This window comes from Siniperca chuatsi, linkage group LG15 (genome assembly GCF_020085105.1).
Source record: "Siniperca chuatsi isolate FFG_IHB_CAS linkage group LG15, ASM2008510v1, whole genome shotgun sequence".
NCBI lineage: Eukaryota > Metazoa > Chordata > Actinopteri > Centrarchiformes > Sinipercidae > Siniperca > Siniperca chuatsi.
The window spans coordinates 3619397-3907754 of NC_058056.1; the positions used below are offsets into that span (position 1 = coordinate 3619397).

Consider the following 288358-nt stretch of genomic DNA (forward strand, 5'->3'; position numbering starts at 1 on the left):
TTTCTCCCCCTGGTGACACTCTCATTGTGGATTGCCGTGCTCTGTGTGGTAAGTAATAGTGAGCATAGTGGGTGTGGAAATGAATGATGGTGGGCAGAATGTTCACAGATGTTATCAAATTAGCAAGGTAACAGGTGCCACACCACCCCAGTCTGAGAGACTGATAAACATGTTGTCCACATACCCACAGGTGCTCTCTTAGGGATCCAAATTCATCCTCATTAGGCATCAGGATGATGGGATTGTCACTTCGTGGGTGGTGTAAGCCGGTGGTGTCGGTCAGATTCAGCTGAGTGATTTATGGCTGAGGTCCCCTGCATTTGTTTCGGGCTCCCTTGTTCCACTCAGTGCTGCATGTTGCAGTGATAGTCTCTTTGCATGCTGACATCCTCAGGAAGTGGTATCAAGGTGTATAGCACCATCTGGTGCACCCAGCAATGCCAGCCTGGGATATTGGATTGGTAGTCATGATGGGCCGGTGAATCCCTTGCTGGGATATTTGGCTCATGTTCCAAAACCTTGCTGTGGAGCCATCGTAGTTGGTGATGCTGATGTTACATAGCTCGAGTGCAGCTCTGGTTAGTCACTTTTCTGGCAGTAGTATAGTTGCATACCAATGAACCATAAAAGCACGCTGCACTATCACAGACAAAGCAGGCTGCACTATCACAGCGTCAGTCCGTCACTATCACAACATCAGTCCGTCACCCTTTCATCGCCATCTTTCCCTGGTCTCAAGTGCCATCTTATCAGTTGTGTCACCTCTGCCTACCCCCTAATCAGTGTGCCCGTGATGTTGGTTTGGTGGGGTAGCGGTTCTAGGTGGTTGATTGGCTGCTGGCTCTGGCTCAGGCACTCGTTTGCAGTGGGTGGCACGTAGCTCTCTCTGCCACCTTTACAGCTGTTTCAGTGGTGAGCAAAATCTAGTACCATTCCACATGCAAGTCCGCCAGTTCTTTCGTCTGAAATCCTTCACCACAATCCAATCACCAGGCTCCAAGTCATGCAGTTTCCTCTCTGCAGCCTTTGGAATGGCTTCCTTCACCTGTTTGTGAATATCAGAAAGCGCAGAGGATAAGTTTGCGCAATAGCGTAGCATCTCATCCTCACATTGGCTGGTGTCAGGAAGCTGTCTTTTTACTGGTCCAATAACCAGTGTTTAATGGTCTGCCAAATAGGATTTCAAAAGGGTCTCTCAGGAGGCACATGGGCCACCTGTGGGATTTGAATACTTCTCCCCACATTATTGCTCAAACAATGCATTTTTGGCAACATTTTTGAGAATTTATTAAATCCCTTAGTATCTGTTCAGCTCCAGCATCAAGCTCCCTTCTGTCGCTTTGGTCTCGCCCATGGGTCAACACAGCATAATAATGGAACACATACTCCAGTAAGCATGGTTGTCCATTTGGTCCATACCACACTTTGTCTGTGATAGTGCAGCCTGCTTTTCACCACACTGCTTTTTCCTCTGCCGTTGCTCTTGTATGCAGTTCCTGCAAATCAGCTGTAGTTGTCAGAGGTTCATTAGTTAATGCAACACACTGAGTGGTCGGTGTTTGTTTGTTTGGCAGCAGCTTTTGCTGCCTTATCCGCTCTGGCATTCCCCTGTGAGATAGCATCAAGGTTGTTAGTGTGTGCTTCACATTTACAAATGGCAATCTGTTTAGGTAACAGCACAGCATCCAAGAGTTCAGCAACCAGTGTATGATGTGCAATGGGGTTACCTGTAGATGTAAGGAAGTTTCTGTTTGCCCAGAGTCTTCCAAAGTCATGTACCACTCCACATGCATATCTGCTGTCTGTGAAAATGTTCACAGTTTGGTCATTAGCACATTTACATGCTTCTGTCAAATCAACTAACTCTGCTGCCTGTGCTGAGTAATTTGATGGGAGTGGTTTAGCCAAAATTGTTTCATGCAATGTTGTTGATCAATGGTGTTTCCTGCAGATCTGGTCTGGCAAAGCAAGCCTCTGTTATCACTGCCACACAATCGTGAGGTTCACCGTCTGCCGCTGTAGGGAGGACAGTTGTTGGGTTAAGCACTGTACATCTCTTAACAGTAATATTAGGCATTTCAAGCAAAATGATGTTGTATCTTAACCACCCGGCTATTGAGAGTGTGATGTGTTCTGTTCAACCAATATCATTGAAACCGCATGTGGAACCAACAGTGTTAGATCAGCATAACCCACAATGTCACATGAGGCTATAACAGCTTTCTCCACAGCAGCCACAGCCCTCAGACAATATGCAGCACAGCTGCTACAGAGTCAAGCTAGCTGGAAAAATAGCCCACTGGTCTCAGTCTCCTAGGAGTCTCCTCCTAGGTCATCTACATATTGTAGGAGCGCACTTCCTTCTGTCAATTTTAACATTTCCAAATAGTTCTTTAACGCATCGTTAAAGATTCCAGGACTCTCTGAATACCCTTGGATGAGCCTGGTGAATGTAAAACTCTTACCTTCAAAAGAGAACGCAAACCATTACTGGTTGTCAGGATCCACTGGGATGCTGAAAAAAGCGTTAGCCAGGTCAACAACTGAAAACCACTTACTCCCAGGTGGCACCTGTGAGAGTATTGTATGGGGGTTGGAAACATTGGGTGCTCGTGCATGTACTGCTGCATTTACCGCCTGCAAGTCTTGTACGAACCTCCACTGTTGTGGCTCTCCGGCATCCCAGAGTTTTCGTATGGGGAAAATAGGTGTATGGATTGGAGATTTTGCACGTGGAATTATCACTCCTGCTTTCAAAAAAGAATCAAACACCGGTTTAATACCTTCAACAGCTTCCTTCTTCAAAGGATATTGGTTCTGACACAGTCTGTATGAAGATTTTGGTATGATTACTGCAGGCTCAGCATCTCTGATTAATCCTACATCATACTTGTGTTGTGCCCACAAGCAGGATGGTATCTGATTTAACTCAGGAATTTCTGAGACGTCTTTCACAAAAATGTTTTTGTCATGACTTATTTCATCCTCTGATGTTACCAAACTGGCCATTAAAATCTCTGAATCTGGAATAAGCTCAATGCTTCTTACCCCTGTTGCTGTAGCTGAAAATCTTTTCCGGAATAACTGAAGTTGGTTGTGAAAATCCACACCTGACTCTGATGTCCTTACCCAACCAGCAGCTTCTTCTAAATGTCTGGTCCAAGGGCCCAAGCATTCCCATGTATCCTGCTTTGCTTTGACCAGGGGGACATGAGGATATGAGTTAGTGACTTGAAACAAAGCTTTACAAAGTGGATCATTGAAACCTACTGAGACAGTGCATCTTTTATCATTCCAGTACAACCAGGTCAGCTTTAATGTGTTTCTCTCTTTGTCTTGCCTGGACCATGTGTTCTCGAAATGTTTATCAAACCCAAGATGTACATGTGATGTGAAGTGTAACTTTTGTGGTGACTTGATGTCTATTCATGCATAGTTATCTGGAAAGAGAGCTCTGACCTTGGTAATTAGAGTGTTGTTTCCGGAGCCAGCAGCTGTGTGAGGCAGTCTCCATTGATAGGCGTACATTAGCACCCTGCTACTGTGTTTCACATACTGTGATGCAGTGTCAGAAATTCTGGCTACAACGATGCCTTCAGGAGTGGAAATCAGGATAATTTCTAATCTTACCATGATATCTCTTCAGATAATATTGATCGGGCATCGTTTAGATAATGTTTTGAGTGTGGCTCAATTTCTTGACTGCATAACAATGGTGTGGTGTATATTTCAACCAGGGGTGTTCCTGAAACTCCTACCCTACTGTCCTCATATATCTGCCACTCATTTTTGGAAGGACTAAACTCTGCCTCTCTGATAACAGAATCAATTGCACCAGAATCCACAAGAAAAACAATATCTTTTCCAGCAACATTGATTGCCTGTTCAGGCATGCATTTGTATGCATCATGTGTATATTTGGTGTATATCTCTGCTGGGGCTTTGTCATCAGTAGCTTGTTTGTGCTGTGTGTGCTCAAGGTAAGAGATAGCCTCACTTATCAATGTCTGTGTGCGTGGCTGTGTCTCACATGCTTGTGCAGGAGTGTGTGTATCAGTGTGTGTCTCATGCAGGCAGTTGTCTGTGTGTGTGTTCAAATACTCTTTTGTGTCAGTGTGGGTGCTCTTACGTAACTGACGTGAAGAATGCTCTGTCATCTCCAGTTCAGTGTTCAAGCCAGCCCCTTCCCAACCTGGCGTCGACGCCCCGTCTAGTCAGTCAGCCTGACCATGATTCTTGGGGCAATCCTTTGCCCAATGTCCCATTTTGCCACATTTGAAACAAGCGTCACTTCTTCTTCATCCTCTCCCCTTTCCTCCACGTCCTCATTGGCCTTGGACTCTGTTCTGATTCTCAAATACTCCCAGGTCAGTTGCTTTTCACAATGTCCACAATCTCAAGGTGAATGCCATTGATGAAACGGTCACGTAGATGTACTTCCCAGGGGGTGATTGTATTATTACCCCCCCCCATAGCTACAGGCTTTTTTAGTCCACTGTGTGTATTATGGATCTCTGTGAGCCTGGACAAATACTCTACTACAGTTTCACCATCTTGTTGTTTGTAGGTTGTTATCTTTCCCAAATCCATTCTCAGGGAAAAGAGAGTCTTTATTTTGTCACAAAGGTCAGCGATGGTGGTGGGTCTGAACTGTTGGCAGAAGGCCAGTAGCTGTGTGGCGAATGCCTCCCCCCATCACGAACAGAGGGGAGAAATTGTACGGCTTCTTTCAGGTCAGCATATGTCCTTGGTCTGAAAATCAGTTGTGAAGTCCCATCTCTGCTGCCACCTCCACCATCAGTGGAATCACTTTTAAGGAGGTGCAGGAATTTGATCTGCCTTTTTTATTTTTCTATCCCTGATATGTGCTTCTTGTTGCCAACAAGCATAAGCTTTCCAGTCTACTTTAAATTGCTTATTTCTTTTTTAATATCTCTATCTGTCTGAGAGAGAAGCTGCCGGTTGATGGAAACCCAAATTCTTTTACCCAGATGTCCAGCTGGTCAATGCTGTGCTTACCATAATTGGTAATCATGCAGTTTACATTAGTGGATTTCAACGAGGGTGCTGTTTTATTGCCTTCTCAGATTATCTATTTGGCATTCACACCTTTTACTTACTCTGTTTATTTTTCACACATTTACTCTTTCATGCATCCGTTAATACATTCACACGCACATTAACATTTTCACACATATTTTCACACTAAGCACTTTACACCACTCACTCCCCCCTTTTTAAAGATGAGTTCAAAACTACGAATCTTTAAACAACCCACGAGGGAACCTAATGAGTAAGGCAAGAGTGTGTAGAAAAGAACTGCAGCCAAATTGTAAAAAAGAACTGTAAGAAACACCCCTGTCTGACAATGAGAAATCTGGCCAAAATACTGCAATGATACACACAGCGGTCCCTGACCTGCCCTGCTGACATGTCTGTCACACACACCCCTTGCAGTAGCGAGAATTGGTATACCCTGGGCCCCGTTGAATAAACTCACCAGAAAGAGAGTGTTGCCACAGCCACTCAGTTCACTGGATCACAGCGGTGAGCGAGTCTCAGACACTCAGGGCGGCAGGCCCCCACGTCTCCACCCTTCCTTGCAATTCCCTGTTCTGGTCAGAGTCACTTGATATCTCCCGCATTCTACTAATCTAGATAGACCTAGATCTAGGGTCTGCCATAGCAAACATTCTCATGAGTTTTCAGTTTGGGTTCGGGAGGCAGACACCATCTCCGCATTTAAGAGTAGGCTTAAGACTTTCCTCTTTGATAAAGCTTATAGTTAGGGCTGGCTCAGGTGAGCCCTGAACCATCCGGAGCTGCAAAGACTGGATCTGTGGTTGTGGGCCACTTGCTGCCCCCGTGTTCCTGCTCGACAACTGCTACTACAGTTGTTGTTATTGGCTCTGTTACTAATACTGACATTATTTTTCCTATAGCTGTCATTCCTATTATTAATAATTTATTAATATTAACACTACAATTACATTTCTACTATTTTAAAATTTCTAGGCGGTATTTGCATTGTGACCCCCTTTTCCAAAACCTCTCTGTCTCTAAACCTCTCTCTCTCTCTCTCTCTCTATCAAAACCTAACACAGCAGCCATTGAGTCTGGTTCTCTCCAAGGTTTCTGCCTCTTAAAGGAAGTTTTTTCTTGCCACTGTCGGCAAATGCTTGCTCATGGTGGGATTTGTTGGGTCTCTGTAAATAATAATATAAAGAGTACAGTCTAGACTTGCTTTATAGAAAGAGAGCAATGAGATAACATCTGTTATGAATTGGCGCTATATCAATAAATAAATAAATAGAATTTGAGTTCTAGTCCTTTCATTGTTTAACTTTGAACCTGCTGCCTTTATGAAGCCAATAAACTATACAGTCTCAGTGATGCACAATTTTGTTGGCTTTTTCTGTCATCTACTTGCTTGCAAAGCAAACAGGAAATTAGAGTCGCTGGCTTTGGTAGAGACATATGCAAATCGTAAAGGATGGATCACTTCTTTGCTTGTGGCATGGTTTGTACGCAGCGGGATGTGAATGTTCACAGTGGATCAACAGCTGAGTTCTCTTAAAGGATAATTCCAGTTTATTACAACTTGGGCCTAATTTTCATAGCTTTGGCAATAATTTCTATCAGCTATACTAACATTGTGCTCACGAAGTTAATTGCTGAGATCTGTGAACACAGCAACAAACTCAGAGGGGGGAAGAAACACAAGCAGTCATACAATCAGACATGTTGTAAACTAACTGTTATGCAGATGAACCTAAACCACATATTTGGAGGTAAACATAAAAGGGAGTGCAACTGAAATGTCTGTAATAAGAGATGGGGACAAAATCAAGTGAGTATTTCCCAAAGTTATCCCTTGGAATCCTTCCTTTAAAACCTGTCTATAAAAATAACAAGAAATAATCAGATATAAAATGTAACTGGTTAAAGTAATACATTTTTTTCTTCCTCAAAGATTCCCCAATTGTGGACTAACTATTGCAGTATAGTAATGGCAACTTGATAGTTTGGACAACTGCTTGTCTTATCAGGGCTTTAAACAAAAAACACAGCAAAACCAGATAGGCTTCATCAGGACACAATAGTAGTAGTGCACTCTTTCCTCATGGCTGAATATTATGCCTTTAGCTAGAACCCCAATATTTTCACAGGGTTTAACTTCTGTCTAGTGAGTACAATTTAAAACAAATCATCTTGTACTTTTTTAGATTAAGAAGAAAAACAAGAACCAGAAACAGAAGTGGACTCTTTAACATCTTTTCCGAGGCTCTAAAGTACAGTAACGTTATCTAAGCATAGATTGTAGTAAGACATTCCAGCATTACGATGACAATATTTTGAATTCAATGCTAAAAAAAATCTCATGCAAAACTGGTCTCCATGCTGTCAGTGTTGCTGTTTCTGGACAGAGCAGAGCGGACAGACAGAAGGTGAAAAAAAGGAACATTAACAAAAAACAACTTGGCTTTCTTCACAACAAAGGACCCAGAGCAGATGGACACATGTTTTCTGTGGAAAAACAAGCTAATGGAAGCCCTGAACAAATGGTTTGCCCACAGGCTGTGGCAGGGGAGGATATGTGCTGGACTCTTATTGCGTAAAATTACTGTATAGTTTTTCTCTCATGCTCTATATGTGCTCTCAAGTGGAATGCGGTATGGGTGTGTTTGCGTGTATGTGTCTTAACTAAGAAACTGTGCAGGAATTGTTGTGTGGATGTCTGTGTGTGTGTGTACATGGGAGCATATGGATGTGTGTGAAGCAAGGGATTCATCGGCCCATCATGACTACCAATTCAACATCCCAGGCCGGTAAATAACCAAGGTCAAAGCTCTCTTTCCAGACAACTATACATGAATAGACATCAAGTCGCCACAAGAGTTACACTTCACATCACATGTACATCTTGGGGTTGATAAACATTTTGAGGACATATGGTTCAGGCAAGACAAAGAGAGAAACACACTAAAGCTGACCTGGTTGTACTGGAATGATAAAAAATGCACTGTCTCAGTAGGTTTGTAAAGCTTTGTTTCAAGTCCCTAACTAATATCCTCATGTCCCCGTGGTCAAAGCAAAGCAGGATACATGGGAATGCTTGGGCCCTTGGACCAGACGTTGTGAGGAAGCTGCTGGTTGGGTAAAGACATCAGACTCAGGTGTGGATTTTCACATCCAACTTGAGGTATTGCGGAAAACATTTTCAGCTATAGCAACAGGAGTAAGAAGCATTGAGCTCATTCCAGATTCAGAGTTTTTAATGGCCAGTTTGGTAACATCAGAGGATGAAATAAGTCATGACAAAAACATTTTTGTGAAAGACGTCTCAGAAATTCCTGAGTTAAATCAGGTACCATCCTGCTTGTGGGCACAACACAAGTATGATGTAGGATTAATCAAAGATGCTGAGCCTGCAGTAATCATACCAAAATCTTCATACAGGCCGTGTCAGAACCCACAACTTTTGAATTAGAAGTCCAATGCGCTATCCATTGCGCCAATATCCTTTGAAGAAGGAAGCTGTTTACGGTATTAAACTGGTGTTTGATTCTCTTTTAAAAGCAGGAGTGATCATTCCATGCACAAAATCTCCAGTCCGGACACCTATTTTCCCCGTACGGAAACCCCGGGACGCCAGGGAGCCACAACATTGGAGATTCGTGCAGGACTTGCAGGCGGTAAATGCAGCAGTACATGCGCAAGCACCCAATGTTCCCAACCCACACACAATACTCTCACAGGTGCCACCTGGAAGTAAGTGGTTTTCAGTTGTTGACCTGGCTAACGCTTTTTTCAGCATCCCAGTGGATCCTGACAGCCAGTATTGTTTGCGTTCTTTTTTTAAGGTAAGAGTTTTACATTCACCAGGCTCATCCAAGGGTATTCGGAGAGTCCTGGAATGTTTAACGATGCGTTAAAGAACAATTTGGAAATGTCCAAATTGACAGAAGGAAGTGCGCTCCTACAATATGTAGATGATCTTAAGATCTGCTCAAAAACAAGAGAAGCTTGTGTAAAAGACACACTAGCTCTGCTCAATCATCTTGCAGATATTGTACATGGGAAAGGTCTTGCAGCAAAGACAAAGTCCACTGGACACCAGAAGCAGAGAAGGCTTTTGTGGACTTAAAGCTGGCCCTCCAGACACCCCCAACGCTTAGTCTCCCTGACAGTAACAGACCTTTCACACAGACTGGGGTGGGTTCATGACTTCTGTACTACTACAAGAACATGGGGGGAGGCTGAGACCAGTGGGCTATTTTTCCAGCAAGCTTGACTTTGTAGCAGCTGGGCTGCCAAATTGTCTGAAGGCTGTGGCGGCTGCAGAGAAAGCTGTTATCGCCTCACGTGACATTGTGGGTTATGCTGATCTGACACTGTTGGTTCCACATGCTGTCTCAATGATATTGCTTGAACAGAAAACCTCACATCTCTCAACAGCCAGGTGGTTAAGATACAACATCATATTGCTTTAAATGCCTAATATCACTTAACCCAGCAACTCTCCTCCCTACAGCGGCAGATGGTGAACTTCACGATTGTGTGGCAGTGATAACGGAGATGTGCTCCCCCATACCAGATCTGCAGGAAACACCATTGATCAATCCAGAGCTGGAGCTGTTTGTTGATGGCACAGCATCATGAGATCCAGCAACTGGTAAAAATCTTGCAGGGTTTGCAGTAACAACATTGTATGAAACAATTCTGGCTAAACCACTCCCATCAAATTACTCAGCACAGGCAGCAGAGTTAGTTGCATTAACGGAAGCATGTAAATGTGCTAATGACCAAACTGTGAACATTTTCACAGACAGCAGATATGCATGGGGAGTGGCGCATGACTTTGGAAAACTCTGGGCAAACAGAAACTTCCTTACATCCACAGGCAAACCCATTGCACATCACACACTGGTTGCTGAACTCTTGGATGTTGTGCTGTTGCCTAAGCAGATTGCCATTTGTAAATGTGAAGCACACACTAACAACCTTGATCCTATCTCACAGGGGAATGCCAGAGAGGATAAGGCAGCAAAAGCTGCTGCCAAACAAACACCGACCACTCATTGTGTTGCATTAACTAATGAACCTCTGACACCTACAGCTGATCTGCAGGGACTGCAGACACGAGCAACAGCAGAGGAAAAAGCAGTGTGGCGAAAGGCAGGCTGCACTATCACAGACAAAGGTATGGACCAAGTGACAGACCATGCTTACCGAAGTATCTGTTCCATTATTATGTTGTGTTGACAGAGAGAGATAAACAATACTTTCTGCCACTTTTTAATTGAAGGATGGTGACCTTTGACCTTTGATTAACCCCGGATGTCTCTCCCACCCCCCGGAAGTGCGTCACACAGGAAGTGCGTCACGTCGGAAGTGCGTCATGCCGGAAGTGCGTGGACTTATGCGTGGACCAATGAGCGTGAGGCAGGCGTGGTTAGCAGGAGCCAATGAGTGTGAAGCATGCGTGGTGAGCAGGAGCGAATTGGAGTAAAGTAGGCGTGGGAATGAAAAACCCTGTAAATTAAATAATATGATTAAATAATTCAATCATTTAAGTGAAATCAATAGTATTAAAAGTATAAAAATAATTGACAAATTTACCATCTGTAAAATCTAATCTTTCAGGAGCAAAAGACACGTCCTTCTCTGTTGTGAGGTGTGAATGAATTGGAAAGATGTGGGAGGGTAGGCGGAGTTTGCGTGAACCAAAGGGAGGGTTAGCCAATGGGAAAATAGGTTAGGAGGAGCTTGCAGCGAAAAAATAAAATAAAAGCAGAATATTTCCGGTCTGAACCATCAAACAAGATGAAACAGTTGAAGATGATCAGCCAGACACCTGTGACGCATTATCAAAATGCGACACTAGGGGGCGCACCCAAGAAACAGGTGTTGTATTTGGCTCGGATCCAGACACCTCCCCCCAGCACGCTTCAGGAGGAATGGTATTTAGAAAATGGAGGCGTGTGGGGATATGCGTTCAATTATGAAGTCAACGAACTTTGTTTTTACCAGCTGGAGAAAGGAGAAACGTTTGGACCCCTCACTCCAAAAGCAACGCTTACGTCAGTGGACTGGTCTGTGCTGAATCTGGTGGTGTCAAACAACCACAGAGCAAATGAAGGAAAGGAACCTGCGACAAAAGACAAATAGACGCAAACGTTTGTGCGGGTTAAACAGGAATTTCCACCGGCACTCGCCCAGAAAAAAATTGTAACCTGCAGCATTTGGGAGACGAAAAGCTCGGGTTCCGGCAGATGGTTCTACCGCACAAGCCGTCAGGTGGTCGATGGAGATGAACACTCGGACGAATTTGTCTTGGAATATTTCAATACCGAATGCGGTGTGTTCCAGACGTCATTACGTCTGCCCCTCAAGGTGTGGATGAAAATGATGATTGAAAAAGCAGAAAAACTGAAGGATCTCTTCCTAAGAAGTCAGACATCGAGAGACATTCTGACGATAAGAAAGAATGACACCGCCCCCGACTCCTCCTCTGACTCCGCCCCCTAATTCATTCCGCTTGAAACGGGTACCCCTGCAACTTCAAATCATGTCTGTTCCTTTTCTACCACAACCAGAAAGCACAGATTCATCTCCGATTCTGAGAAAAGCCATGTCTCTCCCTTGTATCCTGCGACCCGGGAGCCCTACCCTTGATACGACACCCCCACCTTCACCGCCGGGGACCTCTGACTGGATTCTGCCTCCTCCATCACCATCTCCCTCCCCTGACTGGCCCTCTTCTTCTTCTTCGGTATCCTCAACTCCAAGCGCCTCACCACCCCCCTCCCAAGGAAGAGGACAAACCTGACGGGGTGCTCTCTGACCTATTTCTGAACACGGTGAGAGCCGTGGTGGTTCGCCTGTTGAGCAAGGTTCTGACCGTGTACAGATCTGAAATCTGTAACGACTGTCAAATTGATCACCCGAGCCAGCTACAGCACGAATGTATTAGTATTGTTATAGTGATGTGGTACGACATCAGCTGGTTGGTGACGCTTACGCTCCGCTCTTGAGAACGATCGCTATAGAAGGAACGTACGGGGACGTCATCACGCAGTATTTTAATCCACCCTGCTACCTACCGGTGGTCAAGCAGCACATCGAAAACATCCACATTGAGATAAAGACGGATCAAAATAAACCTATGAATTTTACCTTTGGGAAGACTATCGTGAAACTCCATTTTAGACCTTCCAAAAAAAATCCTCTGTGACATGAGAATCAAGTAGGAGGCGCTCTCCCCAGTTTTTACGGGGCGCCTGTTATGTACGGGAGAGGAATCGGTTCGATTTTTTCTAAAATATTTCGTTTTGTATCGCCGTTGATGAAAAAAGGATTTGCCATTGCTAAGCCTCATCTTAAATCAGCCGCAAAAAACATTGCCTCGGAGGTGATAAGCCACGCTGTTAGTAGAATAGGGGGTCGATCGGACAACGGGGCTCAAGAAGGATCCGGCGGTATGATGGTTTTAGCCAGACGACTGAGGAAGAGACCTCCGGGGCAGCGAGTAAAAGTACGTAGGTCAAAAAAGAGAAAATCAGTAGGGAGAAGTAAGTCCAAAGGAAAGCACGCTGTTGCGAGCTCCGGAGATATATTTTAGAAAACAAATATGGCGCTTTTACATCACAAATCAGCCGAATGCACTATGGGTGAGCTGGATTTATTTTCAGCACCTATGACGCAACTGTCTATCAATGAAAAGCTCTACACAGAAGTCCTGCCTTTGGCATCCATTACCGACGGAGGTCCTATTGAATTTTTTATCCCTGGAGATGGGGAAAAATACATGGATCTGAATGATACTTTGATTCATCTTCGTGTGAAAATTACCAACGCTGACGGCTCAAACCTACCCGCCAACGCCGCGGTAGGCCTCATCAATTATCCTCTGAACACAATTTTTAACCAATGTGACGTTATTCTGGGGGATAGGTTAATTTCACAATCCAGCGCAACTCACCCATACAGAGCGATGATAGAGACCCTCCTCAACTATTCAGACGATACGCTGAAAAGTCAGTTCACTGCCGGGCTATTTTACAAAGACACGGCCAGTGCTATGGACTCTATAGTACCAAATAACGGGCCAAATAGGGGATTAAATCAGAGAGCCCGGTTTACCTCAGAATCTAAAGAACTTCACCTACTAGGTCCTCTTCACGCAGACATATTTTTCTGCGAGAGGCTTCTCTTGAACTCTGTGGATTTGAGAATTAAGCTGACCAGAGCTAATGACGCCTTCTGTCTCATGGGCAACGCCGCCAGCACTTTCCGTTTAAAAATACTGGGGGTCTCGTTGTTTATCAAGAAAGTCACCGTTTCCCCCGCCGTGCGTTTAGGCCACGCGTCCGCTTTAATGAGGGGCAATGCTCTCTACCCATTATCACGCGTGAATGTAAAAACCTACTCCATCCCAGAGAATTCCAGAATATGTAACCAGGAAAACCTCTTCCTGGGGACGATGCCTAAATATCTAGTGATAGCCATGGTGAACCATGAAGCCTTCACAGGAAAAAGAGATCTGTCACCCTTCAATTTTATTCACAACAACGTTGAATACATGGCTCTGTGTCAGGATGGGAGACAGGTGCCCGCCAAAGCTTTCCAACCTCAATTTAATCAGGGGTTATCTGTCAGAGAGTTTTATAATATGTTTACCGCTACGGGGAGACACTTGAAAGATTTACCTTTAAGCAGACGCCTTGTCGTGCGTTTCCAACGGAAGTTTAAGACTGGAAATGAGATTCAGAGAGCTGCTGCCCCATACTACCACTCTCATCGTTTATGCTTGTTACGAGTCTATTTTGGAGATTAATTCCAAACGACAGGTGCTTGTGGACTATTACTGAGACAATATGAACAATCACCAATTGGACGGATTACTACGTCATTTACTAGGAGATGCTTTTTGCGGAGTGTGGGCCGCTGATCAGTTACCTTTACTGCGTCAGTCCTTTAGACTTCCAGCCTTTTTTATAGTCAACACGCACCCTGCACACGAACCAGGAGAGCACTGGTTGGCCCTCACTCTTGAGGAAGGCAAAAAAGGCAGTTTTTTTGATTCTTTCGGATTCTCCCCGGATTTTTCACATTATCCTAAAAGCATCTTGCAATTTTTAGAAAACCGTTGCGAATCTATTTTATACCACAACAGTCAGCTTCAACACGTTCTGTCTACGGTGTGCGGTCAGCATTGTGTTTATTATTTATGCCACAGAGCCTGCGGTTTATCTTTTGAAAATGTGCTGTCTTTGTATCAAGATGATGTGACGAAGAATGATGTTATGGTATCAAAGTTTGTGAAAAAATATCAAAGTTGTATGAGGTTGCAAAGAGCCGGATCTTTTCACCACACCGTCTGTTCTTTACAAATGTTTAAAGATTGTTACAACTTTATATAAATAAAGATGGATCTGGAGACTGTTAAATTTGTTTGAATCATTTTTTATTCAAATAAAGCCAGCTAGGTGATAAAGGTATATGTTTCTTTCGTTTTCCTGATCTTAACTGCGGAGGTGATGTTTCCATCTCATAGTCCCAGCGTGGTGCTAAGGGCGACTGTTTTTTTTTCTTTCCCTTCTTCAACACTAGGGGTGACCCCTCATCATCGTCGTCCCAAAGCGGTCCTCCCTTCTGAAGTTTATGATATTGCTCGCGAGCACGGGGGTTACTCATCAAGGATGAAGGGATGTTGAGCTCCCGTAAAGTATTTAGAAACCCCATCCATCCCTTGGGTTCTCTGGATTTTTTATACATGACAGAGAGATTTTTAATCAGGTCTAGCAGGTGTGAGCCTTTCACAATCTCTCCTTTATGGACAAACTCTCCTGAAGGAGCCCATCCGCTCTTGGTTAATTTCTTCATAATGTACTCTGCATTGTTATGGTAGCGAACAGGTAGGTTTTGCAGCACCTCGCTAGCAGTTTCATCCAGCGTTACTTGCTTGTCTTCTCGCTGATTTTCTTGTTCCCCCGATTCTTGGGTTAGAGTCAAAGTGATACAACGGTCATCTTTCTCATCTTGTTTGAGTAATGTCAGGTATCTTTGCAGCAGAGCGTTGTATTTTTTAATTTTATCATGAGCGTTCAAACCCTCATTTAACACATCCCTCATTTTTACATCCAAATCATTTTCTGCCGTACGTCTCATCGTTTCCCCGGCGCCAGGAGTAGAAGCTACCGACTGACTCAGACGGTTTAACTGTTGCGGCAAAATCAAAAACATCTTTTGAGTCATGATTTATCTTCTAATAAGCCCTCCCAGCAACTCTCCAAATATCGGCACCACCGCTGACAGTAAAGTTAAGAGAAAACCTCCAGACTGTTTTCTCAGAGCCTGGTGTTTGGTTTTTAGACTGTTTTTTTTATTGGCCAGCAACTTGATAATTTTCTTTTGTTTTCTGAGTTTTTTATATTGAGCCGATGTCAGGGGAATGTTTCCTTTTAAGAGGTTTAAGGAGAGCTCGCACAGAGACTGCAGAAAGTCAGATGAACAATGGTTGAGAATATCTTTACGTTTCCGAGGCGTGGCGTGACATAAAGCGCGTAGTAAAGGCGCATTTCTTTTTAAGCGCGCTGACATACTGGATCAGGACTTGGATTTAGGTAGATAGACGACGGGCCACTGAAGGGGGAGTATTCCCGTCCTTAGTCTGTATTGTTCTGGGCAGCCAGGTGTGAGATCGATGATTAAATACCCGTGAGGATCTTTGGTAGCATCTTCAAAACTTTCTAATAAAAAGGCTTTTCGTCCGGGAAACATTTGTTGAGCCAATATATTCAGCTGTAATCTGTCTCGAGGGTTTTTAAACAGTACCAGATAATTACTGTTTAAACTGATGGTGCGGCTGTGCTTACCTTGATGGAAAAGATTTTGAGTCAGCATCATGACGGACATGTTCTTGTGATGTCGGTATTGTGTAAAAATTTTGACTACATCGGGATGGTCAGAGGCCTGAAAAATGACGTCGTCCAAAATAATCAAATGATTTTGGTCAGAGGGAAACAGTTTTTCATCATCAAAAGAATGAGGCAGGCCTTCAACAAATTTAATCTTTTTATTCTTCTTTTGCAGTTCTGCATACAACGGTTGAAACGATGTAAAAATCCATACAATGTTATCAGGCAGTATATCCATCACATGATTACAGTTTTCCAAAACAGACTTTACAAAATAAGTCTTGCCACAGCCACTCGGTCCTGTGACCAGACAAGAAAAAGGCACTTTCAATCTGGGGTCAAAATCAATTTCTTCAGATGAAAACATTTTCTCCTCAATAACCAAAAGGCAGTGTATGTCCTAGACTCAGCAGCCGTCTTTTATCATACACAACTCTGAACTTTTTTTGGAATGACGTGTTTTTTAGAAGGAAGCCTTTCTTATCTCGCACAATATTGTGTTGAGGGATTTCAAGGACTCCCCTCTCATCAGAGTTTTGCACATAATCCTGAACCAGGTCTTTGACGCTATCAAAGTTGACAATTTCACAGCACTGGTGCGTCTGCGTAATGCCTTTTATGCGTAAAACAACCTTGTTGTTTTGAGTTTGGTAAGCATAACTTTTTGGACCCGCTGCCACAAATTCTTTGATGCTATCTCCCCCTAACTCATCCGTCAAATCTCCCAGGTAATTACCCAGCTTGAGCAGCGTCTCTCCCTCTTTTGTGACATAGATGAGGCTGTCTGTGTCGCAGTAAAGGACTCTATCTTGCAACTGTTCCAAATATCTGTACAAAGTCAGACGTCCGTAGGCTGTGGTGAAAGCGGCTATAAAAACATTATCTACCTTGTTTGGTAGCGGGATACAGCGGTCTCCGTAAGACCACTGAACCAAAGCCACTTTGTCACTGACGAAGGAGAAGTAGTTGACTTTATATTTTTCAGAAAACATGAGGTTAAAGAATTCTTCCGGGTCTGTGACTAGTTTGGTTTGTGTTTGGTTGCTTCTCTGTGCAAACTTACCTCAAAAGGAGTTCAGACATAATTTAGACACTTGTCTTTTAGCAGGGTTTGGTCTGATTTTATCCGCCTCCAGCAAAATCCCCTGGTTTGCATGATAGTCGCTGATGTACTTTTCTCTGCTTTCCTGATCTACAGCGTCGGAAGGGTAACCCGAAGCTTCCTGTTTACCTTTCAGAAAAGTGTGCATATAGTCAACAAAAATAGAATCACTGTGTCTATCAAAGTGCCATACCTCAGTTATTTCAGCTATCCGATAGCCCATCTCCAAAGCCTTGTTAAATTCAGGAGTGACCCAGACACCTGTCAACACCCTGTCATCATCGCTATGCCGACACGGACCCTCCTGCAAATTGAGCTTGGCGCATGCTCGGCAAAGGGTAAACACAAGCTTACCCCCCGTCGTTCTATAGGGCAGGACTGGAAAGTACAACTCTCTCGGCGGGTAGACCCTTGCACTGATTAGCCCAAAGTAGCTTTGAGGTTCTTGGAAATCTTTATAGATTATTTCAGGGTGCCCGAGAGGATAGGGGAAGTTGGTGTTACAGTACGGATAGAGAGATGTCACATCTACATAAGAGATTGTCTCGTTCGACGCAGCGGTGTGTCTCAACTTTATAGCAGAGGTACGCCCTCCGTACAAAGCTTTGCGGGGTGACAACGGCTGTGGAGCCTTATATTGTTTGAGAAACTCCTTCAGCCCGTGATGAGATTTTTTCAGCATCGTCCACGTGTGCTCACGCATGATGATGAGTTTTACCTTGTGCGTGGCTTCTAACTCACGTAATTTGTCCTTGCAGCGTGTGTGCAACTCTCCGAAGGGGCGACCCGTCAGAGGACAGGTGTCGTGCGCTTGATAGCAAATTGAACTGCCGTGATAGAAACATCCTAGAAACTCATAGGCATATTTCACCCCACCGATCTCAGCATACCCGTCTACAAAGAAGCGCCCCAGCTGTTTTTCCCCCTTATTTAAAGCATGTTGGATAGGGATGCCGCGGGTGTGTGACAACCACTCTAACCACTGGATACCGGCGTTTGAAAATGTCTTGAACTGACGCCTGTAGTCGTCCAGAGAGGGGGTCGCTAATGTTTTAGGTGGTAGAAAGTTTGTCAGAAACACCTTCATGCATGCCGACGCAATGGTTGCACGGCTGAAGGGGTCAACGGCGGTTTCAGAGATGTACTGTTTTCTGAAAAGCATGCAACCCTCAGCGAGAATGTCTACATCATTTCGACAATAGAGGCGAGCCTCTTTCATGAAGTTGAATGTGCCGTGCCGCACCGTCGCATACCAGCTGTAAAAGTCTGTTAGTTGCTCCGTTGTCATGGTTTCAATATAAGCCTGTAAGCCTGAGGGGGAGGGTACTCGCCTGTATAACTCAAATGGGCCTCTGAGCTGAAACCATGAGGAAAGTACCCCTTTACTTTATCATTGAAACCGAGCGCTTTCGGGAAATTAGCTAAACGCATGGTTAAAAAGGATAGAGAGTCGATGTATCTTTGTTTGTAATCGTTATCGGTGATGCAAATTACTTTTGATCCTTGCATAATCAAAGAGGGCTTTAATCCCTGTTCGACCATGGCTTTGATAAGGAGGTAGCTGTCAAACCCTTTGGCATTGTGTGCTATAAACACTGCGTTTTTGTACAAAGGCCGTCTGAAATGCAGTAGAAACTCTTTGGCACAATCTGCACCCTGAGAGCTCCATGTTTTACCATCTAAGGTTCGTGTACACACTAAAAACGTAACGTGAACGCCTTTCTTGTCAACGTATGTTTCAAAATCATAAAACACCACTTTTTCATTGTGTTTTGTTTCAGGGGGTATCGGTTGGATGTAGCACTGATGAACCTCAGTCTCAGAGTCAGAGTTCAATTTCTCGTCGCAAATTTTACATTTCGCAGTCTGACATTTGTGTTGTTTACCGTTACCGTTTATAGCACAGTAGTACAGCCTTGCGCATTTGGTACATTTTTTGTACAAAGCACAAGCGCTGGCATATGTTTGACTTCTCGATCTCTCTGTAGGTTCTTTGTGTTTGGCCAAACAGAAAGGCGAGCGACACGTTCTGTTGCATTGGTCACACACAACAGGTTGACACGGCCTCTGTGTACAACCGGGGTCAAAGCATACGGTGCAACGAAGCCATAAGTATGGCCTAACACGGTGTTAAAACCTGTAAAGCAGTGCTCACAACCATAAGGCGAACCTAGAAAGGCTTTGAGATTTTTAACCGCATAGTTGTGATTTTGGAAGAGAAACAAAATCAGGGTTTTACTCCGTCTTGGGCTATTTGTCAAGAATTTGCGGAGAGCTCTGTCTTCCTCGGTTCTGTAAAACACTACAATTGTACAGTCCAACGCGGTTTCAAATTTAGGGATGTCGCTAAAGGATACAGCTGTCTGCTCGTCTAACCCTACATCAATTTGAAGCTGTCTACCGCGTTCGAGGGCTTCTCTATCACTGATATCAGGATCTAACAGATGAGCCAGACAGATGGCAAAACATAGTTGATTCTCTCTGTTGTGGACAATGTACAGAAAACGTCTTTTTTTTTTAATGATTTCACTGTCTAGCATTTTCCCAAGAACTCGTTTCCCCCCACCCCTAGGGTTCTGGATCACTTCTACAACAAGTTCTAGCTGACCATCGGCCATAACGGCCCAGTTAGACTGCACAACACGGAGTAAGAGCCTTTCAAAGTCGGCTAGGCTGGGGAGCTCGTCATTAGATAAGACGACCGAGACGTTACTAGGGAGATTTTCCCCGCGCAGCTCTAACTGTACCGCATCCCAAGGAGTCACGTATGCTAATGCATTTTGTAGTAACGCATCGGCATCCCGTAGAGCTGTATTGTAAAAAATGCTGTAATCCACTATTCCATCTGCGTTAAGAGGGGGTGGAAAGTTTAACAACTGTCTGATTTGATCATTTGCAAATCGGCTTTGCCGCACAACGCGTGGTTGTGGGGAAATATGAGCACCTCCCTGCTGCACGGGAGGACTGGGTATGCTGAGATCGATGTAGTTTGGAGGCGTCTGAGGGTCTGATAAAGTGGGACTTTGTTCGAGTTGGACATTATTTATTCTGATTGTTTCATTTGGTGATGATTCATTCTCTAACTATTCAAGGTTAGCAAGAGCTTGATTTAAAGCAAGGAGAGGATCTACCGGCTGTTCGGAGCTGTTAGATGTAGCGGCTGCGTCGTTTTCATTCAAATCATTTTCAGTTAAATCGTTTTGAAAACCCGACGCATTCTGGAGATTTTGTGCTACTGAGTCTGCTAAACTCTCTAAAAAATCAATAGCTAATAAGGTGTGTTGATCCATGACCTCATACAAATGAAACGATTTTAAAAACCTTAAATCAGCATCATTGCAATTATACAGATGATAAAAATCACAGACTGAAACAGTTTACAAATTGTCACTTTGTACACCTAACTTCTGACAGAGGAGCCAAAAGGCTCTAGACATCAGATCCAATTGCTGGTGTGTAGCTCCGCAGCACCGATGACACCTGGATGTTCTGGACCTGGGTCTGTTTGCTGGAGACAAAAAAGAAAACATTAACTTCATAAACGGGCAGATTTCATAAACACAGCAACCCCTAAACAGCTGTTTAAGAGAGACTGATGAGAATAACAAAAGCAAAAACCCCAGAATTTATAGCATCTTATTCGTAAATTAAAAAACACCAAGATAACGCTATAACTCAACCGTCACAATTAATAGCTTATAACAACACACAGTCAAATACAGCTTATGAGACTCCGCTTTTGTAGAAAATTACGTTTCAAAGCAAGGCCTATTTAATATCACACATACAACTTATCTCTTTATATTTAAAAAAAAAAACACCAGGATAACGCTATAACTCAACCGTCACAGTTAATAGCTTATAACGACACACAGTCAAATATACCTTATGAAACTCCGCTTTTGTAGAAAGTTAATTTTTAAGCATAGCCTATTTAATTTCACACATACAAAACCTTCCGTGTATGCTTATGATGTAAAATGAGAGAAAAGGAACGTACATTGCTCCCTTCTGGGTAATTATTACATTTATACGGCATGATTGAATCGTCTCACAATGTAACAATTTAAAAAGCAAATAGACTTACAGCGTGCTGATGGAAATCCTTCGCTGGAAGCCCCGCGGGATCTCGGGTATGTAATCTCAAAACTGGTTCTCCTGAGGTTGCGACCCGATGAGGATCCTGGATCCCTGTCCGCTGGTTGAGGCCTCTCCGCGGTCATCAGCGGTTGATTAGCGGGTAAGATTGACTCCCGGTGAAATGGCGGTTGATCTTCAAAATTCTGATGCGGTATCACATCAGCTGGATCTCTTCCGGTTAACCGGGCAGCCTCTAAAGAATGTATAATGTTTTGACCGTCTGAGGTATGCCCCGTTGCGTCATCCTGTGGCTGTGATGATGGCGATAACCCTTCTTGGAAATATTGGTCCAATTCGCCCCACAGATCTAGCATGAGAAAAAGTTTTTGATAAATATTCTGCGTAAGTTTTAGGTTTTAAAAAAACAACTGGTAAAAAATGTAGCAACTCACCGGGTACTGCCTCTGAAAGCACAGATGAGGAGTCAGTATCAGACGAGGTCTCGGATGTTGAGGTATCAGTTGATGAATCTGAAAGATATAATTTATAATCACGGTAGGAAATAAAAGTGTTTTAGATATTTCAGTATTAAAAATACATAATGTAGACCTGTACTTACCAGACTCCTCTGCTTGAAGGTTCACCCCTCCATTTAGAGTCACTGCAAAAAATGAAAAATTCCCTATGTTTCTGCCTAAAGGTTTAAACGCATAAAATTTAGCTTTAAAGATATAGGTAATTTACCGGATGCTTGAGCCATTCTCTGCTGTCAGGTTCAGAAGTCCTATTCTCTCAGATAGATATGGAGACACAACACAGAGACCTCTCCACACACACTATCCCTGCTAGATCAGAAATAGCTGGTTATATACCTTGTGCTCCTCCAGGTACACAATACTATGTAAATGCATAAATTTCACACTTCCTCCAATCTTCTTGATCTTTACAGGACGCTGCATTCCATTCTCCAAGTTTTTAATATCCACAGTCACTAGGTACCCCATATCTTTATAAGTTCCTGTGTGTGTGTGAAAACAATGCAATGACCAAACAGTCTATATCGGCAGGATGCCGGTTCCGGTCTGCCAACACTCATATGCATACATTCCCATTTCTAGCTAAATTACCCCTAATTAACTGCAGATGCGGGGTGACAGCTACAGGGTGCCGACTCCGGCCTGTCAACACATAACCTCTTGATCTTCTCTGATTCCCGTGTGTGTGTGTGTGTGTGTGTGTGTGTGTGTGTGTTGTGTGTGTGTGTTTGATGCAGAGATTAGCCTCTGAGATTTAACATTTAATTTACTTTCTTGTCATTTGAGATGTTTATTATCCAGAGCGCCAACACGGGGCTTCACACAGAAACATACAAATGTACTTTGACATTTGACATCAGGCTCAGTGTTAAAGACACTTATTGTAATTTCCTATTATGATATTGTGAAACTTTAAAGTATAATCTTTTTTAAATATACCTTAAGACCATAAAAGAGACATTTCTTGATCTGTCTTCATACAAAGGGCCTTCAGAAAGAGCAGGAAACATTGATCCTTTTAGGGACACAGGATGTATAGATGATTGAGAATTGCCTTAGGCAGCTGTGTCGTCAGAAAGAGCAGGGAAGATTGATCCTTTTAGGGATACAGGGTGTATAGATGATTGATAATTGCCTTAGGCAGCTGTGTGGTTTTCTTTACTCTGTGTGTGTGTGTGAGGAGATTCACAAGCCGATTTCAAACTGTCTTTAGGGAGATAGTATTACAAAGGAAGATCTGACACCCTCATTCCTTGATCTTCACACAATCTGTGCAGGAGTTGCAAGAGATGCTGCCTGTAGACAATCATTAACGGATATCTGGACATTTATTCAGCTTCAAAACTTTAATCATTTATTTTTTATTTCACATTTTCATTGGTGAATCATCGGTGTGGTTTTCTTTACTCTGTGTGTGTGTGTGTGTGTGTGTGTGTGAGGAGATTCACATGCCGATTTCAAACTGTCTTTAGGGTGATGGTATTACAAAGGAAGATCTGACACCCTCATTCCTTGATCTTCACACAATCTGCACAGGAGTTGCAAGAGATGCTGCCTGTAGACATTCATCAACGGATATCTTTACATTTATTCAGCTTCAAAACTTTAATCATTTCTTTTTTATTTCACATTTTCACAGAATCATCGCCTCACGCAAGCTCCTCCTAACCTATTTTCCCATTGGCTAACCCTCCCTTTGGTTCACGCAAACTCCGCCTACCCTCCCACATCTTTCCAATTCATTCACACCTCACTCTGCACCGGACAGACAACAGAGAAGGACGTGTCTTTTGCTCCTGAAAGATTAGATTTTACAGATGGTAAATTTGTCAATTATTTTTATACTTTTGATACTATTGATTTCACTTAAATGATTGAATTATTTAATCATATTATTTAATTTACAGGGTTTTTCATTCCCATGCCTACTTTACTCCAATTCGCTCCTGCTCACCACGCATGCTTCACGCTCATTGGCTCCTGCTAACCACGCCTGCCTCACGCTCATTGGTCCACGCATAAGGCCACGCACTTCCGGCATGACGCACTTCCGACGTGACGCACTTCCCGTGTGACGCACTTCCGAGGGGTGGGAGAGACTTCCGGGGGGGGTTTATCAAAGGTCAAAGGTCACCATCCATCATCCTTCAATTAAAAAGTGGCAGAAAGTATTGTTTATCTCTCTCTGTTGACCCATGGGCGAAACCAAAGAGGAACATGGTGCTGGAGCGGAACAGATGCTGGTTCGCAAAGGGATTTAATAACTTCTCTCAAAAATTTAATTTTGCCAAAATTGCAGATGGATTTCATTGAGCTGAGGGAAAGAAATATTGTTTGGTCATTGTTGACATTTTCTCTAAATAGGTAGAGGCCAAACAGGATTCAGCAGCAGTAGTAAAGAGTCTTATACGAGATATCGTCCCATGCTGGGATATTCCAGATAAGGTCTCCAGTGATAACGGTACGCCTTTCATAAGCGCAGCATTGAAGAGTGTAGGAGAGTATCCTGGTATTGATTTAAAACATCATTGTGGTTATTACCCAGCCAGCGCAGGAGCCGTGGAAAGGAGAACAGTTCTCTGAAAAACAAGCTGGCTAAGTGTTGTGATGAGACAGACCATTAAACACTGGTATTGGGCCAGTGAAAAGACAACTTCCCAACACCAGCCAATGTGAGGATGAGATGCTACGCTATTGCACAAACTAATCCTCTCTGCTTTCTGATATTTACAAACAGGTGAAGGAAGCCATTCCAAGGGCTGCAGAGAGGAAACTTCATGACTTGGAGCCTGGTGATTGGATTGTGGTGAAGGATTTCAGATGAAAGAACTGGCGGTGGAATGGTCCCTACCAAATATTGCTCACCACTAAAACAGCTGTAAAGGTGGCAGAGAGAGCTACGTGGATCCACGCCACCCACTGCAAACGAGTACCCAAGCCGGGGCCAGAAGCCAATCACCAGACAAGTGAGATCGAGATCAGTGAGTGAACCGAACCTTCCTCCCCTTGTGCATTCAGGGGGTATTGGAGGGGAGTGGCGGTCCCGTGGGGGAGTTTCTCTACACACTTAGAACCACTACCCTCCCGAACCAACGTCACAGGCACACTGATTAGGGGGTAGGCAGAGGTGACACAACTGATAAGATGACACTTGAGACCAGAGAAAGATGGCGATGGAGGAGTGACGGACTGAGAGGCCACGGACGCAGGGTGCTGCTTGCTGTCATCATTTTCCTGTCATTAGTCTCACTAATGGAAACATTCGAATCACAACTAACCCTAGAAGAAGGAGGGGTCAAAAGGGAGGTGGCATCCATCTTCCCCAACATCCCAGCTCAGCTGGAAGACAACACATGGTATGCAACTATACTGACTACTGCCAGAAAAGTGACTAACCAGAGCTATGTAACATCAGCATTACCAACTCCGACGGCTCCACAGCAAGGTTTTGGAACATGAGCCAAATAACCCAGCAAGGGATTCATCGGCCCATCATGACTACCAATCCAACATCCCAGGCCGGTATGGTTGGATTCACCAGACAGTGCTACACTTCTAGAGATCACTTCCTGGGGACTTCGGCATGCAAACAGATTTTCACTACAACATGCGCCATCGAGTGGAACAAGGGAGCCCAAAGCGAATGCAGGGGACCTCAGCCATAAATCGCCCAGCTGAATCTGACTGACACCACCAGCTTACACCACCCAGGAAGCAACAATCCCATCATCCTGATGCCTATGGAGGATGAATTTGGATCCCTAAGAGAACACCTGTGGGTATGTGGACAACATGTTTATCAATCCCTCAGACTGGGGTGGTGTGGCACCTGCTACCTTGCTAAGCTGATAATATCTGTGAACCTTCTACCCACCATCACTCATTTTCACACCCACTATGCTCACTATTACTTACCACACAGAGCACGGCGATCCACTACGAGAGTGTCACCAAGGGAGAAAGGAATCAGTGGCATCCTCCCCTGGTGGGGGACTGTGAATAATGCACACAAAATAGACCACCTGGCCATAGATCTTGAGAACCTGACGACACCGGTAGAGGTAGGGTTTTCCACTCTCACTCCTACCATGCAGGGGATCAAAAACGTGGCCCTCCAGAATAGGATGGCTTTGGACTTGATGTTGGCTAGTCAAGGAGTTTGTCATATTATTGGGACTGATTGCTGCACCTATGTTCCAGACATCACAGACAATATGACTCATGTTGTTTCCCACCTGAACGACCTACTGCATGAGGAGAAAAGCCTAGACTCCCAGAGTGTGGGAGGACGGGACATGTGGTCATGGCTGACTATGGGAGGATGGAAGAATGTGTTATTGTGCTCTTCCTCCTTTTGACCTGCTGTGTAATTCCCTGCTTCAGATCAATGATTGCTACAGCACTCTCCTCACTCAGTGTCCGACCTCATTTATGTATAGGACTCCATATACCCGGTAACTACAGTGCTCTTTCTAATCGTTCCCCGTGTGTTCTCCAGTCCTCCGTGGCGTCTCCATTCCTCCCTGGTCTCTCCAGTCTCCTGTGGCTTCCCTCTGGTGACTTCCCCAGATCCACTCTACCTATCTCCACACTCTCCACTTATGGCTGTCATCTAAATAAAAATATTCCCTTCCATCTCGGTGTCCCCTGCCTGTTATTCTGTGACATTATCCTTAGCCAGTAGTTTTACATAGGATTCAACGTCGCCCACTCTGGCCCCAGGAATACATTTGACTATGGTCGCTGGTGTCGCTAGCTTCACATTTCTCAAAATGAAGCTGCTCGGGAGCTGCTGGGAGATGGCTAACAGGAGCAATCTCTGGTGGGTCCGCACTGGCTACTGCGGGCTGGCTAACTACAACAGCTAATGATTGAGTTCCCATGGTGTGGAACCGCGTTTCCGATTCACTAAGCCTCGCCTCCAATGCTACAAATAAACTACATTTGCCAAACTACATGTACCATTATCACTAAAGAAGGCAGGAGAAGGAGGAATAGCTAAACATTTAACACACCGAGCAGGAGAGTGAGAGGGAGAGAGAGAAGCCATTGCTAGCTGCTAAGCTAAAGAACAGTAGCTGGCAAAAATTGATAGGTGTAAACTGTGGGATTAGCGAGAAAGTTGTTAAAAGAAGGAGAGCTATGTGTGCTTGAGCAGAACTAGTGTACGTTTAAATGTATAGCAGATAGTCACTATAATAAAGAATTGAACAAAATTAACTGTGATGAGCTAGAGCAGCAAATATACGCTACTGGTAACACACAAACGCTGGTGACCGGAAATTAGACAATAGGCTTACTGCAGCACATCAGGCCATGTTTTGTCGGTACGCAACGGTTATAAATGACACCCCAGGTGTTTATATGTTTTAATGATTTGTTTTAAAATGTCTTTTCCTGGCTGGCCTTCTGACTGACAAACTGCATCCTCAAATGGAACTCCATCATCACACTCTGCACATTAGACCAGTTTTCACTTAATTATCTGCACGTGGTGCTTCTCTGCAGTCATAAATGTCTGAGAGCGTGTGGTACAACTTTATGTTAACTTTTCCAGGTCCAGATAGTACTTTACAAATGTTAATGATCTCCTGTTTGAAACAGGTAACAAATGATTTAACACTGCCCTTTTCTGTTGCATAACTCATTTAAACCGTCATGCTCTACTGAACTGGTAGCCAGGTGTGCTGAACCTGGGAAAAACTGGCTTCATACCTGCTCTCTATGATACTCCAATGTATGATGATACCACTCATCGTGAAGACATAAAACAAAGTTAGCATCACTACTACCTACCTGTCAAATTTGACTGACAAGTATCAGTATCAGTCATTGCATGTCAAGCACAGCCTGCTAAACTTTGTGCCCTGTTAATCTCAATCGAACCAATTAGAGGAGAGGAGGAGTTGATTTATTGGAATATAGTATAACTTTTCATGGGTGGAAACTGACCAAATTGTACAAAATGTAGCCCAAATCATTTATCCACCCAATCTGACAACACTAAACAGTTTTTCTACTTGTAAAAATGGACACTAGTTGAACTAAATTCAACAGAATCCAAGAGCAAAAAAACCTTTACTTCAACATGTTCATGATACAAAAAGATAACAAAGTGAGAGTGTTCAACTGCTCATATACACTACTGAATTACAAAAAGAACAGAACTCATCAAATCATCATTACATCTGAAAAACTGTCATTGTGTCTCAACACAAAATCATGGCAGAAAATCTTGTTTACACTTTCTGACAACATGATATCCATCCACTGAAATTCCTGTAGTCGTGGGCTTAAATGGCATCACTGGTCATCATTTCAACTGCAGCACCACCTGCAAGACACAAATACATATAAATCATTAGCATTTCATTTGACTGATTAAGTGTAAATATTTACTACTCACATATAATCAATGGAAAAAAAATGGATGTCATAGCAAAATTATTTGCAGATGGTTTAGAGTCTGGTAAAATGCTGCAAAAGTTGTGTTTTGAAGGCCTGTACTTTTTGGACTGAATGATTCAGAGCCAACATTTTAAATAAGTTATAATATTCATGGTTCATTTATTTATCATTATATAACACAGGGTTGTACAACTAAATACAAGCTTAAGTCCCTTCATGATACACAAAAAAACCTAACAAACTGAAAACTATTATTTATGGTGGAGTGCAGAGGATGAATTGAGGAGTCTCACAACCAAGGAAGAAACTGCTCTGTAGTCTGGTGGTACAGCAGCGGACACTTCTGTATCGCATTCCAGAGGGCAGCAGGGTGAACAGACTGTGACTCGGGTGGGTATTGCCTTTTGGTATCATATGGGCTCTGTGCAGACACCTCACCTCACCGATATCACTAATGCTTGGTAGATGGGTAATCTATCCACCAATGATGTTCTGAGTGGTTTTAATCACCCGCTGTAGAGCCATCCAGACCTGGGCCATGCACATCCCATGCCAATTTTTTCATTAATGTATCCAGTCAGGATGCTTTCTATTGCTCCTCTGTAAAAGTTAACAAGAACTTTGATCCTGGCATTGGTCCTCTGGAGGCAGAGTAGACTTAATAGCTTTGTTGAGTAAGATCAAAGCAAGCATCAAATGTGTTAAGCTCATCTGGCAAAGTGGCCTCACACAATGATGGGGGCGCTCCTGCTTTTGTAGCCTGTGATGGTCTGGATCTTTCGCCACATATCTTTGGTGTTGTTGATGCCAGCTTTCAGTCTCGCTCTGGTGGTGCTGTAAGCTTCCTTGCCACCTGACCAAAAGGCAGCTTTTTTGTCTCTGGATAGGGCCCTCACTTCTCCATTCATCCAGGAATGATTTTATTGTCTTTGTGATCACCACATCATCAACACATTTTCTGATATACATTTTTTCTGAAGAAAACTGTACTGTAGAGCTGCTGTAGCTTCATCTGTCCACATTCAGTATTTTTTCTGATGGTTTGACCCTTTTACTTTTAGTGAATAATATTGTCTGATTGACCAAATAGGGACAGGGGAGGGCTTTCTAGCTGCCAGAAATATTTGTATAAACATGGTCCAGGGTATTACTTCCCCTGGTAGGGGTGTGGACATGGTGATGGAATTTAGGTAAAACAGTTCTGTGGTCAGTTTGATTAAAATCACCAGCTACAATAAAAATAACATCTGGATGTTTTGTCATGTGACTGGTGATGACCTCAGTGAGTCCACCTCCCCTCGTCTTACCGTTGCTGAGTACATTTACAAGATTTATTACTTAATTTCATTTAAACATTTAAAAGATGTGTTACTTAATGACTTGTCATATATCATTTTGTCTTTTACTATAACAATCAACATTTACACTTTTAAAACTTTGAATCTGTGTGCTTTGAATCATTCAGTTGTTTTACTATTTGACTTCACATTTACTTTTACTTATCAACATTTATCCTTGCTGTCCTTCATTGAAGTTTTACTTCTGAGCTGGAACTTTAGGGGATTTACACAGACTGATTAGTTGGAAAGTCCCTTGCTATCTGTTTTTTCCGATTTCCTGTTGTGGTCAGTAACTACCTTCAGCCTGTTCCCTTATCTGCGCCTGCAGATGCACATGTGGTTACATGTGTGGTACGCAGAGGTGGCTATAACAAGCGAGGCTTCCTGAGCTCATGGCTCTCTCTTGCTAAGGCAAATCACAAGACCACTTCCTATTACTGGAACACAAACACAGCCACAGAGACTTCAACTTCAAAACTTAAGGTAATTATAGCAGCATATTTATGCTTCTTTCTGAATCCGTCGAAAACTGTTTGTTAGCAACACCTCGGCGAGTTTACCCGCCAACGGTTAATTCCCTTCTAGGGCTCTGTCCGTGGGAGCAGTGCAAAACCAAGGTTGCGCTAACACTGTCAGCCAGATACTAAATTTTATATTAACTGGAATTTTATTTAAATAACTATATGTGACTCCTTTTAAACCAATAAGCCTTCTGCCTATTTCGGCAACTTTCTGAAACTGGTGAGAACTACTTGCTGGCATTACCGGCCTTCTGTTAATTCCCTTCTAGGGCTCTGTCGGTTTCGGAGCAGTACAAAGCCAAAGGGTTTGCCAGTACATGGTGTCAACCAGTTGCAAAATTATAAATAGAATAGAAATTTATTTAAAGCTACTATGTGTGATTAAAAGGATAAGTCACCTAAAGCCCATACTCCCTTTAAATAAATAAGCCTTAATTAATGGCATGTGAAAAACAGAGCAAGACCAGTTCTCCACTGTGATACTGAGTGAATAAAATCCCATAAAACGCAATAAGCCTTTGTGTGACTAGTTTATTCTGAGATAGTTCACAAAAGCATATAGAGACAGAGTTCTCCAAGAGGACACCGCGGTGCCCCCGGGAGGTAAGGCATTCTACACTATGGCAACACAACTGATTTGACTTATATGACATATACACACACCACACCACATCTTAGGGTAGAGAGCCTGTGACCCCTCCCCAGGAAAGACCAGGTGTTCAGATCTGGTTAACTGTTAGGAGTCAATTGGTTAGGGGTTTAAATTCTGATAGGGTTCTTGAGATGGAGTGACCGGGGCAGGTTTGTGGGCCTTTGAGAGTCTCTCTCTGCAACGTTCACGTCAGGTCATTGGGACATAAGAGGGCCCTCCTCCGCCCCTCTCCCCTTCCCGTGTTCACAAGCCTCAACGTTCATACATTGCCTCAAGTCAGGGATGAGGCCATTGAGCGAGGTTGGCTGCGTAGGGGCCCGCGGTAGCAACTGGACACTGGACAGAGAAACTAGCCGCATCTTTCCCTGAGGGCTAAGAGCCCACTAGCATAGTCCATTGATCCATGAGTGCTACAGGCGGCTGATTAATGAACGAACAGATTGCTGCTGGGAAAGTCTCAGTTTTTCTTATGATGCTTCTGAGAGCAGCGCCGTTTAAAAAGAAGGTATATTCTTCTTCCTGCCACGTAACTCAAATGATCTAATACAAAACATTCAGGTTTTGTAACAGTGCGACTGGACAATAGCCAGAAGTTGACTGGGAAGTGGTATAGCCTTAGGTCCAAACTGGGATGGCTTAGCTCTTATTCTGGCTCTCTGCCCCCTCCTCCTGGGGTGATCGCACCGCTTGTGGTGATGTTTGTTCCAGCTGGACTGGTTTGAGTGGTCGGAAGATGTTACGGGCAGTGATCGTCTCAAGATCTGCTTCACTTAATCCAATCCCTGCACTTCGTTTTCCAGCGTATTTCAAGGTTCAAGGTACATTTATTTGTCATTCTACAACACAGGGCTGCACAACGAAATTAAAGTTGTAACCCCCTTCACGCTACACACACAGAACATATATACAAATATTTAAAATTAGAATAGAATAAAAATAAAAACAATATAAGCAGTATATGCGTGCGCTTCCATAGATAATACATGCTTCAGTAATAAAGGCGAAAAAATAGCAAATATTGCCTCAAGCGGCAATGATCAGGGTCCAAGCAGGGTCAGTTTCTTATTTAACTGACAAGAAGCAAAACTAAAAAAAAAACCCACTTAAAATAATTCATCGTGGTCATCACTATATGCTGATGCTCTGTTGAGGTACATAAATCTACTTTCAGAAACATTTATTCAGATGTATGTTTGAATGTGAACATTTATGAACACTGAACACATACACTTATTACAAAAATTACAGAACTGTTGAGAAACAGTGTTTCTCAATAGTTCTGACACGCAATAGTATAGATCCCAAAAACTGTTGAGAAAATCGCACAAACACCATATACATTCTTTCATGAAATCCTTATCCATTGGTTTAAATACAATGGTAATCTATGGAGGAAAAGTGAGTTTAATTATGAAATGACCTTCAGAAGAATTTGAAAACATGCCACATGCATAAATTGCCACATGTTTGGCAAGTTTGAATTGGAGACCCTGGGACTCGAACCAGAAAGCTTTGTAACTTAAGAGAAGGTGACTTACAGACTGCACCACTGGGGAGACATAAATTTCCACACACATCTTCTTACATTGTGAGGAAATGACATCACATTTTTGTCTGTTTAAACTTAAAACATTTAAACAGTCAAAATGTTGGTGAGAAAATATAATATATAAGTATTTAGTGTGTCTACCTTAATAGCAGCCTCTAGTGAACTGATGAGCGTGTTTAACTCCTCTCTGTTCATCTCCATGGTGACAGACCGGAGGGCTCTGTTCTCTTTCACATCCAGACTGAGACTGAGCAGAGGAGTGTGGAGAGATGACATCTTATCACTGGACAGAGCTAACTGTAGGGAGAGGATGGGAGAAAGGATCAGGAAATAGAAGAGGTGAAATTTAGACATAGCAGCATTGCAGGAACAACCTGTGGAGACAGATGGCTCTCCTCATTTCTCTATTTTGTGCCACTTCATCTCCTCTCTCCTCCGTCCTCCTGCCTGTGACCTGGAAATTGATCTCAGCGCGTCATCTTGAAGAATGTCTCAATTCCTAAAATGCATCTCGAGGAGAGAGGAGGCTTGCCAGAGGAGCTATGAGCGAGGATGCAGGGGGGAATCCTTTGCGGAAGTCTTTTCAGCACCCATGACGTATAAAATAGGCGTGACAATGGACAAATGATGCAGCTGTGCCACATGTCATTATTTATATTTATTCATTGACGTCGCTTTAAAATGACGGCTCTGAAACAACGATGTCTCATTCTGTTAAATGCCTGTTGCCTCGACTCCTCTCTCCTTGTGTCTCTTCCTTGCCTCCTCCACTTGCAAGTCAGGTGGGAAGGACTAAAATGCGAGAAGAGGAGGCGAGGAAAGGAATCGAGGATGTAAAACTGAGAAATAAGAAGAGGGGAGTATTTCACAATGCCTGTGTTTACTGAGACAATGAACTTTGAACTAATATTAGTCCCTTGGCAGCTGTCATAATATGTTGTAGGTAGCCAAAGATTATTTAACAATTAAGCCAACTGAGTGATGCAGGCAGGTATTTGATATTAGTTGTTATTGTTAAATTAAATACCTAACTTATTCACTTTTGAAAATGGCCAGTGTCTCAAAATGAATTTGGCATTAATTAATTGACATTGATGTGAATCATTATGGTTCAAAATGCCAACTTTTTTGGTGACCCACCGACCTTTCATCAAGTGCTATCCTCAGGTCAAATGCAAACATTGCAAAAATTATATCTTGTAGTCCATCAGGCAGATTGCTCCTTGAAGCATGAATGTATTGAAACTCCTTTGAGCAGGCAATATTGATTAAAAAAAAAAACTGCATTTTTCTGGATTCATACGTTGGACTCTTTACAATCACGGGGCCTTATTGATGACTTTTATATGAGTTAGGCTATGAACTATGGATGGTGGATGATCCCGTTATTGATGACAGTTTGGCACCCAATATTTTTTCATGTCTTTCTGCTGTGCATCATTCCATTTATATATCATTATTTGTGTTTGCTTTGTATTTGTGATTGTACTGTATTAAGGCATTAGATTCAAGTTTACCCTTCTATGTTAAGCATCTCTAGGTGAAGTCTTACATTTTGGTAGTCCTGCCAAATATGAACAAACATGTAAAAAGATAAAACATTTAAATAGTAAGAATATTTTCATATAATGCTTCATAATATTCCTAAGTGTTTCAGTGCTAAAGGCTAACTGATGCCCCCCATCCGTAGGAGACCATTTGTTCTGTGCGTTTGCTATGTATCATGCTCTGAACCACCAAAAGCTTAAAACTAGGTGTTTGCAGTGGAGATAAGTGTGCAAATGCTTATGTAGTTATGACATTTACATTAGAAACACATTACAAATCAGGAGTAAAGCTAATTAATACTGAAAAATAAAGCATTAAGTCACCTTAAGCTGCCAGTCAAAGTCTTGCAGAGTAGCAGAGGAGATGGAGTTGGTTCTGTCCAACAGAGCGCGGCAGATCTCCTCCTGTCTGCCTCTCAGCACACTCAACACAGCCTCTGCATGGCTGCTACCCACATCTGACAGCTCGGCCAGCACCTGTACACAGCCAGCAGGAGACCTGAGAATCTAACCTGAGAGTAGCCACTCACTACTACTGACCACCACAGCAACAATACATCCAGCTGCTCTATAACTGCTGCTGAAAGTAAACACACCTGCTTCCTTGACATAGACTGTGCTTTATGAATAGATATTATACAGACGAATGTGACAAAACACTGCATTTAAAATTTCAATTCAATAATGTAGTAAAAGTCTGGACACATATTGTAATAATCTTGTTAGTAATCCCCATTAATATCACATAATATAATAAACAAAGGCAGCCCTCTTTTCATCTCTATTCCAAATAACAACTACAACTTTAGCTAAAACAGTCCATCCTGTCCTGTTGTTGCTCTCTCACCTCTTCATCAGAGCTATTGTTCCCCACTGCCAGGTGGAAGAGGGCTGTCAGGGAGTTGAGTAGCTCCAGCCACTCCTCCAGGCTCCAGGTGGCGTTGTAATCCCCCCTGCGAGGAGACTCCCGCCCACACAGTCCATCCACCAACCTGTGACAAAGCTACACACCAGACAATACTGTGAGGATTGGAGTTGGGCATTTGTTAGTGTGAAAATAACAAGATCTGAATTTATCCTCCTTTTTAAACTAGACCCTTGGAATTGATATTTGGGCTGTTTGTTGATTTGTTTTAAATTATTATATAAAATTTGCTCAAAGAAGCTACTTTTGACTGCTGGGCTATGAAATAGGCTCCACTCCCCAGGTCCAGGTCCCCCATATGGGGTCATAGCTTTAGCTGATATGACAATGACTTGGTATATCCCAGCATGCATTGAGCAAGAGTCAGGGTACACCACTGGACAAGCCATTAGTTTGTCCCATAGACTGTATATAAAGATGGACGACGCATCTCCAATTCCTTCCACTGTACAAAAATAAAGCCAAAATATCCCGGATACGGGAGCTGCCATCTTGCGCTGGTGTTGTCACTGTGAGCCAGAGTCTGCGCAGTAGTGATTGGGGTTGGAGCCACGGTATCGAGGTCTTGCCCATACACCCGGGTGACTCAATCGCGAGCAGGGCTCAGCTGTCAATCATGCTTTTATAGCATCAAATAACTAATTAAAACCAACTTACATCAGTGTGATAAGAACTACCTATAATGACAGAAACCATCTTTGGGAAAAATTTATTTGACGTGTACTTTGATTTTTTTAGTTCGGCCCATGTCCCATCTGCTAACACGGAGGGGGTAAGGTTTAGGACCTATACTGCTGCCAGTCACCAGGGGACGATTGAGATGTTTTCGCTTCACTTTTGGGGAGCTGTCATGTCATCCATCTTTATATACAGTCAATGGTTTGGCCAAGGGCAACACAAAACACAAACAAAAACTTACTACATTGACATTTACACATATACAGGAGTGTGGGAGGAACTGGAAGACTGGACACAGAAATAATACGCTTGTTCGAGATAAACTGCGCCTCGCCTGGAAAGTGGACGAGATCAGGCGGCAGCAGCAGGGGGCGGTGACAAAAAGCTGCAGTCAAGTCGGACAGTTTCCAGCAGCCTTCAAAGAATATACAGGACGTCACAGAAATATTTCCATGCTGTTGAATCAATCTGTCGGCTGCCTGTAGTTTGCAGACCATATTCGGATAGCTACGGCTGAAGAAATCGCGTATGCGTTCTTTATCGCGGATGAGTTGAAGCAGGAGATCATTTCTTTGTAATGATATACAATGAAATGTGTGTGTATCTGGCATTGTATTCTTTTTATGTCTGCCTTGTAAAGCACTTTGTAATTGCTTGTTTTGATAAGTGCTATACAAATAACCTTTATTATTATTATTATTTTTATTAAGCACACAATATGTTAACAGATTAAACCTTCATTGCACAACATGAGACTAACAGCCTACCAAATGAGACACAAGATGGCGCCACGGATGGCTGCCTCCGTGTTTTGGTGCGCGTTGCTTTGTCTTGTTTTTGGTTTGTAAATTCAGTTTTCTGCTTTGATACCCGGACTTCTTTCACCAGAACAGAGCTCATGGATATCAGGGGAACAACTCCAGCGGACTTATTTCCGTCTTTTCTGCTGTCCGCAGTGGAATTATTGGACATTCTGGTCAAAGGTGCTCTCACCTTTGATAATGCAGTAAACGCCGGAGGAGAGTGCACGGACTTCGCACACCGTTACTGGGAATATTTCTCCCCAACGTGCACTCGCTGTGCAATAAACTGGATGAGCCTCAGCTACTGGTCAGGAAAAACAGAGGGTTTTATTTATCTTCCATTTTATGCTTCACGGAGATGTGGGGGCAGGCTTCCAACTCTTCAGAGCGGATCACGACACAGTACTTTCCTGAAAAACAAAAGGTGGAGGTATTTGTTTTTACATCAACAGTGGCTGGTGTAATGATGTGACCGTGATTCAACAGCACTGTTCTCCTGATCTGGAATATTTATTCATAAAATGCAAACCCTTCTACTCCCCCTGTGAGTTTGTTTCATACATTCTGGTCGGTGTTTACATTCCACCGCAGGCCAACGTGCAGGAGGCACAGCGCATGCTTGCTGACCAGATACTGTGTGTGTAGCAGACAAACCCAGACTCCCTAGTTATTGTCCTTGGTGACTTTAACAAGGGAAGTCTCAGCCATGAACTCCCCAAATACAGAGAGTTTATTAAATGCCCAACCAGAGAAGAACCTACACTGGGACACTCTGACCATATCATGATCCACCTGAATCCTGCATACAGGCAGAAAGTAAAGCTCTGTAAACCTGTTGAAAACATCAAAGCAGTGAAACAGTGAATCTATGGAGGACCTTCATGCGTGCTTCGACTGTACTGACTGCAATGTTTTCAGGACTGCTACCAACAGTCTGGATGAGTTCACAGAGGCTGTGACATCATAAATCAGCTTATGTGGGGACGGCTGTGTACGGTCACGCAACAGGGTGAGTTATAACAATAGCTGCCTTTCCAGGGTCTAAATTAAGTTCCATTATTTTAACCCCCATAAAGATCCCTATTCGGGGGGTAGTACTTTCCAAAAGTACAGGAACTTTCAGGGTGGGGCTTGCTGCGATTGAATATTTCTGATTCGTCAAGCTCTGACTGGCGAAGCAGCAAGTGGTTTGACCGTCTGGATCGATGTGTTGCTGGGTCACAGGCCAGCCTTCTCTGGCACATCGGCTCAACTACCGTGCTGTTGGATGCTGTGGTGGAAAACACGGAAACGGATGACCAGTCGGTTGAAGGTACATTACGTAAACCCATTTGGTACAGATGATACTGTTTTTATAGTGTATTGTATTATATTTTTTGCTAGTACTTTCTCCTGTGTGCACTGATGTAAAGGCGAGCTGCTGTAACAAAGAGTTTCCCTTCGGGGATCAATAAAGTATTTCTGATTCTGATTCTGACATACGACCCACAGGCTGATTGTTAAATGCTATAACGCTAACTAGCCAAAAGCTAACGTTAGCTACACGCTAACGGCAACCGCTTATGGTGCAGAATCGTGTTGTTCATTAATACAAGGGTTGGCTAAATCGATCGTACAAAATGATATATTGTTAATGTTGTCGCAGTAAGACACAACGTTTATTTTTTCGCCTTTTTTTCTCAGATGAAATGGGCAGGCACACTGAACTGCAGGCTGCAGAGAGTAGTGTGTTTACTCTTGCGACCAACAGCAGCCCTCGTCCCATGCCTCCTGCTGAAGCACGCAAACGTTGTATTTTGCACATTTATATTTCTGCAGATAAATAAATAGTTGTGGAACCAACTGTGTGTATAGTGATTGTTCTTGAATCTGAAAACAAGTATATATTACTATATATGTAAAAAGATACATAATGCATATTCTTGTGTTACCATATTTTAATATTTAAAATAGTTTGAGGAAGTAGTGTCTCTTAATTTCACCACTGTACACAGGTAAGCTCAGTATTTAAAACAGGTGAGAGTGCATAGGTTAAAATAAGCAAAGGTCCTTATGCTGAATTGCAGATGATGTGTTTAATAAGTCAAAGCAATACAGTTATGCAGCTGTGTGGTGGGTGTAATCTAATGGGTGTAAAAGTTCCAGGTATTTTGGGTGGAAACGTGGCTAAAGACAAACCCCACCTCCCCGACCTCAGCAGGGGCCTGGCCCTCTCCACAACTGCCCACCGCAACAACAACTCTCTCCATCCTAGAGAAGGACGTCAACAGACTGTTCAGGAGGCAGAACCCCCACAAAGCAGCTGGGCCAGACAGGTCTGTAGACGATACAGTAAACATGGTCCATCACGTCATCCTTCAACACCTGGACTCCTCAGGAACCTATGCCAGAATCCTGTTTGTGGACTTCAGCTCTGCTTTTCATATCACCTCTGCTGCAGGTGTGCCTGACTCCACCTGCAGGTGGATCACAGACTTCCTCTCTGACAAGAGGCAGCACGTGAGGTTGGGGAAACATGTCTCTGACCCCTGGACTATCAGCACCAGTTCTCCTCAAGGCTGCGTTCTTTCCCCTCTGCTCTTCTCCCTGTATGCAAACAGCTGCACCTCCAGTCACCAGTCTGTCAAGCTCCTTAAGTTTGCAGATGGCACCACGCTCATTGGGCTCATCACTGATGGGGATGAGTCTGCCTACAGGTTGGAGATTGACCACCTGATGACCTGGTGCAGTCAGAACAACCTGGAGCTCTCAAGACAGTGGAGATGGTTGTGGATTACAGGAAGAACCCAGCCCTACCCGCTAAAGCTGATTCTGATCTAGTGTTAAATATTACAATTACACAGAAAATTAAGATTTTCTACAAAACGTGGTGTTTGTGGTCAAAACTAAGAGTCAATCAGCTCTTTGATCAGGCGACAGCCAGTCGTTTCCCATCATGTCCTGGGTCTTGCAGTCGGTGGAGAGCTGCTGCAGCGCCTGGCTTTAAAAACTGCAACTGCCTCGATCTCGTGAGGTTATCCTTGCCCACGTGTGCATGACATCAGAGCAAGTCGGGATCAAGTCGGACACAAATCTAACCGGCATTCGATGTACGCCGATCGATTCTGCACAGGCCTGGCTCATCTCGAATGAGCCTAATGTGTTTTGCATTTTTGTGTGTGGAGTCAGCTGACAAATCAGAGCTCCTGCTGCTGCTCTGTGGGTTGGACTTTTATTTTTAGGTGGCTGACTGCTTACAAATCTTTAGCATGTCCAATGCTACTTTTATTTTCAGTTTTTGATGCATAATGTCAATGACATTTAAATTAATCAATTTATAATTGTTTTTTAATTGATTATAATGAGACACTAATAATATTTACTTTATAGGCCTAGTTGTGTTTTAAGACCAGTTGCCGATTAAGGGCTAGTCTTTAATAGAGCAAACATATGACCCATCATTTTCATTACCGTTATGGTGAGTAATAGAAAACCAATTCCGAAAGATGGTATTTTCTGTTACTAAGTGCTGCTGAATGATTGACTGTATGCGCTATGGTAGGTCGGAAATATTCAGAAAAGCTCTCACTAAAAACTGTAAAACATTAAGTTAATTATCTTCATGTTTTTCGAGCTGCCACCGCCAGTTCCATTAGACATTTATAAAACTAAATTAGTATAATTATTCATGAATACAACGTTCGGTACTTACTTTAAGACAATCTGTGACAGGTAACCTGCTCAGTAAAACCACCATGTTTTCATTTGGTTCCGCCAACTGATCAGCTGATGTCAGTCACATGGTAGAATGAGCTGCGTTCACATGGCTTGGAAAAATGAACTTCATCAAATCCAATGACTTCATCGTATGCGCACATAACATTAGTAGATATAAATACTGTGCTATAAATATTATTAGGTATATATATATATCTGTGTTTTGCTTTGAAACGATTGTTACAACTGTCGCCGCGGTTATTGAGAGTTGTATTGATGTTGCACGTCGAACTCCATTTCAAGATCTACCAATTTAATGTGCCTTGATCGTTGGAAAGGGGGCAAAAGGCAGAGTGAGCCAATTGTAAATGTCTAAAATGTTATTTTAGAAAATGTATACGATGAATCACTTGAATGCCGAATGTAATTGAAAGGCCCAATGATTCCTACATTATATTATGCCCTATTAAACTACGCATGTGTTATTGCTGATACTTTAGAAAATTAGAAATTTAACAATTTGTCACTGGAATTCTGTCGTACATCGTTCCACAGGAAAGCGGAAAGCCTCGCAGCGGGGCGATTGCGACTAGAATTTCACATCCTGCTTTCAAATGCAGGGTGGTTGTTTCTGAGGTCCTCTGACCGTCTCAGTGATGTGTAGAAACAGTGATGTGACCGAAGCGACACAATTGCTATCATTAACGTTACTAAACTTCAAAACAGGCAGCGATTGGAAATACACTGCAGGGTAAGTGTTGTCTATTACTATCTCTGTTGTGCATTAAGCCAGGTCTCTTCCAGGAAGAGAAGTGAATGCAGGTCGGAGATTTGTTCGTACACAGAGTAATGGTAAACAACAGCAGAAGCGAACAGCAATGTAGGCCTATTGTATCAACTGACACTCCTGTAAGCTGCTTTAGACAGAGTACTAACAGAAATATAGACACTTTCTGTTTTCAGCTGGTCGAGTGATACTTAAGGGCTTAAAGGGACAGTTTACCCCAAAATCAACATTACATGTTTTTCCTCTTACCTGTAGTGCTGTCCATCTAAATTCACACTAACACCACCTAGATAGATACATAGCACTACAGGTAAGAGGAAAAATATGTATTTTTTTATTTCGGGGTGACTGTCCCTATAAGGTCAATTTTACATAAATGCTCATAAATCACTTTGCTAAGCAGTCCTGGGAAAGCCACAAAGTGTCTAAAAGTTTAGATCTCGTAATCGGCTGCAATTTGGTTTGCACATGTAGGGTCATGACTCAGTCCATGCATAAAATTTGGTAATGATTGATTAAAATGGGCATGGCTTATTACAACAAATGTAAATTTCTAGACATTTTACATTTAAAACTTCAAAAATCACACGTTGGTCCTAGAGAGCTGAATTTTTGTCAGCTCATCCACTGAATTGTGACAATACTTTGTCTCACTGCAATCTATGGTCAATTCAGAAGTTCATCACTCAATATTTTTCAAAATATGCAAAATCAATTAACATCTATATTTCCACAAGTCTTCATGAAAATGCTACCAAAATTTACGCAGACATTCTCTAGATGGTTGACATCAAGTATTTAATATTGTGTTTAGATGTGTATAGTGTTTTCAAGAGTCATTATTAAATGCAAGTCATGCATGCTTTAATATTAGTTTATTATTTAGATTGATTTTCAAATTAATAAAAAAAAAAAGTATTTTTTTTCTCTCCTCTAACAGTATATCTGCATAGCAAAGTGGATTAAGATCTTGCCAGTTCAGTGCGCCTTTTAGGTCCAGAGGTTGGCGGTTCAAACCCATGGGCTGGCAATATGTTGATAATTAAACTTACAGATTCTCTCTTACTTTAAACACTTTGTACACACACTGTACATGCTCACATTCTAGAAAACCTCCTGCCACTAATAATGCCCAAATTTCTGACCTAACAGCTTAAGTTTCCTTTAAATCGACTGCTAGGGAACGCTACAAATGCAAAAAATGTGCGTGGCATAACACAACTATGAATCAGAAATAGCTTTTTTCTTCATTCTATTTGTGAAAATGCAAAAAGGGGAGATTTCACTGCTTTTTTCACGTCTAGGCCACATTTGACCAGGTCCAGATAAAAAGCTTTAAACTCTGCAACGCTTTGTGTTGACTTGAACCCCGGAACTGTCACTTGCAGCTATAGTTGTTTTTATTATTATTGTTGTTGATGTTTGTGCTGTCTTTATCATTAATATTAATCTCATTTACCTTTTTACCTTTCTATTGTTGCTGTGTATTATTACCCTTTTTTCTCCATCTCTCTCTCCTAACCTGCTTTAGTGTGCCTGCTGTGCAAAGCACATTCGCACACTAATTAATATCCACCATACTTATTTCTTATTAATAATAAGTGGGAATGCTGATTAAGCATTTCTAATAAGCTGATTATTCAAATCTTTATTATTATTCCATCTTCCGTACGTTTTTCAGTCGACTACTACTCCTGCATACTTTCAGCTACAGAAACCATTCCAACTATCAAAATGTTCAGCTCTTTAAGGACATGTGTGCTTGTATTTTTCTTCTGTAGTGGCAATTCCTTCGGAATAAAGAAACACTCAAGGCAATCACTTGTCTTTCTGTAGGTTTACTTCAAGCGTCTGCAGACGGACTCACAGCAGCAAAACATACATCAGTATAATCTGCTCTGAATGAGTACAGAGGAAAAAGAGCATCAGTTATTTATCCAGTCTTCAGGGTCAGACTCCTCAGCCCGGGGAGAAGAGTGTCCCTGAAGTCTGGACATAACAGTCAGTAGGATAATTTGTAGTTCCATGTCATCATTATCAGTGTACTGTTCTCATCTCACAGTCCAAACAATCATACACAAATGAAGTATTGACGCCAAACAATTATAATAATATCTGTATATTATTATATCAGAGAGTCCGTTTGTTCTTGCCATTACACTTCTTTCTACCTTTTTTCTACTTTTTAAAATATTAAGCTTTTTCCAACAAATTTTTACAATTTAAATCAATCACAATTTTCACTCCTCATATATAATTTTACACCAAAACGTAGGAAGATTTGTGCTGGTTCTACACATATAACTATAGAATCAAACAGACATACATTTGGCTTGGTGAGCTCCCAAGTGTCAAGAGTGCCAAGCAACTGCCATTTAAGCTCCCATGTTAACAGTCAAACAGTCGAAATTTCTGGAGGAAAGCAGAAAGTGCCAGTTTTTAAAATCGCTGTAATGCTCACATTTTTTTACTTTATCCACACAAATTACATATGTACACGTTCGGCAAAGCCTTAGGATGCTTTCAGTGTGGTCATTTCAATGATACTTGTCTTGTTGGGTGTCTTGTTCGAGTGGCACTTTCACAGGGTTTTCCCTGTCTGTCTCAATCACAGAGCACTTTCAGGCCTCAATCACCATAGCAACCAGTGAGTCAGAAGTCAGACAGCCTACTGTGACTGGCTTAATTCAATGTATTCACATGGTGGCCATTTTCCTCTGACTTCACATTCAGGGTGGGTTATCAAAAGTATAATGTTGCTACTACTTCTTCTTCTAATACTACTACTACTACAGCCTATACTACCACTTCTACTACTACTACTTTACTACTACTAGGCCATACTACTACTACTACTAATAATAATAATACTACAGTCTTTACTGCTACTACTACTACTACTACTACTATGTTGTAAGTAAGATATTTAAGTGATGTCAGTACCGTAAATGATAGGTTCAGGTCCGGGGCCTTTTTGCCTGCAGTACGGTCTAGTCTTGCCCATGTAAAGTCGAGTCCAGTCAATCTGCAGTGTTATGTCATCAGTCAGATAATAAAGTTGACTAGAGACAGGAGGAAGCAGGAACACGAGGACAGCAGGTGGCCCACAACCACAGATCCAATCTCTGCAGCTCCGGAGGCAGAAATACCTGCTGAAATACTACTACTGCTACTACTAGAATCTTTACTACTTATACTACTACTACAGTCTTTACTACTACTACTACTTTACATGTTTTTCTGCAACTACTACAAGTACTTCTACCTTTACTACTACTACAAGTCTTTAATACTACTACTACTCCTACTACAGTCTTTACTACTACTACTACTACTACAATCTTTACTACTGCTACTACTACTACTACTGCTACAGTCTTTATCACTTCTACTACTACTGTCTGTAGCGTATCTTCTTTCCTGGCACCATAGGGTGTTGTAGGAACCTCCTACAAATCTCTCTGTCTCTCTCTGTGTTTCTCTTTCTGCCTCTGTAACACTGATCTGACCATGGAATGATACCTTTGAACTGGGGGTGGGCATTTACCAAATTTTATGGTCATCCACTCTTTAAAAAGTCACATTACATCTAGTTTTTCAATCTTAGTGACTTGGATGCAGACTTTCCGAGTTCGACTTCCAGTTTTGACAGTACAGTTTATCTTCCAGTTTTTTTAGCAATGTCAGCTTTCACGTTGTTAAGCATTGCAGTACAGTGCATTTGAGCTTTAAGATTTTTCAAATAATGTATTTCAGATTTCCGCATTTCTTTGACAGTATTACAGCTCAGCATCCAGCTTTTATAGCAGTGTATTTCAGCTTTAAGCATTATGGCAATGCAGGTCAGCTTCTAACTCTGCCAGTTTTACATTTCAACTTCCAGGTTTTTCAGGTAACTCATTTAAACTTCCAGCATTGACACTATTACACGTTAGCTTCCAGCTTTAGCAATGTGTTTCAGCTCTTAGTCTCTTTAGTTAATGCACTTCAGCTTACAGGTTGTTAAGCAGTTCAGTGAAATGTATTTGAGCTTCAAGATTTTTCAGGTTTGTCAGCTTTCAGCATTCCCATGCATCTTCTGCAGGAAACGCAATTTTTCTAGTTTAGTGTGCCTCTTGTGCAAAGCACATAGCACACTAACTAATATTCACCATACTTATTGGGTGTGAAGCATTCGCAACATATGTTCTTCTACAAAAGAATTCTTTGTTATTAGGGCCCGAGCACCAGGAATTGGTGACGAGAACCTATTGAAATTCAAAGGATGATTATTATTATTATTATCATAATTATTACTATTTGCTGTCTTTCATCACAACAATGAGGTGCTAGGGCCCGAAAATTGTCACACGCATCATACTATAAGATGGGACATGATCAAATATGTCCCAAACTTCACGTGTTTGATGATAGTCCCACCCTGATGACATCTACATGCCAATATTCAACAGGCAACAGGAAATGACACGTTTTATACTTTGACGTACTCCTACGCAGGTTGACCACATCCACCTCAAATTTGGGCAGAAAGGCCTTAAGACATTGACAATGCTATATTGTGAAGCTAGTGAGTTTTCGTTGAACGGCATGTCCATGGAGTGGCGTCGAATGTCGATGTTTCGCCATGACACAGGAAGCTGTTGTAACTGTTGTTGAGTGTACATGTTCAAATCTTCCCTGAACTATACGTTTGATAAGAGTACTGGCCTGAAGAAATCTACAGGTTAATATTGAATATTATTCATAGCACCACCCACTGTCAACAGGAAGTTAGCCTTCAACGAAGTAGCTCCCACGGTACATTTGACCTAGATGCATAACATTTTTGCGGCCGATGAATCACCCCAAGACATACAAAAAAACCTCATGGAGCCATACCCTATACCCAACAGGAAGTTAGCCATTTTGAATTGAATGTGCATGTTTTATACTTTGATGTACTCCTCCTAGCAGATCAAGCATATCCACCTTGCTTGGATATGGCAAAATGGCTCAATAGCGCCCCCTAAAAAATCTCAACAGAGTAGCCCGTGCGCTACGTTTCACCTAGATGTACGAAATTTGGGAGGCGGATGTATCATCTCTTGACTTAAAGAAAAGCCTCCTGGAGCCATACTCTAAACCCAACAAGAAGTCAGCCATTTTGAATTTACGTGCAATTGTAGGGTATTTTTCACTATTTAAAGGCACCGTACTTTAATGATTTAATTACTTCTAGAGAATTAATCCGATCAACTTCAAATAAATTGAACGGTGTGGCCATTGCGTGGCGTTGAATTTCCATGTTTCGACTCCGCATGGATCTGCCCCAAATTTCACATGTTTGTTGAGGACACAGGCCAATTAGAAGTAATAGTCATTGCGCCACCTACTGGCAACAGGAAGAAATCCTTGTGTGAAAATAATAATTGAATTTACTTGACATTTTATTGGTGTGGTGTACACTTGATATACTGGATTGTAACGTATAATTAGTGGGTGTTCTCTAGCGCCACATAGTGGACACAGAAAGGGAAATTTAAGTCCTTTGTGCAGCATCCAAAACGTGTGACAATTCAGAGTTGTTTCTATCGGCCTCCGGCAACAGCACCGCAGCTGTCCCCCCCCCCCCGACATGCAGGAGGTGCAAGGGTCTGTTCATCGCTGCTCATCTTTAATTAATCTTATTATTCTGCGCCGTTTTTGGCACTTAACTCATTCTACATTTTTCAATGTAGAAACTTCATTCAAACATCAAAATATTCAGCTCAATTAAGGCATTCCCGCTATTACTTTTTTCATTCATACCTTTCATATTTTCCAAAATATTCAAGGTTTTCCAGGAAATTTTCCCTATTCAAATGAATGGAAGGCATGTTCAAAATGTACACATTTACCCACGTTTTCAACTCTTAACTACTCAGTCATACTTTCAACTAGAAACTCCATTCAAACATCAACATGTTCCTCATCTTCTGCCTTAGTTATGCCACTGCCATGTTAAATGAGAGTCAACATCTCTATAGGAAAACAGCTTTAATGGTCACATTTTTTAACTTTCTCCACAGAAATTACATATGTAAACATTCAGAAAAGCTGAGGATGCTGTTGGAATGGTCATTTCAACTGTACAACCTACAGTTTTTTAAATAGGGTGTTTTGTCTGAGTGGTACTTTGACAGGCTTTCTCTGTCTCAATAGCCATGTTTCCACCCAAAGTGGAACTACTTTTTAAGGAACTAAAAAAAGTTCCTTCAGCCCATTGTTGTGTGCGTTTCCACCGCAGTCTAAAGACTACACCCATTATGTTACACCCATCACACAGCTGCATAACTCTTTTGTTTTAACGTTTTTAACACATCACCTGCAATTTAGCATAAGGACCTTTGCTTATTTTAACCTATGCACTCACCTGTTTTAAATACTGAGCTTACTGGTGTATAATGATGAAATTGAGAGCCACTACTTCCTCAGAGTGTTGTAAATATTAGAATATGGTAACACAAGTATAAGCATTACATGTCTTTTTACATATGTTATAGTATATGCTTGTTTTCAGATACAAGAACAGCCACTATACAAACAGTTAGTTCCACAACTATTTATTTATCTGCAGAAATATAAATGTGCAAAATACAGCATTTGTGTGCCTCAGCATGAGACATGATCAATTTCGCCAACCCTTGTCTTAAGGAACCCCACGATTCTACACATTAGCGGTTGGCGTTAGCATGTAGCTAATGTTAGCTTTTGGCTAGGGTAGCAATAGCATGACAATAGTTAGCTTTATAGCAATTAACAAGCAGCCTGTTGGCCGTATGTGATACCTTACCTTACCTTCAACCAACTGGTTATCAATTTCCGTGTCTTCCACCACGCTTCCAACAGCGCAGTAGCTGAGCTGCTGTGCAAGAGCAGGTTGGCCTGTGACCCAGCAACGCATTAATCCAGACCAATTAGAAATGTTCAGCGCAGCAAGCCCCACCCTGAAAGTTCCGGTACTTCTGAAAAGTACTACGCCCCGAGCAGGGACCTTTTTGGGGGGGTGAAATTCTGTTATCTAACTTAATTTAGACCCTGGTCCCTGCGGTGGAAATGCACTGAGTTCCTCCAAAGGTTCCTAGTCCCTGGATAAAGTTCCTGCAGTGGAAATACAGCTAATGACAGAGAGGACTGTCAGGCCTCAATCATCATAGCAAGCAGTGATTCAGCAGTCGCTGGGTGTAAATGGACAAAGCTAACTGTGATTGGCTTAACTGAATCCCTAACTCATAGTTTAATATGCATTGCTGGCTGCTTTCTTCCCTCAACTTTATTGATGAGTCAAATTCAGACACACATATTGACACACAAACACACACACAAACACACACATTGTATTTTCTGAAGAAATTCAGAAATTACAATCTGGTTCTTACTTAATACTGGTAATATTAGTATCATGATATGCACCAAGCATCAGGCACAATCAAAATTTCTATAGAAATGTTCTAGTTTGTAATTATTATTTGTTTGACTTTTTTATTTTTAAAACCTAACTTCCCATCACTTTATTTTTTAGTGCTGACAGAAACACACAGAAACGCACATTATATAGTCAACTACTTTTTCCCTGTCTTCTCTCTGTCTGTTCCCTCTTTTTCTTCCCCTACCCTCTACCCAGTACCCATTATACCCACTGTATCGGGGTGGGTGGCCCATGATGGCACAGATAGGCCTCCTCCAGGTGGACGGATGCTGGGTCCCAGGGTACAGGGGTGAACGTAAATGGCACTGAGATGAATGGACAAATAAGCAGATAACCAAATTAAAATGTAATACATCCAAACAGCCACAGCAACCTACAGCAAATAGGCCCTCTCCTGAGAATGTGGGGGACATTCAAGGTAGTGCACAAGACAGCCGCCTCCACAGGCCAGCACCCTCTAAAGAGTCTGGGTGTGGTACGAAAACCTTCACCTAAATCCTCTACAAAGAGCAATCAATAAACAGCCCTGATCCAGCCTCTGCTCACCTTCTCTGGGATTACCTTTGCACTTGTCCCCTCTGTGGCTGTAGATGTAGACTGGGCCTTGGCACCCATCTCTCTCCCAATACTAATGAGAACTCTACCTCCAACCATACTTGTCATAGTTAGCCACTATGCCCTCTGATCCTTTTGTACTCTTTTGTATCTGCCCTCCCTTGTGTTTCTTGGCTGTCCACTGTCTGTTGTTGTCTATGTTAGTGTGTGTCTGTGTTCTGGCTGGCTCCACGATCTCCCGGCTGCGGTTGATTACCGGCACACCTGTTCTCCATCATCATCCATTACAACAGTTTATCTACTGGGCTTATCCACACTTCCAGCGCCAGATCGTCTTCATACACATGTATGCACCACGCGAAACGGCCTCCACAAGTAAGGAACTGTTTATATGATTAATACTTACCTTGATAGTAACGTAGTCTCTGTCACAGATCTTCGCCTCGACGGTAATCTCCGCTCCAGTCTGTTCCCGGATCCCCGCAACCTTTACTCCACGCCAGCGGTCACGCTGCTCCTGTTCCGCGACTCCCGGACCCATCGCCAGCTCAGCCCAACCTGCCGCCTCACCAGCCAGCCCAGAACCAGTCCCGTCGCCTCCACTCAAAGTGCTGCCACTCGGTCGCCATCCCGGTCTCGCCAAGTCCCCAGAACCAGCACGAACAACAATAAAACTGTTCGAGTCCTTATCTGCTCTGTCTGTGTGTTCTGCTTTTGGGTCCCCAGTTCGGCCCTCCGACAGAACGATCTGGCCAACATGGACCCAGCGAACGCAAACCCGGAAGGAGACCCATTCCACCAGGCAATAACAAGCCAAGGGATTCTTCTGGGACAGCACGAACAGATAATCCAGGCTCTAGCCAACAGCAATCAGGCCATGGTGACTCAACTTACGCAGCTGACGCAGCAGGTATCCCAACTCGCCACCCAACTTTCCTCAACGGCTCCGTTGGCGTCACCTCCCACTCCCGCGGATCCTCCGAGGGCCCCTCCCCGGGAATCCCACGCCTCGGATCCTGTCCCGTTCTCCGGTGACGTCACGAATTGTAGGGGATTCCTGCTGCAATGTTCACTGGTGTTCAGTCAACGTCCAGTTACTTTCGCCTCCGACCAATCCAAGGTGAACTATATAGTGGGTTTACTCCGGGACAGAGCGTTAGCATGGGCGGAGGCAACTCATGCCCGGCAACCCCTCTCATCTTTGTCGTACGTTGACTTCCTGGAGAGGATGAGAAGGGTCTTTGACCATCCTGTGGACGGTGGAAATGCGGGTAATCGATTGCTGCGGATCCGGCAGAGGGACCGCAGTGTAGCAGACTACGCCGTGGAGTTCCACACCCTCACTGCTGACTCTGGTTGGAATGAGGAGGCGCTTATCAGCGCATTCATCGCTGGCCTTAACGACAACCTTAAGGACGAGCTAGCCGCCCGTGAAGAACCCTCTGAACTGGATGCATTGGTGACCTTGTGCATTCGAATGGATAATCGCATGCGCGAGCGGTTCCAGGAGCGCGCCAACCATTCTCGCCCCCTTCCTGCTCGCCATGTGGCTACAACCGTTCGCCCCCGCACCAGAGTGTCCAATCCGTCTTCGGCTATTGCAAACTCACCAACCACAACCGAACCAGAGGGGGAACCTATGCAAGTAGGCCGGACCCACTTGACGCCTGAGGAGCGCCGTCGCAGACTCGCTGCAGGAGAATGCCTATACTGCGGCGTGAGAGGCCACTCCGGGATAGATGCCCCCGGAGGCCAAAAGAGTAGGCTCAACGGTCGCAGTAGGGGTTCAGGTGAGCCACAACGACCCCCTTAATCCAGTTTCACCCAGATTACAGGTCCCGGCTACCCTTTACTTCCAGGGTGGGTCTATTCCTCTGCTGGCCCTGATAGATTCTGGTGCCGAGGGCAACTTCTTGGACACGGGGTTGGCTCAACAGACGCGTCTCCTCACGGAACCACTGGAGAATCCACGCAACGCTGAGGCACTAGATGGCAAGGTTCTGGCTCGCGTCACTCATCGTACCACCCAGGTGTCCCCGGTACTCTCTGGGAACCACCGCGAGCGGATCAAGTTTCAACTCATCTCCTCTCCCATCACACCACTGGTCCTGGGCTTCCCCTGGCTGCAGCATCATAATCCCCACATTGACTGGGCCAAGGGAAGAATAGCGGGTTGGAGCTCCTTTTGTCTCGCCACATGCTTACAATCTGCTCGATCACCACCAGAGAACAGCTCCACCTTGCCTAAGATGGACCCTCCGGACCTGTCTATAATTCCCCCCGAGTATCACGACCTTAGCGAGGTCTTCAGCAAAGATCTGGCGACGTCCCTTCCACCACATCGACCATATGATTGCGCTATTGATCTCCATCCCGGAGCCCCACTGCCCCACAGCCGTCTGTACAACCTGTCGCGACCAGAGAGGGAGGCTATGGAGAAGTACATCGGGGAGTCGCTTCATGCCGGTCTGATCCGGGCATCCTCCTCACCGGCTGGGGCGGGTTTCTTCTTTGTGAAGAAAAAAGATGGGTCACTTCGCCCCTGCATTGATTACAGAGGATTAAACCAAATAACCATCAAGAATAAATACCCGCTGCCACTAATCAACTCCGCGTTTGAACCACTCCAGGGAGCTAAAGTATTCACCAAGCTAGACCTCCGGAATGCCTACCATCTGGTGCGTATCAGAGAAGGGGACGAGTGGAAGACGGCATTCAACACCCCTCTGGGCCACTTCGAGTACTTAGTAATGCCATTTGGACTCACGAACGCCCCAGCCGTCTTTCAGGCCCTGGTGAATGATGTGCTACGGGATTTCCTCAATCACTTTGTCTTCGTCTACCTGGACGATATACTTATCTTCTCCCCGGACCAATCCAGCCACGTCCTCCATGTCCGGCAAGTATTACAGAGGCTCCTGGAGAACCGACTATTCGTCAAGGGGGAGAAATGCGAGTTCCACGTCCGATCAGTAAGTTTCCTGGGGTATATCCTGGAGAGCGGCCAGATGAGGACTGATCCCGCTAAGACGCAAGCGGTGGCAGAATGGCCTAGACCCACCACCCGCAAACAGCTACAGTGTTTTTTGGGATTCGCAAACTTTTATCGGCGGTTCATTCGAAATTATAGCCGAGTGGCAGCGCCATTGACTAGTCTCACCTCCCCCAAGAGCCCTTTCTCCTGGACCCCGGAAGCTGAGGCGGCCTGGACCCAGTTAAAGGACCTTTTCACATCGACTCCCATCCTCATCCAACCCGACCCCTCACGACAATTCACTGTCGAGGTGGACGCCTCCGACATCGGCGTCGGAGCAGTCCTTTCGCAACGCTCCCCCACGGAGCCTTCTTTTCGCAACGACTCTCTCCGGCCGAACGAAATTACGACATCGGAAATAGAGAGCTCCTCGCGGTCAAGCTAGCCCTAGAGGAGTGGCGGCACTGGTTGGAGGGAGCGGAGCAACCGTTTATTGTATGGACTGATCATAAAAACCTGGAGTATATTCAGACAGCTAAAAGGTTAAACTCCCGTCAAGCGCGCTGGGCCCTGTTCTTTGGTCGCTTCAAGTTTACCTTAACTTATCGTCCTGGGTCCAAGAACACCAAGCCAGACACTCTCTCCCGGCAACATTACACCTTGGACAGCGTTCCCAGGTGCTACAGTGGGGACACAACTCGCGCTTCGCCTGCCATCCCGGAGCGACCCGTACTCTTTTACTTTTAAAGAGGTATTTTTGGTGGACTAATATGGAGGCCGACACCCGGGCCTTTGTCGCTGCGTGTTGCACCTGCGCCCGAGGCAAGACTTCACATAAACCACCAGCAGGCCTACTTCAACCTCTCCCCATCCCCGGTCGGCCGTGGTCACACATTGCCCTAGATTTCGTCACTGGTCTTCCCCGTTCACACGGCTATACCGCCATCCTCACCATTGTGGATCGTTTTTCGAAGGCAGTCCACTTCATAGCCTTAACCAAACTTCCCTCAGCCCGAGAGACGGCTGACCTCGTAGTCCAACATGTCTTCCGCCTTCATGGCATACCTTTAGATATAGTTTCTGACCGGGGACCCCAGTTCATTTCCCAGGTGTGGAAGGCCTTCTGCCAGGCGCTGGGGGCAACAGCCAGTCTTTCCTCAGGGTTCCATCCCCAGTCTAATGGTCAAACTGAGAGGGCTAACCAGGACCTCGAGGCTGCCTTGCGCTGCGTGGTAGCCGCAAACCCGTCTACCTGGAGCTCCCACCTCGCCTGGATTGAATATGCCCATAATTCTTTAACCTGCTCTGCTTCTGGTCTCTCTCCTTTCGAGGCATCTTTAGGTTACCTGCCCCCCCTCTTCCCATCCCAGGAGAGGGAGCTAGCGGTTCCATCTGTTCACCACCATCTTCGCCGCTGCCACAAGGTATGGCGAGAGACCCGAGCAGCACTGTCTCGGTCATCAGAACGGAATCGGCTGATCGCAGATCGACGTAGGGCTCCTGCACCCGCTTATGAACCAGGTCAGAAAGTGTGGTTATCCTCCAGAAACATTCCATTACATACCGAATCCCAAAAATTATCCCCCCGCTACATTGGACCATTCATGATTGAACGTATCATTAACCCCACTGCCGTAAGACTCCGTTTACCTCAATCTATGAGGGTTCACCCGACCTTTCATGTCTCACAAATCAAGCCTGTAGCTGTCAGTAACCTGTGCCCTCCAGCCGTTCCCCCTCCACCCGCCCGGGTGATTGAGGACCATCCAGCATACACTGTGCAGCGGCTGTTGGACGTTCGTCGGCGAGGTAGGGGGCTCCAGTATCTGGTGGACTGGGAGGGATATGGTCCCGAGGAACGGTCCTGGGTTCCCCGATCCCGCATCCTGGACCCGCAGTTGATTCGGGAGTTCCACCGGGCTCACGCTGAAAGGTCCGGGAGGGTCGCCAGGAGGCGCCCGTTAGAGGGGGGGGTCCTGTCAGTTAGCCACTATGCCCTCTGATCCTTTTGTACTCTTTTGTATCTGCCCTCCCTTGTGTTTCTTGGCTGTCCCCTGTCTGTTGTTGTCTATGTTAGTGTGTGTCTGTGTTCGGCCCTCCGACAATACTACAACTTACCCTCACCCCCAAACATCTTTCTCTCTCATATATCCTATCTATTTCTTCACTCTCCTCCTCCTCTTTTTCTTCTCTCCTCTCCTTTCTTCTCTTCACAGTTCCCAGACATGCACACATGCACACACACAAAAACACTTAAACACACACTTACTCACTTCCAAATTTACCGACTGTATGTAATACCCCTACTGTTTGTTGTCATTAGTCTCAGCATTATGTTATAGTGTTATTTGGGATGTGATGCAGAGTGTCTTAGTGACTTATCTGTTGTGTCAGTGTATATGTGTTCTGTTGTGTTCTCTATCAGTGTTCACCTGTTGTAGCAGCAATTTAAAAAAAAAAGCCTAAAGACGTATATGGCAGAACAGCCCTTATAGGTATTCTGAGGACTTTTGAATTGAGGTTGTCTTAGAAGAAATCAGAATCACAACTGATAAAGGATGATTATGCAATGGCTCTAATACAGGAAATAATGGGGCTTGGCAACTTAATGATTAGCCTATACTTTCCCAAATACATTTTTCTATGCATCTGTTTATACTCAGCCTAGTCATGTACACTCACAGGAGAGAGACATATTGTATACATTATTGTATACTGTTGATTATGCCCCTCTCAGTGGCATGAGGGGGGCATGAGCAGTGCATGGGTGTCTGATGTTGAAAGACCCAAAATAGCTGATGAACCCAGGTAACATTGTTGATGATGTGTCCAAGTTGCATCAAAAGGTGGTGTTAAAACCATACTAGTGGCAGACAATGAAGCAGAGTTTGAAAATGAACATTTTATTCTCTCGGTTTGATAAAGGGAGTATTTTCAGATCATGATGTTAACATTTTAATTCAGTTGTAGTTTTGCAGTCAGATATAACAGATGTTTCTGTTGAGCAGGTGAGGAACACCTTTAAACATTTAAATCAGGAAGGCCACAGGACCAGATAACCTCAGTGCATATATATTGAAAACATTTGCAGCTGAGCTTGCATCTGTGTGGCAACCTATTTTTCAGTGTTCTATAGCCACTCACACTCTTCCACAGAAAGCATGTCATAAGGAACCCAGGGATTATTATCAGGTAGCCTTAACCCCTATTGTTATGAAAACCTTAGAAATAATTGGTTCAGCAGCTCTCAAAGTCCGTAGCTGGCAAACTGGACACTTAACAGTTTGAATATAAGCGGAACTGTAGCACAGTTCTGTTTAAGTTGTATCATTGATAAAACTAATATTTAAGCATTTAGACAAGCCTAAAACTACAGTTAAGGCCCTCATCTTAAATTTTACATCTGCATTCAACAGCCAGAGCTCTTATTGGTAAAGATAAGAGGTTAATCTAGAGGTTAATCCTCATCTGATTCAGTGGTACCATTACAAATAGAGTACAGATAGTTAAAGTTAACTAGACATATTCAACTTCCCTTGTTACTAACTCAGGAGCTCCATTGTTGTCAAAAAAACTATTCAAAACACATCAATGAGCCACACTGTTGCACCGGGGGTCAAGTTCCTTCATTACAATGACCACACATACTGCCGTTTATTTTGACTCAATCCCACACACACTGTCCTGACTAGAGCAAGAATTGTGGAATAATCCGCCGCTGAAAATAGTCCACAACACATGCCCTATTTATATTTTGGCCTTTTAAGAATATTTAACGACTCACAGACATGGTATCAGAAAATGTTGAAAGACAGACTAACACATTGTTGGTTTGGGTCTTTTCATGGGATTTGTTGACAATTAGAAACATAGAATAACACCAGACTGATCCTTAAAACTTGCAGACAGCCTTGTTGTTTTCTCTCTGCAGGACGAGGACATTGTGAAAGTCCAGTTTCGAGCACAGAGGAGTAGGAGGCCATAGAGGAGGGAGCCTGGCCACTCACACAGCTCAGCTAGAGCCTTTGCTGCGAAGATGGAGCGGCTTCACTGGGTGCAGCATCGCTGTCAGCAGCTGCTGGCGGGAGACTCAGGGAGAGGCTGGTACTCTGCCCCCAATGGTCTGCCCAACAAAAGCTCCCTGGACGACCACAGCACCCCACAGACAGTCAGTGAAAAGCGGAGAACGGTGTTTGCCCGCCATGGGCCCCACCAACAGGAGTACGAAGCTGTCTTCAAAAGCTACATGGGCAATGTTATCCATACTACCAAGTACAGCTTGTTGACTTTCATCCCCATGAACCTGTTCCAGCAGTTCCATAGGTCAGATTTCTACTTGTGCAAGTAGCGCAAAATAATTTAATAAAATAATCATTGTCTTGATATGAGAATATGTACCATGGAATGTAATAATAATGTAACACATATACTTTACGTACCTGCTAACTATTTTTTTTTAAAAGAATGCAGTGCTAGTTCAGCTCAGTTCAGTACATGTTGTTATCACATGTTTTTTTTCATTATGAAACCTTACAAGGCTGTGTACCGTCCTCCAGACAGTGCCCATTTTCTCTCTTTCAGATGGAATGCACCCGAATCCAGCAAAACAACCCTAAACAAATTGAAGTTGTTTCATCAGAAACTGATGATGACGCTACAGATAATCTTGTATAGACTGTGTCATTTGGGTAGAAAGTGCTAGTTCAGCTCAGTTCAGTTTTCTGAAGGCCACACCTTTCATGGCCATCCATTTAACAGTTGTTGAGATATTTCAGTCTAAACCAAAGTGGTGGACCAACTGACTGACAGACAGAAGATGCATGCTGGTAGTACATCATTAGAAATGGTCTGGTAGCACTTGGTTGTACCTCCACAGCTTCTGTCACTTGTTGTTTCTATACTCTAATTTATTCTGGGGCTTCCTTTGTAGGGCTGCCAATCTCTACTTCCTGTTCCTGGCATTACTGAACTGGGTGCCAGTTGTTGAAGCCTTTCAAAAGGAGATTACCATGATTCCTCTGCTGGTGGTTCTCACTGTTATCGCCATCAAAGATGCCCTGGAAGACTACAGACGCCACTTGTTCGACAAGAAGGTCAACAACAGTGTAGTGCGTGTGTTCTGTGGGTAAGTGAACCTCTATCAGTTTAATGGCCAATTCTAATGACGAATGCCATTTTCTAAGTTTCTGCATGGCTATGAGGCACTCACACTGACAATCTCAGGTCTTCAGGTACTGGACTTGTGCTGCTACAATAGCTCAAGTTTGTCTTAAACTGACCTCTTCAGTTTGTCAGATAATCAGTAACCTTTCTGGAGTAAATTATGAATGTTATGTTGAATCTGTTTGTATGTATAATAGTGTTGCCTTCTTAAGATCATAGATGATAAAGTTTTTGAACTTTCAGAAATCAAGAAAACAATTTGAGTTGAAATCTCAGTCAGAGTGAAATCTGCCCAAATACTGAAGTATATAACTTCAACTTCAACTTTATTTATATTATTTTATATATTATACCATTCAAAAAGAAAGTTACTAAGTGCTTTACAATAAAAACATATAATAAAAGCAACTAAGATCCAGAACTTTAAATAAATAATTGCAACAAATACCATCAGATTAAGAAAGTCATATGATAAAAGTGAGTCTTAAGAAGAGATTTAAAGGAGGATACTTTGTTTGCCTGCCTGAGATCTCCAGGCAGGGAGTTCCACAGCTGAGGGGCTCGGACAGCAAAAGCCTGATCACCTTTAGTGACAAGTCAAGATTTTGGAACCATAAGTAGGGCCCTGCCGGAGGATCTCAAGCAGCGATCGGGCTCATAGGGAGATATAAGCAGGAGCCTGACCAGTATTGCACTATTACTTATTACTTACATTATTACATTGTATTCTACCATACATACTTATCAACCTCTAAATCCACTTTGGTACTTACACTTATTTTAGCTTATATACTTATACCCACTTTGTACTTAATTTATCTTACCTGTATTATAGTGTATTATATTTTGATTTGCTTAGTACTTCTATTTCTTCTATTCTCAAGTGTGCATTGACGTGATAGTGAGCAGCTGTAACGAAAGAGTTTCCCCTCGGGGATCAATAAAGTATTTCTGATTCTGATTCAAGGCTTCTTGCCACTGTCACCAAATGCTTGCTCATGGTTTGATTTGTTGGGTCTCTGTAAATAATATTATAAAGAGTACAGTCTAGACCTGTTTTATAAGAAAAGTGCAATGAGATAACTTCTGTTATGAATTGGCGCTATATAAATAAAATTTAATTGAAAAACAAGCAGTAAAGCATAAATAGTGGAGTCCTACAAGTATTTGGCAACTAAACTCGACAATATACTGACACTTGAAAGTGATACTTTTCTTGTACTCGCCACTGGAACCATTATCTGATTTTAAAAGCATATATAGCTATATAGCTTACATTATCTTTTGTAACTGCCTTCCAAATAATCCATATGAGTATTTTCTGATCTTGCTCCCTCATAAGCAGGACATTGTTTCAGTGCCTTTCAAAACTGTTACAAATGACCGTTACAAAAAAAGATTCATATGAGGATTTTCTAATATGTCACCACTATGGTGTAGTGGTTATGATTGTGGTCACATTTAAAAGAAACTGTTGGGTGTTGGGTTACGGTCAGGAAACCGTGATTTCCCCTGTCAAAGTCGCACAATTTGTTAACCTCAAAACTGCAACAACCCCCGACCTCCTCCCTACGTCCCAAGACTGTTCTCACCAGAAAAAAGTGCATTAGTCATTATTAGTTGTGTGTTTATGTCAGTAATTTTGTTAGTTGTAAGAACCATCATTTCAGTATGCTAGAATGTATACTAATATCATATTATCCGGAAGACTTTTTTAATAAAGAGGTTTATCAAACAATGCCGTTCAATTTCACTAAATGATAAATCATTCAAGATCAGAGCAGTGGACAGATTCATATATCAGGATATCAATGACATAATCCCTGCTCTGTGACCCTCCTTTCTCCTATATCTGATAACACAATCACAAGTCTTTAGAGGCAGTTGTAAAACTTGAACCGTGAGTTTATTTACAGCGTGAGTGCTTTAGAGGAGTGGAGATGAATTCCATCACCAAGGTAGTTAACTATCCACTCATCCCTCCCACTCCCACTTAACCGTCTATGTCCATGCCTTTACTTAGGAGGGACAGGGGAAAAGATTCCATATCAGAATGGTCTGTTAGAAGAAGGGACAGCATGAACACGGAAGAAAAATTACAACTAGAGAAGAGGTGGGTTAGGCTTCTAAGTGGAGACATAAACCCGCAGGCGGATCTGAATCCACTGGAACAGTGGACTCATGTATAGCTTGGAACTTCTGTCCCGTCTTCACTCTACCGAGGAGCACCTGCAGAAGAAGAGGACAGTGGTACCTCCCTTCACAAAGGACAAGGAACTGAGTCAACTTTTGAAGTTGTATAAAAACAACAAGATCCACAAAGTATTCTTTCCTTCCTGCCGAAGAATCTATTTGTGCAGCTCCATCGCTTTGCCAATGTCTACGTCATCCTTCTTGCTGCTCTCATCATTGTTCCTGTGGTGGAGGCCTTCCATGCAGAGATCGCTCTGGCTCCTGACCAAGTCCCGATGACCTGACCATTGCCATTTTCCGAGACCTTACAGCCAAGTGCAGCCTTCTATGATGTGTGGCAATTGCTTCGCAAAATACCTGGTTTGAAGTTTGGCTTCCTACATCCAGCCCGGCTGCGCATTACATACAATGGTGTGGACCCTCGGTTCAACTTGCCAGGGGAGGCTGAAGCATACGCAAGAATCTTGCCAATGCCAACACTGGAAGATGGTTCACGTGCTAGCTAGCAGTGTGTTTGATCCCTCCATAGTTCAAGTCAGCATTTAAAACAGGGTGAGTCAACCCATATAGGCTAATAATGAAACAGCAATGGGCTACCAGTTATATAATTACTTGTTTGATTAACCTACAATCAGCCATGTCACCATTCAGTGAAACATTTTTTTTTGATAGGCTGGTCTAGTAACTATAGGCCAAGTGTTTTTTTTTTTTGGTGTACAACACATTATCCTCTGGTAAGTTGACGTAGCCAGTGTGCTATTGCATATTCTGTTGTAACTGTATTATACTACATTTCTTTTTCATAGTGAGTCAGCTTTACTATAAGAATATCTAGTTTGTCAACAAAGTTAATTTAACCAAGGGTGGACTATTGTATATTTTCTGAACTGGACAAGACTAAGATTCTATATTGTACCATTAGTGCAAATGCTAGAGGCAACCTAATTGCTGACCTAATTGTTTCCATGATGGCCCAGTAATCAGGCCTATTGTTAGGCCTGACAATAGGCCTGATTACTGATTACTGGGCCATCATGGAAACAATTAGGTCAGTTTCAGGTGAAACTAGGCAGGGTAATCAGCAGTTACTCAGGAAGACTCCTTCCTGAGGGCTTAAGTAACACAGAAGCTTAAATTTCTGAGTTCCCGGACCATTTTCTATGACTTTAATATTGTACCTCACGGGTGGACATTTCCAACACTGCGGAGCCCGACCTGCTGTCAGAGCTTTCGAGTCATGAGTATTATTAGGATTTGGCTCCCGTTGGAGTCAGCACAGTTGTTCACATCATTTGGGGATGTGAGCAACGAATGTGTGGGGGACCGGGGGGTTAAAATCTTATTATGAACATGGACATTGAACATTATATGAACATTTAAAGAGTTTCCCTTCAGGGATCAGTAAAGTATTGCTGATTCTGAGACAAAGCTTGTCGATTACTTGCACACCAGATAAGGCGCTAGACAGCTTCACGTCTGATTTCACAGATTAAAGATTCATCTGGCACTTTACCATCTGATCCTGATGAAATTAATGTCACCTTCAGATCCTTCATAGTTTAATTTTCCGGTTGTAAAATAAATCTTTTCAAGAGTGAATGCTATCCCATCAACACACCAGCTCTACAACTACAGCAGTTCAAAATTCCATTCAAATTAAGTAGGTCTCAAATTGAGTGTGTTGGGATCAATGACACCAGAACCTTACGTTCCCTATTCTCTGCCCTCATTCCTACCCATCAACTTTTCTGGTGTCGAACATAATCCCGTTGTATCATCCACCCTTAGGATTTGGTGTCAATTCAGGTGTCATTTTAAGTTCAGTGGCATGAAAAAGGTATGCACTGTTTCCGAGATGTGATTAGGGATGGAAATTTTGGTAATTTTGAAGTGTTATCCATTGAATATGAACTACCACCATCCCACCTATTCTGATACTTTCAGGGCAGACATTGCACTACTTCCATTTTCCATGATTATCCTTCCTTTTTTGATTTGCTACAACTAAACCCCCAACAGAAGTCAGCAGTCTCAATAATCTATGGCCAATTTATGGCTTTGGATGATTATTCCCTTACTAAAATTAAAAATGCTTCGGAACAAGAACTAGGTGTCAATTTTATAGAAGACGGGTGGGTGGGTGCTCTCATGCTTGATGCTGCAGAGTTACTGGAAGCGGCCATCATTTTTATCTGGCTGTGATGGAGAGAAGCTGTCGTATCACAGAAGTCCAGGCCTGGGCTAAAGAATGAGTCTGACTTCCTTTTCCAACACTTTCCCAATCACTCAGATGAACAAAACTGGAGACACTCAAAATAAGTCACTGGAGAAGATCAGAATTCAATGTAGTAAGAGTTTATTCTCACCACCCACCTGTTCACATTTCTAACAAGTTCTCCCCACTCAGCGACACACCCGCTGAGAAACCAACTCTGATTATTGGCATCTCCATTTTGAGAAACGTGAAGTTAGTGACACCAGCGACCACAGTCAAATGTATTACTGGGGCCAGAGCGGGCGACGTTGAATCCTATTTAAAACTGCTATAAATGTAAATACAGTAAGATTGTTATTCACGTCGGCAGTAACGACTCCCGATTACTCCTATTGGAGGTCACTAAAGGTAATGTTGAGTTGGTGTGTACATATGCAAAGACAATGTTGGACTCCGTAGTTTTCTCTGGGCCCCTGCCAAACCTGACCAGTGATGACATGTTTAGCTGCATGTCTTCATTCCGCTGCTGGCTGTCAAGGTGGTGTCCAGCAAACGATGTGGGCTTTATAGAGAATTGGCGGACTTTTTGGGGAAGACCTGGTCTTAACAGGAGAGATGGCATTCATCCCACTTTGGATGGAGCAGCTCTCGTAGCCAGAAATCTGACCAAGTTTATTAACGGACCAAAACCATGACAACTCAGAGCTGAGACCAGGAGGCAGAGTTGCAGTCCGACACACTTCTCTACGCTTCCAGAGCAGTTACCCACCCAAAACTCCTTAGTGACGGTGTCTGCCCCCCAACCACTTAAATGAATAAAACTAAAAGTTAACAGAAAAGGAGCTGTATATAAAAAACTTAAACAAAAACACTGAAATAGCACAACAAAATAGGAGAATTAAATGTGGTCTCTTAAACATCAGATCTCAGTCATCTAAAGCTGTACTAGTGAACGATTTAATATCAGAGTATCATATTTAATTATTTTGTTTTACTGAAACCTGGCTGGGTCATGAAGAATATGTTAGCCTAAATGAATCCACTTCACCCATTCATATTAATACTCACATTCCTCCAGGCTCCGCCCTAAGGGGTGGAGTTGCAGCCATCTTCAACTCAAGCCTATTAATCAACCCTAAACCTAAACTAAATTATAACTCATTCGAAAGCCTTGTTCTTTCACACCCAACCTGGAAAACACGACAGCCAATTCTATTTGTTATAGTGTACTGCGCTCCTAGTCCTTATTCTGAATTTTTATCTGAGTTTTTATCAAGTTTAGTTCTTAAAACAGATAAAGTATTTATTGTAGGTGATTTCAATATTCATGTGGACGTTGAAAATGATAGCCTTAGTACTGCATTTATCTCATTATTTGATTCAGTTGGCTTTTGTCAGAGTGTACATGAAGCAACTCACTGTTTTAACCACACCCTTGACTTTGTTCTGGTATATGGCATTGAAATTGAACATTTAATAGTCTTTCCACGGAATCCTTCTTTATCAGACCATTATTTAAAAACTTTTGAACTGCTATTGCTGGACTACACGCCATTAGGCAAAAATTCTTACTCTAGATGTCTATCTAGAGTAAGAATTGCTGTGCTGTGGCTATGTTTTCCAATAGCCCTCCGTAGTAACGACTTCATGAGCTTCTTTAATGATAACATTTAAATTATTTTAATTATTAGAGAAAAAAATTCATCAAGTCCTGCCTTCAACCGGTACTGATTTATTTTCAAACACAGGAACCTTAGAAGCAGCTGTAAAACCCGATATATATTTAGACTGCTTTGCTCCTATCAACCTTCTTCAGCTGACTTTGACGATTAATTCATCTAAGCCATCAACCTGTCTCTTAGACCCCATTCCAACTCGGCTGCTTAAAGACATTTTACCCTTAGCACTTCTTTACTGGCTATGTACCACAGTCCTTTAAAGTAGCTGTAATTAACCCGCTTCTTAAAAAGCCCACTCTTGATCCAGGGGTTTTAGCCAACTATAGACCTGTATCTAAACTTCCCTTTCTTTCTCAGATCCTTGAGAAAGCAGTCGTCAATCAGTTGTGTGACTTTCTAAATAACAATAGTTTATTTGAGGATTTTCAGTCAGGATATCGAGTGCATCATAGCACAGAGACAGCACTGGTGAAAATTACATATTACCTTTTAATTGCATCAGACAATGGACTTGTCTCTGTACGTGTCTTGTTAGATTTTAGTACTGCATTTGACACCACTGACTATCACATCCTACAGAGAGTGGAACATTTAATTGGCATTAAAGGAGCCGCACTAAACTGGTTTAAATCCTATCTATCAGATCAATCTCAGTTTGTACATGTTAACCGTGAGTCCTCCGTGCACGCCAAAGTTAGTCACGGAGTTCCACAAGGTTCTGTGCTTGGACTAATTCTATTCACCTTATATATGCTTCCTCTAGGCAATATTATTAGGAAACACTCCATAAACTTTCATTGCTATGCAGATGATACCCAATTATATCTATCGATCAAGCCAGAAGAAACTAACCAGTTAACTAAACTTCAAGCATGCCTTAAGGACATAAAGACCTGGATGACCTGCAATTTTCTGATGTTAAACTCAGAAAAAACTGAAGTTATTGTACTTGGCCCCAAATACCTCCGAGACGCATTATCTAAAGATATAGTTACTCTAGATGGCATTGCCCTGGCCTCAAGCAGCACCGTAAGGAACCTCAGAGTTATCTTTGATCAGGATTTATCCTTTAACTCCCACATGAAACAAACTTCAAGGACTGCCTTTTTTCACCCACCTAATATTGCAAAAATCTGCCCACCCCAACCCCCCTCCCCCAAAACCTTTCTCTCTTTCAACCTCTATATTCTCTTTGGCAACATGGATCCTGTATTTAAAGCCATAAGCATAAAACCAAATCAAACATTTATAATAACAAGGCATATATTGTTTTTGCTAATCTTAGTTCAGCAAGCTAGGGTATTGAACATGTCACTACTAATGGGGCTAGTCCCAAATCACAACACACCATAAATGCTTTTAAATGTAAGGTGAAATCACAACAACATTCTGTGTACTCTCCAGTGTGTTTGATTGCATTGTATTTAGTGTCCAGTGTTGGTCTTAACAGTGTGTCCATAGTGCTCCTTGGAACAAGCATAATGTCCAGTGTGTCCAGTATATCCAGTGTGAGATATCTTATGCACCTGCGATTGTGAATGTTTATTGTATAATCCTGTTCACTACTCACTGTGGCTGCAGAATGGTCCTGTGCAGCTGTCGATAGGTGTAAGGGATGCCAAGACAGGAGTGCATGCGTTGGTCAAGCAGCGCATTGTCTTGCTTCAGTTCGTCTACCTTAACTTGGAGCTGATGGTAGTGTCTCGTCTCCTAATCTTCCATCACTTATTGCGTCGCTTCATCTCCCTAATGCTGGCTTGGTGCAACTCTCTGACTTTTTATTCGGGCACACTAAACATCCTGAGTTGAAACTCCTGAAATATTAGATCGGCCCGAATATGTGGGTCTTCTAGGTCAAGGTGCTGTGTTGTAGGTGTGATCTGTGTCAGCTGTGCTGGTGGAGGGCTGTGGCTGTGGATCTTCAATTGGTTGTGGTTGTTGGTTGGGTTGTCCTGTAGTGGCCTTCCTGGTGTTGTACTTGTTGGGGTACATAAAAGGGTTGATTGTTTGTCCAATCGTATTCCCGGCCTTCTGCCATGATTATCTATCAAGATAACACAAAATGTTAGTGGTGTATCTTACGTGGGCAGCTTTTAACATAATCAATACAATATGAATGTGGACATCTACCTGTGTGAATCAAAAGCCTGTCTGTATACAGGCTATGTAACTATACTTACATCTTTTAGAAACCAGTTCTATATCTTCCCTCTCACGCTTTCCTATTGTGTTATGTGTACTGAACAGTAGGTTCTGTCCTACTCTTAGTCTAATGACTTCTATCTTAGCTTTGGTATATAGCGGCACTTTTGTTCGTCACTTGCTAGAATGAATCTCCTGCATACGAATGTTGGTGGGTGGTGGTAACAATGGATATCCTTCTGATTGTATTGAATGACCCTATAAATGCCAAATATTTTTAGATTTAAAAACAAAACAGGTTATGAGGTAATGTTTTCAGCACCTGAACTTACTATTCAACGTTGCATCACAGTAAAACATGCTCAGCTGTGTTCTGCACAGCTTGCAAAAATCAAAGCTTTAACAGCCGCAGCCCTCTGTTGGTAGCAGAGGACTGTGACCCTCTAAAATCACTGTCTTCATTCATATGTGCACAGGACAGAGCTGAATAGGACCGTATGGTAAAAAATCCAGAATGGGTTGGAGCTCTTGGTTGTATTGTTTTGTTGTTTTCTTTTTACCTCCTTTTCGTGGTTTCCTCGTGAGTTTCTGTTGTGTTAGTTCTGCCATTTCAGTGGTTTATACAGTGGTGTGAAAAAGTGTTTGCCCCCTTCCTGATTTCTTATTTTTTTTGCATGTTTGTCACACTTAAATGTTTCAGATCATCAAACAAATTTAAATGTTAAAATGTCAAAAATAACACAAGTAAACACAAAATGCAGTTTTTAAGTGAAGGTTGTTATTATTAAGGGAAAACAAAATCCAAACCTACATGGCCCTGTGTGAAAAAGTTATTGCCCCCTAAACCTAATAACTGGTTGGGCCACCCTTAGCAGCAACAACTGCAATCAAGCGTTTGCGATAACTTGCAATGAGTCTTTTACAGCGCTGTGGAGGAATTTTGGCCCACTCATCTTTGCAGAATTGTTGTAATTCAGCCACATTGGAGAGTTTTCGAGCATGAACTGCCTTTTTAAGGTCATGCCACAGCATCTCAATAGGATTCAGGTCAGGACTTTGACTAAGCCACTCCAAATCTTCATTTTGTTCTTCATTTTGACATTGACAACACGATTGTACATTTTGCTTTTCATGTGTGCAGTGTGTCTTTGGCCTGCATTCAGTCAATTAAAAGTCATTTAACAAAGAAGCAGAAATATCAATACTGATTATTAATAATTTAGGTGTGGCTCATGTTTTGGGAAACACCTCAATAAACTGTCTAAAACTGGTGGCGTATTGTAATATTACTGTGTTGTTAATAAAGTTTTAAAAAACAAAGGGTGGCGCATACTTAAGTCTAAAACTATGGGTCTGGGGCATGCGCATGTGTACACCTAAAACTGTAGGTGTGGAACTGCAGCAACTAGAGCTGCGGGGGCTCTGCAGGTCGATGATATTGAGAAAGCTGCAAGCAGCAAATCCAGAGGCCAAGCAATTGGCCTGTTCCAAACAGGCACGTTTTGAAAGACACTGCACTAGTTGCTAGAAAAGCCTTACAGTTACTGACCACTCTGGATCCTTTTGTCATGTGATTGTGTTAATTTACACTGTAACCTGTTTTTCTCAGTACTGGATCATTTGCCTAGATATTTTTAATTTTCTGTCTCTTCTGTTTCTACTCATGTTGTTCCATAGCAAGCAGAAAGCCTACATTGACCAGTGCTGGAAGGATGTGCGAGTCGGAGACTTTGTCCGTCTGTCCTGTAATGAAATCATCCCTGCTGACATGCTGCTGCTGTATTCCTCTGACCCTCGTGGGATTTGTTACATTGAGACCGCAAACCTGGACGGAGAGACCAACCTGAAACAGAGACAGGTGGTTTCAGACCTCCCATTGCAGGTAATATATGAAGTGGATTAGAAGGTGTAAGCTGTGTCTTCGCCTCAATTTGTGGCCCCTAGAGTAAATCTGCATGTGATCACCCCATTTTTGGTTATTAACTTTGAATACATGTATGCCTCTATAGAGTAAGAGGTTTCTGCTTCCCAAGGACTTGAAACTGTTTCGAATGCCTTTAAAGGGGACCTGTTATACTAATTTCCAGCTCTATATTTTTATTCTGGGACTCCACTAGAGTAGTGTTGCATGATTTACAGTTAAAACAAATCCTTATTTATTTTATACTGGCCCTTTATGCAGCCCCTCAGTTCATCCTCTGTCTGAAACAAGCTGTTTTAGCAACTGTCTCTTTAATAATAATAATATAATAATAAAACTTTATTTATAGAACACTTATCAAAACAAAGTACAAAGTGCTTCACAACAAGAGAAATACAATACCACAGTGAATGACGAAATATGAAGAAATAAAATACATAAAATACACAAAAGCAATAAAATAAACAGTAAAATAAACAACCAGTTCAGGTAAAATCAGGATATGCTTTCAGATAAAAATGTGTTTTGAGACAAGACTTAAACGAAGACACTGACTCAGACAACCTATTTTCTTCGGGCAAGTTGTTCCAGAGCCTCGGGGCCCTGATAGCAAAAGCTCTGTCCCCCTTAGGTTTCATCCCGGACTCAGGAACAGACAGGAGACCCCTGCCCGAAGATCTCAAACTACGTGAAGGTTCATAAGGGATTACAAAGTCTAAAATATAATCTGGGGGCAGGCCATGAAGAGCCTTAAAAGTAATCAACAAGATCTTAAAATCAATCCTAAAACCAACAGGGAGCCAATGTAAAGAGGCTAAAACAGGTGTTATGTGGTCGTACTTCTTGGTCCTGGTTAACAGCCTAGCAGCTGAGTTCTGTACAGTCTGCAGTCGTGTCAAAGTTTTTTGATTAAGACAAGTGAACAGGCTGTTACAATAATCAAGGCGTGAGGAGGTAAAAGCATGTACAACAGTTTCTGCATCACTAAGATTTAAAATAGATCATATTTTTGCAATATTTCTGAGGTGATAGAAACACGATTGGACAAGCTTAGTGATATGTTGCTCAAAACATAAATTGCTATCAAACAGGACACCAAGATTTCTTGCAACAGGCTTGATATGTTGTGACAGGTTACCAGTAGATGGTAGTATTTGTTTAGTGATGTGATGTGTTGGGGCCCAATAACAAGGATTTCAGTTTTATTTGAGTTGAGCTGAAGAAAATTTATCGGCATCCAATTTCTTATGTCAGACAGGCAGTCCTGCAGAGAACTCAGCATACTAAGGTCAGTGGGCTTGACAGGGAGGTACAACTGTGGATGACATCACCCAAGGGAAACATGTATAAGGAGAACAATATTGGTCCCGGAATTGAACCTTGAGGCACACCGTACTTGATATGGGAAAAGGATGACATGAAGTTATTAATGCTGACACAGAATTTCCTATTGGACAAATAAGTTGAGAACCAGTCTAGTGCAGTGCCGGATATGCCCACCCAGTGTCTCAGTCTATCTAAAAGAATGCCATGATCAATTGTATCAAAGGCAGCACTTAAGTCCAACAGCACAAGAATTGAATACATGCCTGCGTCTGCATTCATTAAAAGGTCATTGGTGACTTTGAGAAGGGCTGTCTCAGTGCTGTGGTGTTGACAAAAGCCAGATTGGAACTTTTCAAAGGTATTATTGTTTTTCACAGCAGCAAGAAGCTGCTTAGATGTAGAAGTTTTTCGAGAATCTTCTAAATAAACGGTAATTTGGAGATGGGCGATAGTTATCCAGGAGGATGGGATCAAGCCCAGGTTTTTTTAGGACTGGCAGGACACAAGCTGTTTTAAAGAAATCAGGGACACAGCCAGTAGACAGCGAGCTGTTAAAAATAATTTGTAAAAGGGGCGTAATACAATCTATAACTTCCAATAGAAACCTAGTTTGTCCAGAGGGCTGGAGGACACTCTCATAAGAGACATGATGTCTGCGAGTTCAGGCAGAGTAACAGCAGAAAAATTACTCAAAGAATCCCTGAGCGGGTGATCCACATCTAAAAAGGCAGGATTGGGGGTGATATCAGATCTTATTAACTCCACCTTTCCAGCAAAGTGCAAAAGAAACTTTTCACAATCAGCATCACACTCAGCAGGGGCACAAGGAGAGGCTGGATTAACTAACTGATCCACAGTCTTAAATAGGAATCTGGGGTTGTGCTGATGGGCAGAAATAAGTGCAGAGAAATGACATGTTCTTGCATCCTTCACCATCCTATTATAAAGGCATAATAACTCTTTCATGGCCACAAAGTGGACCTGGAGACCTGATTTCTTCCATTTGCGTTCTGCTCTTCTGCATTTCTTTTTACAGCTTCAAATACTGTCATTTAACCATGGCTGTTTTCTAGTCTTTGATTTTGGTCTATTTTTCAGAGGAGCTATGAGATCTAAGGTTGAAGAACACAGATAGTTAAAATAATCAACCAAATCGTTGGTGTTGGAGGGATTGGGAAACACACTGCCAGGAGAATTGAACAGGGTACAGAATTTTAAGGCACTATGCTCATTAAGGACGCGTGTGTACTTAGACTATGTCTAAGGTGTGGCCGCGGGAATGAGTTTGGCCAGACACATGTTGTTAAAAGTTAAAAGAGTTAGTGATATTTAAAAGATCAGCAGCAAGGGCATTAGAGGTGTCATCAACACGAATATTAAAATCACCACAAAAAAGAATTCTATCTAATTTAACACAAGACTGGATAGGGGGCCGATAAATAATAGCAAATATGACCGGGAGGGGGCTGCCAAGTTTAAACATGAGCACTTCAAAGGAGGAAAAATCATTGCAAGCTAAGAGGTCACACTTAAAATGCTTCCTATAGACAGTAACAAGGCCCCCACCTCGACCACAGACCCTAGGGCGACTAAAGCAGTCATAATCAGGAGGGCACAATTCAGCCAGCTGACTGTGATCACCAGGACGTAACCAGGATTCAGTTAAAAACATAAAACCTAAATCAGTAGAAGAGATAAAATCATTTAAAATAAACGTTTTGTTAGAGAGGGATCTTACATTGAGAAGAGCCATCTTAAAAAGTCTGTGCTGCTTCAGATTTGAGGTTGAGACTGGAGGTAGGGTTCTGGCCCGGATCTTTATTAATCAAGAAGGACTACTCTCGACTACTCTCTTGTTCTTCATCAAAACAACCCAACACCAGTTTGATATTCCCTGTAGTCCACAATAAAAAAAAAAAACATGAATTAGGAAAATTAAACAAAATGGAGATACGTTTTTTGCAAATGAAGCCTTCACTTGTTACTCCCTCATTCAAGCCAGAAAAAAGTCAAAGTTATGAAAAAACATGGTCATGTTTTGTTCTACCCTGCGTAAGGGTATCTCAAAATTGTGTGGGTTTGGTTACAGCTCTATTAAGCTATGAGGTAGGTCAAAACTGTGGAAAAAAATGCACTCCAAAGTTCAATTTAATTTGAGGCTTCAACAGTCTGAGTTGTACAAATCAAGTGGTTATCTTTCAGTTACTCTTTTTAATACACGATTCTGCAGGGTTGTTTTTTTTTTTTTGGAAGGGATTTTTGAATCTAAGGGAGCTAAACAGTTATCCATAGTTAAGTCATGTACTGCTGTCAGTTTCAGTTCAGATTTTCTTTCACTCACCAATTAAGCACATCTTATGGATCCTCTTCTCTTTGTCTAGGAGAGGAAACAAGATGTTAGTCTCTCGTCTTTTCTCTCTCTCTGTCTGTCTGTCTGTCTGTCTGTCTGTGTGTGTGTGAGACAGCTGGCAACATTTTGCTCAATCTAAGCTGTACCAGGTATCACTGTTTTTACCCAAGTGTCAAAGGAAACTGTGACACTTGTACATAGAATGTAGAATGCCTGGCTTAATGCTGGCTAACAGCTAAAACTGCTAGTGAAAAACTAAGCCAGACACAAGCATTGGAGCAATGGAGTTAAGATTAGGACCTTTAAAACATATTCTTATTATGAGGATATGAGGATTAGCTGGCATCTAGCTGGTTGCTGTTAATTTTTTTTTTTTGCTTTTTCATTTTTCAGATTTACAATGATGTTATTGTAACTGAGTGAGAGAGTGAACAGGACAACATTTCTTATGTAGTGGCAGTGAAACATGAAACTTTCTTTGTCAGTTAACATAGCTAAGGTTAGCATTAGCGACTATACAGCCATTAACATAATTGCTAACGTTAACTAACACTATAGGAATAGTAATGCTACATACAGGCTGTATTTCCTGTAATGTGTAAACTCTATATCAGTAATTACACAAATTTTATGTCAATTTAAACCACTTAGCCGGTGTATTTTACTGTTAGAGTTAGCAGTTAGGAGATACATCTAGCTAACGTTACCTCAAAGGATAACAGCAGAAGTGCAGTTGGTCCAAGTTTGCGCAGTTGAACTTGATTGAGGCTGTTCAGGGACACATTCCAGTGTTCAATATGGAGAACTTTTTAAAAAAAATGAGACTAAATGTGATTTTTTTTATATATTATATTTCCTCATGATTAGCATAATTTGTATAACCTCCAGTGTAGTTTATGGCAAACAGTTTGATGCTATGGTTGCAGTTTAGAATGCTGTGTGTGTGGGGTGGGGGGGTTTGTCATGAATATGAATTTTAAGTGTTAAGCACTGCTAAGGCTACTATTAACTAAATTATTAACATTGATGGCTTGTTGTTGCTGTTGTTACAGTTTTATTGTTATTGTTATATATTGTGATAAGTGTAGTTATTGTTTAACTGACATTATTATCAGGCCTTAGAAAGCAAACAAGGACAGAGATAAAATTAAATAGTAACTTGACTTTTGATTATGAAGTTGTATTTCTATATTTAGCAATATATGGTGGTTACAATTCACCCCCTGCCATCCTGACGTGCATATTAGATATAAATAAGGTCTCTGTGTTAAGTAAATGGTATCATTTAAATTACTGATCTGATCTCTGGAAAATATATAGAAATCAGCCTGAGTAAAGGGAAAGAACACTGGTTCAAAATTGGTTAGAAAATATAAAAAAAAAAACACATAGGCCTAATGTAGGCCTCATTACAAAGTATAACTCCTCTATATTTTGCATGTGAGCCTAATTATACCGTTAACTTGGTATAATTAACTTGGTAGAATGGTGTTAATTTGGGGGTAATTTCAAAGAAATTTCAAATATGTTACCCTATTTACCATTAAATTTGCCGACCCATAAAAGGAAGTGTTACAGAAATGGGCACTGCTGTCTGCAAGAGACACAAGGCACGGAGTCACAATAAGAAGACAGTTGGCTCTCTTTGCCAGATGAAAGAGCATCCACAAAATAATAAACTCCAGTATCAACTTTCTAAGTGTGTGACAATTACGTCAGTCTCATTTTAAGTGGATGATAATTGGTAGCCTGATAAGCATGTTTCATTTCAACATCTCTGTCCTGGCGTAAAAGTCACTGTAAAAAATAACAGCCAGTAAAAAGTGGAGTAGAAAATGATGGCATCCCGTGTTGTGTGCCTCCAGTTGTGGGATGTATTATTGCATATCTGTTTATCCGTATGTGTACATATCTGCAGATTTGATTGAATATATTGTGTGTGTGTGTGTGTGTGTGTGTGTGTGTGTGTGTGTGTGTGTGTGTGTGTGTGTGTGTATTTTCCAGGGAGTAGAGTTGACCCTTGAGAGCTTCCACAGTCGTATTGAATGTGAAAACCCCAACGATGACTTCAGCAGGTTCAGAGGTTATATGTGAGTTCCTTTTCATGTTAGTGATCGAACATATCTGTCTATATCCACTTAAGTGAAATAAATATATGGGATCCGTATAATAATAAGTATCTCCTTATATTGAGAAATCAAAATATGCAGGGCTCATATTTATTTATTAATGTATTCATGGTAAAGTAAAAAAAAATGATGACATAACACTGACCATCTAACACAATGTATACAACCAAGCCCATACCAACATTTTACATCACACATTTCTTGCTTTTTCATTATAAAATTGTAAAACAGTGTTAAAACATTGATGTAGTTTAGACTTTCATTACCCTACTTACCTTTATACATAATGATAGGATTTATCAAAACAATCTATAGCCTATAAAGAAACATTGCATTGGCATATTAGAAAAGTGACTGAAATGCATCAAATAAAAAACATTTATTGGCAAGAAGCATGACTGCTTGACAAAGCACTGTTACAAATTCAGAAGTGATATAAGAATATATAGAATATAAGAATTTTTGCAAATGCACCTGCTTCCACAAACCAGTGCAATAGAGCCTGCTTCAAACCATTACCTCAAACCCACTTTTAGTTGTCTTCTAAATATACCTGTCAGTGGCTAAAACTGGATCATGTTGTGCAGCTGAGTGTGAGCTAGGCCTTTTGTGTTTGTGCATGTTGTTCCACAGGGAGCACCCCAGTGGTGTTCGTGTCGGGCTACATAACAACAACCTCCTGCTGAGGAGCTGCACAATCCGCAACACTGAGACTGTAGTGGGCATTGTGGTCTACGCTGGTAAGAGTACAGCATCACTTACAAAACATCTGACTAATAACAATTACATAGGCCTGCTCGCACCTTTATGGTGCTTTGGCCATTATGGTAGGCTTGTTTCAATTTATGGAATCCCTATAACAATCATTTGATCATGTTGTACAATGTGACAAAATAAATATAGAGAAATGCCACACGCACAATACTTTGACAGATTTTGTTGGAGTGCCAGAGCCCACCTGTTTTCACAGTAATTTTCAAATGTACTGTAGCCTGATAAAAGTATAAGTTAAACCTAGCCCCTTTGTGTCTGTTCTGAGAAGAGATAAGACAAGTGGAACCAGTCAGGTGAGTGGAAACAGGCGTCCACCCCTACTACCACCACTGAACTGTATGCAGGTATTGTTACAATACTCATTCTGTCCACAGACTGTTGGAAGGAAGAAAGATGGAGGCCACCATGAGTATAGTATACAGTCTAAAAAAACGTTAGACATTAAAGAGGCTGAAACAGGCTGCTGGGGAAGACCACTGACTGTAGGTTGAACTGTGCTGTAGCAAATCTGTTGCCTGCATGTCCTGTCTGCCTTCCTGAGATTAAAGGAAAAATCTTATTTTCATAGTTTTGTCCATCACTGTACTCACCAGAATAATTGCTCAGATGTCGGAAGCTGTTTGCCACTACTTCTTCTAGGATAACTACACCCAAGTCCAGCTCTGTACTTACAGTAACACATACATGCGATTGATATCCATTCTCATCTAACTCAGAAAGAACTAGAATAAGTGTACTACCAAAAATGTTGAACTGTTCCTATTAATGTGTGGTTTAATGTTATTGATGTGTTGGACAAAGCTGTTGGTGCTGGATTAGATTACATTAGACCAAACTTTATTGTCATTGCACAAAGTACCTACCAGTACAACAAAATGCATGAATTCAATTCAGTTCAATTTTATTTATATAGTGCCAGTTCATAACAGAAGTTATCTCATTGCACTTTTCCTATAAGGCAGGTCTAAACCATACTCTTTATATTATTATTTACAGAGACCCAACAAATCCCACCATGAGCAACCATTTGGCGACAGTGGCAAGAAAAAACTTCCTTTAAGAGGCAGAAACCTTGGACAGAACCAGACTCAATGGTGGGTGGCCATCAGTCACTGCCGTGTTAGGTTTTGAGAGAGAGAGAGAGAGAGAGAGAGAGAGAGAGAGGGGTTTTGGGGGAGAGAGAAGATGTCGAGTTAGTAACATGCAATAATGGGATATAAATGCATACAGATGGAGAGGGAGAGGAGGAGAGAGGAAAGAGCCACATTGGGATGCGATTCCACAGGATAGGATCTTGATAACTGATGGCTCTGGCTCCCATTCTACTTTTGGAGACTCTAGGAGCCACAAGCAACCCTGCATTCTGGGAGCGCAGTGTTCTAGTCGGATAATAAGGTATTATGAGATCTTTAAGATATAATGGTGCCTGACCATTAAGAGCTTTATAGGTGAGGAGAAGGATTTTAAATTCTATTCTGGATTTTACCAAGAGCCAGTGCAGAGAAGCTAATATTTCCTAGTTCTTCTTTCTAGTCAGTACACCTGCCGCAGCATTCTGGATCAGCTGGAGAGTCTTAAGGGACTTATTCGGGCAACCGGATAATAAGGAACTGCAACAGTCCAACCTAGAAGTAATGCACACAATAAACAATAAACCAGTGGGCTATTGATTGTAAGAAACAATCAAACTGTGATATGTACAACATGAACAAAAAAAACCCCTACATAATGTACATTACAAGTGATTGCAGCTGTGATATGTCAGTAGCATAACATGACATGGAGCAGTGCAGTTTGGTGAAAATATCGTCCAGGTACCAGATGTCAGGTGGAGTGTACTTTTCACATGACCAAAGTTTCACACTTATTGTTACTGTGTATCACATAATGACACCTGAGCCAGCTCCGTTCACTGACACTAGAGTGGACAGTGGGAGGAAAGCAGGATGCAGGTGAGGAGCGGATAGGTGATGGAGGGAGGAAGAAGCAGCTAGTTTAGCTACAGACTCGTCATCCCTCTTCTTTAAAAACCTCCAAAATCCTTTCTTCTTTTTGGAGAGGAGCTCCTGGTTGGTCTTTTCAGTCAGAACTTTCATTTCCTCCTCCCAGGTCTTTTCTCTGTCCTCCTTCCTGAGGCGGTTTTCTAGAGCGTCACATTTTGTTTTCCACTTCATGTTGCTATGCTTTAATTCATCTTCCCACTGGCTGAGCTGGTCCTTGGTGTGCAAGTTTTCTTCTGTCAGAGCTAGTATTTCAGTCCTGAAATTTGTGTTTTTTTTTTAATGGAATTCATTTGTTTAGACTTAGAAACATATACGTAAACAGTTAAATCTGTATTTTGTGTTTCTCAATTGATCATAATTCAATGTATATAGCACCAATTCATAACAGAAGTTCTCACTGCACTTTTCCTATAGAGCAGGTCTAAACCATACTCTTTATAATATTTACAGAAACCCAACAATTCCCAGCAAGAGCAAGCACTTTGGCAACAGTGGCAAGGAAAAAAACAAAAAACAAAAACTATGCTAAAAAAGTACTTATGTAAACAATCTTTTAACAGCAAAAGAGAATGTAAATAAAAGTTGTTAAGTAGTGTTAGTCTCTGTATTAAAAAAAATAAAAAATTAGTAGGTTCCAATATTGTATGGGGCTGTCCTTTTGTTTACATTTGGATTACAGATTCTATCTTTAAATTATTTTTTTTTAATTTAATACATTGTTTCTGCAGCAGCAGTATTTTGTACAGATAACTTGGAAAAGTACTTGCCCATACAATATTACAGTATTGTAAATATGGATAAATTAAATAAATAAAATTATAACAATGTTAAAACATGTATTGTGTACAAAACCCCCTATTTTTCCTCAGAATCCCTAGAAATCTAGTTACTTTGACTTAAGAGATTTAGGGACCAACCTGTTCTTGTCATATGTACGATCTTCGAACCCAAAAATACAGAACACACCAATAATTTTTATAAGACACTTCACACTTTATTATACATGTTAGCAGAAATAGTGGGAAGGGGTGTAGGAGTTCAGAATGAAGTCTTCGGCGTCGAACTTGGTAATCCCGGGAGAGTAGCAGTGGTTCCGACTCAGAGCCTGGATGCAGCGGTCACCTCGCTGACTGGGTCTAGCCGCCGCGTGGGTCTGAACAGGCAGGCTGGTCCGTGAAGCAGGGTGAGGTAGTACCGCGTGGATCTAGCTGGCCGTGGTGTAGCGTTGATAGTGGTGTGTGGAGACTAACCGTCAGCGGAATCAAGATCACGGAGCAGGTAAGATGTCGAGGGTCTGGCTCCGAGGTGGAACTGTTGCAGACAGGCGAGGTGAAGGTGGCTGGAAAGGCAAGCAGAAAGACTGACAGGAGCTGTGATCACCAGCACAGGATAATCCTTCAGGTAGAACAGAACACAGGATCAAAAACACGAGGCAAAAAGGTACTTAGCTGCGTAAGTTTGCGGAGCCTTGACGTAGTGATCGTACAATGTACGGGGACGCTCTGACGTCGATGTAGTGGAAGAGCCCGGCATATAAACTGTGGAGACTGATGAGTTGATAGGAGACGTGTGCCGGTGATCAGCAGTTGGTGGGGATTCATGGAGCCAGACCAGTAACATACACACACACACATACACATAGGCAATGACGAACCGGGGACACACAAGAAACAGGGAAAGAGGAGCACCCACAAAGACACAAGGGGATGGGGAGGATAGGTGGCTGACTACAACATTTCTCTCCAAGAGTCTTTTATCAATCAGAATAGGCCTACCTAAAAAAACATGTTGATGAAACTTTGATTATTTCTTCATTATGAATATGAAGTGTAATTTGCTCACTGTCATATTTCTTATTTCCTGCGAATAACATGAAATTAGACTTTTTGACATTTAATGACAATTTATTTGTTTAAAACCATATTAAGTAATTGAGAAGATCATGACTTAGTTCTCTAATGTGAGTTATTAAAACTCTATTTGAGACAAAAATGTTGGTGTCTTCTGCAAAGAGCAATGGGAATGTGGTGAGATTCTGCATCAAGATAATTTATATAAATAAGAAATAATAAAGGTCCTAATATGGATCCCTGATGTACGCCATATTGCATATTTCTTTTTGACTCATGACCATTAATAAAAACATATTGTTTTCTATTAAGAACATAGTTACTAAGTCACTTATAAACATTACCATACAAGCCAAATCTATACATTTTTGAAAGCAAAATAGCATGGTTAACAGTGTAAAATACATATCTAAAGCTGTATATATCAGTAAGTTCTAAAAGTGCCATATAAGTTGAATGATTTTTAAAGAATCCATACTGATGATTATAGAGAATATTGTATGTGTTCAAGTGTTTTATACACTAGTCTTTCTAAAATCTTTAACTTTGGCAATATTGAAACTGGACTATAGTTTGTAAAGGATCCTGGATCGCCTGTTTTAAAAAATGGAATAACATTTTTAGGCCAGAAGGTATGCTGCCAGTTTCGAAGGTTAATGCAAAAATGAATGTTAAAGGCTCAATAATAGGAGTGATGACTTCTTTGATTAGGGGGGTACAAATTCCATCATGACCCAGAGCTGATTTTTTAAATTATAATATAATATCATTCACCTCTTTAAAGTCAGGCAGATCAAAATGAAAAAGGTGAAACATATTTTCAGTTTATTTTTGATTATGGAGGACTTTTTCAATCCAGCAGAAAACCAATGATTATTATATTTTTTCCCAGTATCAACAGAACAAGTAACCAGTGGAAAACATTTCATGAAAGTTGAATTAAATAGTTCCATAAATGCTTGATAAGCTGAGTTTGCATTGCTCTCCCTATATACCTTTTCAAAGGAAACTTTCTCCAACATTTCTTTAAATTTAGATTTATTGCTTGGATTAAAATTTCTATAAGTGACTACAGAGTTGTTGTTTTTTACCTTAAGTCCATCTAATGTGACAATTTGAAAGATTGGAAAAATTATCTGATATATCTGTGAATACAATTCCTGACTTTGTTTCATGGTTAAGAGTATTAAATAATATATTGTCAATTAGTGTAGCAGATTTGTCTGTTGTCCTGGTAGGTTTACTAATAGTGGGATACAAATAACTTACATATAAATGGTTTAGAAAATCTTCTGTTGGAGAATGAGTTTCACGTTTAAAAAGGTTAATATTGAAGTCCCGGAGAATACGGCATGTTTTGTTTTCCTTATTCATAAGCTCCAGAGTGTTTAATGAGACTATCATTAAAACAAGTAATTTCAGTGTCTGGTGGTTGATAAATGCTATCTATGACCAAATTATTGTTATTTTTGTAAAACAAAATTTCAGTTTAAACCAATTGAGCCTCCACTTCATCAAAATTTAGAATAAGGTCATGTCGATTAACAACTTCAAAGTTTTGATGAACAAAAACTAAAACTCCTCTTTCAGACCTGGACTGTCTGATGAAGTGAGTAGAGTTATATGATGGTAGTTCATAAAGGCCTAGTCCTTTAGATTCTTCGGTAAGCCATGTTTCAGTAAGAGCGATTACAGAAAACTCATGATTTAAGGAGGATGAATAATGTACCAGCAGATCATAATTTTTAGGAAGACTGCAAATATTTAAGTGCAAAACCAAAAATAGTTTACATTCAACTGGAAATCATTCCATGAAGCAGTTGAATTGGAATTCATTGTAGTATTGTATTGTATTGTATTGTCGACTTGATTTGAGGTGCCATAGCTCCTTTAAGGACCCCATCTAGTCTTTTGTTGAAGGAGTCCATGAGCATTTTGACAAAGCCTTTGTAGGTACTTTTCTTTTGTTGGAGTAAGTCCTTGTAAAAGAACTTCTGTTGTTCTCACGTACTGAGGTCACGTACTGTACCTGTGCAGTGGTGATTAAGTCCTCATCACTTTTCACAACCTTTAGTGCCATCATTTCACTCTTGCTATATAGGAAGTAGTTCTTAGAAATCAAAGGCCGGGATTGACCGTTGGTATTTAGACTGATCCAATAGTTAAAAATACAACTTGGTTTAGTATACCCACACAATAGGATAAAATGTATTGTTACAATGTTGTTGTTGTTGTTGTGACCAGATTAGCAGTCTAGGGAAAATATTTCCGAGGATTGCGTTGATTTCAGGTGGAATGTCTCAAGCCCAAGCTTTCAGGAAAGCATGGTGGTGGCCATCTTTAAAAGCTCCTCCTTGTTGCCTCTTCTTGAATCAGTTGCATCTTCTTTACTTTGTCCACAATTCTCTTTGTACTCTACACTGTTGGATCCTGTGTTTCTCCTTCACTTCTATCGTCATTAACAACATACTGTTGGAATGCATAATCTATAGAATTTAAAAGGAACTATCAAGCTACATTACTGTAATGTAAAGCAGCAACAAGTTAGATAAAGTAGATGGTTAATGAATGTAAAAAAAAATAAAATAAACAAAAAAAACCCCCACAGCTATCCACTTACTTTGTGGTTTTAACAAAGTATTTGATGCAGCACGGATATAATGTCATATGTCCATCTGAGCTCTGGTTCATTCATCCTCATTCATTCTCCCCACGGAGGCAGGGGGTTTCTTTGTCGTAACTCATGTGTAGCATGAGTGGGTGGTGGTTTGATGGTTGCTCCATGTTAACAGTCTACATTTGTCACAGATCAGCTTTGCCGTTGAACCCACTGATATAATTTACAGCCACCGTCAGTATCCAAGCCTGAGAAGACTCCACCGGATAACCCAAACGGACTGACACATTAAATCACTATCAAGAGCGATCTCAAGTAAGATGCTTGTGTCTAGGCAGAGATAGGTTTATAAGGTGTTGTTGTGATTTTTGCTTTGCTGTGGGAAATAATGGACCGCTGTGTCCTGTTTACTGCTGTGTGTTTCCGTGCTTAGCACGTTCCATTATTTGTATCGGTCCTACGCTACAGGCCTTTATCTGTGTTGATATAAGTTATTGTGTCTTGCCCCAGCAATTAGGATCCTCTCTCTCTCTGGGGAGCTGGGGAGCATAGCAATCACTAAGTTATCAGGTAACACTAGCACTAGCTAGGTTAGCAAGGTGCATCTCTAATTCATGTTAACTGTGATATTAATTGGGATGCTAATTTTTGCTAGCGAAAAACAGGCTTAAAACACTGGAAAAAATTAACAGCTGATTCCTAGAGTGTCTTACAACCGAATGCTGAACAAGATATTTTTAGGTGACCAAAATGTTACAATTAACTTTAATGAACTGAAAGAACACTGTGATAGGATCAAAGTTCCTCGATGAAAACACCAACAGCACCCAAAAACAAGTGCAGTGGATACACATCGCCTCTATCGTGATTGACAGGTCGCTGTGGTAGCAACTTGTCAATCTGAAGGTAGCCCTGCCCTAAAGCATACCCTGCTTTATCGTTTATTTTACTCTAAATGTGACCATAATTTACAAAATGAACATCATGATGTATTGAACAAGACTTGAGATTGAGACTGTAAACTCATTAGGAAACCGTTTACTGAGGTAATAAATCAAGTGAGAAGTAGAGTCATTTTCTCCTAGACTTTTCAATCAGACTTCTTTTTGCAACAAGTGGAGTCATTAGAAAGAATGCAGGTTTAAGGCACTTCCACATTGGCTTTACTTTTCAGCCCCGGAGGTTGCCGCTTGATCCACACACATACAAACCCACAGATAGCATGGTGTCCTAACTCAGTTGTGCTCCATGCCATCTTGTAGCGCATCCACCATTTTGGTTCTTACGCCTTTGTTTAAGTTTCACGGGCCTGTACGCCATTTTGGATCATCGTTTGACAAGTCACCTGCCCGCCATTTTGAATCATAGTGTGACGAACCACCCATGTGGTCAAGTCCGCTGGTTATTGGTCCCTGAACCCAGGGCGGTGCCCCGTAATTATTGATCCTTTATAATTTAAGAGATATTAATAATTGTATTAATATAATAAATATATTTGATATTTGCTAAAAACCAAATCTGCCCTATCAAATTCCCAACAAGGCTGACTCTCTGGTTGAACATCTGATCTAACAGTAAAGTTGTTTTGTGTTAGGTAATCACAAATTAGTGGTAGGTAAATACAAAGGTAATTACAAATTAGTACATTTCATATAGGTATATTAAGGTCAATACTTTTGTATTGATGCGTGAGAAAGGTGAATAATGCAGATATTTTCTTAGTGTGGCATTTCTATTGCATATTTTCCACCATGGAACAGTTATATTTATTAATGCAGTTTTTATTTCTTGAGTGGTTCTAATCATGTGAAAAGTACATCCATTTAGCAAAACATAAATAATTTACACTATACCGACTTATCATATAGGCTGTGCAACTTAACCTTAATATGTCAAGAGTGGCTATAATTTAATCTAACATTAATCCGGTATCATACTCTCATGCTTCTAGATGGGTCTGTTTTTGCACCAGAGACAGAGGCTGAATTACAGGCAGAAAGCAGTACAGAGGATAATGGAGGTGAAGAGAGCATTGATGGTAGTGCAGATGAAGCAGTGGAGGAAAAAGTGAGGCTAGACTGCAAATTAACCTTAATATGACATATGCCAAATGTGGCTATACTTTTATCAAACATTAATCCTGTATCATATTTCATGCCTGGAGAATGACGAATACCATAACATAAAGCAAGACGGTGTAGTCCCTCATTCGTCCAGGAGTGTTCCATTGTAGAAAAGGTTTCAGTCGTAGTCATCTGGACAATGTTTTCAAATTCAAGACGTTTCGGCTCCCATCCGGAAGTCATTCTCAATTGTGAAAATGGTTCGAGAACTCAGCAGGGCTTAAGCAACACAGAGTAGCTTAAATTTCTGAGTTCTCAAACCATTTTCACAATTGAGAATGACTTCCGGATGGGAGCCGAAACGTCTTGAATTTGACATAAAGCAGGCATCCTAATTTTCTATGTGACATTTCAAATAGCTTACTGTGGACAAGCACATCATATAGTTTTGAGTAAGCTATTATTGGTTTGATTATCGCAAACAGTTCACTCGTGATTATCTTGATAGTATGATCAAAGTATAGCAGGTTTTCAGGTTTTTCTATTTGTAAAAATTTGTCAGGGAGGGGAGGGCTCAATTCCTGCCCCCACTTACTGAACACAGTCAGTCCAGAGAGCCACACCACTACCTACAGTACAGTGACTATAAGTAGTGGCGACTCCCTTCAAGGGAGAGGAGGAGAGGAGGTAAGGTCTGCCCAAAAAGTTGCTTTTTCATTAGGCGCTTTTTTGAGAATAAGTCACTAAACGGGTCTTAAAAGTCACCAAATCTAGCAAGAAAGTTGCTAAATTGGCAACACTGGTTTTCTTTGCTAGCATCAGTTTATAAACTTCTTGGTTGTGGGTGGTGCTATATGTGCTATATAACCCCACCCAGACTTCCAGCTTGCAGTGGGGGGCTTCTCAAATGTACTGTATTAAAATATTTATTTATTTATATATTTTTTTACTAGCAGAATTCAGCTTAGTCTGGCTTCTTTTGGACTCCCTGGTTTCACGGAGCCAAAGCATGTCATTTCCACTGGGGGGGCATGGTCCCCCTCACTCTATGAACATTGTCCTGTAACTGTCCAGACACCACAAAAAGATCTAAGTTGATAAAAATGTTGATACACTCATCTGAGTCTCCTTCAGTTATACAAGCAGCAGTGAATGGTGTGTCGATTGCATGGCAGACAGTTTTGCCCTGGCTTTTGATAACCACTATCACCACACTGGTTATCAGCCCAGTTTGAACGGGATTAACATTACAGGAAGAGGTGGGAAATATTCACTGTGCTCCTCTGTAATTTAATTTGTTCAGGACGACATTTTAACCATTGTGATATTACAGGATGTGGTCTATTATAGACATGGACATTCCACAGAACAAAGCCAAAAGAGAAAGCCAAAAATTAGGCTTAGGCTTATCATGTCTGAAAAAGATGCAGAAATACAAAAACAATAAGTCCCTTAAGACTCTCCAGTTGATCCAGAATGCTGCAGCACATGTTCTCTGCACTGGCTTCCTGTAAAATCCAGAATAGAATTAAAAATCCTTCTCCTCACCTACACAGCTCTTAACGGTCAGGCACCATTAAATCTTACAGAGCTTATAGTACCCTATTACCCCACTAGAACACTGCACTCACAGAATGCAGGGTTACTTGTGGTTCCTAGAGTTTCCATAAGTAGAATGGGAGCCAGAGCCTTCAGCTATCAAGCTCCTCTCCTATGGAACCAGCTCCTAGTTTGGGTTCGGGAGGTTTATTGAACATAGCACCACATCTAGCTCGGTGACCATCCCCACCCACAGAATACCTAGTGCCTCACTGTCTGCCAGTGTTATTTCCTCACTATGGCTGACTCCGGTAACACTACAACGTTGAAGGTACAAACAAAGCACGCAAATTGTTCTGTTGTTGGCTGCATGCACCAACAGAAAAGTCTTCATGTACTTCCATCATCCGAGGATGCCAAGACCCAGTGGATTACCTTTATTTTTGATGGAAAAGTGCCCATCAACTGGAAAACTCTCAACGATAGCCAGAACAAATCAGGATTTGCTTCAAAACTAAGGCTCAAGGATGGATCGATAATGTTACTGGCTGTCCGTGACTGGCTGTCCGTGACCCAACTTCAAACTTGGAACCTGTAAGTTTTGCCATGTTTTATGTTGTTTTACTGTTTATTTTGCAGGTAAGCCTGTTGAATTTAGTGTTAGGCTGTTGCGCGGCTAATGTGCCTAACTTCGATTGTAGGCCCACACACTGGAACAATGTTGGAGTATGTAATATTCAGGGACAGTCAGAAAGAGTGTGTGTGAACGTTAAGCCCCATTTGAAGCTAATTAAATAACGAGAGTAGTAGGTTGGATATGGGTAACTGTTTCATGTTGCTTTTTGTGGAACTTTATAGTGCAATGTAAGCTCACCTGGCTATGTTGTTAGCATCCATGAAAGCCCCTTCTCCTCCTTGATCCCCGCTGGTGTGTGTGTGCGTTGCTGCTGTATGTAAATGTAGGGATTTACAAGCTTTTGCCATAACTACACATTTGAGATGATGTTGGAGTAAACAATAACTGTATTCCTGCATACAGGCCAGCACATCACTACAGTTACCTGCAGCAAGGGATGTTGCCTGCCAGACTAACCCACCACCACAGAGACATACTGCTGGCATGCAATTGTCTTTGAGGACTCTTCATCAAAAGGACAGCAGAGAACTCTTCATCAGAAGTACAGATTTGTAGCTTGATATATTCTGACTACTTTTGATTAAGTTTAACAATAAGCTGTTGCAACCTATTAGTAGTTGTACTTATAATGTAATATTGCTATGTATGTGTTCTTATGTCATATTGCTTGGGTTTCATGAAAAAATGTAAATCTGTTACAACTCTCCAGGCTACTGTATCCTGCAAAGACTTTGGTGTTGGCACATCCCCAGTTCCCTATGCAGCTCCTCAGCCTTTTCAGTGATGTGGAGAAGCTGAATCTGCAATGTTTTACAGATCATCTGAGTGACCTGATGAAGCTTGTGTTTGATGAGGTGTTCCTGGACCCACCAGACTCTCCTCACAGTATGAGAAACCATCAGAGGAGGATGTTATTGCTGGGCAGGTGTCGTGCTTCAGTCAAGCAAAGGGCTGAAGACAACACAGCGGCCAGCAGCATCAGGAAAGTCTCGGAAACACTTTACCTCAATGGAGGACATGATCTGCACAGTTGACACAAACGTTATGGCTTTGTGCATTATATACACCCAATTTATATTTCCCTTTCACTGGCTATGAATAAAGTGCTTTATTTTTAAGGAGGGTTTGGTAATTTTTAAATTTAGTAGTTAAGGGTCCGGTGGTATTATAATATATAATGTTCTTTCACAAAGGTTTTATGTCATTACGCTGTTTAAACAGGTGATATGAAAATCATCTGTTAAATCTTCATTTAATATCCTGACTATGAAAATGTGCAAGAGTTTTGATAGTAAGTAAGTAAGTTTTGATAGTAAACATTTCTGTTTCACTGTCAACAGATCACAATATAAACTATAAGAGTGCACTCAGTAGAGTGCAGATCTCTGCCAGATGTGTCTGGGGGCATATGGGTGCGGAACAGGGAGTGCAGGGCAGCGTCCAGCGTGTATGCACGAGAGTAGTGGAATGAAGGGGAGAAATTTTATTTTATTGTATAGTGTAAGTTTTCGTATATAGATGTATGCAAAGTTTTTAATAGTGTGTTTTTGTATAGTATAGTCTCAGTTTTCTTTAAGATGCATACTTTAGTCTAATGGTATTGTAACTGAGCGTCCTGGGTTGGCCTAACTGTCTAAACTTAATAAGGAAACAATAAACGGGACGATAAGTCCAAACCTCTGAATTTATACATTATTTATTTAGAACATTTTATTTATTTAGAACAAACAAAGAAGAGTTGAATCTCACTCCAGAGGGGTGCCCCAGGAGCTCACCTGGTAGAGCATGCACCCCATGTACCAAGCTTAAGTCCTTACTCAGGGGCACAGGTTCAAATCCAGCCTGCAGCCCTTTGCTGCATGTCATCCCCTCACTCTGAAGATTAGACTTTTCTATGGATGTCAGTTTTTGAGCCACGACAAAGGCCAAAATGTGGCCTGCAACAGACTAGGTAAGTGTTTTTAGCCTAGCCAATTGCCGGAAATGCCTTTCTTTAGCCTAGCCGATTAGCTATGTCGTAACGCATATCGTAAAATGGCGAATACTGCTGAAAAGACGAAAGTCTAAGCTTTACAGTAGGCTAATAAAATAGGTTTTTCAAAAATTGTGAATCACTGCAACCACGAGAGCTCTTTGAGAATATGGTCATAAATGTGCACAAAAAATATTAGGCTGATGGGTCCAGTAGTAAGCGAAATTAGCTGCGGACAGATAATCTGCACCTTTGATAAACATTTTAAAGCATAAATAATAATTGGCAATAATTGTCTGACAAGTAAAAACGTTTCAAGTGAATAGATCCAAGTTACTCTGTGAAACATGGACACAGTACAGTCCTCACAGTAGCTGCAGATACTTTGGTTACTGAGCAGTTTTTCAAGTGCATAAGCAAGTTTCTTTGTAAGATCAGTTATTTCACCCTCAGTTATATTGACATGGTACAGGATAAAGTCTATTCCATGCAAGTTAATGCATCATTATGGTTAGTGTCATGTGTAATCTGGATAACACATAGGGACAGTTGCTACAGCAATCACTATACTATTACTATAATTAATTTAAATCAATTACTTGACTGTTTCACATCTTCTATTCTTTCATATCGTATTTTCCACCTCCACCTGATCAGTGTTTACATTACGTACTGTGCTACATGTACATGCTAACACGTTACCTCTGTCTCTCTTCACAACAAATGCTTTCTACTTCACTGTGCTTTCTAGGTCATTGCTCACAAATGTACCTGTAAAAACGAACGTAAAACAGAGTGTATGTTTATGGTTTAGAGAGTTTATGCATAAATACTAAGCTTAACATTATGTGACAGAGAGATATAAATAGCAGTATTTACCTGAGGCAAACATAAGGGAAACCTGTAATGTTGGTTGCCGATGTTGTTAATTTCTCCTAGATTTGACTATATAAAGGTCAAGGACTATATAAAGGTCAAGATAAGAAAATATAAGAAAAAAGGAACTAAGTCTAAGGATGTTAGGTAGACAGGAACCCAAGGCGAGTCTCAGTCTGAGTTGTTAAAAGCAGGTCAAAAGAAGTGCACAGCTAGACAGAAAATATACACTATATACACTATATTGAATGCGAATTAACAGAAAAACATCTTAAAATATCTTTAAATTTTCCATTACAGTAGTTTTTAGGAAGTAGTAGTGTTTTTCAAAGGATTGGAAGTTGTAAATACTGAATTGAGAGTACACTGAGGAGTTTAAGGGGATGGTAAACACATCTGTGTAATCAGATTTTAATTGTTAAATGGCTGAAAAATAATTTTAACCATATACTATATATATATATATATATATATATATATATATATATATATATATATATATATATATATATATATATATATATATATATATATATATATATATATATATATATGGCAGGTGTATATAGTGTTTATAGGTCTTATTTTCTATTTTTTGTATTGTTTATCTATCGACCTTTTTCCTCTATGTGTTGAATCTTGAGCTGCTGTAACAAGCGAATTTCCCCAGTGTGGGATCAATGAAATGTCTTATCATCATCATATCTTATTTGACGTTACCCCCAGTTGTTGACTATGTGCTCACATGATATCTGAAGTCAAGTACTCTCTATAACAGTTGGTCCAATGTCTGTAGCCTCTTTTATTACTGGATTATAAGCCTTAAAAGATGGTCATCAAGGTCAAGGTTCAAAGGTCAGTACCTCAAAGCAGGAGTCACACTGACATATCTTACTCTTCAGGTCGCGACCTTTTCAACAATGTATCTGGTTTAGCTCCAATATATAAAATGAAGCCTTTTTATGTTTGTTTGTTTTTTCTTTTCTAGTGGAACTTGTGACCAAAATTAGTCACCGTCAGAGATTATTGTACAATATTGCTGACAATCTAGGGCATTACTACAGGGTTGGAGGAATGCCTGAAGTGCTTGGGTTATGGCTGAAAAGACCAACTCATTCTCATTCACAGGTCATCAAATACTGAGGCATACATATGCTACTATTTACACAACCCTGGCGATTTTTTGTATCCTTATGATTCTTGGTTTTGGGATTTTATGTCAGCATGACAATCAGAACCTGTTTTACTAGCCATGCTTGCATTGGCACCCAAAACACGCAACATGTCCATAGCAACCACCATAGCAACGATCTGAGACCTGAGAGAATCTTCATAATAATTAACAAAACTAAGGATCATATACATTCACTGAACAAAGATTATGAGAAAACTCTATTTCTCGCTAGAAATGTTATCAAAACCCATTTTAACGCAGAAATTATCTAAAATACTGCCTTTTCCACTGAGAATAAAAGAAATGTCCACCATTTTGGTTTTCACAAAAGAAACTTCAAGTCACATGACGTGGACGCAGGGCAATAGAAAAGAATAGGCTAGAATAGGCTAGGAAAACATATTAGCACAATGGCACTGGCATTCTGTTTATGTTTGATGTTGTCTCCGTTTCGAACCCGCCTCCTGTCAGGAGTTGAATCAACCAATCAACTTGCTTGAAGTGCATGTCCACACTACTTGTTGAGATATGTGAGGTGTGTTTCTGTCGGCTCCTCTGCAAACCTTTGCGACCTACGGTTATCCATAACACCCTTCTCTGTGTAGGTTGGCAAAGACATTTATGTGTACTTTCAGAGAATGGTATATTAAAGATACAGTACGTCTAGTGATATTCTATCTTTTTCTTCTCGTCAACAAGTCCTATGTGCAGACCCAAACCTACAATGAATGTAGCCTACTAACAAGTGTGTATCCAAAGCCTGATACAGTATATCTCATTCCTCTGTGCCATAGAGCTCCATTTTTGCCCTAAAAACACATTAATGCGCCACACCATTGGGTTACATGTTCCTTCTTTACCTTGAACACACACACACTGTAGTTTATTTTGACTCAATCCCACATACACTGCCCTGCTCTGATTAAATTCACAATTAGGTTGCTTATACAATTCAAATCTTCATGGCCATTATTTGCGTTCATATCCTGATGATGGAATTGCTTGGTCTGGTTGTTTGGTTTGCACCAGAATTTGATTGCCAGCTTTCACACCTAAACAAACTGAACCAAATGGGCAAACGCACCAGAGTTTGTTTGAAACCAGAACCAGACTATAACCAAACAGGTGTAAAAGGTGTGAAAGTATCCTTAAAATATTTTGAGAAACAAAAACAGAATTTGAAATGACTGTAAGGTGGAGATGTAAACGAAGAAGTAATGTGTCAACTCAAGGATAAAACTATGAAAGTGATGAAACTGAAGCTTTATGATGCCCACATTATGTAAACTGCTAAATTTTCAGTTTTGCTGATGTTCTCCCTACAGTATAATGGTCTGTATAACTTTGAATGGCTGTGGTCTACTCTTCCCTTGTTGTGTGACTCAGGTCATGAGACTAAAGCCATGATGAACAACAGTGGGCCGAGGTATAAGCGCAGCCAGCTGGAGAAGCGTCTGAACACAGATGTCCTGTGGTGTGTGCTCCTGCTCATCATCATGTGTCTGACTGCTGCTATAGGTGTGTACCAAGGCTGACTGACACCACACAGTTGTCACTTCACAACACAGCTATGAACAGTAGCAGTATTATTGCAATGTATAGCTGGCAGTATAAATCATGTAGACCACTGGAGAGCCAGTATTTCCATGGTGACCAGTGTGTCCAGTTTCCAAATGGACAGTGACAAAACGCCAGTGAATGCTCCCGAGGCTATGGGATTCAACCATATCCAACCTTAATCTTTAGTTATCCAGAGTCATGAGCTGCTTGGGTGTCTTGGTGTTTTTCAGGTCACAGCCTCTGGCTGAAGAACCTCAAAGACCCTGTCTTTCAGGTTGATGGGAAGATGTCTCCCACCCTGGCTGGATTCTATGTCTTCTGGACAATGATCATTGTGCTGCAGGTATAGTGTTAACCATTTCAGTTCAAGGCCAAAAATTGCATTTTTGCACTCTTATTAAAGTCTCTTATTAGCTGCAGTTATAGATCTATCACACCTTTTATATTATTTATTTTTCAGGATAACCAAAGATATTTGAAAATGAATTATCATTTAATGTTAATAATTTTTTATGGATTACGTAGATGTACAGTTTAGGTTTATGCATTTATTAGAATTCTGAAAGTTTCAAATATATCAGCTCATTATATAACAGTAATCCAATTTATCAGTGAAATTTATGAAATCCAAAACTGATGCTGAAACAAAAATATTTACTCAAAGTAACTTTTACTTAGCTTTTACTGCAGTCAACTGTAATAAATTTCTGTCCAACAGGTGCTGATCCCCATTTCTCTATATGTGTCCATTGAGATTGTGAAACTGGGCCAGATCTACTTCATCCACAATGACTTAGTCCTGTACAACGAGCAGCTGGATTCCAGAATCCAGTGCCGGGCCCTCAACATCACTGAGGACTTGGGTCAGATCCAGTACCTGTTTTCTGATAAGACAGGAACTCTGACAGAGAACAAGATGGTGTTCCGCCGCTGCAGTATCTATGGGGTTGAATATCCTCATGAGGAAAATGGTAAGAACTGATAATATGTCCGCTAGAATGCTTTGACTTTCACTGACCTCTGTTGGAGACATATTTTCACAGTAGTGAGGAATTGCCTAATTAGAGCAGAGATCCAGTAGAACAATGAGTTTTTTTAACACAAACAAATTCTAAATTTGGGTGTTCTCACAGGCAATATAGTGGGAGGCCTGAAAGAAAGGCTGCATTGGGCTTTGCTCATTGCAATGTGTGCAGGATAGATATGTCGGCCGGTCCGGCCATATTTTAATGGATCCATATTGGCTAAAATGAACCCAATCAAATGCTGATCCTTTGTGTACTGTACTTTACTGTGTTTTGTCCACCCCAGCCTGCTAGTGTTGCAAAGCTCTCCTTTACAGCAGCTGGGCTCTACAGTGCAGCATTTCACTGCATATGAGAGTAAAAATGAGAAAATGGGAAAAAAAAATTGGACACAGCAATGCAAGAGTTCTAACACAGAGGCTAGCAAAATGCAAAAACTCACTTAGCAAAGCTCAGTGTTCAAAACAGGCAGGCAGAAGCTTCTCATTTTTAGCCGGCACTGGCCATTACTTTCGCTGGTTTAAATAACAAACATCACTGGCAGCAGGTCATATCAGCTGTTGCTAATTAATGTTAATTCCGTGAGTTAAATGGCCAAAATTAACTGGTAAATGGTAAATGGACTGTACTTATATAGCCCCTTTCTAGTCTTTCTGACTACTCAAAGCGCTGCAGTTATTAAAGTTATCTGTTTATCGGTTTGTTCAAACAACACCAAAAGTAAAATAATCAGTTGATCACCTCATATCACTTTCAGGAGTCACATTCTCCAGTTAAACTTTCATTTAGATCAGGAAAGTCTGACAATGTGGGCCCCCCATCAGACAAAACTGAGACAACAGCATCCCCCAACACCCCCAGGCACAATAATTCCAATAATTCAGGGGCTTTGGAAGATGTAAACTGGAAGTATAATGTTGTCATGGAATCACTAGGTTACCTGTGGGCTACAACTTGAGCCCCATTTATTTTAGTCTATATTTGTGTATATTTTAGTAAATTGGCACCAGAACAATAGTGTGAGAGCTGGCAAAATTCTTTACTGGGTGTGAATATGTTCTTTTACAAAAAAAGATCTCCTCCTGCAGCATTGGCATCACATACACCAAAAAAAAACATCAAAACGTGCGTATTGATCGGGAATGGGGTGCTATGACTTTTCTTAGAGATTCGCCTAACTGTTTGTGCGAAAATTGCAAAAAATTGCGATCAATTTCCACTTACACAACATTGTGAACAGAGCTCAAACTCTCCCCTATTTGGGGCCATGTTGCTTCGCCATACTTTAATGTAAAAAAGTGATTATCAGTTTAAACAGTTCATGAGACTTGGGACTTTATTGGACTAAATGGGCATTTTGACAGCTAGCACAGTTTTCATGAAATCACAGTTTACATTTCGGGCAATCTTTGGTCCATTTCTGAGTTTATAATAGGTGTGTATTGGACAGAGCTAGAGTGGGTGACATCATTGCTAGAGTGCAGATGAGAAAAAAAATATTCTTAAAAATGTATCTTTAACTTACTCCCCCTCCCACAAAGTTCACTCTTCATACCGGTCGCAGACATGTAACTACTGAGGCAAACAGACTTACACTTTTGTCTCAGTGAGCCTCCAAGCGACAGGAGCGCCAACCAACTGCCACATTGACTCCCATATTAACTGAGAGCACAAATTTCTGGAGGAAAGCAGACAGTGTCAGATTTTTAACTCACTGTAATTCTCACATTTTAGTTTTTAGTAATAGCAGTTACAGTCTTTGACTTACAAGCAGGAATTTGGGAGGTATTTTTGTATTTAATGAACTGTCTGCGCTGTCTACAGAGTGATGTGTATGTATCTGTCCTTAATGCTCCTCCCCTCTCCAATCCCTCAGGGTGCCTCACTCACCATAGCAACCAGTGACTCAGCAGTCGCTGGGCAGAAATGGACAAAGCTGACTGTGATTGGTTTAAATTAATGCTTAAGTCTCTGTCTAATATCCATGGCTGGCCACTCTAATTAATCTCATTTTTAATGTCTGCCATTTTGTCTTTCTTCTCTCTCTCACTGACACACACACAGTGTGTGGCCTATGAACCTCAATGATACAGCTACTGCTATTATTTCACTATATTCACACTGTGGTCATTTTCCTCTGACGTCATGCTCAGGGTGGGAAGCTTGATCACTGTCAAGTAAAGCCTGTGCGAGAATGGTGAGATTGAGAGCAGTACTAAAATAACAAGCATCAGGCACACTCAAAATTTCTTGAGAAATTTAGTTAGTCCCACTATTGTTATTCAGATCTTTCTTGGGTGTGAACGTTGAAGGCATCCACAACCTATGTACTTCTACGAAAAAATTCATTATTATTCGGTGTGAATGTTGAAAGCAGTTCTTCTGCTGAGTAAGCATTCACACTTTTGTTATTCAAATTATTAGTGGGAATACTGATTAAGCGTTACTACTAGCTTTCAATTCAATTTTATTTATATAGCGCCAGTTCATAACAGAAGTTATCTCATTGCGCTTTTCCTATAGAGCAGGTCTAGACTGTACTCTATAAATATTAATTACAGAGACCCAACAAATCCCACAATGCATGCATTTGGTGACAGTGGCAAGAAAAAACTTCTTTTTAACAGGCAGAAACCTTGGACAGAACCAGACTCAATGGTGGGCGGCCATCCGCCGCTACTGTATTAGGTTTTGAGAGAGAGAGAGAGAGAGAGAGATTTGTTTTAAGAGAGAGAGAGGGGAGGGGTTTGGGGGAAGGGGATAGGGTTAGGGAGGCACAATGCAAAGACCACGTAGAATTATTATTATTATTTTTTTTTTTACTACCACTACTAGCTACTACTAACACTACTACTACTGTCATTACTTCTGCTTCTACTACCATTTGTTGGGACTCCACAGATGAATTCATTCATTTGGGTGATTGTTAACTGAACTTTTATTAGGAGACTGCAATCCTGAGAGCCATTGAGCGCAGCATTGGCCAGTCTGACCTGTGACCCAGATGTCACCAGGTCAATAAAAAGGTCAGATCATTTGTTCTGTTGCTCTTTCTCCTGGAATCCATCACTGTGGTGGACAGCCGTGGCTGTCCCCCTCTGTGTAGCTTGCTCACCAGCAGACACACACCTGAACTCTCTCTGCCTGGCTTTGCCTAATTTCACATGCTAACGGGAGCACGAAGCAAGTTAATGGCGAGCTATTAACGCTGTAGGGACAACCACAGGCGGAGCGACCGGCTTCCTCCGACCTCTACAAGTGGACACTGCACAGCGGGCTTAAGTTGCAGCCCTGACCAACACCTCTTCTCTGGGTGAAGGATTCAGTTTGTTTGTCTCCAGTTTTTACAGCACATATAGTTTCCAAATACATTGATTTAACCAGATCATACATTTTGCCCCCTATACCACAATGTAGAAGTCTGTAATAGAGCCCTTCATGCCAAATAGAATCGAAAGCTTTCTTGAAGTCAATAAAACAAGCAAATATCTTACCTTTTTGTTTTTTGGTGTACATGTTTGCTAATTATAGTGTGAAGGATGTATACATGGTCGGTGGTGTGGTGTTTTGGGAGCTGACACAGATGCCACGGTAGTTATCAGGGTCTGATTTGTCCCCACTCTTATGAATGGGGGAAATGAGCCCTTTTCACCAGATGTTGGGAAAACATCCTGATTATAGTACAATATTGAACAACTTCAACACTGCACCCTGCATCTCTGGGGTGCTGCATTTGAGCATTTCGTTTTTTAATGCTGCCCAGACCACAAGCTTTTCTTGGCTGGAGAGACTTCTGTGTGGTCAATTCTTCCCAGGTAATTGGGATATCAAGGGGGCTTTGGTTGTCTTTGTTTCTTCTAATGGAGTTTTTCTTTTATAATTGAGCTGAATTAATTTGATTTATTGGTATTGTCTTTGTACAGATTTTCAAAATGTGCTCTCTAGATGTCAGGATTTTGGATGCGTAGTGCTTGCTTTGTGTTGAAGTTATTCCACACATCCCAGAATTGATTATGATTAATGGCTTTGATTAAAGTTTCTTGTGGGTATAATTTTGTATTTTGTTCCTAATTGCACATTTATATTTGTTTAAAATGTCATTGTACCTAATGCGTAAGGCTGGGTTGTTTGATTGGCAATGTTTTTCATTTGCTATTTTTCTCAACTCTTTTCTTATGGTCTTGCTTTCTTGATCAAACCATTTGTCAGTGTTTTTTTCTGTTTTTGTTTTATAAGGTTAGCTTTAATAGCTGCCTCATGAAAAATCATATTGATATCATCAGTAGCCTTTTTTACACCATCTCTGGTAGGGACATATTGACTTTGGTTGTATACTGATATGTCATTCATCAGATCGGGTGAGTTCAAGGCCATGATGAATTTGTCTCCACTGTCTTGGGCCCATCTGTAAGTAGGGTTTAATTTATACAGCTTACTGGGTTCCTTTTTTGTGTCACTCATTTGACCTGAGAATTTAAAAAACACATTTATTTGGTTGTGGTCTGAAAGGGGGGATTGCTGTCTGACAGTGAATGCACTGATAGTCCATGATTGCATAGTCTACTACACCAGACCCAAGAGCTGAGGAGTATGTGAATCTCCCTAAAGAATCCCCTCTGAACCTACGGTTAACTGTGTACAGGCCTAAGGCCTGACAGAGTTGCACTACCTCCCTGCCACTTTGGTTTATTTCAGAGTCAAGGTTGTTCCGAGGGGTGATGATTGGTGTGGTAAACAGGGGAGACTGACCAAACACATGGTTGTTGCCCTGTGGGTCGATGACATCAGGTTCAATTCCTGTTCGTCCATTCAGATCTCCAGTTAGATGCATGTTTTCCTGGGCCTGGAAATAGGCAATTTCTGAGTGGAAAGTTTCAAAAATGTATTCTTCGAAATAAGGAGAATCTACTGGGGGTGTGTAAATAGCACAGAAAATATAGGTCTCTATCAGTTCAGCCCAGGCTTTGATCTAATCTTAACCAAATGTGTGATTTTCCCTGTTTAACTGGTGAGATCTGACTGCAAAGGTATCCTTTATACCACACCAAGATCCCCTTGATGTTCTGCCCTTGCGTATGTTTTTTAATTTTATAGAGGGCATCATGACTTAATTATATCCTGGAGGACAGTGAGTGAGCAGAATGACATCATGTTTCTGTTAATACAATTACATCAACATCTTTGATAGATTTCATGAATTCAGGGTTTCCACTCTTCAGCTCAAAGGTTAAGAAGTGGAGATCCTGAATATTCCAGCAGCTTATATGAAATGAATGTATTAAAACAATCAAAATGAATGGGAATGGTACCCTTTGCTGGTTGTGCTTCAAAGTGGTAAGGTTGTGGGCGGGTGGTGAATGGGAGGTCCAGGCTGAGCTGTTGTGTCTCCTTATAGTGGGGGTGATGATCCTGGGATGGTGATGGGGAAGAGGAGGTCTGGGATGGTCTCTAAAGCTGCTGGTAGAGGAGGGGGTGGGGGGGATTTCGTCCCAGGGCCGTGTCTTTGAGGGTCTTTGCAAATATCTTCACCCGCTCTCTGTGTAGATGGAATCCATCATAGAGGTCCCAGCCCAGGTGCCAATGGTTGGGTAAGGTGGCACATCCTCTTCTTATCTCCATATTAATGTCATGGATGACATGAGGTGGGGTGTCTGTCCTAGGGAGTAGGGTGGAAACTACAATGTGGGTGTCAGGGAACTCCCTACTGGCCTACTCCGCCATCTTCGCAGTGTCTTTAGGCTGTGTTGGTAATTTGTTCCTGTGTCGATCACCAGGCATTGAGGACTCTAGAGAGTCTCCTTTTTCAAAAGCTTCATTGCCTGGCCTGTGGTGGTGCAGTGTTTAGATAACACTTTCTTACCAGGAAAAAGCTTGTTTGTGTCCAGGAATTTCCCATTAGAGTCAGCCAGTAGGACCACGTTTGGGGCTTCCTCTTCAGGCTGAGTGGAAGGAAGCTGGGATGGGCAGAGCTGGGTGTTGGCAGCTGGCTGTGTGGATGTATCAGCAGGTGCCAGAGTTTTGTTGGGCTGAGTGCAGAGCAGAGAGGGTGGGACAGAGGCAAGGCAGGGGTTTGAGACATTGGCCAGGAGTCTGTGTCTCAGTACTTGTCATTTTGGTAACTGATGAGAGTTGGTCTGTCAGGTGTTGGACTTGCCTGGTGAAGCTCCTTTCTCTATTTTCAGCATCCTCTTTCACTTTGGCTAACTGAGCACAGAGCACACTGTTCTCTTGTTTGAGTGCCTCTAGACTTTCTCTGAGGTCAGATGCCAAGGCCTGGTTGTCTCTCTTTAGCTGCTGGAGCTCCTCTTTAAGCTACTGTAGAGTGTTGTCTGGGTGGTCAGACAGCCCGGCTTGGGTCAGCTCTTTGAATTCAGCAAAGTCCAGCTCCAGCGGGGCCATACTCTCCTTCAAGGTGTTGGTGGTGCTGGCAGGTGTGAGAGGAGAAGTGTCCACTTCAGCTTTCAACAGGGGAAATACCTCTTGAAAGGACCCCAGGTGTGCTTCATTCCCTTGGACCATGACCTTTCCTTTGGTGTAGTATGTGATGGTATGCAGAGGGTCATCCTTGTCAAGGTGTTCATCTTTACAGATCTTTAATCTGCCTCCTGAGCCGATACATATGCTTAATTGCTGCAAAGAATATCTTTCCAGATGTAGATTGAATCAGTGAAGCATATGAGGTCGTTCCTTCTTTTTGTTGGGTGTAGTGAAGAGGACCTCTGGGTTTTCATGGAGTGTCTTGTGTTTCTCCCTAGCTGTTCTCTTTGTCTCTCTTTCTGCCTCTCTATCCTGATCTGACCATGGAATGATACCTTTGAACTGGGGTGGGCATTTACCAAATTTTATGGCCATCCACTCTTCAAAAACTGTTTAGTGATTTCCTTTCAGACTTCTGCATTTTCAGCAATGCTTTGCAATTATGTCTTCTTCTGTACACTTAGCGTTGGACTACTACTTCTGCATACTTTCAGCTACAGAAGCCATCCAAATGTCAAAATGTTCAGCTTTTTAAGGACATGTATGCTTCTATTCCATACCATTCCATTTTTCTACTTTTTCGGCTGTGGCTTAGTGGTAGAGTGGGTCATCCACCAATCGGATGGTCGGCGGTTTCTGTCCCGGCTTCCCCCAGCCCATACGTCGAAGTGTCCTTGGGCAAGACACTGAACCCCAAATTGCTCCTGATGGTTGTGTGAATACAGATTTGACAGTAGTACAGCTAAGTGTCCAGCTTTAGCAATGTATTTCAGCTTTAAGCATTATTTGGTAACCAAATTTTACATTTCAACTTCCAGATTTTTCAGCAGTGCAGTGCAATGTATTTAAACACTTTAACTTTGAGCTTTAAGATTTATCAGGCATTTCATTTTAGACTTTTCAATTTTCAACAGTGGTTTGCAAAATCATTTCAGCTTCTAGCATTCCCATGCATTTTCTGCAGGAAATGCAATTTGTCATACTTTTTTTCTCTTTGCTCTTTATTATTAGTGTAAGAGCTGGCACAGCTTTGTTATCTTCGCTCTTTATTATTATTAGTGTCAGAGCTGGCACAGCATTTGTCAGCTGCATTTGTCTTCTTATTTTCATCTTCCTCCTTCTTCCTCCTCAAAATAGAGGTCCTTTGCTTAGCTATATACACTGTTACTCTATTCTATGCCCAGTTGTTACGTTACCCGTCAGTGGGAGGGAAAGAAAGGTGGCTTTGGTGGTGCTGTTAGCTGGCGGTCAGTTGTAGATGAGCCAAGCTGGGAAGAATTGTGGTTCCGCTGTGGAAGCGTCTTTTGCTGTGCAGTGTCTGCTTGTAGAGATCGGAGGAAGCTGGTCGCTCCATCTGTGGTTGTCCTTACAGAGTTAACCGCTAGGCGTTAACTTGCTTCGTGCTCCTGTTAGTATGTGAAGTTAGCTGGCAGGCTTTGTGTGTGGCAGCCATTTGCGCTAAACTTTGTTGCAGAGATATAAGAGGCATTCGCACTGCTTTGGTAGATCAGGGGACTACGGTTCTGCAGATTACATGGCGAAACCAGGAGGAGAGAGTTTAGGTGGGTGTCTGCTGGTGAACAGACCACACTGAGAGGGCGACAGCCACGGCCGTCCACCGCAGTGAAGGATTCCAAAGAGACAGAACAAATGACCTTTATTGACCTGTTGACATCCGGGTCACAGGTCAGACTGGCCAATGCTGCGTTCAGTGGCTCTCAGGATTGTGGGACAAAAGAGAATGGATGGATGCCTCTGTGAAAGATGGAGACAAGACTAATTGTACAATTTCTTTCTAAGGTCCATCAATATGGCCCATGCTTCATCTCCTTAAGGGACTTTACTTCCTACCATGATTGGTAATAACCTACGCAAAGTGGAATTTACATGCCCATTCCCATCAATGCTTAGTTTGGCTGCAAAGTTCTTTGGGATTAGTTGTGGCTTATCGAGCCTATCAGAGTGCTAATATGGAAATATGCGAATTTGTGTGTTTAGATGAATGACACACATCCCACCTGATTATCACTGGTCACAACTGTCTTAGTATGCATCCGTGTTACATGAAATTTCAATGCATTTACTGACTGAAATGTGCAGATACCGTCATCATAGAGACAAGGCAGTGGACTTACTGAGGAATACTTGCTATGATGCAAACTATAGTGTTCAAGCAAATGTGCCCTTTTATCAAAGACAGCAGCACAAAATTCACATCCACAAGTTTTTTTGTAATCTGCTACAAGATTTGTTTTCAGCAAGAAAACACTTCAACTATTGTTTGGTCAACACTACACGCTAGCTAATGTCAACTTTTACTGTAGCTGCTGTCTGTCTAATGTCGTGTGCTGTGGGTTTTAATAGCATCCCTACAATGTACTATACTGTACTGTTAGCTTTCAACAGGGGAAATACCTCTTGAAAGGACCCCAGGTGTGCTTCATTCCCTTGGACCATGACCTTTCCTTTGGTGTAGTATGTGATGGTATGCAGAGGGTCATCCTTGTCAAGGTGTTCATCTTTACAGATCTTTAATCTGCCTCCTGAGCCGATACATATGCTTAATTGCTGCAAAGAATATCTTTCCAGATGTAGATTGAATCAGTGAAGCATATGAGGTCGTTCCTTCTTTTTGTTGGGTGTAGTGAAGAGGACCTCTGGGTTTTCATGGAGTGTCTTGTGTTTCTCCCTAGCTGTTCTCTTTGTCTCTCTTTCTGCCTCTCTATCCTGATCTGACCATGGAATGATACCTTTGAACTGGGGGTGGGCATTTACCAAATTTTATGGCCATCCACTCTTCAAAAAACTGTTTAGTGATTTCCTTTCAGACTTCTGCATTTTCAGCAATGCTTTGCAATTATGTCTTCTTCTGTACACTTAGCGTTGGACTACTACTTCTGCATACTTTCAGCTACAGAAGCCATCCAAATGTCAAAATGTTCAGCTTTTAAGGACATGTATGCTTCTATTCCATACCATTCCATTTTTCTACTTTTTCGGCTGTGGCTTAGTGGTAGAGTGGGTCATCCACCAATCGGATGGTCGGCGGTTTCTGTCCCGGCTTCCCCCAGCCCATACGTCGAAGTGTCCTTGGGCAAGACACTGAACCCCAAATTGCTCCTGATGGTTGTGTGAATACAGATTTGACAGTAGTACAGCTAAGTGTCCAGCTTTAGCAATGTATTTCAGCTTTAAGCATTATTTGGTAACCAAATTTTACATTTCAACTTCCAGATTTTTCAGCAGTGCAGTGCAATGTATTTAAACACTTTAACTTTGAGCTTTAAGATTTATCAGGCATTTCATTTTAGACTTTTCAATTTTCAACAGTGGTTTGCAAAATCATTTCAGCTTCTAGCATTCCCATGCATTTTCTGCAGGAAATGCAATTTGTCATACTTTTTTTCTCTTTGCTCTTTATTATTAGTGTAAGAGCTGGCACAGCTTTTGTTATCTTCGCTCTTTATTATTATTAGTGTCAGAGCTGGCACAGCATTTGTCAGCTGCATTTGTCTTCTTATTTTCATCTTCCTCCTTCTTCCTCCTCAAAATAGAGGTCCTTTGCTTAGCTATATACACTGTTACTCTATTCTATGCCCAGTTGTTACGTTACCCGTCAGTGGGAGGGAAAGAAAGGTGGCTTTGGTGGTGCTGTTAGCTGGCGGTCAGTTGTAGATGAGCCAAGCTGGGAAGAATTGTGGTTCCGCTGTGGAAGCGTCTTTTGCTGTGCAGTGTCTGCTTGTAGAGATCGGAGGAAGCTGGTCGCTCCATCTGTGGTTGTCCTTACAGAGTTAACCGCTAGGCGTTAACTTGCTTCGTGCTCCTGTTAGTATGTGAAGTTAGCTGGCAGGCTTTGTGTGTGGCAGCCATTTGCGCTAAACTTTGTTGCAGAGATATAAGAGGCATTCGCACTGCTTTGGTAGATCAGGGGACTACGGTTCTGCAGATTACATGGCGAAACCAGGAGGAGAGAGTTTAGGTGGGTGTCTGCTGGTGAACAGACCACACTGAGAGGGCGACAGCCACGGCCGTCCACCGCAGTGAAGGATTCCAAAGAGACAGAACAAATGACCTTTATTGACCTGTTGACATCCGGGTCACAGGTCAGACTGGCCAATGCTGCGTTCAGTGGCTCTCAGGATTGTGGGACAAAAGAGAATGGATGGATGCCTCTGTGAAAGATGGAGACAAGACTAATTGTACAATTTCTTTCTAAGGTCCATCAATATGGCCCATGCTTCATCTCCTTAAGGGACTTTACTTCCTACCATGATTGGTAATAACCACGCAAAGTGGAATTTACATGCCCATTCCCATCAATGCTTAGTTTGGCTGCAAAGTTCTTTGGGATTAGTTGTGGCTTATCGAGCCTATCAGAGTGCTAATATGGAAATATGCGAATTTGTGTGTTTAGATGAATGACACACATCCCACCTGATTATCACTGGTCACAACTGTCTTAGTATGCATCCGTGTTACATGAAATTTCAATGCATTTACTGACTGAAATGTGCAGATACCGTCATCATAGAGACAAGGCAGTGGACTTACTGAGGAATACTTGCTATGATGCAAACTATAGTGTTCAAGCAAATGTGCCCTTTTATCAAAGACAGCAGCACAAAATTCACATCCACAAGTTTTTTGTAATCTGCTACAAGATTTGTTTTCAGCAAGAAAACACTTCAACTATTGTTTGGTCAACACTACACGCTAGCTAATGTCAACTTTTACTGTAGCTGTCTGTCTAATGTCGTGTGCTGTGGGTTTTAATAGCATCCCTACAATGTACTATACTGTACTGTTTGATTGGATTAAAATGTAAATATTTATCTAATGTCTTATAGTGTAAGGATTATTAAATTGTCATTATAAATGTAAGTGTTGCAACATAGGGCCCATATAATTATTAAATGATGGTGGGGAAAGGGTTACCTAAAGCTAGCTAGCCATTTCCAGGATTACCATAGATAACGTTACATGAAACACCACCGCAAAAAGTAACCTAAATCTATAGCCAATGTATAGCTGTATGTTGCAAAATGAATTAATAAGTCTATCACAAAACATTCTTCACTTGATACAACTGTTTCTGAGTCTCACCCCACTCAACCATAAAATGTGCAGATTGTGCAACGATCTGGCAGACACTGGAATGGAATGGAAGGGGGGAGGGTGAGTGCGTCATCTAGTGGCTGGATGTTATCAATGTTATCAATAGCACCTTTAATTTCAGTGTTGTGCACTAAATATTCATTCACATTTTAGTAGCTATGCACAATACATGTCTATTTAAGCGTATTGTTCAACATCAACATACCAGATTCAAGCTTCCATATATCAGCCAGTTGTTTCAGTTTCAACCTTAAGAGAAATTAAGGGGCCCAGTAACAAGAATTTCTGTTTTATTTGAGTTGAGCTGGAGAAAATTTATCGACATCCAGTTTTTTATGTCAGACAGGCAGTCCTACAGAGAACTCAGCATATTATTGGACAAATAAAATGAACACCAGTTTAGTGCAGTGCCAGATATGCCCACCTTGTGCCTCAGTCTATCTAGAAGAATGCCATGATCAATAGTGTCAAAGTCCAGCAGCAAAAGAATTAAGCACATGCCTTCGTCTGCATTCATTAAAAGGTCATTAATGACTTAGTGAATAATAAAGTTTTTAATTATTTACTTTGAGGAGGGCTTTCTCTGAGTGCTGTGGTGCTGGTGAAAACCAGATTGGAATTTTCAAAGGTACTATTATTTTCCACAGCATCAAGATTTTTTTCGAGAACCTTGGAAATAAAAGGCAGTTTGGAGATTGAATGATAGTTATTCATGATAGGATCAAGCCCAGGTTTATTTGTGGGACTCCGGCCATATTATCTGCCACGTGAATTTTCACATGCCATTGTTGTGGCTGTTTACATCCCCCCCTCTGCTAACCCGGCATCGGCGTGCAGCGCCATTCACACCGCCATAGCACATCTACAGACTCAACACCCGAGTGCACTCATATTAATCTCGGGTGACTTCAACCATGTCAGTGTTTCAACAACACTGACTAATTTCACCCAGTATGTGAGCTGTCCTACTAGGGAGGAGAGGACACTGGACCTGCTGTATGCCAACGTTAAGGACGCATACAGCTCTTCCCCCCTCCCCCCTCTGGGTAGGTCAGACCACAACCTGGTTCATCTTAAACCCTGCTATGTGCCTCTAGTTAAAAGGCAGCCTGTGACCACAAGGACAGTGAGGAGATGGTCAGGGGAGGCCTATGAGACACTGCAGGAATGTTTCGAAGTGACAGACTGGGATGCACTCTGTGAGCCTCATAGAGAGGACATTGACGGGCTCACTGAGTGCATCACTGGCTACATTAACTCTGTGTGGACTGCAATGTCCCAACTAAGACGGTCCATTGTTACCCAAATAACAAACCGTGGGTAACAAAAGACATCAAGGACATTCTAAATGCCAAGAGGAGGGCCTTTACTGATGGTAATAGGGAGGAGGTGAGGGCAATCCAGGCCGACCTGAAGGTGAAAATCAGGGAGGCCAAAGAGAAGTACAGGAGGAAGCTGGAGCGGAAACTCCAGCAGAACAATATGAGGGAGGTCTGGAGCGGCATGAAGACCATCACTGGCTTCAGACCGACTGGCAGCAGAGGAGTTGAAGGCAGCTTGGACAGGGCCAACGAACTGAATCTGTTCTTTAACAGATTCGACACACCGGCTCCTGGTCATCCCCCCTCTAACTCAGCTGCTGTCGGCCCTCAAGCTCCTCTGAGTACTCTGCTCCCCCCTCCCCATCAGGCTAACGGCCCTCTCCAGACCGACGACTCCCCCCCTCCCCCACCTGTAACTTCTGCTGTGTGCCTGACTGCTGATCAGGTGAGAGGACAGCTGATGAGGCTCCACTCGAACAAGGCTGCAGGCCCCGATGGCGTTAGCCCCGGGGTGCTAAAAGCCTGTGCCCCCCAGCTTTGTGGAGTCCTTCAACACGTCTTTAACCTGAGCCTGAGTCTTCAAAGGGTCCCCATTCTGTGGAAGACATCTTGCCTCGTTCCTGTGCCGAAGACGCCACGTCCCAGTGGCTCCAAGGACTACAGACCGGTGGCACTGACCTCCCACATAATGAAGACCCTGGAGAGACTAGTGCTGGTACAGCTGCGGCCCATGGTCAGACCCCTCCTGGATCCCCTTCAGTTCGCCTACCAGCCCCGACTGGGAGTTGAGGACGCCATCATCTACCTGCTTAACCGCATCCACACCCACCTGGACAGGCCGGCAAGCACGGTGAGGATCATGTTTTTTGACTTCTCCAGTGCTTTTAACACCATCCGGCCTGCCCTGCTGGGAGAGAAGCTGGCAGCGATGCAGGTGGACGCCCCTTGTGTCCTGGATTGTGGACTACCTGACTGGCAGACCACAGCATGTGCGGCTGCAGCACTGTGTGTCAGACAGCGTGGTCAGCAACACTGGGGCCCCTCAGGGGACTGTCCTCTCTCCCTTCCTCTTCACCATCTACACCACAGACTTCAGCTACCACACAGAGTCCTGCCACCTTCAGAAGTTTTCTGATGACTCTGCTGTGGTGGGATGTGTCAGCGGTGGTGATGAGACGGAGTACAGGGCTGTGGTGGGTAACTTTGTTTCATGGTGCGAGCAGAACCATCTGCAGCTCAATGCGACAAAGTCAAAGGAGCTGATTGTGGATCTACGGAGGCCAAGGCACCAGTGACCCCGGTTTCCATCCAGGGGTCAGTGTGGACATTGTGGAGGACTACAAGTACCTGGGAGTACACTTGGATAATAAACTGGACTGGACCAAGAACACTCAGGCTGTTTACAGGAAGGGCCAGAGCCGCGCTCTATTTTCTGAGGAGGCTGAGGTCCTTCAACATCTGCCGGACAATGCTGAAGATGTTCTATGAGTCTGTGGTGGCCAGTGCTATCCTGTATGCTGTTGCATGCTGGGGCAGCAGGTTAAAGGTAGCGGACGCAAACAGACTGAACAAACTGATCCGTAAGGCCAGTAACATTGTGGGGTGGAGCTGGACTCTCTGGCGGTGGTGTCAGAGAGGAGGATGCTGGCCAAACTACACGCCATCTTGGACAGTGTCTCCCACCCGCTCCATGACGTGCTGGCTAAACAAAGGAGCACCTTCAGCGGAAGACTCATCCCACCAAAGAGCACCACAGAGCGCCACAGGAAGTCATTCCTGCCTGTGGCCATCAAACTATTTAACTCCTCCCTCTAAGGATTAGTCTGTTTGACCCTAGGTCACTAAACTGGACATTGAGCATTACATCTTAATAATAATTGTGCAATATTCTGTTTACTACTCAAGTGCAATATTAGTTTTCCCTTGTTAGTTTTTCTTATTACTGTTACGGATATACCTCAATTACTCTCGACAGTACATGCACCTCCGCTTTTACTATTATTTATTACACAATTAGTGACATTGTATTTATACTGTACTTCACCATCTACCAGTAAACCCACTTGGTACTCGACACTTAGTTTATCTTATACTTATACCAACATGTTACTTAATTTATTTCTGACCTGTTTATAGTGTATAATATCGTTTTCTCCTGTGTGCACTGACGTAAAGAAGAGCTACTGGAACAAAGAGTTTCCCTACGGGGATCAATAAAGTATTTCTGATTCTGATTCTGATTCTGATTTAGGACTGGTTGGACACAAGCAGTTTTAATCTGGGACACAGCCAGTAGACAGCGAGCTGTTCAAAATAGATAGCAAATGAGGCGCAATACAAAGCATAACATCCAATAAAAACCTAGTAGGGATTATATCCAGAGGACTCGTAAGAGACATGATATCTGTGAGTCCAGGCAGAGTAACAGCAGACCAGGAAGAGCGAGGGGAGACAGGTTATGTAAATAGTCAATTACGTGAAGAGAACCGTACAGCATGCTGCAGGTTAGCCAACAGCATGCTGTACGGTTCTCAGTGTGTGACCGCATTAACAATGCAGATATTCAATACTATGGAATCTTCAACTAACAGCATAGTTAGGGGGATGAGAGGAGGCAGAGTCGATCGTGGAGACCACCGAGTTCCATCAGCCGTCCGTGGGACAGTCGGGGCTGGGGACTGATGCGGCAATGAAGCGGCATCCTTCTTAGCAGAGGGGTTCTCAGCTGTCTCTGGACGAATGAGACCTCCAGAGCTTCTCCTGATCACGGCCTCTTTCAGTAACTTGCAGCTAGAGGAGGACTAGATCACTGGAAAATGGGAGCGTCTCTCCAGTGGAGAAGTGTAAAGTCCTGCGTATCCAGGATGTCAAACCTGTTGGCCAGCGGGAAGTCCCAATTTGAAGGAGGGGGAGGCGGGCACTTTGCACCATGTCTATCCTTGCAGGCAGTAGTCCAGTGCTCCAGTTGACGTGGAGTTGAATTTACCAGAGCCTTCTCACCACCCCGTCGATGAGTGACCGTGCATCCACTGGGGCTCAGCAAGGACTAGAAATGGCCATTGCTTTGGGCTTTGCACCCATGAGGAGCCACGGATCTTCAGGCTTAGCTGAAATGGCTTCATGCTCCGGGGTGCCAGTGATGATGGAACCGAGCCACGGAAGATCATTGTCTAGTACTGGAGTGGAGCAGTCAGGGGAGTGAAAAGGGATGGTTGCATTCCGGTTGCCGCAGCCAGAGGAGCTGAGGACTGTAAGGTGTTTTGCCTGGGCCAAGGAGACAGTAGAGAACTCCAGGATGAGCTTGTCTTTTTGTCTGACCTCGGCTCCCAGACAAGCGATACTTTTCTTCAGCTTTGAGATGGTAAGGTGGCAAGAGCTACACTCAGCCATCACACTTGCAGTTAGTCTGTAAAAGTTCTGAAAGCTTAAAATCCACAATAAAGTCTATATAAGTGCTAAAAGCTTAAAGCTTAAAATCCTTAATTAAAGTGACCGGCTAGCCTAGCCGCCAGGCTAAAAACAAACCTAGCTGAGCTAGCAGCAGTGGAGGCAGTCCGGTAAACCACATCGAGTTGACAGCCATCTTAAAATCGCTTAAGATCCATACGTCCGATGACGTAACTTTGTTAAAATGTGGGTAAAAATAGCCAGGATAAAAGTGTAGTGTAGAAACGTGGCTTAAAAACTAGATAAAATGTCAATTTATGATGGTTTAAACAAAGCCTCTGGCAGGCACACAGAGAAAGTTAGCTGAGCCTGTTGAGAAAATTGCTGCATGCCACAGGACATTTCACTTTTAATATAATAGTCCTGCGGTGAAATTCCCCGAAGAAAAATATCTCCTTTTCTGCTTTCACTTTCAAATATAGTGAAGTTGTTTACAAGCTGTAAACTTTTCTCTGCATTTGTCATCCAAAGCGAGCAGCCAACATGGCGGACTTTTCCACAAACTTGGCGGGAAGCACGTACGCACGAGATTAAGAGATTACTGTAAAAGTGATGTCGTTGAGTGCTGTAAACTTTAAATTAAAAATATATACCAATAACTCAGAACATTAGAGGTGAATTAACTTTTTGATTACATTTTTGAGATAACACTCATAACAACTCATTTTCTTTAACAAACTTTTACTGGTCGGTCTTACAGTGTAAACGAGGAGGAAGAAGGCCAACAAACATGGATATTAAAATCACCAAGAATAAGAACTCTTGGTGAAACAGTCATATTGTAGAATAATGACTGATAAAAGGTCTGAAGATTCCTAAATAAAACCAGAGGTAAATTTAGGGGGTCGGTAGATTAAAACACATAAAATGGGCAGTTTGTTCTTTAAAATAAAAGTAAGACTCTCAAAAGGCGGAGAAACAGCCAAGTGAGACTGGGGAACAGCTAAAATAATTTCTGTGTATTACTGCAAGGTCGCCCCCTCGGCCTGTCAATCTTGACTGGTGAAAAAATAAATAATCTGGGGGGAAGACTCAATGAGAGGGGCACATTAATCAGGATTAATCCAGGACTCTGTGATGATGGAAAAGTCAATATTATTGGTCATGATAAAATCCTGGCACATGAAAGACTTATTGGCAAGGGACCGTAGATTGAGTAAACAGAATTGAGCTAATTCAGCAGCGGGGATGGAAGAAGTGGTTTTAACCATGATGAGATTGTTTGTGTAGACTGCGAGTAGATTATTATTATTATCGCACACTGTATTTCAGTAATCCTAACAGGAATAAATGAATTAGTGAGGGAAACAGAAACAAAACCAGAACCATCACCAGCACCAGCAGGACCCGCAATGTCTGGTACAGGGCTGTGAAGTACAGAGCAAGGATGCTGGGCAGGGTCTTGCTGGGGAAACCATCAATTAAGGCTAAAAGCAATAAAGTTAATAAAATTACAAATTAGTTTTTTTCTATTCCTTTCCTGTTGTCCACTCTATCCAGAAGGAATCAAAATGACTAATAAAATCAAGTCCAGTGGCAATAGTAAAATTTTGCATCCACAGGCGCAGGCTAAAAAGACAGCTAAAACGCTCAGAGCTCTTGGTCAAAGTAGCAGTGGGACTGGACAGTAGACACCTTCTACCCAGGCTTTCAACTGTAGAGGCTAAAGACTCAAGTTCATAATGCAGTTGAATGGAAATCAGCTGTCTTGCCTCCTGAGAGAAAGTATGTAATAGCACCAGGAGAGTAGAGAGTCTCCAACAATTAAAATCTCAGGTCGCTCAGTTTCAGGGTTTCCTTTGTAAACTGAAAGCTTTGTTCTGAGTTTATTGCCGATCACTAATGAGTGATGGGTTTATGTTAAATGAAAATACATGTATTTGGAAAAATGTCTGATTTGGAAATAAAACTATTTATTGATTTCTAATGCCACCTTTAGATATTTCTATTCAATGCTGCTACTCATGTGCCAGCAGTATGACAGAGAGTCATCAGTCATAAGTGTTGAGGAGCAGCAGGAAACTATAGAAAGGGTCAGTGTGAGTACCCAGACAGATCAGAACTAGAAAAAAAGCATTCATACAGGCATTCATACAGGGCCACTTTAGACTTCACTCTCTGTACACTAAATATGCAACAAAAAGGAAGAAGTTCCTGAGGGAGCACTTTGAGGCTCGCCTATATGTACCTGCACTGGACTGTAACTATTATGTCAACAGAGAGACAGCAAAAATAAAGGAGGGCCAGAAACAACACAAACACAAGTATAGTTTGGGGTCACACCAAGAAAGGAGGACAATGACTATACCTTCAGAAAGGACAGTGTGTCTGGTGTGATCTGCAGGTGCAAGTCTGTGTCAATCCGTGTGTGACTGCAACAGCTAAGAACGGAGACAACAGCCGCCCTGGCCCAGCACAAAGGTGTTCAAAAACCTGACAAAGCTCACTCAGTGGCAAGACATCTGAGCAGATTTGCACCTTCAATCCTGAGATGAGACAGAGGGACAAGAGGTGTAAATTAAGAAAGCATAACATGCATATCATTCTAATGTCTCTGCCTTGGTTTTCTGGTTTCTGCATGTAAAGACATTTGACAAAAACAGTGACTTGCGATACACCCTCTCCGTACTCCTGTTCTCCTCACTGGCTCGAATGCCTAAGCCATTGGGTTTCTGAGAATCTCCTCGAAATGCCTTTCAGCTTCATCTTCGGCCATATTTAGTTTGAAGTAATAAGCACAAAACAGATGCTTGAACCCACCAAATCAGGGGGTCATACTACAATAACTAACTTCCTGTTGTTTGTAGAACATCTGTACGTACCTGACCCTTTCACCTCACACAGTATCTTTGCCTAACTTCGCTCCCTCCAAGCCCCCCTTCAACTCTTCCGCAGCTCACAGTTTGAAAAGATCTGCTTTATATAATAGCAATAATTTAAAGTTATCAACGTAATAGTTTTGAATCAGGATCGTCATTATTTAGATCAAGGAAATTGTGAAAAAAAGTTTAGTAGGCTTCAGCTATTCAATGTGCCAGATAGCCTTCATACTTAATCAGCATTTATGTAAATATAGTATGGGATCGAATATGTAAATATAGTGTTGGATCAGACTCTGTATTGACACCCAATATTAAAAGACTCGGATGGGGATCGGGGCCAACAAATCTTCAGGACATCCTTAGTGCAGGCCTTAAGTCAGAAGTTTGGTCTTGTTCACTGCCCTCCAGTGCACCTTTCCAATACCTTGGAAATCATATGATGTTAAATTATAGTTCTGGTTCATAACAATTTGGGTTTTATTTTTGTAGTTTGTCTTTTTGTGATCAACTTTTTATTGAACATTTGAACATTATAAAACATGCAATACATAAACAAAACAAAACAAGCAAATAACTATTTAATAATAATCAGACATAATCAGAAAGAAATCACATCATACAGTGGAGGTTGGACACAGAATCAGCAGCTGTACACAAAGCATTAATGGTACATTTAGAAGTGCTAATAACTCAGGCAGTAAAACGCAACTTCAGGTATATGACATCCAGAGAAAAAAGAATCCACTTTCTGATGATGAGTGAATGAGGGAACTTCCAACAGGTGGAATTCATTTTCTTTGCAGCAGTTAGATCAACAAACATCTGTCTTTGTTGTGCCAAAAATTCTAATACTGACAAATAATTTAAGAAAAACCGTCACAGATAATGTAATGTTGGACCAAACATTAAAGCTGGAAATGTATGCCGAGTTGTTTGGCATACATTTCTAATGAGCATTAAGGAGACTAAGGGGATGATAGCTCACTAAGTTAATAGCTGAGATCTGGGAACATGGAAACATTGCTAAAAATAGGTCAGACAGATCAAGATACACGAGCAGTCAAACAATGAAACAGGTCGGAGACCAAGGAATAGTAGATCCTTGACATCTGCAGTACAACAGTACTACATTACTAGTTTTACAAATATCATTGGTCATGATGAATAATAAGTTCATCATTATTACCTTTTTGCATTTATCAGGGATGCACAGCACAGAACATGTGTAGAGCTTTGATTTATGACATTTACAAAGGACTCCACTAGTCATAGATCTTCACAGCAGAAAAAAAGCACATGATTCATAATCCACATTTCTTCTCCATTAAACTCTGTCAGTTTAATTGAATTACTTAATTATTATTATTTTTCTATTGAGCCAATATCAGGTAAACTAACATCAAATTGTGTTGTACTGGTACTTACTGTGTGCAATGACAATAAGGTTGAATATAATCTGAATCTAATGTAATTGTTTCATTATAATTAATCACTGAAACAAAACAAAAAGCGGCATATTCCATCCTCTATAATTTTGTACTGTAAGTGATGTAAATGCTCTGTGTTTGTGTTGCTGTGTGTCAGCTCAGAGGCTGGAGGTGTATGAGGCAGAGAAGAACAAGGCGGCTGGTCGCTCTGCGACTCTGAAGTCGGGCTGCAGTGGTAAATCTCTGAGCTGTCGCTCCCTCAGCTGCAACCACAGCTCTGTGTCTCTGCACACGCTCACTGCTGAGTCAGATGAGGAGGAGGACCATCTGTCCAATCACATCCAGCCCAGAACCAGTGCCTTCTGTAGTCGCGAGGTCAGACTCACACACTCACAAACACCATAGACACATTATTTGTGTACTAGCCTATTTGGTTCACATGCAGAATTGAGAATTTGTTGCAATTTTGCTGAAGAAATCAGATTACGCAGTTGAACAATGTATTTACATGCACTGTAGTAACCTGTTACTGTAAAATACATGCAGCAAGTCACAAATCAGATTTCTACCCTAACCCCAACTTAAGGGCATGTAAACATATTTAGTGAGCTCTGCTGTCCTTCTGAATTATTTTTTATTTTTTTCCCCTGGATGGGCACTTGAAATTTTCCTGAAATTCACAATTTGTTCATGCTTTAGCCATAATGGATACGCTCCTGTCTCTCCTGTGTCTACCTGTTCAGGCAAAGGAGGTGGTACCAGACCCTGAGCTGGTGAGGAAGTTGAATTGGCTTTGCTCTTCTGTGCTGCCTCTGAGTGATGGCTCGTCTGGGACTCCATCCAGCCTGGAGCTCATCTACATCACTGACTTCTTCCTGGCTCTGGCCATCTGTAACAGTGTGGTGGTTTCCTCACCCAGCCAGCCTCGACATGTGGTGAGTAGATGAAATCTGCCTCTGTCCTCTCTCCTTTTGTCGCTTTCAGCAGGTACTTCTGCCTCCGGAGCTGTAGAGTCTGGATCTATGATTGCATGGCCACCTACTACCCCATGTTCCCGCTCAACACCCGCTGCTACAATTATTATTATTAATCCTTTTTTTAATTATTATTATTATTATTATTATTATTATTATTATTATTATTACCTTTTCTATGATATATTAACGATATTATTATTATTATTTTATTAATGTTAATATTACCACTACCATTACATAATTAATATTGATGATAAAAATCTGATTCTGCTCGAGGTTTCTGCTCTTAAAAGGAAGTTTTTCCTTGCCACTGTCGCCAAGTGCTTGCTCATGGTGGGAATTGTTGGGTCTCTGTAAATAATATTATAAAGAGTATGGTCTAGACTTGCTCTATAAGAAAAGTGCAATGAGATAACTTCTGTTATGAATTGGCACTATATAAATAAAATTTAACTGAATCTGCAAAGCATGTTACTTCAAAGACTTGTAACTCCAAAACGATATTTTCACATCTAAAATCAAGACTATATTTGTCCTTGTACATTGTTTGAATTGATTTACTGGGTTGGAGATATTTGTTTCCATCCATGATTTACTGACTTTAAGGACTGGTGGTATGTGTCTGTTAAAATTAAGCTTCACATGTGGTTTATGCAACGCAATGAGACTGTAAGAAGTTGGCTTAACTGTATTGAGTCTGTAAATGCTCAAGTTCAATGTGACGTGGTGTCACAGTTAGCTGATTATCAGGAGTCACCTAATTATTAGTTACAATATATACCTAGTTATTTTAAACTGTATTTGGCTGATTAATTTTCACATTGTAAAGTTGCAACCAATGATGGGTTGAAAATGTGAAATGAAGAAATGCTGGAAGCCCCTTGTTTGGAGAGAATGAAGATTTTATTGATGCTTTAGATGTACATAAGACAAACTGCAGATGAACAAATGCACACACACACACAAACTGCAGATACTGTATGCAGTGAGTTTCAAGCTCAGTGCTCCACCTCTGATTTCTTTTTTCCATTTTGGAATCCTTATCATGGTCCTTTAATATTGAGTATCTAGTTATGTTTTCTGGGGCTGCCACTAATGACTATTTGTCTATAAATTAATCTGGCAACTATTTTACTCATCAATTGATTAATCTAAACTATTAATTTTCTTCCAAAAAGTCAAATTGACCATTTAATTCAAAACTGTAGGTTTAAACTGGCAACTCCAACATGATAAAAATAAACACACACACTGGCACCGTCAATCAATGTAAAATAAGCCCAGATTCTAAGCTAAACATTTTCTCAAACACTTGTTCTGGTGTCTGGTGGAGGTAACAGTTAGTGGTAACATGTCAGTAGGAGGTACTGCAACGGTATTGTCAAAAATCTGTATCCATCTTTTCTTTTGATAGGCTGACTTCTCCACCTAAGCCCATGAACATTTTACCATATCACAAATGCCATTTAATTTTCAGAAATGTTCTCTTCTTCTCCATTTCTCTTCCCTGCAGGTGCGTGAAACACAAACACCTCTCAAGTCCCTGGAGGAAATCAAGTTGATATTCCAGCGCTTGAGCGTCTCTCCTTTCTCAGCCCTCTCCTCTCCGCCAATCAAAGGCAGCCCTCACAACTTCACCAGCAGGCTGTTTGCCCGGGGGAAGACCAGCTCCTTCACCTTCTCTACATCCCCCAACAGCACCACGGATGGGTCAGAACCAGGCCAAGAAAGCAACCTGGAAACCTCCAACCAGAGGCGTAAACTGGACTTATCTTCTAGAGTGGAAGGAGGAGATGCAAGACAGTTGGACTCAGAGACAGAGGATGATATCAAGGATACAAAGACAAACCCTCACGGGGCTAGGCAGGATGTTGAGGACCAGACCAGAGAAGTGGACTCTGAGAGTGACACTGATGATGAACGGCTGTATGAGGCAGAGAGTCCAGACGAGGCAGCTCTGGTCCACGCAGCCCAGGCGTACCGCTGCACCCTGCGGGGACGTTCTGCAGAGAGCCTGCTGGTGGATCTGCCAGGAATCGGCTCTCTGGCTGTCCAGCTGCTCCACATCCTACCCTTTGACTCTAACAGGAAGAGGATGTCAGTGGTGGTCCGCCACCCACTCTCAGGACAGGTGGTGGTTTACACCAAGGGAGCTGACTCTGTCATCATGGACCTGACTAAGACACCTAAAGGTAATTAAAAGATCACGAAGACAATACATAATGATAATATTAAGAGCAATATTTATCTGTATCACTGTCGTGTCCTGTTACATTCAGGTGCAGAGCAGGCTCAGGAGCTCTACAGTCACATCAGAGAACAAACTCAAAAACATTTAGACAGCTATGCTAGAGATGGCCTCCGCACACTCTGCATCGCTAAAAAGGTAATGCTTCAAGAAGGTAAAACAAAATAGCTTTGTACATTATTATCAAAAATATCAATTTTCTTCCACATTTTCATCACACATTATTGAATAAAATCATGAAGTCCTGTGGCTCTAAACAAAAGTAAAGCTCATTAAAGCAACTCCACCCAGCCCTCACCACCTCCAAATCTGTCTTTTGAGTTTGAAACACTAGCCAAAAAGTTGAATTATAAATCTAACCTGAAAGTAACAAGTTCAAGTTCGGGGGAGATATGAAAAACATTTAGCATTTCTAATCCTACAGTACAATGAATGAGAAATAGAAATCATATAAAATTAAGTGTGCAAGCAGCATGAATGGGCCTTCCTGTTTCATGGCAAAACGTGCATATAATCCACCTTGCCAAACTCAAACAGTTATGCAATTGAGCATTGTGAAGGTCCTAAAATTTCACTGACCAAATATGATTTGGGTAATCTGCTAGGAGGAGCGCCAGTAAATGGCCAAAAATTACCACTGATTTCAAAATGGCCGACTTACTGCTGGGTGTAGGGCATGGCACCAAGATGTTTTTTGTAAGGCAGGAGATGAGCTTGTGTAACTTAGTGAACTCACTGCTCGCACACATCTCCCAGCTGAAACTACGAGGGGGAGGCTTGAGCTATACTCTTGAGGTACAAAATGGTATTACGAGACAGGACAGGCCAGGGCTAGCTGGTTAGCATGCTAACGTCAGTAGATATCTCTGCAACACAATACATAGATGTCTTTGACATAACGTCAAAACTGTTATTTCTTCACATTTTGTTGATAGTTTAAAACAATCAAAAATTAACTAAAATTAACATTCTTACACATTGCACCTTTAATGAAAGCCAATGGGAAATATGTCCCGTATGATGAGCACTGAAGAACATTCACTTTTGTGAATATCGGAGCAACTTTATCCCAAGGCCTGCCACACATTAGGGGGCGCTACAGAAGCCATTAAACACGCATGAACCCAATCATGTATATTCTTGCAATGTTTACGGGTTCTGATAATGTGTGCCAAGTTTCGTGAGTTTTCGCCGTATACCAAGGGCGTCAAAAATACATTTGAAGGTTAAAAGTAATGAGTGGGCGCTTTACAGCCGACATGCCACGCCCAAGCCCAATTACGATATCAAATCAAAATTTTTTACTTGTTTGAAAATGGGTGCAAAGTTTTGTGAGTTTTTGAGCATCCTAAAGGCCTCAAATGTATATAGAAAGTTAAAATGGATGACTTTCTGTTGGGCAAACTCTCATACATGTTTTTAAAATATGTTCAGAATGATGAGAGCAATGATCCCACCAAATTCCATGAACATCAAATCAACTTTATCTCAGCCCATGCGTGCATTTGGGGGTGCTATAGAGCCCGCTGGCCACGCCCAAGCCCAATCACTGCAGAACTGCAATTTTCGCCAGTTCTGACATGTGTGCCAGTTTTCGTGAGCTTTCAAGCATCCCAAGCCACTCAAAATCAATCTCTACAAAACAATAGGTTCCTTGCACCTATGGAGCTGTGTGTGTTACTCAGTGACTGTGTGTTCTGTGTCTGGAGCAGGTTCTGGAAGAGGAGGAGTATGAGGTGTGGCTGAAGAGACAGCTGCTGGCAGAGCGCAGCATAGAGAACAGAGAAGAGCTGTTGCTGGAGTCAGCTCAGAGACTGGAGACCAACCTCACCCTGCTGGGTAGGAGAGCCGCTCACTGTAGCTAACACATGGACCAGTCATATACCAGAGCTGGAAGCAGTAGTACTTTAAGTGCTTTGTCTCTGTATCTGTGTGTCTAGGTACCACAGGGATTGTAGACAGACTTCAGGAGGAAGTCCCAGAGACCATTGAAGCTCTTCAGAGAGCTGGGATCAAAGTCTGGGTCCTCACTGGAGATAAAAAGGAGACAGCCATCAACATCGCCCACTCCTGCAAACTCCTCCGTCCCAATGACCAGCTGCTGACAGCCAATTGTGGAAGCAAGGTTGGGCTTTTTTGGAAAAGTTGACAGGTTTATCTAAAGCTGTTGTTTTGGTTTTGCAATGCCTTTCTACCTCTCTTCCTCTCAGCTTGTTTATCCAGAACCATGGCTATTGTTTATTTGGTCAATTGTCATCTACTGCCCTCATTCTGCAAGTGCTAAACACTGAATTATAAGTCGTGGACATGGTTGGCTCACAGTATTTTAGCAATGTAGGTTGCTTGTCGTAGTTGCTGTTCTGATACATATAGTAGCTGTCAAAATGTGTTTAGCCTACTTGTAACTATTTTTGCCACAAAAATCATGTTGCATAGTTGCAAGTTTACAGCATGTGCAAACTAAATTTTCTCCTGCTGGTGGTAGGGCAGAATAATAACGACTGCTGTGTGTCAGTCTGTCAGCCCATTCAACACTCTGGTCCAAAACTATTCTTAAAGGAGTAGTAGGCTTAAAAATTTAATGCAAATAAAACTACAAATGTAATAAAATATTTAAATATGAAATATCTTGTATGTGCAACATATGCCTGATATTTATGCCTGATGGTGCTGTTAGAGGGACGGTCAAGGTCACAAAACAATTATGGCTCATTCTCTGGGAAGAATTAATGTCCACATCTAATTTCATGGAAATTGGGCCGTTATTTTATGAGATACCTTGTCATAGACCAAATTGTTAGTCAAGGAGAAATCACACAAAAAATAATAATTGTGTGCATTGCATAATTATTGTGATAAATGCAGCAAAATAAATGTACTGTAACTCTACGTGACAGTACTTCTTCTCCATTAGGATACATGTGCAGCTTTACTTGAGGAGCTCAAACTGGAAGTGCTACGTGGTGAAGACAGTTTGACTGAACTGAGTGCAGCAGGGAATCATGGGGAATCCTCCTCAGGCAGTGTAGCCGGCTTCATTCTGGTCATAGATGGTGGCACGCTGGACTGGGCCCTGCAGGAGGAGCTGAAGAGTGACTTCCTTGAACTGAGCCGTAGATGCAAGGCAGTCATCTGCTGCCGGTCCACTCCTCTGCAGAAGAGCCAGGTGGTCCGGCTGATCCGGGACCAGCTTGGCGTCATGACCCTGGCTGTGGGTAAGGACTCAGCCTGTAGGAAAACTGCTTGGAAGTTTCTTTGTTAATGAATAATTAGAAAGAATTTGAAGTGTATATTTTTATCCTGTGTGTATCTTTATATCTTGACATTTAATTTCCTAAAACTAAATTTCAGGTCTAAGAATGAGCTGCATGGCATAAAAGCAGCAGTTATTGTTAGACTTCTTAATAACTGTTCAACAAAACAAAAAAATTAGATAAAATACTGACTGTAGGGGTGGGCGATATGGATAAAATCTTCTATGATACATGTGATATGCTTTGTACATATCTAAACATGGAGGGCAATGAAAAGTTGTTTTTGTTCATTAAGGTGATGGAGCCAATGATGTGAGCATGATTCAGATGGCTGATGTGGGCATCGGTATATCTGGTCAGGAGGGCATGCAGGTAATGACAACTAGACTCATCCTGACAGAACACCTACCAAAATGATATAGCTCTTTATAAATCATATGAAGGTAGCTTTTGTCAGTACATGTCTTATTCAGCTACCATGGTTGAGACAGTCACAGAGCACGGATTCATGTTTTTTTTTTTGTAGGCTGCAAATTGTGGACTAATATATACCTTGTTTATGTAAACTCTCTACACTTCTCTAAAACTGCCAGAGCGAGTATGCTACTTAAAGTTGGGAGGAAGTTTGTGGTCATATTAGCATCTATGTGTACATTAGCATTTGTGTGATACTATAGTAGCCAGAATCATTATGGTTTCACTTGCCAAAAGGAACTAACAGAGGTAGACACCGTTTTTATTTATTGTTTTTGTTGTTTGTTTGTTTCCTTTTTTTCCTTTTTAATTATTAGCACCTTTTGTGCGTGAAGCAGTCTGAATATAGCCATGCCTTCTATTTCTAAATATTTCCCCTTGTGGTAATATTTTTGCCACTGTGTATCGTTCCCCAGGCTGTGATGTCCAGTGACTTTGCCATCTCCAGGTTTAAACACCTCAGTAAGCTGCTGCTGGTCCATGGTCACTGGTGTTACTCTCGTCTTGCAAACATGATCCTCTACTTCATCTATAAGAATGTGGTGAGAGTTCTTTACCAACTCTACTTAGTCTCTGTATGTATGTATAAAATGTTATTTAAGTACCTAGTTAAGACAGTGGTTTTGACACTCACATTAGGTCTCCAATATTGAAAAGTTGCACAAACACCCCCAAAGATACCCTAAAACTAATTGATCTAATTCTCAAAAATGCTTACTTTGGACAAGACTAGGCCAAGTATTTTGCTCACATGATTTTTCCTGCCACCCGACTTCTTACTCCTATGATCTCTATCTCATGATTGTACCTGTTTTGCTGGATATTTGTTCTGTAAGTAGTTGTTATGACTAAACACTTGCTCTTATAGTCTAATGAATGTGATTTTTAGTTTTATTATTCACTTAATCTGACATACCTTAAAACTGATATTGTACAGTTGGACACAGATTGCGACCAAGATTTTATTAGACCCATCTCATACAGTGTGAGATGAATCTGCAAGATTGCTGTTATTGCTCAGTGTCTAGGGGCCTTAAGGCCCTTCCCCTAGTAGTTGGAAAACCAAAAAATAAGCTACATATACTAAGAAAACAAACTATATTAACAATATATTCATACACATATGTGCATCCTCAACTGTGTACATACTATGTTTACTGCAGTTAGAGTATCAGCAACTGCTAATTTACATAATTATTTTATTACATTTTAGATCATGTACAAACATTAATCTCAAGCAAAATTTTGTACTTGATTTAGCTACTTGCTACTCTGCAATCCCTGGTTGACACTACAAAATACAATTAAGATAAAAAACAAAAAATAATCAAGATGTTCCTCACTGAATGATGAATCCTCACTGCTGCAGTGTCTGGTTGTCTGTCTGTGTCTGCAGATGTATGTGAATCTGCTGTTCTGGTATCAGTTCTTCTGTGGTTTCTCTGGGAGCGTCATGACCAACTCCTGGGTGCTCATCTTCTTCAACTTGCTCTTCACCTCCATTCCTCCTCTCATCTATGGTGTCCTGGACCAAGACATGCCTGCAGACACTCTAATGGAGCTGCCTGAGCTCTACCAGGCTGGACAGACCTCCAAGGTGACTCCACACATACAAGACACCACACACAAACCTGCCTTTTCAAAACCTGCAATTGCAGCTGCTGTTGTTCAGTATTTTGATTTATTTATACATTTTCTATGTCAAACATTTCCTACAATAATTCGGTGTTCCTAAGAAATTGTATTTTTGTGGAATGGGAAAGCTTTTGAAATGGGACCACAAGGCATCAAAACTTATCTCTGAGACCCAGAATGATATTAATGACATCATCATGGCTCACCAGCTTCAGTTTACACTTAAACTAAACACTTAAATACTGAATATGTATTCAAAATAATCAGTCAGTTCATAATCTCTGAGGCAGATATTTTCTTTTTTTAATATTTTAAGATAATGAATTTATGCCACTCATATGTTATGCCTTGACAGATACTACTGTATGGTAAAATAGAAATTTGTGACAAATAATGTATTATTTAGCCTTATTAATGACTATTTATTTAATTGGAACTCACAATGAGTTCCCAAGTCAGGATTTAGGATTCATTACAGAACTGTTATATTGGCTTGCGATAGATTGTACTATACCAGACTAAAACAGGCAATGTTCTGACCCCACCAGGTCTTCATCAGGCAAATGGCTAGCATGACTAAAGGGCCAAGTATAAGATATTGGCACAAAATTGATTTCAACATGCAGATGTCATGGTAAACTGATCAAACAAAAAGATTTCTATAAGATCCTTAAGATACATTGTCAAAAATGTGAATGGTTGCAAAAGATTCAAGGAAATCAATCATTACACAATGATTATATTGGGATATTAGACAGCTCCAGTTTTGTCTTCATATGTGGACAACAAATGAAACATGGACCTCATCCATTTGAGCAAGCCCGGAAAGCATGCATGAAGTCAGTGGTACTAAAGTCTGACTGATGTCAAGCCTGTTGACACAGTGTTTAGAAGGACTAACAGATTAATTCTGTTTCTCTGCAGGTCTATGCTCCCTACATGTTCTGGATCACAGTCCTGGATGCTTTCTACCAAAGTTTTGTCTGCTTCTTTGTGCCTTACTTTGTGAGTACACTGTGTCAAATCATTCTATTCTGTCTAATAGTTCCTTCATCACTGTTTTATTCCATTGCTTCACTTCACATGTGTGGCTAATTTAGCTGCCTGTCAAAATCTATGTGTGCTCTACTACTGTTGTGTACTGTTTCTCAACCAACACTGGTATAAATGTTTTTTCTATAACCTCCAGCTGACAGTCTTATAGCTGATCAGAAGGCATCACATTTAATATCACATAGTAATAAACACTGCTCATACAGTTCTGGTCCCATTCCACTGTATGACTGTTGTGATGTTTGTCTCAGGCATTTGCAGGATCAGACGTTGGGGAGCTGTCCTTTGGCTCTCCGATCAACGTCTCAGCTCTCCTCATCATACTGCTGCACCAAGTTATCGAGAGTCACACTCTGGTCAGACACACTGTTGCACTAAAAGCAGTTAGAAATCACTTCTTTTCAAACTGGATTTTGTCTCAATTGTTGACATTGGAATTGAAGTGTGTAGTGTGAAGACATTTTTCGAGTCCAGACAAGAGCTGACATTAAGATTGTGTCTCCAGTTTTCTGGGGTCTCTAATCCTCTGTGTTGTTTTGCAGACGTGGATTCATGTGCTGGTGTTGGTTCTCAGTGGTGGTTTCTACTTTGGCTTTGTGCTGCTCTTCGGTTTGTTCTGTGTGACCTGCAGCCCCCCCACCAACCCTCTGGGGGTGGAAACATTCCAGATGTCCCAGCCTCTCTTCTATGTCATATGTGCTCTCACCACTGTGATGGCTCTGTTACCCAGGTACAGACACCCACCCTCAAATATCCTACAGTTAATGCACACACAACACATATAGAACCATATACATAAATATAAATACATATAAGTTGTGTCCCATTTCATTGCAGCCGACTTTGAAGTATTTCAAGACTGAATATTTCACATGAAGTCGCCAAGGCAGTTTCATTCCAAAAAATCTACTTAATGCAGCTGAGCTCAGCTGCTTTCTTTTTCTAAAATTGGGAGGACACAACCGGTGTATCCTTTGTAGCCTATGCAAGTCCAATGCATGCTTGTCACTTGTGGCAGATGCTAGGAGCACCAGGGTACTGTAGGGGTATAAAACAGCCTTGGGAAATAAATACACAAAAAACAAATAACTGAACAAACAAATGGAAAAAAAATTTTTAAAAAAACCCAATGCAGTGTTACATTGAGATTGTATATGCAAAAGCTCCCCCCATGTTGTCAGTGGATGAAGTCACTTGCATCTCTGGATGCTAAGATCAACTCGTGTCTCTAATGCAAGCACAAAGAGCAATTTTCTTGGTGTTAGTTTGGCAAGATGCACTCTTAGACCTCACCAAAATCACAGAAAAAGTGTGTAGAATTTGCCAGTGTGTAGAATTTAGTGGCATCTAGCAGTGAAACTGCAGTTTGCACCCATTTGAATACCACTTGCATCACCCTCCCCTTCCAAGCATGTAGGAGAAACTACAGTGGCTGCGAAACTTGTGAAAAATGTCCTATCTAGAGCCAGCATTTGGTTGTTTGTTCTGGACTACTGTAGAAACATGGTGGTGCAACATGGCAACCTCCGTGGAAGGGAACCCGCTCCCTATGTAGATAAACATGGCTTATTCTAAAAGTAATGAAAACACAACAATACTTATTTTCAGGTGAGTATACACTAATTAAAACATACATACATTCTATTTCAATTTCTATCCATTTCTGGCAATATCCTAATCCTATTCCTCCTAAATGTTACACACTGAACCATTGTATGTAGAGTTTTGCCTCTTTCACATTCATTTTTAATTTAGTGCAGATTTAAATGCACAGCAATATACAAGTTCTAATGTTTTAAAAGCGTAGTGTGTACTGTGTTGGACTAATGGCTCACTCATACATACATGAGGGATATCTAAGGTTATGTAGTTACTGGACTGTGTACTGTAGTTACAAGATTTAAGAGATGTGAGGTAGTATGGAAGCTTTAAGAGTAGAGCTTTATAGATGAATAAGATGAAATTATTATTTCTTCTTGACTGTAAGCAAGTCCCTTCAACCATATGATACAGAACAATAATTCATACGAAATTTGTCTGTGATACATAGGATTTAACTGCTGAAGTGTTGATGAGGCAGCATGATATTAAAGAATATCTCCATAGTCAAGGACAGACATAAAGGTTGACTGCACAATAGTTTTACGGTTGGAGGAAGACAGATCCTTTAATTCTATACAAGAAACCTTTTTAAATTTTGAGACAAATGTTGAATGTGAATCTGTTAGGTTCAGTTCAGGAGGTGTACCCAAGTGCAGACAATACACACGGAGATGGTGGAATGAAAAAAAAGAGAGACAAAAAAAATAGATTACTTTACTTACCTACTATGGACAGAAGACAAAACAGTTGAGGGTGGCTGAGAAATTCAGGCAAATGTCCAACAAAGAGCAATCCATTGAGAAGTCCAACAAAGGTAATCCACAGGGAGCACACAGAGGCACAGGAAAAATGCAGGACCGAGGATCAAACGCAGAACTGGTGGGGACAAAAAGGGCCAAGCAGAAGATCTCAGGCGGACGGCCTGAGGGCTGGGAACCTGGAAATGGATGAGGTCTATGTTTCATTTGTTGTCCACATATGAAGACAAAACAAAATACACTGGAGCTGTCTAATATCCCAATATAATCATTGTGTAATGATTGATTTCCTTGAACCTTTTGCAACCATTCACATTTTTGACAATGTATCTTGAGGATCTTATAGAAATCTTTTTGTTTGATCAGTTGACCATGACATCTGCATGTTGAAATCAATTTTGTGCCAATATCTTATACTTGGCCCTTTAGTCATGCTAGCCATTTGCCTGATGAAGACCTGGTGGGGTCAGAACATTGCCTGTCTTAGTCTGGTATAGTACAATCTATCGCAAGCCAATATAACAGTTCTGCAATGAATCCTAAATCCTGACTTGGGAACTCAGTGTGAGTTCCAATTAAATAAATAGTCATTAATAAGACTAAATAATACATTAGTTAGCACTTACTTCTGTTTTACCATACAGTAGTATCTGTCAAGGCATAACATATGAGTGGCATAAATTCATTATCTTAAAAAAATAAAAAAAAAAAAAAAAAATCTGCCTCAGAGATTATGATCTGACTGATTATTTTAAATACATATTCAGTATTTAAGTGTTAGGGTCTCAGAGTTAGAGAGAGTAGAGCAAGTCAGGCGGACGGGCTGAGGGCTCGGAACCTCAGGCAGACAGCCCGAGGGCTGGACAGGTGAGGGGCAGGGAACCCAGGCAGGCCAAACCCTTCTGGAGGCCGGCGCAGTGGGCTGCAGTTCAGGGGATTGCTGCAGCTCAGCAGGGACAGGAGGTTGTGGCCCAGCAGGACCTCCGTGGCGTAGGAACTGGTGTCAGCCAAGCTGCCGACTGGAGACCAGGCAGAACCGATGGCGGCTATGAGGCGCTGGTTAGCCGAGTATCTGGAGTGCTGGGGACGAGCAGCTGGGCAGCGGTGAGGAAAGATATCAGCGGGAGCCATGCTTCCTTCTGGGGGGGTTTTCCAGAAGGTGCCAAGATAGGAATGGGCCAGGGTGCAGGCTGAAGACTAGCAGGCCAGGAATCCAATACAACTTAATACACTTAGGTAGGGGAGACAACGAGACACAGGTGCAACTAATTAGGGCAGGACAAACAATCAAAACTGGAGGGAAAGGCAAACAAAGACAGGAAGTAAAACAACAAGACACACTAGAAAGGAGAACACTTCAAAATTAAACAAGAAATAACAGGACAAAAACCCCAATCTGTGACAGAATCTTGAATGATTGAATGAAATTCCTAAGTATTTGTAGGACACGACAAGAGTAATATGGGTGCCATTTAATGTTTTAATGGCAGGATAGTTAGAGTCACTGGTGAAGGTGGAGAATACCATGTACTTGGTCTTTTCTGCATTTAAAACTAGTCTGTGATTAAAGAGTGTTACTTGGAAAGCATAAAAGGCAGACTGAAGACGAGTCAGGGCCTAGGCTGGGGTGGAGCCTGGAGCATATAAAATAATATCTGCAACACTGAAGTATTGATTTGGAAGTATTATGGTATTTATGAATAACAAACAGCAGTGGACCAAGGATAGACACCTGTGGCAACCCATTTCTGATGGTAAGATGGCTTGTCTGAGTGCCATCAGCAACAACATTCTGAGTTTCTCAGTAAGGTAGGAGTGGAGCCAATTAAGCTGGCTACAGATTGTAGTTTGTGGAGTAGGATTTTGTGCTCAGCGGTATCAAATGCTTTAGAAAGGTCAATGAAGAGGGCAGCACAAAAATGTTTTTTTTTTTTTTATGAAGGAGACATCAGTGACTGAAACTGCAACTGTTATTTTGCTGTGGGTGAAAACCAGACTGCTGAGGCTGTAGTAAGTTAAGTGAGTCAATAAAAGAACGTAGCTGTAAATTGATCAATGATTCTAGGATTTTTGCTAAGAAGGGAAATTTGTATATAGGGGGCGGTAGTTGTTGAGATATAATGCCCTTACACTTTTGTGTGTGGTATTACTGAGGCACTTTTCCACGAAGCTGGAATCATGCCTGTTTAATTCAGTTCACTTCAATTTAATTTATATAGTGCCAATTCATAACAGAAGTTATCTCATTGCACTTTTCCTATAGAGCATGTCTAGACTGTACTCTTTATAATATTAATTACAGAGAACCAACAAATCCCACCATGAGGGAATGCAAGGAAAAACTTCCTTTAAGAGGCAGAACCCTTGGACAGAACCAGACTCAATGGTGGGCCATGTTAGGTTTTGAGAGAGAGAAAGAGAGAGCGAGAGAGAGAGAGACAGAAAGGAGGGGGCACAATGCAAATACAAATATAATTTTTTAATTTTTTTTTAATAGTAGAATAGTAATTGTAGTGTAATATTAATAACTTAGTAATAATAGGAATGACAGCTATAGGAAAAATAATGTCAGTATTAGTAACAAAGCCAATAACAACTGTAGTAGCAGTTGTCGAGCAGAAACACAGTCCACCAGGCAGGCCACCTGCCGGGTGGAGCCACAGATCCAGTCTCTGTAGCTCCGGAGGTAGAAATACCTGCTGAAAGTGACAGAAGGAGAGAGGAGAGAAACAACAAAGCACAAAACTACGAGAGAGAGAGAAGATGTTGAGTTAGTAACATGCAGTAATGGGATAAAAATGCATACAGATGGAGAGAGAGAGAAGAAGGGAGGAAAGAGGTGCATCATGGGAAGTCTCCTGGCAGTCTAGGCCTATAGCAGCATAACTAAGGGATGGTTCAGGAATCACCCAAGCCAGCCCTAACTATAAGCTTTATCAAAGAGGAAAGTCTTAAGCCTACTCTCAAATGTGGAGATGATGTCTGCCTCCCGAACCCAAACTGGGATCTGATTCCACAGGAGAGGACCTTGATAGCTGAAGGCTCTGGCTCCCATTCTACTTTTGGAGACTCTAGGTACCACAAGTAACCCTGCATTCTGTGAGCGCAGTGTTCTATTGGGGTAATAATAATAATATGAGATATTTAAGATACAATGGTACCAGACCATTACGAGCTTTGTAGGTGAGGAGAAGGATTTTAAATTATATTCTGGATTAGAAGGGAGCCAGTGCAGAGAAGCTAATATTGGAAAAATATGATCTCTTTTCCTAGTTCTTGTCAGTACACGTGCTGCAGCATTCTGGATCAACTGGAGAGTCTTAAGGGAGGGACTTATTCGGGCAGCCTGATAATAAGGAATTGCAGTAGTCCAGCCTCGAGTAACAAATGCATGCACTAGGTTTTCGGCATCCTTTTGTGCCTTTTTTTTTTGCAATGTTATGTAGGTGAAAAAAGGCAGTCCCGTTTCTTTCATGTGGGAGTTAAAGGATGAATCCTGATCAAAGATAACTCTGAGGTTCTTTACGGTGCTGCCAATGGCCAGAAAAATGCCATCTAGAGTAACTATATCTTTAGATAATGTGTCTCAGAGGTGTTTGGGACCAAGTACGATAACTTCAGTTTTGTCAGAGTTTAACATCAGAAAGTTGCAGGTCATCCAGGTCTTTATGTCCTTAAGGCATGCTTGAAGTTTAGTTAACTGGTTAGTTTCATCTGGCTTGATCGATAGATATAATTGGGTATCATCTGCATAGCAATGAAAGTTTATGGAGTGTTTCCTAATAATATTGCCTAAAGGAAGCATATATAAGGTGAATAGAATCGGTCCAAGCACAGAACTTTGTGGAACTCCATGGCTAACTTTGGTGTGCACGGAGGACTCACCGTTAACATGTACAAACTGAGATCGATCTGATAGATAGGATTTAAACCAGCTTAGTGTGGCTCCTTTAATGCCAATTACATGTTCCAGTCTCTGTAATAGGATGTGACGGTCAATGGTGTCGAATAAAGCTCTAAGATCTAACAAGACAAGTACAGAGACAAGTCCATTGTCGGATGCAATTAAAAGGTCATTTGTAATTTTCACCAGTGCTGTCTCTGTGCTATGATGCACTCTAAATCCTGACTGAAAATGAATAGTGACTGCTTTCTCAAGCATCTTAGAGAGAAAGGGAAGGTTAGATATAGGTCTATAGTTGGCTAAAACCCCTGGATCAAGGGTGGGCATTTTAAGAAGCGGTTTAATTATAGCTACTTTAAAGGATTGTGGTACATAGCCTGTTAATAAAGACAGATTGATCATATCCAGTAAAGAGGTGCAACTAAGGGTAAAACTTTAAGCAGCCTAGTTGGAATGGGGTCTAAGAGACAGGTTGATGGCTTAGATGAATTAATCGTCGAAGTCAGCTGAAGAAGATCGACAGGAGCAAAGCGGCCAAAACACACATCAGGCTCTACAGCTGTTTCCAAGGTTCCTGTGTTTGAAGACAAGTCGGCACTGGTTGAAGGCACGACTTGATGAATTTTTTCTCTAATAGTTAAAATTTTATCATTAAAGAAGCTCATGAAGTCGTTACTACTGAGGGCTATAGGAATACATGGCTCAATAGAGTGTGATTCTCTCTCAGCGTGGCTACAGTGCTGAAACAAAACCTGGGGTTGTTTTTATTTTCCTCTATTAATGATGAGTAGTAAGCTGCTCTGGCATTACGTAGGGACTTTCTATATGTTTTAAGACTATCGTGCCAGACTAAATGAGATTCTTCCAGGTTGTTGGAACGCCATTTCCTTTCAAGTTTTCATGATGTTTGCTTTAATTTGTGGGTTTGGGGGTTATACCATTAAGCTAACCTTCTTTTTTTAATTATCTTCTTTTTTAGAGGAGCGATAGAATCGAGTGTCGTTCCCAGTGAACCTGTAGCAATATCAACTAGATGGTCAATTTGGGAGGGACTGCGATTTGCATAGGAGTCCTCTGTTATATTGTGACATAACACTGAATTAAATGCAGATGGAAGTGCTTCCTTAAATTTAGCTACAGCAATATAGATAGACATCTAGAGTAAGAATTTTTGCCTAATGGCGTGTAGTCCCGCAATAGCAGTTCAAAAGTTATTAAATAATGGTCCGATAAATTAGGATTCTGTGGAAAGACTATTAAATGTTCAATTTCAATGCCATATACCAGAACGAGGTCGAGGGTGTGGTTAAAACAGTGAGTGGCTTCAGTAGGTCACACTTTATTTTACAGTACACTAATAAGACGTAATAAGCCATACTTTCTATACTTAGACATTATTATACCAAATTATACTGTTAATTAGAAACCAGAGATAGGAGATCATAATACACAATAAGACACCATTTTACAAGATCATAGTTTAATTAAATCAAATAGCACTTTGAGTGGTCAGAAGACTAGAAAGGCGCTATACAAATACAGTCTATTTACCAAATAAACAATACCATATCAGATCCAAAATATGCTACAGTTAGACGCTATTCTACCCTTACTTCCAAATTATGCTATTAATACTATATTATACCGGCCTTTATAACATAGTGAGACAAAACGCAGAGAGCTCAGAGGACAATACATTTCTTTGGCCTTTATTTAACACAGTTTCACTTTCTTACAGGGTCATTTGTTGCTCATTAGAAGAAAACTGTATCATCAACTAAAGTTGAACCACATCAGGTCACATCTAGTTGCTAGCCTAGCCTGGATGTTCTCCGGAGTCCCGTGGAGTTTGTAGGTAGTAATGCATAGTAATACATGCTTCTTCGATGGACGCTCTACTCCCATGCCAGTTAAGACATCAGACGATTTAATGCTGTGTCACTATCTAACCCCAGTAACATTATGGAAGCTGCCAGGACATTACATCTTTCCCACTGTTAGATCTTATTAGACTTCCTTAGAGGCTAATACGTGACACATTACAACAGAACTGTACCGTTAACTAAAGTGAAATCCGTCTTTATTTCTCACTGTTAGATCTTATTAGACTTTCTTAGAGGCTAATATGTGACGCATTACAACAGACCTGTACCGTGAATTAAAGTGAAATCCATCTTTATTTCTCACTGTTAGATCTTATTAGACTTTCTTAGAGGCTAATATGCGACACATTACAACAGAACTGTACCGTGAACTAAAGTGAAATCATATATCTAACCCTAACCACACATTAAAGCTGTATTGGTGTAACAACAGGTCGCCGTTAATAGTTCTCTAGTTAATAGTAGCCTAAATAGTATTACTAGATGAACATGGATAACTTATGCACAGATTTGCATATTAGTACACAGGTTAAATAAACACATGTGTATTTTAACAAATGTACTCATTGATTGATTGTTTGTGTATTGCAGTTCGCTTGAGTCTGGTGCTTCACAGCGGGGACGCTGGGCTGTTCCACCTCGTCGTTCGCCTGTGAACGAGCAAATAATGTGCACTGATTTTCGACTCTATCAAAATATTTGGTAATTGAGGAGTATAATGTAAGACTCATGCTAAGCTAATTGTAATAGTAAATTGAAATCTGTCTGAGTCATGGACAAACTTACCTCTGCCTGTCCTCCTTCTCCCAGGGTGTTCGGCAAAATAATTCCCTGGGGGCTCGTACAACGACTATTAGTTCAGGGAGGGTAACAATAAGCGGGAAGTGGGTAGAGGGCAGTTTGCACACCCAAATATAAACCTAATAAATATCAATAAATATCATATATAATAACTAAATATATTCATACATACAGCACAACTTAACTACCCACTTCCCGCTTCTTGGAACTATTAATAGGTGTGCGACTATTATAAAGGCTATGTCCAATATAATATGGCATTAAATTTGTCTATACAGCCTGTGTTGTCTAATTAAGCTATCATAGGCCCATGTTGGAAGCATTAAATGTGGTTGAATGTGGTAAAGGTGTTTTTGCAACCTTTTAACCTAACCAGAGTTTTGTAAACATTCACTGTGGACCAGATTAAAAGAAAATGTACACCTAGAAGAAGCTGAGACATTGGGGACTCCCTCTGCTGGAAATATATGGTAATTGTCTACAGATGAATCAGCAGACATATAAAATAAAAGACTAGAGGAGAGGAAATGGTGATTAAAAGCTTCAACCATAGAAGATCTATCAGTAATATGACCAGATAGTTGTTTAACTTGAGATGGGAGCTGTGACCGTGATGAGTTTTTAAGAGATGCTATGGTGTTACAAAATCCAATCTCTGATGCAGGTGTCGGGACAGTGATCACTAACATCAAGGGGCAGGGTATTTGTGTGGTCTGTTAGTAAGTATGATATCAATTTATGTGGAGTTAAGAGAATTTTTTAAATTTGGTCTGGTGGGTTTGTCTATGAGCTGAAAAAGATTAAGTTCCAGGCACTGATCTTTTAATTTGTGAAAGACATCAGAGAGCCAATCTAGGTTAAGATCCCCCATTATTAACAACTCAGAGGAAGCATATAGTGACCATAGCTTTGCAATGTCCTCCAAAGCATCAAAATGTGCTGGGATGTTTCAAGTATAAGGTAGAACAGGGCAGATGAGTGGCCATAATAGACAGAGGAGGATAAATTAGATTTTTGAAGGAGACACACTTAGGTTGACTTCTATGCCTAGACGGCCAGATTTATAAATAACGGGAATGGTGTGTACAATTGACCGATTGTAGATGGTAGATGGTCTGTAGTGAGCAAATTTGCAGGGTTGTTAGAGAGTCCTGGCTCCTGAACAATGGAACAGATGCACAGGGAACCAATGTGACTGGTGCAAGGACCCTGGGAATGTCTATAGTATTGGTACTGCTCAGAGCGAGTGGACATCGTGGGATTGTTTTGGCTACTTGTTTTGGTTATTATCTACTGTACCTGTTACAATGATCAATACATCTTGGTTGCTTTCAGTTGTTACACTCCGCAACCAAGCCTGAGAGAAAGATCTGCAGAGAATACTCAGGGCTGAAAAAAATTACTCTATCATCTCAACATGTTTGGAAATCATGGAAATTAATCATTGAATCTATATTTTGACAGTTGAAAATGTGTACTTACTTGTATTACTTTTACAATATTCTGATAAAAAGACGTTAGAACCAAACATCAACCCAAAGATAAGGCACTAAAGGCAGGTAAAAACACAAATATAACATTATCTGTTATCAAGTATCAGGTGTCTATTAAAGAAACTAAATAGAATTTTAAGTAGAGTTATTGTGTTAACAATACAGCAGTTTATATAGCATTTCTAGTTCTTTTGTGAGACTTCTCTTATTAAGGAAATCCTGATGTCATGTGCAATTACCTCGATTGATATACATATATACAGTAAATAGCATTTGTATGTATATGAATAGCAATATACTGTATATTATGTATAATGTGTATATACATAGCATAATAGCATTCACATAGTTTTGCTTATTTTGTGTGGGGTTTTTTTTAACCCTGAATTAATTGTGTCCCCCCACTTAAATTACTTGAACATATCTTTCTTTGGCATGTGTGATTACTTGTCATATGTCTGTCCAAGGAGGCCAAACCTGAAAAAGGACACAGCTCTAGTAAAGTTGTTAGTCGAGTAAAAAAGTAAAAGGAATGAAGTTGTTCTTCTGTTGGGTGTTAAATGTGCCACTCTCCCCAAGTTAATCATTTACTGATCCACATGAACCCACAGTCCTGAAAGACAGACTGATACTCACACTGTCCTGTGTGTTCTCCTCTGCAGGCTGCTGTTTCGGGCTCTGCACAACACCTTACACCCTTCTGCTGTTCTGAAATCAGCTCAGATGGACAAAGTGGATTCAGAGAAGTACCGCAGGAGGATGCAGCGCTGGAACCTGAGCCAATCCTGAGTCAGCGGGCTGCCAGCATGTGCCGACAACCCCGGCCTGGAGCCCAGCACAGCTTCAGTGGTGTCCTGATCTCCCTATACACACACACAGACAGACTCAAAACAGTGTATGACCTGAAAGTTCAGAAAAAACTGTTGATGTTGACATGCTGGATTTAAGTGCATGTCACTGGCAGAATGGATTCTTTGGTGCAATAAAAAGCTATGTATGGATGTTCCCTTTCTGTTGCACTACTCCACTCCCCAGTTATTTATAGGTTTTGCTGACAGACTGCTCATTTGGCTACATGTTAACAGCCAAATAACTCTTGGTGAGACTAATTTGCTATAAAGAAAACCTTGTTTTAATTGAACATGTTCTACTTTCTGAATGAATCAGAATTGTGAGTATCTGTTGAAATATCTAAATAAGCATTTATGGGAACAGAAGCTGCGAAACATCATGTAAAATATTTAGACAATGATATTTTAAAGGAAATGTATGTATCATTTGAACATCAGGAAATCATCAGCTTTATTAATCTTCTGATTTTTGTCATAAAGGAATGAGACCAGCCTCTACTGGCCTTCAGTTTGTGCTACAGTTAAGATTGTGAGCCACCAGGCTAGATGTAGCAGGAAATCTGCACACCATCAAGACTACATTCACACTGCAGGTGAAAGTGACCAAATCAGATTATATTTCTTATATATGACTTTGTTTCTTTTTTTTCTCTTTACATTATTATTATTTTGATATTCATCATCACCCCATGCTGTGTAATGACACAGAGGTGTTCAATGGAAGGATAGTCAAAATTTTGGCACTCTTTCATAGTCACAAATTCATAGTCTCCTGCATGTGCGATGCAATTAGTCAAAGCAGTTTCATTGGTTTACTGTCAGATTAGTGTTACAGTTGTAATATTACATGTTATTATATATGGGTCATGAACAACTTAGTTCATTGCCATAATGGTTCATTTTGAAATAAATACCATAATAACAAAAATCATCATCTTAGATCTAGTAACCAGATTAAAACTAAATCAAGAAAAAATGTTGTTGGATCAACAAATCCCAGATGATTCCTAAACTAGTCCTTGTAGGAGCAGCCCACCTCATCTGAGATCTCTTAGAGAAGTCATCTTGTTAGATTTGTAATATGATAGTCAACCTCAAGAAGCACATTTACAGAAAACCCATATGCTTCTCCATAAAATAAAAAGTTCAAGTACATCAGAATTACAGGAAAACATCTAGCCTGAGAGTTTCTAGCCAGGGTTAGAGTCCCAGCTGACCCTGGCCAACCTGGATGCTACTTCATATTATTGTTTTGTTTGTTTTTCTTTTGATAGAAGATATTGTCTATATTCATGGTTTGTTAAAATTAGATTTGTTCCTATTACAGATATCTTCTGCTCTGAGTTTGATTCAGATACTCCAAGTACCCCTGACTGACTGTTCATTCATTTGCCATTTTATATCTCACGTTATCGCTCTATAAATCTATACTCTATATCTCTAAGTCTATACTTAACACACTGTACTGATTGGCTGAAGCCTCAGGAACCCTGTATCTCAAGTGATATCTAACTGGTTGGACCAAGAAGGTTGGAAGCAAGTTTCTGTCCCATGTAAAAGAGTCCAAATATTTGAACTCTTTTACATGGGCAGACTCATATTTACATATCCCACTGGCCTGAAAATGCCCCACACTACCCCAGAAGGAGCTGGAGGCCATGGCTGGTGACAAGGAAATCTGAAACTGCTTCGACAAGCCCTGTGTCCCACAAGATGTCCCACAGCAGCTGAACGAAGCAGGAAACACATGGTCAGAGTATGTATTATGTCTAATAAGAATTTTGAGTATTTTTGAAGACACTATTATACTGTATAACTGTACTGTATAAGTAAGCAGTAGCTACATCTGAGGAAACTGAGATCATGTCGTAGCCTACTTTTTTGGGGAATTTAGGGGTTTTAGCAGTGTGAGGGGAAGTCAGTTAAATAGGCTTTATAGGCTGATCCCAGTATTTTTCCTTATATATATAATGTAATATAATATATTTATATTTAACCTTACAAAACAAGCATGTAAATGTATTATATGAAACACATTTCAGATGTTAATCGCATGTGGAGCACCTCTTCATACATAATACATTCAAATGAAAGGCAATCGTGAATTTCAAATGTGGAATCTAAGACACCACATGTGAAAATATAAATTTGCATCTATTATCACATGTGCATGTGGATGAATTCACATATACACACATACTGGATATTTCACATTTTAAATGTAATATTTCACATGTGATGTGAAAATGTGAATTTCTACTATTTTTGTAAGGGTAAATTTGAGTAGGCCAACAAAAATAAAAAAAAAAAATTAGCCTTTAGGATTCTGAATATTATTTATGGCAGAGGGGAGAAGGCTTTGAAACAGCATTTGACCTTCATGTTGGGAAACAAAATATACAAAAATTTACAAAAGTCTACTGGAGTATTTACCAAAGTGTCCAAAACCACACTTCACCCAATCAGATTAATAAAAGAACTCCCTTCATTTATTAATGAAAATCTGTAGAGTATTATAAAATGTATTCCATACTTACTATTAACATTTGGTTTTTAAATACAAAACATTAAAAATCACACTTTTCCTCAGCCTTATGCAGCTTTATGCAGTGGAATCAGTCTTCTAGCCAGGTGACTCTATTTCTACCTGTGACATGGAAATTCAGACCTGTCATAAGCATGAGGGAAAGCACACCAATAGTGTACATACACTAATATAGTCTCAGTAAAGCTTATTTCCTCTTAGGCGTGTCTGACACAAGCTGACAGCTTTCACTTCTGTCTGGCTGCTGCACTTTTAGATTATCACTAAACCTTGAGGCAGTGACTGAATCCTGAGAGATGAGTTTCTACAGTGATGCGTCTACCGAAGACATGACTGACGAGTTAGAGACTTTGTGGTAAGACCATCTGGGACTATTAGCCTAATACTTTGATGTAAGGCTCTCTTCTGTTTTTCACTTGTCATAGAAGACGATACGCTGCTAGAAGCGAACGAGTCACGAGCCCCAAATGACATACTGTACTAGACTCCGTACCAAAATGATTTAATTCCTATTATTACTTAGGCTATTCACAAACACACTTTTTAGAACATATGTTAAAGGTACAAAACAGTAGCCTGTCTCGGCACAACCACCATTATATAATTCCCTGGCATTACAGTGCCATAAATTCTTAGCACTTCTCAATCGTTTCCAATTGTTTCGCGACTGCTTTGCAGAATATTTATAGGCTATCATTCAGCCAGAGCACTGAATGCCTCTTAAAATAGTTTTACTGTTTGCAGTTTCTATTGACTACATATACAAATATAATGTGCTAGAGTGAATTATCGGGAAATCGTTTTAACTTATGTTAAATCTGTCACAGTAACATTTCCCATAACACAGGCAGCGTTAAACTGATAAGTTCCTTGTCAGAAATGTTAAGAAGGTTCAGTGTGTAGCTGTTACACTACTAAAATCTTATTTGCAAATAGGTAATCCTGAAAGTAAAGTAAAAAAAAAAAAAAAATTCAAAAACGAATTTTATAAATAGACTACAATCACTGACCACTTTATCAGATAGGCCTATACCTTTAGCCTGTAGCCTAGACGCAACTCTTCATGGTCAGGCTCCAGACAGTTTGCAGTGTGGAATGTTGACTGATAAGTCTGTAGTTGCTTTTAAAATATGTACGGAAAGTATTTACAGTAGATAGTAATTTTTACTCCCATTGTATATTGTGTTACTTTTTCTATCTATGGCCATCAATGTTTTTTTTTACACATTCTCAGCAACTCTTAATGCAAATAATTAACTTTCACATCCCTTTACTAGTTTCCTTTGCATCTGTCTTACAGTCTGAGGTTTGTTTGATGGCCAAAATCATCCTAATTTCCTCTGAAAACCTCTCCAACGCCTGTTCTTCCACATTGTTTTAGGCAGCATCCAGGTGCATGTCAGACAAAAATACAGACACTTTCCTGCTAGGATTGGGCAATAAATCAATATTATAGTTAATCAATTCTAAGAGTTAGCCTATTGTATCACGACATTGAGCATATACCCCAGTATCATTTTGCAGAATTATTTTGTCCAAATTAATATTTCTGAGCAAACAGTAATTAAAAGCTTTTTCTAGAGCTTCATCAACGGAATTTGCTCAGTTGTCATGGAGAGTAGAGATTGGTACCAGTGTTATTTTTTCCAAAGTTTAAAATCTTTCAATCTCAGTGTGAAACTGATTAAGATCATTCCTCCACGTGTAATGTAATGCAGGTCTGTAACCACACATCACCTTTTAACTGTAAGTGGAGTCATTCATCAACATCCTTTTTTGGCCTAGTTAGCCTAAAGGCCCAGTCACACCAGAAAGTGGTGCACGTCTTCTATGTGGTTCTAGAGGCTTGGTGACATGATTACTCGCAGGGGTAATTGGTGAACTACTACCCTGGACTTACAGTAACCTGTTCCAACTTCACTGCTACAGAGCACTGTACGCCAAAATGACCAGACACAAGAACAGTTTCTACCCACAGGCCAGACTCTGATGAACAGTTAACACCAGTCACATAGTGTCAGGAACAATCCCTGTGCAATAACCCTGACACACAAACATCTATCCACTCTACCTGTAAATTATATATTGTCATTGTTTAAATACATTATATTGTTTTTTAACAATTAAATATCATCACTCAAACACAAATTTATGCATGCTGTGCATACTGTTTATACTGTCTTATCCACTTAACCTCATCAGGGCCAGCTCTAGCCATTTTGGTGCCCTAGGCGAGATTAGGATTTGGTGCCCCCTCCTACACACACACACACACACACACACACACACACGCTCACTAATGATAAAACAGCACACAGCATAATTTTATCATTATTATTATATTATATATAATCCAGTAGAGACCATATTTATTGATATGATATTTCAATGTCAATATAGTTTACTACGATGTGCTATAATGCCAAGTGGCTCAAGCCAGCCAGAAAGCTAATGCGTATGGTAACCATGATGATGGAACTCTATCTTTGATTGGCCACTTGCCTTAGTTATGACTTCCATCCAAACTAGTGAGGTTATGCTCCAAGAAATCGTGGTGCAACCAATTTTAGCAGTGGATTTAGTTACAAACTAACTAGTAGTTACTTAACCTCTAGTGTTGTTTTTACACCCTAACTTGGAAGAGAACTTACACATAGCTGGTACAACTCAGTGCAGAAATCTATGTTTTTATGGATATAGCGTTAGTCATTATCACTGATATTGGTGAGTATAATTTCAGCACAATGCCTTATGTTCTAGAAGGGAGCATTTATCCACAAAGCTACAGTAGCTACTGGCTTGCAATTCAGATTAAATATCCTTCAATCTGTATCTGAGTCTAGCAGCTATTGTAGCCAGAGATGGAAAGAGTACTAGAATATATACTCAAGTAAAAGTACTGTTACTTTAAAGACATTTTACTCAACTAAAAGTAAAAGTACTTGTATAAAAATGTACTTAGATAAAAGTAAAAAGTAAGTCAGTTAAAATGTACTCTGAGTAAACGTTATTGTGTTACATTTTGGAAATTATTAGTGATATGATGCTGCTGTTAAATTGAAGAACACCTTTAGCATACATTGCATTAAATGCCAATCCAACAAGACAACACTAGTGGAACAACATCATGGCCACCGAGCCCCTATGTACAAACCAACAATAAATTCCATTTGTAGAGACAGATTTTGCAGCCTGTGCATATCACTGATTATCAATTATAAATATCCTCTGTATAGCCTCACTACAATTAACCAGTAAAGAGAACAAAACTCAGACAATTAAACACAAATGACCAACAATAAATAAAAAGTGCTATGGACACTGCGGCGGGTACAACAAGCAATAGCGTAGGCTACAGACATTAAAGGGACAGTTCACCCCAAAATCAAAAATACATATTTTTACATATTCAGTTTTGACCTTTCAGAAAAAAAGGGGGCGTGGTCTATGTTGTGCAAATGAACGTTTTAACCTTTGCATGCCTTCTATTTTTATGCTAACTGTTGCATCACCACATCATGTTCTGTTTGGTCTTTCTCCTTTTTGCTGCCATTGTGTATTTATATGGCTGGCAAAGCAAATCTTACAGCTCAATTTTAATACCCACCATATTAGTTGTAAAATAAGTTTAATGAACTTCCCGACTAGCTTCATAAATGGTCATATTAAGCCTAGTTTGTGAAGTACACCTAATACTACTAAAAAGAAAATTGCAATAGCAAGGCCAACAATCCCCATTTAAATTTTTTTAAATATTTGTCTGACACTGTCCCAGACAGAGGTAAAAGTATCATTAACTTTAGTTGCAATTATCTTGGTGCCTTTCACTACATTTGACCCAAATGTTTCAAATTGCTCCTTTATTGGTATGTAAGTAAGATCATAGTAACTGGCCTCCCAGTTTTGATTAGGGATGCCACATGAAATGGTGAAATCAGAGGAGTTTGGGTGTGGCTAATTTTTCAGAATTGTTTATCTTCATCTCCTAAGTGGCACCAAGTGTCCTTTTGCCATTGGGCTTTTCCAAGGGTGTATGCATTGGGGACAAGGTATAAGAGGCCTTGTCATTGTAGAGCCATTTATTTAATGATTCAATGTAACACCATCACTCTTACTAATCCAGGGTTGGATCTTATGGATACCTTCCCACAAATAACTATTCCATTTTCTACTCTGTGGAGGGGAAATACTTATGGAGTAATACTTCTCCAGCACATGAAAATCTTTTCCTAAACATCTTCAGGTCGCTCATCAGGGACTCCTGAAAACAAATGTGAATATTTTCCCACTTTTTTTTTACAATTCAAGTTAAAATTATATCTTTCACTAAACTGGGTAAAATCTTTTCCTCATGAGTATAAGCCCAATTATAATTATATCCCCACTGTCCCTTTTTCCAGCTATATATTGAGAGCACTGCCTTCATGTAATAAGTGTGTATATTACTTATATCTATCCCTAGATTAAAGGTGTGTTCATCAGTAATACAAATGAATAATTTCATTTCATTTGATAGCATGGTGGGGTAATTTCTTACTACCTGTACTGCATCATCTTCATAAAGGTTGTTATAATTTGTCTATTAGTTGTGTTTCCGTGAATGCAATTAGAATAGTTTGTCCAATGACTCCCTGTTTCTTAGCAGTAATTGTCCAGCGTGATATTTGTTTGGCTAAATATTCAAAATCATTTACAGGGAAATACATGTATTCTATTTCTCATGTTATGGTTTTGTTATTTATTTTCTATTGAAGGGTGAACCATTCTCCTATTTTACTATTGTGAAACCATTGTGCATCCGAGTGATGATTTGGCTAATGCTGCAAGGCCTTTGGCTGTCCAATTTTGACAAATAGGGAAATAGCTACTTGTGACATAGACACACAAATTTCAGTTTTAGGACAAGTATAAAAAGTAGACATGGAGTTACTGTGCTTTTCTGATTTAACAACTAACCCCACAGAATTAACCAGCAAAAATTTAGCTAATTATACATGTCCCAAGTAGCCATTTCCCAAGTCTGTGTGTTGTTTGCGTCCCATGTAGCTATTATACGGAGACTTAAAACATCTAGGGTGACACCGAAATTCTCAAAACCTGAATAAAACCAGCCCTAATGTTAGTAGGTTAAGTTTAAAATCAGAGGATGTTATTCTAAGAGAGGCTTAACAAAAAGTATTGCTAAAGTTAACTGTTATGGATTATAACAGCCTTAGTATCACACATGAAATGCCTATAGGCGTTAGCCTAGCGTTAGCTTTAGCTTAATTAGCTTAACACTAGAACCGCCAGAAGTCGCAGTATGCCTAAAACCAGCAGCTGTTAGAATGCATTGATTTTGTGATTATTTCTGCTACGCGTTGCTCAAACACACTTTGCGCAGACATTCAGCACCTTGGGTGTGCCCTTCCCACAAATAGCATCCCAGCACATCAGGCATTTGCAGAATGTTTTCTTGTGTTTGCATTCCGCCTTCACAGGTGCAGAACAGCGCAGTGAGAAAATTACCGCAAGTCCATACGCGGTGGCTCTTTTGATGCCATCCACTCCGTGCTGTTGTAGTTATATTCTAAAAAGTCTGAATTTAAATGCAGCATACAATTTAGAAAAAAACGATTGATTATTGCAGTGTTTTTATAGGACTGCATGATAATAATAATAACAATGAAGAATCATAATCTAAGGTGTTATTCTTGCTTGTTTGTTTCAGACTGGCATCCATCCAAACAATTACGCATACAAAAATATTTAATGAAAAGAAGCAATTTGTATCAATTCCAAATTTCAAAGTAGATTTTTACCCAACAAAAAAATCTATAATGACCACTTTTGGTAAACAATAGGCCTACACTGCGGTCGAAAACTCATACTCTCCGCAGGTCAAAAAACACATAATGAGGGAGCCGCACACCACCTGAAGGGACTGCAAAACACACCTGTGTCAGAGGGACAGACTACTTTAGACTAAGTTCATTTCATAAATGTTTATAGGCTACATTTGATAACATTAGAATAATAGTTTTGCCTCACTTTTCACAAAAGCTCTGGATCGCTGTCAAATGATGACCCGTCAATCAACCCAGGACACCTCTCCTTCACTCAATGCATAGAGCAAGTCTAATGCCTGTTTTGCGTTCATAACTGTCTTTCTCTTATCCAAATTGAAGGTTAGCCTATGACTTGACACAGCTCTATCACTCACGGTAGTAGACAAAAGGCGGCAATAGAATGTTTCTTTAAATGCACAAAATGAATGGGGGGAAAATGACTGCATTCTCTATCTGGGTAAATTTTACCCGCCAGTGCTTATAGGTATGAATGCCCATTTTTTAAAATCTGGCTTTATCTTGACAATTTTTAACAATGTGCTATATAACACACAATGACAATAACCTCATAATAACGCTCACACTGGCTCAATTGATAAAACCTTTATAGGATTTAAGAAACAGAGAAAGGAGAGGGTGTTGAGATTCTATAGCAGTCCTTTTTTTGTGGATTTTGCACTGAGATGTTTATTTGCACTATTTTTGTAGAGTTACAAAGTAGGGTGGTTAATATGGCCCAAATTGGGTTTATTGGGGAATGACCTTCAGGATAAACCCCCAGCAGTGGGGCGGTGATCACAGGTCTTGCTCTTTTTAAGTGGATTTCCCATGGAGCCACTTTCAATGCCGACCAGTAATCCTGTGCTTGGGCAGTTCTCATGTATTATTAGTTGACAGTCATAGGAATAATAATGACAATAATAGTAACATATCCAATAACAACAACAAGCAGTTGTCGAGCAGGAACATGGGGGCAGCAGGTGGTCCACAACCACAGATCCAGTCTCTGCAGCTAGAGGTAGAAATACCTGCTGAAAGCTACAGAAGGAGAGAGGAAAGAAACAAGAACGCACAAAACTACGGTAAAGAGAATATGTCGAGTTAGTAACAGTAATTCTAAATCCTATAAAGTAGCAGTAATGGATAAAAATGCATACAGATAGAGAGGGAGAGGAGGAGAGAGGAAAGAGGTGCATCATGGGAAATATCCCGGCAGTCTAGGCCTATAGCAGCATAACTAAGGGATGGTTCAGGACTCACCCAAGCCAGCCCTAACTATAAGCTTTATCAAAGAGGAAAGTCTTAAGCCTACTCTCAAATGTGGAGATGATGTCTGCCTCCCAAACCCAAACTGGGATCTGATTCCACAGGAGAGGAGCTTGATAACTGAAGGCTCTGGCTCCCATTCTACTTTTTACTCTAGGAGCCACAAGTAACCCTGCATCCTGGGAGCGCAGTGTTCTAGTCGGATAATATGGTATTTTGATATCTTTAAGATACAATGGTGCGTGTAAGAGCTGTGTAGGTGAGGAGAAGTTTTTAAATTCTATTCTGGATTTTACAGGGAGCCAGTGCAGAGAAGATAATATTGGATATATCTCTTTTCCTAGTTTTTGTCAGTACATGTGCCGGAGCATTCTGGATCAACTGGAGAGTCTTAAGGGACTTATTCGGGCAGCCGGATAATAAGGAATTGCAGTAGTCTAACCTAAAGGATAAATACTGATCAAAGATAACTCTGAGGTTCCTTACAGTGGTGCTAGAGGCCAGGTCAAAGCCAACTAGAGCAACTATGTCTTTAGATAATGTGTCTTGGAGGTGTTTGGGGCCAAGTACAATAACTTCAGTTTTGTCAGAGTTTAACATCAGAAAATTGCAGGTCATCCAGGTTTTTATGTCCTTAAGGCATGCTTGAAGTTTAGCTAACTGGCTTGATCGATAGATATAATTGGGTATCATCCGCATAACAATGAAAGTTTATCAGAATCAGAAATCAGCATCAGAAATACTTTATTGATACCCGAGGGGAAACTCTTTAAGTTTTATAAGAAAAAAGTAAGCTAAAGGTTGGAAAAAGTAAGACGACGAGACGGAGCAATGGCAACAGGCAGCATGCACGTTGGTGCATGCGCACATCCTCATCCTTATGGAGTGTTTCCTAATAATATTGCCTAAAGGAAGCATATATAAGGTGAATAGAATTGGTCCAAGCACAGATCCTTGTGGAACTCCGTGACTAACTTTGGCGTGCACGGAGGACTCACCGTTAACATGTACAAACTGAGATCTATCTGATAGATAGGTAGTTACTGGATCATGTACTGTTCTCACTAGATTTAAATGAGAGAAGAGATGTGAGGTAGTTTGGAAGCTTCAACAGTAGAGCTTTATTAATGATTAATTCTGTACAAGAACCTAGTTTGATTTTTAAGTTTTGAGTCAAATGTTGAATGTGAAACTTGAATGATTGTCTGCTGTCCAGCCAACTTCCTAAATATTTGTAGGACTCAGCAAGAGTAATATGGGTGCCATTTAAAGTTGTAATTGCAGGATAGTCAGAGTCACTGGTTGAGGTGGAGAATACCATTAACTTGGTCTTTTCTGCATTTAAAACTAGTCTTTGATGCTTTCCAAGTATCACTCTTTAATCAAAGGCAGACTGAAGACGAGTCAGGGCCTGGGCTGGGGTGGAGCCTGGCTCATATATAATAGTATCATCAGCAAAAAAAAATAATTTTTTAGTATTATTTTTTAGTATTATGTTATTTATGTGTAACATAAACAGCAGTGAACCAAGGGTAGACCCCTGTGGCAGCCCATTTCTGATTGTAAGTGTCCACAACTAGTTTGGATGTATGCCATCACCTCTAAATAACTGTGTTCCCAGAAGAGGTTGAAATTGAGACACTATGGGTAGCGCAGGCTGATGAGAGGCAGGTGTGCAGAGACTGTAGCCTGCTGAAATGCCCAACACCGCGGCCACAGGAGGGGATAGGACCAAATATGTAGATGCATCTCACCGTTCTTTTCAGAGAGCAGAACAAGTGCACAAAGTCACTTTTCAGCAGTTCAGACTGCTCCATACGGATGTCATTCATACCTAAATGTACAATGACCGTGCTAATGCCCGGTTCGTTTGCTAAGATCTCAATAGCTTTTTCCTCTGTATCACTGACAGTGGCCCAGGACACAACAATTTATTGAAGAGTTTGTTCTGACATTTCTGATGATGGAGTCACCTATGACCAGGGTTGTGACCTGACATGGGTGTTGTGTTGTGGACATGGAACTGGTCACCCTGGAGGCAGAGTGCCTGTGTAGTCCACAGGGGGCCCGAAGCTGCTGGTCTAGGGGCTCCACTCCCTAGACTACGGAGACCTGAAGCTGCCAGTCTATGTGCTCCACTCCCTTGACTGGGAAAGGGACCAACCACTCGATTTTAACGTGTACAAATTGCATTGTTATGATGCACTATAAATCCTGACTGAAAATCCTCAAATAAACTATTTAGAAAGTCACACAACTGATTGGTTACTGCATTCTCAAGGAGAGAAAGGGAAGATTACATATATGTCTATAGTTGGCAAAAACCCCTTGATCAAGAGTGGGCTTTTTAAGAAGAGGTTTAATTACAGCTACTTTAAAAGACTGTGGTACATAGCCTGTTAATAAAGACAGACTGGTCATTATCCAGTAAAGAAGTGCTAACTAAGGGTAAAACATCTTTAAGCAGCCTAGTTGGGATGGGGTCTAAGAGACAGGTTGATGCATTGCTTAGGAGCCTAGAGCATGGTCCAATGAAGTCCCGTTCCTATTGGTTTGGTGCTATTTAACTCTACACAAGTACTGCCGTGAGGCTCAAGTTACTAAGACTACTACGCTACCTCCTTGCCAATCAGCTAGGTTGTCAGTTTGTTTGAGGAATTACACATATTGTAGTAGCGTACCGAAAAGCTGGCGAAAACTGGGGTCTCACCAGAAAAATACCGGGAATGCCTACTCTAGTGTCTCTAATCACTGGAGAAATTTTATATCAGTATGTGATACAAGGTCTCATCTCTCCTAAAGAATATTAGTATCTGACAGAGAACCAGAGGACAGGAGAGGGCATGTCCCCTACATTAGATGTCTCCCCCCTCCTCGAGTTCCTGTCCTAATACCTTTACTGCTAGTCCCTCTCACGAGAAACAAAGTGTAGCAGGTCTGTCACTACCGTGAGTTCCCCTGACACAAACACAGCAGGGCATTCTACAGGTCTCGTCTTTTATTTATTCAGCCAACTCACAGACACATACTTTCAGCAATCAACCAAAAACACTCGCCCACAACGCCTCTTGCTTGCCCGGCTTGGTCACACTGGTCGAGATCCTCTTCTTCTTATCAACATCTAAACAAAAACTCGGCTGGCTGGCTGGCTGGCTGGCTGGCTGGCTGGCTTGTCTATGTATGTCCATCATGCTACTGCATATAAAGGAGAGAGCATAATTAGTCAACAAGACAGGGCTGTGCTCAAAATCATACAAAACCTATGTCCAGAAACTAATACTTTGAGATAGAGGAAAAGAAAACAGAAAGAGTAAAGAAACCAAACAAAATTCCTAATCAAAAGCTACAAAGTGCAAAGTCAGACTAAATGTCTGAGAGCTGCCAAAAGGCAGACATGTCAAAAAGAAGAACATAAAACCAAGAAGGAGCACAAAACCAAGAGAAAGGCCAAAGGTTAATTATTACTTTTATACACTAGAGCTGAGGGGTTTTACCAAAATCTAACAAAGGTATATATAGTCATAAATCAAGCATCATGGTGATCACTGGTACAGAGTAAACACACCTAATCTACGCAAGCAAAACACAAGTTCCTTTTTCTGAACATCATCACGGTTAAAATACATTTTTTCAAATTAACAATTTCTCAGTCACACAAGCATTATGCTAAGCAGTTATAACTGTTTTCAGACTGAATATCCTGTTCGTTCAAGAAAGAGGAAGGGGCCCATATCTACACATGTAGCCATCTTCCCCTTTTTTGCGGATGTTCAGGTATTGAGCAAGCTGAACTCTTCTGTCTCAGTCCTTTTTTCTCTTTTAATGGCTGGCTGGATAGGGAACACCAGCAGAATCCATCACTGACCTTTGCCCTCTCCCAACAACTTAAATATTGCTTGCATAAATAGAAAATCAGGTTACATTGTTTATATTGCATTTTCATTTTCAAATTTGAATTAACTTTTGAAAACTGTCCACTGTATAGCGGGTTACAACTTTGAAAATTAAATATCAAACTGCTTTTCCATTTTCATTTTAATATGGTCATAGAATGCCCATATAAGTATGTGAAAATGAAAATTGGATTATTTCATTTTAATTTTTACTCAAATAACACATACATTTGTGGAAAATTATAATGCTATTGTGGAATTCAGTTTAATTTTAAAGTTTGCATTATCATTTGAATACAGTCCTGTATACTTCCATACAGTTCAGTCTATAATGATATGTCTATGAATAGCGTGAAGCTAAGGTTTCAATGATAATCTGTACTACCTGCAATATTTGATCATGAATCTATAATATTTTTTATCTAAACTACTCAAGACATGAAATGATGCTCGCAGCTAACCTTAATGCAAGTAAAAGTGGGCATTCCTTTCTCATCTAAGTAATTAATGTTGGCCAGTCTGCATTCCATACAGAGCAGCCATTATACTGTACATCTCTCACAGAAACTGAAGAGGAGAAAATCGTTGTATCATGCTGGTGTGAAGTCTTTTTATGATAATGTTTTCCCCAAAAAACATGACAATTTAGATGAATGTCTTTTTTTCTGCAAGAAATTTAATAGATCAAGATTGCTTCTTAGTTCACCAAAGAGTTATGGGTTATGTCTCATTTATTTTGTTGAAGGTGGTACCACTATGACCTGTCCCGCCATGCTGCAGAGGCCCTTCTCTTGTCCAATGGGACTGATGGAAGTTATCTCCTGAGAAACAGTAATGAGGGACCAGCTTGCTTCGCCCTGTCTGTCAGGTCAGTCTGCATATAACACCATCATTCTAAATGAAAGAAATACACTATGGTTTTGGTCAGTTGAGTGGCTTATCAGTGTCTGATAAGTGGTGACACCACAAACATCTCTTGTTACAGTAGATCACTGATGTTAGAACTTAGTGTTGAACCTACTTTAAAATAGTTCAACAGATAGTTCAGATTTTAATCACCATTTTGCCAGTTCGACTGAATTGTATTTAGGAAAAGTCTATGTATGGCTGCTTGTGAAAACATTTAACACAAACTTTGGCTTCTTTTGTTAAATGAAAAAGAGAGATTTTGAAGAAAAAACATGTTTATTATTTCTTACAGTAAGATATTGAACAAGGTATTCTTTTGGTGTTGGTACCAAAACTAAGGTATTGTATCGGCACTAATTAAAAAAAAACCCTAAAACCAGTTATTAACTGAGAACAAATAGTGTTTTTCATGTTTGGCTAGTTGGTCAACTAAGAGTGCTGATACACTTGCATTTAACTACACATTTGCATCATGACCCAGCGTATCCTGCATTCCATTTGATGTGTGCATCCTCAGAAATGAACACTACTCATTTGCAAGATGCAATTAAGCACATAAACAGTGGGGGCAATACATTTAAAATAGTAGACTCTGAACAAACCACAACAACAATGGGGAAAACTAAAAGAGTTTGTTGCTGCAGCTGCTTTTTCTGCAATGATCTTCACATTAACAATATAGTAATCAATCTCTTTGAGTGTCATCATGTTAAGTTCTATTTACAACGTGCAAAATATGGCGTTCTCAAGGTAGATATTCTGATGTCAGGCAGGGATGGACTGGGCCTGATTTACCCCCCAGTGGATATACTTTTAAATCCTGACAAATATTTCGGATCTTCTTTTAAGCTGCATCTCTATTATGTCATTCAGCTCACTTTGTACACTGTAATTTTGCATGTGAATGACTTTGAAAGTGCAACATTAAATGTTGTTTGTTTGTCATTTGACACACAGGGCGAAGGATTCTGTCAAGCATTTTCATGTGACACGCAAAGACAATGGCTATGTGTTTGGATTTAACGAGTTTGCAACCCTTCAAGACTTTGTCAACCACTTTGCTAACCAGCCTCTGCTGGGCAGTGACACAGGTATGCAGAACTTCAAATCTTCACTAACAAGCTTTCTGCATGTTATCAGCTTATACAACATATGCAACATATTGCTCTATTGGCTCTCTTTCTAGTTCAGTGCTTTCATAGCAAAGGTGAGCCTCTTTGTGGTTATGATAGAAATCACTTGTTCCAGCATAAATTTGTGTTACAAATGTGGGAAAGGCTCAAATAGAAATAGTAATTTGAAATTGTCACAACTAAGGGTATGTGTCAGGATGGCTGATCAGTAATAATGTTAATAATAACAATAATAGATAAAACAGTAGAAAAACTAAAATAATTACATTACAAGAAGAACGGTAGATAAAAAGTATAATAGTATAATAAAACAGTAGAACAATATAGAATACAAAAATAAAACCCAAACAGGATACAAACATTGGGATTTTTAAAGTGAGTTTCAAGAAGTGATGTAAAAGATGCTACAGAGTTGGCTAGCCTGAGATACAGAGACCGGGACTTCAAAGCTGAGGGGCACAGACTGAAAAGACTTGTTGGTTGGAATAACTAGAAGATCCCTGCCCAAGGATCTCAGGCTGCACTGTGGTGCTGTGGCTCATTAAAATCAATTCTGAAACTCACAGGGAGCCAGTGCAAAGATGTAAAAATGGGAGTGATGTGAGTTACAGTATTCCAAGTGAGAGAAAATAAAGGCATAGGCTACTGGTACAGTAGAAATAGTAGATATGTACATTTACTTTGAGCTGTGATGACCTGGGTTCAGTTTCCAGCTCACTCACAGCCTTTCTGCTGTTTTCTCGCAGAGCCCAGACCAAAACATTAACCAAGCATTAACAAGTGTTTTAGTTGCCAAACCCTCAACCATAACCCAAAGGTTTTTACTTGCCTTCCCTAACTGTTGACCAACTTTTATGTAATGAACAGGTGTGTCCAGTTTCTGTATGTCACATTCAAGGGTGAAGCAAAGTCACTGGGCTGAAGTCAGGGGAATTTTAGCCCTGACATGACATGACCACACACCTACGGCGATGGCTTTTACTAGTTCACCTGGAACTCCCAAACTGCAATTAAGTCTGTTTCTCTCTGCTGTTGTTTGTTCACATAGAGCCTAACGTTAGCTAGCTGTCATGTATTAGCTAACGTTAGCACTACTTCCAGCGCACCTCTGCCAGAGCAGCATAACGTCAATTTAATCCAGTCCGGTTCTATGTGAGAAAACAACGGCAGAGAGAAATAGACGTACTTGCTGTTTTCCAGGTGAACTCGTGGAAGCCATTGCTGTAGGTTTGCGGTGATGCCAGAGACTTCAGTGTGATGTTCGGAGTGATGAGTGATGTTAGTATGCAGATTATACCCCCGCCCCAAACCCCTCTTCTCCATGTCAAAACGATGACAAATCTGAAAAATCTGAACATTTTCAAAATAAAATGAAATAATTTTGAATGCCTGTGTTTTATTTTTCAGTGAAACTTTTTTCAGTCCCACTGCAACTTTTTCCAGTGCAAATGTTTCATTGCCAATGTTTCCTATTTAAGTTCCGCTGTTTTCAGTGCCAAATTTTATTTTTGATGCCAAATATTAAAGTCACTGTCCGGGCTCCATATACCTGCCATTGGGTTAAACCTCTTGTGATTGTGGCCTTTTTAATGATGTAACACGTTGGGGTTTGGACAATAACAACTATTTTAGTTTTTCTGTGGTCCTCTAAATTGGCTTCCAGTAAAATTTTATGGAATAAAGAGAGGACATCTTGGCCTTTTTAGTAATGTAACACGTTGGGATTCGGATATTAACAAAGTTTTTTTTTTTGTGGTCCAAATTGGCTTCCAGTAGAATTTTATTGAATAAAAAGTATTAAAGGTTCAAGTTTCAAGGCTCAGCTTTATTTTCATTATACAGGATTGCACAATGAAGAGCCCCCTCCACGCGACACACGCAGAAAATGCATAAACATATATTAAAATAAAGAAAAATAATTAAATATTTTAAATTAGAATAGAATTAAACAATAAAACAGGAAATAAAATAAAGCAAAGTCTATAAAAGTAGCAGGAAATGAAGAAATAAAAAGGAAAACTAAATTATATATATTTTGTACGATATACAGTTACATACATGATGGTGGTGTCTCTGCAAACTTTACAACAGAGTTCTCTCCATGTCAGGGGTGTAATTCAATTCAATTTTATTTATATAGTGCCAATTCACAACAGAAGTTACCTCATTGCACTTTTCCTATAGAGCAGGTCTAGACTTTATAAAATTATTTACAGAGACCCAACAAATCCCACCATGAGCAAGCACTTAGTGACAGTGGCAAGAAAAAACTTCCTTTAAGAGGCAGAAACCTCGGGCAGAACCAGACTCAATGGTGGCTGCTGCCGTGTTAGGTTTTGAGAAAGAGAGAGAGAGAAGGGGGATGGGGGAGAGGGAAGCATAATGCAAATTCCACCTAGAATTTTAAAATAGTAATAATGTAATGGTAGTGGTAATATTAATATTCATAAAGTAATAATAATAGGAATGATAGTCATAGGAATAATAATGACAATAATAGTAACAAAGCTAATAACAACAACTGTAGTAGCAGTTGTCGAGCAGGAACATGGGGGCAGCAGGTGGCCCACAACCACAGATCCAGTCGCTGCAGCTCCGGAGGTAGAAATACCTGCTGAAAACGACAGAAGGAGAGAGGAGAGAAACAAGAAAGCACAAAACTACGGGAGAGAGAAGATGTCGAGTTAGTAACATGCAGTAATGGGATAAAAATGCATACAGACAGAGAGGGAGAGGAGGAAAGAGGTGCATCATGGGAAGTCTCCTAGCAGTGTAGGCCTATAGCAGCATAACTAAGGGATGGTTCAGGACTCACCCAAGCCAGCCCTAACTATAAGCTTTATCAAAGAGGAAAGTCTTAAGCCTACTCTTAAATGTGGAGATGGTGTCTGCCTCCCGAACCCAAACTGGGATCTGATTCCACAGGAGAGGAGCTTGATAACTAAAGACTCTGGCTCCCATTCTACTTTTGGAGACTCTAGGAGCCACAAGTAACCCTGCATTCTGGGAGCACAGTCTTCTATTGGGGTAATAATGTATTATGAGCTCTTTAAGATATGATGGTGCCTGACCATTAAGGGCTTTGTAGGTGAGGAGAAGGATTTTAAATTCTATTCTGGATTTTACAGGGAGCCAGTGCAGAGAAGCTAATATTGGAGAAATATGATCTCTTTTCCTAGTTCTTGTCAATACACGTGCATTCTGGATTCTGGTGTACAGGGTGAACTAGAGGTGGCTGAGCACACAGCAGAATGGGGGTGAATGCCACAGGGCAGTAGTCATTTAGACTAGACACTGCAGACATTTTGGGACGATGGTGGCTGTCTTGAAGCACGTGGGAACACTCTCCTGTGATAGTGTTATGTTAGAAATGTCAGTAATGCTATTGGGTAGCTGGTAGGCACATGTTCTTAGTACACGGCCAGGGATGTTATCAAGCCCAACGGTTTCACTCACATTCACTCTCAGCAGGGTTCTTCTCACATCTGCTGTGGATACTGAGAGTGGCCGGTCCTCTGGAGGCAGGGCAGACTTGGCAGCCATCTCTTTTAATAAAATTTTGTGACTTCAATTTTCTGATTTATTTCAATATCTGGAGAGGAATTACTAGTAATAAGATTTCAGAGCAGTGTATTATCCACCATAAAGATATTTTATTTGTCCTCTGTAGATGACATCAGAATTTGCAGATTACTATTTACTGCACCTGTTTGACAAAAAAGTCAGCACACAAACTGAGGCAGATGCCCGATGTCCTACTCAATGGATATTCAATTCAATTCAATTCAATTTTATTTATATAACGCTAATTCATAACAGAAGTTATCTCATTGCACTTTTCCTATAGAACAGGTCTAGACCGTACTCTTTATATTATTATTTACAGAGACCCAACAAATCCCATGAGCAAGCACTTGGCGACAGTGGCAAGGAAAAACTTCCTTTAAAAGGGCAGAAATCTTGGACAGAACCAGACTCAATGGTGGGCGGCCATCCGCCGCTGCCGTGATATATAATCAAACAAATTAAAATGTTCATTATTTTATAGACGGTAAATGGACTGTACTTATATCGCGCCTTTCTGACTACTCAAAACGCTTCAGCTACATGTCTCATTCACCCCATTCACACACATTCATACAGCGATGGAGGAACTGCTCATCAAAGTAACTAAGTATTCACACACATTCACACAACGAAGGCACAGCCCTTGGGAGCAGTTTGGGGTTCAGTGTCTTGCCCAAGGACACTTTGACATTTGGGCTGGGGGAAGCCAGGATCGAACCGCCGACCTTCCCGATTGGTGGACGACCCTCTAAGCCACAGTCGCCCACAAATATAGAGAGGAAGTTATTATATAACTCAGAGACAAGTCTTAGGTAAATAGAAACGTTTCAAATAAAAAGAATTCAGGGTTAATCAGGAACAAACAATAGTACAGTCTGGTGCTAGCTGTCAGACTGAGGTATTATAGGATTGCTTAAAACCTACTACGCACTTCTTTATTTGCAGCTGATGATTTTCCAGTGTTGCATAAGGCACACATGACATACATGAAACATTACAACATAAAAAATAAAATCTACACTCCACATTTTCCAATTCAACAACAAGATAAAAGCCCCACACAGGATGTTGTATTTTCTTCTGTGTTTTCATGTCAGGTAGTCAGACCTGTAACCTCCCCTCTGCCTCTGAACCAGGAACCCTCATAGTGCTGAAGCGTCCATACCCGTGGCGTGTGGAGGAGCCGTCCATCTACGAGTCTGTGCGAGTTCACACAGCCATACAGACGGGCCGCACAGAAAATGATCTGGTGCCAAATGCACCATCGGTATGACACCCACTGCATGCACCTAATAACAATTGATACAAAAAAATATCAAAATACCTCTGTGATGTAATGTGATCAAAGTAACTTACAGGAGGGTTCAAATTAAACTTTCTTTGCATGTCAGCCTTAAAAGATAATTCTTTATAGTTATGGCTATCATTTCTAACAGTTATGAAAACATTCTACTCACCAAAGTAATTGATTGTTCGCTAAACCCCGCCACTAAACAACGATTGTCCAATCATAGTTTAGCAAACGTAACTAGACACTGCAGGCATGTCGAGCTTTGGATTTCTCTACATGTTGAAGCGGTGTGCATGGGGATAATAAGAGCAATTCTCGGTATCTGAAGAATTTTGTGGCTGGTGTCATTTTTATGCCTAAAACCATCAGGAATGGATTAAACAGTGTGTTTGTCTGCTCTAGCATAACAATAGCATGGGATTACAGATTACTAGTTTACTACCAAGTAAGACTTCCTAGAATGGGCATGTTATTAGTTAACTGTATTGTTTTGAGAGGTTACGGGTTACTTTAGAAAAATACCTGTTCAGGACTGACCCAACCACTGTGTGAGAGCCAAGATACTACTATACTGGAGTTTAGAGTAACATTAGGGTTGTGTTAGAATTAATTACATTTCAATTACATTTTAATTTTTAATACAGTACTATAACCCTGGCTATATAGCTCTACCCTAAAATACACAATCAGTGCTGCTCCTTTATTTCCATGTCTTCTACATGGATCATCAACTGGTGAGAAGATGACTTTTTACCTGTGATAGGTAGCTTCAGACAGGGTTCGTGGTTAGGGTTACAGTTGGAAACATTAAAAAGTCAACTGGAGCTGATGCCACTAAATCCTACATAGTGGACCTTTAATGCAGAGAGAGACAGGAAATATGGGGAGAGAGAGGGGTATGGCATGCAACAAGGGTCCGGCAGCCAGGAGTGGAACCATGGGTGTTGTGGTTATGTGGTATGCACCTTAACCTTTTGGCTATTGGGGCACCCCAAGCTGAAGCTGAGCTTTCAACCACATCTGTCAGACTTCACCAGTGAATGGAGTTTTTGACTCAGTTGTCATCACATGACCTAAGTTTGGAACTTTGTGTCTTGACACAACTCATTTCTTGTACAAAAACTATTTTCTACAAGCAAACTAAAGGAACAGCTATGGGGTCACCCATCTCCCCCATTGTAGTAACTTGTACATTTTGAACAGATTGCTGGCACTGGTATGTGGACGACACATTCTTCAAACTGCACCAGTACTGACAGCTTCACCCAACACATGATTAACCTCAAGCCACACATCAAGGTAACTAGTGGACAGGAAGAGGATGGTAAGCTGCCGTTTTTAGGCTGGAGTGATGTATGACATCATCTGTGGAAAACACTACATCAGTGAAACAGCAAGGACCCTGGACAAGAGACTGAATGAACACCAGAAACAGACAATAGCAGCTGTTTGTGAACACCAAACCAAAACCACTCACAGCAGCCACTGGTAAGAGGTCAAAGGACATCAACCAGAAGTAAGTGAATGACTGGAGAACAATCAAGGAGGACATTCACATCTGACACCAGATACCATCTTTCAACAGCGACAGAGGTTACCATCTGTCCTCATATACAACCACCTGTTATCATGTAATGGGAGTTCCATACTTACGTCACGCAATGACTGAACTAACCAAGCCCCTTAACAAATGGGCCAAAAACTTCATTCACTGATGAAGAACCATGAGATGTGGTTGAAAACTCCAAAAAAGCTAGTAAATGGACCTTGAGGTAAGATGATTTTGGCCTAGATCCAAGTTGTAATAAACCAGAATTATCCTTGAAAGTCAATACTTCACACACTCTAGAATAATTATTCTACGAACACAAATCATGTCTTTTTCAGCTGGGTACAAAGGAAGGCTATCTGGTGAAACAAGGAGCAATTGTAAAGGTAAGAGCAGTGGAACTGTAGAGGAGTTACACCTCACTGTGTTTGAACACAAATCAGCTTTTATCAGGAAGTCTGTTTTCACTTGCACTCCTGTGATTGCAGTTGAAAATGTTATCTAACTGTAGTGGAGCAGGACTCGTTTAGAAACACGTAGTTCAGTGTTTGAACACAGACCACTGATTGAGGTGATATTTAAAATACATCCACATTTTTTGCAGAACTGGAAACAGAGGTGGTTCACACTCAACAGATATGAACTCAAATACTTCAAAGACAAAATGGTGAGTCTCTCTTCAGCTTTGAGACAATGTGTGCTAAATGTGCTATTTCACAACTTCACTTGATTTTTGATTACAATATGTGGCTAGAGCAATTGTAGCTACTGTTTTAGCTAGTTTGTCACACCAGACAAACAAGAGGGTTTGAGCTTGTAGTGTGTATGTGTAAGCTGTAGAGTGTCTCTGTTGCAGTGTGAGGAGCCCATTCGAACCCTGGATTTGAGAGCCTGCTCTGCAGTCCAGTTTGACTACTCTCAGGACAGAGTCAACTGTTTCTGGTAAGTGATGGTCAGTCAGTGATCAGCACTGAGAGGGTGTACCATTAGGGAGTTTGCAAAACGGAATGTGGAAATTAAAACCCAACCGCACGTGTCTGTTTCATCCTTTAATAGGAGTAAGTAACATGTGCCTTTAATTATTTTCTCTGGCTAAACTGAGCTATTGTAGAGGCAGAGTAGTGGCTTAGGTCCACACACTATGGTATCTGATTAATTAGTATAACAGAAAAGTGAGCTTTTAATGGATAGTTCTGATTGCTTTTCATGTTGTAGCCCATTAAGTACATTAAACTACTTCAGTGATTCAGTATTGCACTACGACTTACAAGAGACTAACTATTAGTGTGGGAAGAACAAAAAAGTATTGCTGTTTGGCACAAAGCCATGTAAATTGTTGGAGAAAGTGGTATGCTGCTTATTTACACAATGTTTGCTAACAAGTAACCTACTGGCTAGCTTGTGGGCATTGACACACCCACAGCGAAGTTTGGCTAACATGCCAGTCTGATTTGGTACACCTTTTAAGTCATGAACCTGACATTTTGCCTGTCAAAACAGAATAATTATGATTTTGTTTGGAATATACTACCAGCAGGCATGGCCATATTAACCTGTTTTAGGAATTTAGGAATATGCACCACGTGAACACAATATTAACAAAAATAATATAGGTGTTAAAACTAGATTTTAACACAGGGCTCCTCTATAAAACAGCACCACAGGATTATGTAATAATCCAGGAGCCAGTTTGATGTGTATTTTAGTTGTACAAATACTCAAACAAATTTGCAAGTAATCTAATTACCAACAACCAACTCACACAAAGTGAACCTGGCTTTTGGGGCCCCTGGAGGTCTGGGGTCACATGATGAGAATGGAGCCTTTTCTATTAACTGATGAAGACTGTGAGATGCATTTTAAAGCTCTGAAACAGCTAGCAAGTGGACTTTGAGTTGAGAATTTTCTGCCACACATACTGATCTCACGGTCAAGGATAAAATTCCATGCTACACTCGCTATGTTGAGTTACATAATCAATATGATGAGAGGAAATTTGGGGATTTCAGAACACAAATTAGGCAGTGTATCTTTAAAAAAACTAATTTGCAACAATTTGAATAATCAATTAATCCGTTAAGTCATTTTTTAAGCAAAAATGCCAAAAAGCCATTAGTTCCAGTTGAAATTATTTTGGTTTTAGACTGTTGTTCGGACAAAACAAGTCATCTGAATAACTAAAGGAAATTGTGATGGGCATTTTTTTTACTATTATAGATACATATTATAGACTTATTGACCAATCCTTAATAATCCAATAATCAACAGACTAATCAGTAATGAAAATAATTGTTAGCCGAAGCCCTCTATCTTTAAAAATAAATAATTATAACAATAGAATATGAACAACCACACACAAAATGAATGAAACATGTATAGCCTATGTGATATAATAAAGAGATATAAATATGGATACAAATACTAAAAGCAAAATGTGTGCAATATGTACATTATCAGATGACACCAACAATATGAAGAAAAAGCTAACTAAATCTATTTCATATCTGTCAGGACTGGGTTTTTTTGTTGTACCATGGAAGCAAAATCTGAGTGTTGTTTGAAAAAGGGGAAGTCTGAGCAGTTAAACAGAAGGAAACAGGGGGAGAAGGAGAAGTGCACATAAGCTGAAAGGAAGCAGTGGCTTTACAGAGGTTACAACTACTGACCCATCTTTACCTTTTACACAATGTTTAATGCTGCACAGTTAGTTATCAATCCAAACAAGAAGTGCTGATTTTGATTTTAATTATCTTCCTCCTCATCTTGTTCTTATTTAATTTCAGAGTTTTTCCTTGCCACTGTCACCAAGAACTTGCTCTTATATCTCTAAATATTATAAAGAATACAGTCTGGACCTGCTCTATATTAAAAGTGCAATGAGATAACTTCTGTTATGAAATGGCGCTATATAAATAAAATTTAATTTAATTTAATCCTACAGGAATCAGGCAAACAGGGTGTCTGCAGTCTCAGCCCATCAGATCATTTCTTCTGTAGTCAGTGTCAGGAATGAATGCCATGAATAAAGGATGGAGTTAAAGGTTAAGCTTTGTGAATTCACCAATAATTGCAGCAGCAAAGTGTTCTGAATATGCTATGCTAGAACCCAGCTTTTGGCTCTGGCTGACTCATGAGTAATACAACTGAAAGGGGGGAAAAAAGGCTTTCAGGAGTGAAAGCATGTTTTGTTGGATCCTCATTAATCACTATAGGGATATAATACATTCCGCTTAATTTTTAATGGTTGAAATGAAAAACGAATATACATACCCAATACCTACCCATCATTTAACTTACTAGGGAATATACCTACATTGAGCCATCTAAACAACACACGCAATATCAATTGCAACGCAGGGCATGACAAACTGAACCCATAGATGGGTATGTTAACTCTTTATTTTACATTCCGTCATTACCAAATAATTTCCAAGAAGTTTCATGGAAAAAACTCTAATAATTTCGTACTAATTACTAAGGCACAATGCAAATACCACCTAGAATTTTTTTAAAAAAATAGTGTAATTGTAGTGTTAATATTAATAAATTAATAATAACAGGAATGACAGCTATAGGAAAAATAATGTCAGTATTAGTAACAGAGCCAATAACAACAACTGTAGTAGCAGTTGTCGAGCAGGAACACGGGGGCAGCAAGTGGCCCACAACCACATATCCAGTCTCTTGCAGCTCCAGAGGCAGAAATATCTGCTGAAAGCGACAGAGGGAGAGAGTAGAGAAATGAGAAAGCACAGAAACAAAACTCTCAAGGTTTCTTAACAGCTTAAGGACATTCTAAAACAAGAGATGAAATTATATGACCACCTTTTGACTCAACGACTCTTCTTTAAGGTCAGATCTGGCAACAAGGCCACCACTGCAACACATTTTGTTCCAAAATGAGTTGTGCAATGCAAAGTAGACGCAAGTAGAACCAGCAGACAACTAGGAGCGACTAAGAGCGTCCTCTTCCTAGTTGTCAAAAGGCAAATGACAAAGCAAATATTTGGTCCTCTGTCCACTTTTTAGTGCACACACAATTTTTCTGTGTAAAAATGATATGATGTGATAATATACTGTAATGCACAACACTTCATTCCTTTCCCTTGAGTGACTCTCCATATCTCTTTGTGTCCACAGCCTGGTGTTTCCTGAGAGAACATTTTATCTTTGTGCAAAGACTGGTGTGGAGGCAGACGAGTGGATCAAGATCCTGAGGTGGAAACTGGTGAGTTTGTTCAGGATGCATGTTTTACACTGTGCTGGCATGAAGTGGGATATTTTTAGATTTAGATAGGATTTGGGGTTAGCGAGGTAAGTTCAGGTTTAACTCTGGGTTTTCACTCTTACAACGGTGGTTCACTTCTTACCGGGGTACATTGCCATGGTAACTTATGCTGCACACCTAACCTGCTCCAGAGTAGGTTATGTTTGAGATAAGAGATCAACGCTATAAAAGCACCACCTACTTACCAATTAATTGTAATAATAGTAACTGTGTTTATTCGGTTACAAGAAATAATAATAAGTTTCACAGACATACCTTTGCTATAACCACGGACATAAAGTTATGTCTATTTGCATGTTATGAATGTTTGATTCAGATAAAAGCAGTTGCAGATGTATATACAGTGGTGTGAAAAAGTGTTTGCACCCTTCGTGATTTCTGTAGATTTCATGTAGGTTTGGATTTTGTTTTCCCTTAATAATAAAAACCTTCATTTAAAAACAGCATTTTGTGTTTACTTGTGTTATCTTTGACTAATTAAATTAGTCAATTAGAAAGTGTGAAAAACATGCAAAAAAAATAAGAAATCAGGAAGGGGGCACTTTTTCACACCACTGTAAACTGGGCGAAACAATCAGTTTTTGGCAGACAATCACTTTTTGCTTTCCCTGACGATTTTTTATATGAGAAATATAGATTCTAGTGTCAGCTTCAATGGAGACTGAATGGAGCACTGAAACCTTGTACTTGTTGTACTTAAAAGATATGAAAGTGAGCCCACTTCCACTTTGAATTATATTTTTATATTTATTTTTTTATTTGCTCCCAAGTCCCTTTCACACTGCTCGGTTGCAGCTGGAAGAACAACACTAAAATTGTCATACACGCCATAAGAATACATCTAAGCAACAAATTAATTTAATGGATTTGCAAAATATGCCGCTCTGCTGCCAGTAGACTTGTCCTTGTTTGCGATTGGTCATATGCTGCAAATACTGCCCCTTTTATGTGAACACACTCATGGTTGGATTGGGAAACCATGGGTTGAATTACAGAGTTTATGATCACCGTTGTGTGACCACTTGCTTCGTAGTACAGGCCTGGTATGTACTGAAGCAACTTAAGATTCCAACTACCCAGGTTTGACTATTTTTACTGACTCAAGTTTGTATGAGTCACTCACTAAAGAGAGTCTGGTTTTCAAGTCACTCGGGTCACCAAGTGAATTATCCACTGTTTTACAGCCGCTCCTTTTCCCATGATGGTGTTGAGTCAGACCTTCAGCTCAGGGCAGGGAGTGGGCTCTGGGCTGTGACAGTGAGTACTGAATTGAAACAAGCGCCAAAGTGGTTGTTTTTTCACAGGGATAGGTTAATACAGCAATTAACTTGATACATTTGTACAAATACAGTTAATATAAGAGTTGCGTAATAGTGTGAGTGACAAGTGGTCTCGTCTGGTCTTTGCGGTTCATACTCCCGAGTAAGTAAAAAGAGTCGTTCATTTCGAACGATTCACTCATGACTCACACATCACTACTACCTAGCACAAAACAGACTGATTAAGTGATGAACGCTTCCTATTTCCATCCCAGTTTAGAAGTTTCAATCAGCTATTATTCTGCTACATACTGTAATCAGTGTAGAATATAAGTGGTCACTAATCATCATTTGGGTTATACTTCTCATTTTTTCAGAGAAAGGACCTGTGACTCATCTTATATACAATAAATAATATTAATAATAATATCAATAAATAATGTAACATGAGAGTAGAAGAAATAACTGGAGGGTTAGCCCAAATGTGCGTGCTGGGAAGTTTATTAATAAACTAAAATGATGTAATAATGTAAAAAACTAATTTGATGGGTTTAGGGAAAGCTCAGTGGGACATTTATTCAACTCAAAGTTGCAGATGACTTGAACTCAAGTGTTCTGATGACAGCAGCCTATGTTGACTTGGCTTAAAACTAACAAACTTACAGTATTTAAAGGATCAGTTGATTTCACTAAGTTTCATTTTGAGTTTTTGCAGCCAGCAGTGACACTGTCTTTGTTTCCAGTCACAGATAAGAAAAGGTCGATGAACGTTGTTAATGGAGACACTGGAGATGGAAGAAGCCTCACCTTCATAGAGGACTTCTCATTAGCTGGATGAACAATGAAGAACACCACCATTCAAAACTTAAGAGTAAACTCAAGTGTGAATAACACTGTGACACATTTCCACGAGTGTAAAGACTGGAGGCTAACAACTTGGATGTGACTCCACTTTGCTTTATGAGATATTTAGTACAAAGATGCTTAATTTCTCATGAGTTTTCTGTTGGCAGTCTTACTTTGCTGCTTTTCTTTTCCCAGAGGATGTTTAGTAGTATGTTTAACATGATCATTTACTTTAACAATTATTTAAAGGATAATGTTAGCATTATTCTATAACACCAAAACCAACAATGTGTTAGTCCATCTCTCAATACTTTCTGACTTCCCTACCCTATTTGTGGCTCTTAGCTCCGAGCCCATTGGTTCTCACTGGTGAGGAAAATCTTTAAAAGTGGCTCACTGCAAAGCATTTGGTTCTCTCCTGTGTCAGAAAAGCCAATTTTGTTTTAATACTGTAAATCTGGTTTATTAATTATATATATATATATATATATATATATATATATATATGAATGAATATGTATATGAATGAATCATTTATTTGAAAATTCAGTGTGAGTTGATAAGATTCAGTGAATTTACCTTACATATTACAATAAAACAGGTAATTACAATATAGCATTACCAGGAGCATCAATAACTATGATCTAGTCAGCCAGTTGTGCAGTTACCTGTGTTCATGCATATGATGTTGTCATACTGTATGCCATATGTCCTACAGGAGAACCAGTCACCTCAGCTGTGGGTACTGAGTACTGCATGAGAACTTACTGAAGACTGATGTATGTAGTCAAGTATAGAAAATTATTAATTAAACCAACCAACTTAAGGATTCTAATCACTCCTCTAAAACTGCCAATTATACATGCTACACTGACATTTCAAACCCTCCAACAAAGATTGGATTGTAATTGTCAATTAAATAAACTATGGAGAAATTTACATTTATTCAGACTTCTTGACATTTGATTTGACATATAAACTCTGTCTTAGCTGTGAAAATGCTGATGAGGAGCACCTAACTTCTACAAAAAATGTCAGAAAGCAAAGTTGACAGAAAAAAAAGTGTACAGGAAAATTCTAATCACAAAGTAAACAGGTCTGAAGATGTTAACACTTCCATGACTTGGAGCTGTAAAAACCTCCAGACAGGTTTTCCCACAGGGCTGAATGCACCAGTAGAGACAGAGAGATTCAGTGAGCAGAATGTGATCCAGACTGATGATTCTGCTGTGGATCCTGCTCAGGGTTGTCCTGTCCTTCAGTGCTTATGTAACCTCCACCACCTGCCTCAGCTCCTCTATTAGTGAAGTCAACTCCTTCTCCAGACTCATGATGAGACCTGAGGACACACAAAGTGTACCGTCGTTACTTCACCAGTCAACTAGATGCTCAACAAACTAAAGTGCGGAAAAAATGTGGAAAATAAATCTGCATGTTGAACACAGGATGAACTGTAATATCTGTGGTGACCCCCTGACCTCTCTTCTGATGACACCACTAACACATCAACTCCGCACACACGATACCTCACAATCTGACTATAGCAGGCAGATAAAACTTAATGAGCACATTCCTATTCTTCAGAAAATTAACCCTTCTGACTCCATGACCTTTCCTCTAGAGCCACCCTAAGGACAAACTTTATTTACAGTATTTAGTCCTACTGGTGAGGCTCTAAGAGCAGCTAAATCATCATTATGGTGTTTGTTCTGTTATACACTTTAGTATTGTGTATACAGTGTAATAAACACTGCTGGCTGTAGCGGGGCTTTAGACCTCTACTTTAACGACTGTAAATTCTCAGTAATGTCTGATAACACCACAGCAGTAATGGACTCTCCAGTTAGCGCTGACACACACTGCCATGCTGGGTATTAACATAAACTGGTTAAACTGTGATGAGGTTCATGATATCAGTAGCTGAGATGACTGATAGAGGGACAACTCATACAGATCATTATTTTAAACTACCTCCACCTTTTCAGTGTTACTGTTGTTTTTGTACATACTGGCACTTTCTGACAACACATGGCGTTGTGAAACCAGAGATCCCGTCTAATTTTTAGTGATTTTAGTAACATCTGAAGTTGATTCATTCCTAGGGATGGGGTACAATAGCATTTTAGCTAATCCGATCCAGTTTAGAATCCGCGTATAGAACCCAAATCCGCTTACCAAATCTGAATACCCTTTTGAATGTGAATCCCCTCATCAAATCTGAATCTTTTCAAACCTCTAATCGAATCTTTTTAAGTTGTTTGTTTTGTGGAGAATTTAAAAAAATGATATGTACTGTTTTTATTTCACTCAATATCATACCGACACCACAGAGATTCAACTGTGCTTTAAGGGTGTAGGGCTGTCACCATATATTTTGTCACTGCTACATTGTTACATTCATTAACCCTGTCCTGACTAATTTTTCCTTTTGCTGCGAGGGAAATCCGTGTTTGCACAGTAGAGATTGCAAATGAAATATTTAATAAGGGATTTGTTGGCCGCAGAGCATAACAAATACAGGTATTTTACCAACTTGGAACCAGATCCAAAATGGAACCAGCTATCGGAACCCATCCCTTCATAATGGTATCTGTGCTTTATTATCTTTAGTATATGTGTGGCTTTGAGAGAAGTGCAAAAACTACTGTTGTTGCAGTGGACTGAGGTGAACAGAGTACATTAAAAGATTTTACCTGTGTTGGCATTGCTGCTGGCAATGAAACTGATGACCAGTGGTAACCGATTGAACTGTACAATCTATTCAGCACAAAGACACAACAGAGGTGAGGCCAAAAACATGGTAGACTTAAGGAAAAGCAGATCACTATAAGTTTATCTAACATAGACACAGACAATGGTCGGCCACTGACCACCTGACAGCATCCAACAGTTGACTGATGGCTTGGTGTGACAGTGCTCATAGAACAGATGTTTTAAGTTTGACTGAAGGCGTTCAACAGCTCATGTGTTGCACTGGTATGAAGGGTTGTCTATGAAATAGCTTTTAGATGTTCACAGGACATCAAAACTATTTCTGAGCAGAGATTCCTCACAAACAAGCTGTTCAGTAGATTCAGTTCTAAATAAATGTATAATCAATCATAATACATTGTGTGCATTTTGGAGGTGGTTGAAACAGACCTGAAAGGGCCAAAACTTAAAATAATTAATCAGACAAACCTATGATAGCTAATTAAACATGGAATCATTATTGGAAAGCTGACGTCTGACCTGGTAGGTGTTGTAGTAGCAGATGATGCTCTTGTTCTTAGAGAGGCCCAGCTTGCTGCCCTGATCTGTGGCCAGAGCGAAAGTGGACAAGAAGCCAGGTCTCAGTGCGTGGACTGGGGCGTTGTCATTAGCAACTGCAGGGACACAGAAGCAATGTTAACAATAACTCACCAGAGAGTGAATAGCTGCTCCTCCTTCTTTCTGCCCACACCATTAATTTCAAATATTGTCTTACAAAATGTGAATAATATTTGCATAATGTAACTTATTTGCTTTTACTTCCCTTAAACAGGCAAAACAAAAAAATACTTACCCATGTTCTGTTCACATAGTATAATGTTGAATTTCTATTCAGTTAATATACCTGTGCAGACATGGGTGGGTAAGGTTTTCCATATGACAGAGTGAGATCAGTGAGATTGGTCCTTAATGATATGCTGAAGGTTTGAGATTCCCCAAAACTGCTATAACCACCTGTCACCTGAACCTCTTCTAAGACCAGTTTTTAAATTGAACAAGCAATTAGCAGCTGGTGAATAATCACATTGAAGTACACTTCTCTTGTAGCTGTTTCACAATAATAGGTGACTTAAACACAGCAACACAGCTCTGAGAGTAGGTCAAAGTAAAGAGGACTGGATCAGAAAGAGGCTGCTGTCACTTTGATGCAAGTAAGAATAGGATTATAGAATCCCTTTACAACATCCAATTGTTTATGTAAATGTGATAACAATTTTATATTATTTTATATATTTTTCAGTCAAGTGTCTGAATGAGCCCCTAACTCACCCTTCCTTAAAAGTTGTGACAGCAATCTGACAAGGTTGGAGCTGTAACATTCCTGTGACACAACATGACTCAGGTCTGAAATGAATGCTTTTCCATAACGTAAAGGATACAGAACAAGGTTAAAACACACATAATTAAATGAGACAGAGATTAAATGCAAGTTGCATTCTGCCTTCTAAGAGCACTGAAATAAACATGACATTATTATTATCTCTGATGGAATACAGAGTGAACCACTTTTGAGTTGTTGAGGAGATTCTTCTCATATGAGATCACTCTATGAAAATAAACCAGGTGCCCGATATCACATGAGCACTGGAGTTCTATCTGGTCCTGTCATGTTAGAATTAAGTCGTTATAGAACATTAACATAATTAAGATGTATGAATGACAAAAAGTCATCACTTTAACAGACAGATGAATCCAGCATAATTATAGATTGCATGTCTGAAAAGGGATTTGGGAGTAAAAGAAAATTTCAAATCACAGTTTCGTCTATGTTACACAGGCAATACAAAAGTACAAAAAGAAATGGTTTCTTACCTTTAATAACTGGGACACCATCCCTGTCTGTCACTACAATAGCATGAAGACCTTCAACACTGAAGGAGAACAGACAGTAGATTTTACAAATGACTCAATACTATACTTCCTGATAGTTTCACTGTCAACTGTGACATGAAACAGCTTTAACATTATCCAACACTAATCATACACACCTCTGAAGCTGTTTGTACAAGTATCTCTTCAAATCCTGCAAAGAAAAATATGTTCGATAGAAAATAACCAAGTTAGACAAGCTTCTACAATGAGTGTCACAAAATGTTTGTTTTTTTCTTTCTGCGTGCTAGAGAAGGGCAGGGACACTTGAACGAGCTAACTAGAAGAAGGGTGACAGATAGGCCATACTCACATCAGCCATGGTAGCCAATGTTTTATCGTGTTATCCAGACCACTCGGCAACTGCGGGGAGAAAACAAGCTCCATTAAACGTCCTCAGCGATGAAGAGTAACTTAGGCTGTCTGTTAATATAACTGTGGGTTCCTTGAAGTGAATGCTAACATGTTAGCTACTAAGCAAGTGATATTTAGCTAACTGTTCCTTCCTATATTAAATTACTAACGTTACCAACTGTTTAAGTAAACCTCTGCATGCTAAATGAATTTGAAATTATAAAGTAGCAGACAAAACAAAAATACAAATCAAAATAGTAAATGAGTTAACATACCTTCTCTGACTCCTTATTGAATTGGCTTAACACCTAACCGCTAATATACATACTAGACAGGAGGCACAAGCAGAAATCATGCAGAAATCACATGACAGACTTGTTTTGTTTCCGGCTCCTGGAGAGGTGTTGAGGACAGTCAGTACTGCGCAACATTGCTGCAACGCATGATGTTCAGCTGTAGAAAATACACTTCGCCCCAGCTGTTAGGTGGTACTTCTTATGAATCGGGGTTTTCTTTTACTATCCCTAGCTACTGACTCATGGTCTAATAAGAAGGCTATGTTGAAAATAAATAGAAATTTAATATTAAGTGATAAAAAATTGTAAATCCAGGGTGATGTGAAGAATGTCTCTGGGAACAATTTATGCATCTTTTCCACTGTATACAGTATATTTGTACATTCATTTGACAGTTTTAGTTTGTAGAAACAGAATAAAGAGGCACTGAGCAGTTGTTATATCCCCGAGACCAGTCCAAACATAGTCAGCTATTTATAGAATATCCTATATTCTCTGCCTTGACAATACCACACAACTCTGTGGAGTGGCTGGGAGGAAGCCTTCTACACTATTTGGCTGTGTACTGTAGATTAAACAGGTGAGTTTATTGAGGAGAAAAGAAGGGGTTGTTGTGTGGCCTATACGCCTATATGCTCTTAATTATGAACAATCAGATACTTTTAGATTCTATGAGCCAGAGGTAGTCAGAATGATTAAAGTCAAACCCATTTTGTATAATCATAATAATAATTCAAAGAACATTTTGACTGTTAAGATGATAATCAGTGTTTCCAAAACTGTGAGGCAGGCCCACAGGGAGGCACATAAAGATTGAAACTTAAGTTGAATAGAGTAGACATTTTGACTTCTGAATCACAAGTGTCACAAATAACAATATTATTTGCTGCATTACATTGTAATAATAGCTAGGACAGAGCCATCAGTAATGTTATTAGTTCTACGTGTGCTTTTCCTATTATGACAAATCAAAATGTCTGCTGTGAACAGAAGAATCTGATTCATCCATTTTGGGAACATTAAAGAAACACAAGTGCTCTGATGCTAATACAACCGTCAAGATTCAGAATTATAAAAACACACTAATTAGTAATGCTAACCACTTATCTATGATACCAACTAACTGTTATGCAGTACCATCAAGCTAGTATGTTACCACAAAATCGGTAAAGCATGTAGTATCTAGCAAAGTGCAAAACTGTTATGTCAACACTCATGTCACGTCACCTTAAAACAATTTTTCTGTGTTTTTCGCTTAATTACTTTATTTAAATGCTCTCATGTAAATCGTCTTACCTTTTAGCAGATGGACGTACTCAGTTCTGCGCTGCAGGTGCACTGATCGCTCGTGTTGTTCGTAGCATTATGCACACATTTTTGTTCATTACTTTTTGTAACATATGAAGCGTTATGAGGATACGTTGTTCATTGTTGTTATGGAGTACAGTATGTAGAAAAGCTTTTTTTTATAATGAGGCAGTTGTAGAAGTTGTAGAAGGTGATTGATTTTATGTTCTCTCACAGTGTAACTGTCATGAATAGTAAAGCACACAAATACTACAGTCATTGAAACCTCAAATCCTTCTCCTCACCTACAAAGCTCTTAATGGTCAGGCACCACCGTATCTTAAAGAGCTCATAATACCTTATTGCCCCACTAGAACACTGCGCTCCAGAATGCAGGGTTACTTGTGGTTCCTAGAGTCTTTAAAAGTAGAATGGGAGCCAGACCCTTTATTTATAAAGCTCCTCTCCTGTGGAATCAGGTCCCAGTTTGGGTTCGGGAGGCAGACACCATCTCCACATTTAGGAGTAGGCTTAAGACTTTCCTCTTAAATAAAGCTTATTGTTAGGGCTGGCTTGAGTGAGTCCTGAACCATCCCTTAGTTATGCTGCTATAGGCCTAGACTGCCGGGAGCTCCGTAACTAATGCAGCATCTCCTGTCTCCCGTAGTTTTGTGCTTTCTCGTCTCTCTCTCTCCTTTTGTCGCTTTCAGCAGGTACCTCTAGAGCTGCAGAGACTGGATCTGTGGTTGTGGGCTCCTGCTGCCCCCATGTTCCTGCTTGACAACTGCTACTACAGTTGTTGTTATTGGCTCTGTTACTATAACTTAATGTTTTTTTACAGGATGTGGTTAATGTAAACAGTTTATTTTTGGCAAAATTTTGAACGAGACATGTAAAATAGTGATTTTGATGAAATATCACAATTTTAGGCTTAGATTTTGTTTTTTTCCTAATGAAAGCATTAACAGATGCTTCATTCAAGGACCGTCGGAAACTTGAAAATCCGACGATCATTTAAATTTTTAGAGCTTCTGGCTATGATAAACGTGTAATTGTGGCAATGTTTTAAAGAAAACATGCATTTCAACTTGCTGGCGGGTTTTGGGGTCAGCGTTAGTCTACACATTCAGGTTAACAACAGCTCCATGGAAGACTGTCTCAGCTGTTACACACTTGACCTGTGTGCAGCTCTCAAGGAAGGTCATACTAATCTTAGAATGAGTACCCTGTAGTTAAAAATACTTGTAAGTTCTGTGAGTAAGTACAGTGTAAGTTCTCTTTAAATTCCTCCCAAATGCCAGATTGTTGCTCAGTGGGTCATATTGTACCCTGTAACAACAAAATAGATATCGAGTAGTTAAAAATACCTACAGTAATATTTTTTTAAGTTCCCACAGTTACCTTCTTATTCCCTAACTTCACATCCTGTTCCCTACGTACTGTACTGGTACAGTACTCATTCCAAAAAATTATACTATACATTCGGTAGAATTATGCTGTACGTGGCGGGCTGTTATCTAAAGTATTACCGATGTTTCTTGCCAAAATGCACCTTGGGAGTCGTAGTTAACTTGTACCTCAAAATTATTCTGTACTCAGTGTTGTACCTTCAACAGACAATTTCTAATATAGTTTTTGTACTGATCATTTAAGGGCTCCAACTGTGAGTCACTTAACATTGTCTATGGGAAAATTTATGGGACTTTTACTTCCAGAACCAGAGCTGCCTGAAATAGCTCCTCCCTATCCACAACTCTTTTAGCTGCACTTTTAACACACTGCTTCCAGCTCCTGACTCTGATGCTACCATTTAACAATCAGCCACCAATTTTAGTTTTGACCGACAAAGAATAACGTCAGATGACACGATGCTTGCAGAGTTCAGGTTGACTTTCATGGTTAAAATGATTCAAATCCCTCTTTTTGTTTTCTACAGTTCTGGCCTTGTTAGGGATTTGTTGGTGTAGTCTCTCTGCCTTCGAGATCTTCATCTCCACCCTGGCAATGGCGGGCCAGCAGCAGTTGGTGGCTTACTGATATGCTCTGCTGTATGGGCTCTTTGCACTGCTCACTGTATTTTAACTATCACTAGATTAAACCCAGAGGAAAATCTTTATTATTCAATCAACAATATTTTGTTTTAATTTATTTTTTTTTACTTCTACCAAGAAAGTTAAAGGGAGATTATGTTTTTTGTCTGTCTATTTGAAGCTGAAAAGTTTTGCCTTTATTTTTGTATATGTATTATATGGTTTGATTTCATCTTTGTTTTATTTAGATTTTGTTTTATTACTTCATGAAGCTATATATACTATGGTAGATATTTGACTGAGACGGTGTCTTATGATCTAAAATAAAACCTTGATGCCCTGTATGTTATTTATTCTGTCCTTAACGATTTTGATTAATAAAAATGTATGTGATAAGCACCAGCTTCACCTCCAGCACACTGGAATGAAGATCATGTTTTCGTCCTTGACTCAAAGGTGCCGGTTGAAGGCTGGTGCCAATCCGGTGAAGCTTGACAAGGCCAGGATATTTGTCAGCAGTGTATGGCTACATTTGTTCGTAGCTTAAGTCGTGCCATGATTGAACACCCTCACATTAGACATGACAGTCCTGGGCTATTTTTGAAAGATGGAGTTCATTTCACACTACAGGAAATTAAGTACAGTAGCTAAGTGCCTTAAAGACCACCTCCAAACGCAGTTAATTGCTTACAGTTGGCAGTGTCACTACTCTTGAATTTGAACTTTAGCACCTATTTTGTTACACCTAAACATAACCCTGACCGTCATGGGAAATGGTTGTTAAAATAACAACAGTTACTACCTCTGCTCTTCCTCATTCCTACAGTCCCACCCTTTATTTCCTTTTTCCCCCACCACCCCATGGACTCTGCAGCTCTCTGGGCATAGCTGTTACCTCCTGCACTAGCCTACTCTGTTGATTTTATTTGAATAAATGTGTTTCCGTTTACATTTATAGTTGTAAATATTGTCTACCTTGTTGTGTTTTATGTCCTTTTATTTAAAAAACATGGTTCACATTTCAATAAATTCTGTTTATATTTGCAGTCCTTTTGTCTTTACTACTGACTGAAAACGTTAGATTTCACATTCTAATCTGACTTATCTGCACACTGAGTAGTTATGAATCCCCCTAGGAGGTATCATTTATTTGTGACGTTGCAAACTCTGAGAAGGTCTTCCTCAGGCAAATACACAGGTATTGTGAGGCTTATATAGTGAAGCAAAAAGAAACATAATCAGCTGATTGAATGCACCTCACCGCTGGCAGCCGTTACCGGCATGTGAATGGCACCTGCCCCAAGCAATGAGTGCTCTGCTAGGCTTAGACGTCTTGCAATATTTCATCTTTTTTTTTAATTTCCAAGTCAGTTTTGTTTATGCGTGAATTTAAAATATGTAGTTATTTAGAAATAGTGAGTGTCAGTCAAAAGCCACTACAATCCAGAGATATAACCCAGTACTGCCTCTTTTGTCTGCCTAACAATAGTAATAACATCAAATCCAGAGGAAAATAAGTAAAGGTTAAAGTACTTGCCTCGTCTGAGTATGCCAATAGGTGACCATGTCAGCAGGTCTGTACAGTATATTGCACCATGATACTATGATATTATGATCTTTCCAATTTGGAAGAATGATTAATTGATAAGCAACCCAGTGTCCACAAGACACCGTAAAGGTAGGTGTGGCTGGGGTTGCGATAGTAATCTATTTTGTATTCTGTTTGGAGAGTTATCAGTTTCGTCTGTAAGTTTCATAGAAATTAAATGACTGGTATTTTTTTTTTCCTAGTACCTACAGCTACCCATTCCCTCTTATTACAGTAGAGGGAGCCACAACATCACAGTTTTGCAATGTCAAAACCATTCTCACTGGCCGAGTGAGGATACATTTCTCTTTAGTCCCACATGTTTAGCAATGTTATGAACTGAAAAAACGTATGTAAATCTGACAGAAAGTTGTTATATGGTTCAATTTCTTGTCTTTTGAGCCACTTCCAAAACATTGCTTTGCCATTTAGTTTGCCTCAGAAACACTGGTGTATTGGCCCTACTATTGTCCTGTTCTAAGCTTAAGTATTAAAAAAGACAACAAGCTGTGTGTGTGAATGTGAGCAGAGAAGGATGTTAACAGTCACACAGTCCACAGAGCTTTGGAGCATTCAGAGGAAGAAAAGGAACTAATTTTTCACACAACCTCCATGATGTATGGGGGTCTGAGTAGACTCTGACAACTGCAAAGTCAGTGATGTTCTGCAGACAACTTGCTTTCAGAGCAGGGAGAGCAGGCGGGGGAGGGAGAGAGGGGGCACAGATGTCGATACAATTTGCTGTGATATTAACAGTGTGTAACTTCTAAGGGTCCCGGTCCAATCAGTCAGGTGGATCCAGTCCCTCAGGTACTGCACAACCTGACAGGGTCGACCTCTGTGAGATCGAATACCAAGGCCATGATCTCTCTCTGCTCTGTGTGAGAGAACGTGGTGGCACCAAGACTGAGCTCCATCACACTGACCTGGACAGAAACACCACAACACAGTTCATTCACTAATGCTGCTATGCTGAAAGATGGTAACAGTATTATTTTTATCATTTCAAGCTGCACTAGACAAAATGTTAATGAAAAAAATACTATGAATCAATAATCAATTATACTCTTAATTGATCCTTAATTTACCCCTAAAAACACAACAAACAGCTGAATCTAAATCAAAACTTGGTTGGTAAAACTTGTCTGAAAGAGAAAACAAAACTGAACAGTAAAATTATTACCCAAACTGTCTGTTGTAAACATTCATCACAGTTTCCAGACACACTTTCTGCTGCATCTTTGACCGTACTTACTGTAGTTTTCCTATACAATATAGGATTATTACCAACATTTCAGGTGCGATGACCTCCAAATAAAGTGGTTCAGATCATGTGAAACTGTTAGCTGTCTGATCATTTGACTTCTCATTTGCCTTGACCCATCACATTGTAGTCACAGGTCCTTAACTAAACAACAGAAGAAGTTGTTTCCCATTTCCTTTAAAAATGATCCATAAACATTTTCATTCAGGTGAATGATGTTGGTCCATACCTTTCAAAACAGTTACAATTTACTTCTTACAGAAATTACTCATACGACTGTGTCCAGATCTGCCACCTCTGTTGTATTTACAGACACAAATGCACTTGATATGGATACTGTGGGCTGTCACTGACACTATGCTCCCTTACCAGTAGGTGTCTCTGTAAGACTAACCATGTATGCTACAATCTCAGAACGTCTGATAGCCAATGGGTTACTAGACAGTTTGCTCGTCTCCTGTACTTCACTCACCAACATGACTAATTGGCGACCAGGATGAATGCTTCAGTACTAAGTCCACCGCGATTCCTTTCTCATGTTGGTAAACTGCCGACACAGTTCGAAGCATGGCAAAAAATTTTTGACAACTATATGCTACATGCTAGAGGAGACGCATGGCCAGATGCAAGGCGATGTGCCGTTCCACTACATTGCTTGGGCCCGGAGGGACAACGGGTATTCGACACTGTACCGGAACAAAGTGAAACATTTGGGGAGGCTATGGCTGCACTTGAAAAGCATTTAGTCCCTAAAGTTAATGTGGTAGCATGCATTCACACATTCAGCTGATGAAACTGCGACCCAGTATGTGGCAGCTTTGAGAGCCTTAGCTACGCCATGTGGTTTGGGACAGATGGAAAGTGAGGTGATACGAGATCAGCTAATTGCTAATGCTTATTTCAGCACTGTAAAGGACAAGTAACTAATGGAAGAAAATCTCACATGGGACAAAGCCCTAATAATTGCGTTCCAAGTGGAGGCAGCGGGTAAAAATGCCACGCTGTTTTCTTCTGCCAGTATGGCCCGACCGCACCAGTACAGGCTGTTGGTGTTCCAAACACCCATTTTTGGGGGAAAGAGGAGCATAACCAGCTAAAGCACCTGCACTGCCACCAGATCGTCGCAAATGGTAACCAGCAGTGATGAAAATGCTTCAGAAGAATAAAAACTGTCTCGCTTTTCACTGAAATGCAATAACTGCGGAAAAAGCGACATTTCGCCAAGGTATGCAAATCAGCAGTAAGTAAAGTGAGCTACAGAAGCTACTGTTAGCTGTGCTCTGTGTAGATTATATCAATCTTGTGGCTGCAGCTTGTGATAAGATAACCTGTCGTCTGATGTCACCACTGAAGCGCCACAAGGAAATTCTCAGGTCTAATTGCAGATATTGGAGTTTCTCTATCTATCCTAATAATTTACAGGAAGCATTTTGCAAAGTGGGCAATTAGGTTCTGTGAAACTAGTCACTTATGCAAAAGCCTGTCACTGGCTGTCTACCAGCAGCAGCTGACATAACAAGCCAACAAAGTTCCAGACTCCTTCTACATAGTTAAAGCTGGATTATCTCTATTGGGCCTGGATCTGATTAAATTTTACCATCATTGATGGCAAAGTGAACTACAGCAAGCAGGATAATGCAAATGCAGCATCTTAGTTTAGTGTATTAGCATGCTAACATTTGCAAATTAGCATTAAACACAAAGTAAAGTTGAGGATGTTGGGAATGTCATTAGTTTTGCAGGTATTTGGTCATAAACTAAAGTACTGGACAAATTAAAATTTTGACCTGATGATGGCACTAGGTGAAAAGTGAAGGGATCACCAAAGTGATTACAATTCATCATGCAGGTGATGTGTATATTCACATTGGCTCTACACCCACTTGTCCTCCAGCTATAACTAAGAAACCACATAAAGAAACATTTGCAGTCTACATACACCAGTTAAGAAATGGATGTTTGATGTTATTACCATTCAAGTTAGTATCAACATGCATACTAGCTATTATCATCATTATTATTATTACTATTATTCTTGTTTTCTAGCCCTGATCCATTGCTATCTCCCAGAACAGACAGGGATTTCAATCACTGAGTAGCTCATAAAATGGAATAAAGTTCAAATACAAATTTACTGGACAGTAGGCTTCTTAATGACCTATAGGGTGATAAGAAACATTATTAGGCAAGTGCAAAGTAATACAAAGTCAACTCATAAGTCATTAAAACTTTTATGAGCTGCTCAGCTACTGAAATATCCGATTTTTGGGAAATAGCAATGCAGGACAGTGATTTGTAGTATGGCGGATCTGGGCTACTTGTTTTTATACTCTGTAATTTCTCCTGCATCATCAGAAGACGGTAGATGTGACCATATCATCTTACAGTTTTAAAAGTGAAATCCAAAACAGTTTTGGTAACAGCTGTGAACTGAGGTACATGCTGAAGTACTTCACAGACTACTTTCTTGCCAGGTACTCTCAAAGAGAACTTCCTTTCAGGCTGTAACTCTTGGTGGGATTGGCAGAGCCTAACTTCAAGCGTGGTCCAAACCTCAACCTTAACCTTGTGCAACCTAAACCACAACATAACCCTTTAATTGGTTAATTCTGCTTAAGGCCTTGTAACAGAGGAAACATGCATGGTTCTACATTCACAGTCTGAGTCAGAGAAAAGAAGACAGCTGAAGTGATAGCATTAACAACAGCCAAAGAGTGTATTTATATTAGTGAGAATTCACTCCCCTACAGAAAGAATATATGTGAGGGAACATGTGTTTGACAGAAAGAGGAGGGAAATGGTAAGGACAGTCCCATGGTGGGATTGTAAGGAGCAGGCCCAGTCTGTCTTCTCCTGATTGTTTGGATTGGTTAAAACAAACAAATCCCTCTGGCCAAGTGGTAGGCTAAAGACAAGCGCTGCGCTGGCCCTGTGTAACTCTCCTGCTACTTTATACTAAACTCTTCCAGATGATTTATGGTCTCTCTCCTCTCAGAGACTCACTCCTGCTCACCTTTCTTTCACCAGAGCACAAGCTGACAGGGATCTCCTCTCGGTGCATTGTGCATTCTGACTTTTGGAGATAACTTACTTCAAGACTGCTAGAATTAGGCTGAGTATATTTACTTTTCAAATAGGAATTTCTCTGCTTGACTATGCTCTGTCTACTGTGTTGGTTAAAAAAATATTTAGTCTAATTGTGTGCCGTTCTTGTGGTGTCAGTTGACTACAATCTAATTTAGTCTCTTGCTACGGCCTTTTCTGTTTCAGTGATTTTAACCATTGGTAATAATAAATTGTGCTGTGTCAGGTAACTATCACTTAGTCTATTCTTATATTCTTGGTATATGCCTTATATTCTGTTTTGGTCTAGGGTTTGTGTAAGCTGCACCCAGGGTTCAAGTCAAGTAAAGTAAATTTTATTTATATAGCCCAATATCACAAATCACAAAATTGCCTCAGGGGTCTTTACAATCTGTACAGCATACGACACCCTCTGTCCTTAGACCCTCGATTCGTATGAGGAAAAACTCCACCAAAAACCCTTTTAACAGGGAAAAAATGGAAGAAATCACAGAAAGAGCAGCAGACGAGGGACCCCTTTCCCAGGATGGACAGACATGCAATGGATGTCATGTGTACAGAATAAACCAACATAATGAAATTACAGTATGGACAATCATGATGACAAAATTATAAATTGATTTTAACATATATGAAGAATATGTACCTAGGAGGACGTTAAGCAACTTAGGTGTTGCCAAACAGATAGGACCTGAGCCACATGACCTCCTCTCCACCATGGAACCTGGAAGAGGACAGACTACACAAACACACAAGAGGCAGAACTCAAGCACACCATTCACACAGGTAGGAGAAAGGAACAGACACACAGAGGGAGAGAAAGAGACAAGAGGAGAGGCTGAATCTCCTGGAGGACGCAGATCCAGATCCAGATCCAGATCCAAAACATCTGGAATGAGGCACCGACAGCCAGGGGGGCTGTCGGAGAGAGAGAGATCCCTGGACGGCTGATAGTCCAGCAGAGAGAAGCCTGAGTGAAAAGAGAGGACAAGGAGGAAAAGAGAGGACAAGGAGGAAAAACTAGGGAGAGACAGAAGAGAGAGGGAGAGAGTGTTAAGAGGCTGGCTGACCTTTCACTTTCTGACATCACTAACCCCAGCCAGCCTCAAGGCAGTTACACGATCAGACCTAACCAAATTATAACTAAAAATACATCACCTATAGGAAGGATATTATACACTCACAACACAAACTAGAAACATATTTGGCCCTAAACAGACAGTATACTGTTGCAGACTACCTAACCAAAGTAACTGATAAGAACCTGAGAAAGACAATGACAGTGTACAGACTGAGTGACCACAGTCTGACAATAGAGGCAGGCAGGCAGACACAGGCAGACCTGGCGGCCCAGAGAGGACAGGACTGTCATAGTGATGAAGGAGCTGTAGAGACAGAATTACATTTTCTAACAAAATATCAAAAATACAGAAATATTAGGGAGGAATTCTTTCCAAAATTTTAACAATAATTGCCCCAAATTCAGCAGTCTGACAGAAAGGGAGAAATTTCCCCTCCTTCTGGGGGAAAAGAAAGAATGTGCAGTGTTGGCTGCTTAATATGTCACTTCCTGCCACAACAAAAGAGACAACCAGTAGGACAGAGATATATAGACAGATAAAATAAATATACTTGTACTTACCATCTCCGCCACCATCCCTTTTTTTAACATGTATTTATTTTTTAATTTTTTTTAACATCACTTTAATTTATTCTTTTACGTAGACACTTGCATTTTTGAAATTTAACAATACTAACTTGATTACATATATTACTTATATATATTACTTGATTTCATGTATCTATTTCATTGTCTATTTTGTTCTGTTAATATTGTTAATCACATTATTTTTTGTTAATTTCATTCCTTTCATTCATTGTCTGTCATGTTAAAGTTTGGATTTAAAGGCTCGAACAGAGTCACACTGTCTAATATCAGCAGGCATGTTATTCCAGAGGAAGGGGGCATGATAGGAAAAGGCCCTGCAGCCAGCTGACTTCTTTTTAACTCTGGGGACAGAAGCCCTGTATTCTGAGAGCGGAGAGCAGGGAATATAACATTTAAGGAGATCAGACAGGTATGAAGGGGCGAGCCCATTTACAATTTTGTTAGTCATCAGAAGTCTGATCTATGGATAGAGAGCCAATGAAGGGAAGCTAAAATTGGTGTGATATGATCAAATTTTCTAGTTTTAGTTAAGATTCTAGCTGCAGCATTCTGAACCATTTGAAGGCTTTTAGTCCTAGCATGCGGCAGGCCTGACAACAAAATATTACAATAATCAAGTCTGGATGTAACAAAAGGTGTGAAATAGGATCTCTGCATCAACCAAGGACAGAAAAGACCTAATTTTAGCTATGCTGCGTAGGTGGAAAAAGGCCGTTGTTACGGACAGAGAGGCAGGAGACACTGATATGGAAACAGATGGTGGTTTATTGGCCAATGACCAGCATCTCAGTTTTATCAGAATTTGATATTCAGTTTTTCACAGCAGACAAGCAGGCCTCTAATTTAATGAATAGAGAATGATCATCAGCACATACAGCTGAGTATCATCAGCGTAGCAGTGTTAATTAATTCCATGACTGCTTATAATTCGGTTAAGAGGTGACATATAAAGAGAGAGGAGCAGAGGGCCAAGAACAGAAACCCTGAGGTACTCCATTTTTCACATCAGAAAAGTTTTATGTAGTATTATTAAAGAAAATACACTTCTTATACGTCTTATATGTCTTCTTTCAGATAGGTAAGACTTTAACCACGCGAGTCAGGCCAGAGACATCAAATTGATTAAATATAAATAAAAGTATAAACTCTCTAAACCTTAAACATACACTCTGTTTTACGTTTGTCTTTACAGGTCGCCTACATTTGTGAGAGGTGACCTATAGAGCTCAGTGAAGTAGAAAACATTTCTTGTGAAGAGATACAGAGCTGTTAGCATTTTAGCATGTAATATGTAGCACAGTAACTTATGTAATGTAAACATTTAGGCTTACAATTACAATTAATTGTTAGGGTGTGAGGGTGGAAAGTACAATATGAAACAAATAGAAGAAGTCAAATATCAGTCAAGTAATTATTTCTAGTAAAAAGACTCCTAATAAACATACAAAAGTTATCAAAGTAAGAGTATAGTGATTACTGTACTGTGTTATCCTCTATGTATACATTAGTTACTTCAGACCAGTGACACTTACCATAATGAGGCAGATATGCCTGGAATAGACTTTATCCTCACTGATCTTACAATGTGCTTATGTGCTTAAAAACTGCTCAGTAACCAAAGTATCTGTAGCTACTGTGAAGACTGTACTGTGTCCATGTTTCAATGTCCATGATCTTTTCACTTGGAAAAAAAAAGTATTTGTCAGACAATTATTGCCATGTTGCCTGCAGATTATGTTTGATACCCTTTCAAAATACTGTAGAGAATATTGTATAATTTATATTGTGAACTGTCAACACCATAATAAAGTTACAGAGTCACTATTTACTACCTGTAGTAAAGCATAACTAGCAAAACTCTTTCACATTTTCAGGATATTAAATGGACCAGGTTTTTTGACTCTTCTACATACATGAAATCAAATGCATTTTTCATAAAACCTTTGTGAAAGAACATGATATATTTCTCCAAAACTCTCCTTAAAAATGAAGCATTTGTTCACAACAAATTAAATAGAAATATACATTGTGTATATATGTATAATGCACAAACTAGCAAAGCCTGAACCTTTATGTAAAAGGTCCAGATCATGTCCTCCATTGGGATAAAGAGTTTGTTATACACTGAAGTTGTGTCAGCTGGTAATGGCACTCTCAGGTCACAGTGGTCATCCTGACACATCCTGCTGTGGATACCAAGACTTCGCACGACAACTGCCCAGCAATAACGTCCTCCTCGGGTGGTTTCTCAATACTGTGAGGAGAGTCTGATGGGTCTGGGAACACGTCATCAAACACGAGCTTCATCAGGTCACTCCGATGATCTGTAAAACATGGCAGAGTCACTGTTACTTGTACATTATACTGCCATGATTTATCAGGGCCAACCATGTACAACTGCAGACAAATTTGGTCTTGAATGAAGCATGTAGGTGTGTGGTGATCACAGTAGTAATGTTAAGGTGATTACAATGTGACCACAGGAAACCAAAATGACAGAACAAAATGTTTAATCCCATAAAGTGACTAGTGAAGTGACCCGCCCACTATAATTGTCTAGCTTGTTATAGCATTCTATGATTTAATTTCTAGGCGATCTGACTGTAGTTACTGACTGTAGTTAATTCTTCTTCTTTAATTGGCTTTCTATAAGGATCACTCCCAGTGTTGATGTAACCTGACAAAAGTGTGGTAATATTATATATGTTTATTTTAGTATTTATAGTAATTCTAGTAGGCTTAATCTATTTTCATGTGAATTATTTTGAGCACTGAAAATACTTTTTCTTTTTTTTTACATTGTCATATTCTGTGTTTCTGTGACTATTTTCAGTAATTGCCCATACCATGCTCTTTATGTCGAACCATAGGATTACACAGTGGAAGGCCTCAGCAGCAATGGCTCAGCTTCCCCACATCACTGAAGATTGCCACTGAGCCTGAAATAACATTGCAGAAAAGGTTCAGACACTGAATTAGACTGCATTAGTTTCAGCAAATCAACTGACAACTCATACATACACATACACTGTGACAGAGTCTGCAGGGTCATAGGTAGCATGTAGCTGCCCTCCTCCTCCTTCTCAAGGACCAGATGAGGTCTCTTTATTGGTGTGGATGTTAGAAAGGCCTGAGGGGCTGCATAGAGAACAGTGGATGTGCCAACACCAAAGTCTTTGCAGGACACAGTGGCCTTGACAGCTGTAACAGAATTGTATTTCTTTATGAATGTCTAGCAATATGACATAAGACAAATACATAGTAATATTACATTATAAGTACAGCTACTAATGACTACAACAGCTATGTGTTAAAACTTTATCAAAAGTAGTCTTAATATATCAGGCTACAAACCTGTACTTCTGATGAGGAGTCCTCTGCTGTACTTAAGGTATATGTTTTTGTGGTGGGTCGGTCTGACAGGAAACATCCCTTGATGCAGGTAACTCTAGTGATGTGCTGGCCTGTAAGAAACATGTATAGAAACATATATAGTTTACTCCAATATCATCTCAAATGTGTCGTTATGGCAACAGTTACAAACAGTGCTAAAAATGATAACAAATAATTTTTATCAAGTATGGTGGAAGAAATTAATTACACAAAACATTTCACTTTGATTTAACTTGTGTTGTGACAAACCAAAAGCTTGTCAATTCAGTATAACTTCCAGTGAAAAAAGCAAACTTTTCCAAGTGAGAATGTGTTGTTGTTTGTAACAGCTGGGCCACACTGCCTACCTGCGCTCCCAGAATGCAGGGTTACTCGTGGTTCCTAGTCTCCAAAAGTAGAACAGGAGTTATCAAGGTCCTCTCCAGTGGAATCAGATCCCAGTTTGGGTTTGGGAGGCAGACACCATCTCCACATTTAAGATTAGACTTAAGACTTTCCTCTTTGATAAAGCTTATGTTAAGGCTGGCTTGGGTGAGTCCTGAACCATCAGTTATGCTGCTATAGGCCTAAACTGCCGGAAGACTTCCCATGATGCACCTCGTTCCACTCTCCTTCTCTCCCTCTCTGTCTGTATGCATTTTTAGCCCATTACTGCATGTTACTAACTCGACACCTTCTCTCTCCTGTAGTTTTGTGCTTTCTTGTTTCTCTCCTCTCTCCTTCTGTCACTTTCAGCAGCTATTTCTACCTGCAGAGCTGCAGAGACTGGATCTGTGGTTGTGGGCCACCTGCTGCCCCCCTGTGACTGCTCGACAACCGCTACTACAGTTGTTGTTATTGGCTCTGTTACTATTGTTGTCATTATTATTCCTATGACTGTCATTCCTATTATTATTAACTTATTAATATTAATATTACCACTACCATTACCCTATTATTATTTGAAAATTCTAGGTGGAATTTTACTCTGGAACTGCAATGGAGCTGCAGTATTGTCACTAATACTAGTATTGCAGTAACACGAAGTGTATCTGTGAATCAGAATGGTTGTATTAGTGTTGGCTTAACTTTACACACACTGTGGGCCATTCAGCTCTTGGGTATGAGCAAGTTAGTGGCTTTGCTCTAATCAAAGTTACACAACGTTGCCAAGCAATTGCCAAGTAACACTGAGCAGAAGGGGCTTTTGTGTATGCTAACAACAAAGCCAGCTGAGCTAGTATGAAGTTCCACAAAAAGCAACGTGAAAAAACAGTTACCCACATCCAATCTACTACTGGTTATTTAATTGGCTTCAAATGAAGCTTAACGTTCACACAATTTGACACTACAATAGACGCTAGCCACATTAGCCGCGAAACTTGCTAACGCCAAGTTCAAGAGGCTAATATGCAACATAAAAATGGCAAAACTTACAGGTTCTAAGTTTGAAGTTGGTATCGATCATCCTTGAGCTTCAGTTTTGAAGTGAATACTTCTTTGTACTAGACTACTAGAAAGCAGTCCGAAAGAAAATGGCTAATGCACAACACACACACAAGTTTATTCCATTCGTTGTGGGAATATTGAAGGAAATGGTCAAAAACAAGCAGCAACCTCCGGGCTGAAAAATGAAGCCACTGCAGAAGTGCCAAAAACTGCAGTTCATCGAATGGCCACTTGAGGCTAGCTCCAAAAGGGAGTCAATCCCCATAGACCCCCCTGTTAAAATGCCCAACTTTACAGCAGAAATAAACATGTTTGCTGCCTGCTACAAAAAATGGTTTTCTATAGTTAATTTCCCCCTTCATGATGATTGTGAGGGGGTTGAATTTTAATATAACTCACCCATTCAAATTATATAAAGTCTTAAAGTTCTGCATAATTAACGCCATGGCTGCTTTGAGTGACAGGTGGGGGCTGCCGGTGCCGTCACCACTAGCTGTCTGCTGTCTGCTAGCTATCACCTCAGGTCAGCGAGTCACCAAACTTGACCTCTCGGCCGTGGTGTTTTTGTTGCCTTTTGGAGATTTTTTCAGCAAATATCGGACGAATATTATGGCTTGCTGTGCGGTTAATTGTACCAACAGACCGTCCAAGAAATCTGTGCTCCAGTTTTTTCTAGTATTTTATTTATATGTCAGCAATAATTAGCAGGTATTGGTGTCTGTGCTCACCATACATGGCTTGTTAGTTAATTAGCCAGCTAACAAATTGGCCTCGGGTTAGCCTTCGAGCAAGAAGCCCAGCTGTGCTAACGATGCTAACCACTGAAATAAAAACATTATATAGAAGTGTTAGAACCTTGTTAGTTAGCTAACGTTATGCAATCCACATAAATCCACATGAACACTACTGATTTCACTGACTAACACACCTCATAGTTTATTTTCTATATTACAATAAATAACTTGTATTTAAGCCGTTATGCAACGACACAGCCGCACTGAGAATCAAATTGTGACAATAATTATTGTGATTATGTCAGCTAAAAAGCTACCATCACATCTAATATTAGCTTATTAACGTTAACTTATTAAAAGTAACCATATAATCAAGTGACATCCAAATAAATGACTTGCAACTAAAGTTATGTGAAAATCAAAATTCAGTTTTCAATTCCATTAAATTGATTTGCTTCAAATTATTCATTAGCATGTATTAATTAAACATTGATTCACGGTAACACTGGCCAAATTTCTGCAAGTCTCGACAAAATCTGATGTTGCAAATTACCACAATTACATATTTAAAAAACGTAATTTTAAATATGCATTTTAAATATTGTGTAGTATAATCTTAATAACAGATAAATCATTATTTGTGTGTAAGCTGGGACGACGACTGGGTACCAACCATAGACTGCCACTTTGAGCTTCACATCGGCACTTCAGAAAACTATGGGTGACGTCTATGCCAAAAAAATAGGTGCTGATTGGCCAAAAAAGGAGTTCTGTGAATCTGCACTCAATTGCTCCTCCTCAACAACCGAAATTGAATTGCAAGAGCTGAATTTGAATTTGGTAGAACTGAATGTTAAAGTATATAGAGAGTTGAATTTTCTGTGAGGATCAAATACAGTTTCAGAGCAACTGAATTCAATTTCATAATATTACATTCAGTTTCAAGTTTATTAGAATTCACTTCTAAACTAATACATTCAATTTCAAATTATGCTATTCACACACTCACACACTGATGACAGCAAGCTACCACACAGGGTGCTGGCCAACCATAGGGAGCAATAGGGAGTTCAGTGTCTTGCCCAAGGACACTTGGACATGTGAAGGTGGGGATCGAACCACCAACCTTGTGATCTACCTCCTGAGCCACAGCCACTCCTAAGACATGAAGCTAACACTATGATATATAGCTAGTAAGTACTTAATTAATTTGACTCTCAAAAATATTATATAATGGATTAAAAATTTGATAATTTGCCAAAAAATTGAATGTGATTTTAGTCATCTATTTTCAACACATTTAGACTTTAAAAATAATACAGACATCAAATACTGCTCTTTGTCTCCATCTGGGGGTTAAAAAACGCCACTGTTCCAGCTTTTATTTTGAAAGTTGAAGGAATGGTCTAACAGGATGACCCTTCACTTCCAGGTCAAATTGTACAGGTGACACTCTGCTCTCAGTTTGAGTTTGCGCTCAGGGAATTCAGACTGCCAAAAGTGAGCAAGAGCAGCTTTGATAATTACAAGTGTGAGAATCCCTATTGCTGGCTCAAATGTAATTACACAATTCCTCTTGCATGCTCAAATCATCTGTCAAAACTTATACTAATTTGTTATAGACTTGGGGGAAAGTTGAAAAGTTCAGGATGGTGGTCTAAGGCCACAGCAGCACAGAACACATTTAAATGTGCAGAGACTTGGGCCAAACTAAATACTCACAAACTAAATGCTGTTTTCTTTCAGCTTGCTGTAGGCTTGGTGCTGATCCAGCCGGTGTTTGGAAAGAAGATGAAAGATGCAGATAAAGAATTGGCACTTTGTTTCTGGTGAAAGTAGAAGATGTCAGAGTCAAGACTTGATACTGCTTCAAATCATTCAATGAAAAACTCCACAGTGTAGCAACTGAAAACCTGATAATTTAAGGAATAGGTTTGGATCGTTTCTTCTTTGTCTTATGTCATATGTAAATTGAGAGAGTTGTTGGTCACTGTACTCATTCCTCTTCTCCATACTGGCCATGACGTGATCCCTAGCACCTACAGTGTAATAGATGGAAAGCAAAACCCACTCTTTATATTTTGAAATTCATTATGAGGAGCCCTGTATAACTACATCAAACCTGCAGGCCACTGAGCAGCTCCACCTGAGCAGTTGTTCAAGGGTGGTAATGGGGGAGGGGCAAGCTCTGCTCCTTCACTTTGCCTGCCCAAATTTGCCAGTCCGGGGATCAAATCAAGAATCTTTAGGTCACAAGCCAACTTCTCTAACCTGTAGGTCACCACTGCCCCACCTCCTCAACTAGCTACTTAACACCAGAGGTGGTTGTTATTATCCTTGTCCATAGTACACTGTAATGGTATTTACACAATGGTATGCATCATAATTGGTTTATGATGCTGATAGCATCCCTATGGTAATGCTGGTTTTATTTATGGTGGTAATGTGATGTCCTAAGGTTTCTGTTTTATCTGGCCTCACCAAAGCAAATTCCCAACAACTACATTGAAATGGAAATAAAGTATTGAGTCTTTAGTCTTCTATTCCTCTGCTGCAGCAAAACACAGAATGGGGACTGTATCCCTTAACAGCAGCCAGTATGGGCAAGAGGAATAATTATAGGGGCAATAACGCTTTAAATGTATACATGGGCATGAGAGTATTTGGTAACACCTTATTTGAAGGTGGGTGCATAAGACTGACATGACACCATCATAACCATGACATGACACCTGTCATGACTGTTGTCATTAAGTGTCATTCGGTCAATTATATCACTTTTAATACAAAGTTAACATTATTTGGGGTGTCTTTGTTATGACAACTTATCATATCATAAACATGCCATAGCAGGCCTAATTATCAAACTTAAAGAAACTGTTTATTTTTTGTGTTAACATTACATTATACTGTGTGCTTGGTTTTGACAATACCTCTCATGAGACCATTATAAATGTGTCATGAATAATTCCCTTGATCTCAAGTAAAGTAGTACCATTTGACATTGTCATAAAGATGTCAGTAAGTTTTATTACACCGTCAAATGCTTTTATAACAGTGTCATGAATAATTCCCTTGACCTCAAGTAAAATGGAACCATTTTGATTTGTCATAAAGATGTCAGTTGTTGCCTCATGTTATGAGGCCAGTTTGACAACAGAGTACAGTACCAAGGTGATTTATGGAGTTTCCTGATGGACAGATAGATTTACTTGTTGCTAAAGTAACGTTAGCTAACCTAACCACATTGGTGGTGGTTGAGGTGAGTTTCCCCCCTTCACTGTGAAACACTTTGGGTATCAAGATAAAACGCTAATGTTATATAAATGTAATCTATTAATATTATTAATATGACCTTTAACTGCTGCTAATTGTAACTGAGAGAGTAGACAGGAGTACAGGAAGATGCAGCGTAAGGTGAAGGTAGAGGTGGCAAAGGCCAAACAAAGAGCATATGAGGACTTGTATGCTAGGTTGGACACTAAAGAGGGAGAGGTGGATTTGTACAGGTTGGCCAGACAAGAGATAGAGATGGGAAGGATATGCAGCAGGTTAGGGTGATTAAAGATAAGGATGGAAATGTATTGACAGGTGCCAGGAGTGTGATGGGAAGATGGAAGGAGTACTTTGAAGAGTTGATGAATGAGGAAAATGAAAGGGAACGAAGAGTAGAAGAGGTGACTGGTGTGGAGCAGGAAGTAGCAAAGATTAGCAAGAGTGAAGTGAGGAGGACGTTGAAGAGGATGAAGAGTGGAAAGGCAGCTGGTCCTGATGGAGGTATGGAAGTGTCTAGGAGAGGTGGCAGTAGAGTTTCTGACTAGTTTGTTTAACAAGATCTTGGAGAGTGAGAGGATGCCTGAGGAATGGAGGAGAAGTGTACTGCTGGTGCCAATTTTTAAGAACAAGGGAGATGTGCAGAGCTGTGGCAACTACAGAGGAATAAAGCTGATGAGCCATACAATGAAGTTGTGGGAAAGAGTAGTGGAAGCTAGGCTAAGAGCAGAGGTGAGCATTTGAGAGCAGCAATATGGTTTCATGCCTAGAAAGAGTACAACAGATGCAGTATTTGCTTTGAGGATGCTGATGGAGAAGTACAAAGAAGGTCAAAGGGAGTTGCATTGTGTCCTTGTAGATTTAGAGAAAGCGTATGACAGGGTGCCGAGAGAGGAGCTGTGGTATTGTATGAGGAAGTCTGGAGTGGCAGAGAAGTATGTTAGAGTGGTGCAGGACATGCATGAGAGCTGTAAGACCGTGGTGAGGTGTGCTGTAGGTGTGACAGAGGAGTTCAAGGTGGAGGTGGGTCTGCATCAAGGATCGGCTCTGAACCCCTTCTTGTTTGCTCTGGTGATGGACAGGCTGATAGATGAGACAGGAATCTCCATGATGTTTGTGGATGACATTGTGATTTGTAGTGAGAGCAGGGAGCAGGTGCAGGAAAATCTAGAGAGATGGAGGTCTGCTCTGGAAAACAGAGGAATGAAGCTTAGGTAAGACAGAACACATGTGTGTCAATGAGAGGGACCCAGGTGGAACGGTGAGGTTACAGGGAGCAGAGGTGAAGAAGGTGCAGGACTTTAAGTACTTAGGGTCAACGATTCAGAGCAATGGAGACAGGGGTGTGATAAAAGAGTATCAGCAAGAATGAAAGGAAAGGTGTTCAAGACGGTGGTGAGACCAGCGATGTTGTACAGCTTAGAGACAGTGGCACTGAAGAAAAGACAAGAGGCAGAGTTGGAGGTAGCAGAGCTTAAGAAGTTGAGGTTCTCTTTGGGAGTGACAAGGATGGACAGGATCAGGAATGCGTACATCAGAGGGACAGCTCATGTTAGATGTTTCGGAAATAAAGTCAGAGAGGCCAGATTGAGGTGGTTTGGACATGTTTAGAGGAGAGACTGTGAATATATTGGTAGAAGGATGCTGAGGTTGGAGCTGCCAGGCAGGAGGTCTAGAGGAAGACCAAAGAGGAGATTTATGGATGTAGTAAGAGAGGACATGAAGTTAATTGGTGTGAGTGAAGAGGATGCAGAGGACAGGGTTAGATGGAGGCACATGATTCGCTGTGGCGACCCCTGAAAGGGAACAGCCGAAAGGAAATGAAGAAGATATATATATATATATATATATATCCCTTCGGGACGCATTGAGCAATGACCATCATCCAGTGTGGAACGGCTGGATAGCTCGATTTGGTAGGCCACGGGACATTCACGGGATAACAAGGGTTCGAATCCCCCTCGGAGCGCAATGAGCAATGAACCATCATCCAGTGTGGGTCCTTAGGCAAGACCCTTCACGCTGCTGCCTACCTCATGATGATGATGAGTGACAATGAAATATATGACATGCCGGCTCAGACGTCACCCGGCCAAACAAGGTCTGCGTCAGGAGTTGGGGAATCAGGGCATCGAGACGACAAATGGACTACTGGAACAAGACGGAGATGGGCGAGATGCGATAATAAGGCTCTGTTGGAATGCTACTACTCCGGTAACCCTAGTCAGAGGGGTTACATGCACAGGATGTGGGATGAATGGTTACTTCGAAACCCACAATCGAGGCTTACGGCGAAGCAACTAGTAGCTCAGTGTTCCAACATCCACAAGCGGCAACTGCTATCACAACTTGAGATTGACGAGATACAACACAAATGCTACGGCAAGGGGGAGCCAGGACAACAGGTCAGAGGGGAGCAACCAGCAGCTCCCCAACCAGAGATTGGGTACGAAGCCCCAAGAGAAATCACGCTGAACGAGGCAGCGACTGACCTGAAAGATAAGATCATGGCGAGGATGAATACAAGGCAACCCCGACACCAACTACAACGGCTAAGTGAAGTACCATCAGAAAGTCTCCTAGAAGATGTGAATGCAGCATTGAGAGCGATCCCTACCACAACCATCACTGAAACCAATGAGCTGATATACGCCTCAGCAGCAGTGATCCTAGAGATGCTTGGCTACAAGGGAGCCATGAGAGACAGTACCCAAAAATCAAGGAGGCCCGGAGAGAAGTGAGCCAACTGACAGAGGCTGAGAGAGGTGCAATGAGAAAGCAAGTACCCAAGAAGTACAATCAGATGCCCATACCTGAAGCACTTGAAACTGCCAAACAAAGGCTCCAAGCCTTGGCCAGCCGCCTAAAGAGATACACGAGAGATAATGAAGATAGAAGAATAAACCGGCTGTTCGCAACTCAACCTGCGAAAGTGTACACTCAATGGCAGGGTAATAACAGCAGAGCAGACCCACCAAGGCTGGAAACGGAGCAGTACTGGAAAAGTATATGGGAGAGGGAGGCATCACACAACAGCGGCACAATGCACAGTGGCTGGCGGCTCTGAGAAAGGACCACAGCAACCTCCCTGAACAGAATCCAGTCACCATCACAGTGGCAGACATCCAAGAAAGAGTCTCAGGTATGAAGAACTGGACAGCACCGGGCCCTGACAGGATCCACGCCTACTGGCTAAAGAAGCTCACTGCACTCCATGAGCACCTAGCAGCACAAATGAACCAGCTGCTAAGAGATGGGACGCACCCTGAATGGCTTACCGAAGGGCGCACAATCCTGATCCTGAAGGATCCTGCAAAGGGTACAGTCCCGTCCAACTATTATCAACAATATAGAAGCTCATGTCAGGCATCATCGCGGCTAAGATAAGTGGACACATGGATCAATACATGAGCAAAGCACAGAAGGGCATTGGCAGAGGAACCAGAGGAGCCAAACACCAACTCCTGGTTGACAGAACAGTCACCCAAGACTGCAGAGCCCGACACACCAACTTGTGCACTGCCTGGATTGATCACTGAATGCTTAGAGATGTACAACATCAACAGGACTCTAAGAGACTTCATTGCAAACTCGATGAGGCACATACCAAGGAGATGCCCTGTCCCCACTGCTGTTCTGCATAGGTCTGAACCCCCTCAGCCAAATAATCAACAAGACTGGCTATGGATACCGACTCAGGAACGGGGCCACCATCAGTCACCTCCTCTACATGGATGACATCAAGCTATACGCTAAGAGCGAGTGGGACATCGACTCACTGATCCACACCACCAGGATCTACAGCTCTGACATTGGGATGTCATTCGGGCTTGAGAAGTGCAGTCGAATGGTGACAAAGAGAGGGAAGGTAGTCCACACAGAAGGGGTCTCACTCCCAGAAGGAACAATAGCAGACATTGAGGATGGTTACAAGTAGCTTGGAATACCACAGGCAAATGGCAACCTCGAAGAGGTAACAAGGAAGACAGCAACGGCCAAATACCTCCAACGAGTAAGGCAAGTCCTAAGAAGTCAGCTCAATGGCAAGAACAAGGCCCAGGCAATAAACAGCTACGCCCTGCCAGTGATCAGATACCCTGCGGGAATAACAAGGTGGCCAAAGGAAGAGATACAGACCACAGACGTTAAGACGTTAAGAGGCTCCTCACCATGCATGGAGGGTTCCATCCCAAATCCAGCACCCTGAGACTGTACGCTAGCCGTAAGGAAGGCGGCCATGGACTAGTGAGTGTGAGAGCCACTATCCAGGATGAAACACCCAAGATCCACAAGTACATCCAAGATAAGGCCTCAACAGATGTCGTGCTCAGGGAATGTCTCAGGCAATGGGGAACAGAGGAAGACGTGCTGGAGGAAGGACCATCATGGGAGGACAAACCCCTACACGGGATGTACCACCGGAACATAACTGAAGTGGCTGATATCAAGAAGTCCTACCAATGGCTAGAGCGGGCTGGATTGAAGGACAGCACAGAGGCACTCATCATGGCTGCACAGGAGCAGGCCCTGAGTACCAGAGCAATAGAGGCCCAGATCTACCACACCAGACAAGACTCAAGGTGTAGGCTGTGCAAAGAGGCCCCTGAGACAATCCAGCACATAACTGCAGGGTGTAAGATGCTGGCAGGAAAAGCATACATGGAGCGCCATAACCAAGTGGCTGGCATAGTGTACAGGAACATCTGCACTGAGTATGGACTGGAAACCCCGAGGTCAAAGTGGGAAACACCTCCAAAGGTGGTAGAGAATGACCGAGGCAAGATCCCTAAAGTAGGGTTGTAAATACAATCGTAAAAAGATGTATCTTCTAAAAATATCTAGTACAACTGAACTAGTAATTACACTGCATCTAGATAATCTATCTGGAGTCGGACATCCCATGGTTTACAGCTTCCGCATGATGTCACTGACTGACACCAAAAACAGCCATTGGGAAGAGAAAAAAAGGTTTCCCACAGATCATGGAGCATTTAACAGCAAAGCGCCTATGTAAAAACCTATGTGGCGCACTATGTCTGGCTGATTTTGACTGTAAATTTGTTGTACAATAAGTACTTTAATAAGTAATTTAAATGTTTTACACCAGACTTCAGGTTTGGTGGTGAGCTGGATTCCTCTTGCAGCGCTGGCTAAGGATCATGGGTAATGTAGACTAGCCTTCAGCTATCCAAAACTGACAACAAAAAACTTTATTTCTCAGAATCGAAGGGGAAATAATCTAAACTGATAGCCGTAACCATAACCTATCTTATTGTTGAATTATCAAAGACACTTTCATGTTTTAGTTTTGAGAAATGTTGAGGATATCATTGAAAGAAAACCTTAACATGGGAATTAACAGTGAGGAAAATACGGCAGGTCCTCGGTTCTCCATTGTTATAGCGCAGTGGTCCGGTTAATAAATATGGGGTGTGTTTTGTGCCAATGATTACCTAACTAAGGAGACAATTGTGACGATTGTCGCTAGCTTTCTTGTGAACTAACAAGCGCTGTGACCAATGACTTTGCAAACTTATCCTCACGTAAGTTATCCACGTACTTATCCTCACATACGTTATCCACACACTTATCCTCATGTACACACACGTACGATATCCATAGGCAAAGTAAAAAATTACAAATTAGCAGACACGTCGCTGCTTCACCCACCATATGCATAGTGATGACCTATGGTACATTGCCGCTACGTCATGACATCACAGTTTCTCCATCAAATACAATAGAATCAAATGGATTTTTCAACATGCACGGAATGTATGTCAGACAGCTAAATTATCCTCTGTGTTAGTTCACTGATATCATCTCTGGCACAAAAAACACCCCATAAATAAATGATAAATGGACTGTACTTGTGTAGCGCCTTTCTAGTCTTCCGACCACTCAAAGCGCTTCACACTACATATCACATTCACCCCATTCACACACTGATGGCAGGTGCCAACATGCTTTTTATTTTCTACAAAGTCAGATGCAGGATGTAAAACAGGGATGTTTAATTCTCTTCCTGTGATGGGCTCACATCTGTGGCTGTGATGGGAACTAGGACTTGGAACATCTATACTGAAATTATCAAAGTTAAAGGACACTATAATATGTTGATACTCTTTATATTTATTTTTTTTAATTCAATTATGTTCAATTATGCACATGCACACAATTTGCTGATTCATTTGCCAAATCATAATATAATATTGGCGACAACACGCAAAGAATGTGATTTAAAAAAAAACCTCATTGGTGTACTTAATAGAGTATAATATTAATGTAATATTTTGTGATCACATTTGAGAGATACAGACTGAGAATATTGTCCTGGTGGAGATGATGTCTTGTTATTTCATGTTCACTTCTTTACCAATACCTGAGGAAGAACATCTGTGGTTGAAATAATTCCAGTCATACACAGAAGATAAAAGACTTAGGGGAAAAAGACAGTAGTTTGCTGGTGTTTGGTCCCTACCTCTTCCTTTCCCCCCAGGAGGTGTTTATTTAGTCTTCTTTTTACATAAGTTCTGATTATATAAAATAAAAATTATGAAAAGTATCTGGAAGATCTTCCTTACAATTCATGTATTTAAACAAGCGTTTTGAAAAACATTTACCTTACCTAGCAGTGAAATTTTCTCAAAAAGAGGAGCAGATGGATCTTATGTGTTAGAATGTGAAAAAAACCCTCTTCTGAACCGCAAGTAAGGGGGGAAAATATGGGAAATGAGAAACATGATGGACCTCTTGCATAGATGCTTAATATGACTTTTTCCAAAATAGTCTTTCATCTGTAATAAATCCAAAGAATTTGTAGAAGATCCTTGGAGGATTCCTGTTTCATTTATAAATATTATATATTCATTTTGGAGTAGGAGTTGCCCTTTAACAAAAGATCATGAATTTATATTTATTAATACTGATAATGACTGTATTCATATTAAAATTATTTATTTTATTTAAAATAAAATATAATTGTATTTTCTACAATGTCAGCTGCAGGAGACAAATGTCAATAAATGACATACAGTATGTTTCTTATTATTCGGTCCTCATTCATTTTACCAAGACATGTAAAAAAGAGAGGTGTGGTCTATAAACAGAGAAGTCCTTTTCATGGCCATGTCATCAACCAGATCCCACCTGGAGACATTTCCTCCTGCCTGAAGAATATTGGACACAACTACACTGTAGAAATGGCTCTTGCAACTTGTGAGTATTAACACAATTTCATTTTAAATGCTATTTAAGATTTTACACGCACAGTGCACAGAACAGACAGCTAGTGGACCGTGAGGTGATATTCGCTGAATTTGACAAAAATACTTGTATTGGATTAGAATTGCATACCCCACGTTTAAGGAGGTTTCAAAACCTTGCAGGGATACGGACCAAACATTCATTAACATCGGACACAATCCCAGGACCTGCAATCCTGACCAGTCCTATTGAGAGCACAGACAGTCCAGAGTCAAGATCATTTTAACATCAGGATCCATCAATTCCAGAAGATCCAGAGTCAGTTATTATGGTTCATGACACCCATGACTTGAGAGAGGTGGCAGAATTATCAAGCCCAGGGAACAATTTTCTTAATTCAGAAACTCCAGGCCCTTCATATCTGCTAAACTGGACTGATTCACAGATACAGTGTTGGGACGAAAACAACTTTCCCTTGGAGGAGAAACAATCTGGTCACAATAAAAAACAACACAACACATCATTGGTACAAAGAGCCAAACAACCACATCAAAACAAGATTTATAATTATTCACAAAATGAACATAACAATCTGCTAAGACGTAGTAAGGCGCAACTGCTAACATGTAGGCAACAAAGACTCTGGTAGTTAACAATGCCAAGAGATAAGCCAGTTTTGCGTTAAAACAAGTAAGAAAATGCCATAAAATTGAAAAAGAGAAATGCTCAAAATAATTTTGTAAAGTTAAATGATTAAGTGTGTATGCTATACGCATACAGTAAACATTTAATTTTTGTTTGATATCGCTTGTTTTATTTTGTAGTGTTTAATTATGGCTCCTATACACGCTCGCAAATCAAAACATGGCAAACAATGCGGTATTGTAATCAGCGACGATGAAAGCAACAGTGAAAATTATTATGAATCCTGCTCTCCCCACAAGAGCTTATCAGATATAGAGGGTGAAATTGGGTAAATGGTTAGTGATACAGATTCAGATGGTGAAGAAAATTGGCTTGAATATGAAAAATCACCCACACCTGAAAACTTAAGCGATATTGCAAACGAAATTGACACATTATCTGAGGATGTAGAAATGACCCCTGCTCAGAGTCTTGATCTATTGCAAAAACTGGGTATACTGAAAAGAGATGCCTCAGAATTTATCGAACCAGATTCTGATAATCAAACATCGTAAAATGAGAGGGCTCCCTGCACTGCAAAGACAATACAAACAGCAAGACCCTGAAGCCGAAAAAGCCCAAATAGGGAGTAATAATATACCGCAAAATCAATACAAACAGTACAATGCTAATTGGCTGAATGCATAAGATGGGGCGGGTGGGATGTGCGATTTTAGGATCACAGAGAGAAGGAAATTTTGTGCCGTTGAAATCACAAAGCTTCTAGACTTATGTAGCATCAGCATGGTCAATATGAGGTTAGGATGTATATACTAAAATATCAGTTTACAGACATTGTTAATTTTTCAACAACATAGCGGCACCAGATGGCATTATAAATGTAGTACTGAGAGGTCCATCAATGTCCAGCGATGTGTGTGCGGTGTTAAATGCAGGTGATGACCACAATGCCAAAACATTTCTGAACAAGTCATGCAAAGCAATACCAGAATGACATCAGATTGGCTTGAATTCATTGTTACAGCCACCTTAAACAAACAAAAGTGTGATCAGATTATTCAAAAGAAAAAGGCATGTCACTATGTCCCATTAATCACAGACAATAACTTGTGCTTCTCCATGTGTTTAGCACGCCACATATCTGGACCTCAAAGTCTCATAATCAGATGTATCAAAATTTGAACAGCATATGGGTGTTAAAATTTTAGTTTTTCATCACAATCGCGGCACTAAAAAACTGGACCCGAGAGCAACCCCACCCAAAAACACTATGGCTCTACCTGTATGAGGAACATTACTACATTATACAAAACAAAACAGGATTTTTTGGAAGCCCGTACATATGTGAATACTGTTACAAGGGTTACACAGCTCAGGCATACCACAAATGTAAATATTTTTGCAATGTATGTCTGTCTGAAGAATGTCACAAGCATGGTTTCCAGATTATCTGCGCATTTGTAGATCAGTTTTGTTTTAACAGACACAAAAGACGTGACAGAAGATTTAGGCTGTGCGATCACACTAAATATTCTAACGACTGCAGTCGTCTGTACTCAGTAAGTCACAGAACAAATGGTGTGGGACACAAATGTCAGAAAGGTAAATGTGGACATTGCAGAGATCTGTCAGACATACAATATCAGTGTTATATACAACCTTAAAAACCATCAAGTCCACAGACTAAATATGTCTTTTATGACAAACAAAAAGCCAATTTAGTCTGCGCGATTGATTTTGAAAACAAAAAAATTGTGGTGTTCCGGTGCCTCATGCGTCGAACTTCTTTGTCCAAAAATGTAGACAGCCAAAATTGTGGTAGTCAGCCACCTTATCCTCCCCAGCCCTGTGTTCTCTGTTGTACTCTCCTTCCCTGGTGTGTCTTGTATGTCCCTGACTCGCCTCTGGATGTGTGTGTGTGTGTGTATGTGTTTGTATGTCTTCTGGTCTGGCTCCGTGGTTTCCTGCCTGCTGCTGATCACCGGCACACTCCCGAGGGCTGTGCCTTTGGTGTGTGTGAATGATTAGTTAGTTTCTTTGGACTGATGAGCAGTTAGCATCTGCCATCAGTGTATGAATATGATATGTAGTGTGAAGTGCTTTGAGTAGTCGGAAGACTAGAAAGGCGTTGTATAAGTATTCAATTCAGTTTTATTTACAGTATATAGCGCCAATTCATAACAGAAGTTCTCATTGCTCTTTTCCTATAGAGCAGGTCTAGACCGTACTCTTTATAGTATTATTTAGAGATCCAACAAATCTCACCATGAGCAAGCATTTGGCAGGTACAGCCCATTTACCATTTACTCTTACCTTTAGTAAGGTTTAGAATGCAGAACATTTACTTGTAGTGGAGTATTTTCACAGTGGGGTTGGTATTAGTCCTTTTGTTGACGTGCTGTGATAAGCGTATTGTCTCATTTCCAGTCACCAGTGTTTGCGTGTTACTAGTAGCGTATATTTGCTGCTCTAGCTCATCAGTTAATTTTGTTGGATTCTTCATTATAGTGACTATCTGCTATACATTTAAACGTACACTAGTTCTGCTCAAGCACTCATAGCGCTCTCCTTCTTTTAATGACTTTCTCTCTAATCCCACCATTTACACGCTATTAATTTTTTGCTTGCTAACGTTCTTTAGCTTAGCAGCTAGCAATGGCTTCTCTCTCTCCCTCTCCTTCTCTCTGCTGATTGGTGGGTCAAATGTTTAGCTATTCCTCTGCCTCCTTTAGTGATAAAGGAAAATATAATAAATGTAGCTTATTTGTAGTATTGGAGGCGAGGCTTAGTGAATTGGAAATGCAGTTCCGCACTATGGGAACTCAATCATTAGCTGCTGTTGTTAACTGTAGTGTCCAACAAACGATGTGGGCTTTATAGATAATTGGCAAACTTTCTGGGGAAGACCTGGTCTTATTAGGAGAGACGGCATTAATCCCAAATTGGATGGAGCAGCTCTCATATCTAGAAATCTGAGTTTATTAGTGGTCCTAAACCATGACAACTCAGAGCTGAGACCAGGAAGCAGAGTTGCAGTCCTACACGCTTCTCTGTGCTTCCAGAGCAGTTACCCACCCAAAACTCCTTAGTGACAGTGCCTGCCCCCCCGACAATGTCTAGCCACATCTCTTCCCCTATCCTTGTGTGCTGTTGTGTTTCTCCCCTCCCTGTGTTCCTTGTCTGTCTCCCTGCATGTGTGTGTGTGTGTGTGTGTATGTACTGGCCTGGGCGTGACACTCTGGTCTCCCTCCTGCTGCTGATCACCAGCTCATCTGATGCTCATCATCCAGTCAAGCCCCTCATTATATCTACCATCTTCCCTTCACTCATCGGCAGATTGTCTCAGTACAACCCTGTGGTACTTCGCTATGGCCAAATCCTGACCTTGTTCAGTATTCTAGTTTGCTCGTTTTTTTTCCCTGTCTGACTCTGCCTGTCTCTGCTCCAGATCCAGTGCTTGACAGTGATCTCAGTCAGCGTGAAACTACCAGTATCTTTTTAGTCTTCAGTCAAGCTGCCTTCACCTGTACAATAAACTGAACTAACTTCCGTTCTCTTGTCCTGCATTTGGGTCCTTTTTTAGATTGTAACTACAACAGACCACTTAAATTAATAAAATCAAAAGTTAACAGGAGTTATACATAAAAACCTAAACAAAATAGCAAAATTAAATGTGGACTCTTAAACATCAGATCGCTGTCATCTAAAGCTGTACTAGTGAGTGATTTAATATCGGAGTGTCATATTGACTTATTTTGTCTTACTGAAACCTGCCTGGGTCATGAATATGTTAGCCTAAATGAATCCACTCCACCCAGTCATATTAATACTCACATTCCTCGAGGCACCGGCCGAGGAGGTGGAGTTGCAGCCATCTTCGACTCAAGCCTATTAATCAACCCTAAACCTAAACTAAATTATAACTAATTCGAAAGCCTCGTTCTTAGTCTTTCACACCAAACCTGGAAAACACGACAGCCAATTCTATTTGTTATAGTGTACCTCCTGGTCCTAATTCTGAAATTTTATCTGAATTCTCAGATGGTTTTTTAATCAAGTTTTGTCCTTAAAACAAAGTAATTATTGTAGGTGATTTCAATATTTATGTGGACATTGAAAATGATAGCCTTATGTAGTCGATTTGGCTACCGTGAGTTCCTTGGCAGAATACAGACGACAACACGCAGGCCCCAGGTACTGACTTTTTATTGTTACGATCACTCACACACACAATATTCCAAAAGGAAACGCCAGTCTTCACAGCGCCCGGCTTGCTGCGCTGGTCCAGATGTTTCTCTTTTTCCAAAAGTTCATGCCACGAAATCTCAGCCTCTCTGGCTGTCTGCCGTAGCTCAGTTGTGTGTTGCAGGTCGAGCATGCTACTGCATATAAAGGGGAGAGCATAATTAGTCAACAAAGCACGGCTGTGCTAATTATCTCTCCCTGATGCTGTTCACATAAGCCACTCTCCCACCTCTCCCTCTGCAGCTGACAGCTAATCACAGCCACCACCCATGCCCCCACTGCCCAACTTTGGCCAGGCACTCCTTCTTGATGGTACTGTACCGGGCCTCCCTCTCTGACAGTTTCCAGCTGATGTAAATGATTGGGCGGTTGACTCCCTGCAGCTGAAGATATTCATGAAAAGTCTAAAAAAAATCGCATTGCAGAGATTTCTCACAATGGCAAAGCAGGGAGAACGGGATCAGAATACGCCAACTTTGTCTACCGCAGTCGGTGAGGATGTTCATGGTTCAGAACAGGCTAACATGGAGGCTCAAGAAAGAAAAGACACTGTGATTAAGGAAATTTTTAAAAACATTACAAAAAACAGCAAGAATTAGGCACAACATATTTTGGAAGTAGGAATAGAGGAGCGATAAAGATCTGGGTTTAATACAGAGTTAAAATTGCCTCCTAAAATAATATGGGAATTGGGAAAGTTGGCTAATTCTTAAAAGAGGTAGGGGAGTCAGTTCTTAAAAGAATGTAGGGGAGTCAGTGTTGGGGCCGTAGATGCTAGCTATTGTTATACTCTCTTTGTCAATGTTACTGTTGATGATAATGAAACGTCCTTCTGGATCAATTACAGCTGATTTGTGGGAATATGTTTTTGCTAATCAGAATGGAAGTACCACGTTTTTTGGAGTTATAAGTTGAATGGTAGGTCTGGCCAATCCATCTGGCCTTAAGCTTCCGAGACTCCACCTCTTTGAGATGTGTTTCTTGCAATAGACAGATGTCTGACTCCTCTTATAGTCCAATATGTTATATTCAGTGCAAATGGCATGACGTTACTGATGTTGATAAAATGTGCTACACAATGTGCTTGTTAAAGCAACAAGAGAGACTTGAAAGTGGCATAAGGGGGAAAAAAACAACAACAGCCCCCCCCACCAAAAAAAAAAATTAGAAGCAAACATCAACAACAACAAGGAAAACAACAACAAAGGTCTCAAAAATCATGTGAGACCACTGACCAAAAAAAAAAAAAAACATATACAGGGAAAAGTGTGTCTTATTGTGGGGACAACTGGGTGTAAACTGGGCGTTCTATTTTAACCCTGCAATGCCTTCTGTTGGGTGGGGTTCCATCTGTGGCATGGTTGTATACAATCCAGACATCGCTGTTAGACAGGCCCGCTTGTTTGATTTTTTTGTTGAACACAACAAATTCTGCATGTTTTGGTGAAAAGTTTATCCAGGTTTTTGGATATTGAATCTCTATTAATCCCACTTCATAAGGTACTTTAAACTGAAAAGATTTGGGTAGCTTTGTTCTAAAATTTGCTATTGTGTTGTTCAGGTAAAATAATGTAGAAGAATTGCTAGTTAATGTAACGAAAAAAATCCTCCCCATCCACGTCAGCATGTAGCATACTTGAAAAACCCTACGGTAACTGAATGACCTGTTTTTCTGAAATCCAAGTTAAAGAGTTAAATTTATCTGACCAACCCATCCATTTGACTAGTACCATATTCTGACCCTGTCATCGATCTTTTCTATTTTAAATGTTTTTTTATCCACAATAACTTTTTACAACTCTGGTTCATAAAAGGTGCTCTGTAATCTCAAATTATATATAAAATATATTTTACTCAATGACTTTTCAGTCAATGTTAGCAAACCTAACAGGCTTGCTCTCAGCAGGATTTTAATGACAATTGTGCAATTGTATAATTTATTGTTTGATTACCAGCCCCTACTCATTGATATTATATGATACATTGTTCCCTCCTACATTTAAGCCAAGAAGGACCATTCCAGAGCTGTTGCATGTTGTAGGCAATTTAATGCAATAAATATATAATTTACAGTATGGCTGTACATTTTTCAAAGTACACTTTATTCTTTTTAAGTCTTGTGAGTTAACTAGTACTTTTGTGCACACCGATTGATTTAAAAAAAAAATCTGTATCTTTTTAGTGATGCAATATTGTGTACTGTGGTGTTATGGGTAAATATGGCTTCCTGGATATAAGAAAACACATTGAAATAAATATGGTAACACTATGTAAACTATGGTATGCTTTAAAAATTCAGCACTAATAATTTTTTTTTCATAAATATAGTCATAATAGATTTTAGTCAAATAGGTAAATGTACTGTATAGTCCTTCAAGACCTACTCAAAACTGACTTTGAGATACATCAGACTTTTAAAAGTCTCAATACCTGACGTATTATTGATATATCTCTCCCATGGACACCCTTGTTAAGAGAGATTGTTGATGTTCTGACTCTGTTCCAGAGACCACATTTAAACTATACACATTATTGTGGCATGCATGTCATGCTATTCAACTGCAGCTGCTTACATCTTAATCAGATCTGTTCTCTGTTCTTTAGAGGTATGTACTACTGGAGTGCTGTAGCTGTATCTGGGGGATATCTAGGGCTTATAGCATGCATCTATTAACCCTGATATCTTGATATGTAAAACTATAACCTTCTCACACATTCTTTCAAGATTTTCATCACCCTCTCTAATTGTGTTGCTGTAGACTGTTGTGGCCTCGGTTGCATCATCATGTCTAACATCAGCTGTGATGTAAGGTCAACTCGGCTCGTGTCATTGGGGAGCAATAGGCTGTGCAGCAGCTTCATGCTGAGTGGATATTATTACCACAGTGAATGCTTTGCAAGGTAAGTTCTTCCCTGAACTACAGAAATTAAACTTTTTTTCAATTTAAATTGAACAGTCAAGTAGCTTGTGGCCGTTAAGAACAACTCAGTAATATACAGAAACGTATTAAGATAGAGATTTTTGCAGTTATCTTTTATAATGCAGAAAAAGCTAGTATGGTTAGTTCTAGCAAGTTCTGGAAAATGTTTGTAACTGAACCTTGAGTAGAGAATATTTATCACAGAGTTCCAATTTGGATGGTATTTGCAACTACGGCGTGATGTTTTATTTCCAACGTATTTAAATCATAATAAAAATAGCTTCAAAACCCCCACCCCCTACACCTTTCTGACATTGGATTAATGTCAGACTATTTTTGTATCTTTACGAAACCACCAATCTGCCAATCACATCCACTTTATGCCAGGTATATGGAAGTAAGAAGAGAGACAGGATTTAAACTTCTCTCTCAAGCTCTGTCTGAAAATGTGCTCTCATATTTAAACAATATCCCCATATTGAAATGATATTGCGTCTCCCCCTTTCCATGACGGTTGGCTTTTCTCTCTGCCTTCAAGTGTGACCGTATTGACACTTTTGATTTCCGACATGGTTGGGCAACTTTCTGATGTGAAATATGGAGTACCTCAGCGCTCTGTTCTTGGCCCTCTGCTCTTCTGTCTTTATATTTCACCTCTTGGCCAAGTTATACACAGCCAAGGAATTAATTTCCACTGCTATGCTGATGATACTCAGCTGTATGTGCTTGTAAAGGCAGATGAACTTGACAACACATTGTACTCACTAGCTATCAAACATAACCTGACCCTTAGGGCCATTGTTGGCCATAACATTTGTGAGCCAACACCATACACATTGTTACAATAAGTCATCCAAACTAAACGATAAAACAAGTTGTTTGTCACTGTCCAATATTGGCAGGAAGACATTGTTTGTCACAATCCAAAACCATTACAAATGACAGTAACAAAAATGATTCATATAAACGTTTGCTGGTCAGCCACCACTATGGTTGGGCTTGAAGACTACAAATTGATACCAGAAAGCCTGTGTTACAAACTGGTACTGTGGAGTTTGACAGATGTTGGCGTACCAGGCAGGGACGGTCAAATGATAAGATGCTGTTGAGTTGCATGATGGGAAATGAAGGATCTGGTGTTTTTGTAGTTTGACCCATGCTAGGGACTAAACACCAGGATATCTGCTTTGATTTTGACAATTCTTGTGAGTCCTGTAACTTTATATAAGTACAATACTACATGGCTAGACTACCCCTTGAAGATTTGATTAGGTTATTGTTTCATTCATTTCATTTTGTTATATGTCCACAGTGAAACCAGAAAGCTCATAGTGAAACTGAGAGCTTTGACTTGATCATTATAGATATATTTAGCAACTTTACATCATATTGACAGTGGAAGATTCGTGTGATTTGAATGGTAGCCTATGGAGATTAGGCTTCACTAAGTGCACCAGAGGAAATAAAAAAAGACACAGTATTAAGAAATACTGGAAGGTCATAATGGGATTGTCATAAGTTTGCAGGTATTTGGTCATAAACCAAAGTATTGGACAAATTATAATTTCGACCTGAATCAAAATTTCACCAAAAAAAGATCATCAAAGTTAATACAATTGAACTTGAGGGGAACATAAATGTCTGAACCAGTAGTTGTTGAGACATTTAAGTGATTGATATTGTCATCCCTCAAGCTGCAACAGTAGTGTGGCTATAAACCACAGACAGTTTTACAGTTCAGTGTGTCAAAATGTAAAATATCAAAGGAGAACAGTTAGACTCACAAAATAGGAGTAGTGGTACTGAACATTTGGTGCTTATTTCAATGTATGAGTTGATTAAGCTAGCACAGTCTGTCCAACAGAAGCTGAGGAAGATAGATTTAATGCACTTCTAACTGAACCATTATGTGTTGGACCTTGAAGCACAAGCAGCCTGAGTGAGGCCCTCACATCTTTATTAGCATTGCAGTACCTATCAATATTACTGTGCATATTAAGGACATTAAACTCTGTAATTGCACTAATTGGAGTTATTTGTAAAATAAATAGAATGGAGCAGTCATTAAAATTCCCCAGGAGCATTTTGTGTGAGATGGATTTGATAAAGCTGCTGCCTCTATATTTCTACCTTGTTTTCCAGCTCTCTATAAATGATCCAGAAAATGTTCTAATGAAGAATACAGGTGGGAAAGTCAGTATGTATCCTGCGGGTTTTGCTACCACATCATATGGAGAGAAGTGCTGTATCTGTGGGTGACCTAGAGAGAAAACATTCCCAGCTAATGACTGCTCTCTGAGCAACCAGCATGGCTGGCTGAAGCCTAACTAACCCCTGAAGAAATTCGATTCCCCCTCCCCTCCTCCCCTGGAACCTGTGTGTAAATGAGGCTGTCTGTAAATGAAGCAGGTCACCGAGCATTATTCTATTATGTACATCTGATTATGGAGGCTTAAAGCACAACAAAATAACAGACCTACCTCTGAGTGCTGATGAAGCAGTTCTTCAAAGAGCTCAATTATTTAAGGAAACATGAGAGAAAATAATTTATTGTCTATTCTTCAAATTTTCTAATCAGTTAAAGCCACGGACTGAAATGTTATAATAATGGTATTACACTTGTTGCCTGCAGGTTTTTAGATCATATATATGAGGTGGCTGACAGTTGGAGCACTTCAAGGCTTGAATGGTTATGAGCCTGGAATCAATAGTACAAAAGATCAATGCAAACATCCTCATCTTAAGAAGTCATTTATGTCTATTATTGAGTCCACAAAGTCATTTTTTCTTAAAACACGTAGAAAAATCTGCCAGTGAAGTGAGATTATTTCAAACTGTTTCTAATACATATCTGCTAGTTTCAAAAGTTGTCTAGAAAAGAATATCCAAATCTTTAAATAAAACAGATTGCTGTATTGAATCAAGAAAATGACACTTAACTTGACAGTTAAGAAAATTCTTGAAACATTGTACATTGTAGTATTTAGAGCTATGCACCATACCAAACTGACATTAACAAAGTTAAACTAATTTAAACTGATGGTCAGAACATAAACCTATAGTCTGGTTACATTACCCAGGAGATTCCCATGTTTCTATGTTGAGCAACATTGAACAGATTGAAAGAAAACTTCAGTCTCCCCGCTGTAAGTTCAAAACTTTCGGAACCAGCAGATCCTCACACTTTACAACTCTATTTTCAGCAGTCAGGTGATTTCAGTCCCAAATAATCATAACACTGCTTCCTTATGGTAAAAGCATGTGTTGTTAACATCAATGAGATTCAGCCTGTGATGCAACATTTCACACATTTCAAATCAGTTTCACACACCCATCATTTTTCCATCGAAAGCCCATTTTTATTGTGACTTGTAAGGTATACAAGTATTCTAACAAGGTTTTATTCTGAAGTCCTTTGTTGAACAGATGTATTGTCCTATCAGGGGTCTTGGTTTTCAGGCAGAGGCTGGTACCGGGCGAAGGTGATAAAATTAATAACTCTAGCATTGAATATTTGCATGTTGTGGATAACGGAGTAGGCTCGTGTTCTGGAGATGGCCCTGGGATGAGAGTGATGGGAATCGACACCCGTTGAAGAAGAAATACAGGTCTGAACAGGTTGAACTGTTAATTTATCGTCCATTAGCCAGTTAAGTAGCCACTTACGGTAAAATCGTTTCAATCATTCCTGTCCACCCTGTGTCTGCAGCTCCGTGCAGGCTTGCATCTCAACAATACGTGCGTAAATACGAATGCCCAATAAAAAGGCACTGAAAAAATATATATCTACATTTTGCAACCTAGGCAGAGCAGAGTGTGCTACTTTCTCTCTCTCTGCTCCGGTTTGTAATGTAGGTTAAACTATCATAGCAACGGCCCACATTTCCCATCACGCATTTATTGGGGATCCTTTTAAATAAAATAAATTCAGTGCTGGACTGAGTAGGCAGACCCCAGGCTGTGTGCACAGGCACCACCACATCTTTCACCCTGACTCTCAACACTGGCACCCCTCAGGGCTGCATGCTCAGCCCCCTTCTGTGCTTCCTGTTCACACACAAGTGTGTGTCCACCCACAGCTCTAACATCATCATCAAGTTTGCTGACGACATGATTGTCATCGACCTGATCACCGGCGACAATGAGACAGCCTAAAAAGAGATCAGAGCCCTGACATCTTCGTCCCAGGACAACAGCAGCGATTATGACATCTGTAGCATCTTAAAAACATCAGTGTTAAAGCTGAGCTTGTAACAGAAAATAATCCTGGGTCCAGCCCGCTGCTCTGCTTCAGCTGAGAGTGAAGCTTATAGAGAAAAATAAAAATTGCTATACCCTTATACAATCTACTACGAGAATATGAACACATTCATGGCAATGAAAAGCAAAGGAAACGTGATAAAAAGCATGCAGAGCAGCTCCTTAAAGGAACAGTCAAGCCATTTGAAAAATACAGATTTTCATCAAACCCACAGTTAGATGAGAAGATAAATACTGTATGTCTGTTTTATGTCAGATCTAGGATACGGTTAGCTTAGACTGGAAACAGGTGGAAACAAATGTGAATAAAATTACACCTACCAACAGTATCAAATTTTTCTCAAATGAGATGTTGATGAGATGGTGTGTAAAGACTTACAATTACTCATGTTACTGCGATTAGTGACTTCAATTACTTGACTTTTTGTGTATTGTGTGCATGTATTGCACTGTGTACTGTATGCAGTTTTTGAGTATTTTTGAAGGCATTAAAAGATAATTCCAGTTTATTACAACCTTGGTCTTATTGTTTTGTCCATCATTTATATCTGTGAGACCAAACATCTAAAAATGTAAGGTCAATGCTCACTCTCCTTTTAGCTCTAATTTGGTCTCCATCAACAATGTCCCTTCAGCTGCTGTGGAAAAAAGCATAGGAAACAAAACATAGAAAAGCAACAAAACTCACATTTTAAGATGCTGGTGACAGTGAGCATTAGCAATTTTGCTTCATAAATGACCTAAACAATTAATCCATTATAAAAATTGCTGTGGAGGTGGGCATGGGTAGCTGTCAGCAGAGTGGAGAGGTGGTGGAGTGGCTCAAGTGAGCAGCATCAGGGAGAGGTAATTGTCACAGCTGAAACTGGTTGATTGATTATGCTCTCCCTAAATACACAGTAGCATGCTGAACCTGAAAAACACACACACACACACCACCCCATACCACCCCACTAATGCACTGCTGTATTAGACCAGTTAGACAAGTGTTTTGAAATATCCTGGTGATAAACTAAGGTCTTGTTTCCTAAAAAGGTGGTACTCTAAATAAACCTTCACCTCTCACCTTCTGACTTGTGTAAGAGCATACAGCACCATAACCTCATCACCAGACCTGAGAGATTCAACTCCACACAGTGATTAAGGTTTGTTTTGTTTTTTATATCATAAAGTCATCTATGTTATGTTTAACCGTGTCCCAAGAACTGGATACAGTTCACTATGCTATCAGCTTTCTGTATATCACCAGATTAGAGATCATATCACACATGTTCTGTAAGCCTTTCCCATTTTTCTATGCAAACATAGCAATAGCAGAGTCCACACATTCCCACGTTCAAGCCCGTGTTTTCTCAAAAGAAGAGAAAAAAATAACAAAACAAATTAAAGAACTATCTATCATCCAGCAAATAAAAAAAACAGCTTCAACTGATATAATGTATGGCCTAGATGACAACAGCAGCCCCAGTGTGTCACTAGCCCAGGCCAAGACTTGGCTATGATAAATGGAGTCCGGCGCTCAGCCATCCACAGCTAGTGAGTGTTCAACAGCCTCCCAGCAGAAATGTCTGACTGTTTCATATTAAAACAGGAATAAATAAGTTATATTGTATGTTAACTGTCTGTGATCTTTCAGCTTTTCACAGATTTTCAGGTTTTGGGCACATACTGTACCATCTGCTGTTTGACTCCAACTTGCACTACACTATAATGCCTCAAGAGGACAAGTTGCATATTTAGCCTTTTAAACTCAACCAGCCCTTCTTCCTGGCTAGATGATACTAGCCAAGAGCAAGAGGCATACCTAGAGTGAGGCATAAGTGAACTAAGTGGTTACTTAGGGCCACTTGATGACTAAACAAGCAAATTACAAATGTGTAGTCTCCTTATTTTGTTCGACTGGACATAATGCATCAAAAGCAAAAGTTGCCATGCATTTGTCATGTAATTTCATGACTATAATTTTATTATAAGATCAGTATTACCGTGTCGATCAACATTATTTACAGTCTTCTTCTACTATCTTCTTTGTTTATTTTTTATTGGTGAAATAGTGTGACATAAACATAATGGACAGATAATAACAAAGCAGCTACAATGATGAATGTGATATGAGAGGGAGTAAGTAGAGATTAGGTTAGATTATGTTGGGTATGTGTTGGTAATGTGTGTGTGTGCATGTTTGGATGTTTGTATGAGAGGCACTGTATCTGTGTTTAATGATCCTGGGAAGGTTAGTGTCTACAGTAAGGCATGTGTTGTGAAGAAAAAGAAGAGGGACATAGTGTTATTGTTATAGTGATAATAAATTAGGATGTAGTAACAATTAATTACTTTTTTTTTGTTCCTTCCTTTTCTCCTTTTTTTTGTTAAGGTTTTTAGTTTTAGGGAGATTTTGCTTTGAGCTGTGCCCAGGCCCAGAGGAGGATGCTGGCCCATTGCTGCCTTGCCATTGGTGCCTTGTTCTGCCTTGGACCACTCCCAGAATCTGTCCGCTGAGGAGTGGTATTCTTTGTTTTCTGTATTTGTTTGACTAAATGCTTAACATATTCAAACATGATACCTATAGTGCCACCATGTGGTCGGTTATTACATGTTTTACGTTTTGTCTGATAACTCATGAACTGTGAGACATAGCAAAATAATATTTGTGGTGTGTGTTCCTTGAAAAATATTCTGCCATTTTGGATTTTTTGAAAAACAAATTTTTTGCTTCTTTTGGCAAGATACTTCATCCAATCTACCGATCCACAGATGATCTACAGAGTTGACTGGTTTAAAATCATCTATATTGTCACAAGTCTTCATGAAAATGCTACCAAAATTTACACAGAGATTATCTACAAGGCAGCCATCAAGTGTTTCAAATTGTGTTCAGATCGGTCAAATGGTGAGTCCGCAGTTATATTCAATATCTTGCTGTAATTTGTACTGTATGCACAACATTTTCTTTGTTGCTCAGTGTTGAATCAAAAATCACAAAAGTATTTGACATTACACCCTAAACCAGCAGAATTATGTGTGATTATTTTGTGAACATTTTGACTGTTTTAAGTTTAAACAAACAAAAAAAATCTCCAGTCTGGCTCATGTGATGTCATTGCCTCAATTTGTGAGAAGGTGTAGCTAGAAGTATAGCTCAATAGTAGCACAGTCAGTAACTCATAGCCTCTGTAGTGCAAAGGTCCAGCGTTTGAATCCTGGGGGGCCCAGACCTACTTGACAAAAATGTGGTAATTTATGCATTTTGTGTGTTCTCAAGTGCTCATCATTCAATGGGAGTCCTGCATTCTTTAATATTACTTTTCAATATTTAGATTGATAGCTGTTTTTAAAAAGTTACCTCTTCTTGTTCATTATTATTATTTAGCCATTTTTGTCCTCTCATTTCAATTCAATTTTATTTATATAGCACCAATTCATAACAGAAGTTATCTCATTGCACTTTTCCTATAGAACACGTCTAGACTGTACTTCAGTCAGAACAAGACTCAATGGTGGTCACCGCTGCCGTGTTAGGTTTTGAGAGAGAGAGAGGGAGAGGGAAACACAATGCAAATTCCACCTGGAATTTTAAAATAGCAATAATGTAATGGTAGTGGTAATATTAATAAAGAAATATTAGGAATGATAGTCATAGGAATAATAATGACAATAATAGTAACAGTAATAATAGTTTCAGAGACACTGAAAACAGTGTCCAGATGACTATGACTGAAAACTTTTCTACGATAGAACACTGAACTAAGGGATGGTTCAGGGCTCACCCAAGTCAACCTTAACTATAAACTTTATCAAAGAGGAAAGTCTTAAGCCTACGCTTTAATGTTGAGATGGTATCTGCGTCCCGAACCCAAACTGGGACCTGATTCCACGGGAGGGGAGCTTGACAACTGAAGGCTCTGGTTCTCATTCTACTTTTGGAGACTCTAGGAACCACAAGTGACCCTGCATTCTGGGAGTGCAGTGTTCTAGTCGGGTAATAAGGTATTATGAGCTCTTTAAGATATGATGGTGCCTGACCATTAAGAGCTTTGTAGGTGAGGAGAAGGATTTTAAATTCTATTCTGGATTTTACAGGGAGCCAGTCCAGAGAAGATAATATTGGAGCAATATGATCTCTTTTCCTAGTTCTTGTCAATACATGTGCTGCAGCATTCTGGATCAATTGGAGAGTCTTAAGGGCCTTATTCGGGCAGCCGGATAATAAGGAATTGCAGTAGTCCAGCCTAGAAGTAACAAATGCATGCACTAATTTTTCATCATCATCATTTTTAATCATTTTGAGACAGGATGTGCCTGATTTTTGCAATGTTGCGTAGGTGAAAGAAGGCAGTCCTTGAAGTTTGTTTCATGTGGGAGTTAAAGGATAAATACTGATACAAAGATAACTCTGAGGTTCCTTACGGTGCTGCTGGAGGCCAGGGCAAAGCCATCTATAGTAACTATATCTTGAGATAATTTGTCTTGGAGGTGTTTGGGACCAAGTACAATAACTTCAGTTTTGTCAGAGTTCAACATCAGAAAGTTGCAGGTCATCCAGGTCTTTATGTCCAGGTCTTTATGGGTATCATCTGCATAGCATAGCAATGAAAGTTTATGGAGTGCTTCCTAACAATACTGCCTAGCGGAAGCATATATAAGGTGAATAAAATTGGTCCAAGCACAGAACCTTGTGGAACTCCATGACTAACTTTGGCATGCACAGAGGACTCAACGTTAACATGTACAAACTGAGATGGATCTCATAGATAGGATTTAAACCATCTTAGTGCGGTTCCTTTAATGCCAAGCAGCTGCCCCATGTGGAAATGCTTTACATATTAAAAAATGGCACCTATAGCGGCACCATGTGGTCAGTTATTAGGTGTTTTACGTTTTTTGCTAATAAAAAAAACACCCATACCTCTTAAGGAACTGAAACGTTTTTAGTACATCCACTGAATTGTGACCGATTCTGTTCACCTTATATATGCTTCCTCTGGGCAGCCAGAGCCTTCAGTTATCAAGCTCCTCTCCTGTGGAATCAGGTCCCAGTTTGGGTTCGGGAGGCAAACACCATCTCCACATTTAAGAGTAGGCTTATGACTTTCCTCTTTGATAAAGCTTATAGTTAGGGCTGGCTTGGGTGAATCCTGAACCATCCCTTAGTTATGCTGCTATAGGCCTAGACTGCCGGGAGACTTCACATGATGTGCCTCTTTCCTCTCTCCTTCTCTCCCTCTCCATCTGTATGCATTTTTATCCCATTAATGCATGTTACTAACTCAACATCTCTCTCCTGTAGTTTTGTGCTTTCTTGTTTCTCTCCTCTCTCCTTCTGTCGCTTTCAGCAGGTATTTCTGCTTTCGGAGCTGCAGAGACTGGATCTGTGGTTGTGGGCCACCTGCTGCCCCCGTGTTCCTGCTTGACAACTGCTACAACAGCTCGACAACAGTTGTTGTTATTGGCTCTGTTACTAATGCTGACATTATTTTTCCTATAGCTGTCATTCCTATTATTACTAATTAATTAATATTAACACTACAATTACTTTTCAGAATCAAGCTCCCATCCGGAAGTCATTCTCAATTGAGAATGACTTCCGATGGGAGCCGAAACAGTGAAAACAGTGTCCAGATGACTACGACTGAAACCTTTTCTACGATAGAACACTCCTGGATGAATGAAGGACTACACCGTACTACAATTACTGTTCTACTATTGAAAAAAATAATAATTCTACGTGGTCTTTGCATTGTGCCTCTCTCTCCTAACTTATATAAAAATCACTGAAACATGTATGAATACATGGAATACAAGGAATAAATAAAGTAATAGCATGTAACTCTCATGAAGAAGATGTACGATTTGACGTCGAAACAAAGTTTCTAGGACAAATGGTACAGGAGTAGTTAGATGCCAAAAAATGGCAAAATAATAAAAATAATAATTAGTGTGAGAGCTTCCAGCTCTTAAATAAAGCCTCAGGCGGCAAAGAGCGGGTTCAAACCTTTTTGCGCTCAACAGAAGGTAGAAGCTCAATCGGCTAAAATTAAAGGGGTTTCACGCTTCAAAAACCTGAGCAAAGTCACTTCATCTTGTTTAATTCTGTTTGAAAGAAGGAGTGAGACCAATCACACACAAAGCCTGCAGTAATATAGTCAATAACTGCATGCTCAAAGTTCCGCCATTCATCTCCCCTTCATTGGATGTGAACACAACTTGGTGGGTATGCTTAGGAGATGGCGCAGGATGTCTCCAGTGAGTTTAATCAAGATTGTTTAAAGGCATCTTGAGCTACAGGCAAATATGTGATAGGCCACGCCCACTCACACCACTCAATATGAAACTTTAGATTTTGCTTAATACTTGTGCCCAAAGCCTGCACACCAAATTTGGTGAATATCTGTCCACAGAGTTTTGGGGTACAGTTATTTGGCATTTGTGGGGCCCCACTGGGTCGAGCTCATTGGTGGTCAATGCTTTGGCACACCAATTCCCAAACACGGACTGAAGATATCTCCTAAGATTTTGATGTTTGGACAAATTGTTAATGATTCATGGCCAATTTTGTGCTATCTATCTATGTTTTTTGACCAATCTTGCTCATTTATAATAGAAACTCAAACAAGGCTGCAGGCCCCGGGGTGCTAAAAACCTGTGCCCCCCAGCTATGTGGAGTCCTTCACCATGTCTTCAACCTGAGTCTTCACAGGGTGCCTATTGTGTGGAAGACATCTTGCCTCATTCCTGTGCCGAAGACGCCACGCCCCAGTGGCTCAAAGGACTACAGACCGGTGGCATTGACCTCCCACATAATGAAGACCCTGGAGAGACTGGTGCTGGAACAGCTGTGGCCCATGGTGAGACCCCTCCTGGAACCCCTTCAGTTCGCCTACCAGCTCAGGCTGGGAGTTGAGGATACTATCATCTTCCTGCTGAACCGCATCCACACTCACCTGGACAAGCCGGCAAGCACAGTGAGGATCATGATCTTTGACTTCTCCAGTGCTTTCAACACCATTCAGCCAGCCCTGCTGGGTGAGAAGCTGGCAGCGATGCAGGTGGATGCCCCCCTTGTGTCCTGGATTGTTGACTACCTGACTGGCAGACCACAACATGTGCATCTGCAGCACTGTGTGTTGGACAGCGTGGTCAGCAACACTGGGGCCCCCTCAGGGGACTGTCCTCTCTCCCTTCCTCTTCACCATCTACACCACGGACTTCAGCTACCAGACAGAGTCCTGCCACCTTCAGAAGTTTTCTGATGACTGCTGTGGTGGGATGTATCAGCGGTGGTGATGAGTCTGAGTACAGGGCTGCAGTGGGTAACTTCGTTTCATGGTGTGCCCATCTGAAGCTCAATGCGACTAAGTCTAAGGAGCTGGTTGTAGACCTACGAAGGGCCAAGGCACCAGTCAGTGTGGACATTGTAGAGGACTACAAGTACTTTGGACTACATATGGACAATAAACTGGACTGGGCTAAGAACACTCAAGCTCTTTACAGGAAGGGCCAGAGCCGCCTTTATTTTCCGAGGAGGCTGAGGTCCTTCAACATCTGCCGGACAATGCTGAAGATGTTTTATGAGTCTGTGGTGGCCAGTGCTATCCTGTATGCTGTTGCATGCTGGGGCAGCAGGCTGAGGTTAGTGGACGCTAACAGACTCAACACACTGATCCGTAAGGTCAGTGACATTGTGGGGGTGGAGCTGGACTCTCTGTCGGTGGTGTCAGAGAGGAGAATGCTGGCCAAACTACATGCCATCTTGTACAGTGTTTCCCACCCACTCCATGACGTGCTGGTCAAACCTTCAGTGGAAGACTCATCCCCCCAAAAAGCACCACAGAGCGCTACAGGAAGTCATTCCTGCCTGTGGCCATCAAACTCTTTAACACCTCCCTCTAAGTGTTAGTCTATATGACCCTAAGTCACATCACTGCAATACCTGAAATAATTGTGCAATATTCTGTGTTAATACCGCTCTGCAATATACTCTGTTTTCAGTTTAAAATTCCCTATTTATTGATATTCATTCATACTTCTATTACTGCTGAGCAATATCCACCATCTCATAATAATCTTAATAAGCTACACTTGACAGTTCATGCACTATTACTTACTACTTATATTATTACATTGTATTATTATACCGTACATACTTATCATCAACCGGTAAACCCACTTTGTACTTTACACTTGTTTTAATTTTATACTTACAGTATATCCAGTTTGTACTTAATTTATCTTACCTGTATTATAGTGTATTATATTCTGATTTGCTTAGAACTTCTATTCCTGTGTGCACTGACGTGATAGTGAGCTGCTGTAACAAGAGTTTCTCCCTGGGGATCAATAAAGTATTTCTGATTCTGATTCTGAAAAGTCCCGCAATACTGTAGCAAAAATTTGGTGTTGATAGAGTCAAAATTCCAGAAGTTCTATTCATTTTACTGTTTTTTATTAGCAAAAAATCCATCATGGCGGACTTTAATGGTCCAAGAGCCTTTTTTGTAGAGCACATTGAGCTGGACTTGTGTGAGAAATATCAAATCAATTGGAATTACAGTGTGAGGGGCGTGGCCTTTCAAAAATTTGGGCCTTAATCACAGTGCCACCATGTGGCCGATTGGGCTCATATTTCTCTGGAAGGACATGCACATCATTTCCAGTTATTGGGCCAATTTTCGCGTTTCTAGCTCTTTCCAGGTCACCGGAATTTGAGCCGAAGCAGCAGACATATAATAATAATAATAATAATAATAATAATAATGTTACAGTTTTTTGGCATTTGTAGCGCCCCCTATAGGTTGAGATTAAAATGCTTTGGCACGCCTATTCCCAAACATGGCCTGAAGATATCTCCCAAGATTTGTGATGATTGGATAAATCATTAATGACTTCTGGCAAATTTTGTGCAAAGTTATTTTGGTTGATGGCGGCCATGTTTTTTGACCGATCTTGCTCATTAATAATAGAAACGTGTATCTCAGCCCCGAAATGATGTATACAAAACTTAGTGTCGATAGAATCAAAATTAGAAAAGTTCTATTTATTTTGCTATTTTCACATTATGCCAATTAGAAAAACATAATCATGGCAGTCCATGAGGCTTTTTTGTAGAGCACATTGAGATGGACTTGTGAGAGAAATTGTTGATAGTTGAAGGCTCAAGCTAGAGGACATAGAATGGCGGAATAATAGTAATAAGAATACAGAGCAACACAACCTTGCTATCTAACAGGAGAAGCTAACCATTACCAGACATCACCTCCACATTTAAGGGTAGGCTTAAGATTTTCCTCTTTGCTGAAGCTTATAGTTAGGGCTGGCTCAGGTGAGTCCTAGACTGCTGGGAGACTTTCCATGATGCACCTCTCTCCTCCTCTCCCTCTGCATCTGTATGCATTCTTATCCCATTAATGCATGTTACTAACTTGTCATCTTCTCTCTCCCATAGTTTTGTGCTTTCTCGTCTCTCTACTCTTTACTTCTGTCCCTTTTAGCAGGTATTTCTGCCTCCAGAGCTGCAGAGTCTGGATCTATGATTGCGGGCCACCTACCCCCACCATGTTCCTGCTCGACAACTACTACTACTGTTATTATTATTAGACTTATCACTATTAATAAGTGCTTGCTCATGGTGGGAATTGTTGGGTCTCTGTAAATAATATTACAAAGAGTACAGTCTAGACCTGCTCTATAGGAAAAGTGCTGTGAGATAACTTTTATTATAAATTGGCACTATATAAAAAAATATATATATATATATATATATAAAATTAAAAACATTGAGCTGCAGCGGTCACCATTTCCTTATCTGCAGCTGTCTCCTGATCCTGCTAAGCTGTAGCAGTCTCCACTGGTTCTCAGCTCTGCACTCCAGCCATCCAGCCTGGCTCCCAGTCCAGCTGCCCTTTCGCTGGCCTCCAGTCCTGCTGTCCTCCTGCTCTGATCTACAGCAAGATTTCACCTTCGTTACCGGCCTCCAGAGGGATTATGTCGCTGGCCTCCAGGGGGACTATGCTGCCAGCCTCCAGAGGGGCTCTGTCTTCACCTCCTACTTGACCTCCAGAGGGGTTCCGCCTTCGTCGCCATCCTCAAGAGTGGTTTTTTCTCTCAGAATGCTGTTCAGACAGGTGAGTACAACAACAAACTCACTGATTGTTGTACCTCTGTCTCCAGGAGAACAGCCACTGTGTTGCCCTAGCAACATAGCATTGTGTGTATGCCACCAATTTGTAAAAACTATGCAGGTAGGCTCTCTCTTTGCTGTGGGCTGAAGTCACTGTGGAATTTATATTGTTTATACATCTCTGTGTTGGCGATGCTTTATTCTGCTGTTATTCCTATAAGAAGTGTCAGGCTATTTAATTTCTGTAGCTTAATATTACTTGTTGCACCCTTGTTGGCCATAGACTAATTCTAGTAAGGCTATATAGAAGAAAGCAATTTGATTCTAACTGATAATCAGTTGTAGCCACAGGCTGCAAAGTCCCCATCTACAGAAAAAGGATTTTATTGTTGTCAGGATTTGTTGGTGTGATGTTGTTCAGCAAATATATGTGTTGACCATGTTAATCAACCGCATTTAATTTAATAGTTCTATACATCATTATCATCATAATACAGAATGAATGCCCCCCCACAAAAAAAATGTATGCAGTAATGTTTACATTAGTAATATTAACAGTACATGAGTAAAATATTCTAGTACTCTTTCCATCCCTGCCAGTAACCACAGTTGCCAGGGCTGAAATCAGGATTACTTATTTGTAGGTGACTGTTATTTAAAAAAAAAAACACTGTACAACAATAGTTTTTAGAGCCATTGTCAGTTCTGAACTAGACTGTCGTGTGACCATCTTACACAGCTTATGAGACATTATGGTCAAAACTATGTTACTGTACTCACTTAAGCAACAACTAACATAAGGTGCTAGGATTTCAGCTGGGGGAGGGGGCTTAGAGCCACAAAAAAGTTTGTGCTAGCCCTGGTTGTATTGTGAATGTTTTAAAATTACTCTTTCTGTTGCCCAATAAAACAACTCTCCAACCCATGAGCTTCCTTAAGGTAGCAACAGTTTTTTCTCCACATATGTAGTTGTTTCCATGGACAGTCCATTTGCAGGCAGTACCACCCTTTCAACACCCTAACACACACACAACCCTGTTTGTGTTCACTTGTTCACATCAGGCAACAGAGAGGTATGCTGTTCTTTAATGTCAGAAAAACCTCTTGATGTGAAGCATTTTAACCAAACTCTGAGAAAGCACAAACTCCACCTACAATGCAATTAGCTGATTAGTTTCCTGTGCTACAGTCATTCTCAAATTGGTCTCAGCCTCAACCCCTAGTAGAATTAAAAAATAGTTTGAATAATTTGGCCTTCAGAACTTCTCCTGGGAGCCACACTGATAGGCCTGACCTCAACTAACCCTACCTTTGATTACCATCCAGTAGGAGGAGGCCCTGGAAACCTGAGAGCACACTAGTGTTTACAGAGAAAACGATGAGTATGATTGTTTTTGGAGGTATTGTTATTTATGTGGATTGTTAAAAAGAAGAATCAGAGTGTTGACTAAGATGATATTTCTGACTTTTCTGTTTACTTTGGTAATTAATTTATATTTATATATATATACGATGTATTTGAAATCACTTCTTCTGTTTTGTTTGCATTTCAAACCCCCTTAATTTGTTAAAGTAAGAAAATGTAACTTTTAAAGAATTAATGATACATTCCTCCTCTTACAAATGGAAAGTGGAACTCTAAAGCAATAAAAGGCATTTAATACACTCAGGGTTTTTTCTGCTACAGCCTTAATTGGTCTAATATGACCAGTAGCTTATGCTGGCTAATGCTAATATTAGCAAACTTTAATTAGATATTGCTGCGTAACTAACAATACTAGTTAGTTCTATGACTTTGTTACTCTTCTCTATTTGTGGTAGTGTTTCATTTTAGCTTTACCATTATCCTGTAATTCTCAATTATGGCCAACGTAGCTGCTGTTCAGCAAAAGTTACATAGGCTCGCATTAAGGAAAATTCTTTTTTACATCTTGAGTCTATTTTATTTTATTTTTTTTTTTTGTTTTGACTATCATGTCTATTAATTTGAATAATATTATACTACCAAAGTAATTGCTGGAATGTAGGAGAGGAGGTGCACTCATTTGGTTTTGTTGGAACTTGGTTTTATGTTCAAATAAAGTGGTTTAGATGAAATGGCTGAGCTGTTAACTTGTTTGCAACCTGTATGATTGTCTGGCTACTCATGTCTGTTGCCCCGTTAGACTTATTTTTAACAATTTCACCAATTTACCAGATGTCAGCAATTAACTTGGTGAGTTAAAACTGAAAGTGTGCGCTATTACCCCCCTACGTAATTCATCATGTGTCGCCCCTCTCTCCCACCTCTGAGCATGTTCATTAGGAACAAGTATAACACTTTGTCTTTAGACGTGTTTGGATGACACTTTGTACAAACTAGTTTGTTTGAGGATTGCTGAACTATTAAATACAGTGGGTTAAAGTTGAAGCAGGAAGTGTGATGTAAACAGTGATGGATGTTTACAACAGACACTCTTGGCAATCATAATACAATGCTGTTAACCAAATCTACAAATATATGACCCAAGTTCTGATAAACTGGAATTATCCGTATATATGTCTCATCCTATCCTTCTTTGCACCAAACTTTAACTGAAACAATTCAAGGGTTGAATTTAAGCCCTGTGCTTGGTCCACTCTTTGCTTTCCTCTGTCACACATCAGCCCTCAGTTTAGCTGAGATTAAAGGAAGAGTGATACATGGTAACGCACTTTACAAAGCACAATTAGAGAGATGTAATTTGCCAGCTGCACTAATCCATCATAGGGGTATGTACTGTCAGCCTGGCCTACATCAGGGGCTGCAGCATTTGCCCAGATCTCTCCCTTTCTGCTCATTGATTTGCACATATTACCCACTCCAGAGTCATTTTGGGGATATGTAAACAACTCAACAGCAGGCATGTTCCTGTACTGTGTAGGATGACTGATCATGCTTGACTGACTTTCATTCAATGCAGAGGGCCACAGTCCACATGAACCGCTCCGGTGGACCCTGCGATCTACCACCCTCCCTCCCTCTCTCTTGTTCAGCTCAATGTGAGGAAAGTGCGACCCACTGAAAAGGGTGGTAGCCATTTTCCGCATTAACACTGACCCCTGCTCTCACTGTTGGTTCTGATGTTAATCAGGTTTACAGGCCAAGAAGAGAAATGGGAAAGGAGGGAAAGAGGTTTGGGTGTGGGAGTCCAGGAGAGTGTAAACTCTGTGGTAGTTCATGGAGATCTACACAGTCACTTAGCGAGGAGATTTCATCATGATTCACAGCTCTGTGGTTAGATGAAACAGTGAAGGGTGAAATATCGGGATGCTGGCTAGCTCCCCTGAACTTTGTGTCGACTCCCTCTGTGCTGCTCTGTTTATAGCCCCTCAAAGCTTGGTTGTTTTGGCACAGCCAGTGGCTTACAAGCAATGAATTATAATTTCCTAAATTTTCTCTCAGGAGCTCACTCACTCCATTTTAAATTCTGTCATGCACAGTAATTAGTGCATGGTGTTGCTATAAAATTTTGACATTCTACATCTGGAGCAACAGAAATGGTACCCATTAGGTTGCTATCACATTTCTACCTTCATACAAGACTGAAGACAAATACATGTCACTTTGACCCATCCAGCAAGCAGAGAGTTGGCTTTTGATGTGTCAGATACACCCACCAGTTTGCTTTTACTTCACTCCTATCACACAAAATCACATGATTATGTCATCGTCTGTTGGCAGAGCTTTTAATATAAGGGGCAAAAACAACATCAACATCTTAAAATGATCTTTTTATATTATCTTTTTGATCATCTTGTTTAGAGTTGTGTTTAGAACAATGCCACTGTTAGATTTTTATTATTGATATAAACGCTTAGAATCAGGGAATTATAGGAACAGTACATTCATTGAAAAAAAACCATGGGAAGAAGAACTTAACATTGAGCTTGAGTTTGTTTCAGAAAACTTTATACTTCAATATATTCAATTTGTTTAAGACACTCAGTAATTTAGGATAGGTAACATTTGTACACATCAAAACCGGCCAAATTTCAATAGGATATTGAGTCGAGATATGACAGTTACCCTTTCACATACGGGTCTGGCTCTACTTTCTGGCAATCAATAACAATAATAATATTGCTTTATTATTAATACTTCATTTTGTTACAGAGGTTTTTGAAACACAGATTGAATGCTATGCTTTGACAGAAATGTTTTGAGTAACCCTGTGTCACAGATACGCCAGGCTCTACCATCCACCAATCACACACACCTGCTCCCAATTACACTCCTGCTCCCCATTAGTCACAATCACAGCCAGTACAAAAGACCTGCACTCACCTCAGTATGTGTCCGACCTCGTTTGAATCCAGGACTCTCTATGTCACTCGGCATAGTCTTTATTTCCCTTGTCTCCAGCGATCTCCCCGTCTGCCTCCAGTGATCTCCCTGCCTCCAGTGATCTCCCCGCCTCTTGTGATCTCCCTCCTACAGACTTCCCTCTCTCCATACCCTTTATCTCGGGTGGTCATTCAATAAAGAACATTCTGGTCCATCTCGGTGTCCCTTGCCTGTATTATAACAGAAAGTCGGACCATACCATAAGTATGACAGCCCAGAGTCCCGATGGCCCCTTCCTGGACCTGGAGAGTCTGGTCCAGCGGTATCTCCTCACCCATCCTTCACCACCTCTGGCGGCCAGCGAGATGGCGCAGCCGGGGACCTTCTCAGGCTCAACAGGGGAGTGCGAGGAGTTTCTGGTGAAGTGTTACCTAATTTTCCACCTGTATCCACCCCAGTTTCCGACTGAACGTTCCAAGGTAGCCTTCGTAGTTCTCCAGCTAGTCGGCCCGGCGCTGAGCTGGGCGGGATCCCTATAGGCGCTAGACGAGGCTCAACTCTTTGGGCCAGTTTGTAGGAGGAGGGAGTTTGGCCCACCAGTCACCAATTTGGCAACCAGCTCGCCGTCCACACCTCTACCAACCCTTCCTCAGCCTATCAACCCACTACTTGTCTGCACCAAAGCTACGCCCCCAAGCTCCTCGCATTTTCCGCCTCCAGGCTGCTCACCTGCTCTGCCTCCCAGCTGCTTGCCTGCTCTGCCGCCGCCTCCTCCAGTCCCTGTTGGATCGCGGCAGTCATTACTTCCTGTGGGATGGCAGCAGCTCCCCGCTTCCAGCCCTGAGGCCCAGCCGCGGTTTGGTAGTTTCATAGTTAGTTTCACTGACTATGGCAACGCATTATAATGTATCCAGATAAAATAGATGCATGCACGATTCTAAAATAGGCTAGTAAAACGAATATTTACTTCCCCACTCACCATACTTTTTCTTGAAAAGAACATGTGGTGCAATTGGATTCAGACTGTTGGAATGGGGCTAAAAATGTTCAAAAACATAAATTTGTATACAAACATAATTTTTGACTAAACAACCTCATCGCAGGTTTCACTCAGTAGTTGTTCTGGAGCTTTCAATTGTATCACATGATCTCAAATTTCCTTTTTTCTGTGCAGTTTTAGGTCTAGAAAGTTCATTCTGACCCTTGGAAACAGCAGTTGACAAAACAGTTGACATCGCTGTTTCCAAGGTCAACAGTGAACTTTCAATCTCATTATATTTTATGTTTATTATAACTGCAAACAAAAAGAATCTTGAACTGAAATGAGGAGGATTTGGTCAATAGTGGATTAAAAGCAATCTTCCTCAGAATCTGATGAGGTTCTCCAGACAACTGACCTCTGAGAAATTTCCCAGTGAGAGGTATTGTTTATGTCATGTCTTGTGGCGTCAGTAGATTAAAAAAGACATTCCTCCAGGAATTTGAAGCCCATACTATTTAATAAGCATCTCTCATTAAAATTCGGAGGAAATAATAAAATCAACGAGTTCAGTGGAACTGATCTATTTCTCTCTGAAGAGTAATTTCATGGATCATTTTCAACATCACTGCAATATATGCAAAGACACGAGGTAGGGGTCAAAGTTCTGATTCTCATTGGATACATCTATACTAAAGATATGTATGCTCATTATATTACGATATGCTTTGAATAAAAGATGACGTTTATCATTTTTTAGCCATCAGCATCCTGGGAACTCAGAGAACACATACTGCCAGGCAGCCCTGGATTTATCTCACTACTCTGTGTTGATCTCTTGGCTGGAGGACAAGGCTTTTAGCCTGAAAAGTGTTGCAACTCAGCTACTTCACTCATTGCACTGTCTTCCATGGCTGAGTAGTTGAAAATACCAGGAGGTTGTGGGGAATTGGGAGTCTGTTGAAATTCCAGTGGGTGGGGAGTTTCAGGACCTGGCTAAGAAATCAATGAGTCATCGTTAATGATTAACAACCCTATCAACCTTGGCAAATATATGCTCAATTAGAGCTGTGGGCCAATAAAAACCTTACTAACTGAATTGTATCTTTAAAAGAATTAGTAGCAATTCAATAGTATCATAACAACAAACCTGACAATTAGCTGTGGGAAACAAATACAGCCAATAGCTATCTTTATTGATGTGACAGTTTAAAATTAATTTAGCAGAATGTGCACATTATATGAGCTGGCTGTTAAAATAACACCTCCACATATCATGTTCTGCAGCTTTGAATACGTCACCATAATATCATGGTACACCTGTAATTTTAATGTTACCCTTCATTCCAAGTTAAACATTCATGTTTTTGCTGCTTGACTTAATTTGATAGATGATGTACGGAGCAGACTGGTTCACTTTACATAGAAGTAAACTCTCCTGTTTTCCTCCACTACCACATTGGTTTCAAATGAGCATGACAACGGGCAAGTAATGGACAGGACTGGCAGTCCATTTACTGTGGTGCACAATAAGGGAATGAGGCGAGAAAACATTTTAACTTGATATGGTGTGTTGCCTCTAAGATAATAAGCTCTTTACTTCAGTATTGGGAAGATAACAGTGTGTTAACTGGAGACTTCACCTCTTTGAAAAAAGTTGTGAAGACAATCACACATACCGTGTTAGTTAGTTAGTACCGTGTACCGAGTTAGTTTTCATGTCCCCAGACATGTCCCCACCACTTTTTGAAATGGCTGGTATGGGTTGGTACACTATGGAAATGATTCCGGTCAGAGAATCCTAGACAAGAGAGGGAGGGAGAGAGTCCGTAAGTGTGATGTCACCTTATTAAGAGGTAGAACTGGTAGGCTTTCGTACACTCATATTCAGTAATAGAACGCTTATATCACAAAGTGAACACTGTGTGTTACTGTGGGGAATATAATTTAAGCATAATACAGCTTGATCGTGATACATCTGTCCCATCCAGTGTTGTGGTGGTGATTATCAACGGGTAAATGTGATGCACATATAAATGTGATGCACATATAAATGAAAACCTAAGCCATTGATATCTATGGCCATAATCCCACTAACCCCATGTGTTGACCAAATCAAAATAATTCAAACCCTTCCATCCTACCATACATGTACACACTTTAAACAGAAAAATTTTAAACAGTTTGGAACAGAAAACCCCCCCCAAAAAACAAAAGTTGTTCAGAGCGCCAACCTGCCTTCAAATTTATGGGCATATTTAAAGTTGCACCTGCACAGTGCAGCATGAGTTTGTGAAAGTGTTGGGAGAATAGTTACCATTTTCTTTTTCATAAAGCACTAAGCAAAGAAAGCATGGCCGTGGAAATTAATAAACTAGATTCATTTTCTGGTTGCCTCTCTGAGCAGAACACCCATTACATAACATGCTGGATTGACCTTTGGCACAAATGTTCTTCATTTTGTTGGCAGCCTATGAGGAAACAGTATTCTCTGCTGCAACAACCCTAGGAAAACAGGAAAAAGAAACACATAACAGCACAGAGTTCATCAGGTGCTAGACAAATTAAAATTTAAGGCCTAGGAAAACGAAAATCACACAAATAGTGACCTTTTAAATTGCTGGCAGACCACAGGAGATTGGCTGACTTTACTGCTATTTCTTTTATCTGTCAGGCTAAAGTGAATAAATGATATGGAAAGAAGATTAAGTCAACATGCACTCAGAATCAAAGTGGAGCCATTTCTTACAGATTGTCTTTAGGATTAAATTTAACCAGTACAATCGTACAAGCGGTGTACAAGCTTTGGGTTTGGATTTAAACAAACCCGCTGACTGACCAATCAAAACCCAAATCCTTGGTTCCGTATAAAACATTATTAATTGTACAAAAGAAAAGATACAGTGGGTCCTTTCAGTATTCCAACAAGGTATCATGTCAACAACAGGCCCCATTGCGATGAAGTTTGGATTGGTACTCAGGTCCCCAAACAATGACTAATCATTCTGGTGACCTTTGAACCTTCATCTAGATAGGTATCAAGATAACTAATAGCTTTATTACCACAAGATTTGTTGTGGATATTCATGATCTCCACAGGATGGATCCTCATTATTTTGGTGACTTCCTGACCTTTCATACTGCTACTATCAGGACAAAATTTCCACTTGTACCTCGGACGCAGAGGAGCTGACGTGCACATCTCCCAAATCTCAACAACACGTAACATGTAGTGTTATTTTTTTCCACCAAATTTATTGGTTTTAAGGCAGAATAACATTACAAGACAAAGCAACAGCACAGGGAGTATTGGAAAAAACTAAGCTAAAAATGCAAAAAACAAACAAATGAATAAATGTATAAGATAAATAGCACAGAAATTGAAAAAATAAATAATATCAATAAATGAAGAAATCATTTAACAAAATTATAAACATACAAATCTTGTCCACAATGTTTTTCAAGTCACTCCATCAGTGTCGGAAAGTTCTCTATTTTGTCTTTCAGAGTTTGGTGTATATTTCTACATAGTACTGCCAAAAGTCATCTTCAAGCAGAACATAGGAAAATAAATTCCTCAAGGCACTTAATATTGTTGCCAATATTAATGTCCATTTATCTTGATAAATGCAAATTCCTTCACATTTGTTTGACTAATGAAGTGTACATTGTCACCGGGGTGAAATAGATAGATAATTTCCGTTTTCTGATTTCTTCTACGTTTTCTTTACATTTGGAGTTTGCTGAACATGCCCCTGTTAAACTCACAATCCATACAAGTATAAGAGAAAAACAAACGTGAATGTCACCTGTGTATGTCGCTTCAAAATCTCCATTTGGGTTGACATCTGGTGATGACTGTGAAAGCCATAGCATACACTGTAAAAACTGTTACTTTGATCTAACAACAAAAGGGCAACATTTTCAAATATTTTTTTTTATAAGTTTAGTGAACTTCTTGATATTTTGGGTGAATATTCAGTAACTGTAAGACAAGACATTTAGTAGAGCATACATGAAAAAGCACATGAATTACGTCAGACTGGATTAAAATAGTAAACTTTAAAAGAATTGCTCTGAAAATTTAGTTGCATCAACTGCAATAGAGAATTTTTAACATACAACTCTTTTTGTATGTATTGCATCAAATCTATATTGAATAATTAGTTAGCATTAACATTTTAGCAAATAATATGAAAAAAATATTATAATGTAAACATTCAGTCATTTATATTTAATAACCAAATACATAAACAAATTTTTGTTAGTATCACTACCTTCTTGTAACACAGCAGAGTATATTTAAACAATGAAAACCAAATCAGAAGTAATCAATCTGAGACATTAGAAGAAAAAGACCCTTGTTCCATCTATAAAAATTACAATTTGCCCCTTTCCAAAATTCCTAACCTCCTAAAAATTACAGTTTAGCCATTTAGTTTAGTTAGAAAACACAGCTTAAACCTTCACAGATGCAGATACAGAGCTGATAGCATTTTTAATTTGTCAATCTAAAATCTGACATTTTGAATTAATTTGCCAAATACCTGCAGAGTTCTAAAGTGTATATTTTGCAGACAAGCATTCATATAGAAAGCTGCCTATATAAAAGGAGCCACTTAAGTAATTTCTGACAGATAAGTCCTATCTGATTCTAACATGGAGGTCCTTCAGTCTAATAGAGCAGGAACGCACCATTTCCTCACCGTTGTTTCCCATGTTAACATGCCAGGCGTTTGCACTCACATATCTGATGTAATAACAAGTAGAGGATGACAAAATGGTAGAGTGATATGGAGTGTGGAGACCCCACAAAATATAGTCAGTGGTTTATGAGGAAAACTTCATTTACTTGAAACAAAAAGGTTACAAATCCAAACTATGCTTCTACCTTGCACTTTAAATAACTTTTCAGGAGAAATTATATTAAAATGTTTCCACAACCGGGCTTACTTTGTTAATTGAAGGTGAGTAGTGTATATAAAATACGAATTTTTTTCATGTGCGTGGCGCGTGTGTGATGTGTGTGTGTGTGTGTGTGTGTGCGTGTATGCTGGAGCCATTTGGCTCCCAAGGAACCCACCCACATTTAAACAAAAACAAGTATGTTTTAAAAACATTTACTTTATCTAGCAGTGAATATTTTCTTTTAAAAAAAGAGGTGCAGATGGATCTTATCAATTAGAAGGTGAAATATCTCAAAAACCTCTTCTGAACCACAAAAGGGGTGAAATATGGGAAATGAGAAGAATGATGGACCAAAGAACTGCGAAGTGTGTTAGCAAATCATCCGATGTCAAAATCATGTCAGAGAAGAGATTTTGGACTGAGCCATGTTGGTTTTTGAAAAGTTAACTTTTCAGAATGAAACATCATACCTTTCAAAAATTTCAACTTTTTTTCAATGTACCCAGCACCTACATGGAGCTCATGCTCAATATGTTTTCTATTGTAATATATACACAAAACACGCAAACAAGCATAATCATGTTTGCAATTAATGTATTTTAAACCAGTGGTGGAATGTAACTAAGTACATTTTTCAAAAACTGTACTTAAGTAAAAATTTACTTGTACTTTACTTGAGTCTCAGAGGGAGTATTGTACTTTTTACTTTTACATTTATCTGGCAGATTTAGTTACTAGTTACTTTACAAATTAAGATTTTTACACACACAGCATATGTAGAGTTTATAAAATCTGATGTTTCGTTATAAATTAAAATACCCAACAGTTTATACAAGTACGACTGAAACGATTAGTTATCTGGCTGCTGCATATCCATCATATCTCACCAAATTACTTGTAATTCAGAAGAGGGTTTTTGAGAAAGATTTCACATTCTAAGAGTATTTTGGTTAGTAGTGACACACCGCAGGAGTGAAGCCTCCGATGGTGACAAGATAAGCTGGAGTGGAACCGCCAGTTAAAGAGGGAGCCAGATGGAGATGAGCGACGAAGGAGGAATGCACGAAGAAATAGATTCACTGGTAGTAATCTTATAATTGTCGTGAGGAGTCCTTTCAGTCTTAAATGAGACCAGACAACTGACTGAGGTGTGTGGTGTGCTTTTAGACTGGTATGATGATTGCTGATGGGAAGCAGGTGTGTGTAATTAGTATTCTGGTATTCTAGTATTCTCCTTAACTGAGGCAAGTGAGGCCTGCAGTTCTTTGGATGTTGTTGTGGGGTCTTTTGTGACCTCATGGATGAGTCGTCGTTGTGCTCTTGGGGTAATTTTGGTCGACCGGCCACTCCTGGGAAGGTTCACCACTGTTCCATGTTTTCGCCATTTGTGGAAAATGGCTCTTACTGTGGTTCGCTGGAGTCCCAAAGCTTTAGAAATGGCTTTATAACCTTTTCCAGTCTGATAGATCTCAATTACTTTCTTTCTCATTTGTTCCTGAATTTCTTTGGCTCTCAACATGATGTCTAGCTTTTGAAGATATTTTGGTCTACTGCATTTTGTGTTTACTTGTGTTATCATAGACTAATAAATTACCCCAAGAGCACAGCAACGACTCATCCAAGAGGTCACAAAAGATCCCATAACAACATCCAAAGAACTGTCACTATTCATGACTCCACCATAAGAAAGAGACTGGGCAAAAATGGCCTGCATGGCAGAGTTCCAAGACGGAAAAACATCTTGATGATCCCCAAGACTTCTGGGAAAATACTCTGTGGACTGACAAGACAAAAGTTGACATTTTTGAAAGGTGTGTGTCCCATTACATCTGGCATAAAAGTAACACCGCATTTCAGAAAAAGAACATCATATCAACAGTAAAATATGGTGGTGATACTGTGATGGTCTGGGGATGGTCAGGAACTGGAAGACTTGCTGTGATAAATGGAACCATGAATTCTGCTGTCTACCAAAAACTCCTGAAGGAGAATGTCTGGCCATCCATTCGTGGCCTCAAGCTGAAGCGAACTTGGGTTCTGCAGCAGGACAATAATCCAAAACACACCAGCAAGTCCACCTCTGAATGGCTGAAGAAGAACAAAATGAAGACTTTGGTGTGGCCTAGTCAACGTCCTGACCTGAATCATATTGAGATGCTGTGGCATGACCTTAAAAAGGCAGTTCATGCCCGAAAACCCTCCAATGTGGCTGAATTACAATAATTCTGCAAAGATGAGCGTGCCAAAATTACTCCACAGCGCTGTAAAAGACTCATTGCAAATTATCGCAAACGCTTGATTGCAGTTGTTGCTGCTAAGGGTGGCCCAACCAGTTATTAGGTATAGGGAGCAATCACTATTTCACACAGGGCCATGTAGGTTTGGATTTTGTTTTCCCTTAATGATAACAACCTTCATTTAAAAACTGCATTTTGTGTTTACTTGTGTTAACTTTGACTAATATTTAAATTTGTTTAATGATCTGAAACATTTAAGTGTGACAAACATGCAAAAAATTAAGAAATCAGGAAGGGGGCAAGCACTTTTTCACACCACTGTAAATTACTGCAATATTGTTTGGGCTGCTGCATATCCATCATATCTCACCAAATTACTTGTAATTCAGAAGAGGGTTTTTGAGAAAGATTTCACATTCTAAGAGACAAGAGCCTTTTGCACCTTTTGTTTCATAAAATATTCACTGCTGTCTAGCTAAATGTTTTTAAAACATGCTTGTAAGCAGTAAAATGTTCTTCTGCTGTAGATGGTTGAGGTGGAGCTCATTTTGAATTTTGTATCGAACTGCAACTAATGATTATTTTCATTATGGATTAATCTGCTGATTATTTTCTCCATTTAATCGATTGATTGTTTGGTTTGTAAAAATTCTGAAAATAGTGAGAAATGCTGTCACAATATCCCAGAGCCCAAAGTGACACTTTCATATTGCCTGTTTTGTCCAACCAACAGTCCAAACCTCAACATTATTAACAATACATTCAAATTATTAAAATAATTACAAGTAAAAGCAGCAAATCTTTTGAGAAGCTGGAACCATGAAATGTTTTTACATGAAAAATGGCTTAAATGATCAAAATAGTTTTTCATTGTATGTCAATCAACTAATTGATTAACTAATCGTTTCAGTCGTACATTTGTACATTTTAACTATATATACTTTTGTAAAATTTCACTATTTAAGTTTGAACATTTCATTAAACCAGTTTTTGATAGACAAAATATTACAATATTATCAAAATAACTAGTAAATGTATTACAAAAACAATTTAACAAACATATTTAAAAAATATTTATATGGTTTGTCATGTCTACATATGGCTATACAACAAAATGAAAGTTAGTATCAGGTTTTCAGTCTAAAACTTGTAAACAACGGGTCCTTCTTTTTTTGCTGCTTGTTTTTACCAACACTGATCAAACTTTCTACAGTTTTTGTGTCAAAACAGTGGTTCCAAGGAACATTGTCAAAGTTGGTTCAAATCTATGTAGCACACAATATAACAACCTTTTCCTCTTTATTACTACTTTCATAGTTTACAGTTTGTTTTTTAAGGAAAGTATCTCTCTCACTGCAAATCTTTCTGAATGAACTCAGCTTCATGCTTTTTTTGGATACTCAGCCTGGAGGACATACAGCAAGCCATACATATACAAATACATGAGTGTAACAGACTGCAAGTCAATGTGATCATCCAAGAAAATGTCTAGTCAAACTGAAATATGGCTTTTCTTTTGCTTAGTTCTCAAAAAAGTTGATGTTTTGAAGATTTTGAGAGGCATGTAATATTTCATTTGTGTATTTGTCTTTGTCAATGAAAGTTGTAACCAGCAGATGACAGATGTGTTTCAGTAGTTTTTTAATGGGAAGATTACAAGTTTAAAATGTTAAATGTCAGCTGAATAACAAAAGTATTTTTTCTATTTTACCACTTTACCACCTGTGTGGTTTGGACTGTGTGCAAGTTTTAGGAAATTTATGGAGCATAATTTAGCTTTTTCTTCACTGACCATATATAGATCTACATGTAACAACCTGTGTCTGTAAAATACATCTAGTTGCAGATGACAGATGATAAATCCACACTGCTTCTTAACAGATGAGCCATTGTTGTGGAAATACAGTTCATGCAGACAGAAGATCCATTTAAATGAATATAGGACCTGACAAAGTGAAATGTTAAATTTGAAATCGGTGATTTGGTATGATAAGACTAAATATCTATCTTTTTGGTTGGGAAAAAGACATTACATGTTTAAAATACTTTTACTATACTAATTTTTATAGTTTGGTGGCAAATTAAATATACTAAATACAAATCAACAAATTTAAAGCAAACATTAAACAGTAAGTTTAATCTGCTACTCTAAGAATCTTGTTGTTATATCTGGTTAACATAGATATAATGACTTTTATTACATTAAAAATAATATTTAAACCTTTAATAATTATTCCTCTGATTGCCAAATACTCATTTTTGCTTTTTCAAATGTAAAAGTAACTTATTTATAAAAATCACTGTTAATTTTGACTGTATGTTAATCATAGCTGTAAAATGCAGCATAATTTATGATATACATACTTCTTACATATACAGGTAATAAGTATATGTTAATGGCAGATTTTACTTTTTAGAATAAGAGAAGTTTATCCAGTTCACCGGCTTAGGACACTGTGAGCTGATTCACTGTTGAACTGATGTAGCGCTGTCAGAGTTGTAGACCTGTAGAGTTGATGTTGTTTTGATATTTGTTTGATACAAATTAGTTATCATACCTTTTAGCCGTTTCTCAGTAGACTAGGTTACCCTAAAACATCAGTTTATTGGCCTTTATATATGCTTCCTCTAGGCAATATTACTAGGAAACATTTCATTAACTTTCATTGTTATGCGGATGATACCCACTTATATCTATCGATCAAGCCAGATGAAACTAACCAGTTAGCTAAGTTCAAGCATGCCTTAAGGACATAAAAAACTGGATGACCTACAATTATCTTTTGTTAAACTCTGAGAAAACTGAAGTTATTGTACTTGGCCCCAAACACCTCTGAGACACATTATCTAAAGACATAGTTGCTCTAGATGGCATTGCCCTGGCCTCCAGCACCACTGTAGGGAACCTCAGAGTTATCTTTGATCAGTATTTATCCTTTAACTCCCACATGAAACAAACTTCAAGGACTGCCTTCTTTCACCTACGCAACGTTGCAAAAATCAGGCACATCCTGTCTCAAAATGTTGCCAAAACTAGTGCATGCATTTGTTACTTCTAGGTTGGACTATACTTTACTGTGGATTTTAAGCTCTGAAGCACTCTCACGGACTCAATGATAGCCTGATGACTGAGTGTGGATCTTGTCACCTTACCGTCTTAAAGCTGAGGAAAAGTATCGCCTGTCTGGAAGCTGAGCTCAGAGAAAAAGACAAGCTCATCCTGGAGTTCTCCACCGTCGCCTCGGCCCAGGCAAAACACCTGGCGGTCCTCAGCTCCTCTGGCTGTGCAAGCCGGAATGCGACCATCCCATCTCACTCACCGGACTGCTCCACTCCAGCACTGGACAATGATCCCACTCTTCCGTGGCTCGGCTCCATCATCACTGGCGCCCCGGAACATGAGGCTTCTTCAGCTAAGCCTGATGACCCGTGGCTCCTCATGGGTGCGAAGCACAAAGCCATGGTCATTTCTACCCTGTGCTGAGCCCCAGTGGATGCACGGTCACTCGCCGGCGGGGGTGGTGAGAAGGCTCAGGTGAGTTCGACTCCACGCCAACCAGAGCACTGGACCGTAGCCTGTAAGGACAGACATGGTGCAAAGCGCACGACTCCTCCACCTTCACATCGGGACCTCCCGCTGGCCAACAGGTTTGACATCCTGGACACGCAGGACTTTCCTCCACTGGAGGGACACTCCCTTTTTCCAGCAGCCAAGTCTTCCTCCTCCTCTCGCCGCAAGTTACTGAAAGAGGCCGTGATCAGGAGAAGCTCTGGGGGTCTCATTCGTCCTGAGACGGCAGAGAACACCTCTGCTAAGAAGGACGCAGCCCCCTCGCAGCAGTCCCCGGCCACAGCTATCCCAGGTACGGCTGATGGAACTCGGCGGGCTCCACGATCATCGACTCTGCCTCCTCTCATCCCCCCAACTACGCTGATTGTTGGAGATTCCATAGTGAGGAATATCCGCTTCGCTAATGCGGTCACACGCTGCTTTCCCGGAGCTACGACCCCCGACATCCTCGAAAAGCTCCCCAGACTTCTGGCTGCACTCCCGATGACTATCACGAAAATCATAGTCCATGTCGGCACCAATGACACCGCCCGTCAGCAATCTGAGCTGACGAAAGCAGACTTCATCCGCCTCCTTAACCTGCTCAACAGCACCAGAAAGCATGCTTTCATTTCGGGTCCAATTCCTACACTGGGTCGGGGAATTGGCCGTTTTAGCAGGATCCTCAGCCTTCATACCTGGCTCCAGTCTGTCTGCAGCACCCATGACGTTGGTTTTATTCACAACTTTAACTTATTCTGGGATCGTTCTTCCTTGTTTGCACGAGATGGTCTTCACCCAAACAAGTCAGGTAGTCGACCTCCAGTCTCAACATCAAATCTGAACCAGCACAGACTTTTTAAGATGGCTCACTGGGATGTAAGATCCCTCTCTAACAAAACGTTTATTTTAAATGACTTTATCTCTTCCACTGAGTTAGACTTTATATTTTTAACTGAATCCTGGTTACGTCCTGGTGTTCACAGTCAGCTGGCTGAATTGTGCCCTCCTGATTTTGACTGCTTTGGTTGCCCTAGGGTCTGTGGTCGAGGTGGGGGCCTCATTACTGTCTATAGGAAGCATTTTAAGTGTGACCTCATAGCTTGCAATGATTTTTCCTCCTTTGAAGTGCTCATGTTTAAACTTGGTGGCCCCCTCCCAGTCATATTTGCTATTATATATCGCCCCCCTAAACCAGCTGGCTCCTTCTTGTTGGAACTCCCTGAGTTTTTATCCAGTCTTGTGTTAAATTATGATAGAATTGTTCTTTGTGGTGATTTTAATATTCACGTTGATGACTCCTCTAATGCCCTTGCTGCTGATTTTTTAAATATCACTAACTCTTTCAACTTACAACAACATGTGTCTGGCCAAACTCATTCCCGGGGCCACACCTTAGACCTAGTCTTTACTTTGGGCCTGAAAACCCCATCTGTGGAAACCAGGGACATATTTGTATCTGATCACCTATGCATTGTTTTCAACTGTGAATAAGAGGTTGCTACTACTGTCTTATCCCGCTCTAAGTACACACGCGTCCTTAATGAGCATAGTGCCTCAAAATTCTGTACACTGTTCAATTCTCCGGGCAGTGTGTTTCCCGATTCCTCCAACACCAACGATTTGGTTGATTATTTTAACTACCTGTGTTCTTCAACCTTAGATCTCATAGCTCCTCTTAAAAATAGACGAAACTCAAAGACTAGAAAACAGCCATGGTTAAATGACAGTATTCAAAGCTGTAAAAAGAATTGCAGAAGAGCAGAACGCAGATGGAAGAAATCACGTCTCCAGGTCCACTTTGTGGCCATGAAAGAGTTATTACGCCTTTATAACAGGATGGTGAAGGATGCTAGGGGATGCCATTTCTCTGCACTTATTTCTGCCCATCAGCACAACCCCAGATTCCTGTTTAAGACTGTGGATCAGTTAGTTAACCCAGCCTCTCCTTGTGCCCCTGCTGAGTGTGATGCTGATTGTGAAAAGTTTCTTTTGCACTTTGCTGGAAAGGTGGAGTTAATAAGATCTAATATCACCCCCAATCCTGCCTTTTTAGATGTGGCTCACCCGCTCAGGGCTTCTTTGAGCAATTTTTCTGCTTTTATTCTGCCCGAACTCGCAGACATCATGTCTCTTATGAGAGTATCCTCCAGCCCTCTGGACAAAATCCCAACTAGGTTTCTATTGGAAGTTATGGATTGTATTGCGCCCCTTTTACAAATTATTTTTAACAGCTCGCTGTCATCTGGCTGCGTCCCTGATTTCTTTAAAACAGCTTGTGTCCAGCCAGTCTTAAAAAAAACCTGGGCTTGATCCCACCCTCCTGGATAACTACCGCCCAATATCCAAATTGCTTTTTATTTAGAAGATTCTCGAAAAACTTGTATCTAAGCAGCTCCTTGCTGCTGTGGAAAACAATAATACCTTTGAAAAGTTCCAATCTGGCTTTTGTCAACACCACAGCACTGAGACAGCCCTTCTCAAAGTCACTAATGACCTTTTAATGAATGCAGACGCAGGCATGTGTTCAATTCTTGTGCTGTTGGACATAAGTGCTGCCTTTGATACAACTGATCATGGCATTCTTTTAGACAGACTGAGGCACTGGGTGGGCATATCTGGCACTGCACTAGACTGGTTCGCATCTTATCTGTCCAATAGGAAATTCTGTGTTAGCATTAATAACTTCAAGTCATCCTTTTCCCATATCAAGTATGGTGTGTCTCAAGGTTCAATTCTGGGACCAATATTGTTCTCCTTATACATGCTTCCCTTGGGTGATGTAATCCGCAGACATGGTATTTCTTTTCATTGTTATGCGGATGACACACAGTTGTACCTCCCTGTCAAGCCCACTGACCTTAGTATGCTGAGTTCTCTGCAGGACTGCCTGTCTGACATAAAAAATTGGATGTCGATAAATTTTCTTCAGCTCAACTCAAATAAAACTGAAATCCTTGTTATTGGGCCCCAACACATCACTAAACAAATACTGCCATCCACTGGTAACCTGTCACAACATATCAAGCCTGTTGCACGAAACCTTTGTGTCCTGTCTGACAGCAATTTACGTTTTGAGCAACATTTCACTAAGCTTGTCCAATCATGTTTCTATCACCTCAGAAATATTGCAAAAATACGATCTATTTTAAATCTTAGTGATGCTGAAACTGTTGTGCATGCTTTTATCTCCTCACGCCTTGATTATTGTAACAGCCTGTTCACTTGTCTTAATCAAAAAACTCTGACACGACTGCAGACTGTACAAAACTCAGCTGCTAGGCTGTTAACCAGGACCAAGAAGTATGACCACATAGCACCTGTTTTAGCCTCTTTACACTGGCTCCCTGTTGGTTTTAGGATTGATTTTAAGATCTTGTTGATTACTTTTAAGGCTCTTCATGGCCTGGCCCCAGATTATATTTTAGACTTTGTAATCCCTTATGAACCTTCACGTAGTTTGAGATCTTCGGGCAGGGGTCTCCTGTCTGTTCCTGAGTCCAGGATGAAAACTAAGGGGGACAGAGCTTTTGCTATCAGGGCCCCGAGGCTCTGGAACAACTTGCCCGAAGAAATTAGGTTGTCTGAGCCAGTGTCTTCTTTTAAATCTCGTCTCAAAACACATTTTTATCTGAAAGCATATTCTGATTTTACCTGAACTGGCTGTTTATTTTACTGTTTATTGCTTTTCTGTATTTCATTCGTTTTATTTCTTTATATTTCGTCATTCACTGTGTTATTTTATTTTTCTTGTTGTGAAGCGCTTTGTACTTTGTTTTGATAAGTGCTCTATAAATAAAGTTTTATTATTATATTATTATTATTATTGCAATTCCTCATTACCAGGCTGCCCGAATAAGTCCCTTAAGACTCTCCAGTTGATCCAGAATGCTGTGGCATGTGTACTGACAAGAACTAGGAAAAGAGATCATATTTCTCCAATATTATCTTCTCTGCAGTGGCTTCCTGTAAAATCCAGAATAGAATTTAAAATCCTTCTCCTCACCTACAAAGTTCTTAATGGTCAGGCACCATCATATCATAAAGAGCTCATAATACCTTATTACCCGACTAAAACACTACGCTCCCAGAATGCAATGTGGTTCCTAGAGTCTCCAAAAGTAAATTGGGAGCCAAAGCCTTCAGTTATCAATCTCCTCTCCTGTGGAATCAGATCCCAATTTGGGTTGGCAGACACCATCTACACATTTAAGAGTAGGCTTAAGACTTTCCTCTTTGATAAAGCTTATAGTTAGGGCTGGCTTGGGTGAGCTCTGAACCATCCCTTAGTTATGCTGCTATAGGCCTAGACTGCCAGAAGACTTCCAATGATACACCTCTTTCCTCTCTCCTCCTCCCCCGCTCCATATGTATGCATTTTTATCCTATTACTGCATGTTACTAACTCGACATTTTCTCTCTCCCGTAGTTTTGTGCTGTCTCGTCTCTCTCCTCTCTCCTTCTCTCGCTTTCAGCAGGTATTTCTGCCTCCGGAGCTGCAGAGTCTGGATCTGTGGTTGTGGGCCACTTGCTGCCCTCATGTTCCTGCTCGACAACTGCTACTACAGTTGTTGTCATTGGCTCTCATTACTAATACTGTCATTATTATTCCTATAGCTGTTATTCCTGTTATTATTAATTTGTTAATATTAATGTTACCACTACAATTACATTGCGCTTCCCTCTCCCCCACCTTCTTGCCACTGTCACCAAATGCTTGCTCATGGAGGGATTTGTTTGGTCTCTGTAAATAATTTTATAAAGAGTACGGTCTAGACCTGCTCTATAGGAAAAGTGCAATGAGATAAATTCTGTTATGAATTGGCGCTATATGAATAAAAGTGAATTGAGTTTTGTCACTCACTATTATCACAGGTAAGATTAGCTTAGCTAACATTAGCTTAGTAACAAATATTATGGTAACTATATACATAAATATATGCATGTGATTTTTTTCATTTTTTATTTTTAATTATATTAAAAAGATTTCAAACAAACGTCTTTCACGTTGTCAATATGGGGTATTGTTTGTAGAATTTTTAATTTTTAATTTTGTAATGAATTGAGAAATACACACAAAGAACTAGACACTCAGACACACACACACACACACACACACACACACACACACTGAGGGGAAAAGGAATCTGTTACTTTACAAAAGCATGTACTCAAGTACAAGTCATCAACACAACTGCTTGTGTACAAAAGTATTTACTGAAAAATAACTTGAGTAGTGAGTAACTTAAGAAATAAAAAAGAAAAAACACCAGCACAGTACTGTCTTTCCCCCCAAGTCTGTTATCTGATGTGGATATGACTGGAATTATCTCAACCACAAGTGATCTTCCTAAGGTAAAGGTAAAAAAGTGAACATATATTTATTTGTGATTAAATAACAAGTCATCATGTCCAGATTAGATAACCTGTCACTGTTATGTAATGAAAAGATTTCTGGACCCAAATGCAAGACTCAGAGAGATGTTAGTAAGAATAAGAGCTCAGTTTATTTGAGGTTCTGAGGAGAGGGGAATGACCCGGTAGTTGAGCTGAGTGGAGAAGCTGAGCAGGCGGTGAGAGCTGTTACGTAACTTGAGGAGTTGTCTAGCATGGTAGAGAGGCTGCCAGACAATGGAGACAGACATGTGGACTCCAGGAATTATTTGCCATGGCAGAAAGCAGAACAGGTAACAGGAATCGTCAGACAAGAGGCGAACATGAGCACAGGGAAACAACAGGTCAGGCAGGAATCCAAAACACATGAAGCAAAAATCACATGACTAGAGTAACTTGCCCGTGTTGTTTACCACAAAGGCTAACTGACGATCTGGCAAAGACTAGAGTGAAGAGCCGGGGTATATATACTGCAGAGTCTTGATTAGTGGATGAGCCAGGAGTACAGAAGGTAGGGAGGGAGAGCGAGGTGTGTGGTGATTGGCAGCAGGCAGGGATGGAACGCCACGCCCAGGCAGACACACACACACATACACAGGGACAGAGAAAAACAAACAGGGGACTCACAGGTACACAAGAAGGGGGAAAAACAACAGGAAAAGAGGAGGAGACTAGCTGGACCATGAAAGTCACATGAATAAATCTCTCGTGTGATCACAAAATATTACATTAATATTATACTCTATTAAGTACACCAATGAGTAAAGGATTGCTTTTTTAAAATTACATTGTTTGCTTGTTGTCTCCTATATTATATTATGATTTGGCAAATAAATAAACAAATTGTGTGCATGTGTATAATATAATGTGTATGTGAAAAATGTAAACAAAGAGTGTCAACATGATACAGTGTCCTTTAACTTTGATAATTCCAGTGTAGATGTCCCAAGTCCCAGTTCCTATCACGGACAGCCACAGATGTGAGCCCATCACATGAAGAGAATAAGATGCCGCTGTTTTATATCCTGCATGTGACTTTGTAGAAAATACTATTTTTATTTGTTTATTCATGAATATATCACAATTCTTCACTAACATGTCGTGGTATTAAGAAACAGCAGTTTTTCCCTTTACTACTATCAGAATAATCAACCACACACACAGTCAGTGACACACACACACACATTGAGAAATACACACTCACCCTCCCCTTCCAAGCTGTAGGTGAAACTACGGTGGCCACGAACCTCGCGAAAAACGCGAAAGGTCCTATCTAGAGTCAGTGTTTGTTTGTCCATTCTGGGCTACTGTAGAAACATGGCAGTGCAACGTGGCGGCCTCCGTGGAGGGAGACCCACTCCCTCTGTAGATATAAATGGTTTATTCCAAGATACTGAAAACAGTTTATAGAGTGTTTCCTAATAATATTGCCTAAAGGAAGCATATATAAGGTGGACGCGTCTTTTGCTGTGCAGTGTTCGCTTGTAGAGATCGGAGGAAGCCGGTCGCTCCGTCTGTGGTTGTCCTTAAAGAGTTAACCTCTTGGCGTTAACTTGCTGTCTGCTGCAGTGAAGGGTTCCAGGAGAAAGAGAGACAGAACCAATGATCGCTGACCTTTTTATTGACCTGGTGCCATCCGGGTCACAGGTCAGACAGGCCAAAGCTGTGTTCAATGGCTCTCAGGATTGTGGGACAAAAGAGACAGGAGCCTGACTTACCGTGAGGCAATTGATTACTTCCTGATTGCATCAGACTGTCTATATAAGTTGCCAAGCTGAACTGCTGATGCTGGTGTGGCAGAATACCTCAGATTCTATGAGTACAGGCACAACCTCATTTCAGCAATTTTGTCAATTAATGCTTTATTTTAATTTGCTGATAGCTGTTCCTATACTGTAAAAAATTGTAAGTCATTTGTTAAGTCATATCTTGTTATATCTATTAATATATATATTAATATATATATTAATATATATATATATATTATATATATATATATATATATATATATATATATATATATATATATATATATATATAAGATAAAATTGAAGATATTATTTGACTTTGTTATCTGCCACTGGGGGCAGAAAAAGCCCATTCCAGTGAAAAGGTTCCTACATTCAGTCCATTCTGAATGTCTTGCTCACTCCAAAATGCTACTTTTTGTCAAATGGATCTGCTTGACATCCAATAACACATGTCAGGCTGTTTCTCATTTGGTTAAACATCTACTGAGTTAAGAGCACATGGAAGAGGGCTGACAGGCGAGCATGACTGATTTTCTGTCTCTGTTCTCATGCTGTAAGAACATCCCAAATTGGCACTCTGTGGGGAGCTGGAAGGATGTGATAAAACAAGCTGACATCATCATCAATGGAACACAATCATCTAATCTCAAGAGTTTTGCTTGCAACACCGCAGCAGAGTCCAAGAATCCAGAGAAAAAATGCAGCTGAATTTAATTTGCTATCTCTAGTGTGAGTTCTCAGAGAAGCTGAAGTGTAACAGTTAGCTGAGTGGCTGCTGGTGCTAAATGAGATGGATGTTATTAGATATTCATAGTTAGGATTGTTAAAAGGCCCCTTTATATCCACCATGGATTATCGAAACCATTTGGATAAGAGGAGACAGAGAGGGGGCTCATTGTCTGAAGTGAGGTCCATGCAGGCAGCTCAGTGACTGGTTTCCCCTCATAGTGTCTATGTTATCAGTAGGTGACTGTCCAAACAAGGCTGCTCAGCAGCATTGTGTCAACATCAGATGGCTCACTGAGATGAGAGAGTGGCTAATATCTGAGAGGTACTATATGCTGGGTTGGGTTATATTTCAAATGAAAGCAGCACCAAGGCAGCTCCTTCCTACCTCCAAGCCATGGTCAAACCTAGCTCTGTTTGGGACTGTCTCATACACTGCATGGGAAACATTCCTCTCACAGAAATGCTTAGGGAAACGTGTGCTGCTCCAGTCAAGATGGCCGCAGTGTGAGTGAATACATCTCAAGCTCAAGTCTGCTTGTCGTTGTTATAGTAGCTTTGTAAGTTTTCCTTTATCCTGATCCACATGTTTTTGACCTGATCTGACTCTTAATAAGACAAGCATTAAACTAAGTCACTCTACACAGCCACATGATTTGTGTCTTTGATCTTTTTGCATCTGTGCCACAATGGATGAGCTTCACATCTCACTCCAAACTTTATGGGAAGTCATTCAACAGATCCAAGACTGACATGCTGATGTATTTTGATGCAAAAGTTGATCCCATTCAAAGTAGTCTGAGCAGCATTCAGCATTCCTTTACTACAAGTTAGAACAAGTTAATTTGTTAATTTGTTATGATCAAATTGATTAACTTCCAGAAAAAGGTCAAAATCCTTCATCTCATAGTCATCTCAGTATAACAGGACATGCATCTACATTTATCCAGACTTTAGTGCCGACCTGACGAGGAGACGCCGGAGCTTTGATCCTGTCAAACACAAGCTTCTATGGCAAACAGCAGCGTATCAGCTGCCACAAAGACGCTGAAAGTGCCTTCATGTCCTCTACGACATCTCCAGGATAAGGATTACCTGCTAAGGTGAGGTTCATGAGTGATGCTGCTGTAGCTGTAGAACACTAGCTTTCAGTAACAGTTCCTACAGTCCAACAAACTGGCTCTTTCTTTTTCTGTTGTTTATTTTTCTCTTCAAAAAACATGACTGTGATGTTGCTTGAGGTGTAGTTGACACTCAATTTGTGTTTTAGTTAGTTGTTGTTGGATGCAACAGGTGATCTCTCTCAGTTGTTTGTTTACATCCTGCCCTCGCAAGCTGATTGCATCACAATTTTCTCCTTCTGCTTCTTCTTTGGCAGAGTCTGCTAGTGTATTATTACTGCCCCCTAGCTGTTAACATTAAATGCTGCTGGTGAAGTATCTTTTCAGCTACTCTTTCTTCTGTTTCATATTAATGCAGACTAATAGATGGTCTTTACCTTGACAGTTTACAGAAATACTCAGATACGGATATGGTGACTTGGGTTGCTGGGTTGTTTTTGAACTGTGTGGTTGTTATGTGTTTATTTTTGTGTGTGTTTGTGTTTGTTTTACTGTAACAAATGAATCTTTCAGTCTCTACAACCCTGTTTTGCGTTTTTGGATTTAACTACTTTCAAACCTATGTTTGATCAATCACAGTAGTACCATTGTTAGTTTTTGCTCCCTGAATGGATGATTTTAAAGGATTAAAATCTTTCATTTGAATATTAGGAGTCTTGTGCCTAAAATTGACTTACTCTGTGCATGAGTTGTATTACGTAAGCCTAACATCATTACTCTCTCTGAAACATGGCTCAACAGTAACATCTCAGATAATGAAATAAATCTCACAAACTATGTTCTGTTCTAGATCTCATATCTATCATATCATATGTCTGATTGCTTCAGTGATCACTCAGTTGTCTACTGTGTTTGGAAAATCAAACTACCTAAATCACCACTAAGACTAATCAAAATCAAATTGAATTTAGATTTATTTATTAATATTTGACTGCTATTATCTGTGACAGATACCAACTAATACCTAATGTACAAGATGCCTGGGATTTTCTCTACACTTTCATTGATTTAATTTCATTGATGTGAACAAACATGCTCGTTGAAAAACTGCTCAGTTCAAGGGTAAAAATCTCCCTTGGATCAGCCCCAAACTTATTAGTCTCTTTAGGCAGAGGGACAAAGCATGGTCAACATCCCGTCGGACAAGGGATAATGCTGATTGTGATTGAAGTTTACAGGCAGCTGAGAAATATGAGCTAGACAAAAATCTGTAATGCCAAATGTAACAACTATAATGAATGTATCACTTAAACACCTTAAAAATGCTAAACAATTCTGGAACAAAATCAAAACCATTATTAATACGTCAGATAAACATTCTATTAATCAAATAAGAGTTGCCATAAGAGTTGCCAATACTAAACTACACAAGTCTTTATTTATTGCCCAAGCATTCAATCAGTATTTCTCCTCTGCCTGCTCTACCTTCTTACCTGATTCTGACCTGACTACTGGCTTCGTAATATTTCACCTTGGTGCAGTTCTTTTCTTTTAGGAATAATTTATCAACAGAAGTTCATAATGTCATTAGTGAATTAAAAGTGAACAAAGGTGCTAGACTTGATGGATTAGAAAACAGGTTTATTAAACCAGCTTCACATATTCTTATGTATCCACAAGCTGATTTATTCAGCCTTTCCTTGTCTACATGTGAGTTACCAGCTATCTGGAAATAGGCACACATCACTCCACTCCATGAAGGAGGCGATGTATTCAATCTTAACAATTATAGACCTATACCTATTATGTGTTTAGTTGCTAAAGTATTGAAAATTCTTTTTTATAAACAACTGTCACATAATCTCAGTACCAACAATACCTTATCACCTGCCTTTCTGAAAATACAGTTCTATGATTCAATTCATACCTTCACAATAGAAATCAATGTGTCGTCCTACATGGGAATAAATCTGATCTGTTAAAACAATAAAGATGTGTGCCCCAGGGTTCAACATTTGGACCACTTCTCTTCTCTATTTATGTAAACTATTTACCATTAATTTTCAATAACTGCTGTGCTCACCTTTATGTTGATGACATAGATATGTCATATATACAGCTAAACCTGATCTACCACAAATTCAAGCTTCTCTTCAGTCTGATTTCAACGTCTTAAAAGATTGGGTTTAACATAATAAACTATTGCTCAATAAAACGTCTTTTGATTTTTGGTACAAGACAGAAACTCAAATCCAAACCTGGTTCTTGTGTAATAACCTGTAATGACAGCACTCCTCTGAATAAAGTTGATAAAATTAAATATCTTGGTGTATGGCTTGATTTCAGACTTTCATTTAAATCCCACATTGATCATGTAGTCAAGTCAACTTTGGAATCAATGTTTTACATAGATCTCGAAACTGCTTTACACGCAGTGTTCCAGCTCATTCTCATTCCCAGTGCATCAAATACTGACGTTTTGTCACACCCCTCGGCGTTGTACACAGACGCACAACATACCCTTTAGAGTTTGTATGGGATGCACAGGGCTGCCAGAAAGCCATAAGGAACTCAGGTGACACAGTATAATAAGCTACATAAAGAGCGAAACTCTGCCTGTGGAGGTGGTGGGGCAGATGGATGGCAGTTTTAAGTTACGTCACATGACTTACGTGACTTACGTCATGTGACTTCCTACTACCTATCCAAGTAGTTTGGTTGCCTAAACCTAATCAACACGTGACTTCCAACTACCTAACTAAGTAGTTTCTGAAGGCGTCTCCTACAGATGCCAAAGGGTACCGTGTGCGTCGGTATACAATGCAGAGGGGCGTGACAAAACATGGTATATGACGCCCTGGGAATGAGAACGGGTTGAGTGTTCGTAAGAGAATTGCCTCTCAGCTTACACTCCCGATTCTGGACTATTGTAATGTTGTGTATCAAAACGCTTTAAAATCAGACCTTGTTCCACTTAACACAGCATATAATAGACTGTAGATTTGCTCTTGGATGTCCTTTTCTCACTCATCAATGTATGATGCACTTAAATGGCCTATATGTTACAAGACACATTCACTGGCTTCAATTTATATTCAAATGTATTCATTTCAATTATGCTTCTTATTTACATTATCTTGTAACCTTTACTTCTAATTACCAAATTAGGCACTCTGTTCAGCTCTATTTCTCTGCCCCCCATGCTAAGAAAACAAGTGGCAAAAGAACTTTTACGTTTATAGCCCCAGCAGATTGTTGATATTAGATCTATTTCATCACTTGGTATGTTTAAACACACCCTGTATTATTACTTTGATGGACTGTTCCTGTTTTCAGTGAAGCTGCTGATGTTTATACCTGATTGTATTTGTGATCCACTCTGCTTATCTATCTATCAAAAGCACAAAGCTCAAAGTCCCTTACGGATTGGCAGATCATTAGACAGTTGAGAGACAACATGACTTAGCATTTCTAATTGCCCTGACATTTATTTTGTAGATACCCTGTGCAATTGTAGAAGTAATCCAGCAAAATTTTGGAAAACAATTAAGCATCTCTCTCTCTATATTATGTCATTGTCTCAGAAAAAGAACAAATATGTCATTTTATTTCTTCTGTCAACTGTTTGAACACCCAACTGTATCTACAATTGCCTCAGTCGATTATGGGCGCAGTTGTAATAGCAGTAGCCCTTTTGGGAAAGATTTTCCCTTAGGCAGTTCTCCATACGATGCCTTGGCCACAATTTAACAAAAAATAAAAACTATGGGAGCAGACCTTTTGAATGTAAGACTCTTACTTTTGACTGCACCTATTATAGTTTATCCTTTAACACATATTTTTAATTTAACTCTTATATCCAGAAATATTCCTAAAGCATGGAAAGCAGCACATCCACTGCCACTGCATAAAGGCGGTGACACTGGCAATCCAAATAACTATTGCCAATCTCCAAACTGTCATGTTTAGCCAAAATCTTAGAAAAGCTCATCAATATTCAAATGCATCACTTTCTATCTGAGCATCACATTTTAAACCTCCATCAGCCTAGTTTCAGACCTGGACATAGCACTTTGACAGCAGCATGCAAAGTAGTAAATGATATAATCTGTTCTGTCCTGTTCATTGACTTGCATTTGACACGGTGGATCATACCCTTCTTTTGGATAGACTTAGATCAGTTGGTTTTGACACAAATGCATGTAACTGGTTTCATAGTTATCTTACTGGCAGAACTCAGGCAATAGCCTCATAGTGTCATCAATCTGGTTTCCTTGAAGTTACAAAAAGGGTGCCTCAGGGCTCAATACTTGATCTTATCCTGTTCACACTGTACAATGACCTGGGCTCATTGGTTAATAAGAGCTCTATTCATCATTATGGTGACGACACAATCATTTGCTCATTAGCGCCCTCTATTGACAAAGCTTTGTCAAATTTAAAATTTGATTTTTGGCAATTCAAAAGGCCCTGATAAAACTTTTTACTATTTTACTAAATCCAGATAAGAGAAATTGCATGCTCTTCTCAAGATCCCAAATAAAAGTTTTACTATCAGTACAACAACTAGGGCTCAAATTAAAAGAGTACCTGGGTATCTGGTTACATGAAAAACTTTCTTTTGAAACTCATGTTGAGGAACTGACTAAGAAGCTTTAAACTGGGTTTCTTTTTTTGGAAATATGCAGTGCCTCTCTTTTAGCAATAATGTAATGGTTAATTTCTTACGCTGCATTGTAACTTTTACTATCCTGTTTTATCTTGTTTTTATTTTCTATTTAACTCTTTTAATTTGTATTTAAATGTCTTTATGTTGCCCTACGTTGTTTTTATGTTTTATGTAAAGCACTTTGAATTGCCTTGTTATTAAAATGTGCTATACAAATCAACTTGCCTTGCCTTACCTTGGACAAAAGCATCTGCCAAATGAATGAACCATGGACATGGACAGCAGACATGCACACGCTTCTATACATATTACGGGTGTCTGTGTATGCAGATGCGTTCCACGCCTGTCCTATTTAAAATCCTATTTTAAACTGCTGCTCGCCAATCGGAGGTGTGTACATATGCAAAAACAATGTGGGACTCCATAGTTTTCCCTGGGCCCCTGCCAAAAACTTATGGTGGAGTCATGAACAGTGATCTTAACTGAGGCAAGTGAGGCCTGCAGTTCTTTGGATGTTGTTGTGGGGTCTTTTGTGACCTCATGGATGAGTCGTTGCTGCGCTCTTGGGATAATTTTGGTTAGCCGGCAACTCCTGGGATGGTTCACCACTGTTCCAAGTTTTCACCATTTGTGGAAAATGGCTCTTACTGTGGTTCGCTGGAGTCCCAAAGCTTTAGAAATGGCTTTATAACCTTTTCCAGTCTGATAGATCTCAATTACTTTCTTTCTCATTTGTTCCTGAATTTCTTTGGCTCTCAACATGATGTCTAGCTTTTGAAGATATTTTGGTCTACTTCACTTTGTCAGGCAGGTCCTATTTAAGTGATTTCTTTATTGTGGCAGTAATCAGGCCTGGGTGTGGCTAGAGAAATTGAACTCAGGTGTGATAAACCACAGTTATCATCCAAAGGCTGAGCTGAGGTCAAGGTGAATTAAAATGGAGTACAAGCCAGTGCCAGCTGCAAGCAGTAGGTCATTAGTGACTTTGACCACAACAGTCTCAGTGCTGTGTAGACATCTGACTGGAGCTACAGAATCTAAAATGTTTGTGCAAGAGCTGTTAAAAGCACTGACAAGCTCCTCTACACAGAGGCCATGTAGTTCACTGGTATTAAAAAAAGGGCTTGAGGCAGTAAAAGCTTAACAGAAGCGAAGAACAGAGAGCGAATCAGTGTGGTGGGTTTGGGGTCAGGAGAGTGGTGTGGAACCTGGAAGAGATGGCAAAATCAATCAAGTTCACATCATCCACACAGAAACCATGGGAGTGCAAAAGGTCAATTGTGTGACATGGCTGGGCTGCTTCACATATTGAGTCAAATTAAAAAAATCTAAAAGTTTGATAAAATCAGAAGTAAATAGGAATATTTAGGGAGTTGGTAGATTAAAACACATACAATGGGCAGTTTGTTCTATAAAATAAAACTAAGTCTCTCAAAGGTGGAGAAGCAGCCAAGTGAGACTAGAGAAGAGCTAAAATAATTTCTGTGTATTTCTGCAAGGCCACCCCCTGTATTAAGGCGGAGTCCTTACCACAGCGGCCTGGGTTCAAATGCAGCCCTGCATGTCATCCCTTCTCTCTCCCCTGCCTTTCCTGTCTCTACTGTCAGTCTGTCAATGTCAAATAAACCGGAAATGCTAAAAAAGATTATCTTTAAAAAAATAAAAACAAAATCCTTCCCAATGTGTTCTTGTGGCTTTTAAATTATGATAGAATTGTTCTTTGTGGTGATATTAATATTCATGTTGATGAGTCTTATAATGCCCTTGCTGCTGATTTTTAAATATTACTAACTCTTTTCACTTTCAACAACATGTGTCTGGCTAAACCCGTGGCCACACTTTAGACCTAGTCTTTAGTCTGGGTCTGAGAATAATTTCTGTGGAAATCGGGGACATGTTTGTATCTGATCACCTATGCATTTTTAACTGTGAATTACAGGCTGTTAGTACTGAATTATCCCGCTCTAAGTACACACGTGTCCTTAATGAGCAGAGTGCCTCTAGAGTTTGTAAACTGTTCAATTCTCCTGGCAATGTGTTTCCTGATTCTTCCAACACCAACAATTTGGTTGATTCTAACTACCTGTGTTCTTCAACCTTAGACCTCAGACCTTAGATTCCTATTTAAGACTGTGAATCAGTTAGTTAACCCAGCCTTTTCTTGTGCCCCTGCTGATTGTGATGCTGATTGTGAAAAGTTTCTGTTGCACTTTGTTGGAAAGGTGGAGTAAATAAGATCTGGTAGTACCCCCAGTCCTACCTTTTTAGATGTGGATCACCTGCTCAGGGGATTCTTTGAACAATTTTTTCTGCTGTTACTCTGCCTGAGAATATCCTCCAGCCCTCTGGACATAACCCCAACTAGGTTTTTATTGGAAGTTATGGATTGTATTGTGCCCCTATCTATTTTGAACATCTCGCTGTCTACTGGCTGCGTCCCAGATTACTTTAAAACTGCTGTCCAGCCAGCCCTAAAATTTATTTCCAAGGTTCTCAAAAAATTGCTTCTAAGCAGCTTCTTGATGCGGTGGAAAAAAATAGTACCTTTGAAAAGTTCCAATCTAGTTTTCGTCAGCACCACAGCACTGAGACAGCCTTTGTCAAAGTCACAAATGACCTTTTAATGAATGCCGACACAGGCATGTGTTCAAATCTTGTGCTGCTGGACAAAGTGCCTTTGACACTATTGATAATGGCATTCTTCTAGATAGACTGAGGTACTGGGTGGGCATATCTGACACTACACTAGACTGGTTCTCATCTTATTTGTCCAGTAGGAAATTCTGTGTCGCCATTAACAACTTCATGTCGTCGTTTTCACAAATAAATTATGGTGTGCCTCAACGTTCAATTCTGGGACCAATACTGTTCTCCTTATATATGCTCCCCTTGGGTGATGTAATCCGTAGACATGGTATTTCTTTTCATTGTTATGCGGATGACACACAGTTTTACCTCCTTGTCAAGCCCACTGACCTCAGTATGCTGAGTTCTCTGCAGGACTGCCTGTCTGACATAAAAAAAACTAGATGTCGATACATTTTCTTCAGCTCAACTCTAATAAAACAAAAATCTCCTTTTTGATAGCAATTTTTTTTAAGCAACATACAACTAACTTTTATTTTTGAGCAACATATAACTAAGCTTGTCCAATCATGTTTCTATCACCTCAGAAATATTACAAAAATACAATCTATTTTAAATCTTAGTGATGCAGAAACTGTTGTACATGCTTTGAACTCCTCACGCCTTGATTATTGTAACAGCCTGTTCACTTGTCTTAATCAAAAAACTCTGAAACGACTGCAGACTGTACAGACTTTTTACCAGGACCAAGAGGTACAATCACATCACACCTGTTTTAGCCTCATTACATTAGCTCCCTGTTGGTTTTAGGATTGATTTTAAGATCTTATTGAGTACTTTTAAGGCTCTTCATGGCCTGGCTCCAGATTATATTTTAGACCTTTTAATTCCATATGAACCTTCACGTAGTTTGAGATCGTCAGGAAGGGGTCTTCTGTCTCTTCCTGAGTCCAGGATGAAAACAAAGGGGGACAGAGCTTTTGCCATCAGAGCCCCGAGTCTCTTTTCAAATGCATTTTTAATTTTGAAACCTATCCTGATCTTACCGGAGCTGTCTGTTTTTTATGTATTTTATTATTCACTGTGGTAATTTATTTCTATCTCTGTGAAGCACCTTGTAATGTGATTTGATAAGTGCTCTATAAATAAAGTTTATTATTATTATTATTATTATTATTATTATTAGCACCAAGCACCATCGATGTAAACACAGAGTCCGCCTTCCCTCATCCCGCCGGAGTCTTGCGGCCCTTCAGCTCAGAACAGTCCGCCCATTGAGTGCTTGATCCAGGATGTTGGTGGAGCAGGTCTCTGCAAAGATGTGGGCACAACAGTCTCACATTAACCCATTGCTTGGCCAGCCTGAGTCCCATTTTGTCCAGACCAGACATTAGCCAGCAGCAGCCAGTCCAAACTGGGCCAGCTTGGCTCCTATCCCGGCTCTTTCTCTCCTCCTGGGGTGATCACAAACCACCCGCCATGGTGTCTGGTCCAGTTGATCTGGCTGGGTGGATCATTTCAAGGTCTGCTGCTCTTTAATCCAAACTCCAGCTTCCTTTTTCGAAGGAATAGGTAATACATGTTTCAGCAATAAAGCCCGCAAAAAATAAGATAACAGAACACAAAAATGTAGCAAGTTTGAAGGAGCTGCCAGCCGCTGCATCTACACGCGCAGCCGTAGATGAGTAAACAGTGAACATCAAAGTGAGTGTGTGTATGTTTTCTTAATCCTTTCCCTCTGCAGTGTGGCATGTGTACTGTTTGAAAAAGTCATATGGAAACAGAGTGGGAATGATTTGCTACATTCTGGTTTCTAGGCCTGATACAGAGAGCAGCTGACAAGACACAGTTTTCTGTGTGACTCCAGATGACAAGGTTTCACCAGTCAAAATGAATTAATTAATAAACAGCATTACTTTTATCAGTTCTTTATTAACTTAAACATGTCATCTGGATCGCTCCAGGCCACATCCACCCACTACCTGGCCCCTGTCCCACACACAGAATCTTTTCCTCAGGGAATGCTTTGGATGAGAGGAAGCTGAATCAACATGGAGGGTTTAACTCCTGTCCGTTTGCTCTGGCGGGCCTCACACCAGAGGCAGATGAGCAGGTGGAAAAACTTATGAAGATTCTATGACTTTCAGCTCCAAGGAGGAAGTGACATGATGCCCCACAGAGAGACTGGGGGACGGGGGTTGGGAGACTTGAGTGTGTGTGTATGTTCTCTGTTAGACATGACTCCCTTAGTCTAGCTGGTCAACTTTCACTGTGTGCTCTGTCTTTGATGATGTACAAAAGTGATCAACTGCTATGAAGGCACAGCTTTTCTGTTTTTGTTTTACATTACAGCCAATTCCCTAAATTGCTTTGTGGATCATCTTACTAAGACATCTCTGCTGCTTTTGAGAAAGTACAACGGGGGAAGAGAGACCACAAGCTTGGATTAGAAGAATACAATTAGAGTTTAACTAATTTATGGGAGATTACCATGTGGTATGATGATCTTCCCAAAATTTCAATGTCATGGGTTGTTACTGGGATTAAATACTCTGCTATTGCTTCTTCTCCTGCTAGTGTGATATCTCACTAGCTAGTCCACTACTGCCTAGAAGTCTAACTAAAAGCAAATCCATTCTTAATGGCAGGAATTATATCACCTATGTCAGATGTGGCCACATCTTTTTGAGTTGAGCAATTCTAATTTAGTGCTTCCTCTTTCTGCTGAAGGCAAATTTATAAAAGAACTTGTCAGCTTTCTGAATGGAGGGATCATCATCTTGAGACCATAAAACAGGCTCAAGGGCCACAAAATGTATATAGGGTTTCTCTGCCTTTACTACTTGTGCATTACTGTATTGCTTGTGGAAATCCACCCGATTACACATTCACTATCTTTATTTAAAATAACTTTTAATGACTTTCAGTAATGCGGTAAAGGATGCCAGAGCTACTTACTTCTTTAATCTTGTGTCTATCAGTCGGCACAATTCCAAACATGGTTAACTGTATAAAAACTTCTTCTTGTCCCCTTGACATCTTACCTGCATCTCTGTTTAAAAATGTCATTGGCTCTATTGGTCTTGTGTGCGCTCTATAATCAACAATTCTCTGTTATCTGGTCGTGTCCCTGCTTATTTCAAACAAGCTGTTATTCAACCACTTTCCAAAATCCAAAGTTGCCTTTTATAGCCAAATTCTTAGAAAAACTGGTTGCAAAGCAACTGTATTAGATGAGCATAATATCTTTGACAAGTTTCAGTCTGGCTCCCGCTGATTGCACTCAACAGAAACAGCTCTCAGAGTTTCAGCTCTCATAGAGCTCTGCGAGGTCAGGCACCTGCTTACATTAGAGATCTATTGCTACCCTACATTAGCAGCAGGTCTCTAAGGTCCTCTGATAAGGGTCTGCTGGTTGTTCCCGCGATCTAGGCTTGTGGCTCGGAACTCTCTCCCTTTGGACTTAAGATCTGTTGAGACTGTGGACATCTTTAAAAAAGAGCTCAAGACCCATTTGTTTAGACTTTTGTTTGTCTATTTATTTCTATTTTATGGTGTTTTATGTCTGTATGTATGTTGGTTGCCTTATTTCTTTTGGGGAACACTTTGTGTGTCTCTGACTTGAAAGGTTCTATATAAATATTAAAATAAATCAGTAAGTTCAATTCAATTCAATTTTATTTATATAGCGCCAATTCATAACAGAAGTTATCTCATTGCACTTTTCCTATAGAGCAGGTCTAGACCGTACTCTTTATAATATTGATTATTATTATTAATTAATTAATATTAATATAATTATTAGTGAAGCAGTACTGTTCACCAGAAGGTGGCAGTTTTCAAAATGAGGTCCAAAAGCCAAAGAGGGTATTTGACGGTTTCAGTGGATCCCAGCGAAAATCTGCAATAGTTTAATTTTCCTATCATTTAAATTTTTTAACAAAACACAAAAACTATCTCAAGAATCACTTCTGTTCAACTATGTTTCACTGCTTTCTCTCCATTCAAAGTGTAGACATATAAAAACGTTAAGTTTTGTGTATAAGTTCACCATCAGATCTTGAATCAGAGCATCACAGGCAATAAGACCCCTCTGAGGGTTTGGCTAGAGCACATGAGCACTCTGGCCCCAGAAGATTCAGCTGTCCAACTGCTAGAAACAGTCTGATACAAAGGCATGTGACCCCACTGGTGGAGGAACAGCTTACTGATGCAACTGAAGAAAACAAAGGCCCTCTAAATACAAATAAACCTCTGTAACATCTGCAGAAAGAAAAAGGGGAGGCATGGGCAAGCTAACTGCTTCTGCCAGAGCCGCTGCGACCGAACGGGGAACATGTGACCACAGAGTAAATAAAGCAAACGGCATGAGGTGGGGATGCAGCGTGGGGTTTGGACGGATGCTCTGGCCTCCACAGTAGAGGTCTGGCATGTCAGAGGACTGGACATCCACAGCTGTGTTTTCACTGTGTTTGTTCCTGAGGGCCACATGGAGAGGCTTCAATAACCAACAACTCCTCTAAGACGACTGTGCTCCATTGCATACACAGACACGTATACATATACACACACTGCTAAAACCCAGAAAAGAACAGCTATGTGGCTGATTCACTCTGTCTATTAAAGAGTGAATTTGTGGCTATGATCTTAGAATCACTGTCATTAGTAGTAGCAGCATTCACAATAATAGTGAAAATATTGGTAGTAAATGGAGTAAGAGCATTATAGTAGCAGTAATGGTGGTGTTGGTGGGCTACTACTACCAAAAGCAGTAGGAAACCACGTCCTCTATAAAATACATGTACATAATCACTACTTTCCTTTGCTGTAACTTAACTGTTGCCTGAATTATGTTCTTTGGCAAAGTGTTTTTCAATCTAGGAAATGAGATATTCTTATACTGAACAGAAATCATAGGGAAGTCAGTGTGTATGGTTGGCAGACAAAGTACAGGACTTGATACTAGAGATACACATACTGTGCCCCATGCGTTCTTAGGTTTAGGCTACTAAAACACTTGGTTAAGGGAAAGATGGGGGAAGAACAATGCAAATTCCACCTAGAATTTTAAAATAATGAAATGGTAGTGGTATTATTAATATTAATAAAGTAATTATGATAGGAAATACTCTACTCTACAACTAACGATTTAAATTACCATTAAATGAAATAGTTTTGTAAAGAGCCATGGGGGAAACTTTGTATTGATTGTTCATTTCCTTGTGCTGTTATTGTGAATGGCAGATGCTATGCCTGATGTATCTTCTTGACCTACAACATGCTACACGCTACATAATGAAGTATTTTTACTTACTGTAATAACTGTGTTGATTCTACATGTGTATTAGCAAGAGTGAACCCTCTTTTTAAAAAATCCACTCTCAACCTTTCTGATGTACTGGATTACAGACCTGTCTCTTCTTCCATTTCTTTCTAAAACACTTGAGCATGCTGTCTTCACTCAACTTTCTTCATAATTCCACCAGAACAACCTCCTTGACCCCCACAAATCTGGTTTCAAGGCAGGCCACTCAACTGAGACTGGCCTCCTTGCCTTCATTGAGGGACTCCACACTGCAAGAGCAGCCTCCCTCTCCTCCATCGTCATCCTGCTGGACCTTTCATTAGCATTTGACACAGTGAACCACCAGATCCTCCTCTCCACCATCCAAGCACTGGGAGTCTCAGGCTCTGCACTCTCCCTGTTCACATCCTACCTCAAATGCAGCACTTACAGGGTAACTTGGAGAGAATCTGTGTCAAAATATTGTTGCCTCACTACTGGGATTCCTAGGGTTCTGTTCTGGGTCCCCTCCTCTTTTCTCTTCACACCAAATCACTTGACTCTATTAATCACTCGCATGGCTTTTCCTACCACAACTATGCAGTTGACACTCAAGAAAAGAAAACACACAGACAACTTCTTACTGATTAAATGATGACATTATTTATATAAATGCTTAATAGTTGAATAAATGAAGGATTAACAATGCATATATGACACAGAGAATAAACAAACACATGAATAAAGATATTGAATGATGAGGTAAACCTTACTGTAAGTTATTGGCAATAGTGAAGTGAGGTATGTGATTTGATTATTAAAACAAAACGTTGAGACGCTAAAGGCATGCTAGAACAGGTAACTTATCTAAAGCAGAATTAAATTATCTTATTCAACATGAACTCTTTATTACAGCAAAACCGTGGTTTAGCCTACTGAAGTGCTGGCAAAGATGCCCGCTGACCTTCTGGCGTGGTGTGCAGGTTTGAATCCGCTGTGCAGCTCCACGACTTAGGAGCCCAGGTAGTCGCACCCAGGTGACTCTGTGAAAGCAGTTGGTCACTGAGCTGATGGGGAATCGTAGCTGGTCTAGCGGCCTCGTTTTAGGACAGATGGCAAAGGTGCTACTGGCACCGTTCTCTGGGAGATACAGTATTCAAAGTTCTTCAGTTCTAACCTTTTGTTGTGTTAGAACACAGACGTTGTCCAGACTTCTTTCAGAAAGGCTTTGCTTTCAAAGTTTGCTGGCTTCCAGTGGCTCAGTGTGGCTTCTGTTGAGACTGTGATGTTGTGACTTGTCGAATAAAATATCTTTGGCTACACTAGCTTCTTCAGCTAGGCTTGAGTAATTTAAAAATTTAAAGAAAACGTGTTATAAAAATCGCGAGGCTTAGTGGTAACGCTACCAAAATATAAAAGTCAAAAGAAACAACTCTTCAGTTTAATACTGAGGCTTGGAAAAAGGTTACATTGTGAGCAGACTTTAGGTGAAGAAAATAAAACTTCATGAAATACATATTAAGAAACTAAGGTAAAATAAAGCAGTCGTTGAACTCAAAGGTGAGGACCAGCCTGAGGCAAGATGTCAGTAAAGCTGATTTTGTCAGCTATCCAAAGGAGGGGGAGTTTTGGGTGTGGAGGAAGTTTTTCGCGCCTAAAACTCTATTCCTTTGTTTGAAACTTTTAGCATGGGTCTTCTTGTTTTTCTGACTCTGGTGAATTTAATTTAAGTTTTACGTGCAAAATATCACATACTCAAACATCACTATGGCCATACAACCTGAGACTCTTAATTAACTTTGACTTTCAAAACACAGATTTTTTAACACAACTAATAAGTGGCATAAGGTTAAACAATACAGTTTGCTTTACATAATACTTATAGACTTCAGTCTGTTGGTCAGTAGGCGGCAGTGCTGTCACCTGGTATACAAGAGGTTAACTCCCTGAATTAATAACTTGCTCATTTCATGTCCAACAAAAGAAAAAGTTGGGTTACACATCAAGGAAACATGCTGATTAATGTTAGCTGGATTACTGATAGGCTGGTTATAGAGCTAATTCACATTAATTCAGACTTGGGTTGAAAACAAGAATATCAGTGTTACTTCCTCAGGATGGCACTTTATGATAGGTGTCTGATAAACCTTATCTCAGAGTACATAAGGAGGGTGAGAAGAGAGTGTTTGTGTGTTCAGTCTCTTCTCCTGCTAAAGTAATCAAAAGACTCCTTTTATCGTTCTTCACATTTTGCTGTGACTTTGTTATCTTGACACAACATACTGTATGTTCTCAGTGGTGAAGAGCTCTTGTCTTTGGTCTGGCAAGTATCCAAACTGACACCTTTACTGTTTGAGGGGGAGGAGTCAGTTTGTAAATCCAGAGGTCTGAGGGAAGTTTTATTCAAACCTCCCCCCATGGAATTCCACTGGGTTTTAAACGGTACTGAAGAGAGCTTGCTGAATGTTTGGGAGACATTCAGCCATTGTGATCACTACACAGGGAAGGCATCTCCCATCCACAAACTCTCTGTTATCATTGAGACCTCTGTGGTGTCCCTGTCTTGGACTGCAAGGAACCTGGGTGTGATACGAATTTGATTCAAGACACTGGTACTTGCCTACCATGCTGCGAATGGCTCAGACCCATCCTACGTCCAGTACATGGTCAAACCATACACCCCAGCCCATTCACTACGTTCTGGTACTGCCAATCAGCTTGCTACCTTATCACTTTGAGGGGGGCCCAGCTACCGCTCAACAATAATACGACTGCACCTTGGCCCATAAAATTTAAAAAACAAAAACCCTTTCTCTATCTCTTATTGTTTCTAAATGCAGAAGCAGTTCTTCGGACTATGGGCTGCAGTTCGGCATGTAATGGAAGTGTTGAAGGCAACAAGTATGCACGAGAGCTGGTATCAGCAGCAGCCAAGCCGAGTCAGGTCAAACCAAGTCGAATATATAGGTTTGTAGTACTGAATGGTCTCAGCAGCGAGCGCGTACAGCTACTATAAGCCCAGAAGGGAAAACATGTATCTGTCAGTCATCACCCGCACTGCTTAAAGGAAGGTACAGTTTGTCACATAGTACTGAGTGAGTTTGTAACACAAATGTTAAATTTTGTAATCTTTCTATTTACTGATACTTGCAAATTTTATACATACTGGGTCTGCAGTGGTACATACTGCTTCCAGGACTTCCATTCTTTTTCTATTACCTATCAAGACAGGAATTGAGAAAACTGCCGGCACACAGAGCCCCGGCTTGTACTTGGAAGAGTCATGAGTGCCATTAGTCTTGTAGCCTGGACCCGGCATATATTAGTTAGAGCCTGCTGTGTTTTGTACATAAGCAACTGGATGCTCTGCACTTTTATCAGGCTAGGGAGACAGAGAATGATTCTGTACATTACCACTGTTATTTAATACCTAATGGAGCATGGTCAGCATTCAGACAGCTGAAAGAGCTGCACCTGAATAGAGAGGTCTATCCACACTGTGATCATAATGGGATATCAAACTGTAAACAACAAACAAAACTGATAGCTCAGGGCATTTTATCTGATCATTTTACAAGGAATTGTTGAATTGAAAAAAGCTGGCGATGTTCTCTGTTTTGTTATTTAACAGATCCCATGAAAAAAACAAAACCATCATCTCTCAATACTTTCTGACTTCTCTACCCTGTCTGTGGCTTTCTGCCCCAAGCCAATTGGTACCTACTCAAGACATACTGTAAATCTTTGAAAAAGGCTCACAAATATATAGTGTGATCTCTCAGTAATTTCCTAAAACACCTGGCCACTGTAGTTTTCAGCAAATGTTACTCAAACAGGAGGAAATGCATTTGTTGGGAACTATTTTCAGCAGTGAATTGATCCACATTTGGTGTAGCAGGACGGTGTGAGATTGAGTCAAAATAAACTACAGTGAATCATCCAATAACATTTGAATAATAATGGCCTCCCAGACAACAGCACTTTTTGATGTAGATGAAATAGAATAGAATAGACAAATATAGTTCAGTTCATGGTAATGAAGGAACATGTCACCCAGTGCAATAATGTGGCTAATTGATGTGTAGCGTATTGTCTCATTTCCGGTCACTGGTGTTTGTGTGTTACTAGTAGCGTATTTTTGCTGCTCTAGCTCATCACTGTTCATTTTGTTCGATTCTTATTATAGTGACTTATTATCTGCTATACATTTAAACGTACACTAGTTCTGCTCAAGCACACATATCGCTCTCCTTCTTTTAACGACTTTCTTGCTAATGCCACAGTTTACACGCTATTCAGTTTCCGTTCTTTAGCTTAACAGCTAGCAATGGCTTCTCTCTCTCCCTCTCACTTTCCTGCTCGGTGTGTCAAATGTTTAACTATTCCTCTGCCTCCTTTAGTGATACATGTAATAAATGTAGCTTATTTGTAGCATTGGAGGCGAGGCTTAGTGAATTGGAAACGCGGTTCTGCACCATGGGAACTCAATCATTAGCTGCTGTAGTTAGCCAGCCCCCAGTAGCCGGTGCAGACCGACCAGAGGTAGCTCCTGTTAGTTGTCAGGGAGGCTGGTTGACTGTCCGAAGGAAGCATAGCCCTAAGCAGAAGCCCACAGTTCACCACCAACTTGTTCAAGTTTCTAACAAGTTCTCCCCACTCAGCGACACACCCGCTGAGAAACCAATGCTGATTATTAGAAGCTCAATTTTGAGAAACGTGACGTTAGCGACACCAGCGACCATTGTCAAATGTATTCCTGGGGCCAGAGCGGGCGACGTTGAATCCTATTTAAAACTGCTGGCTAAGGATAAGCGTAAACAGTAAGATTGTTATTCATGTCGGCAGTAATAACTCCCGATTATGCCAATCAGAGGTTAATAAAGTTAATAAAGCTCCGGATGGGAGCTGAAACGTCTTGATTCTGAAAACAGTGTCCAGATGACTACGACTGAAACCTTTTCTACGATGGAACACTTCTGGACGAATGAGGGACTACACCGTCTTGATTTAATATCAGATTATCATATCGATTTATTTTGTCTTACTGAAACCTGGCTGGTTCATGATTAATATACTAGCCTAAATGAATTCCTCGTGGCTCCGGCTGAGGAGGAGGAGTTGCAGCCATCTTCGACTCAAGGCTATTAATCAATCCAAAACCTATACTAAACTATAACTCATTTAAAATCCTTGTTCTTAGTGTTTCACACACAACCTGGAAAACACTATTTATTATAGTGTACTGAACTCCTGGTCCTTATTCTGAATTTTTACCTGAATTCTCAGATTTTGTTATCAAGTTTAGTCCTTAAAACAGATAAGGTACAGGTACTGCTTTTATCTCATTATTACATTTGATTGGCTTCTGTCAGCATTTACATAAACCCGCTCACTGTTTTAACCACACCTTCGACCTTGTTCTGGTATATGGCATTGAAACTGAACATTTAATAGTCTATCCTTTTTTTTCGCACCGTTATTTAATAACTTTTGAACTCCTATTACTGGACTACACGCCATTAGGCAAAAACTCCTACACTAGATGTCTATCTGATAGTGCTGTAGCTAAATTTAAGGAAGCAGTTCCATCTGCATTTAATTCAGTGCTATGTCTCAATATAACAGAGGACTCCTATACTAATTTCAGCCACTCCCAAACTGACCATCTTCTTGATAGTGCACTACGAACAACACTCAATTCTATCGCCCCTCCATGGTATAACCCGCAAACCTGCTAATTAAAGCAAACATAGCAAAAACATGAAAGGAAATGGCGTTCCAACAACATGGAAGAATCTCGTTTAGTCTGGCAAGATAGTCATCATATAGGAAAGCCATCCGTAATGCCAGAGAAGCTTACTACTCATCATTAATAGAGGAAAATAAAAACAACCCCAGGTTTCTTTTCAGCACTGTAGCCAGGCTGACAGAGAGTCACAGCTCTATTGAGCCATGTATTCCTATAGCCCTCAGTAGTAACGACTTCATGAGCTTCTTTAATAATAAAAGTTTAACTATCAGAAAGAAAATTCATCACGTCCTGCCCTCAACTGGTACCGATTTATCTTCAAACACAGGAACCTTAGAAACAGTTGTAAAACCTGATCTATATTTAGACTGCTTTTCTCCCATTGACCTTCTACAAGTAACTTCATCGATTAATTTATCTAAGCCATCAACCTGTCTCTTAGACCCCATTCCAACTAGGCTGCTTAAAGAAGTTTTACCCTTAGTTAGCACTTCTTTACTGGATATGATCAATCTGTCTTTATTAACAGGCTATGTATCACAGTCCTTTAAAGTAGCTGTAATTAAACCTCTTCTTAAAAAGCCCACTCTTGATCCAGAATATAGATCAAATATAGACCTATATCTATCTTCCCTTTCTCTCTAAGATCCTTGAGAAAGCAGTCACCAATCAGTTGTGTGACTTTCTAAATAACAATAGTTTATTTGAGGATTTTCAGTCAGGGTTTAGAGTGCATCATAGCACAGAGACAGCACTGGTGAAAATTACAAATTACCTTTTAATTGCATCAGATAATGGACTTATCTTCGTACTTGTCTTCTTCAATCTTAATGCTGCATTCGACACCATTGACCATCATATCCAATTACAGAGATTGGAACATTCATTTGGCATGAATGAACCGCACTAAGCTGCTTTAAATGCCATCAATCAGATCGATCTCAGTTTGTACATGTTAACGGTGAGTCCTCCGTGCACGGCAAAGTTAGTCATGGAGTTCCACAAGGTTCTGTGCTTACATGGCAGCAGCGGATGGCCACCCACCATTGAGTCTGGTTCTGTCCAAGGTTAAAAGGTCTGCCTGTTAAAAGGACGTTTTTTCTTGCCACTGTTGCCAAATGCTTGCTCATGGTGGGACTTGTTGAGTCTCTGTAAATAATATTATAAAGAGTATGGTCTAGACCTGCTCTGTAGGAAAAGTGCAATAGATCATTTCTGTTATGAAGTGGCGCTATGTAAATAAAATAAATTGAATTTAAATTGCTTTGACCGATTCTATTCACCTTATATATGCTTCCTTTAGGCAATATTATTAGGAAACAGTCCATAAACGTTCATTGTTATGTGGCTGATACCTAATTATATCTATTGATCAAACCAGATGAAACTAACCAGTTAGCTAAACTTCAAGCATTCCTTAAGGACATAAAAACCTGGATGACCTGAAATTTTCTGATGTTAAACTCAGACAAGTTATTGTTCTTGGCCCCAAACACCTCTGAGACACATTATCTACAGATATAGTTACTCTAGATGGCATTGCCCTGGCCTCCAGCACCACCGTAAGGAACCTTGGATCAGGATTCATCCTTCAACTCCCACACGAAACAAACTTCAAGCACTGCCTTCTTTCACCTACGTAATATTGCAAAAATCAGGCACATACTGTCTCAAAATCATGCAGAATAACTAGTCAATGCATTTGTTACTTCTAGTCTGGACTGTTGCAATTCCTGATTATCAGGCTGCCCGAATAAGTCCAGTTGATCCAGAATGCTGCAGCAAGTGTACTGACAAGAACTAGGAAAAGAGATCATATTTCTCCAATATTAGCTTCTCTGCACTGGCTCCCTGTTAAATCCAGAATAGAATTTAAAATCCTTCTCCTGACCTACAAAGCTATTTATGGTCAGGCACCATCGTATCTTAAAGATCTCATAATACCATATTACCCTACTAGAACACTGCGCTCCCAGGATGCCGGGTTACTTGTGGTTCCTAGAGTCTCCAAAAGTAGAATGGGAACCAGAGCATTCAGTTATCAAGCTCCTCTCCTGTGGAATCAGATCCCAGTTTGGGTTCGGGAGGCAGACACCATCTCCACATTTAAGAGTATGCTCAACACTTTCCTCCTTCATAAAGCTTATAGTTAGGGCTGGCTTGGGTGAGTCCTGAACCATCGCTTAGTTATGCTGCTATAGGCCTAGACTGCAGGGAGACTTCCCATGATGCACCTCTTTCCTCTCTCCTCCTCTCCCTCTCCATCTGTATGCATTTTAATCCTATTATCCTGTATGTTACTAACTCAACATCTTCTCTCTCCCGTAGTTTTGTGCTTTCTCGTTTCTCTCCTCTCTCCTTCTGTCGCTTTCAGCAGGTATTTCTGCCTCCGGAGCTGCAGAGATTGGATCTGTGGTTGTGGGCCACCTGCTGCCCCCGTGTTCCTGCTTGACAACTGCTTCTACAATTGTTGTTATTGGGTCTGTTACTAATGCTGTCATTATTATTCCTATAGCTGTCATTCCTATAATTATTAATTTAATATTAATCTTACCGCTACCATAACATTTTTACTGTTTTAAATATTCTAGGGGGTATTTGCATTGTGCTTACCTCTTTTTCTCGATGAAAACATTTAAGTTTGAATGTAATATGTTCATTGAATAAAGTTATGGTTATTAATACATGATTTGCTGAGAAACAAATGTTAAATGAACAAGGGGTTAAATTGAATTCCACCCCATCTGTAGAGATGATTTAAAATATATTTAAATTTAAATTATTATTACATTATCAATGTCACTAGTGTTGCTAGCAGGATTTGCCGAAAATTCAACAGAAAAAACGTGGAACTAGCATCCTATGGAGGCAGGACAGCAACTTTAAAATTTGGCATTGAAAATAAAAATTTGGCATTGAAAACAAAACCTGAACTGAAAAGGAAACATTGGCATTGAACCATCTGTACTGGTAAAAATTGTATTGGCACTGAAAGAAGTATTTTCACTGAAAAAAGTTTCACACTTAAAAATAAAGTGACAATATACGTATGGGAGTAGACTGATTATCTTTGATATTTTTTGCAGTCTTTTTTTCAATGTTCTGATTTTTTTCAAAGGCTTCCACAAGCTCACCAGGAACTCTCCAAGTGAACTCGTGAAAGCCATCAGATGTGCAGTCATGTCCGGGTCAGTGTGATTGTGGCTGGAGTTTTGCATTTGCAGTTTAGATTCCTGGCATTGTTTTACTCCACTGAATATATGAAGAGTCAAAACGTTTTTATGAAAGTTCAAGTATGAGGTAATTGTCAGTGTGTTAAGGGGTCCTTTTTGGGATGACTTTTCCCTGTACAGTAATGTACAGTGAAACTACTTTAAATTTGATATGGTCATAGGAAAATTTTGAGCAGAAATCCATTGAGCTCCTCAGCAAACCTAATATGGAAATGGTTTGATCATAACAGGACTTCTTTGGTGATGTCACATATTCAACAAGACTTTAAGAATTAATAATTTAATTTAATAAATGATGTGTAATATAATGTTTTTAATTGGGAATCCCGTAAGTAGTCAAATATTTATTTACCTCAACTGCAGAGGGTACCGGGCCTTTAATTGAAGCAGGTTCATATTAGAGACAGGCCTTTGTTTCTAGTTCCCTCTGTTTGATAAGTATATTTGCTCATATTTTAGTATGAAGCCTCCTTGTTTTCAGATTCGCTCCCATTTGCCCTGTACAATTTTTGTTACTGCATTATGCTATTAATACAAACTCAACACTTCCTGTATCTGTTTGAAATTACAAGCCCTCTAGCGTTTCAGTGGACAGAATCCCTTAATTTCCTAACAAGGCTTTTATTGTGAAATTTGCATGAACGTGTTGTGGAAATTCAGTGACTTGCACAGTTTCCATACTGTTTTCAAATGTATTTGCTGCCATCTTGTGGCACTTGTATGTAACGACAAAATGTCCATTTGGTTGAGCCATTACACACATACTACACCCACAATGACTGAAATAGGACAATAACACTTTAGATCAGCAAAGTGTTGACAATAGCATGAGTATATTGTTGAATTTATTAAATTAGAGTTATGGAAATGTACATTATACTTAGTTGGCACGCACATTATATGACAGGCACCAGGAGTTTATCCAACCTTGTTTTTCCCCTGGCCTGTATTGGGGACCGGCCTTTAGTGTTTGTGGCAACCACACCCCCGGCCATTATTATTATTGACTGCCTATTTGAGAAAATACGGCATAAAATCTGAGAAATGATTGCTGAAATACAAGTCTTTTGGTGTTCTTTTTGGCTGCACCAAGCACCGGTACCGTAACTACACGAATAGACACACATCCAGCTGGCTTGACCGCAGAAATCCTCTGACATGACCGCACATCTACGGCGATGGCTTTCATGAGTTCACCTGGAACTCCCAAACCGCAAGTCTGTTTCTGTCTGCCGTTGGTTGTTCACATAGCGCCTAACATTAACGTTAGCTAGCCGTCACATATTAGCTAGCAGTTAAAAGTTAATCTTAACCATCCCGGTTCTATGTGACAAAAAAACGGCAGAGAGAAACAGACTTACTTGCTGTTTGAGAGTTCCCGGTGACCTTGAGCTTCTCAGCCAATCACAGCGTGATAAATGACCTGCCTTCCATTTCTACTACACTCCTTCCTTTTTCACTATCTCTCCTTCACACATGCTTACATTTTTCTCTTAAATATATATATTTTCTTCAGACATACATACATTTTCTTCTTACATACATATATTATATATAATATTAAATGTCTACATTGACTGCAGTTGCATGAGAGCAAAATATATGAATGTGTGCGTTAAAATATATTCATATGAGAGTGAAAATGTATGAATGTGTAAGGGAAAATATATAAATATGAGAGTGAAATGTATCGATGTATTAGTTAAAAATATATGAATATGAGAGTAAAATATATAAAAGAATGAGTGAAAATATCTAAAAATTAGTGTAAAATGTATGAATGTGTGAGTTTAACTATATAAATATGAGAATAAATGTGTGGGTGTAAAAATGACAAAACATTATGAGAGTGAAAATATATTTATGTGAAAGGAGAATGTATGTATGTGAGAGGGCCAGAATGAATTATGGCTTGTACGGCCTTTCGTAGGTTTGTATTTCTCTCTCAAGCTCTACACAACAACTTCTTGTCATTTTTCGTGTGTATGAATGCCTTCTAAGAAAGACTGCGTTGCCCATACAACCTACTTTGCTTGAAACATATTAAGGCCTTAAGTAAGCCACTCTTTCGAAAATGCATGCCAACAGACTGAGGACTGACATCTGTTACTGACAGATGCGGGAGCCTAGTATACAGATTTATTTCCAAATTCTCTCCACTTTGTGCACTCTTCTCTCCACTTTCAGATAAATTCTGCATGCTCCTTTTGCCAGCTATCCTGAAACAATTCCCCATGTCACTGATAGATCACACTACACTCAACTATTGCTAGCTTGATTTGCTAGAACTTAATTGTATTTTTTTCTGCTGTAGCTCCTGAAAGAAAACTTCTGCATGCATCCCTGCTTTTCCTTTCATCAGTGTCAGCTGTGCTGTGTAATGTGACTTCGATTATATTTTACTCAACTGTGAAATTATTTCCTCTTCAACATGCAGCACTATGATCCCATTCAAAGTACACACATTGGATCTGAAGAAACTGTAGAGTCTTAGATCTTCTCCAATGAATGGAGATGGTTCAGGTGTATTGAACTTCAGTCACAGGTACAACAGGTGGTTGTATTTGGAGGGAGATTGTAATTGGTTTGTTTGGTTTGGTAATGCGTGTCTCTGGTATCAGATATGAATGTCCTCCTTGATCTTTCTCTGGTCGACCACTGATGACCATTGACCTTTTCCAAGGGGATGCTGTGAGCAGTTTTGGTCTGGTGTCACAGACAGCTGATGTTGTCTGATGTTCATTCAGTCTCTTTTCCAGGGTCCATGCTGTTTCAAAGATGTAGAGTTCCCCACGGCTGTCACGTGTAATGTCATTTCTCTCAGAGGGGGTCTTGTCTTTAGGGTGTACCAGCAAAGATCTTATGGTGTTGAATGGTTTGTGGTACAGTAAGTGTTGACCATCATCCATTCCTAGTAACTGTTTTCCAGTTTGCGCTTTTTTCTTTTTCGTTTTTTTATCTGACGTGAGCTCTGGGGCTGCTATGATTTAATTCAATGGGACATGTCATTGCATTTCAAATTCTCACCATTTGAGCTCTTGTAGTGTCAAAATGGAGTTAATCCTCTGGGTAGCATGAATGTACTCAGTAAGTTCATTTAAGTCCCTTAAGACTCTCCAGTTGTTCCAGAATGCTGAGGCACATGTACTGACAAGAAGCCTGCATACTGCCTGTTGCCGTAGCTCTGTCCCGTCGTCTTACTTTTTCCAACTTTTAACTTTCCCTTTTCTTCCAAACTTAAGTAACTTGTGTGTAAGTATAATTTAAACTACGCTTTTTACAAAAATGAGAGTAGAAAGTGTTTTGGTACTTTTTTCGCCGTGGAACTTCTTCTTCTGCTACTCGGTCAGGGCACCGCTGCATTATTTACACCAGGGAACAGCTGATCGCGCTGAAGCCGAGCGAAATGGCGCCCAGGATTACCGATGTCCCCACTGAGATCTGGAGGAGGACACACCGAGGATGCAGAGGTGGAACGAAGTGGCGAGGGAAGAAAGGGAGGGTGCAGATAAGAATAAGAGATTTAAGCCGTGTCTGCCTTCTCTCGTCATGGGTAACGTGAGATCGCAGGCGAATAAAATGTACAAGCTAACGGCATTAGCCCGGAGTCAAATGGAGTTCCGCGAGTGTAGTTTGATGTGCTTCTCGGAGACATGGCTACACCAGGATATCCCAGACCATAACGTTTCCATCGACGGCTTTCAGACTGTTTGGACCGACAGGGATCACACCGGGAGCGGTAAGCGGAAAGGCGGTGGGCTTGCTGTTCTGGTTAACAACAGATGGTGTAACCCTGGTCACGTTACCATCAAGCAGAGTCTCTGTAGCCCGGACATTGAACTGTTAGCTGTGGGACTCCGGCCATATTATCTGCCACGTGAATTTTCACATACCATTGTTGTGGCTGTTTACACCCCCCCCTCTGCTAACCCGGCATCGGCGTGCAACGCCATTCACACCGCCATAGCACATCTACAGACTCAACACCCGAGTGCTCTCATATTAATCTCGGGTGACTTCAACCATGTCAGTGTTTCAACAACACTGACTAATTTCACCCAGTATGTGAGCTGTCCTACTAGAGAGGAGAGGACACTGGACCTGCTGTATGCTAATGTTAAGGATGCATACATCTCATCCCCCCTCCCCCTCTGGGTAGGTCAGACCACAACCTGGTTTACCTTAAACCCTACTATGTGCCTCTGGTTAAAAAGGCAGCCCGCGACCACAAGAACAGTGAGGAGATGGTCACGGGAGGCCTACAAGACACTGCAGGAATGTTTTGAGGTGACAAACTGGGATGCACTCTGTGAGCCTCATGAAGAGGACATTGATGGGCTCACTGAGTGCATTACTGGCTACATTAACTTCTGTGTGGACTGCAATGTCCCAACCAAGATGGTCCATTGTTATCCAAATAACAAATCCTGGGTAACAAAGGACATCAAGGACATCCTGAATGCCAAGAGGAGGGCCTTTACTGATGGTAATAGGGAGGAGGTGAGGGCTATCCAGGCTGACCTTAAGGTGAAAATCAGGCCAAGGAGAAGTACAGGAGGAAGCTGGAGCGGAAACTCCAGCAGAACAACATGAGAGAGCTCTGGAGCGGCAAGAAGACCATCACTGGCTTCAGTCCGACTGGCAGCAGAGGAGTTGAAGGCAGCTTGGACAGGGCCAACAAACTTATCTGTTTTTAACAGATTCGACACACCGGCCCCTGCTCATCCCCCCTCTAACTCAGCTGCTGTCGGCCCTCAAGCTCTTCTGAGTACTCTGCTCCCCCCTACCCATCAGGCTAACAGCCCTCTTCACACTAAGGAATCCCCCCCCCACACCTGTAACTTCTGCTGTGTGCCTGACTGCTGACCAGGTGAGAGGACAGCTGATGAAACTCCAGTCAAACAAGGCTGCAGGCCTCGATGGAGTTAGCCCCGGGGTGCTAAAAGCCTGTGCCCCCCAGCTATGTGGAGTCCTTCAACATGTCTTCAACCTGAGCCTGAGTCTTCAAAGGGTCCCCATTCTGTGGAAGACATCTTGCCTTGTTCCTGTGCCGAAGACGCCGCGTCCCAGTGGCTCCAAGGACTACAGACCGGTGGCACTGACCTCCCACATAATGAATACCCTGGAGAGACTGGTGCTGGAACAGCATGGTCAGACCCCTCCTGGACCCCCTTCAGTTCGTCTACCAGCCCCGACTGGGAGTTGAGGACACCATCATCTTCCTGCTTAACCGCATCCACACCCACCTGGATAGGCCGGCAAGCATGGTGAGGATCATGTTTTTTGACTTCTCCAGTGCTTTCAACACCATCCGGCCAGCCCTGCTGGGTGAGAAGCTGGCAGCAATGCAGGTGGATGCCCCCCTTGTGTCCTGGATTGTGGACTACCTGACTGGCAGACCACAGTACGTGCGCCTGCAGCACTATGTGTCGGACAGCGTGGTCAGCAACACTGGGGCCCCTCAGGGGACTGTCCTCTCTCCCTTCCTCTTCACCATCTACACCACGGACTTCAGCTACCACACAGAGTCCTGCCACCTTCAGAAGTTTTCTGATGACTCTGTTGTGGTGGGATGTATCAGCAGTGGTGATGAGACTGAGTACAGGGCTGTGGTGGGTAACTTTGTCTCATGGTGTGAGCAGAACCATCTGCAGCTCAATGCGTCAACGTCTAAGGAGCTGATTGTGGATCTACGGAGGGTCAAGGCACCAGCGATTCCGGTTTCCATCCAGGGGGTCAGTGTGGACATTGTGGAGGATTACAAGTACCTTGGAGTACGCTTGGATAACAAACTGGACTGGACCAAGAACACTCAAGCTGTTTACAGGAAGGGCCAGAGCCGCCTCTACTTTCTGAGGAGGATGAGGTCCTTCAACATCTGCTGGACAATGCTGAAGATGTTTTATGAGTCTGTAGTAGCCAGTGCTATCCTGTATGCTGTTGCATGCTGGGGCAGCAGACTCAACAAACTGATCCGTAAGGCCAGTGACATTGTGGGGGTGGAGCTGGACTCTCTGTCGGTGGTGTCAGAGAGGAGGATGCTGGCCAAACTACATGCCATCTTGGACAGTGTCTCCCACCCACTCCATAACGTGCTGGTCAAGCAAAGGAGCACCTTCAGCGGAAGACTCATCCCACCAAAAAGCAGCACAGAGCGCCACAGGAAATCATTCCTGCCTGTGGCCATCAAACTCTTTAACTCCTCCCTCTAAGTATTAATCTGTATGACCCTAGGCCACTAAACTGGACACTGATCATTACATCTCTGCCATACTTGAATAATTGTGCAATATTCTGTGTACTACTCCCATGCAATATTTAGTTAACTCGACAGTACATGCACCACTGCTTATTACTTATTACTTATTTATTACATTGTATTATTATACTGTATTATCATCATCAACCGCTAAACCCACTTGGTACTTCACACTTATTTTATCTAATACTTATATCCACCTGGTACTTAATTTATTTTCTGACCTGTTTTCATAGTGTATTATATTTTTTGCTAGTACTTTCTCCTGTGTGCACTGACATAAAGGCCAGCTACTGTAACAAAGAGTTTCCCTTCGGGGATCAATAAAGTATTTCTGATTCTGATTCTGATTTCTGAATAACTTTCCTGATACCTTGACTTCATCTTGCGCCAAAATTTTAATTTGTCCAATACTTCGGTTTATGACCAAATAACTGCAAAACTAATAACATTGCCATCAGCCTCAGCTATACTTTGTTTAGTGCAAATTAGAAAATATTAGCACAACTTGCTAAACTAACTGAACATGATAAGCATTACCTACTACAATTGAGAATGACTTCCTGATGGGAGCCGAAACGTCTTGATTCTGAAAACAGTGTCCAGATGACTACGACTGAAACCTTTTCTACGATAGAACACTCCTGGACGAATGAGGGACTACACCGTCTTATTACCTACTAAACATCAGCATGTTAGCATTGTCAATTTGAGCATGTTAGCATGCTAATGTTAACATTTAGGTGAAAGCATGTCTGTGCCTAAGTATAGTCTCACAGAGCCACTAACATGACTGTAAACTCTTAACCTTATTTAACGGCCAAATCCTAATTAAAGATTAACCTCACAGGCGTATCAGCTGTGAATGTGATTAAATGTTTTTTTTTTGTTTTTTACAATGGTAGCACAGTGTAAATACTTACTGTGTAGTCCCTATGAAAGAAATACAATCAGTGCATCCAGCTGACTTGGCCTGGCCTTAGCAGTCATGTCATCACTTTGCCTTTGTAGTTCATTTTGAAAAAATAATTAGTGAAAACTAGAGGTATCAGAAGCATAATAATAATATAATAATGTTAAAACCACTAAATTCACTTTAATGTACAGTTTTGAATGCAAACAGCAGGGGGCAGCACATTGACTTTCCTCCTACTTAGTGATATGTGTAGGCTAGTGCAATCTCCCCCTTGAACAGCAAAGAAAATGTGAAATGACATCTTTTAAAAGCTACCCTCTTGAAATGATTTCATAGAAATAAATATGCTGCAGATCCCATGGGAGATAGAGTCTGCTCTCTGGAAATGCTAGTAGGCAGCTGCTTGCAATTGAGAACAAAAAGCTCAGTGCCAGGAATGTCCCCAGTGCCTCAAAAACAGAACAGAAAACACAACACAACATTAAAAGCACCAGAGGATGGGGCTGGGAGACTTTGGTTCCCTTATCTACTTCATCACATTTTTTTCTGTTGGGTAGGGAAATGTATCGTGCTGTTCATGGGATGGGGAGGGTGGGGTGGGAGGGCTTGAGAGGACACCAGTTTAGTTTGAAACAGAAAGAGAATAACTGTCACAATACTGTATGACAAGCATGAAAAAACAAGCAGGGCAACAAACAAATGATTTAAAACTCAGGTTTTGTAGGGCTTTCAGGGTTCAGCATTAATGTTTTTTTTTCACTTGCCAAGTCAGGCAAGTGGATAAGAAGTCATGCCCAAAGTCAATTTTTACTTGCTCCTCTACAAATTGTTTTATTTATTATCAAATAACCACAAAGACTGAAGTTAATTTTCATGTTAAATCTTTATAAATAATAAAGTAAATTAATCAGAACAAGGACACAGTGTGTTGTAGATGCGTAGCAACAAACATTCTTGCATATCGAAAATGGTATGACAATCCCTCCTCCTTCTGATGATAAATTATTATAAACTTTGTCTTTACCCACCGCCATTTTCTCACAAGTAGGGACGGGTATCGTTAGGATTTTATCAATACTACTACTCTTGTTGATACTCCTTATCGGTTTGGTTCTTTATCAATAGTCTTATCGGTTCTTTTTCATTACTAAATAACTGCTTTTTTAAAAATATATTATTTTTAAAAAGTATAAATTTAGAAGAGGATTAGAATTGAATATTTCAAATATGAAAACTAAATGTTGTTTCTAGAGCAACAAAAATAATGTAACAGTCACTATATAGTCATAAGTATAAGTCACTATATAAACTCAATAATATCTCGCAAACAAATCTAAAATGTCAATAAAATCAATCATATTCCTAACATCAATATACTGTGTGATATCTGTGTTCTTCATTCTTTCTAAACTTCAGTCAGTATCAGTCCTTCCTCCTGTCCTCAGTCCTTCTCCCTCTGCTGCTTATGTGATTCACTACCAGCAGTAGCCTACCTGCAGGTAGAGGGAGGAGGAACTGGACCAGCAGCTAAGTTTACAAGAATTTGCCAAATTTCAAGATATGTGGCAAAGCTAAGCTAAACAGTTACACAACATAAAGACAGCTTTCATTTTATCTTGTTTGTAACAATTTGCTATTAGCTGAGCTAACACACTGTGCTTGTTTAAAACATAAATGGACTGTACTTGTATAGCGCCTTTCTAGTCTTCCAACTACTCAAAGCGCTTCACACTACATCACATTCACCCCATTCACACACTGATGGCAGGTGTCAACTGCTTTAGCTTTAGCTAGCTAACATTAGTTAGTAACTTGAGGCAAAAGTTAGAAACTAGCGAAACTAGCTAACATTAGTATTCATCCATCCATAGACAGATGACACAATCTAATTCAGAAACTCTGAAGGTAAGAAAGTCAAGTGTATTAAACTAGCTAGATAGCCTGCTACTTACATTAACCTACAGCGTCACCATTGGCTTGTGCGACGCACATAGACTTTAATGAGGATGCAAGCGACTGGAATGATGGGAGTGAGGCAGGCAGACGTGATGTTCAACTAAGGTCACAGAAACAGGTATCTTTTTTCGTTCATACATGTTCGGACGACACTTAAACTAGGTTGTTTGAAGCATTCTGACACCTTTAGTTTCACACTGCAACCAGGAATTTTCATGATGCAGATTCGCCAAAAACAACAGGACTCAAGTATCACATGGCTAACTTACTGACTCCATGGCAAAAAATAGGGAATGCTTCAAACAAGTAGTTTGTATGATGTGTTGTCCGACCACAGTGTAATCTCAGGCCAAAGTGTTTATATGACCACAGAAAATGACCACTCAAATTAAAATTGCATAAAATGTTTTTACAAAACAGTCTAGAACATGGCAAGTAACACTGACATGCCAGGCATTTCTGAGTAACCTAAGCTATGCTGAAAATAAAAATCCATGGCATGTGTCGCTAAGGCATGTAGGAACTATGCCAAAAAGCTTTAAATAAAGGATGTTGAAAACCAAGGACAAACAGCCCAAGATTCAAAGGGTTAAAAAGTAATATTATTGTTCAATTTATTTTATCAAATGTTTAAAGCTCAAGAAAATATTGTTGAATTTATGTAATGAATCAAACTTTTGACTCATCAAAAGTGTGAAGTCTAATCCTATTGATAATGCATGTTGAATGACATTTGTCTTCTCTGGGACTTCAAATAGAGCATTCAACCAATGCTTACTTTTGCTTACAACTCATCTGCCTATATTACCATTACTATTATCATTACTCCTGTGGCTATTATTTTCACATACCTGAAACAATTCAAGTCAAGCTGCTGATGTGTTGATATCAGAATCAGAAATACTTTATTATTGATCCCCGTAGGGAAACTCTTTGTTACAGTAGCTCGCCTTTACGTCAGTGCACACAGGATAGTTGTTGGAGCTAAAGGTTGAATTGGAGGATATCCCCTCCTGAATACAGGTGGGGGGCCTCAGAGCAGCCCCTGAGATCCTGGGTCCATTACTATGGGAACAAAGGTTGAAGAGAAAACAGATTAGGCCTGTGTAATTTGTCAGTCAGCTGCATGTTTAACCTTGCAGCACTGGTGTAACTGACAGTGACACTAAAATTTGCGTAATGCAGTGCAATAAATCTAGTCTGGGAAAAAAGAAAAAATGTTATTTTAAAAACATATTTCTGATGTGAGTTGATAGGTGAACTTGGAGCGGAGTGAACACTGCTGTTTCTACACTCAGCAGTTCCAACATGAAAACTTGTTTTGATTGAGTATTTTTTTAAAGCAATTCAGCCTTCCCAACAATTTTTGTGAAAGGAACAGTTCATGAGATTTTGAAGCAAACTGTATTGTTACACAGCTATCCTGAAGTGTGCGAAAAGACAGCTGGCATTGTGACAGACTTTCTATCTCTTTCTAACTTCTGCTAAGACTTCAGACTCCTGAGGAGTTTGGCAGCACTGCACTGACCAGTCTACTGTTACAGAACATCCAGACTGCCTTGGACGGACCATCAGCCCCTGCACTGCCACCACCTGATGAAGCAATTACCAATAATACCTTTGACGTTTGATTATTTGTTTTGAAATCAACTCTGTTCTGCAGCCTGCAGCTTGTGTTTTGGGCGTATTTATTATTTTTACAGTTTACTTATAAGCTCTCAGTGTGTCGGCATGATAAAAGCCAGCCTCCCTCACTGTAGCAGGGTGACAGAGAGCAGAAAGGAACACACTCTCTAATAGTCTCTTAAGAGGTAGTTAGACTCCAGCTCTTCTCTTTCAGTCGCTGTTTTATCATGACAGCAGATACTGCCTCAGTATTGATGTTGGAGAGGAGCGAGCACTCAGCTTCTTCTCCGTCGCTGTTGGACAGAGGAAAAACAGCTGTCTCTATATAGTGGCGGTGCATCAATGAAAACTGAGTCTAGACAAGACAGGGATTAGAGGCCACTCATACGCTCCTCTGTAAGTGGTAACATCTCAAGGTGCATGGGGACATGATGGGGATCATGCTTACCCAAAGTGATATGAACAACCTGAAGATAAATGCCGTTTTGTTGGAATCTTGAGCAAGTTGGTAACCAATTATAAAGTAGGAGTTGTTTCTATGAACATTTTGACATATTTTTTTGCTGTGACTCTGGGTCACCACTGGATCCCACTGTGAATCCAAGATAACTACAGCAACCCTCCTCCAAGATGGAGGAGCTGGTAGCTTTGTGTCATCTGATATATAATAATCAACCACATCAAACCTCCACATAGGTATCAAAATCAAACGAGTATGATACAATATGGCTAATTATAACAGGCCCCAATATAATCTGCAGAGTGATGTACTATAAACAACGGTTAAAGTTACATCATCACATATAGATGAGCCTGTTTTTTTTTTCCTGATCTTTGAGTTAAAGTTAGTGAAGTTTATGATATTACGCTGCCACGCTTCGATGGTGATGACAAGAATAGCATGCATGCCGGTATCTTTATTAGAGTTAATTAGTGATGAATCAACCTCATGCATGAATCGTACATCAATAGCCTAATTTTATGGATGATCCATGATTATGAAGGTATAGAAAAACAGAAATGCATGGCAAAAACTAAAATATTGTCAATATTTTAGAGACCCCCCAAAAATTTCGCAAATCGTGTTTTCAGGGGAGCTCATATCTTATTATGGCTCCCCTGTAGTTCGCATCCTGCTTGTCAGAGCCACTATTTAAGCCTACATAGGTAAGTATTCTCAAATAACAAGGCTGGATTGCCAACCGGGCATAGTGGGCAACTGCCTCGTTGGACCCTGACCCTCTGGGGACATGAAGTGTAGAGGTTCACTTTGTAGAAATGAGTTTCTTATTATTTAATTAACTGCAAATTGCTTGTCTGTCTGTATGCACCACTAAAACTAATTTTAAACTGAAATCCAGACAGCCAAGCCAAGACTTCCTCTCCAGTCTGATGAGCATCTTGATACACGAGAATTACGAGAAAGACACATTTCAGCTAATCTCTTTAAACAGATAGCTGCATATGAATGAAGATACTTTAAAAAAAAAAAAAAAGCTAATAAAAAGCGAAATCGTTGTGAGACAATAGCAAATGAGTACAGAGATTGCATTTCGGTCAATGCATTCTGCTTCTTTTGCTCTCCACACGGACTTTTTACCTGCATGCTACCAAAGCCCACTCAAACGTGATTGGTCAATGTTACTCGAACTACAAATGTAAACCAGAATGTTTCCAATGCCAAAATCTTGGTCCCTTGCCTACAGATTCTGCAATCATATGCAGATATCTGTTTATAGAGATTACTATCACCTAAGAAGAACCATGTCAAAAGTGGCCTGAAGTTTTCCAGAGGAAATGAGTGACATTCAAGATCTTGTACAAGGTTTTGAAATCATAAGTCAAGAGAGAGAAAAAGACAGCAGTTAGAAAAAAAACCTCAGCTGCCTTGTTAGCACACTTTAAGTTTTCATGTACATCATTCTTGAGTCTTGCACATGGTTATGGAATGGCAGGCAATGCAGTAACCTTGACATTGGGCCAGGAAGGCTAAAAACCAGATTGAACCAGTTCAATATTTGGATGCTTATCTCAAGATATGTATGAGATTTCCACCAAAATCAGATCAGAAATAACACAACCATGTGCCACAGTGTGCCGAGTATACACTGGTTTTCATTCTGACCAAAAGATTTCACTAACTACACCCTCATTTCTGTCTGAAGCTGAGGTTTTTGGTTTGGGTGATAATCTGCATTCTCTTTACACTCTGTAGCACGTTTATCTACCATTCAGTAGAGTGAGTATCCATAGCCAGAACCATTTAAGCTCAGGAAAAATGTAAACAGCTTAGGTAAAGTGGATATTGTGCATGGACTCCTTACTGATCTGAGGAAGCATCAAAAATACAAACAGATTAGATTCAACTTTATTGTCATTACATATGTACAAGTACAAGGCAACGGAATGCAGTTTAAGTCTAACCAGAAGTGCAATAAGCAAGTGCAGGGTATTGCAATGCAGGGTATTGCAATAAGAGCAGGATATATAACAACAACTTGTTACTCATCTCATATCAGACAATATCACAACAATGAAATATAAAACAATTAAATATATATATATATATATTATATATATATATATATATTTATATATATATATATATAAAAAAGAACACACCAGAGGTGGAAATTAGCACCTGCCAAAGATTTTGTGTAGTGGAGAATGAATTTGCTCAACCCAGCAGCCACGATGGCAGGTGAATACAAATAGCATAACAGAAAGATTTATGACATTCCACAACACAGAGTCGCAAGTCTGCTTGTTTCAAACTTTAACGAGGAGACACAGACAAACAGTGTGGTGTTTCATCGCAGGGGTTCACATTTGAGAAGTGTTGATTGATTCACAACGTCAACTCATGCAGTGACATCCAAAAAACATTCCACCTTAAAAATTGCGAGTAGATAGCCTTTGAGCTAGTGATGGGAATTACAGCTCTTTGAATGGAGCCGGATCTTATGGCTCCGTTCCTTTCCGATAGCCGGCTCTTTCGGTTCCCAAACGGCTCTTCATTTAGTTCCGCATCTGCCTAAGTTACATTGTTATTTGTTGCAGGAAATAAATATGCAAGATTCTTCATGTGCAATACATGAAATACTATATAATATATAATAAAAAGTGGGATATGTCAAGAATAATTATCCTAGTTTGGGGGGGGGATCAGCTCTCAGACATTGTTCACTGAAAGGAGATGGCTCATAGAGCCGATTTGTTCGCAACCGACACATCACTACTCTGAGCGGCAGTCTGTGGGTAGCTAATGTTAGCTAGTAGAGATGAAAAGGCAGCGATCCTTCCATTCATCATTCACTCTTCTGACGATTTCTTTATTTGTGATACATTTGCAAAGAAACATTACAAAGCCAGTGTTTGGACCAGTGTACTCCACCATTGAATTCATTCATTTGTGAGACTGAACTGAACTTTTATTAGGAGGCTGCATGCTCTTTTGTATTGTAAACAAAGGAAAGCCATTGGACTCAGCATTCCACAATCCTGAGGGCCTTTAAACTCAGCATTCCAGCATCCATTGGTCAGTCTGACCTGTGACCCATGATGTCACCAGGTCAACAAAAGGGGTCAGCGGCCACTGTTCTGTCACTTTCCTCTGTTCTCTTCTCCAGGGACTCTTCTAAAGCAGCAGTCCACTGCTGTTGTCTCCCTCTGTGTGATCTGCTCGGAGCAGACACACAGCACAACTGAACTCTCTCTCTTACAGCAGCGACGTTAGGGCCTGCATAAGATTCCTGCAACAATAGTTAGCGCTGACAGCTGCCACACGCAGTCTGCCAGATAACTTTAAGAAATGACTTTGAGGAGAACAACAGACAGACCTTTCTTCAATCGTAACCAACATTCTTCCCTGCCTGGCTAATCCAACAGGACAGATAATCACAGCAACTTCAAAGCAACTTCTTCCTTTACAGACTGGCAACGTAACCACCGAACCTATAACTTGGCATAACATAGCATAGCAGAGTACACGGCTAAGTACAGGACTGTGTCACTTTTGTGAATGTATATTTTTTTATTTGGTTCATTGAGTTTTGTTGTTGTGATGTGTTGTCACTGTTTGACTTTTAACAAAGGCATGCTCTTTAACATACATGGCCTTGCCGCCATTTTGAATGAACTTTCTCGGCAATAGTTACCATTTTGGATCCAAGCAGCCATTTTGGATCACACACACAAACACACACACATACACTTTTGTTCTGTAGTTAGAGTTAGACTTCATCTTGTGTGTTTTTGCTTTGCTTATCTTTAATAATGCTTGTGTATAATTATGCTGGTTTCGTTAATGTTGCATAAGAGTGAATAATTTGCCAACCTCTTCTATATTGAATTCCAAATCCTTCAACCTACTAGTTATTAATTTAATTATTAATCAGAGTTCCAAATTGACCAGACTGTAGTTTTCTCTGGGCCCCTGCCAAACCTGACCAGAGATGACATGTTTAGCAGCAGTCTTCATTCTGCCACTGGCTGTCGAGGTGGTGTAGAGCAAACGATGTGGGCTTTGTAGATAATTGGCTAACTTTTTGGGGAAGACCTGGTCTTGTTAGGAGAGACGGCATTCATCCCACTTTGGATGGAGCAGGTCTCATATCTAGAAATCTGACAGAGTTTATTAGTGGACCAAAACCATGACAACTCAGAGTTGAGACCAAGAAGCAGAGTTGGAGTCCTATACGCTTCTCTGCGCTTCCAGAGCAGTTACTCACCCAAAACTCCTTAGTGACGGTGTCTGCCCCCCCGACCACTTAAATGAATAAAACCAAAAGTTAACAGAAGAAGAGATATACATAAAAACCTAAACAAAAATGCTGAAATAGCACAACAAAATAGGAGAATTAAACGTGGACAATGTGTTAAACATCAGATCTCTGTCATCTAAAATTAAAGCAAGCATCGCTAAAACTTTAAAGGAATGGCGTTCCAACAACATGGAAGAATCTCGTTTAGTCTGGCAACATAGTCAGATACTTAAAACATATAGGAAAGCCTTCCGTAATGCTAGAGCAGCTTTCTACTCATCATTAATAGAGGAAAATAAAAACAACCCCAGGTTTCTTTTCAGCACTGTAGCCAGGCTGACAGAGTCACAACTCTATTGAGCCATGTATTCCTATAGCCCTCAGTAGTAATGACTTCATGAGCTTCTTTAATAATAAAAGTTGAACTATTAGTAAAAAAATTCATCACGTCCTTCCCTCAACCAGTACCGATTTATCTTCAAACACAGGAACCTTAGAAACAGCTGTAAAACCTGATATATATTTAGACTGCTTTGCTCCTATCGACCTTCTTCAACTAACTTTGACGATTTATTCATCTAAGCCATATCGTATTTTACCATGACTATGACTTCAGCTGGCACTAAAGTTCCACACACGTCGGGGGGAGGCTCAACCTGTTGCACCCACTCTTCTTCATGAGCAAAGTACTGAGGCTTAAATGCATTTTTTAATTAGCAGCAGTGTTGAATGTTTTTTAAAGCTCACTGAATAAATGATTGAAACTGCTGGTTGCAGTATTTTCTGTCGGTGCTTAACTTAACTGTGACAGTGTTTTAATGGAGTGCAAAAAAAGATATTTCACAGATAATGTAATGTTACCCAGAGTGTAAACAAAAAAAACAAGGCACCATAGTATTAGTTAACTAAGCTAATGTTAGCTACCTGTGAGAATAGTGAGTGACAAAACCAATGTTTTAGGGTAACCTAGTCTACTGAGAAACAGCTAAAAGTTATGATAACTAATTTGCATCACTCATCCTGTTGAACTTAAACATATTCATGTAGATACATATTCGAGGATGCAAACAACTGGTTGAAAATATTCCTGCATGTGTCCGTTAAAGGTCCAGTATGTAACATTTAGCAAGACATATTGGCAGAAATGGAATATAATATTTATAAGTATGTTTTCATTAGTATATAATTAACTGAAAATAAGTATTGTTGTGTTTTCGTTACCTTAGAATAAGTCATTTTTATTTACAGAGGGAGTGGGTCCCTTTCCAGGGAGGCTGCCATGTTGCACCGCCACGTTTCTACAGTAGCCCAGAAAAGACAAACCAATCACTGGCTCTATATTGAGCCTTTCGCGTTTTTCGCGGCCACCATAGTTTCTCCTACATGCTTGGAACGGGAGGGTGAGACAAGTGGTATTCAAATGGTTGAAAACTGCAATTTTACTGCTACATGCCACTAAATTCTACACACAGTCCTTTCAGCAGTTAAATTCAAATGTTCCGCTCCTACTGCTTCTAGCAACTTCCTCCTTGGTTTTCTACATCCAGTGGGTGGTTTTGTGACAATTCAGAGAAACTGAAGTTTATATGTAGATCTTGTTTTGACTCTTTTTTTGATAGGAGTGAGACAACTCTGAAAATAGATAAAATATACAGAGTTGAGACTTGAATTTGATCACTGAGACAAATTTCTGATCGTGTGCAGACTCATTTATATGCCAGTCAAGTTTTCTTTTGGATCTTACTGTTATCTCAGGAGTTAATTATTTCAGACAAATAAAGATCAGTGCTGTGAGAGGAAAAAAAGAGCATAAAGCTTAAATTAGGATCAGGCTGAGACAAGAGGAAGGCTATTTCTCAGGAGCTGAATTTAAGAAGTATGAGCAAATCTCATATTGATGTGAGCTCAGTTATGTCTAGGCTGGGCAAAGAAGAGATCTTATTTTGAATTTTCTTTTCCTCTGGGACATGGTTTGTGTGTTGGGATTGTACACAGTTATTATTTCTTTCTAAGGGGTCATAAAATGGTACCTAAAAAATGTCACTCAGTTCTAGGAACCTCTGGTCAAAGACTATGATGTTTTTCTAGCTAATACCACGAATGGCTGAGGGCCACTGCCGCTAAAAGCAAAACAGTTTTCAACATCAGACATGTTTTCTTTTGGTTATTAACAATAGAAATTGCTGCTTGGCAGCCTCTGTGACTGCAATCAACTCCCCTAAATGTCAGACATTTTCTTCAAGTTGAGCTCACAGTGACTGCACTGGGGTGAGGCTGGATTATCTTCACTAAACATGCCATTACTCAGCACAGTTTGAGCTGTGTGGACAGGGAAAGCTTTTCTTAGTACACAACTCCTGTCATTAACAGGGTAAATGACACTTTGACTAATGCTAAAGACTATCTTTAGAGCAGAATCATTTGCTTCTGCCCTTCGAATAGATGCTTAATGAAAGGCAGGCATCAATGACATCTTGTTTTCCTTTCATCTGTGTATTTCCAACATATGATAGTAGTATCAACTGTCAAACATTGACTTCCCTACAAACACATTATGTATTGGCAACATTGCACTATGGTCATAATTTGGTAAGTTGGTAAGATCTTCTTGAAAATGTGAGAAATCCTACAGTACAGTCAAAGGTTGATCCACAATCCTGAGCAATGCAGCACAATTCTTCCCATTTTTATGTGTTTGATTTATCCTATACCGGTATGATAATATTACTTCAATATTTGGATGGTACTGACCCCTCCCTCTGTTTAGGATCAAATATCTGATTAGATACTCACTCACACTCTCATTTACACTCCAGTACTATGTACTGAATACTGCAATAACTCATCTACTGCTCTGTTAACTATTTCTGTCCATAATTTGCAGTACTTAATATTCATTGCACTACTGTTCTGCCCAGTCCAATTCATTATTGTACATATCCATCAGAATATTTCTGTTTATAGTAATGCCATCTGTATATAATGTCCATAATACCACTTATAAAATATTTTCTTAATATTACGCCATCCTGCATTTATGCACATACTTTATATCCTGCACTTGCTTATTGCACTTCTGGCTAGACCTAAACTGCATTTCGTTGCCTTGTACTTTTACATGTGTAATAACAATAAAGTTGAATCTAATCTTATCTAAAACAGTGCTTACAGTGCTCTGCTTGACCACCTCATCTAGTCTGCAGAGGAGTTCCCCGATGAGGATGACAAGGTCTCAGGTAAATGATTGACATAAACCTGGTGTGTATCTGCCCACCTTTTCCAATTTAGACTTATTTAATTTATTGACAATGGAAAATGGTTGTGTAGTCAAATAGTATTTTCATTGACAAGAGCTTTTTGAATTTTAATATGTTGTGTATGTGATGTATCAAGGGCTTTTGTCAGGAGTATTTCATGCTGAAAGCAGGTGCTCTGCCCCCTTCTTTTCAGGTTGGGATAGTGACACTGCTACTGCTGGTCTACCTTCTGCCACCACCAAGTAGAAAGAAGGGACCTGTGAAGATCAGTATCATGGAAGCTGTGGACCATGTCGTCAAGTTTCATAAGGTCAGTGTGTCCTGATATCCATGTTTAATCATCCAATAGGCAATAGTGTAACCCCAGCTCCAGATACAAAGAAACATTTTGGCCAACTATCATGTCCTCCACTGCAAACAATGTAACTATACAGGTGGGTTGTCTCACAGGTAGAGAGTCACATGATGGGGTCACATGACTGTTCAACATACACACTGAATAGAGTAAATCTCAGAGAGGAAATATTATGCTGAATTTTGCTCATTGCATGTTATCTCTACATCTCTATTGACCTTGTGGTTTTTATCAGTTATCAGACTCAACAAATCTGTTGCTGTTAGCAACAGATTATCTGTTAGCCATTTTTGCTCATATTTCCATAGTTTTTGCCCATTTCCAGGCTTTGCATTGACTGTGCCACACCTTATAATGCACTGCTGTAGAAATAATGTGTGATCAGTATTACAACCATTTGTATTGAATACCAAGGCACAGTGGATTCCTGCACTTGAGGTCATTCATTGCTCCCCAACCCTTGTGTACAACATACAACTACATAGTTAACACTGAGTGGCATTGGATGCTGAGCTATGTGCTGGGTGTAGACCAAGTGTCCTGTTGGAACGGATTGCCCTGCATCAGTTAGTTTTGTACTGCTGGCATTGTCAAAACACAATTACAATTTTAGCCTGCTGCGTGTTACTCTATTTTTCTTACTTGGTCCAATTTTATATCCTTTCAGCTTCCACACATGGCCTTATGACTGTTATCCCAGTGAAGCATCTGAGGTCCAGCCTTCCTCACTCAAGACATGCCTGAGACAAGAGTGACTGTATTCTAGGTAGAACAATGCACTGGAAGTCTGTAAATTTAGGCAGTGTGATTTGGAACTGTATAGTACATAATATATGACTCTACTGAGCTCTTCTAACATTATTAAATAACTAACATGGAAAGCATTTTTGAAACTTAATTAACATGTAAAAATCTAGTGTTCTTAGTGATTTGTTTCCTAATGTAATTTTTCCTGCCTAATTGTGTCTCTCTTGTGCTCCAGGATCATATCTCACCTGTCTGCCAGCCAGCCTGCCTGCCTGCTCTTAACCCTTCATCCACCAGTCATCTCCAGCTAGCCACGCCATTCCCTCTCACTCATCCACATTGCTCTTGTCTCTCCAGCCATACCTCACCGCCCTCTGCCTCAGCCAGCTGCCTCTCTGCTCATTCCACCCCCAGTCCCTGCTTCCCTTACAATAAATACCCTTTTCAATTAATCTACTTCTGCGTTTGGGTCTAATCTGCAAATTGATAACACCTACAGAATGTTTGCAAGCCCTTAAAAAGTCTTAAATTTATTTTTGTTCATGCAGTTGCCTAATACATCATGACATAATATATCATGGTAATAAAAGCCTGCAATGTGTCCATTTCTTGGACCAAAATATTTGGACACATGTCAATGTTGTTGTTTAGATAATTGTAAAAATGCCAAGTAGCTAAGACTACAACTTGCATGTGCTTAATTGTGTGGCAAAATGTTTTTCTAAGAAGCATTTAAAATGTTTAAAAAAGTCTTGTGGGGTTCCTAACTGAAATGTAGTATGTAGTTTTACTTCCTGTCTTTGTTTGCTTTTCCCGCCAGTTTTGATTGTTTGCCCTGCCCTTCTCCCCTCACCCAAGTGTATTTAAGTCTATGTGCTTCTTTTGTTCTGTGCCAGTTTGTCTTTGTACATGTGTCAAGCGTTCCAGCCCTTTCGTAGTGTTTCTAGTGTTTTGGACTTCTTCAGTGTTTCTAGTGTTAGTAATGGACTTCCCCTGTATTTCTTGGACTTGACCCATTTCATGGACTTTTGGATTTTGCCTACTCCATATCGGATTTGTTTGCCTGTTTGGACTGCTCTCCTGGTTTAAACCATTGCCTGCCTCACCATCCATGTAAGCTTTTTGTTCATCAATAAATCATTGAAATTCACCTGTTCTGCCTCAATATCTGCATTTGGTTCCAACCGCTTGTTACCTGCTTGACATGACGTGACAATTTCATTTGTAGGATAGTATAGAGATTAAATTACCACACCATGATAGGCCTATTCATTATATTACCTCATTGAATGTAATGTTTTTAGAATGTAATTGTAAAGTATCCACAACATTGTTTTGTGACGTTGCAGCAACGGGGCCCTGGTCTTATGTTTTTACGTAAATACTACGTAATTTGATATGTAAAGCAGACGTTTACCAATAGAGGATGTTAATAGTACGTTGCCCCAACCATATTTTGTTTGTAGGCTTGGAGCTGAGAATTTCAATATTATCTATTGGCAGAGAAAACTGCATTGTCTCCTGCTGGACTGGAAGAGTTAAAAATCACATTCTAAGTTACTGTATCTGGCTCATGTACAGAGTAACAGAGTAGGGATTTCTGGCACAACTTCACCTATTTCCAAGGAGAAATGAAACAGACTTAAGGCCTGTTCACACCCATAATTAAAATGTCAAAATGTTGTAGACATATTAGTTCATTTCACTGGAATGGAACTGGAACTGGAACTTTGATGTGAATTTGCGCTATTGACCAATATTGTGTGACAGGAGTAGATGGTACAAATACTCTGATAAACTGTGTAAGCTTACTGTCTAGTTAGCAACTGAGCTAATAAAGTTGCTAACTGACAGTTAGCAAGCTATCTAGCTCAGAGACATGGACATTTAACCGTGTCCTTGAAATCACTCCCTATTTATTATGTAATGCACTGTCTTTACTGTGCCATTTTATTTCAGTGTAAATTTCTACCTTATGTATTTCCTTCAAAAATTCCCACAATAGAACAAAAAAAGACTTTCTGCTAACAATCTCACATTTTGCGTGTGTCTGAAATCTCAATTTGCTGACAATTTAAACTACAGAGTGTTTATTACAGTTATAGGGAGTAACGAATATGTTCCCAGTCAACTATCATGTTAGTGATAAGTTTTGTGTTCCAACAAAACCTTGCCTTCTGTCTCCAGCACTCCACCATTACATCCCAATGAGTTTTGGTTTTGTTGTCTTTATTAGGGTCATCATACAACACATTACTCTATAGTAACAAAATAATGTGATTCACTGATCTACAGGAAAAGTGCAATGAGATAACTTATGTTTTGAATTGGCGCTATATAAATACAATTTTATTGAAAATTGAATTAGGTTGGATAGTTGAATGAAAATTTCGCACACCCACCATGATGGGCCATGAGGTAATATCTATTGTTTTGTTAAGGGACCTCCTGCTGCTGCTGTGTGGTTCAAGTAGGAAGCTATAAGCTCATACAAAGACCTCCCAAAAACTCAAGACAAATGATAAATTACAGAAACAAGCCCAGAGTGACGCTTATTTTTTTTATAAACATTATATAGTATGTTTAAAGATCACTGAATGTCATTCACATAACTCAATTCAGACAATAGATACATTCAAGACATTTCTAGGCTTATAATTCAACATTCTGATTAATAGTGGGTGGATTGCAGGTGGGTGAAATAGTCTGGAAGTTTTTATTGTATTTTATTATTTGTAACCCACAGAAGACAATCCAAAATGTGTACCATAATACACAAACATTTTACAATCCACAAACATGTATGTTTTTATTTGTGTTGTGTATAGTCATATTTTGATTTTACATAAAATGATAGAGGTTTTACAAATGTAAATAGTTTCACCACAAAAATACACAAAAAGTGATATTTATGCATTTGTGGATCCATTTTTACATGTGAAACGGGTTTTGCACATTTGTAGAGTGCTTCCTGTCAGCTTGTGGGCCAGATGACATTTATGACTTCCCTCCTATTTATTTTAAATTTTGTCCAATTCGTACTGCGGCAGACCTGTAAAAAGGAGTCTTTCTTGCTGTGATAAATGGAACCAAGAACTCTGCTGTCTACCAAAAACTCCTGAAGGAGAATGTCCGGCCATCTGTTCCTGACCTCAAGCTGAAGCAAACTTGGGTTCTGCAGCAGGACTATGATCCAAAACACACCAGCAAGTCCACCTCTGAATGGCTGAAGAAGAACAAAATGAAGACTTTGGAGTGGCCTAGTCAAAGTCCTGACCTGAATCCTATTGAGATGCTGTGGCATGACCATAAAAAGGCAGTTCATGCTCAAAAACCCTCCAATGTGGCTGAGTTACAACAATTCTGCAAAGATGAGTGGGCCAAAATTTCTCCACAGCGCTGTAAAAGACTCATTGCAAGTTATTACAAACGCTTGATTGCAGTTGTTGCTGCTAAGGGTGGCCCAACCAGTTATTAGGTATAGGGAGCAATCACTATTTCACACAGGGCCATGTAGGTTTGGATTTTGTTTTCCCTTAATGATAACAACCTTCATTTAAAAACTGCATTTTGTGTTTACTTGTGTTAACTTTGACTAATATTTAAATTTGTTTGATGATCTGAAACATTTAAGTGTGACAAACATGCAAAAAAATAAGAAATCAAGAAGGGGGCAAACACTTTTTCACACCACTATATATAGTCAAACTTGTGCATTGCATTCAACCTGCACTGTTACAAAATATAATTATTTATGCATATGTCACATTTAATTTTTGCTCATGTCACCTTCATATATTTCATACACTTAATTTCTTTGTCCATAGTACAGTCCATATTCCCTTTGTCAATGACAAATATCTTAATAACAATATTTCATTTAGTTTTATATCCCATTTAAAACAATTTCTTTTCCATTTTGTAAATATAGTAATATTAAAATTAAATTTACAAATTTATTTTAGTTAACAGAAGAGGAGTTATACATAAAAACCTAAACAAAAACGCTGAAATAGCACAACAAAATAGGAGAATTAAATGTGGCCTCTTAAACATCAGATCTCTGTCATCTAAAGCTGTACTAGTGAACGACTTAATATCAGAGTATCATATTGACTTATTTTGTCTTACTGAAACCTGGATGAGTCATGAAGAATATATTAGCCTAAATGAATCCACTCCGCCCAGTCATATTAATACTCATATTCCTCGAGGCACCGGCCGAGGAGGTGGAGTTGCAGCCATCTTCGACTCAAGCCTATTAATCAACCCTAAACCTAAACTAAATTATAACTCATTCGAAAGCCTTGTTCTTAGTCTTTCACACCCAACCTGGAAAACACGACAGCCAATTCTGTTTGTTATAGTGTAACGCGCTCCTGGTCGTTATTCTGAATTTTTATCTGAATTCTCAGTTTTAATCAAGTTTAGTCCTTAAAACAGATGACGTAATTATTGTAGGTGATTTCAATATTCATATGGGCATTGAAAATGATAGATGATATTACATTCTATTGGCTTTTGTCAGAGTGTACATGAAGCCACTCACTGTTTTAACCACACCCTCAACCTTGTTCTGGTATATGGCATTGAAATTGAACATTTAATAGTCTTTACTTCATTATCCTTCTTTATAGGACCATTATGTAATAACTTTTGATCTGCTATTACTGGACTGCACGCCCTTAGGGAAAAACTCTTATTCTAGATGTCTAGCTGATATTGTTGTGGCTAGATTCAATGAAGCGATCCTATCTGCATTTAATTCAATGTTATGTCTCAATATAACAGAAATCGCAGCCCCATGCAAATCGCAGCCCCTCCCAAATTGACCTAGTTGATAGTGCTGCAGGCTCACTGCGAACAACACTCGATTCTATCACTCCTCTAAAAAAGAAGATAATAAAACAAAGAAGGTTAGCTCCATGGTATAATCTCCAAACCCACAAATTAAAGCAAACATCGTGAAAACTTGAAAGGAAATGGCATTCCAACAATCTGGAAGAATCTCATTTAGCCTGGCAAGACAGTCTTAAAACATATAGGAAAGCCCTCCGTAATGCCAGAGCAGCCTACTACTCATCATTAATAGAGGAAAATAAAAACAACCCCAGGTTTCTTTTCAGCAATGTAGCCAGGCTGACAGAGAGTCACAGCTCTATTGAGCAATGTATTCATATAGCCCTCCATAGTAACGACTTCATGAGCTTCTTTAATGATAAAATATTAAGTATAAACGTCCTTCATCACATCCTGCCGGTACCGATTTATCTTCAAACACAGGAACCTTAGAAACAGCTGTAAAACCTGATATATATTTAGACTGCTTTGCTCCTATCGACCTTCTTCAACTAACTTCAACGATTTCTTCATCTAAGCCATCAACCTGTCTCTTACACCCCATTCCAACAAGGCTGCTTAAAGAAGTTTTACCCTTAGTCACCATTTCTTACTGGATATGATCAATATGTCTTTATTAACAGGCTATGTCCCACAATCTTTTGAAATAGCTGTAATTAAAACTGTTTTTAAAAAGCCCACTCTTGATTCAGGGGTTTTATCCAACTATAGAGCTATATCTAATCTTCCCTTTGTCTCTAAGATCCTTGAGAAAGCAGTTGCCAATCAGTTGTGTGACTTTCTAAATAGTTTATTTGAGGATTTTCAGTAAGGATTCAGTAAGAGTGCATCACAGCACAGAGACAGCACTGGTGAAAATTACAAATTACCTTTTAATTGCATCGGACAATGGACTTGTCTCTGTACTTGTCTTCTTAGTGCTGCATTGGACACCATTGACCATCACATCCTATTACAGAGACTGGAACATTTAACATGCTTTGAAGGAACCACACTAAGCTGGTTTGAATCCTATCTATCAGATCGATCTCAGTTTTTTACATGTTAACAGTGAGTCATCAATGCATGCCAAAGGTAATCACAGAGTTTCCCAAGGTTCTGTGCTTGGACAGATTCTATTCACCTTTATATATGCTTCCTCTAGGCAATATTATTATGAAACACTCCATAAACGTTCATTGTTATGGGGATGATACCCAATTATATCTATCGATCAAGCCAGATGAAACTAATCAGTTAGCTAAACTTCAAGCATGCCTTAAGGATATAAAGACCTGGATGACCTGCAATTTTCTGATGTTAAACCCTAACAGAACTGATGTTATTGTACTTGGCCCCAAACACCTCCGAGACACGTTATCTAAAGATATAGTTACTCTAGATGGCATTGCCCTGGTCTCCAGCACCACTGTAAGGAACCTCGGAGTTATCTTTGATCAGAATTTATCATTTAACTCCCACATGAAACAAACTTCAAGGACTGCCTTCTTGGACCTACGTAACAAAAATAGGGCACATCCAATATTCTGCCGAAAATCGAGACCATGCATTTGTTACTTCTAGACTAGATTATTGCAATTCCTTATTATCAGGCTGCCCGAATAAGTCCCTTAAGACTCTCCAGTTGATCCGGAATGGTGCGGCACGTGTACTGGCAAGAACTACGAAAAGAGATCATATTTCTCCAATATTAGCTTCTCTGCACTGGCTCCCTGTAATATCCAGAATAGAATTTAAAATCTTTCTCCTGACCCACAAAGCTCTTAATGGTCAGGCACCATCATTTCTTAAAGAGCTCATAGTATCTTATTACCCCACTAGAACAATGTACTCCCAGAATGCAGGGTTCCTTGTGGTCCCTGAGTCTCCAAAAGTAGAATGGGAGAAAGTTATCAAGCTTCTCTCCTGTGGAATCAGGTCCCAGTTTGGGTTCGGGAAGCAGACACCATCTCCACATTTAAGAGTAGGCTTAAGATTTTCCTCTTTGATAAAGCTTATAGTTAGGGCTTGCTTGGGTGAGTCCTGAACCATCCTTTTGTTATGCTGCTATAGGCCTAGACTGCTCCTCTCTCATCCTCTCATCTCCATTTGTATGCATTTTTATCCCATTACTGCATGTCACTA

At 40.4% G+C, this 288358-nt stretch overlaps 5 protein-coding genes and 4 long non-coding RNA genes across 16 annotated transcripts; 4 read left to right on the forward strand and 5 right to left on the reverse strand.

Moving 5' to 3' along the window:
* Positions 1 to 19237: 19237 nt before the first annotated feature.
* LOC122862213 lies at positions 19238 to 22109 on the reverse strand. The gene is made up of 5 exons (XM_044167545.1): positions 22028 to 22109; positions 21725 to 21826; positions 21558 to 21635; positions 21113 to 21472; positions 19238 to 20533 (listed from the first exon to the last, which is right to left on the reverse strand). Exons 1-5 carry the CDS (start codon positions 22107 to 22109, stop codon positions 20403 to 20405), a joined length of 753 nt encoding a protein of 250 aa, XP_044023480.1. The 3' UTR covers positions 19238 to 20402.
* Positions 22110 to 27700: 5591 nt separating this feature from the next.
* commd8 (COMM domain containing 8) lies at positions 27701 to 39912 on the reverse strand. The gene is made up of 5 exons (XM_044166390.1): positions 39756 to 39912; positions 34506 to 34661; positions 33983 to 34135; positions 32253 to 32408; positions 27701 to 27975 (listed from the first exon to the last, which is right to left on the reverse strand). Exons 1-5 carry the CDS (start codon positions 39798 to 39800, stop codon positions 27955 to 27957), a joined length of 531 nt encoding a protein of 176 aa, XP_044022325.1. The 5' UTR covers positions 39801 to 39912; the 3' UTR covers positions 27701 to 27954.
* On the forward strand, positions 39375 to 132767 carry atp10d (ATPase phospholipid transporting 10D). 3 transcript variants are annotated; one of them, XM_044166371.1, is made up of 24 exons: positions 40357 to 40511; positions 48754 to 48924; positions 55455 to 55846; positions 56454 to 56648; positions 66593 to 66797; positions 72517 to 72602; positions 73275 to 73381; positions 89533 to 89664; positions 89937 to 90049; positions 90425 to 90677; positions 111499 to 111716; positions 112085 to 112276; positions 113832 to 114510; positions 114598 to 114704; positions 116279 to 116405; positions 116507 to 116691; positions 117481 to 117781; positions 118116 to 118192; positions 118711 to 118836; positions 119691 to 119891; positions 120854 to 120934; positions 121234 to 121338; positions 121525 to 121712; positions 132086 to 132767. In XM_044166371.1, exons 3-24 carry the CDS (start codon positions 55560 to 55562, stop codon positions 132210 to 132212), a joined length of 4092 nt encoding a protein of 1363 aa, XP_044022306.1. In that variant the 5' UTR covers positions 40357 to 40511; positions 48754 to 48924; positions 55455 to 55559; the 3' UTR covers positions 132213 to 132767. The 3 variants fall into 3 exon arrangements, with proteins under 3 accessions (XP_044022307.1, XP_044022305.1, XP_044022306.1); XM_044166372.1 differs by lacking the exons at positions 40357 to 40511; positions 48754 to 48924 and adding an exon at positions 39375 to 39521; XM_044166370.1 differs by lacking the exon at positions 48754 to 48924 and having other exon boundaries at positions 40355 to 40511.
* Positions 82276 to 85242, forward strand: LOC122861655. Its single transcript, XR_006374535.1, has 3 exons — positions 82276 to 84081; positions 84527 to 84665; positions 84834 to 85242. It is a non-coding gene; the product is annotated as an uncharacterized LOC122861655 (long non-coding RNA).
* Positions 132768 to 133060: 293 nt separating the features above from the next.
* Positions 133061 to 161593, forward strand: dapp1 (dual adaptor of phosphotyrosine and 3-phosphoinositides). 3 transcript variants are annotated; one of them, XM_044166386.1, is made up of 10 exons: positions 133061 to 134030; positions 135076 to 135174; positions 146552 to 146674; positions 147673 to 147806; positions 152513 to 152682; positions 154594 to 154641; positions 154860 to 154922; positions 155112 to 155197; positions 158396 to 158483; positions 160546 to 161593. In XM_044166386.1, the coding sequence occupies exons 2-10, from the start codon at positions 135116 to 135118 to the stop codon at positions 160567 to 160569; spliced, it is 795 nt and encodes a 264-aa protein (XP_044022321.1). In that variant the 5' UTR covers positions 133061 to 134030; positions 135076 to 135115; the 3' UTR covers positions 160570 to 161593. The 3 variants fall into 3 exon arrangements, 2 of the variants coding, with proteins under 2 accessions (XP_044022321.1, XP_044022322.1); XR_006374534.1 differs by lacking the exon at positions 133061 to 134030 and adding an exon at positions 159728 to 159800 and having other exon boundaries at positions 135019 to 135174; XM_044166387.1 differs by lacking the exon at positions 133061 to 134030 and having other exon boundaries at positions 135023 to 135174; positions 152552 to 152682.
* On the reverse strand, positions 161574 to 166012 carry lamtor3 (late endosomal/lysosomal adaptor, MAPK and MTOR activator 3). The gene is made up of 7 exons (XM_044166391.1): positions 165898 to 166012; positions 165582 to 165631; positions 165388 to 165422; positions 165212 to 165270; positions 163880 to 164013; positions 163342 to 163405; positions 161574 to 161987 (listed from the first exon to the last, which is right to left on the reverse strand). The coding sequence occupies exons 2-7, from the start codon at positions 165588 to 165590 to the stop codon at positions 161914 to 161916; spliced, it is 375 nt and encodes a 124-aa protein (XP_044022326.1). The 5' UTR covers positions 165591 to 165631; positions 165898 to 166012; the 3' UTR covers positions 161574 to 161913.
* Positions 166013 to 178815: 12803 nt separating this feature from the next.
* Positions 178816 to 180296, reverse strand: LOC122861658. The gene is made up of 4 exons (XR_006374541.1): positions 180195 to 180296; positions 179868 to 180041; positions 179687 to 179779; positions 178816 to 179164 (listed from the first exon to the last, which is right to left on the reverse strand). It is a non-coding gene; the product is annotated as an uncharacterized LOC122861658 (long non-coding RNA).
* Positions 180297 to 197716: 17420 nt separating this feature from the next.
* On the reverse strand, positions 197717 to 238013 carry LOC122861657. Of its 4 annotated transcripts, none has more exons than XR_006374537.1 (5): positions 237641 to 238013; positions 224157 to 224205; positions 222785 to 222852; positions 219369 to 222148; positions 197717 to 197901 (listed from the first exon to the last, which is right to left on the reverse strand). It is a non-coding gene; the product is annotated as an uncharacterized LOC122861657 (long non-coding RNA). The 4 variants fall into 4 exon arrangements; XR_006374539.1 differs by lacking the exon at positions 197717 to 197901 and having other exon boundaries at positions 217374 to 221343; positions 222027 to 222148; XR_006374538.1 differs by lacking the exon at positions 197717 to 197901 and having other exon boundaries at positions 217374 to 222148.
* A 42158-nt stretch (positions 238014 to 280171) lies between these two features.
* On the forward strand, positions 280172 to 281826 carry LOC122861656. The gene is made up of 4 exons (XR_006374536.1): positions 280172 to 280251; positions 280466 to 280582; positions 281295 to 281393; positions 281610 to 281826. It is a non-coding gene; the product is annotated as an uncharacterized LOC122861656 (long non-coding RNA).
* The last annotated feature ends 6532 nt before the right edge of the window (positions 281827 to 288358 follow it).

Bases quoted from the DNA above. Each gene is read 5' to 3' on its own strand.
- LOC122862213 (XM_044167545.1), bottom strand. From the start codon at position 22,109: ATGGGGTACCTAGTGACTGTGGATATTAAAAACTTGGAGAATGGAATG. The intron at 21,473-21,557 runs GTGAGTTGCTAC...TTCTCATGCTAG, and splicing joins GCTTTCAGAGGCAGTACCCG to ATCTGTGGGGCGAATTGGAC. The intron at 20,534-21,112 runs GTAAGTCTATTT...TTTTGTCTCCAG, and splicing joins AGGATTTCCATCAGCACGCT to CAAACAGACCCAGGTCCAGA.
- commd8 (XM_044166390.1), bottom strand. From the start codon at position 39,800: ATGGTGGTTTTACTGAGCAGGTTACCTGTCACAGATTGTCTTAAA. The intron at 34,662-39,755 runs GTAAGTACCGAA...TCTGGTGTGTAG, and splicing joins CTGTCACAGATTGTCTTAAA to CTTTGTCACAGGTTGGTGGA. The intron at 34,136-34,505 runs GTGAGAGAGCAA...GGCTGTGTACAG, and splicing joins ACAATAGCTCTGATGAAGAG to GTGCTGGCCGAGCTGTCAGA.
- atp10d (XM_044166372.1), top strand. From the start codon at position 55,560: ATGGAGCGGCTTCACTGGGTGCAGCATCGCTGTCAGCAGCTGCTGGCG. The intron at 114,511-114,597 runs GTAATTAAAAGA...TGTTACATTCAG, and splicing joins CCTGACTAAGACACCTAAAG to GTGCAGAGCAGGCTCAGGAG. The intron at 117,782-118,115 runs GTAAGGACTCAG...TTGTTCATTAAG, and splicing joins CGTCATGACCCTGGCTGTGG to GTGATGGAGCCAATGATGTG.
- dapp1 (XM_044166386.1), top strand. From the start codon at position 135,116: ATGAGTTTCTACAGTGATGCGTCTACCGAAGACATGACTGACGAGTTA. The intron at 154,642-154,859 runs GTAAGAGCAGTG...CATTTTTTGCAG, and splicing joins AACAAGGAGCAATTGTAAAG to AACTGGAAACAGAGGTGGTT. The intron at 154,923-155,111 runs GTGAGTCTCTCT...TCTCTGTTGCAG, and splicing joins AATACTTCAAAGACAAAATG to TGTGAGGAGCCCATTCGAAC.
- lamtor3 (XM_044166391.1), bottom strand. The intron at 165,271-165,387 runs GTGTGTATGATT...GTTCTCCTTCAG, and splicing joins TTGTACAAACAGCTTCAGAG to TGTTGAAGGTCTTCATGCTA. The intron at 161,988-163,341 runs GTAAAATCTTTT...GTGTGTCCTCAG, and splicing joins CAGCAGCAATGCCAACACAG to GTCTCATCATGAGTCTGGAG.